We start from the raw sequence: 237,366 nt of genomic DNA, 5'->3' as shown, positions 1-237,366 counted from the left end.
TCACTTCAAGGCCATTCACCAAAGGGAGGGTCCAAGACCCAAATACTTTCTGACTCTTGCCTTCAAAGCTTCTTGTACTGCCAGCCTTGAGTGAAAAAGCTAAGGAACACTGTCTAGACCCTGAATTCAAGCCCCAATACTCTCTCTCTCTCTCTCTCTCTCTCTCTCTCTCTCTCTCTCTCTCTCTCTCTCTCTCTCACACACACACACACACACACACACACACACAGAATCTTCTGGTATCATCCTAAAGGAGACATAAGAGTCCCCATATGTAACACAAGTGTCAAGGAGAGGATAGAGTCTGGGAGGACTGTGAGGTTGAACTTTAATAGGCTGGGGCATCCCCTTCTCACTGAGCTTCTCCCAAGGTGAAGATTTTGGTTAAAGATATTAGCACAAACAAGGCATAAAATATCCTGACCTTACTTGTTAAGCTCTGACTGGCAAGACATGGCCCCACCGACTGTTGCCTGTTTTGTATGGCTTTGTTTACGTGGTTGAAAAAACTCCAAAGAATATGTGTGTGTGCACATGCCGGTCCTAGGGCTCAAACTCTGAGCTCCTTTTTGCTCTAGGCTAGTGTTCTACACACTTGAGCCACAGCACCACTTCTGGATCTTTTCCTGGGTTGGCTTTGAACTGCAATCCTTAAATCTCAGCTTCCTGAGTAGCTAGGATTACAGATGTAAGCCATCTGTGCTCACCCGGCTCCAAAGAATATTTTGTGGTGTGAAAATTATATGAAATTCAAAGTTCATTATCTACAAATAGTTCATTTGAATTCAACTATGCCCACTCATTTTTACATGTCGTCCACAACTACTTTCTTCTATAATCGCTGACTATATAGACACACAAAGCTGAAAATATTTACTATCTAGTCCTTTACAGATGAAGTTTACAACCCCTGGAGGTCACTGAGCCTGAACTCATAGAGTAAATAATACTGAATGAATGAATGAATGAATGAATGAATGAAAATTTTATTAAAATGATGAGCTAGGGAAGGAAGAATTAAGGGATCCTTCCTGGGGATCATCTAGTGTGAGGAGAAAATTACCCCTTGAGAATACTAGACTGAAACTAGTGTTGTCAAGAAACTGTTTTCCCCAACTTCCTCCCTGCTTCTTGTTTCTCTGTGCCAGGTGGCCTCCCTGGTAGAGAAAGCTGATCTGAGCAACCTATTTTATTACAAAACTAGAGAGAAATGCCAGAACTGGTGCCAAGCCAATTAAGCTCCCCAGAAAGTAGGGCAGAATGGGAGGATGGCAGTGGGCAGGAGACAGGGTTGAACCTATAACAAACTAGCAGAAGACCTCAGCTGGAGGGCTGGGCATGTTCCCACATAGTAATCACTAGGTGGTACAGCATTCTGGGTCCAGACCTTCCTAGGCCAAGGTTGTGTGCTGCCCAGAGGACCTCCGAGAAAGAACCTCTCTAAAGTCCCAGGGATTGAGAAGGTGTCTGAAATCCTAATAGTCCACAGTAGCTGAATGTACAAGGCAATGGTCTGGGCGTTTCACTTTCATGACCTTATTTCACTCCTGGATTACAGAGTAGGAAGTAGAGGCTCAATAAGGTGAAGGATGTTGCCAGAGGGCTTGTAAATGGCAAGGCCAAAATGTGAACTGGGTACTGTGACTCTCAGTCCTTTAACCAGGATTAAACCAAGGTGTTCATTGTTACTCTGGTCCTTGGACTTCACCTCAGCTATTCTGATTCAGAAAGCCTGAGTGAGCCAAGGAATTGTCACTAACTAACCTTAGTTCTGATACACTGGACAGGTGCTGGGAAACTGTTGGGGTTCCGGACACCCCCTTTCTCCCCCCACGGGGAGAATGGTAACCACAAACTCTATGAAAGAGTTTCAGCCTGGCCCTCCGCCAGCGGAAGGCCAAAGGCGTGCTCACACGGGCAAGCGCTAAGTTGAGGACGGGTTGCTGAAGCTTCCCCTCCCCCCAGGCCCCCCACATGTTACCGAGGGCGGAGGCGAAAAGGAAGGCATCAGGGACACGCTGCGGTGGTGAAAAGCGTCTCAAAGACTTTAATATGGAAGGGCACTTATATAGAAGTAATGGCGGGAAAGAAAGGGGGCTGGCCAAAGGGTCAGTCATAGGCTAGGGGTCACGTTCATCAAGTGACATCACGAAACTTCCCTTTGTGGGCGGGACAACCCCATCATGGTGGCACGCACGTGTTCACCTCCCAAGGGGTGGAGGTCAAAAGGTGGGAGGGGCTTCTATTGTCCCAAGGCTGGTGGAAGGGCAGTCTTTCCCAGGCCATAATAATCCCCAACAGGAAACTGCCTGAAGATGTGTCTTCAGGGACCTTGGGAAAGCTAACTGCTTCTATGATCTGGAAGCATCTGTCTATCCAAAGCCCTAAGCTTGTTTAGCTCTCAAGGAGTTTTGGTCCTGGGAGCCAGTGGTCATGGCATCAAGATCTAGAAGCAGTGTCTAAGTGATGGAGTCCTTGGGGGAGTTCTGTGCTTAGGAAGCTTGCACAGGACAGGCCATATATCCTGGGTCTGCCTATAGGGTGGAGTGAGCAGCTGAGTATGAAGCTACAGTTTTCTTAACTTTGCTGGATCCTATGGATATTGGTCTATGCAAAAGGAAGAGTAGCTTGCAGTGTCTACATATCAGCATAATTCATTTCGATCTGCCTCACTCCAGCATAAGTGCTCTGTTCTAAGCATTTGAAGAGCACAGAGTGTGCGCCTCAACCACTGCCCTTTGAAGGCTTAGGGTCCTGAGGAGACCACAGAGTGACACTAGGGAGGCCAAAGTGGTTAAAAACTTTCAAAGGGGACTGGGAACATGACTTAGTGGTAGAGTGTTTGCCTAGCATGCATGAAGCCCTGGGTTTGATTCCTCAGCACCACAAAAAGCCAGAAGTGGCACTGTGGCTCAAGTGGTAGAGTGCTAGCCTTGAACAAAAAGAAGGTGCATTAGGGATGTTTTTCAGGTAACCCTTAAAGGGCAAGAGGGCTTGATCAAAACTCAGAGACAGGTGAGGCAAAGTGAACAAAAACAGTGAAACTCAGAGGAGGGAACTTTCTGAGCCTGGGAGAGACCCTTGGAGTTGGCCATGGCTGCCCTCAGGTGCTGAGGTTTTTCCACACACCAGTCTGTGGCCAGTGCCAATCCTGGGTCCTGAGACCAGCAAGTCTTCAGGCATGGACACAAACATGTGTCTAACTACAAATTTATGTGCATATGTTCTTGTGCATTTGCATGTATTAAATGGGGCAGATTATGTAGGTCAGTTAGGCTTTCAGATAGTCTATGCAGGTACTTATGTACATGCCAATAAATGGGCATGCTTGCTTATTTATATGTACGTATGGATGAATGCAAGGTCACATGCATAGAGAGGTGGAAGTCTAAAGGTGAACACTTGGGGGTGTGGGACTATGTATGCATGCAAGGATATAAAATGTTGGCAATATGTTACCTGTAACCCCAGCTCAGGAGGATCTTCAGCTCCAGATGAGCCTGGGCTACACAGTGAATTTGATGCCAACCTGGGCACCATAGTGAGATGCTGACTGCCCTCACCCCCCAAAAATGACAGGAGCCTATGGCTCATTCCTGTAATACTAGCTACTCATGAGACTGAGATCAGAGAATCACAGTTCAAAGCTAGCCTGAGCAAGAAAGTCTGGGAGAGTCTTATCTCCACTAAAAAGCCAGGAGTAGGGGCTGGGAATGGCTTAATGGTAGAGTGCTTGCTTAGCATGCATGAAGCCCTGGTTTTGATTCCTCAGCACCATATAAAAAAAAAGCCAGAAGTGGTTCTATGGCTCAAGTGGTAGAGTGCTAGCCTTGAGCAAAAAGAAGCCATGGACAGTGCTCAGACCCTGAGTTCAAGCCCCAAGACTGGCAAAAAAAAAAAGGCAGAAAACGAGCTGTGGCTCAAGTGGAAGAGCCAAGCTTAAGCAAAAAAGCTAAGGAACCACATCCAGGCCCAAAGATCAAGCACAAAAAAAATCAAAAATTAAAGAAGTTAAGTAATTAAAACATACTCTGATCTGCGGGTCAGCTTCAGGCCAGGGACCCATAACCCTCATAATTGTAATAATGACTGACAATGTAGCCTTTGCTTGGAGCCAGGCTCCATTTTCTTCTATGCAACACCTCAGTGAATCTTCTCACCAATCTTATAATAAAATATAATCTTATGAGCTATTATCTCCATTTATAGATTAGGAAATTTAGACTCAGAGAGGTTTAGTGACTTGCTTGAGTTATGCCTCCCAAAGGTAGCAGAGGGCTGGGAATGTGGCCTAGTTGTAGAGTGCTTGCCTGGCATACATGAAGCCCTGGGTTCCATTCCTCAGCACCACATATATAGAAAAATGCTGGAAGTGGCGCTGTGGCTCAAGTGGCGATTTTAAAAAGCTCCTCATGAGGAAATGTCCCTAGCATTTTCACAGCTGACATGGACCTGGCCTACACACTCAGACCTTCTCATATATTGAGTGGGGAGGAACTGTCCCTGGGGCCTGGCTTTTAGGATCCATAGCTACACACATACAAAGGTCACACAGAGGTGAAATGAAGTAGCCCTTGTTTATCCAACAACTCAAAGAATTTGAGTCAGAGCCAGCTGAGGCCCCTAGACTGAGCACATGTTGTATATACTGCCTCTTAGAACAACAGTTCAGCTTGAAGAGAGGCCCCAGATGCTCCTGGACCAGATTCTAGAAAGCTACTCACATATATGCCCCTGAAGAGACTAGTGTAGAGCCTGGAGATATGACACCACTCCTGTCAGCTCTGCTGCAAGAGCAACTGGGACTCCTGTCTTGCTTCTCCCATTGAGGGTTTATAAATAGAAACCTTCATGTTACAAAGAAAACAACCAGGTCAGGAAGAACCATTTTTGTTATCTTTGAAGATGAATTGATCTAAATTCAAAAGTTTCTTGGGCAAGTCATTTAGCCTCTCCTAGCCCTTGTTTATGTTATTGTTTGTGTGGGGTTTTGTTGTGTTGTTATTGTTGCTTATGCCTGTCCTGGGGCTTGAACTCAGGGCTTGGGTGCAGCCTCTTAGTTTTTTTCCCCCCTCAAAACTAGCACTCTACCACTTGAGCTATAGCTCTACTTCCAGCTTTTTGGTGGCTAGAGATAAGAGTCTTGTGGATTTTCCTGCCCAGACTGGCTTCAAACTATGATCCCCAGATCTCAGCCTCCTGAGTAGCTAGAATTACAAGTGTGAACCACCAACTCCCAGCTCCTTGTTTTCTTAGCTGTAAAATAGAGATGATAAGAAGAACTTCCATGTAGGTTGTGATGAAAATTAAGTGGGATGGTGCATATGGAAGTTTCCACACTGTTAGACACATAGTGTGAACATACACAACAAATATAAGCTGTTAGAACTACATCATCATATTTCCATCTTCAGGGCTAAAAATCATTTCTCCGTGTGACCTTGGAAAAACATCTAATATTTTTGAACTTCCATCACCCTTTCCCAAATAGATTCTTTTAATGGATCTTTCCCTTTCTTCTTTCCTCCCTTCTTCCCTTAACTTCCTCCCTCCCTCAAAATCATTTAAATATTTGAAAGAAAATTTATTGTCAAGATGAAGTACAAAGGGGTTAGAGTTATATATGTTAGGTAGTGTGTACATTTCTTGTCAAACTTGTTACCCCCTCCCTCATTTTTCTCCCACCTTCCCTCTTCATTTAAATATTTTATTGAGATATAATTCTGTACTACAAATTTCACCTTTTTTTTTCCAATCTTGGGGCTTGAACTCAAGGCCTGAATACTGTCCCTGAGCTTCTTTTGCCATAGTGCCACTTTTGGCTTTTTCTGTTTATGTAGCACTGAGGAATTGAGCCCAGAACTTCATGCATGCTAGGCAAGCACTCTACCACTAAGCCACATTCCAAGCCCAAATTTCACTTTAAAAAAAAAAAAAAAGTGTACAATTTAGAGCCAGGCACTAGTTTCATACCTCTAGTTCTAGCTACTCAGGAGGCTGAGATCTGAGGCTCAAAGTTTGAAGCTAACCATCCTGGGCAAAGAAATCTGAGACTCTTATCTCCAATTAACCAGCAAAAAGTCAAAAGTGGAAATGTGACTCAAGTGGTAAAACTCCAGCTTTGAGCTAAAAGAGCTAAACAAGAACATGAATTCAAACCCTAGTACCAGTATAAAAATAGATAGACAGACAGATAGATTAAAGAGTACAATTTAGTGGGCTTAGAATGTCATGGGATTGTACAACCATCACCAGTATCTATTTCCAGAACAGTTGCTTCAATAAAGAATTGTATTCAGGGACTGGGAATGTGACTTTGCAGCAGAGTACTTGCCTAGCATGCATGAAGCCCTGAGTTTGATTCCTCATCACAACATAAACAGAAAAAGTCAGAAGTGGCACAGTGGCTCAAGTGGTAGAGTGCTAGTCTTGAGCAAAAAGAAGCCAGGGACAGTGCTAAGGCCCTGAGTTCAAGCCCCAGGATGGGCAAAAAAAAAAAAAAGACTTGTATTCAGCCAGGTTCCCCTTCTTCCCAGTTCCTGGCAACTACTAATCTACTTTGTATCTCTTTGGGTTGCCTATTCTGGACATTTCATGTATGGAATGGAGCTATGGCTCAAGTGGTAGAGTGCTATCCTTGAACAAAAGAAGCCAGGGACAGTGCTCAGGCCCTGAGTCCCAGGCCCAAGGACCAGAAAAGAAAAGGGGGGATTCTGCTTGGATCATGATGACTTGTGCTGTTCTGCCTCCCAGGGATCTCATATGGGAGGGACACTACTCCGAAAATGGAAGTTGTTTGCAACCTCAGGACCTCAGGTTTCAGAGGCCCTGTGTGCAATCCTCCCTCCCTCCGGCCTGCCTGGTCTCATCAAACACTACACTGATCAAGACCTGGCAGCTAGAAGCTGTGCCAGTTATCCAGGCTGCCAACAGAACAAGAACCCTGTAGGTATGCACCTTGAGTCCCAGTTTATTTATTTATTTGTTTATTTATTTATTTATTTGGCCAGTCCTGGGGCTTAGACTCAGGGCCTGAGCACTGTCCCTGGCTTCTTTTTGCTCAAGGCTACCACTCTGCCACTTGAGCCACAGCGCCGCTTCTGGCCTTTTCTATATATGTGGTGCTGAGGAATCGAACCTAGGGTTTCATGTATACGAGGCAAGCACTATTGCCACTAGGCCATATTCCTAGCCCCTGAGTCCCAGTTTAAAACCACCATCACCAAGGCAAAGGCCAGTCACACAACCCCATTCATCTCCAGACATCTTCCAGAGTGATAACAGGGGACAGTAGAGTACTTGGAATGGAGTAATAGGAAGACAAAGGATTTGCACTGTCCCTATTGCTGCATGTCTTATGTATGTCTCTTGACTTCCATGAGCCTAAGTTTTCTTAGCTATGCAATGTGAGAATAATGGCACAATCTGCCCAGGTGATTAAGAAGCTGAAATGAAATGATACATGTACTGGAGCAGAGGAAATGCTCACTAGATTGAAGACGTACATGAGATGATCCATAAATGTTCTACAGCCTTATAGAACATAGAAATAATCAGGAGTTGGGAGGAACTTCTCTGTGAAGAACAAATGCCCTGCCCTGAGGTCAGAGCTACCCACAAAAAATTTCAGAGGCAATCACTCCAGCTCAGGCTGCCAGGTCATGCTAGAAAGAAACTTCTGTGGCTTTCTAGTCTCCCTCCTGGCTTGGCTTCAGCCCTCCCCGCCCACATCATGGCAGCTAGAAGTCTTCTCACTAATCTGCCAAGTTCTGGGCCAAGGGGAAATATGTTTCCAGATAGGGTGAAAATAGAACCCTCTCCAAATATGCTCATTATGGCTCAGAAAATAAATAGAACCAGAAGGAAAAAGAGAACAGAGAAGACATCAGAAAGGCCAGGACTGGGTAGCTGGGGTGGATAAGCTGCTGATGGGTGGGGTTTGGGCTTATGTAGAAAAGGGTGTGCATGAAATGTGTGTTTGAGACTGAATGAGTATATGCATGGCTACATGACTGAACATGTGGAAAATAAATGTATGTATGTGGACATATGTATGGCAGTATGTGCCTATATGAGAGTGTGTATCCAGACTGATTATGAAAGCATGTGTGTGACAGTGCATCTGTGGGTAAGGTGAATATAAGCAAATATAAATGTGAGGATGTGTATGTAAGCATAGTGAGTGGATGCCATAGTATGAAAATTGGCATGTAGGTATGAGTGAAAATGTGTGACTATGTGGACTGTATATGTGGGTGTGAATGTGCATATTTATGTGAGAGTACAGGGGTGAGTTTTGTGTGTGAAAATGTATATGATGTATATGTGTGCATTTATCTGTGTTGCATTGTATGTGCACATGAGTGTATATAAGCAAATATATGAGTGTCTGCATGCACATGCTACAGCATATGTGTGTTGATTCAATTTTTTTCATTTCTTTATTGTCAAAGTGATGTACAGAGGGGTTACAGTTTCATACATAAGGCAGTGCATACATTTCTTGTTACCTCCTCCCTCATTTCCCTCCCACCTTCCCCCTCCTCATTTCCCTCCTCCCCTCCTTGATTGAGTTTTAGTGTATGTGAGCTTGTGTGTGTGTGTGTGTGTGTGTGTGTGTGTGTGTGTGTGTGTGTGTTTGCCAGTCTTAGGGCTTGAACTCAGGGCCTGGGTGCTGTCCCTGAGCCTCTCTCTGTTCAAGGCTAGCACTTTAGCACTTGAGCCACAGGGCCACTTCTGGCTTTTCCTGTTTATGTGGTACTGAGGAATCGAACTCAGGGATTCATGCATGCTAGGAAAGCACTCTAACACTAAGCCACATTCTCAGACCCTGTGTGAGTGTTCTTGTATATGGTGTAATACTGTGTGATTTGTGCTCCAAGTTTAGTGCTAAAGGAGGTAGCTTCAAGGGAAGTGAGAATTCTTGGGGCTTAGTCACTCATGGCTCAAGCACAGCCAATCTGAGAGAATGTTTCAACATAGACCTACCAGTGCTTCCTTCCTTCCTTCCTTCTTTCCTTTCTTCCATCCTCCTTCCCTCCCTCCTTCCCTTCTCCTTCCCCTTCCCTCCCCCTCCCCCTCCCCCCTCTCTCCTTCTTTCTAGTACTGGGCACTGTCCTATAGCCTTTTTGCTTAAGTCTATTACTTTACCACTTGAGCACAACTTTGCTTCTGACTTTTTGCTGGTTAATTGAAGATAAAAAGACTTTCCTTCTCAAGCTGGCTTCAAATTGCAATCCTTAGATCTCAGCTTCCTGAGTAGTTAGTGTAACATGAGCCACCAGTAGCCAGCCATTTTTTTCCAGATGGAAAAAATTATTGTTCGTTTAACAGATAACTTTTGAATCTAATAAAGAAATGGTAATAATTTGTATATATACTAATTCAAAACATCTTCACTAAGCATCAAGCACAATGGTTTCTGCCACAAAAGTATATATTTAAACAATAAATCTAAAGCTGTCAATCAGAGCTTATAATTAACATGAGATGACCAATACCTTACATATGTAAAGACTGCTGTAAAAGCTTTGCTTGATAAGCACTGGAGGTTCACATCTGTAATACAAGCTACTCAGGAGGTTGAAATCTGAGTATCCCAGTTTGAAGATAGCCCAGGCAGAAAAGTCTGTCAGACTCTTATTCCTAATTAACCAGCAAAAAGCCAGAAGTACAGACATGGCTCAAATGGTAGAACACCAGCTTTGAGCAAAAAAGCCAAGTGAGAGTATGAAGCCCTGAGTTCAAGTCCCAGCATTAGCGCGTGTACACACACTAACACTCACATACTCTCTCTCTCTCTCTCTCTCTCACACACACACACACACACACATTTGCTTAAGCCTGGCACAGTGCATCATTCTTGTAAACCCAGCTACTCAAGAGGCAGAGATTGGGAGGATAGTGGTTCAAAGCCAGTCTGGGCAAGAAGCTAGCGAGACCCAATCTAAACCAACAAACTGGACGTGGTGGCAATTTCCTTGTGATGCCAGGAATGCAAAAGGCATAGATGGGAAGACTGTGGGTTCAGACCATCCAGGAAAAAATGTGAAACTTTACCTGAAAAATTACCGAAACAAAAAGGGTTGGAGCTGTGGCTTAGCAGGTAGTTCACTTGCATAATAAGTACAAAGTCCTTAGTTTCAACTCTAATACAGAGAGAGAGAGAGAGAGAGAGAGAGAGAGAGAGAGAGAGAGAGAGAGAGAAAGTGCAAGAGCGAGATCTTTGTTTAACCTATATCTAACTGAGGGAATTTGTTGGCCTTAGGCTAGTAATCATAAATATAGGTGCCAAATATATATACAAGCACACAAAAAATGAACAGCAAGTCTCATATATAAAAGATAAATAATCCAGGTGCTGGTGGCTCATGCCTGTAATCCTAGCTACATGGGAAGTTGCAAATAGGAGGACCACAATTACAGGTCAGCCTGGGCAAAAGAATTCACAAGACCCCTTTCCCAACACATAGGTGGGCACAGTGGCACATACCTGTCATCCCAAGCTGCATGAGAGGATACTATTTAAAGGATCATAGATCCAGGATAGTCCTATCAGATGTCTCTGAGATTCATCTTCACAGGTGAGAAGCTGGAAGCAGCTATGCACACCTGTGATCCCAGCAATGATGGGAAGTGCAAAGTAGAGGACTGCAACTCAGACACTTCTCTAGTAGGAGCTACCCTAAAAATAACCCAGTGAAAAACCACCTGCTCCTACTTGCATGGAAACTTCCTGCTATGCATAAGTTCCACTAGAGTTACAGCTTGTTAGAATTCAGAGGCACAGCCAGGTGCTGGTGGCTCACACCTATAATCCTAACTACTCAGGAGGCTGAGATCTGAGGATCCCAGTTCAAAGCCAGCCCAGGCAGGAACATTCATGAGACTCTAATCTCCAATTAACCACCAGAAAACCATAAATGGTGCTGTGGCTCAAGTGGTAGAGTGCTAGCCTTGAGCTGAAGAACTCAGGAACAGTGCCCTGGTCCAAAGTTCAACCCCCACAGTGGGAATTCTGAGGCACAGAATGCTGGAACTATAAGTATTTTTTTTCTTTCCTTTTTTTTCTTTTTGCCAGTCCTGGGGCTTCAATTCAAGGCCTGGGCACTGTCCCTGAGCTTCTTTTGCTTAAGGCTAGTACTCTAACACATGAGCCACAGCTCTACTTCCAGCTTTTTCTGTTTATGTGGTACTGCGGAATCAAACCCAGAGCTTCAGGCATGCTAGGCAAGCACTCTACCACTAAGCCACATTCCCAGCCCCTATAAGAGTCTTAAAACCGACCTCCAAAGACTTCATGGTATCAATGGATAGTTGAGGACAGGAGCTCAATCTACCTATTGATAGGGTAGATTGAAGGGCAGAACTAGGGTTGGAATTAAGGCCTTCTGCAATGTCCTTGGTCCTCCTACCAACACTTTTGTCTCCTTGCTAACCATTTGCTCATTTAGCAGGTATTTATGAATGCCTACTAAGAGCTAGGCCCCAAATCAAGTACTAATGTACAAACCATGACCTTGCTTCAAGTAGATTTCCTTTTGGTATATGGAAGTAGATAGTAAACTTATAACCATGATCATGATGATGACTGCAGGTCCTGATAAGTGTCTCAAAGTCAAGAAGGCAGTGACTTGATTCCAATCCTAGGACAATTTCAACTAGAGGACCAGAAAGGGTCTCCACATAATGAGATCAAGGCTGAAGCAGTCCAACTAGGTGTCTTTATAGGGGCAGATGGAGCAGTCAGTGAGGTTAAGGGTCAGGAGACCCCTAGGCCATGTCCCTGATTCTATTCTGATGTGAAGTGATGGGGGAAATTTCCTTCCTATGGGCAGAAGTGCTTCTTCGGAGAAAAAAAAAAAAGGCAAGGCTTAAGGGCAAGTAGCCTGATGCTGCTAGGGTCCAGGAATTACTACTGAAAAGGTAGTGGCAGAACTCTAACCCTCTATTCAAGTCCCGAAGTTCTGGTTCAGTCTTTATGGTAATCACAGTGACCATAGGTACTAAATAATAGTAACTACTGACATTACTTAAGCACTTAGCATGTGTCAGGTACATTTGAAGTGCTTTAGAAGTATCGTTGCATTTAATTTCCTCAATGTAATGTAGCAAATGGGCACTGAGATCAACCCCTATTTTATAGATAAGAAAAATGAGGGGTGGTGTGTGTGTGTGTGTGTGTGTGTGTGTGTGTGTGTGTGTGTGTGAGCTGGTCCTGGTGCTTAGACTGAAAGCCTGGGCTTTGTCTCTAGCTTTGGTGCTCAAAGCTAGCACTCTATCACTTAAGTCATAGGTCCACTCTGGCTTTTTTTTTTTTTTTTTGCCAGTTGTGGGGTTTGAACTCTGGGCCTGGGAGCTATCCCTGAGCTTTTTTGCTTAAGAACAGTGTTCTGCCACTTGAGCCACAGCTCCTTTTCCAGCTGGCTTTTTTTTAATGATTTATTGAAGATAAAAATCTCACAGAGCTGGACTCTGGTGGTTTTGCCTGTAATCCTAGCTACTTGGGAGGATCATGATTCAAAGCCAGCCCGGGCCGGAACAGCTGAGACTCTTATCTCCAGTTAATCACAGAAAAAGCAAGAAGCGGTGCTGTGGTTCAAGTGGTAGAGCGCTAGCCTTGACCAAAAGGAGCTCAAGAACAGCAGCCAGGCCCAGAGTTCAAGCCCCAGGACTGGCAAAAAAGAGAGAGAAGAAAAAAGAGTCTCATAGACTTTCCTTCCTGGGCTGGCTTCAAATTACTATCCTCAGAACTCAGCCTTCTGAGAATTACATTAGAATTATGCTAGATTGCAGGCATGAGCCACCTGCCCCTGGCAAAAAGTACATCTTATTGAAATTATTTACATAAGGTCATTTCACCAGGAAGGGGCATAACTGCCATTTGTACCCAAGACTCCAAAGATCAGGGTTCCCAAGTATAATTCCTGAGACCCTCCTGCCCAACCTTCATGCCTCACTGACATTAGCCCTCCTGGGCACCTTAGCCCCTTGGGATCACCCTACCTGCCCATGTAGCTCCTTTTTGTTTATTTATTTATTTTTTTTGGCCAGTCCTGGGGCTTGAACTCAGGGCCTGGGCACTGTCCCTGGCTTCTTTTTGCTCAAGGCTAGCACTCTGCCACTTGAGCCACAGCACCACTTCTGGCCATTTTCTATATATGTGGTGCTGGGGAATCGAACCAAGGGCTTCATGTATACAAGGCGAGCACTCTTACCACTAGGCCATATTCCCAGCCCCATGTACCTCCTTTTAACTCAAGCCTCATGACCTCCCATGAAACCTTGATTTATGCCTCTATTTACATGGGTCAGTATCATTGTTCCAACAGACCCTACTATGTATAAGATACCTTTATGTGTAAGATAGGTTTTCACAAGAACCCTTCAAGGTCAGGCTTGTGTAGCTTGTCTTACAGCTAAGGAAGTAAAAGAACTGGCTGAAAGTCACACAACTATAGGAGATCAGGTAACCTGACCACAGAGCCTGACTGGCCCCCGTGTCTTCCCAAGGGGATACTGGCCAAGAAATCATCCTGCTTTGCCTCATTCAAATTTCAAAATCAATGAGTCTCTCCCAACCTCAGCCTACACAGGGCTCAAATTTATGCCTTAGCAATGCTACAAATGACAGAAAATGCCATCTTTGAGGTTACTATCAAATACTTGAAACTTCAAATGGTAAATGTTAAGGGTTATCCATGTCAGTGTCTCATAGCTGTGGAAGAAACTTAAAATAACACAGCTCTGATCTTAGACTAATTTGTTCCTTCAGAACCTCAGTTTCTCTGTCTGTAAAATAGGGTGTATAGTAACATCCATTTCTCATGTGTGTAGTCATCTAAAACTAAGATTAGGTATCAGTGTCTGGCATACTGTAGATGCTTAGTAAAGACTTGTGGGTCCATTCCATTGGTGAGTTGAAAGTTAGCTACAATAGCCTTGAGCAAAAGAGCTCAGGGACAACACCCAGGCCCCAAGCTCAAGCCCCAGGACTGATAAAAATAGAAAAAAAAGAAAATAAAGTTTCAAGATTGAGTAGCTGGGGCTGGGAATATGGCCTAGTGGTAGAGTGCTTGCCTCGTATACATGAAGCCCTGGGTTTGATTCCTTAGTACCATACATACAGAAAAAAACAGAAGTGGTGCTGTGACTCAAGTGGTAGAGTACAGCCTTGAGCAAAAAGAAGCCAGGGACAATGCTCAGATTCAAGCCCAGGAGTGGCAAAAAAAAAAAAAAAAAAAAAAGATTGAGTGGCTGATACTGTTTGGAATATAGATAGTGTATTTGAGATTCCATATCCTGGGTTTCCAGGGCATTCCTTAGAGGGCCTTCATCCTTGCCGTATCTGGAGTCCCTGTTATTAGTGCTCAGCAGACCCCAGGATCTCCTGTGGGCACAGTAGAATCAGAGGAGCCATAGCACAGGCCCTATCCTCTGTGGTTCACAGATAGACCAAGCAGGGGAAGCAACACAATTTATAGCCAGCTGTGCACCAGAACTACAGCTGAAGGAGGGAAGCATGCACTCAGTGGAGAAGTTCCTGCTTCAAACACTGGTTGAGAAACATGGTGGGGAAAGTCCACTGACCGCTCTTAATAGATTTCCAGGGGTAGCTATGCAAATCGTTCCTTCCTCTCTTTGTCCCTTAGGGTGGCAGCTTCCCCCAACCCTACCCTCTTTAGTTTCTATTTCTTGTACATCCTCTTCTATGACTTAACAGATTCCCTACAGTCAATTCCCTTTATTTGAAATGCCTAGAATGGCTTCTCTTCTTCTGTTGGACCCTGGGTGCAGAGGTTGGGGACCCTTTGTCACAGACAAGGAAAGGATGAGGAATGGTTTGAGATAAATAGTCCCAGGATGTGTCGTTTCCTTTCTGGTAGCATGCCAAAGGATTAGACCAAATGGTCCATAAGGACCTTACTTGCAGAGTCCACAGATTTCCATCCCTTCTGATCTCAATTCTGATTCTGTGTGGTCTTATGATCCCTCTTGTCTCTGACCTCTGTGCCAACCTGCTTAGTGGATCAGTGAATGGATTAGTGATGTGGTCTGAAAAGACCTTGAAAGAAGACCCAGTGTGTTGGCTGGCCTCTCCTCCCTATAGAAAAATGCACGAGGGTGGTACTATGGGAAGTGACCTTAGCCCATGAGGGAGGTCCTTGGGAGCTGCTCTTGGATGGACAAGCTCGCCAGCCTATCGCCAGCTTATGCTCAATCCTCGTCATCACTACTATATTACTGTGAGCCCCTCCCGATTAAATTGGATTGCTCTCTGAAAAAAAAAAAAAAAGAAAGAAAAGAAAAATGCACTGGAAAAGCTCCACTTAGCATTCTGGTGACATCACTATCCTTGCCTACCTGACATCTCCATCCTGCTGGTCCAGATTGGAGCTTATCTTCCAATCTGGGCCTACTTTACACCAGTCTCTATGAGCTCACAGCTGTGAGCACAGCCTTTCTTCTACAGCCAATTATTCCAGCTGTGCAAATAGTTCAAGGTCCTCAGGAGCTTTTTTCCTTCAGAGAAACAAGAGGTACTTCCTGGCCTGGGTGAGCCTAGGTGTCTACTTGAGCCCTACCCCACATACCTCCCACTGCAAAAGCTCCTCTTTTCTTCCTTTCTAAAAAAGAAAAAGTTGGTTTTGGAAAGCACTAATTTCTAGAAAGATGTTATAGAGAGACTCCAAGAGAGATGCTGACCATAAGAGATCACCAGTCTGTTTCCCTCTTCCAGGATCCAAGTTAGACTCTTCCAAGAGTTCTTCAGACTGACAACTTCCAACCTGAGCAGTTTAAACACACTAGATCCTACACTAAAACTCCACAGACATTCTTTGTAAGAGTCAAGATATGCTACTACAGACAGGCTGTCCTAAAATTCCAATTGGCAAATATGTCATTAAACACACAGGAATTTCAAACTGTCTGTGATATAACAGTTCAGACTCTGTGTCCTGTGATCTCAATCTACACTTCAAAACACTGTTCTATTGTTAGCCCCATTTTAACAAGGAGAAAACAAAATACCCAGAATGCTGTGTAAGGTCACACAGCCAGGGAGCACCAGGGAACTGTTGTTTCTGCTTCTGCCTCTCCCTTCTACTCCTGGATTCCTGGTTCCTTTCTTTCTTCCTTCCTTCCTTCCTTCCTTTCTTTCTTTCTTTCTTTCTTTCTTTCTTTCTTTCTTTCTTTCTTTCTTTCTTTCTTTCTTTCCTTCCTTCCTTCCTTCCTTCCTTCTTTTTCTTTCTTTCTTTTTCTTTCTCTTCTTTCTCTCTCTCTCTCTCTCTCTCTCTCTCTCTCTCTCCCTCTCTCTCTCTGTAGTCTGTGGGGGTGGAAACTTCAAGGCTGTGGGGCTTGTTGGAAGAGCTCAGAGCTACCCAATGATCTGATCTTCTGGATCAGAGTCCTCCTTCTGCTAATACCCTGGGACTCTTCCCAGGGTTGAGCTGCAGGGCATATGATTTACCCACCAGGAGCCGAGCAGTAACAAAGCAAACACTAGGAATCATCAGGAAGCCAGTGTCAATAATTTATAACCAAGACTGTAAATAATGCAGCTTTCTGAACATGGCTGGCTCAGTTCATCTGTCCCACATCCAGTACCTAAGATAGCCTGGGCACTTCTTCTGCCTTGTATTTAAATAAATGCTGTAGCTCAGTGTTGGACATCTACCATCTTCATTGCCTTTCTCCCCTCTTTTTAGGAGTTAGTTGAGCAGAAAGCCTTCTTTGATATCTGAGTAGTCTCAGGGCCTCTGGCTTTCATGGACTGTGGATGTCCCCATTGAGACTTTCCCTCCATGTGGTCATTTTTTACTGTTGTGATGATGGCCTTGTTAGTTCTCCCTGAGACTGAAAGCTCCAAGACAGCAATCATCCCCTAGGAGCCAAGTGAAGAGGCTGATGTATACTAGATGTTCAATAAAAAATAGGGAAGGAGAGGCTGGGACTGGGACTTGCCTAGCATGCATGAAGCCCTAGGTTCGATTCCTCAGTACTACATACACAGAAAGAACAGAAAGAGGCACTATGGCTCAAGTGGTAGAGTGCTAGCCTTAGCAACAGAAGCTCAGGGACAGTGCCCAGGCTCTGAGTTTAAGCCCTAGGACTGGCAAAAAAAAAAAAAAATAGGGAAGGGTTAAATAGTCTTCCTTTTTTTCTAGCACTAGGGATTAAGCCCAGGCCTTATATAAGACTCTACCACTGAGTCTTGTTTAACTTTTAAGTAAATATGGGAGACAAGTGTTATTTTATTAGTTTTTATTTCATAGAAAAGAAAACTAAAGCTAATGTGACAGGGGCAGGGCTGGGGTTGAGCTCAACCTACCTCACCTAACTCTAACACTCTCTCAAGAACCTATCTGGGGGCTGGGAATATGGCCTAGTGGCAAGAGTGCTCGCCTCGTATACATGAATCCCTGGGTTCGATTCCTCAGCACCACATATAAAGAAAAAGCTGGAAGTGGCGCTGTGGATCAAGTGGTAGAGTGCTAGCCTTGAGCAAAAAGAAGCCAGGGACAGTGCTCAGGCCCTGAGTCCAAGCCCTAGAACTGGCAAAAAAAGAACCTATCTGGGAACCAGACACCAGTGGCTCATGCCTGAAATCCTAGCTAATCAATCAGAAGGCTGAGATCTGAGGATTAAAGTTCAAAGTTAACCAAAGCAAGAAAGTCTGTGAGACTCTGATCTCCAATTAACCATCAAAAAGCTAGAAGTAGAGCTATGATTCAAGAGCACTTAGCCTTAAGAAAAAAGAAAAAAAAAAGTAAGAACAGCACCTAGGCCCCGAGTTGAAGTTCTAGTACTGACACCAAAAGAGGGAGGCAGGGAGATAGAGAGGGAGACAAAGAAAAGGAAACTTTGTCTCTTTCCCCTGCAGACCTCAAATATCATGAGTCAGGGACCCTCTGTTTTTGCTCAGGGAAGTGATCCTTATCTCATCTCACGGACTCTGGTACCTAGGGTGCTAATATACTTGCTGAGTGGCTGGAAAAGACAACTAAGTTGGGTCTCATTCTCTACCTCCTGAGAAGTGATCACCTTGAACAGTGAGCAGCTCAGGAGCAGGAGTCTGGACCAGGTGGCCTTTGAGCCCTGGAAGCCAGTGCAACTCTGCACAGACTTACATCTGGAAGAGCTCCAGACAGAGACATGGAGATGGTTGAGGAAGCTGTCCGATGGCATTGCTATTTTAGAGCTGAGAACCTAACCAGGCTATTGCAGCCTTGCAATAGGAACCTGAGACAAGACGACAGATGACCCTATTTGTCTTTCCCCCATCCTGTGCTAGGTATTGAGAATGAGGACAAAGAAATCAGGGCACAGGCGGTGTGAGGTGGGCCAGGACAAGGACAGCATTGCACCAGATGCCCTGGCCTGATCCTGGCCTCAATCCTCAGCAGCAGGTGGAGTGCAGAAGGGAGAACAAATGGATTTCTACTGATGTGAAAGTTCCAGCTGGTTGTCACCCGCCCCTGGAGCTGTACTGAGAAGGATTCTGAGCTCCTGTCCTCTAGGCTCATCAAGAAATTTGGTGATCACAGTAGCTCAACAGCTACATACATATGATTATATGAGAGGAGGTTAAGCAAAATGAACTCCAAGAGATGGAAACAGGAGGATTTTATTATTGTCATTATGTTTAATGTACTAGGTGAATTTCCTTTGGTGTACCCCCTGTGGTCACTGTATATGATTTTGGCACACTGGATATTGTAGAGATGCTTATCTGAACTAGGGAAAGGAAAGAAAAATGAGGGAGGTTTAACAAATATGACAAGAAATGTACTCACTACCCTATTATGCAACTGTACCCCCTCTGTACATCACCTTGTCAATAAAATTTAATAAAAATAAAATAACTATAGATAGCTGAAAAAAAAGAAATTTGGTGATCAGTTACCTATGTCTGCTTCAAGCACAAAAGTGAGCTACAGTGCCAACTCCTCTTCCACTTCTCAGGCCTCAACACAGAGCAGTGATTCAGTAAAGATCTGTGGAACCCTTGTTGATTCGAAATGAGGTCTGGGCAGAGCTCATCTGGAGAGACCATTAACTTCAGAGGAGAAAAATATGAACACATAGCCTTTTTAGTACTGTAGCATCTACAAGATACAGAAAGAGAACAAGAGAAGAAAGTGGGATAGAGTGACAGACAGCAACCTAGAAGTCAATTTGATACCCATGGGAAATTTTTGGCAATGTGCACTAAGACCCTTGGATCTCACAAGTCAGTGGGGACAAGGAGTTTTCCAAGGCAAATTCCAGAGCTAAGTCTTGGCAGGGGCCCAGCCAGTGCACTCTTGTATTTCGGGAAGCAGGACCCAAGCCTTCTATTCCCAGCAGTCTCAGGCACTTCTGCTGGATCCAGGACAATGCAAAGAGCACAAAGAGATCCTGCATGGAGATCCCAAGTGAGGGGGTAGGGTACTCATTCAGAGGACAGACAGGTGGAAGGTGGGCTCCAGGGAAATAGCATGGCTGGGGAAAGGGCATAGCTTGCTCTTATTTCCTCCACTTTATCATCTTCCCCAAACACCAACCCATACTACCATGCAGGCAGGTCTTCACAAGCCTTTACAATAAAGAGAAAACACAAAGGAAAAACACAGTCTCTCCCCTGCCAGCTACCGTCACTTCGTTGTCTCATCCAGGCCAGTTTCATGTATACTCCTGTCACTGGCCTAGAACTCTGTCCTGGAACTCAGAGTAAGTTGGGGGGTGTGAGATCCACTTTGGCCTCTTCTCAGCCGTGTTACCATGAAAACCTTGTGTAGACTTCCTGGGCCTTGGTTTCCCCTCTGATAAAATGGGGCTATTGGTGCCCATTGCCCATTCAATGTTCATTGTAGGTAGTGAGTCATTAATATACTGGGGCTGGAATTGCAGTTTTTACTAAGATTCTACTTTGAGACCAAGATTATGTTCTCCATATCCTCTATAGAGCCTAGATTCTGTACAAATATCATGGAACCCCTGCCAGCATTAGTAGGCATGTGGATTGGTGGAGACTCCAGACCTGGGGACTTGGGATGGTCTGACCCTGAAGGGCTAGGACTGAGCCAGAGAGAGAAGGCAGAGCTTCCTGCACCCCTATAGCCATGAACTCCCTGAGCTCTGGGCTGTGGGCAGAGCTGGCCATTCTAGGCCACCTATAATTACCTTTCAGCAGAGCTCTGAAATACTGGGTGGGGACAGCAATTTTGGGTTTTTTTTTTTTTTTTTTTGGCCAGTCCTGGGCCTTGGACTCAGGGCCTGAGCACTGTCCCTGGCTTCTTCCCGCTCAAGGCTAGCGCTCTGCCACTTGAGCCACAGCGCCGCTTCTGGCCGTTTTCTGTATATGTGGTGCTGGGGAATTGAACCTAGGGCCTCGTGTATCCGAGGCAGGCACTCTTGCCACTAGGCTATATCCCCAGCCCCCTTGGGGTTTTATTTTGATGTTCAGACAGTACCCTAGAGCAGCCTCATGCCAGCTGACTGTTGTCAGATAGAGACAAAGTTTGATTTCTTTTGGGAGGAGGTATCTCTAAGGAAGCAGATCTTTAAATGCAAGGTTCAAGGTTTAAGGTCCCACCATCTGTACAGATTGCTTTTGCCCAGGCCTGGGCAGTGAGAGTGGAGGTGGGGAGGTGGGGGGACTGGTGGTAAAGGCTGCCCTGGAGAGCAGTGTAGAGAATGCTAGAGGAGCTAAAAGAAATCTAGTGGGGTCTCCACTCTATTCTTCTTCTACTTTGTCCCCTTCCTTTCTCCCCTAAGCCACACAGGCACTGGGTCAACTTTCACTGAAGTGTCATGGAATAAGGACACCTCAAGGGCTCTTGAGTCTTACCCATGTCTGAGGTCACAAATCCTTGCCAGCTTGTACTTGGCACACTAAGGTAAGAATCTATACCCATATTTATCCTTTTACACTCACCCATCAACCATGACCAGAATGCCAATGGAGAGGAAAAGGATAGTGACTTTCCATTTAAACTCTCCTATCTTAAAGCAGCAAAAGAGATGGAGACCCCCAGGAGTCAGGCTCCAGATAGGGCAAGGATTCCATGCAGACCCAGGTGCTATGGACATGTATGGGCATTGGGATAGGTGAGCCTTCCCTGAGCTACTTAATCACTGTTGTTCTCTGTTCTCTTGCTCATACTTGCCTGTAGCATCTGACTCCTGGCAGAGCTCTGGTGTTTGCAGATTCCAGAGGAATTCCAGGGCAGTACCTGCTATCACACCTGGATGCAAGGGGCCTTGGAGATCCAGACCAACCCCAGTCCAAATTGATTTTCTTGGAGCCAGTTCTCTCCAGCCTTACCCAGAGTTCAGGGGAAACCAAAAACACAAAGTTGACATATATTGAGTACTGTCTTGGTACAGGGATGCCACCATAGGAAAGCTGATGTGCACTGAATACCTAATTGCATATCCTGCCCACACAGAATGGTGTGTGTGTGTGTGTGTGTGTGTGCATGTGTGTGTGTGTGTGTGTGTGTGTGTGTTGATGGAGAGTGGCAAGGGAGACAAGGACATGACACTGAAGGAGGTGATGCTGCAGCTACAGAGGGAAGAAAGGCATACAAGATTTAAGCTCAAATGCCAGAACAATGGCACCTGGGAATTCAGAGACCCATGAGCCAAATTCTAGAATTGACATGACTATGATGGAGCTCAATGGTATCCCACTCTGAGTGGGCAGGATATGCAGTTAGGTATTCAGTACACATCAGCTTTCCAATGGTGGAATCCCTGAGCCAAGACAGCACTCAATATATGTCAACGATACGTTCATTGGTTTCCCCTGAAACCTGGATTTGATCCCTAGAACTACAGGAGAGACAGAAAAAAAGAGGGAAGGAAGAGAGGGATAGAGGAAGGGAGTGAGGAAAAGGAATGAAGGAAGAATTGAAAAGAAAGGAAAAAGTGAGGGAAGGATGGAGGGAGAATTGACAGTGAACGTCTGCAAGGTGGTCTAAGAACTCTCCCATATACATAGTCACATCATCATCCATGAGTCACTTCCAGACTGCTTCCAGAGTCCCAGAAGCCTGTCATTAAAGGATGAGCCAGCCAAGCTCTCTGAGCATAGGTCAGAAGGGCAAAGACTGTGGAAGAGGCTCTCTGGTCTCATACATGTTGCCATTGGTGTGGGCACCTGTTATGTGCCTGGAGCAGGCTGTAGTCAGCCTCAAGCACTTCCTTTGGTTAGAAAGGACACGTGGGCAGGTAGAGATACTGGGTTCTGAGTTTGGAGCATGGACATTACCTGTAGGGCAGGGTACTTGGGTCCCTACCCTGTTGGTACCATGAGACCCAGGAAGCATGACATGCCATCATTATGCATTTGTTCAAGATGCCGAGTGCACTTACACATGCCATCTTTTGCTTGAGTTGTCTTCCTTCCAGATCTCTTTCCTTGTAGTTTCTGCTTGGAAAACCTTCTCCATAGCTTCATTTACCAGTATCCTCAGAAGAATAGGACCAGGCTCTTGCAGGGTAGCCCAGACCACTGAGAATGCCACTCACTATATGGTCCCTGGGCACCTGCCAACAATAACAGTCCCCTGTGAAGCCCACACAGCCTCTTGGGTGACATTCCTATTCCCTTGAATCAGCTATGAATGCAGCGAGTTTATTACCCTCATACCTCTGCTGGCCTCCCTCCCTTTCCCTCCTTGTTTCTTCTGCCTGTAGTGACTTCCTGGCCTTTCCACCACTAAATAATTCCTTCTGGTTCTTCCTGGACTGGCTCCAGGGGCATCCTTTTTCCATAGAGCCTGCCCGGCTTGGTCAGCCCTAGCACAAGTCCTGGCATATAGTGGGTGCTTGTTAAGTGATTGCAGGATGGAAAGAAAAATGACTTTAAGTTCCATTCTTGGCTCTATTGGAATTCACTGGCCAGTTGCTTTGCCTCTTATGATCTTAGTCTCCCCTTTCTGTATGCCCTGATGGAGCCTTAGATAACACGGTTTGCATTACGTTTCAAGAGCCTTAGATAAGACAGGCTACTTCAGCCCATATGAGCTTCCCTGTACCATTTTTGTTGTTGTTGTTTTGTTTTGTTTTGTTTTTAATTTTGTGTCAGTACTGGGGCCTGCACTCAGGGTCTGGGTGCTGTCTTTTAGCTTTTTCTGCTCAAGGCTGGCACTGCACCATGTGAGCCACAGCTCTTCTTCTGACTTTTTGGTGACTAATTGGAGATAAGAGACACACAACTTTCCTGCTCAGGCAGGCTTCAAACTGCGATCCTCAGATCTCAGCTTCCTGAGGAGCTAGGATTACAGGTGTAAACCACTACCCTGTCCCATTTCAAAAAGCATAACAGAGCTAGCAGTTATCTACGGAGTGCTCATTCTGATTCAGGTACGCGTTAGACCCTCCTCTGATCTGATCTCCAAGTCTTAAGATGAGCTACTAACAGCACATTTACAGATAAGGAATTTATAGCCGAAAAGGTAACTTGTCCAAGCTCACACAAATGAATGGCTGCCTCCCAGGGACCCAGGAGATTCCTGATCTCTTTAACACAACCAGTAAGACTAAGGCCTTTCATAATGAGTCCTGACTCTCTCAGGAATCTGAAGCTCTGGGTCCTGAACTGCTCTGTGAGAGAAGCCAGGACCATGAAGGGCAACCATTCAGGCATGTGGCAAGAGGGAGGTTCCAGCTCAGGACCCATACACAGAGAGAAAAACAGGTACTTGACTTCCTAAATCTTATTGGAATCCATCTCCTAGCAGGAACATGGGCTAAAATTCGGATGGCCATCTGGTCCCCCAACAGCTCTTACAGAGAGTCAGCCCTTGTTCCAGTTTCCTAAGAGGTTGCCCTAGCCTTGCCTCTATCTGAACCATTAGGCAGTAGATACAACCTCCATTATGGCTGAAGGATTGGTTCCTGCCTTATTCCCAAGGAGAGAAGTAAGATAACAGGCTTGACCATATGCCTGTTCACAGGCAGGTTATTCCAATCCCTGGCCAAGGACACCACCCTTGGTACCCAAGGGATAATAGCTCCTCATCCCAGGTGGAGCATTCCACTGTGGGCCTAGCCAAGGACATCACCATGGACCCCCAAGATACCACAGCCCATTTTCTATTTTCTTCTTCCTGGTTAAGCCCTATATAACCCCATCTCAAAACCCAGTTCCTTGCACAACCTCCAATTCTGCAGGAAGGTCTGTACCCCTCTGTGTTCCTCAATAAACAGTCCTTGCCTGTTGAGGATCGAGTCTAACCTATTCCTTTTCCATTCTCCTCCATTTTCCTAACAATGGTATCCATCCTTTGTTCAAGGAAGAGGCAGGGTCCCTGTGTGGCCTTTATCCAAGCCTCAGTTCCTTATCTGTGGGGTGGGTGAGAATAGCTGTTTCACCATGTGGGTAAGCAATTAGACAGCAATTAGGTGGCTCTCCTCTCACTTCCTCGGAGATCTGGGGATGAGGTGAGTGTCAGACTATGGGGTGGCAGTTGGGTAGGGATGGGTGAGGTGGCAGAATGAGATGAGCTCCTGAACTGCCCTCGAGATGGAGGATATATTTTACTGAGCACAGAGTAGGCTCCCTCAAAGAGGTATATCCAAGTTAGGACTTACCAAAGACACAGGTGTTATCTAGGCCTGGTGTGCCAAGCAGAGGCAACAGCAAAAGCCCAGAGGTAAGACACTGTGAGGACTGTCTTGGAGGCATGGAAAGGGGCTCTTTTCCCTAGGACTTGCAGGCTGGTAGGGGAGGGAGGAGGGGATGAGTCACATGGGCTGGGGTCAGCCTCAGGGCTGAGTAGTGAGGAGTCCTTGACACTTTAGGAGGCTTTGTGTGGCTGCTGTGAAGAGGAAGGGCTTCTGGGATGGAGAGGAGGCATCCAGTGGACTGCAGATGGCTAGACAAGAGACCAACCCTGGTAAACCAGACCAGCATGGTAGCAGTGGAGACAAATAAATGGATGGATGGAGAAGTCAAGCTGGGGTGGGGGGGGGGCAGGGGCTGGCTGAGGTAGGGAACCATCATGAGGACTGAAACAGAAGACTGCCCAATGCAGGCATGACACAGGGAGCTCTTTCCCCCACATACCCTCTATCTTGGAGCAAACTGGTGCCTAAGGGAATAAGAGTTCATGCTGTTTTCCTCTGAACTATGAGTCATGCATAGCCATGCAGCACCCCCACAGTGGCTTCCACCTGCCTTCTTTAAGACAAGCTGGTGGCTCACTCCTGTAATCCCAGCTACTCAAGAGGCTGAGCTCTGAGAATCACAGTTCAAAACCAGTTTGGAGAAGGAAAGTCCATAAGACTCTATCTCCAATTAACTACACACACACACACACACACACACACACACACACACACAGCATAAGTGGAGCTGTGGCTCAAGTGTTAAATCACTAGTCTTGAGCAGAGGATGTTCAGCGATAGCACCTAGTCCCTGAGTTCAAAATCTAGGACTGGCACACACACACACACACACACACACACACACACACACACACACAAACAAGTGTGAGGATAGATGTGTTTTTGGAACCTATTGGAGGATTCCAGTGGCTGATGTGGAAAGAGAGAACCAGAGCAAGAAGAAGGGATACAGCATACCTCTGTCACTGCTTTCCCTGCTGGTACCCTTCCCCATGCATATATATCAGTTGGCACCTCAGCATACATACACACATGAACCCAAAGTCAGGTTCCACAGAATAATCTCACTATGGCCTCTTAAAGCACATAGCAGGACACTGGTGGCTCATGCTTGTATCCTAGCAACTCATAAGGCTCTAAAGTTCACAGTTCAAAACCAGCCCAGGCAGGAAGTTGATGAGACTCTACCTCCAATTAACCAAAAAGCCATAAATGAGCTGTGGCTCAAGTGGAAAAGCATCATCCTTGAATGGAAAAAGTCCCTCTCAACCTTCCAGTCTCGAGAGAGATACCTCAGAGTTAGGAGCAGCCCCTACACAGGAAAGCCATTCTCCCACGCTAGCCAACAGACCAGCAGGATTACTCTGACAACATGAAGGACCCAGGGAAGACATCAGCAAGAATTTCCCAGGCATCCAGGCTATGAAACCTGAAAGTAAGTTGAAAGCCTTTCATTACTTTCACAGTGCCCTCAAATGTAATTCCAGATCTCCTCTCATTTGGAGATTCCTGTGATCCTGGACCTGGTACCTGAAGCCAAGACCTCCATTTCAAAGCCCATCCTGGGATGTCTGGTATGGCCAGATGTCAGATGTTGGCTCAGTTCCTTCCCTACACAGATCCTACCTCAGGGCTTTGATTCTGTACTCCGGGACCCAAATATCCCAGAAATTACATTTTTATCCCTACATCACTCTATACTTCCTTTGGATGATTGCTTTGTACCCACAAGCCCCAAGGGGCTGACTTGGGAACTGGCTATGTTTATGGCCCTAAGAGCTCACCATTCTTCCTGGCCAGTGGCCAGACCTGCCTTGCCATCACAGCCAAGATGGCCACAGTCTGTACCCACAGAAGCCTTTGGGCAAAGGCAGGCACCAGACATGCAAAAGCAGTGGGGTAGGCAGCAGCATGAGGTTGATACTCATCCTCCTGATGAGGCTCCTCCCCTGCCAACCTCACCCTCTGCTCACTACAAGCTATTGGCACTGGTGGAGGGGGCATGTCTTTGCCAAGGGAGTTTATGACCAGGAAGACAGACATGATCATCCCAGTTGCCTGTTTCTAGAATTGGTCACAGGGCTGGTTCCTCTGCATCTTACCTTTTAGTCTAGCCTTAGGGGAATTTACTGATGAGGAAACTGAGGCTGAGAAGTCTGGCACTTGCTGCAGGTCACATAGCCAGTCAATATAGAGGCTGCAGGCTAGCTCTTCCTGCATTGGAGTCTATGCTTCTGTGCCATGCTTAAGGACAGGCCCTGAGTAGCATGGAGTGGGTGGGCTTATAGGAGGCAGAGGCTCCCAGCAGAAAAGCCATAGCATAGGGCCTTGTTAGAGGTTAAAAGCTTGATGAAAAAGCATTCCAGGGGAAAATCACAGCCTGAGCAGAAGCCAAACCTTGGTGAGTAGTGGTGAAGGTGAAATGGGGGTTGAGCATAAGTGTCCTGGTGCCCCCAGGGCCACTCATACCTTCAGGAGACTTGGGTGGAGGGCGCTGGCTATGCCTGAGCCTTGCTCAGGCTTTGCTGGTCCAACTGGCTAAACCACTTCTTCTGGGTACTGCCTGCTGCTCTTGCTCACAGCCTTGCCAAGAGATATTGGCAAAGCCTGGGTGGAGGCTGTTAGGGGGCCTCAGTTACCCTTCCCAGTTTCAAGGCAAGGATGAAAGGGTCCTGGGCCTCAGGCTGCTCTGCAGCATGTCTGAGGGCTACAGAGTCACCTTCATAAAGCTGACCTTGACTGTGCCCTCAAGAGCAATTTCTGCTGGGTGCCAGTGGCTTACACCTGTAATTCTAGCTACTCAGGAAGCTGAGATTGAGGATTCAGGTTGGAAGCCATCCTGAACAGATAAATCTTATCTCCAAATAACTAGCCAAAAAAAAAAAAAAAAAAAGCAGGAAGCTGGGAGCTGGGAGCTCATACCTGTAATCCTAGCTATTCAGGAAACTGAGATCTGAGGATCGCAGTTCAAAGCCAGATCAGGCAGGATGGCTCCAACTAACCACCAGAAAACCAGAAGTGAAGCTGTGGCTCAAAATGGTAGAGCACTAACCTTGAGCAAAAGAGCTCAGGAACAGGCCCCGAGTTCAATCCCCAGAACTGACCAAAAAAGCTGAAAGTGGAGCTGTAGCTTACGTGTCAAGAGTGCCAACCTTGATGAAAAGGCTGAGAGCACTAGACCCTGAGTACATGCCCTAATAATGGCACCAAAAAAAGGGAACAATTTCTAACAGTTAATGAGAGTGTTGAAGGCAGGTCTGTTTGGAGAGATTAAATGATCTGTGCTTTTGTTATTTTGGGAACAGAGTCTCACATTTTGTCCTGCATCAGCCTAGATGATACTCTTCTAGCTATGCTTCACAACTAGCTGGGAGGACAGGTGCACACCACCATGCCAGCTACTAGCTGAGATGGAGGCACTAACTTCTTTCCAGAGCTGGCCTCCAATGTGACCCCTCTCCTCTGGGCCTCCCAAGTAGCTGACGTTATGGGCCTTGAGCCCCTTCCCCTTTTCTAAGTTTCTGTGACTCATTCTCCACCTCTCCTCTCATCTCATTCCGGTCCTCATAGTCCTGTTTCCCAGCTAGAAGGTGTATTTCAGTGCCCTAGATGACCCTCACCCTCAGGACCCCGGTGCCATCTGTGGAATGGGTTTGCTCCTGTCTCCTGCGCCCAGAAGGGCGAGGTTTAGGAAAGGGCAGCCATGCAGAGAAGCCGCCGTGCCTCTGCAGCGGCCAGGTGACTGTGGACCCGGGAATAGAGCCGGGTCCTTTATAGTCCGACCGCTGTCACGTGGCGGGCTGGCGGCTCCGCCCTGGCTGCGCGGGACTTCCCTGGGGCGGGTCCGCTCGGGTCCGGGGCGGGGTTGGTACCGGTGCTGGAGAGTTGTGCCCGCGGGGCTGGGGGTGGCGGCTGCGCCACGGAGGGAGCCCAGCTGTGCTCCACGCAGGAGGTCGTGTGTGGCGCCGGGACTCTAGGGGTGCCTTCCTGTCTTCCCACTCTCCCCCACGTCCAAGCGCCGCGCCCTTATCCCAGTTTCAGTGGGCGAAACTGGATTCCACGAGAAACTGGGGCACCCGTGGTGGAGCTTGACCCGGTGGCTATTGAAGCTCCCGGTCCTCCCAGCTGTTTCTGCCCTCCTCCTTCCGCTGGTGTTGTGTGATCTGGCAAAGCAGAGCTGACTTAGGAAACAGGAGACTATGGAGAGATGGGGGTCCCCCTTCGGGCTCTCTCTAGCTGTCATGGTGATCACCTTAAGCACCAACACTTCTCTTCCTCACCTCTATACTCCTTTGGTGGATAGAGACTGGGGAGCCCCCAAAGGAGACACAAACTGGCAGGAGCTCTGCTGGCGAGGTTCAGAGCTCTGGGGCAGGCCAGGGCTGCGCCTATGGCAGCTGTAGGAGAGCCCTATGCTCCATTCTCTCCAAGCATTTGCTTCTCAAGTTTCACCCACAACACAAATCTGCTAGGGAGAGAACCTAGAGATTAGCTTAGCCTTGCTAACTTTGTGTTCGGCATGTACCAACACAAGTTTTATTAACCATGTTAGGTCCTTATTATTGGTATATTCACGTCACAGATATGAGATCCTGGACACAGTAAAGTCACAAGTCCAGGGCGTAGTCCTTCAGCACCCTAGTCTGACCCTTCCCTGTCTTGTGACACTGCCCACAAGGTCATGGCCTTCTAAGCCTGTCATTACGTGCTCCTCACTTGGTGCCTGAGGCTGAAATCCCTGTTTGGGCCGGACTGGTAACCTGCATGCTCCAAGTACCCTTCCCACCACAGCCACCTTCGGTAGCACCATTCTAGGCCCTGCTGTTTCCAGCAGTTGCCCAAGTGCCTCATCCCTGCATCCCTGTGCATTCTGCCTCGGAAACATGAGCCTATTCTTCATTGGCCAAACCAGGTTTTATAGAGATGTCCCTAGCAGCAAAGCCTCAGGGACCAAGAGAAATAGAGCAAGAAATAGTGTCCAAGACAAAGACCAAATCTTGACTGAAATCAAATGGAGGATCCTGTCCTGCCTTCAGCTGGGTCAGCCTTGGGGACAGAGAGGACTAGGCCTTCTCCAGGTTGCTTGGCTGAGTCCTGGACTTACTATTTAGAGGTCTTGGGACTCATCATGTTTGTTTCCTTTGGATGTGGCAGGGGTCAACTTCCTCCCCTCCGGACAAACAAATCAGAGTCCATATAACATCCCTGGTTGCATCTGTCCAGTTGTAGTCTCAGTTGTTTCATTGCCTGTACACATAAAAGGGGAAAGCATCTCTGTGTTACTGCTGTGAGCTCAGTCCTGCTGGGGAAATTACATGTCATGAGAGGCTTTCCAATACTCTTTCAAGGCTGATAGCCTGTGACTTAGCATTATGAACATGACTAACCCAGGCCAGGCCAATGTGGACCAAGCCTTTACCAGGTGTCCACCTTTGATGAAGCTCTGTAAATCTCACCTCACTTAACCCTTAGTCCCTTTTAGGGGTGAAGTCTCAGGCTAAGAGAGGTGTGGTCAGTCATCTTCCAAGAGTCATACAGTTTGTTTCCAGGCCTTAGCAGGCTCTTATTAGGTTGGTTATGGAGACCCAAAGGCCAGCTCATCTGGACCCTGCCCTGACACACTCAGTGGAGTTCCCAGAAGCACTTCTGGGATGCAATGGTTCCAGCCAAACATGGCCTGGATTCCCTAGACTCCACATAAGCCTGTCCTCCCTGGGACCATTTGAGGGAAGCCCATGGGCATCTCTCTTCTGCCTTTTCCAGCTCATGGCCAGCCAGAACAGTCAGCCCTTTGGAGCCCAGTGAGCTTCCCTTTAGAGTTTTCCCTCTTCCTACAGTGGGAAGAATCACTGTGTATTTCTTCTCTGGTCCAGTGGATCCCCAATATACACTTACAATAGGATTTTGGAATGCACATCTCTGCCAGGATCCTCCATCCTGGAAAACCTCCACCTAGGACTTTCACAGCTTTGTGATCCTCCTGGTCTGGCCATTTCTCCCCACCTATCTTCCCCAACCTCAGCCACATGTTAGCCCTCCTATTCTCCATCTTGCCTCTCCTAGCCTCTGCTCTTCCCTGTTGCCCCTCACTCTTGCCCCACCTATATAGAAGCCTCTTTTAGTCTGTCACCTGCCCAACTGTAACTGCCTCCCCACATTCTCATTGCTACCTGAGAAAACCAAAGTTCTGATTATGTTTGTCTCTGGCCACAGGTGTCTTGTCTGTTCTCTTGACCTTCATGCTATCTAGGTGGTCCCCCACAAGGTCAGAGAACTAGGACCTTCCTCTTTTTTTTTTTTTTTATCTTCGGAAGTGCCATTTGAGTAATTATGAGGCAACAGCTTGGCTTTCTAAGTTTTGGTGGCAGAGAATAGAATCTGTGGTTCCCAATTGTTCAGGCTTTGGGTCCAGGAGATATTTGGTGAATGAATAAATGAATGAATAAATAATGGCTGACAACCAAGTTCGACCTTTAGAAAAGAAGTTTAAGAGCCTGTCTGGGGGGCGTTGGGAAATCTTGCAGGGGACAGGAGTCGGGCAGGAGAGCAGAAGACTGGAAAATGCGGTGGAGGCCGCTTCCACTGCCTGACTGTAGAACCTCAGCACTGGAGTCTTCCCAGCTCCAGCTTTGGGGTAGGGCTGGGACCCGGCGCGTCCACGCTTCAACCAACAAGAAGAGAAGGGGTGAGATCAAGCCAGGTTGCCAACTTGCCAGTGGGGAGTCCCAGGCTTGGGCGTGGGGAGCCGGGGAACCCCCGCAAGGAGCCTCCTAGCTCCGGTGTGGAGTAGTGTCCTTCCAGCCTCAGCGTCTTCCTCTGAAAAATAGGGTCTTTTCTTCCGTGGTGGACGGAGGGGTGGGAGGGCAGAAGTTCCAGAGAGGGCAGAGAGGTCAGCAGACCGTGGGATCTGCCCAGACTGGCAGGCAGACACCCGCCCGACCTCAGGCTTCCAGATGTCGGGGGCGTGGTCTCTAGGGGGCGTGGCCTCGGGGCGGGAGCTTGTGGGCGGGCCCCGCTCCGAGGCGGGGCCTGCCGGCACCTGGGTGAGGTCGCGCCGCCCCGCCCCCTTGCACTTCCGCGTACAGTGGCGCCGGAGTGAGAGTCGGCGGCCGCCGGGACTCCCCGGACGACCCCCAGCAGCTGCCCTCCGTGGTGAGACCCGGGCCGGTCCCACCGGCGCCGAGCCCGTCCCAGTGAGGCCCGCACGGCTCCACGTCCGCGTGCGCGCCGCGGGGAGCCCCTCGGGAGCCGTACCCGGGTCTGCCGGGACCACTGGCGCCCGGCCTTGCCTCGGGAGGTGAGTGAGAGCCGGGCCTGGGAGCGGGGTCGGGGCTGCCTCGAGGGCGCTGCGCCCCTTCCTTCCCCCTTTCCGCTCCGGTTCCCGTTTCTGAGAAACTGAGCTGTGGCCAGCGAAAGTCCCGCCGCGCGCCCGGACCCGCCAGTTCCTGGGGCCCCCGGTCCGTCTGTACCCCTGTTCGACGGTGGGGGCCAAGACCCTCTCCTTCGTCTGCTCCCGACTCTCCACCCTCCCGTGGGCCCTCTGCCCCTCGGATGGTCCGTCTGTCCCTCCTGGGGCTCTACGGGCCCCTCTCTCCGTGCATCTCCCCTTCACCCCATCTGGGTCCCCAGGTCCGCTCTCTGGGTCTGTCCGCCCCTCGCCCACCGCGTGCTCCATCGCCCCACCCCCACAGCTCGCCCCGCCGCCCCCTCAGTTCTGTGCTCCCGGCCGCTCCCCCAGCCCACGCCGGCCACCCCCTGCCAGCCCAGCCACCTCTCCTTTCTACTGTGGGACCAAGGCTGGGCCGCCCGCCGCTCCTGCCTCCGGTCCCGGGGTCCCAGAGCTGACCTGCGCGGCGCCTCCTCCTAGCTCTATCTCGTCTTTCAGTCTAGTCGTCTCCATCTGTCTGAGTTGGGCGTGGCTCCACCCCTACCCCACCCCCGTCCGTCCCGCCTCCATGAGCCCCTTCTCGGGGCCGAGTGCTACCTCTTCTGCCCTTTCCTTGCTAGATCCATCCTCTTAGGGGCCCCGCAAGGGGAAGGAAGGAGGTAGTGATGGGGGCACCCTTGTCCATCCGCGGTGAACACAACTGGTGTCACTTCCAGCTCCCCTCCAGTGCTGAAGGGAACCCCACTGAGGACCACTTAAACCTGGTCGGGCGGGTTTAGAAAGAGTGGAGAAGATCCACTTTTCTGGCATCTACCCTGTATGCACAGACCCTGTTTCCTTGTGCTGTGTTGCCTGTATGTAGGCATGTAGGTGGGCGTGTTGTGTGTTCTTTGTCACTGGGGGACTTCCCCGGTGAGTGTGTATCCTTTGTCACGTGAGTGACTTGCCCTTGTGTATATGTCTGGTGTGTGTCCTTTGCAACTATATCCCATGTGTCTTGGTGTGTTTTTTTGGCACTAGACTCCTCTCTGTGTGTGTGTCTTTGCCTGCCCATGTGTGTATGTCCCCTTGTATCTGGAAGGTCCTGTATTGCATACTGAGTGTATTATGATGATCACCTGGCCATGAGGACGTTAGATCCATTAATTGGGTGTTTGGTTGCCTATTAGGCTCCTGTGTGAATATATTCGTGTGCATGTATGTGTGCTTCTAGGCTTCTGTGTTAGTGTATTAGTGTACACCTAGGGGTGTGTGTGTGAGTGTGTGTGTGTGCATTCACATTTGATTCTTTCCCTCTTTCTACTAATCTTCCCTCTGAGCTGCTGCAACCAGAATGACCTGGTCCAGAATGAGGGGACTGGTCCTTTGGGTTTCCTTGTTCCTTCCTACTCTGGACTGGTCTGGAGTGTGGTGGCCAGACCAGCAGAAGGCAGCTGTGTGTGTGTGTGTGTGTGTGTGTGTGTGTGTGTGTGAAAGAGAGAGAGAAAGAGAGAGAGAGGGGAGAGAGAGAGACAGAGAGAGTAGGGAGAACGATGTAGAGGTGTCTGAGTGCAGTGGCAATATCTGGCAGTAGAATGCAGTGAGGGATCTGGTGTGTGACAGGAGTATGCTGGAGGTAACACTGGTAATGGGAATGTATGTTAGCTATGGTGGGAACATATGACTGGTAGGGGACTTATGAAACTGCAAGTGTATGCTTTGGGAGTAACTGTGATTATGGGGAACTGAGAGTGACTGGGTGTAGGTGTCATTGTCAGGAAGGTGTGTGGTAGCAGTGCCAGGAGGGAAGGTGAGAGTCCCAGTGTGTGTGTGTGTGTGTGTGTGTGTGTGTGTGTGTGTGTGTGCGGGTGGAAGAATGTGAGGTTGTAGATATGCATTCTGGATTCACAAACCCAGCCGTGGATCCTGAGGAGATGGAGAAGGATGAGGCAAGTCCTGGGGTTTGTAGTGTTGTGACCAAGATCTCAGGCTCTGGACCAAGAAAGACATAGGCTCAAATACTTGCCATGCCTTTTAAGAGCATGAGACCCAAGGCAGGCTTCTCTGTTGCTGAGTTTCCTTGTCTGTGGAATGGGGAGAGTTGTGAGGTCCTAGAGATCCTATGTTAAAGATACTTCATGAAGCCTTGGTCCACAACAGTACAGTATATTCAAATTCTTATTTGCTGACCAATCCCCAGCTGTGTGTCCCCATTCTCGTGGAAGCTTGAACTAATGAAAGCCTAGATAGTCCCCAGCCCCATTTCCTGCCCACAATGTGTCTGTTGCTCTGTCCACTCCCATGATTAGCAAGCAGCTTGTGGGAGAGGATTATGTTCAAAGAGCTCCAGGGTTCAGCCCTATTCAGCCCTAATGACAACCGGACAGTCCCTTCCTTCAGCAGCCCCCAGTCTCTGTAGCAGTGTATGTGTGTGTGTGGGCGGGGGGGGGGATTGAGAGCTGGGACTACAGAGCACCGACATCATTTAGTTGCAGCTAATTGGAGTTTAAGTTAAAATTAGACATAATTTAAAGCACTGACAAAAAGATAAAAAGTCTGAGGATACTCTGGCCCCAGGGAGTGGTGATGGGGTCTCCAGATGGAAAAGGGGCTCACACACGGAGAAGGAGATCTTTTGCCAAGACCTGGCCTGTGCTGCAGAGGAACTTTCCAGACCTTTTTGCCAGGAGACCTAGGCACCTTGCTGCTTCTGCCATTCTTCCCTTCCAGGATATCTCTAGGCCTCTGTTTTCTCAGTTCTATAATGGGCACAATAGTAAAATTCATATGGACTATAAAATACAAAGGAAGGAATGGGAAAGGCACCCCATTCACACAGGAGAAAGTCCAGAGAGGTTCCAGGTCCAAGAGTCAGGCAAGGCTAAGCCAGGCTTGTCAGCCATGCTGATGGGCTGGGGGCTGTTCCGCTGTGCCTCCTGGTTCAGCTGTTTTCTCCTGTCCCTGCAGGTCTGCTGGGAATTAGCCAGGTGAGGGCCAAGGAGCTCCTACTGGTAGTTGGTCAGTGGCAGCAGGGACAGCAGGAACCACCAGGACTAAGGAGGAGAAGGAACTGGGAGCCCCAGGTAGGACTGGGTCCTCTTAGGCAGGTAGTCTTCCTCACTGAACTCCTCCACTTCCACTATGGGACTGGCTGGGAACTGGGGTGGGTGGGGGGTGGGTTATGCAGAATTCTTGATTTGGGTGTGGCACTGGGAGCTAAGATAACCATTTACCTTGTCTCTGAGGGGCTCGCTGCCTGGGACCTGGCTGTGGTCCAGGGAAAGCTTTGGCCTTGACTTAGAAGACTGAGAACTAGGGGGGCTGGGGATATGGCCTAGTGGCAAGAGTGCCTGCCTCATATACATGAGGCCCTGGGTTCGATTCCCCAGCACCACATATACAGAAAATGGCCAGAAGCGGCGCTGTGGCTCAAGTGGCAGAGTGCTAGCCTTGAGCAAAAAGAAGCCAGGGACAGTGTTCAGGCCCTGAGTCCAAGCCCCAGGACTGGCAAAAAAAAAAAAAAAAAGACTGAGAACTAGGACCCACCAGTAGTGGGGAAAGGAATGGTGACACTTCTTTGGTTAGTTAGAAAGTGGCATGTGAGCCATTGATTGGGTGTGGATGTGCTAATTTTTGCATGGCCCCTTGCATCTGCTTCAAACTGTCCTTAATCACACAAGGAAACTGAGGTTCATCTGGACTTGACCGCCAAAAACAAAGCAAAAAGTACAAGAGAGAAAGAAAACAGCCCTGTGAGTGATGTATTAGGGTTTAGAGCCCTAGTATGTGTGAAGGGAGAGGGGAACATGTGCACTGGAACCTACTGAATGATGGGAGTGGGGAATGGTGAAGATGGTCTCCTGCCACAAGCCATTGCTGGTCAGGTACCTGGCACTGCAGACATTCTGTGTCTGTGAGCACACACAAGCAAGATGGGCTCCCTTGAAACTAACTCAAGGCACTACTTGCTCTGTTGCTCTGGAAGAAGAACAAGAACAGAGTTTTCACTGGGTCTTCTGCTTACTCATCCTACCCAAAACCTGGTGGGGAGGGAAGGAAATGTCCTTGGCTTGGGTACCCCCTTCTGTTTGAGGTAGGCAGGCCAGACCCACCCATCATTCAACCTCATTCCCTAAAGAGTTCAGTTAGCCTTGGAACCTACCTCCTTTAAACTCTCAAACATCATCCAGCTGGCTGGCAGAAATGTGCATGTGCTCACTCAGGAGTGCAGAAAGCCAGGCTGTACTGTACTATAGATACACAATGCCTGCACATGCACACAGGTATTATCATCCACCTCAGTGGGTACACTCAGACACATGCACAAACAATTACCTTGGTCACCAGACACTCACATGACTACTCACATACATCACAGTGTCCCATGCTGGGCCAGGATGGGGGGCCCTGGTTAGGATCACAGTCTGGCATTTGACACTGAGGTTCCAGATATAGCTGTGATCCCAGAGACTCAAGAGGTTGTGGACCACACTGGAAGGTGAGTTCTAGACAGGCATCCAGCAGCTACTCTGCCTACCAGGCTCAGTCTACTAGGCTAAGGAGGGGTTTGGCTTTGGAGATTCAGCCTGGGTGTGGAGGAGGGCTGTCAGCTGCTCCAGGCCGTTTGTGGCTGCTGCCACAGAGGAGGAAGTGAGTGGGCTGTTTGGTCATGGGGCCAGAATGTTCACAGGCAATAGGGGGTCTTACAGCTCAGCTCTTCTTCCCCCAATACGTGTGTGTGTGTGTGGTGTGTAGAGTGGGGTTGCAGTACTCTGGAGCCTGGAAGGCAGATGGGATATTTTTCTCTTTGGATTTACTTTCCAAAGCCTGGACCCAGGGGAGAGTCTCATTTGTCCAAGGCACTTCTGGAGGCTCACTTCCTCTGGGCTGCCCAGGAAGTGGTTTTGGAGGGGGACTGACCAGTCTCTGCCTGTGGCTTACCTCACCCCAGCCCTGCCTCCCTAGGGAAGCAGTGTCTGGCCTGTGGGTTAGGCCAACTGACCAGGCTTTCCATGCCGGAGCTGCCCAGACTTGTCAGGGGCTCCAGGAGAAAGATGGAGCTAAGGTCATGAAGTCCCCAGCACCCCCCTCCACGCGCCCCCCCCCCCCATGCTTGCTTCTCCCTGGGGCTGAGCTTGTAAGCTGAAATTCCAGAGCATCAACTCTAATAGTCATAGCCTCTGGAGGGAGGCATTAGCTGAGTTGAATCTCAGCAATTAGGTAGTGCTAAGCCACTACATGAATGAGCCAGGGCAAGTGGCTTTGACACTCAGTGCCTCAGGTTTGCCATCTGACAAATTAGATCATGATAATACCCACCTTTACAAGGTTATTGGAGAAACAGCAATGTACACAAAGTAGCTAGCACCATACTTGGCACACCATCAAGGTTTAGAAAGTAGAAACTGCAATCATGTAAAGCACTTAGTGTCTGGGTCATAGTAACGGGTCAAGAACTAGCAAGTGGTGATGGTAATGCATCATTATTGCCTAGTGGACTAGAGACTGACCTAGTGTCAAAGGACCAGGTAGGTGGCTTGTGGAGTCAGACTAAGAAGTCAGGGCTCTGGCTTCCCTGGTTGTCCCTCTGAATTCTGCCTCCAGCAACAGTGTCCAGGATGGAAAGGGTACCATTGGTTCATAGATTGCATGTTCTCTGAGGAAGGAGCTCTAGGGAGGCAGCTGTGCCCACTACCTCCTGCTTATCTCCCCCTCATTCCCTTTCAAAGGGAGGAAAATGGATGCAGGAAAGGGAAAGGCGGTCCAGAGCTGCCTGCTACCTCCTCTGTGCTCTCTTAGCTCCTCCTTGCTCTGGCCCCCTATAGGACTTTGCGCTTTGAGAATTGGTTGAGAATGAGGGGTGATTGGTGAGTTCTGCCAATCCTTGGGTCCCTGGAGTCTGCCTTTGAGCTGGGGAAATGAGCAGGCCTCTGGGACTGATGGGGACTGGCAGAGTGTGGGAGTTAGAAATCCCCAGTGCCCACATCTATGCCATATCCTTGACAGAAGCCTTCCTAGCCCAGGGAAATACAGGCCAGCCGAGTGAGGATGGGGCTGAGCTTTGACTTTCCATATTTAGTACCAAGAGGCTTGGGTCGGGGGTGTCTCTAGTGTTGAAGAGTGGTAAAGGTAGTCCTATAGCAGGCGAGGCTGAGGGCTTGAGTTCTTCAGGGGCCTGGCTATGAGTATGGGTGAGGGCATAGGGGCAGGATCTCAGCAGCTATCATACAGACCCTGGTTTCATTTTTTCTGGCTGTGACCCTTGAGCTAGGGACTGCCCTAGCCTCTGTTTTGAATAATGGAAAGGGGCCACTTTGGGGTTGGGGGACAGGAAGACATAACAGCAAGCACAGAGGCTCCTTAGTGGGAAGGAACTTGGCCATTCAGGGAACTGAAAAGGGGTCCTTGTGGCTAGGGCACAGGCATGAGGGGAGGGCAGATGCCAAGGGCAGGGAGGGCAGGGTGGCAAGTTTTGAGGCTTTTTTCCATGACTAATGGGAAGTACTGGGGGCTTAGGCAGGGGCAGTAAGGCCTGTTTTACTGTCTTAAGAGGGAGGGGGCAGCAGAATGGAGGAGGAAGAGCAGTAGACAGGCAGGTGCCTAGCTTTGGGATGGGGAGGGGGCAGAACAGGGCTGTGGGTGGAGGAGGGGAGGTCTGGAGACTCACTGAAGAAGCAGACTCAATAGTGTGCTGTGTCGGGAAGGCAGGGAGGCAGAAAACTGGCCCCAGGTGTCTGGCCTGACGACCGCCTGAGTGTGGGCGCTTCTAGCAGATGAAGACATTTGGAAGGGGAACATCAGTAGGCTGTTGTGGGCAGATTTAAGAACTTATAGAATCATTCATGTGGTGAAGTAGGAAAACAGGTAGAGTCAGAAGCCTGGAGTTCAGGAGGGTCTGGGATGAAAGAAACCTGAAAGTCAAAAGTCTTGGGACAGGAGAGAGCTTAGCAAATCTTCAGTGGGGAAGCTTGGGAGGGCCCAGGTACAGCCTGGGAGGGATAGCCCGCAAAGGTCTCTATGTGAGTGCCAGGAGAGAGACTTGTGGTGGCTGAGCTGCTGTTTTCACAACAGCCCCGGAAGCTTTGGATCATGTCTGTGGCCATGTTGGGTAAATAGGCTTGTGGAGCAGTGAAGGTTCAAGGTTGGATCAGATGTCTGCATGGTGTGGACTACTGGACTCTGGGGAAGGGAAGCTGTGTGTAGGTGGTGTTCTTGGTCGGGGTGGGGGTATCTTTGATTATCAGAAGTGGAGAAAGCTTAGGGCTTTCCATTTTTAAGACAGGGAAATCCTGAGAGGGGCAGCTGCTAGCCTGGGCTCTGCTGGTGGATTTAGGCTGACTTGGCTGGCTGGTCCAGCTGGGATCCTTCCTGCAGCCGCAGGCAGAACAGAGCACCCCACACTGAATGGCAAAAGAGTGTCTCTTCCCACTACCTAAGGAAGCCCTAAAGATGACCAGGGACAGCTAGAGATGGGTAGTGAGGAAGTGGGATATGGGCCAGGTTTAGAGGTGGCAGTAGTGATAAAGATGATGGTGATAGCTTCTGTTGGTGTCCCTGCTTCTGTGCCAGGACCTGAGTATGGTGTATGGGCGACATCAGCCCCATATTACAGATGACACAGTAAAGGCTTGGCCAAGTTTGCAGTGCCACAGGTTGGAATTAGACCCATTCAACCCACTCAGGTCCAAGCTCACTAGTTCTTTCCTGGCCACCCCCCCCCCCCTTGGCTGCTGGGAGATAGCACACCATGTGGGAATGTCCTGCCTCTACTATCTTTCTGAAGATCTTGTAAATGAGAAGGCATCATCTGGCCCTGCCCACCTCTGAGGGATGGTTGGACTGCAAAACACTTAGGGGCTTTTTTGCCTTCTTTCAAACACAAAACCGTACTACGGCGAACAGTTAGGAAACTCCTGAGTACCCTCTGTGGGGGAGAGATCGACTAAGGAGTGGCTTGGGACTATTAGAAAATGATAGAGAGGCACTTCCCACATGTAAATACCCTTCAGCCTTCTGCAAGCCAGTTGGGCACTGGAGGGAAAGACAGCTGGTAACTGTTTCCACCCTATCTCTGGTCTGCCCCTTTGGCTTTGTGGCTTTGATTGAATTGTTCGGTCTCTCTGTCCTTTTCTGCATAGTGAGCCTGGAGCTCATGGAGTCATATATGGGCTGTCCCCACCACCAGAAGTTGTAGTATTCCTCTCCTTCCAGGAGCCTAACCTGTGACTGCCACCTGTGACCCTGGCCTTAGCTGTTGTAACCTTTCCCTCAGGGCTCAGAAGATAGGCTGAGACTTTCCCAGGATATATCAGACCTGCCCACTCCTTCCTTTACACACTTTGGACTTTGCTCTGGACCTCCTTCAGAGGGTAGGCCCAGCCTGGTGTGATTTCCAGCTGCCTTTCCCATCTTTTCCCCTTTCCTAGCGATTGTGCCCAGGGGTACTGCTGTAGGAAAAAAAAAACTACATTTGGGGGACTGGGAATATGGCCTAGTGGTAGAGTGCTCGCCTTGTATACATGAAGACCTGGGTTCAGTTCCTCAGCACCACATATATCGAAAAAGCTGGAATTGGTGGCCTTGAGCAAAAAGAAGCCAGGGACAGTGCTCAGGCCCTGAATTCAAGCCCCAGGACTGGCAAAAAACAAACCCAAAACAAACAAAAACACTTAAATTTGGGCGCTAGATTCTAGTCAAACATGTGAGGTCCTTCCAGGCTCCTATAATCTTCTGTCTGCCTCAGTGTGCATGTACCTGTGTACATTATAGCTGTGGCACGTTATGTTTATGTGACTGGGTGTGGTCTTTGTGGGCCTGGATGTTTGTTGACATGAGAGAGCTTTCAAGGGCAAAGATGTTTCTGTGTGTGTGTGTGTGTGTGTGTGTGTGTGTGTGTATGTGTTCTGCCACTGAGCTGTCACAGTGTGTGTGTGTTCTGCCACTGAGCTGTCACAGTGTGTGTATGCCTGTAAGTCCAGCTTTGAGTGGCTCCCCATACTCAACAGTGTTTGGATTGGTTGTATGTCCATGTGCGTGTACCACATATATGATTATTCTTGGAAAGGTTCAGATGCCCCCCACCATGACTCTTAACAAAAGTCCCCTTGTCCTCATCAGCACTAGCTCTCAGGCTCCTACCATGAAGGGGCTTTTGTTCCTCTCTTAGGGGTATCTGGAGCCTTCCCTCAGGCTGAGCCTAGGGATCCCCAACCTGAGGGCCAGTTGGGTGACTCAGAGCCTGTGCCTTGTATAAGCTATGGCCTCAGGAAGTCCTACCCCACATGTGCAGGTAGGGGTGAGTGTGAACCAATTGATAGCGGCTCCTGAGTCCTGCCCCTGTGATCCTTGCAGACCCTCTGGCAGAGTGGGCTGTGACTTCCCTGATGATCCCTCCAGTTGAAGGCACCCAACTTCCCCAGACAATAGGTTTTCCCACCCTCATCCTAGCCTAGACCTCTCACCCTCTGCTCTCACTGCTGGAGCAAGAGCTGGTCATGCTTTGTAATCATGTTTATTAGGCTGTTCCCCATCATGCTGTACCTTCCCTCAGCCTTGCCACTGTGATATCCATTAGCTGGGCTTGAGGCACCCCACTGTGTGCATAATCATGTCACACATGTGTATTTTCTTTGGAAGAGGACCCTAGCTTTTGTTCTATTCTCAGGATAATTCATTCCAATTGTTGTAATTGCAAAAGGTATGATTGTGTCACTCAGACTCATCTCTGATTTCCATTGGGTTCCAGGTTTCAGTGGGCTAGGTTGAGCCTGACAGTAAATTTTTCTTTTTTTTAACCAGCCCTAGGGCTTGAACTCAGGGCCTGAGTGCTGACCATGAGCTTCTTTTGTTCAAGGCTAGCACTCTACCACTTGAACTACAGCCCCCCTTCTGGCATTTTCTGTTTGTGTGATTCTGAGGAATCGAACCCAGGGCTTCATGAATGCTAGGCAAGCACTCTACCACTAAGCCACATTCCCAGCTCTGACAGTAGAATTTTGTTTTTCTCTTTTACTCCCTCTTTCCTCTCTCTCTCCTTTTCTCTCCCTCTCCTTCCTTCCTTCCTTCCTTCCCTCCTTCCCTCCCTCCCGCCGCTCTCCCTCTCTGCTTTCTCCCTCTCCATTTTCCTTATTTTCCTTTTCCTTTCCTTTCCTTCTTCCTGCTCTCTCTCTCTCTCTCTCTCTCTCTCTCTCTCTCTCTCTCTCTCTCTCTCTCTCTCTCTCTCTCTCTCTGAGGCTGGCCTTAACTCATCATCTTCCTGCCTTAGCCTCCTGAGTGCTGGGATTCCTGATATATACCACTACATGAGGTAACTAATTAGATTTTTTGTTGTTTTGTGGTGCAGAGGATCAAACCTAGGGCCTCATGTGTGCCAGAAAAGTGCTTTACCACTTGATGGGGCTGGAAATATGGCCTAGTGGCAAGGGTGCTTGCCTCGTATACATGAAGCCCTTGGTTCGATACCCCAGCATCACATATATAGAAAATGGCCAGAAGTGGCGCTGTGGCTCAAGTGGCGAGTGCTAGCCTTGAGCAAAATGAAGCCAGGGACAGTGCTCAAGCCCTGAGTCCAAGGCCCACGACTGGCAAAAAAAAAAAAAAAAAAAAAAAAATGCTTTACCACTTGAAACATGGCCCAGCCCTTGGTAGTGGACTTTTTTTTTTTTTTTTTTGGCCAGTCCAGGGGCTTGGACTCAGGGCCTGAGCACTGTCCCTAGCTTCTTTTTTCTCAAGGCTAGCACTCTGCCACTTGAGCCACAGCACCACTTCTGGCCATTTTCTGTATATGTGGTGCTGGGGAATTGAACCCAGGGCCTCATGTATATGAGGCAAGCATTCTTGCCACTAGGCCATATCCCCAGCCCCCAGTAGTAGAAATTTTGAGAGTCAGCCATATAGCCAGATACCAACACAGATCAGTAGGGAAGCCAATGGCTTCCTGGAGAGGAGAAAAAATTCAGGGCTGGCCTTTCAAACTGCCTGGAAATATTTCTGAGGACTCAGAAGTATATTCTGAATGAAGGAACTAGTGCCTTGGAAAGCTGGAAAGTAAGGCACAGAGTTGCTAGAAGGGGGCTTGAGGTAAAAATAGGTAAGGGCTGAGGTGTGGGATGCCCAGGTTGAGGTCTGGGCTTTCTCCAAGGGCAATGGGAGCTGAAGAGTTCCACTCTGTGGGAAGAATGTCATCTCCACAGGTGATGATGGCTAGGACGGAGTGCCAGGGAAGGGGAAGAATGAGGAGTAATAGAGCTTTGGAGAGTTTGAGCAGACTATATGGACAGTGATTGGTCTGTGTGAGGTAGCAGAGCACTGAGGAGCCCCGGGCCAGCGCATGAGATACCAGTCCTAGGGAACAGCCAGTATGGGAAGCATGCCTATTCTGGGACCTAGGGAGGGCCTTAGAAGGTGCTTGCTACTTCTCTACATCTTTTCCTTCTGCTACACTCATTTCTTAGGTCATGCAACGTCTGTCGCCTTCACAACTATCAGGGCCCTCTCTGATCCCTCCTACTGGTCTTACCACCTCTCACTCCATTTTGTCCCCTGTCTAGACCTATATCTATTCTTCTTTCCTTCCTCTCTCAGGGCCTGAGCCTCAGTTTCCTGCCTCCAGATGTTATAAGGCATAATATGAGTTAATGTAATTAAAAGGCTAATCTGATACACTGATGGCTCAGAAAAGGCCAGCCCTTTTCAGAAGTGTGAGAGCTGAGATTCACACCTAGGCTTTTTGACTCAGTTTCGTATTCTCTGCCTCACAAGGCTGCTTTTGCTGCTAGGTAGATTAGCAAGATCCTAGTGTCCAGGAACCCCAGACAGTGAGAAAGACCTTGCTGGTCCCCATGGAGGGCTGTGTGGGGTCTAGCCCTGATGACATCAACTCCAGACCTGCAAGTGGTGATGAGTCTGGGGCTGAGCCTTCCTTTGGGACTTGTGAGTCTGGGCCTATTTATATGGGGGCTATCAACAGGGGTATCCCTTGCCTTTGTGCTGCTGCCTGTCCCTGTCCCTCACCCCTTACCTTTCCACCGCTGTTCAGGCCTGATAGGTAGGTGGACAAGCATTATCCATTGTGCAGTGGGCACTCGAGGACCTCAGAGTCACACAGTGATGGAGGCAGATGCCAGCTTATGTTGCCTGTCTCCATCCTGAGGTCTAAATAGTGTGATTAAGGTCCAGGGGTTAGGAGTACCAGGCTAGAGTCTTTGCCCCACCTTTAGTCCTAGGAAGTTAGGGCTAGGTGATCTGACCCTAGGGTTACTGCTGGGTAGCCCCATAGCAGCCCACAAAGACCACGGATCCCCTGTGCTCATGGCACTGTGGCCTGGCTGTGCAGGTTTAGGGCTGGAGCCTGGCCATTTTGTGGTTATGGTTTTCCCTCCAGTGGCTTCTGACTGCAAGCAGCAGCTACTCTGAGTGTAAGCCAGAAGACGGGCCTGAGGGGCTGCCTGTGGGGCAGGCGAGGAGGCCAGTCCTGGGCCCTGCTTCACCTGTCTCCTTTATATAGCCCTGGGCAGTCACCATGTAGTTCCTGCTAGTCAAACTTGGGTCAAGGGCAGCTAGGGGACCTTCAGGCCTGATGGCCAGGAGGAGCTGATCAGCAGGAGCATCTGGTGCTCCAGGAGAAGCTGTTGTGTGTTCCTATAGACTTGGTTACCCTGTCTGAGAAGTGGGGTAACCAGAACTGACCTCAGGCCTGGTGGTCAGGTAGAAGGAATGCAGTGGGAGATATGAGTATACTTTGTAGACTAAAAGGGGGTACATAGGTGAAAGATGGGCACTGTCATTTGAGGGGGTGATACTGATGAGAGGACCCTCCTTGGGCTTTCAGGTTGGCATTGGTTCTCATCGACATGAAAACCCTGAACCAGGGGACTATTCCTTAACTGGAAGATGGGATTACTGAGGCACAGGGAGGCCAAGTGAACTGAAGTCCTAAGGCATTGTGGATGTTGTACCCAGCTAGCTTGGCCTTTTTTTTTTTTTTTTTTCTGCCTGGACAGCCCTAGTCCCTTTTCCCTCTGGAGTACATGCCCTGCATCTCATTCCTCCTTTTCTCTGACTGCACTCAGAAAGCTGCTCATTGTCCCAGATGTGTCGCTAGGTTGTCCTGCTTAGAGGCATAAGGCCAAGCTGTGGGTGCTGAGGTCTGTCCTAGGCTGTGTGGACAGTGGCGAGTGTGCCCTCTAGGGGCCCTTGCTTATCTTTTCTCACTGCAGTGAGCATTCACCAGGTCCAAAGCTTTGGACCTGGAGGCCAAGCACAACAGTGAGAGGAGCTTTTTTAGCATAGGGGTTTGGACATTCACCAAGACTCCTACAAATACCAAAGGCCAGGCCCAGGCCATTTGTTTTATACTCCACTATTAACAGCTCTTATACCACATGCCACCCACTCTCATGGCATCACAGGCACACACACTTCTGCATTGTCACACTCATGTAGACCCATTACTCCCATACACACCCTCAAGCCAAATAACTCATACACTTGGGCATGCTCCAGCCTAGGAGAGAGTCTATGGGAGCCCATGGCTAGCCCTCCCTCCTTGCTCACCAAGAAGGTGTGAGTGGCTGGCCTGGCACCTAGCACTTACTCACCTGCTAGTCTGAGGCTAGAAGTTTTGGGGGCTGGGCTCAGGTGTAAGTTTGCATACCAAATCTTCCTTTCACTAAGTAGGAGCCAAGCCTGGATAAGAGCAGTGGTGGGCTCTGCCCTGCCTGATTCCTCCTCTCTGATGTGTTTGTGGGCCTCAGAGGACTAGCTGGGTTGGCCTAGACCCCCCTATGCTGAGATCAATGTTTCCTGTGAACTCATCTGGTCTGGAAGCTCCCAGCTGGCCTGGCTGCTGCTCTAGCTGCCTGTAGAGGAGCTGGGCAGCTATGGTATGTGTGTATAGGTATATAGGAAGAGGATGTGTGCCTGTGTCTGCCCTCCAGGCTATGGTCAGAGTACTGTGTGTGTATATGAACAGCAAAGAGCATTCATTTGGCCTCAGTTATAGGTACCCTAGTGGGGGCTTGGGCCTGGAGTCAGTGTCTGTCTGAGTTTGAGTGTGCATGTATGGGCTTATGATACATGTGAATCCTTCACTAATGACCCTTTAAGTCACCTGTAGCAATTTTCACCTTAGGTAACAGTGGAGAAGGGGTGGTATGGAAGCTGACCTGATTGTCTTCAGCATTAAAACAGTTTTAGGTTTGAAGGAAAAATGAGTTGAAAGGAAAGACTCCCTTCCAAGCAAGGAGTCACATGACCCAAGGGGCTTGAATTGAGAAGGGTCAGGCACATGGATATGGGCCGAGTCTCCCACTACCTTCATCCATGAAGCAAGTAAGTGCTAAGTTAGTGAAATCCCAATTTTTGGTTCTGGCTCAGAGTTTTAGTTTCCTTTAACAGTGAGTCTCTTGAACTGATGAAGTAGGGCTCATGTTGGCTCTGTTTTGTCTGCCTGGGTTTGTTATGAGCAAAACAAACAAACAAACAGAACTAAGAAGGGTTGCATGGGCCAAGGGAGGAGAAGACTTTCCTCTCCCTTCTCTTGGCACTGAGCATGGAAGCCTGGCACTTTTTCAGCAATTCGCTGCTAAAAGAGTCAGTGAGTGGCTTCTCAGATGAATCCTTTGTGGTCAAGACTCACATGCTCTAGGGTCCAGTTTTGGAGAGGAGTGAAGAAAGTATCCTGGCTGAGGTAGACAGCCCAGTGTCTGTTGATGTTATATCCTCCTGTTTTACCAGGGCTGCCATAGGTCCAGACTTAAAAATATGAAGCTTGCCAATTTTTAACATGAGTACCTAAGTCTCTAGTGCATGCTTTTTGTGTATGTGTCTGTTCTGGTGCTTGAACTCCAAGGCCTTTTTCTCTGTCTTGGCTTTTGTGCTCAAAGCTGGCACTCTACCACTTAAGTCACTCCTCCACCTATGGCTTCTTGTTCATTAATTGGAGATAAGAGTCTCATGGATTTTCCTGCCTGGACTGGCTTTCTGAGTAGTGCTAGGATCACAGGCATAAGCCACCAGCATCCTGCTCTAAGTCTAGTCCATTTTTACGCACCATATGGGCCAAATCCAATGATGAGAGAGGCCCCAGAGGTAGGGTACTACCTTTGTGCCTCCTATGGCTGTCCAGACTTTTGTTCTGCTACCTGACTTCACCCTCTCTGTGTACACAGCCCAACTGCAGGCCTCATCATGGCACCATTCCTACGTATCTCCTTCAATGCCTATGAGCTGGGCTCCCTGCAGATTGAGGACGAGGCAAGCCAGCCTTTCTGTGCTGTGAAGATGAAGGAGGCACTCAGCACAGGTAGGGCTGGAGGCTGGGCCCTGGAGAGAGGTGTGGGGTTCAGCAGGAGGGCCTGGGCGGGCGGCACCTTGCCTACTTCTCTAAGTTCCTTTTAGAGATCCTTTTCTTTCCTTGTCTTTGACTCCCTGCCTTGCCCACTTCTATGGATACAGGAAAACAGACCGCCTACAGAACCTCAAATGCTGGCTAAATTGAGCCCCTCCAGGTTTCTGGTTTCATTGGTTGTTTTACACCTGGACACTGAAGTCGTTGCTGTGCTCCAGGACTAGTCTAGTTCTGTCCTCATGGGGTTCATGGTCAGGCAGGGTAGCTGGACAGGTTACTAGTAGTGAGTCTTGTCAGGGAGCCCAGGGAGGTCACTGGGCCAGACTCGGGTCAGGAAAACTTCCTGGAGGAAATACAACTCCCACACTCCTGTCTGCTGTTTTCCTCTGGCCAGCCCCTACTTATTCCTTAGATAAGAGGTGAGTTGTCCCTCCCTCCTGAAAGCCTTTTTTTACTCTTATGCTGAATTAGGCCGCTGGACAAAAAGTGGGTTTAGAACCACTGACCTTTCCCTCTTTAATCTCATTATAACTTTGACTTAGAAGTTATTTGAGAGAAGAACTGGTTTGTGTCTCTGGGCTTCAGGAGGACTTGCTGTGTTCTTTGCCTTTACTACTGTGGCTAGCAAAGGGCAGCCTTTACCATGTGTTCATCAAGTGAACGAATAACAGAAGAGAGATTTAAGTGGAACTGAAGTGAAAGGGTCACAGGAGAGGGGACAGTAGGAGCAAAGGCCTAGAATGAGAACTACCAGGGTACCATTGTGGCACAGGCAGTTCAGTGTTCTGGGAGACCCTCGAGAGTATGCAGATGTATGGGGCAGGAGAAGCAGGCAGATCTACTAGGCTGAAGGCTAGGAAGGCAAGCCTGACCTTGCCTGCCTGGCCCCATTGCAGAGCGAGGGAAAACCCTGGTACAGAAGAAGCCCACCATGTATCCTGAGTGGAAGTCAACATTTGATGCCCACATCTATGAAGGCCGTGTCATCCAGATTGTGCTGATGCGGGCAGCTGAGGACCCAGTGTCGGAGGTGACTGTGGGCGTGTCAGTGCTGGCTGAACGCTGCAAGAAGAACAACGGCAGGGCTGAGTTCTGGGTGAGAGGCTTGTGAGCCAGGGTCATGCATGTGCAAGGGGGTGTATGTATGGGCTTTTCAAGAGAGCACAGCTGCAAGGGGCCTACTGCAGCTCTGTGGCCAATGCATCCTGAGCTCCAGCCCTGGCTTTGATTTACCACCTGTTCTGAGCCTCTGTTAATACTTCTGTAAAAGGAGAAAGTACTCCAAGTCTTCACGTTAGGTGAAATGAGCACCTGAGATCAGGGGCTCAGTGGAAAAGCTGACACATATTAAGTTCTAAAGGAAGCCATCTTTATTTTGTGGACTACTTTTTTCCTGTTAATTTTGAAAAGGTAGTATATGCATATAGCAAAAATAAATAAATAAATAACTGTGTATATGTATCTCCACGCTAGGTGACCAGGCCCCCTTTCAGATGTACCCATTGTTTCCCTTCTTTTTGGAATTTCGGAGGATATTCCAGGCCTAGGCAGGCACGGAGTACAATATCATGTTCATTTTATGTTAGTTTATTTTTTGTGCTGGTACTGGGCTTGAACTCAGAGACACTCCTTTGAAATTTTTTGCCCAAGTCTGGTGCTCTACCACTTGAGCCATAGATCCATTTCCGGCTTTTTGTTGGTTAATTGGAGATAAGAGTCTCATGGACTTTCCTAACTTGTCTGATTTCAAACCTTAAACCTCAGATCTCAGATCCTGAGTAGATAGGATTATTGGCACGAGCCACCTGTGCCCAGCCAACATCACATACTTTAGGAGCAAGGAGATGGAACATATTCATTGTACTCACTTGCTGAGTCTGAGTCTGGGAATGCACACACCAGTGCCCACATGTAGCTGTGGTGACCACAGGAAGCCAGCAATAGTAGAATCCCCTACCCCTACCCCATTTACATATGAGCTACAGCCAATGTGTCTCCACTAGAAAAGGCCTTGTGGTCATCAGAAACTCTAGCCACTGGAGGCAGTGAGTGGTGAAGGGGCTAAGATGGGAGAGAGGTTGACATGGAGTTGCTCTGAACTGTGGCCAGACAAGAGTACAGGATTGGCTCTGGGCTCAGTTTCCACCCCCACAAAAGAAGATGTCCATCATTAAGTGTGGGTTCAGGAGCGGTGGAGGAATAGAAGCTATGTTCCAGCCCTCTGCTAGACTAAGCCCTCAAGTAGACTACCAGAATGTACAAGCCTGGGTGTGTTAGGCCAGTGTCTGTGTGTCTGCATGTGCACATGGGGGTAGAGGCACTATTCTAAGCTCCTTACTATAAGGTAGCGGAGGGTAGAATAGAGGGAGTTTCCCTCCCTGTCTGTTCAGAGGCCGTGTGGCCTGATCGGGTGTGGGCTAGATCTTTTCACTTCCCCAAATGTAATAATACCCAGGGTACAGGTGGGGCGGGGCCTGGGCGGGGCCTTGCCCACACTGGGCAGTTAGGTATCTAGCCAAGTTTTAGGGCCCCCCTTGACCTCAGGAGTCAGCCATGGGAGCAAGTTCTGAGTCCTCTTCATGCTCACCAACTTGTCATCTTCCTTCCACCTTCCACCCCCACAGCTGGACCTGCAGCCCCAAGCCAAGGTGCTGATGTCTGTGCAGTACTTCCTGGAGGACGGGGGTAAGATGCCCACCTGGATGGGGACAGGCCTACCTGCTGGATCAGAGACCAAGCCTGCACTGAGGTCTAGGATAGTAGACCTCAGGGCCACTCTAGAATAAATTTCTGGGGGCTATCCTTTCTGAATATTGGAACTGACTTTCCCATGCCATGGTTCCCAGATTGCAAACAGTCTATGCGTAGTGAGGAAGAGGCCAAGTTGCCTACCATGAACCGCCGTGGAGCCATCAAACAGGCCAAAATCCACTATATTAAGAACCATGAGTTTATCGCTACCTTCTTTGGGCAGCCTACCTTCTGTTCTGTGTGCAAAGAGTTTGTCTGGTAAGACCATCTATGCCTGCCGAGGGTTATATGGGAGAGAAGGCCAACCTGGCACCTCTTCCTTACACTTCTGGGAATTTGCTTTTCAGGGGCCTCAACAAACAAGGCTACAAGTGCAGGCGTAAGTATCTTCAAAGCTGGGTTTATTAACATGTGTACTTCCAAGGCCAGTGCCTGTGTTCCCTGGTCAGGATGGTACATCTAGATAGAAGCTCTCTGTATGTGAGTGTGTGCATGCAACTGCGCGTGTGTGTGTGTGTGTGTGTGTGTGTGTATGTGTATGTGGGGGAGTGGGGTTATGGTAGCCCCTTCAGCAAGTGCCAGGGCTGGCTTGCTGCTGTTCACCAAAGCCAGTTTTGTGCTTCTCTTCCCAGCTCTGTATACAGGTTGTCAGGTTAGTGGCCTGAAATAGCTGTGGTAGAATATCTGCACAGAAACCAGCCTCAGAGGCGGTGTGAAACCTTTACCAGCACTCCTCTGGCTGCATGAACTTGGGGGAGGATGGGTGGCTATGCACAGGGTGAGCCTGCCCTTTCCCTTGGTGGCACATGCAGCAGGTTCCACAGGCTGGTGTTTGGAGCACAGCTGCTCTACCACTTCCTAGCTGTGGGGCCTTAGGCAAATTCCTTAGTCTATAAACTAGGGATAATAGATTCATTGTAAAGATTTAGTGGTGTAAAATATGTAAGGCTATAAATGCATGTGGTAAGCACTCAATGTTAGAAGTCTGTTACGATTACACATGCTTTGTATATGATTATACATGCTTTGTATGTATGCATATTATGTATGTATAGGTGCCTCTGTTGGGGTATTGATGTGTACTACATATGTGAGAGAGCTTAGGAGCTGTCCTAGGACATAGAAGAGGGAAATAAGGACTCTCCTGCCCTCAGTTTGAATGCTTCCCTCACTTCTGCCCACCTTCCTGCTCACTAGGACTCCAGTAGCCTTCCCTAATTGCCCCACCCCATGCTCACTTGCCCCTCTTGTGGGAACTGGGGTGGTGGGGGAGGGGGAGAGGGAAGAATCAAGTCCTGGGCAAGGCTGGTGTGGGGTGAGGGTGTGGGTGGTGAAGGAGAGAAGGCTGGCTTTGTGTGGAGGGCTGGACTGGGCCAGTGGTGCCAGCTCACAGGCTGCCCTTCCCGATGCCGCCCCCTCCTGCTCCTGGGCCTTTGCCTCTTCAAGAATGCAACGCTGCCATCCACAAGAAATGCATCGACAAGATCATCGGCCGGTGCACCGGCACTGCGGCCAACAGCCGGGACACCATTGTGAGCTAGGCCTGGGGAAGGCCTGGGGGTCTGGAGGCTTGCCTGGGTGGGAAATCCGGTGTTTCATCCCCTCCTGTGGGCTTACCCTTACCCCCTCCTTTGGGCTTACCCTCACTCCTCTTTTCCTTCATCTTTCTTTGCTTTCTTCTTGGGCTCCTTGGGCCTCCCATATTTTTTAGTCTTAGTGGAGTTCTCTTGGGCATGTTGCAATTTGTGGGATGCAGGGAGAGTTGTGGTTGAGGAAAGGGGTGGAATTGGCATGTGACCTTTGAATTGATATCCCTTCCTTCCAGTTCCAGAAAGAACGCTTCAACATTGACATGCCACACCGGTTCAAGGTTTACAACTATATGAGCCCTACTTTCTGTGACCACTGTGGCAGCCTGCTCTGGGGGTTGGTGAAGCAGGGGTTAAAGTGTGAAGGTGTGTCTTATCCAGCTCCTGGGCTGCCCACCTGAGCTCCTTAAGCCCCAGCACCCTCTTTTTGCTTTCAGCCCCCTCCCCCTTACCCTGGCCTTAAAGTCAAAGGAATCTCATCTGATTATACCTCATTCCTGATGTCATGTGGATGAGGCTGACTCTGTCATTTGTATGCTGTGTGTCCATTGGACAGGTGGCTCCCCTTCTCTGAGCTATGTCCTTCAGTGTGAAGTGAGGGCCAAGTGGACAGAAGCTTGAACTCTGGGCCTGGGCCTGGGCTCTGTCTCTGAGTTTGTGAGCTTCTTTGTGCTCAAGGCTAGTGTTCTACCACGTGAGCCACAGCACCACTTCTGCCTTTTTCTGAATAGTTCTTTGGAATAAAAGTCTTACAGACTTTCCTGCCCTGGCTGGCTTTGAACCATGATCCTCAGATCTCAGCCTCCTGAGTAAGATTACAGGCGTGAGCCCTAGCACCTGACTCTGACTACCTTTTTAATCTTTTTTTTTTTTTTGGTCTCCTTCTTTATATATTATTTGTTGTTGTTTCTGTGCCAGTACTGGGGCTTAAACTCGGGGCCTGGGTGCTGCCTCTGAGCTTTTTTGCTGAAGGCTGGCACTCTACCACTTCAGCCACAGCTCCACTTCCAGATTTTTGCTGTTTCATTGGATGTGTAAGAGTCTCACAGACTTTCCTGTCAGGCTAGTTTCAAACCTTAATCATTAGATCTCAGTCTCTCCTGAGTAGCTATAATTATGGGCATGAGCCTGGCTTTTGTTTTCTTTAAATCATAAACGATATGAAATGCTAATGGTGGCTTCAGGTTTTTCCCCCTAATGACAGGGCCCAGAAGCCCCTACCAAAGTCCTCCTTTCTTCCATCCCCCCAGCCCTGAGTTGAACCCTATTTCTCCTTTACGCCAGACTGTGGCATGAATGTACACCACAAATGTCGGGAGAAAGTGGCCAACCTCTGTGGCATCAACCAGAAGCTCCTGGCCGAAGCCTTGAATCAAGTCTCCCAGGTGAGCAGGTGCTCTGGGATCCTGGACACAGGGCAGGGGGTCAAAGGGTAGCCAGGGCACATTGTCCTTCTTACTGGTTCCTAACGGGGAGCCCCATTAGAGAGGATGTATGCACAGATCCTGATTTGGGGAGATCTGATTGGACATTCCTTTAGGGGATAGAGGGAGGTGGGTGTGTTCTCATGTGAAATCAATCATTCAAGCCTGAAGGACACTTCAAAGAGTGTGTGTGTGTGTGTGTGTGTGTGTGTGTGTGCATGTGAGAGAGAACATGTGCCCACGCACATGCTCATGCTTAGGTCTAGGAATGCTGCAGAACTTTGGGGTCAAATTTGAGAGTCATGTCAGCAACAGTGGCATACACCTATAATTTCAGCTTCTTGGGAGGCAGAGGCAGGAGGATCATGAGTTTAAAGTCAACTCAGGGAAAACAGTGAGACCCTATGTCAAGATCCATACAAACAAAATGGCTGAGTGTTTGGTAGAAGAACTGTTTGCTTGGCATACTAGAGACTCTGAGTTCAATCCCCACTACAGCAAAAATACAAAAATTAAAATAAAAAAAATCTACAATCAGAAATGAAGGACAGAAAAATTTATTGAGTAAATTGTTAGGAAGATGGAGATCAGTTTACAGGACTTGTTTGTGGTCTGTGCCTTCCAGACTACAGAGGTTTCCCTGTCCATTGAAAATGGATAGGGGGTGGCTGGGAATATAGCCTAGTGGCAAGAGTGCTTGCCTCGTATACATGAGGCCCTGGGTTCGATTCCCCAGCACCACATATACAGAAAATGGCCAGAAGTGGCGCTGTGGCTCAAGTGGCACAGTGCTAGCCTTGAGCAAAAAGAAGCCAGGGACAGTGCTCAGGCCCTGAGTCCAAGGCCCAGGACTGGCCAAAAAAAAAAAAGAAATGGATGGGGATACATGTATGTCCTAGGGGTCCTGGGCTCTGTTCCTGCTGTTCCCATTGATATTGAAGGGAGAGTTAAAGTTGAGGGGTCCTTTCTCAGGGCTGAAAGTTCATCAGTGGTCTGATCTTCTGTCTGTCCCCTGCTTTATTCCTTCCCTAGAGATCCTCCCGGAAGCTGGATTCAGAGCATGTTGGAATATATCAAGGTTTCCAGAAGAAACCAGGACTCTCTGAGGATGATACCCCAGGTGAAAGTGGGTATAATATACCCATTAAAGCTCCCAATTCCCATAAGGCCCCAGGAAAGTGAGTTTGGAAAGAGATACTATAGGTGGGTGATGAGCCTTTTCCTCTCCCAAGATCCCTTAGTCCAACCCGGCCCTGGACCCTCTGGGGAGGGATCCATGCTGACTGTGACACAGTCTCTCTGGCAGATAACAATGGGACCTATGGCAAGATCTGGGAGGGCAGCACCAAGTGCAGCATCGAGAACTTTACCTTCCACAAGGTCCTGGGCAAAGGCAGCTTTGGCAAGGTGAGAGAGGCTGTGTGTGCCCTGAGCTGAAGGGACCAGGGCTCACCTGGGGTCACCTACTTCTCACCATACCTCTGGCTTTTTTCTGGTTGAATTCTGGGCATCTGTGGATGGGGCAGGGGCCTTTGCTCAGCAACTCCCTTGCTCCTGCTCAGGTGCTCCTTGCAGAATTGAAGGGCAAAGGACAGTACTATGCTATCAAGTACCTCAAAAAAGATGTGGTGCTGATTGATGACGACGTGGAATGCACCATGGTGGAGAAGCGGGTGCTGGCGCTCGCCTGGGAGAATCCCTTTCTCACCCATCTCATTTGCACCTTCCAGACTAAGGTCTCTAGCCTCCTATGATCATAGCCAATATATTCCACAACCTTCTCTCTTCCTACCTGAGTAGAGCCATGTCTTCCCCACCCACACCTCCCAGTACAGAGCTGTCCCCTTTAGCCCAAGTCCTCTCCCCTCGGCTTCCTGTTGGGGCTTGATACCTTGGCCCCCAACAAGGGAGCCTCCTGCCTGAACCCTCTGCCTCTGCTCACCACTCTGCCCCATCCAGGACCACCTGTTCTTTGTGATGGAGTTCCTCAATGGGGGGGACCTGATGTACCACATCCAAGACAGAGGCCGCTTCGACCTCTACCGTGCCACGTACGTGAGGGTTCTGTCGGGGGGGGGGGGGGGGGAGGGTCATTGGCTCAGAGTAGTGATAAAATGCCAGTCTACTCTACATTCCTTTTTCCCCTTTCTGGAAAAGCCAAGCTAGGCTAGAGCTGGAACTAGGGAGACTTGGGGTACCCTGGACTGTCCAGCTATATGAAAAGCCATGGTGATGAGTATGCTGTCATATAGAGGACAGCACAGACTTGCTGGGTCCTGTCACCTCCTGGGACCTCAGTCAAATCATAAATAGTGGCCTTTCCTGTTCTAGGACCTTAGCATGTGGTCCCATGATTACCATTTTCTCCATTTGCCTGCCCCTTCAGATTGAATGTGTGTATGTACAATACCTATATATCTATTCAAGTCACAAACTCTTATGCTACAGAATTTGCTTATTTGTTACTTTGCCTTCAAAATTTTCTGCCTCACTCTCACTTACCTGATAACAAAATGTGCTTGGCTAAGCCCAGGTTGTCCATGGCATTATTTACAGTATTTCTTTCCCCTGGGGGTGGAGGGAAGGATTGGTGGGCAAAGAATCCTAAAGCACAGTCTTGTTTTGCTCAGGTTTTATGCAGCTGAGATCATCTGTGGGTTGCAGTTTCTACACAGCAAAGGGATCATTTACAGGTACAAGTGCTGGGGGCGAGGGCTCTCGGGAAGGCCTGGCCAGCCAGGCTTCCGCACACTTCTTGGAGTCAGTCTGTAGCTAGGCATTTGCCTACACCTCACTCTAGTGGAAGAATTCTTGTGGCCTCTCTCCTGAGGTTAGTGCAGCTCTAGAACCTGGGAACTCACTGCCCATCCTCAGTGCCATTGGCATGGAGGAAGAGTATCACTAACAGGTATAGGATCCTTCCCCTGAAGCCCTGGGTGATCAATTAAGCTTCCACCAGTAGGGACTGGTTCCATTAATGCTCATCCAGTAAATTTTGGTCCCAATCTCACATTCCAACTACACATCCATCAAAAAGAAAGAGGGCACACTCTAATGATATGGGATCATGTCAAGCTGGCAGGTAAAAAACCAACTCATGGGGCCGGGTGTGGTGTCACACAGTTATAATTGCAGCATCTAGGGTCTGAGGTGGGATCTCAGTTTCAAAGCCAGCCTGGGCCATGTGTAGTGAGACCCTGTCTCAAAAAGAAGGGAGAAGATCATTCTTGGCATTCAGGTTTTGAGAGGTGGGGGTAAAGTGCACTTTGCTATTTGCTTGCCCACATATGGTTCTCTCTGGGGAATGCCTGGCATTAGAGCTTAGTGGTGGATAAACTACCCTGTTTGCTCATTACTTATCCCCATATGTATGAATTACCTACTCAAACAATCTATGACACAGGAATTAACATAGCCTTTCCCTTGTGGAGTCAGACACAGCTGAACCAGTAGTTGCTTCTGCCTGCTGATCCAGGGCAAGTGACAATGGTCTCTGGTGAGCCTCAGTTTGGGCTTGGGGGAGTAAGATGTTGTAGATCAGTAGGTGGCTGCAAGAAGCAGGTTTGTAACATCTCTTTCTCTTCCTGCTCACCTCCCCCCCCACCCTTTTCTTCCTCATTTCCATGTGCTCTTAGGGATAGTCCTGGATTTAGGGCTGAAAATGGACTCAAGGAAGGTTGGGAAGATGAAGAATTGGCTCCTGATGGTTCTTGTCTTACACTCTCTTCTCAGAGACCTCAAGCTGGATAATGTGATGCTGGACAAAGATGGCCACATCAAGATCGCTGACTTTGGGATGTGCAAAGAGAATATATTTGGGGAGAACCAAGCCAGCACCTTCTGTGGCACTCCTGACTACATTGCCCCTGAGGTGAGCAACAACCCTTCAACCCCCCCAGCCTAACCAGACACTTTGCCTCAGTAGGGTAGGGCTAGAGACAGCACCACCAAGGAAAAGAGGCCCAGATGTGGCTCGGGCTCAGGATCATCCCATCAGCACCAATAGCTACTTACCTACCACACCCCTCAGATCTTGCAGGGCCTGAAATATACGTTCTCTGTGGACTGGTGGTCCTTCGGGGTCCTCCTCTACGAGATGCTCATCGGTCAGTCCCCCTTCCATGGAGACGATGAGGACGAACTCTTTGAGTCTATTCGTGTGGACACTCCCTATTATCCCCGCTGGATCACCAAGGAGTCCAAGGACATCATGGAGAAGGTAGGGGCTCCTGTCTGATGCTGGGCCATAGGAGGGCAGCTGCTTTACTGTGGAGCAGCAGCTTCACTGAGGCCCCAGTCCCCGCACAATAGCGGTCTTGCCCAGCCTCAGTGTCCCTGGGCACTCCTGTGACATGGAATTAGCCTTGCATGTTAAGGGCTCAGAAGACAGATGTGAGCCTCAGTCCTGGTTCTGCTTGTGACTAGCGGGTGGCTGTGGGTAGGTCACTTAGCCTTCTATTCTGAGTCTACCTTTCTGTCTGCAAAATGGGGTTAAAAGAACCTGCCTCAGAGTAGGTCCAAGTACATATAGACCTAAGAGGCTAGGCCTGTACCGAGCAGACAGTAAATCTCAGTAGTCTTTCTTTTACTCACTGGAGTCCCAGATGTCTCAGGCCAGGGCCTGTGGTCTCTGGAGCCCCTTGGAGCCACAGATCCAAGTCTCAGAGTTCTCTAGGCCCCTGGGCCTGTTGGAAATTTGTTGAAGCTCCAGTTTCCCATGACCTTGAGGATTAACCAAAGCCCTGCTGGTTTGCAGCTGTTTGAAAGGGACCCAGTCAAGAGGCTGGGGATGACAGGAAATATCAAAATGCACCCCTTCTTTAAGACCATCAATTGGACTCTGCTGGAGAAACGGAAAGTGGAGCCACCCTTCAGGCCCAAAGTGGTATGTGATTCCACCCTGGAACTGCCTTCTGTAATAGGCCCACCTCATTTGCCCTGTCTCTGTCCTGAGTCATTCACATACTCTCCTTATCTCCCTTTCAGCAAACCAGCTTCCCTAGTCTCCTGTGGCAGCTTCTGTCCTTGAATTCTTGTCCTCTCATTCCTCATTCATTTACTCAACACTAGAAACTATATCTAGCCATTTTTATGTAGGTATATGTATGCATAGCTTCATGTATGTGTGTGTGTGTGTGTGTGAGAGAGAGAGAGAGAGAGAGAGAGAAAGAGAGAAATGGGGTCTCATTGTGTTGCCTTTGGGCTCAAGTAATCATTCTCCCTCTGTCTTCTGAGTAGCTGGGACTATAGGCCTACACCACCATACCTAGTTTAGCTTCAGCTAACATACATTTTCTAGCACTGGCTGTGTCAGGGACTGTGCCTGGGGCACCAGAGTTGAGGCCTCACTGTCTGTCTCTCCCTTCCCTTCCTCCCTTGCTCCCTCCCTCCGTCCATCCTGTGCATTTTCAAGTAAATACTGTCATTGCTAGGTCCCTACTGGGATACTGTCTCACGTGTAGATAAAGAAAAAGAGGTTTAGAGAAATGAGATCCTTGGGCTAAGAATGTGGCTTAGTGGTAGAGTGCTTGCCTAGCATGCACGAAGTCCTGGGTTCAATTCCTCAGCACCACATAAACAGAAAAGGCCAGAAGTGGCGCTGTGGCTCAAGAGGTACAATGCTAGCCTTGAGCAAAAAGAAGCCAGGGACAGTGCTCAAGCCCTGAGTTCAAGCCCTCAGGACTGGCCAAAAACAAAACAAAACAAAACAGAAATGAGATCCTTGAACCTTGACCAGAGAGTGCAGGGGGAAGGCTGGAACCAGGGCTTTATCTGTAGATTCCCCTCCCCACCCCCTACTGGGGATCAAACCTGGTGATTCCCTCATGCTAAGCAAGTGCTGTGTACCACCCGCCTGCCTGGGCCCACTCCTGGGAGGTGCACTCTTGATGCTGAGAGCCCCCTTTAAACCGGTCCCATCACAGGCCTTCCACCAACACTGGCAGTGCTACCGACAGCACACCTGCCTTGTTCTTCCTAGTGTGGAGAAGGAAACCAGTCTCTCAGGAGCAAGGGCCTGAATGCAGGCTGTATGCTTCTCTGATGCTGGGCCAGCTCAGGATCCTCTGGGTTTAAGATCCCTGCTGTGGGGAGAGCTGTGCAGCCTCAGAGCTCAAATATGGGGCACAGTACAGGGCTGCTCAGTTGGAACAGTGTGGCCTGGCAGAGGAAGGTAAGCCAGAAAAAGGGAGTCAGGTCAGAGGAGGAACTGTGATCACAGACATCCAACTTCTTTTTCTTTATCTTTTTCCTTTTTTTTTTTTTTTTTTTTTTTTTGATACTGGGATTGAACTCAGGGTCTTGTGCTTTCTAGGCAAGCACTCTACTTGAGCTATCTCTAGTTCTTTAGCTTTTAGTTTGTTTTTCAGATAATATCTCCTCTTTTGCTCTGATCAGCCCTGAATGGGGATCTTATATCTAACTCCTGAGTAGCTGAGATTATAGTCATGAACCAGTTCATCTAGCCAAGTTCTTTTTTTTTTTTTTTTGCCAGTCCTGGGCCTTGAACTCAGGGCCTGAACACTGTCCCTGGATTCTTTTTTTTTTTTTTTTTTCTCAAGGCTAGCACTCTGCCACTTGAGCCACAGCGCTACTTCTGGCCATTTTCTATACATGTGGTGCTGAGGAATTAAACCCAGGGCTTTCTGTATATGAAGCAAGCAAGCACTCTTGCCACTAGGCCATATTCCCAGCCCTTTTTCTTTCTTTTTTTGAAATAGAATCTTACTATGTAGCCCAAGCTGGTCTCAAACTTGAAAGCCTCCAGCTTTGGAGTACTAGGTTTGCAGTCATATAAACCGCTTAGGAGCATGGAGCAGAGTAAGACAATAGAAGGAAGTGATCCCCATCTCCCAGTTTGTTCTCTAATCTCCTAGTTTTTAAAAGATGCCAAAAATCTAAATTTTTATGTTGCATTGCCTAATTTTTAAATGTTGGCTCAAATTTCATCAAAACTTAGTGCTATGGGCTGGGATATAACTCAGTGGCAGGGGTTTGCCCAGCATGCATGAAGTCCTGGGTTCCATTTCCAATGCCATTAAACATAATAATAATATTAGAAAACAACTACACAATCCCAAAGGATTGTAGCTGCTCAGTTTGGCCTGGAGAGACCATCATATAATGTCCTCAAGAGCTGGGAATTGGTAACTTTTCCAGTAGATAGGCTGAATGCAGGTATCTGGGGCTTTGCAGGCTAGCAGGTCTCAGCATTCACAGTGTGTCAACTCATGGGTAACGTGCACTCATAAAACTTGATTTATGGGCACCACAATTTGAATTTCACTTCATTTTCATATATCATCAAATCATACTTTAAAAATACATTTGAAAATATAAAGGCCAATCTTAGCTTGTGGGCCCCACAAAAACAGGAGGCATTTGAGCTCTAGCCCATGTTCTGTGGTTTGCCAGTCTTGCTCAAAGAGCATGAGGCACTGCTTTCCTCATCTCCTGAGGCAAATGCAGCTGCCTGTGGGGGGCTGCTCTCAAGATTTCGGAGAGGCTCCTTTCCTGGAAAGGAATGCCTTTTCAGGACAGACTGCATTTATCAGCTAAATGTGGTGGCCTGTTTTTCCAGCTCCTTGGAAGGCAGAAAGAGGACCAACCTAGGTTCCAGGCTAGGTCCTGCAAAATAGTAAGCAAGACCCTGTCTAAAGACCAAGCTTGGTGCAGTTTTATCTCCTGTAATCCCAGCTATGAGGGAGGTGGGAGGCATAAATAAGAAAATCCCCATTCAAGGCCAACTCTGGGCAAAAATTATGAATCCTCTAAAAAAAAATAAAACATAGGGCTAAGGGCATGGCTCAGGTGGTAGAGCACCTGCCTAGAAAAGATAAGGCCCTGAGTTAAAAGAAAAGAAAAGGAAGGCTGCTCTGGCTCAGTCCTACAGAACCCCAGGCAGTCAGGGGAAAAGCAGGGCCTTTGGAGGGCTACCCCTTGGGTCCTGCTTACTCACCCCTGCCTTCTGCTCACAGAAGTCTCTGGGCGATTATAGCAACTTTGACCAGGAGTTCCTGAATGAGAAGCCACGCCTCTCCTATAGCGACAAGAACCTCATTGACTCCATGGACCAGACCGCGTTTGCCGGCTTCTCCTTCATGAATCCGGCATTTGAGCAGGCCCTGGACAAGTGAGCCTCCCAGACATGGCTCCCAAGCCTCCAGGCAGAGCAAGCTGCCCACTCCCATTGCACCCAGCACTGCCCACAAGAAGCAGCAGGGTGATCGTTGTGACTTCTGCTGCTGTCCTCTAGTCCCCAGAGAGCTTGGCTCCTGCTGACTGGGCTCATGGTACTTCCTCTGTGAACTGTGTGTGAGAATTTGTGTTCCCTCTTTCCCTCAGTGGGAAACTGTAAATCCTGTGTGTCATTACTTGAATGTAGTTATCTATTGAAAATATATATGTATTATATATGGACATATATATAATAGGCTGTATATATTGCTCAGTAGAGACAAAGCATGTAGACGCTGGTGATGTGTTCTTTTTAAAAAGGTATATGTACATACATGATGAAATGGAAAAAGCATGCTGTTTGAACCACCAGGTTCTTTTACTTGTGTGTCCAAATAAAAACTGAATGGTATCAACCTGGCTATAGGACGTTTCTGTTCCAGGATGTGGCAGCTCCTCCCACTCTGGCCCTCCCTGTTCTGGAAGCTAACTGAGATGCTAGCTATGGACCCAGACTGCTGGGCCTTCACACAAATGTGCTTGTATTTAGGAATTTCCTCCCGTCTCAGAGCCCCCTGGCCTAAAGCAGAAGCTTTTCTGAGTGGCTGCAGGAGTCCTGAACGTCTCCTTATGGGGTGCTGCTGAAGTTTGTCTCTGGAGAGTGAAGGCCAGATAGGAAGTGCAGAGATGCAAGGCCAGGCCTGACAGCCTAAGCAAAGGCTTGGGGATAGGGGCGTGGCTCGGGGGTAGCACTTACCTGACACACATGAGACCTTCAGTTCCATCCACAGCACAACTCACACACAAAAATTCAACAGTCGTAGTTGGGTGTGGTGGTGCAGGAGGGTCACTGCTACAGAAATTGAGATCCTGCCTCAGAAATTAAATAAACGCTAGGCACCACTGGCAAGTGGTAGAGCCCCAGATAGAAGCAAAAAAGCTTAAGTGACAGCACCCAAACCCTGAGTTCAAGTCCCAATACTGGCACAAAAAAAAAGTTTAGAGGTTAACCCAAACTAGATAGGAAGACAATGGAGAGGAAGGAAATAATGCTCAGTTGTCAAGCATATCTGTACTCAAAATTCCAGAGTAGCCATTGGACTTAGACAGCCAGTGAGTCATCTTAAGCCTGTGTCCTCACAAAGTGGGAACAAGGCAAGGCCCCCAGAAGGGGCTGCCAGGATACTACTACCACTTGGGGGGTGGAGAAGCAAGCAAGTTCTAGAGTGATTTCTCAGGAGCCCTTGCCCCTAACTAGGAAAGGGAAGGTAGGCATCAAGGAAGACAAAGGTGAGAATGCTGGGCACCTGGGAGAGGGTAAATGAAGGGGTGACCTTGTCCAAAGAGAAATGTACTCATTACCTGGTTCATGAAACTAACCCTTCTGTACATCACCTTTTCTTTTTGTTTTTTGTTTTTTGCCAGTCCTAGGGCTTGGACTCAGGGCCTGAGCACTGTCCCTGGCTTCTTTATGCTCAAGGCTAGCACTCTTACCACTTGAGCCACAGTGCCCACTTCTGGCTTTTTCTGTGTATGTGGCACTGAGGAATCGAACCCAGGGCTTCATGCATGCTAGGCGAGCACTCTACCACTAAGCCACATTCCCAGCCCCTGCACATCACCTTTATAATAACAAAAAATTAACAAATAAAAAAGAACCTGAGGAACCTGGATCAAGAGTCAAAACAAACAAGCAGCTGTTAGTGGCCATTGGGTGAACCAGCTGGCCAGCTAGTGCTGGGGCCCCTCTCCTCTGCACTCCTGCCCCCCACATCCCTGCCCCCCACTCTGCCGGCTTTCCATTTCTTGTCTGTTGTCTCCCTCCCTACCTCTCCCTCTGACTGCTCCAGCCTTTTATCTTAGACACAGGTCTCATGCAGGGCCCTCCCTCAGCCCCTCTGATCCCTACCTCCCTCTCCTCCTCTCCATCCGAGGGCCCTTTGTCCCCGGAAGTGGGCGGTACTCCCACTGATTGGCTGATCCTGACAGCCAAGCAGCTGACTGCCAGTCCTTCATTCTTCTGGGCTGAGGTACAAATTTCCGTAGCTGGGGAGGACAGGATGGACTGGGACTGGCCAGGGGAGGGGGCTGCAGGGATAGAAGTCAAACTTCCCTCTCCTGTTTTCTCTCTATCCACACAGGAAACATTCTTGACTCTGGCTCTGCCTATGTTGGGCCAACATAGGCACCTAGGACAGAGTGACACTTATCCTCCTGGGCCCACAGGCAGCAGGGCATGGCTCCTACTGAGAAATACTAGGGTTATGGGAATCAAAGGAGGCGCATAGGGTTCTTTGTCCCAATCCTCTTCCACAACATGTGCAGGCTCCAAGAACCCCCTTAGGGCCATTGAAAGTGGCTTTAGAACAGGAAATTGAGCTGGGTTTGCATTTGGTGACTCCCACCATCCTGCAGCTCCCAGCAGAGTCCTACATTGGGAGTCCTGCTTCCTCCTGTGTAGAATGGGGAATGAGTGGCTTATCAGCCTGAGGCCATGGGGTGGTAAGAAAAATGTGGTATCTGGCATTGTAGCCTGGGGTTTAAGTTCCACTCAGTTACCCACACACTGAGGCATAGCAGGCCTCAGTCCCCTCCTGCCTAAATGAGACCACTAGTTCTGGGGTATCCATCTAGAGTCAATGCTGATGCCAGATGGTGCCAAGCAAAGCCCACGACAGGACAAGGTTGTGGGGTTCACAGAGCATGTTTGCCTCCCCATGGGAAGCAGCTGGCTGGAACACAGTCAAGCTGCTGGAAGGCTGCACAACTCCAGACTCCTTCCCAGCCACTGGGTGGGTGCCAGGCCTAGCCCAGCAGCCCCAGGAAATGCTTCTCGTGGCTGGGCCCTGAGCCACACTTTCACTGGGATCTGGAAGCCTTGAAGACAGCAGACTCCCCCCACACACACACCTTCCAAGAGGGTATGCAAGCAGCAAATGTGGACTCCCTGAAGGGCTAGATTGAGCAAAGTACCCCCACTTGGTGCAGGGCAGAGTAAAAAGTACAGCAGGGCATGGGTACAGGAACACAGCTCTGGCATCATCTAGATACCCCTGGGTTCAAATCACATATGTCTCTAGTGTCCTTAGTGAGTTAACCCTCCAGAACCCATATCCTCTACTGTAAAATGGGGGTGATCATGATGCCACAATAGCATGGGCCAAGCACACAGTAGGTGCTTGGTCAGTAGCAGCCACTGTGACCCCATCCTCCCACTGAAATGAAGTATGTTCGGGACAGTGGGCCTGTCTGCTCCACACTGGACTCCTGGAGCGCACTGGCTGGTCTGCAGGTGGGCAGCTAACATACACACAACTCTGAAACCCAGAGCCCTCCCCTGGGCAGAGCCCCCAGAAGGGGCTGTCAAGATACCACTACCACTTGGGGGGGGGGCGGAAAGCAAGCAAGCAGAAGGCCCAGCCATTGGAGATAAATACCTATGGCATGGAGGAAGATCAGCAAGAGGGGCAAGTGAAAGAACAAATGGTTGTATGTGTGTTCACCCTGTGGTTCTATGTTTAGCCAGTGGGGGATTTTAAAGTATGGGAGCACAGGGTAGGGCTGCAGAGATGAATGAGTAAATGTATAAATGGATAGACAGATGGCCAGACTGTTCAGACTCCAAGTGTCTGTAAGGAGGTGGCTTTCAATTCAGTGTTTGGTACATACTGATAAAAGACACATATCTGTCTTGCCAACTTCTGACCAGCAGTCTCAACCCTGATTGCACACTGGAACCCAACACCCAGATTCTTTGGTCTAATTACTTGATGGTCTCTGGAGGAGGCCCAGGAATCAGCATTTTGAAAGCTCTCTTGAGGCCCAAGGATGGGGAGACAGTTGGATGAAGTCAGCATTTTGTCCTGTCTTCCTGATGACGCTGGGAAATGTTTGTGTATAGGCTGCAAGCCAGTTTGGCCACAGCTCCCTCTGGTGGCAGCTGGCTTATAAACACTTTGGAGGATGCAAACCTGAAGGAGAGGCCCCTGACTGAGGGGGCACTGGCTTTGAGATGAGACCATGTGGGATCTTCATTCATTAGACCCTGGGGAGATATGTCTATGAGAAGATGATGGATAATCATTTTGCAGAGACACAGAACACTTCCCCTGTCATAAGAATTCTCTGAGCTTCCCCAAATCCAACCCCACCCTCAAGCCTCCACTCCAACGTGGCAGCCACGTTTTCTCCCATGTATTCCTTATTAATGTGCGAATAACTGGCATGAGTTGGGAGTTTTCTGTTTCCAACAGGTTCTAATAACAGAAAATAGGGGCACATTTGGCGTTGGCCAGGGTGAGAGGGGCTAGGAGGAAGACGCTGAGCCTCATTCCACCAGGCCTCTGCATTTCCCCATGCACCTGCCTCCTCCTCAGCCCCTCCAAGCAGGACATGACCTCTGGCTCCTCCTGCACCGTGTGCAGCAAGGTGGCCTCGGATAGCTGTCCTAAGGCTAGAGAACTGGTGTTGATTTCTTGGTTCCTGACCACCTAGCCAGCTTCTTTCTTAGTTCCTTAGAGGACAGGAGACCAAAATATGAGGCCTGGAAGCAAAGAAGGAGGATGAGGAAAAGGTTCCCCACGTGAGGAGTCAGGTCTGAGTCAGTTGGGGCACTTACTGGGTTCTTGTCATCTGAATTTAACATTCCACGGCCAAAGCTTCAGGTCAGTCAATGCTCAAATCGAGTTTTACTAGTAGCCTTCTTCTATCTCTCTGCCTGCAGGGAAATACACTCTCTGAAGGTCCTGATATTTACTGCTCTGCCCACAGGAAGTGCTGTACAAAGGTCAAGGCCCCTTGAGAAGGTACTTTCCTTTTTCCTTCTACCTGATGGTAGACGCTGGTGCTCTGTGGGAGGGGTAGGCTTGCTGATCTCTCTTCCTGAAGTCTTACATTCCTTGGTGGGACAGGGGTCTGCTGTGTGCCCGGAGTTTGGGCGCACTCAGAGCTGTTACTCAACAGGCATGAGCGTGCCTAGTACTCTGTGCGTGGCATCGTGCTTAATGCTTTCCCTGTATGGCAGCCTGTAATTAACCCTCACAACAGCCCAGTGTGGAGACTTTCTATTTTATCAGTGCTAAGAAAGCCCTGGGAGGTTAAGGGATTTGCCATAGGGCTGAGGTCTGGGGACCTTCCTTGGCACTGGTGAGTTGGTTCCTTGCCCATGCCTGTCTTTTATTTTGGCAGGTTAGGGCTTAAACTCAGGATCTGGACACTGTCCTTCAACTTTTGTGCTCAACTTTTTTGGTTAGAATTCTAACACTTTGAGCCACAGCTCCACTTCTAGTTTTCTGGTGGTTTATTGGAGATAAGAATCTCGAGGACTTTTCTGCCCTGACTGGCTTCCAACCGCAATCCTCACATCTCAGCCTTCTAGGTAGATAGGGTTACAGGTGTGAGCAACTGGCACCCAGCTCCCATGACTGTCTTGTCCCCCCCCCCCCGCCTTCTTTTCTCTTCTCTTTTCTCCCCTCTCCCTCTTCCACTTTCCCCTGTCTTTTCTTCCTTCCTCTTCCTTCTCTCTCTTTTTCTTCCTTCTTTCTTTTGGCAGGGTCTTGCTACAGAGCCCAAACTGTCCTCAAACTTTCAATTTTCCTGCCTCAGCCTCCCAAGTGCTGGGATTCCAGGCACACATCACGACACCCAGCCCCCATCAGGTATTCTGTGGAAATGTACCCTGTCTCTCATAATCTCTTGGGCTTGTTCACCAACTGTCAGAGAGAATGTGATGTCTCCCTCCCGGCTCTCAAAGGCCCCAGGAAGAGTAAAGGTGAGCAGGCTAGCAGTAAGGGGAGCAAAGGGTAGCTAGGAGGGGGCATAGGTATGATAACTTAGAGCTGGAATGTTCCTTGGAGATTATGAATGTCCCATGGGCAGCTCTCTGGGTTCACAGAGGGGGCTGACTAAGGCCGGATGTGAAGAGGGGACACACTAGGGTCGCACTGTGAAGTAGTTGCAGAGATATAGGGAGACAGGCTTTCAGAGGGAAAAAGCAGCAGGTATTTCTCCCCTATCGGAGGTATGAGGAGAAGTGGGCCTCCTCTCTTTTCTGCCCTCTGCAGGCTCACAGCCCTGGTCAGTAGATGCAGGTGAATGAGCACAGGTGATTGAGTGACCCGGAAGTGTTGCATTCTTCCTCTACAATCTTGCCCTTCATTAGCTTCTCTCCCCACTGATCTAACACAAGGAGGAAGCCCAGGTAAAGAACTTAGAAAACATGGGTGATGATCAATCCTGCCTATAGCATTCACAACAGCTGATGAGCTCAGGGCCCTCACAGTTGATGCCCTTCAGCTGGTATGTGGAGAGACCCACTGCTCCCCTCAAGTCTTAGGCCCTGGTTCAGGAGCAAGGCATCTGAAACAAGCCCAGGCCCATTAGAAACTCACAGCCAACAGTACTGCAAGGCCTCTCCAAGTTACTTCCCGGGATTTCAATCATGGTTCAGAAACAGTGAAGCCAATTAGACACCTTTGCGTCAGTAATATGTTAAAAATACACATTTCATGCTTGCATTGAACTAAGTTGATAGCTTAATTGTTCTTGAATGAAAACAAGGCATGTTTTAAAATATATGTATTTTTGTCAGTCATGGGGCTTGAACTCAGGGCCTGGATGCTGTCCCTGAGATTTTTTGCTTTACCACTTTGAGCCACAGCTCCATATCTGGTTTTTTGGTGGTTAGAGATGAGACTTTGGGCCTTTCTTGCCCAGGCTGGCTTCAAACCTTGATCTTCAGATCTCAGCCTCTTAAGTAACTAGGATTCCAGGTGTAAGCCACCAGTGCCTGGCCTACAAACTAATTAAAAAAAAAACAAAACTGGCTCAGGTCCACCAAGAGCTTGCTCTCAAATGCTTCTGTCTATGGGACTGTGGCTCAACAGGCTGGAGCACTATCCTTGAGCAAAAGAGCTCAGGACAGTGCCTAAGCCCTGAGTTCAAGCCCCACAACCAACAACAAGAAAAGTTGGAGATATCAAATGCTCTATTTATGATGACCCATATTGTACCTCCGCCTGGAATGTGCCAGGAGTTGGCAGGGCTGAAGCCAAGAGTGTTGACAGGACACAGACTTGGTGTAGGATCTGGGTCTATACCCTCCTGCCCCAACTAAGTGGCCTTGAGCTAGTTCTTAGGTGTTACAGTTTGGATCCTGAATCTTCTGCAATCACTCATGAACTTGGGACCTATGGAACCCCAAATGAACAAGAAGTGAAGAGTAGCTATGATCTCACTATGTAGCCCAGGCTAGCCTCAAACTCCAGGTCCTCCTGAATGCTGGAACTATTGGTATGTACCACCTCCTTGTGTTAAAGGCTTGGTCATCAGCCTATGTTCCTGTAGGGAGGCAATGGATCCTTTATGAGGTGGGTTTAGTGGAAGAAAGTGAAGTGATTGGGGATGCACCCTTGAAGAAGATATCGGAACTAGGGTCCCCCTGTCTCTTTGCTTCTCCACTGCAAAGTGGACATGTGTCCTTATACTGGTATTCTGCCACCATTGGCTTAAAGTAATAGGGCCAAAGTTGACTACAGATTAAGAAGAGTCTGAATTTAAAGCATTGAGCTCAAATAAATCTTCCTTTTAAGCTGATTGTCTCAGGACTTGCTGAGCCACAGTTTCCTCATCTGTAGCATGCACACAGAAGTACTTGCTTTAGATGGATGTTATGAGGCGCAGGAGTGGAAAACTCTTATTGCTGCCTGGAACTCATCTGTGCTGCAGAGATGGAAGATTTCCTAACTCCAAGGGCATCTTATGGCTCTTTGTGTTTGTTGGCCCAGTAACAATACTTAAATGGGATGCATGGCTGCTCCCAGGCCTAGTAGAGCACAGGAGTCCTACCGAAAGCAGGCACAATTTTCCCAGAATGTGAATGGGGTAAAGAGCCCTGGTTTGTACCTCAGGAGCAGGCTCTAGGCCCTGAAATGGGGCTGTTTCCTTCCTCTCTGCTTCCCCCTGGTCTTGGGGCTACCAGCCAGCTCTACAGAAGGAAAATAAGTGCCTGAGGTTGATGCAAATAGCAAGAGGGTTTCATGTGGCCTTAAATTATGAAAAAGAAAATTTGAATGTCAAATGCCCCAGTTCTTGGCACAAGTTAAAATAAAATGATAGGAAGGGTACTAATTACCACTGTCACAGAACTTCTCTGAAAGTGGCAGTAGCATTTGCAGAAAGAGCAAATAATGCCTATAGCATGGCCCCCTCATTGCCCTATTCCACTATAGCCCACACAGAAGTTTCTCCCTCCACCAGAGACCTTCCCCATGTATCCCAGAGGCAAACAGCGGGAGATGGGGGGGGGGGGAACCTGGAGGGCTCCAGATGTGGCCCTGTTGGTAGCATCCTGAGTCTATTGAGGCTTGAACTTAAGGCCTCATATCTGCTGCACAAGCATGCCTCCAGCCTTTTTTCTCTTTAATTATATTTTGGTAGGGTGTCTCATTTTTGCCTAGGGCAAGCCCTGGACCTTAATCCTTCTTGCTCTACCTCCCACTTAACTCATCGCCTGGCTTCCTGTTTGGGGGGCGATGTCTTGCCAGCTTTCCACCTGGACTGACTTTGCACCAAGATCCTCTTGACCCCTGTCTCTTGAAAAGCTGAGATTGTAGATGTGGAACAATGTTGCTGGCCAGGACTACTGCTGCTTGATCCAAAGGCATGCCCCAGATGAAGGCTGGCCTCATTCATTCCCTCTGTGAGCACTTAGTGAACCCTGGTTGCACATGGAGCTCTGCAGGATGGAAGGGCAGGCCCAGGGGTCTCCAAGGAAGGCAGGTGTGAAGCAGGCAAACACAGGAGGAAATTGTGTGGAGACCAGGGAGCCCACAGGGACTTTGGGTCTACAGAAGAAGGGCTGGCTCCCCACCAGGGGGCTAGCAGCCACCCCAGGGAAGGTCTCCTGGAAAAGGAAACAGTGATTCCTGACGTGCAAAGAATGAGTAGGTTCTTGAAGCCTTGAAACTACTAAAGGACAGAGTAGGAGAGATGCTAGAACTTATAGGCATAGGCAGGAACTTCCTAAACAGAGTCCCAGGGGCACAACAAATAGAGGAGAGACTCGACAAATGGTACTACTACAAAATAAAAAGTTTCTGCATAGCTAAAGACATAGCCACTAAACTAGAAAGACAGTCAACCATATGGGAAAAGATCTTCACCAGCACAGTAACAAAGGCCTAATATCTGTCATCTACAGAGAACTCAAGAAACTACCCCCTCCAAACCCAGTAAACCAATTATTAAATGGGCAAAGGAGCTAAAGAGAGACTTCACAGGAGAAGAAAAAAAAAGGGCAAAGAAACATATGAGGAAATGTCAACATCTCTGGCAGTAAAGGAAATGCAAATAAAAACCACCCTGAGATACCACCTCACTCCAGTTAGAATGACCTATACTCTGAACTCAGCCAACAACAAATGCTTGAGGGGATGGGAAAAAGGAACCCTACTCCACTGTTGGTGGAAGTGTAAATTAGTACAACCACTCTAGAGAACAGTATGGAGGTTCCTCAAAAAACTCAGCATAGACATACCCTATGACCCAGCCATACCACTCCTAGGCATCTATCCTGAACAACAGGTCCCAGGATACCATAAAGACATCTGCACATCCATGTTTATTGCTGCACAAGTCACAATAGCCAAAATATGGAAACAACCCAGATGCCCCACTACAGATGAATGGATCCAAAAAATGTGGCACCTGTACACAATGGTATACTACATAGCAATTAGAAATGATAAAATAATGGCATTCACAGGGAAATGGTCAGATTTTTTTTTTTTTTTTGGCCAGTCCTGGGGCTTGAACTCAGGGCCTGAGCACTGTCCCTGGCTTCTTTTTGCTCAAGGCTAGCACTCTGCCACTTGAGCCACAGCGCCACTTCTGGCCATTTTCTGTATATGTGGGGCTGGGGAATCGAACCCAGGGCCTCATGTATACAAGACAAGCACTCTTGCCACTAGGCCATACCCCCAGCCCGTCAGATCTTGAACAAATAATGTTGAGCGAGACAAACCTAGAACACAGAGAACAAAGGTGCATGGTCTCCCTGACATGTGGATGTTGGGGGAGGGGGAGGAAGAGTAGAGATCAAGATCATGTCTGTAAAATTACAAACTTCTTTTCAAATGGTATTTCCATGTTTTGGTCAGTGATTTTACATTATATCTCAAAAAACAAACAATTACTAAATAAACATAAAAAGGTCTAGGATAGACCTATCAGAGGTTCCCAAGAGTTCAACAGCTATGTATATATGATTATATAAGATGAGGCTAAGCAAAATGAACTCCAAGAGAAGGAAACAGGAGGATTTTATTGTTATGTTTAATGTACTAGGTGAATTTCCTTTGACCCCCTGTGGTCACTGTATATGATTTTGGTACACTGGATATTGTATAGATGCTTATCTGAACTAGGGAAGGGAAAGAAAAATGAGGGTGTTAACTGTTAGGTCCTCTCCCTGAGGGCTCCATGCAGATGCCCCCACCTCTTTAAGTCTCCACCCAGTTACCTGGGTAACCTGCAGACCTGGAGGCAGTTACCACCCCTTTCCCTGAGGTCACCTCCTAATCCACCTGGCCACACCCCTTGCCCCTGCCCTAGATAAAGCAGGGCTGGGTGGGGGTCGCTCTCTCTCTCTCTCTCTTTCTCTTTTCCTCTCTTTCTCTTCCTTTTTCTCCCTCTCTCTCTCATCTTCCTGCTTACTTGCTTACTTTATAAAATTCCCAAGTCGTACCATCGTTGTGTGCCTTGCTCACAAAGCTGCCTCTTTTCACAGACATCTAAAACTGAGGCTTGACCACCAATGTGCTTTGTCAGCAAAGATATCTAAAAGTTCTTTTCTCTAGCATTTACCACGTGGTGAATATTGGGTTTAACAGGCATCAGCTCAGGCACCTTTATGCCATGCCACGTGTTCTCTATTAGTGTGTTTGTGTCCTGCCACCCCCCTCAACATGGCATCCCACTGGCGTTTATCAAAATATGGTTTCTTCATTTGATAATCTGAAAATTGTTGTTTGCTAGCAAAATTGTTTTTCTAACCGACCACGTGGTTCTAAAATATTGGGCAAAAAAAAAAATGTCATTTACTATTGGAATTCCAAAAGACTCTACTGCTGAAATTCATTTTTGCATGCTGTAAAACCTATGTGCACAGTGTGTATGTGTGTTCCATGTGTGTATATATGTGTAAACGTCATTTGTTAGTATGTCCATCTAGCTGTATATCTGCTAAAACTCATCACATCTACTGAGTTTTTGTCATTGCAGAATTCTGGCAAGTATTTGGTCAGTTCTTGACAAGGTACAGCCCCTGCCTCATGAGACTTCTTCCAGGCTTCATTCAAGGACTGGCATCTACCACCAAGGGACCCTGCTGCTCGCCTTCTCCAGGAGGGGCCACATTTCTGCCTTTTACCCCTAATGCCGACGCCCCTTGCCAGCAGGAAGCAGCCAGAGAGAGTCTACGTCCTTTTTCATAACTATTAAAAGGCTGGAATGTTAGGTCCTCTCCCTGAGGGCTCCATGCAGATGCCCCCACCTCATTAAGTCTCCACCCAGTTACCTGGGTAACCTGCAGACCTGGAGGCAGTTACCACCCCTTTCCCTGAGGTCACCTCCTAATCCACCTGGCCACACCCCTTGTCCCCTGCCCTAGATAAAGCAGGGCTGGGTGGGGGTCGCTCTCTCTCTCTCTCTCTCTCCCTTCTCTCCGGCCATGGATCACCTTGGCCACAGGCCAGCAGTTCGGTAATAAATGTTCTCTCCTGCCTGAATACCGCGTGGCGTTCTCCTTTACCGGCTACCTACTTTAAAAACCTAACATATATGGTGCCGTGACTCGGGAAGGGCTTAAGAGTCAGGACAGGCGGAATTCCCATCTATTTTTCTCCTTTTTCTGGGAGTATCCCCAGTCCTGACGGCCCTTTTTCCGCGAACCGAACTGCTGCGAGTAGCCACGCGGCACTTTTCACTAATACCATTGCTGGCCTCCACATCCACCTCCACCTCCACACCACTTGTCTACCCTGGTGAGTGAAACTGCTGCTGCTCGGGTTCTCTGCCGCTCCGTCCGCCGCTTCTGCCGCTTCTGCCTGCCGCTTCTGCCCGGTAAGCTCATTCACTCACCAGGCGCCTCCCTCCCGTGCTTTTTGGGTTTTGCATCACAGTCACACCCGAGCCGGGACGCTGCTAGCACGCCTCTTGACAATGAGGCCTGCTCGAAATACTTGCTCAGATACAGTTTTTGCCACTGCAATGAAGACTCTGCTAGCACGCCTCTTGACAGTGCAATGAGGCCTGCTTGAAATACTCAAACAGATAGTTTTTCCCACTGCAATGGTAAATGGTCAGAAGTCACTTATATTCAGGCTCTCTCTCTCTTTCTCTTTTCCTCTCTTTCTCTTCCTTTTTCTCCCTCTCTCTCTCATCTTCCTGATTACTTGCTTACTTTATAAAATTCCCAAGTCGTACCATTGTTGTGTGCCTTGCTCACAAAGCTGCCTCTTTTCACAGACCTCTGAAACTGAGGCTTGACCACCAATGTGCTTTGTCAGCAAAGATATCTAAAAGTTCTTTTCTCCAGCATTGACCACGTGGTGGATATTGGGTTTAACAGGCACCAGCTCAGGCGCCATTATGCCATGCCACGTGTTCTCTATTGGTGTGTTTGCGTCCTCCTGCCACCCCCCTCAACATGGCATCCCACTGGGGTTTATCAAAATATGGTTTCTCCATTTTATAATCTGAAAATTGTTTGCTGGCAAAATTGTTTTTCTAACCGACCACGTGGTTTTAAAATATTGGGAAAAAAAGTCATTTACTATTGGAATTCCGAAAGAGTCTACTGCTTAAGTTCATTTCTGCATGCTGTAAAACCTATGTGCACAGTGTGTATGTCTGTGTAAATGTCATTAGTTAGTATGTCCATCTAGCTATATATCTGTGCTAAAACTCACCACATCTACTGAGTTTTGTCATTGCAGAATTCTGGCAAGTATTTGGTCAGTTCTTGACAAGGTACAGCCCCTGCCTCATGAGACTTCTTCCAGGCTTCATTCAAGGACTGGCATCTACCACCAAGGGACCCTGCTGCTCGCCTTCTCCAGGAGGGGCCACATTTCTGCCTTTTACCCCTAATGCCGACGCCCCTTGCCAGCAGGAAGCAGCCAGAGAGAGTCTACGTCCTTTTTCATAACTATTAAAAGGCTGGAATGTTAGGTCCTCTCCCTGAGGGCTCCATGCAGATGCCCCCACCTCATTAAGTCTCCACCCAGTTACCTGGGTAACCTGCAGACCTGGAGGCAGTTACCACCCCTTTCCCTGAGGTCACCTCCTAATCCACCTGGCCACACCCCTTGCCCCTGCCCTAGATAAAGCAGGGCTGGGTGGGGGTCGCTCTCTCTCTCTCTCCCTTCTCTCCAGCCATGGATCATCTTGGCCACAGGCCAGCAGTTCGGTAATAAACTTTCTTTCCTGCCTGAATACCGCGTGGCGTTCTCCTTTACCGGCTACCTACTTTAAAAACCTAACATTAACAAATATGACAAGAAATGTACTCACTACCTTATTATGTAACTGTACCCCCTCTGTACATCACCTTGTCAATAAAATAAAATAAAGAATGAGTAGCTTCCACAGTGAGAATGGCAAACATTTTCAGGTTGAGTGATGTTGGTGAGAAACAGTGGTCCAGCAATAGGGGGCATTCAAATTCCCCTTGGCCCTCTTCCCAAGCTCTCACCGAGGAGGCAATCTTGGCGGTAGCCACACAAGTGAGAAGACTCACCTCCATGTTGTTAGTAAAAACAACAAAGGACCAATCAGGAAAAAAACAGAATGTTCTCAGTTAGAGACAGATGCTGAATGGAAGCTGAAGTCCTGGGGCACAATACTGGCTTTCCCACTCCCATGGCTCCAGGAAGCTTCCCACAGGTAGGTGACCCCTCCTTCTTCTCCCTTACTGGGGGAGCGGAAGGAAGGATGGGGAAGTAGTGAAGTCTTTTCTGAAGCCTGAAACAGTTGGGCACCCAGCTGCCTAGAGCCAAGGTCATAGACACTCCTCAGTGGGGGCAGAGCCAGGGCACGAGGGTGAGGGAGGGGCCGGAAGCCTGAGGCGAACTGCAACGCCTTCAGTTTCAGTAATGGGTTTTGCATTTGTTTATTTAGTGCTAGTCCAGAGGCTTGAACTCAGGACCTGGGTCCTGTGGGTTTTTTTGTTTTGTTTTAAGCTGGGAGGTGTAGCTCAGTGGTGGAGCCTGTGAGTCAGGTTCAATCCCCAGCACAACTTAAAAATAAATGAATTCTGGGAACTTTGGTCCCAAATGCTCCCAAGAGGGAAGAATAAGATTTCCATCAGGGTCAACTTGACAGGGGTGGGGGCAAAGTTCACAAGGAGACACCCTTGAAAGACAGCCAGAAGGACTGAGGTTGGGGCTCAGGGGTAAATGTACTTTCTTAAACTGGAGGCCAATCCCAAATAGGATGGGGGCGGGGGGCGGGGCGGTGAATGTTCTGAGCAGGCCAGAGTTTCCTGGAGGGGAGAGCAGTGGTGAAAGTTTTGGATGCTTATTTTAGTCTTGTGCTTGTCTGTATGTTCAAAAGGGCTCATGATGATTAAAGTGGTTTTTAGAGAACGGGTAGGCGACTAACTCTTGACCTGATGGCTGGTCACCCAGGTGTCCCTTTTATGATTCGTTACATTCTACTTTTTGTTCTAGGTGATTTTCTTTAGAGACAAGCCATTTCACAGTTCTGAGAAGTTAAAAAAGAATGAGTAGTCTAGAGGCTGGTGAGGAGAGCAGTCCCAGCTAGGGTAAGCTGCCCGAGGCCAAGGAGGGCTGGGAGCAAGGAGGCCTGGGGAAGGTGTGGGATGAGGGTGTGTGTGTGCAAGGTCTGCTGGGAAGGATGCAGGACAAGGGTTGGGGTGCAGGATCCCAGGGAAATGCTCTCCCCCTCCCAACCCTGTGCCCACCCCTCCACGTATGTGTTGGGGCCCAACTGGGGGAAAGGATGGGTTTAATAGAGTGCCATAACTAGCCTCTGGTTCTGGAACAGTGGGAGGCGGTTGCTGTGGTCTGCAGGTAGTGGGATCCCTGCTGATTGGATCCAGTGACCTCCTCCTGACAACTAGGGTAAGGACAAACAGAAGTCACAGGCCAGGCCTCCTCTGTGCCCCCCAAACTAGCCCGGCCCCCACTGCAAGCTGTGCTTGGAGAGGCTAGAGGAGAGAGGGATGGTAGAAACGTTCATTTTTTTCTGGGAAAAGCAAGAAGAGGAACTGTTTTAATTTGTGCGTGCCAGTTCTAGGGCTTGAACTCTGCCTGGGTGCTGTCCCTGAGCTTTTATGCTCAAGGTTAGCACTCTGCCAACTTGAGTCACAGCTCCACTTCTGTCTTGATAATTAATTGGAGCTAAGAGCCTCATGGGCTTTCCTACAGGGCTGGGTTTGAATCGCAATCCTCAGATCTCAGCCTCCTCAGTAGCTGCAATTACAGGTAGCAAGATTTCATTTTTTTAATGCTCCAGCCATCCTGGGCTGTGACTGTCCTGTGCTTCCCTGTGTCATTAGATATAACAGACATGTGCCACTACTTCCATCTGTTCTGCTTAGGATAGCTGGAATAACAGGTACACAACGCTTCAGCCATTTGTTGATAGGGGGTTTTGAGAACTTTTGTTCCGGGGCTGGCCTTAAAACACAATCCATAATTATCTCCCAAGTAGCTAGAAATACAGGCTTGAGACATTGTAGGCAGCTACATTTCAGAATACTTTCATCAAAGCCATACCCTTTAGCCATCACTTCCACATCCCGTCCTCCCAGCCCTAGGAACCACTAATGTACTTTCTGTCTCTATAGAGATTTGCCTATTTAGAATACTTCAGATCAGTGGAATTATAAAACATGTGGTCTTTTATGATAGGCTAAGTGCCTTCCTTTCCATGGTTATATAGCCTTCTGTCATAAAAACCAACCACAATTTTATTTATCCAAATAAAGAATGTAGAATTCTGATTTAAACTGTTGTAAGGAAACTCAATCATGAGAAACACAGAAGCCACCACTTAAGAGGCCAAATTGTGAGTCTTTATTGGAGAGCCGGAGGACTGCTGGCAGCCTCTTGTCTCAAAGGCCAGCAGCCCTGAATGCAGCTAGCACAAAGCTTATATAGGTCAAGACCACACAAGGTGTGTGGAATTAAACCTAACAAGTGTTATACATAAGCAAAGCAAGCCAGATGAGGACACTAAACCTAATAGAAGTAAAAGCAAGCCATCTAGGGAAATAATCAGGGGAAATCAAGGGCCAAGCATCTCGGGAAAACGTAGACCCAGCTTCTTTTCTTCATTCCCCACTGGTTTTATGTACGTGCAAACCAATAATTGATTTTTGGGGGTCTTAGAAGAGGGCGAAGGATTAGGGTGATGTAGAAGGGTGATCTCCAGTGAATCTGAAATGGCTTGTGTCTTCCTTCACCAGTGATGGAGCCAGGCAGGGATCCCATCTACCTTCACCACAGTGGGAGTGGTCAGGATAATGATGTAGGGTCCCTTCCAGGCAGGAGTGAGTCCATCTTTAATGAACTTTTAAACCCAAATGCAACCTTCAAATTGGAAGGGATGGGCTGGCTCATAGCAGTGTCTTCCAGTCCAATAATACACCTCCTGCTTGGGCTATCTGAAGGTCTGCACAGAGTCTACAGAAACTTAAGGAAGCATTATGAACCTAAGGCGGGAGCCTGACTTCAGTAAAATCTCCCAGTATTTTTCTAGTTGTTTTGGCTGGACAGGCTGGGGCCCCACTGGTTTTCCAGGCAGTTTTCAGGCAATTTACTAGGGTGACAACTTTTGTTAACCAGATTTCTTTTTAATAAGGCTAGGATTTTCTGAGCAGACGTAGGAGGCTTGAGCCTCTATCCATCCCTGCAAGTGTGGTCTCCACACTTGCACACTTGTTACCACTGTTTCCCATGCCTCTTGCTTTAATCTAAGGGGAGTTGATAGGCAAAGATCCATTTTCTATGACTTCTTCCAGCTGACTCAGGGATGTCGACCCTGCCCAGACAAGGGCCTAAAGCCTTAGCCTGTTTTACCAAGGAGTTGCTAATATCTGATGTCATTAGGAGCAATATTTACCCCAAACTGGAAAGTACATACATTTAATGTTTAACCATTGCACAGATCTTTTGGGGCTCCAGTGTGGCCTGTTTGGCATTTTCCTGGCTGCCTGGGGAGCCTGACCTCTGGCGACTCTGACAATGCCCCAGTTACCTGTGCAGGCTGTAAAATGCCTCCGTTACCTGTGCAGGCTGTTAGACAGCTCTCAGGAGGAATGTGATTTCAGGTCCATGCTCTATTGGGTACAAAGCTCTTTTGAACAGATGGATTTTTGTGGCTAGTGCTAGCTCAAAACTTACTGCCAGTTAGGACTATGAACAGGTATAGGGGGTTTAAACTATCCCCGTTTAGACAACCCTAGCTTTTCACTACCCACTGTTAACAGATGACTGACAAGCCAGGGAGTAAATGCCTTCTCATTTACAAAGTAGACAGACATGGACATTAAATAGGCATGCTAACAGACTAATTTCCTGTGACCTCCCAGCTCTGAAGAATTTTGAAGGGCCAAGCACAGGTGACTCCAGGATCTGACACCATCTCTGTCTTAGGAGCAGTGTCTTCTCTGAATGTTCCAGGAGTGTCTTCTCCATGCTGGGATAATGCCTCGTTGACATTTCTGTTGGTCGGTCACTAGCCTTGAACTCAGGGCCTGAGCGCTGTCCCTGATCTCTCTTGCTCAGGGCTAGCACTCTACTACTTTGAACTACAGTAAATGCCACTTCTTTCAGTACTCTGCTAGCAAATAAGAGATGAGAGTCTCCCAGGGACTCTTTTGCCTGAGCTGGCTTCTGAACTGCAGACTTCGGATGGATGAGTCTTTACCAAAAGCCCTCTTATTCCAATTGAAGTAACAAGGAGAGCAAATAGAAATAGTCCCTAAGCATGGTCTTACTTGAAAGAGACAATGTTCTATCTGACAAACTTATAAGAATCACCTGTCTCTGTGGGCGCACCTGTAACTGCTACAGAAGACCTGTAAAGGCAAAAACTTAAACAGCAATTGAACAATCATTTTGGTAGTCTTAATTTTTCCTTTTTTTACCACTTTGAAACAAATATTTAGAACAATTTGTACTTTTTTTTTTTTTGGCCAGTCCTGGGCCTTGGACTCAGGGCCTGAGCACTATCCCTGGCGTCTTCCTGCTCAAGGCTAGCACTCTGCCACCTGAGCCACAGTGCCCCTTCTGGCGGTTTTCCATATATGTGGTGCTGGGGAATCGAACCGAGAGCTTCATATCTAAGAGGCAAGCACTCTTGCCACTAGGCCATATTCCCAGCCCCAATTTGTACTTTTAAATTTCCTTTATGCAGAAAACCATTCCTTTCCAAAGCCTTTTTACTAACCTCTCCCTTAGCACTTCACACTTTTAATAGCTTTCATTTGCATTTAAATTACCCTTTTAGAAAACTTGAAACAGGTAATGCACATTTACTTTTCTGCAGCCTGGTTTTAAAGCCACCATTTTGCTTTTTTCTGCAGTGAGTTTTCTTAGAAAACGTATGAACTGAAATGACAGTTTTTCTTATTACAAGAATTACAAGCACCCCACACTGATCCAAGAATCCAGACTTGACAAAGAATCTCAGAGCATCCTTTTGCTGTTCCTTCCTTCATTCCTCCCCTTTCTTTCCTCTCTGTGTCTCTCTACTGTCTCTCTCACTTTCTCTCTCTCTGTCATGGGGCTTGAACTCTGGGCCTGGACACTGTCCCTGAGCTCTTCAGCTCAAGGCTAGCTAGCACTCTACCACTTGAGCCACAGTGCCACTTCTGATTTTCTTAGTTAATTGGAGATAAGTAAGAGTCTCATACTTTCCTGCCTTGGCTGGCTTTGAACTGCGATCCTCAGATCTCAGTGTCCTGAGTAGCTAGGAGACTGCAAAAGACCTAACACAGGAGTGGGGTTTTATGTGGTCTGAGCAAGGAGCAGAGGTTAGGAAAAAGCCATTAGGTCTAGGGAGGTGGGGGGCTTTTCAGTTGGACACACAATGGAATGTTTACAGCCAGGCTTAAGTAGATTGCCCTGCCTGTCTCGCAGTCTGCACTTATCTTTGGCACCTTGCCTGGTATCTGTATGCACCTGGGAAAACTGGGGGGGGGGGGGGGGGCAAACCTTCATATTCCATCTTTGACCTAGAAGAAGGCCAAGAGGGGGGAAGAAAGTCCTTCATCTAGTATATGTGAAATTGGCATCAGTAGAAAAAAAGAATGAGATGATGGAAAAAATATTTGAGAAAATATGTCAGAACACATTATTTATTTATTTATTTATTTATTTTTTGCTGGTCCTGGGGCTTGAACTCAGGGCCTGGGCACTGTTCCTGAGCTTCTTTTGCCACTTGAGCCACAGTACCACTTCGATTTTTTCTGATTATGTGGTACTGAGGACTCGAATCCAGGGCTTAGTTCATGCTAGGCAAGCACTCTACCACTTGAGCCATAGTATCACTTTCAGCTTTTTCTGTTTATGTGGTACTGAGGAATCAAAGTCAGGGCTTCATGGATGAATGCTAGGCAAGAGCACTCTGGCACTAAACCACATTTCCAGCCCCAGAACACATTCTTTTTTTTTTTTTTTTTTGGCCGTCCTGGGCCTTGGACTCAGAGCCTGAGCACTGTCCCTGGCTTCCTTTTGCTCAAGGCTAGCACTCTGCCACTTGAGCCACAGCGCCACTTCTGGCCGTTTTCTGTATATGTGGTACTGGGGAATGGAACCCAGGGCCTCATGTATACAAGGCAAGCTCTCTTGCCACTAGGCCATATCCCCAGCCCCCAGAACACATTCTTAATTTATTGAAAACTATAAAATGTGTACCTCCAAGAAGCTCAAAGAGCTCCAAGCACAATAAACCCAAAACACTCAAAATGAAAACCTTAAAACATAGAGAACACATAAGATGATGCTAAGTGAAATGAACTCCATATTATGAAAACGACTGTTATATCACTGTTGTAATTACTTTCAACATGTGATGTGAAACCATAGCTTCTATTATTGATGACCCTCTTGTATCCCCTTCCTGTGGTGGTATCTGCACTATCTCTATATCTTATCTGAGTACATTGGAAACCATGTATACTGGCATTAGAACTAGGAAAGTGAAAGGGAATATCAAAATCAAGAGACACAGGGTAAAAAGACAAGCGACTACAAAAGCAATACTTGCAAAACTGTTTGGTGTAAATCAACTGAACAACTCATGAAGGGGAAAGGGAAAGGGGGAGGGGGGAGGAGGGAATGAGGGAGGAGGCAACAAACAGTACAAGAAATGTATCCAATGCCCAACGTATGAAAGTGTAACCTCTCTGTACATCAGTTTGACAATAAAAAATTTAAAAAAACACATAGAGAAAATCTTAAAAAGCAGCTAGAAAAGCCAGCTCATACCTCTAACCCAGCTATTGGGAGGATTAATCTGTCAGACTCTTTGCTTAGGCAGAGAGAGAGAGAGAGAGAGAGAGAGATTCTAAGCAAATAAGCTGGGGCTTAGTGGCATGTGCCTGAGGTTCTAGACACACTGCAGGCTGTCAGAAGGAGGATCTGTCTGAGGCCTGTCTAGGCAAAAATGAGAGTCTTACTTGAGAAATGAGGTACTGGGATAGAGACAGAGCTCAAATGGTAGAGCACCTACCTAGCAAGTACAAGGCCCTGAGTTTAGATTCCAGGACTTAGAAAAAAGTATCATAGGAAAAATTTCAGTCATACAAAACTGAAACAATTCATCTCTAGAATGTATAAATATTGTTAGAGGAAAAACCCTTCAGGTCAAAGAAAAATTATTCCAGATGGGAATACAGATCTACATAATGGAACAAAGAAGGTGTTGTACCAGTAATAAGTGGGTGAGGCATCTGGTCTTTGCTTTTAGAGGAAGGCGAATAGCTCCAGTCATCAAATTGACAGCTTACATTCAATTATAAAAGTTCACGAGGAGCCAGGCTCTAGTGGGTCACACCTGTAATCCTAGCTACTCATGAGGCTGAGACCTGAGGATTGTGGTTCAAAGCCAGCCTGGACAGGAAAGCCCATGAGACTCATCTCCAATTAACCACCAGAAAACCAGAAGCGGTGCTGTGGCTCAAGTTGAAAACTTCAGGGACAGCACCCAGGCCCTGAGTTCAAGTCCCATGACAAAAAAAGTGTCTATGAATATATACAAGACAGTAAAGCTATCTGTATGCAAAAAACAAAAGGCAGGCAATCTCAGCAGTGACTCTGTGCATGAAACCTCACTGCCCTCACAGTGTTGTCAGGTTTATCTAGTGCCACACTGCTACTGTTTATACTGTTATCCTATGGAGAAATCATTTGCAGGGTACCTGCCCTGTGCGCAGCAACATCCTTGGCTATGGAAGAAAATAAAGCTGACCCAGAAAGTGACTCAGACTTTAAGAATCTCCCAGGTTATATAACAAATCACACGAGGGAGAGAGAGAGAGGTCTTCTAACTACAACTGCAGAAAGATCATCCCCATAGAAATCCTCAGAAGAATGAGAATTGAGAAGGATTTAGTAAAGATACAGTGCATCTTTTCTTTTCTTTTTTTCTTTTTTCTCCCAGATTGTGAGGCTTGAACTCAGGACCTGGGCGCTGTCCCTGAGATTTTTTTTGCACAAAGCCAGCATTCTATCACTTTGAGCTACAGCTCCATTTCTTATTTTCTGGTGAATTAGTGGGAGATAAGATTCTCACGGACTTTCCTGCCCAGGCTGGCTTTGAACCACAGTCCTCAGATCTCAGCCTTCTGAGTAGCTAGGATTACAGGTGTGAGCCATTAGCACCCAGCGCCTTTTTTTTGTTTGTTGGCAACTTCTAATTAAAATATTAAATATCTTCTTAAAATATTTGAATTACTCCTGCCTCTGTCACTTTAACTGATTGATACTACAAATGAAAAAGTGAGGAAGAGAGGAAGTGAGAAAAGGGGAGAGGGAGAAGGAAAGGGAGAAGATGGAGAGGGGATAAAGCAGCAGAATGCAAAAAACTTGCTTCTCACTACCAAAATATCTAGATTTATCACCTCCAGAGGTGGCTGGTAAGAGGGTGAACTTGGAGCTTGCATGCAGATTTGTTTGATGTATAACAGATGTAAACAGAGACAGTATTTTGGTTGGGGAGGTTTAGGAAATCTGATTTATATTACAGTTCAGATATTCTATGAATTTATTTCCTTGGTTTAGTAAACTCTTGTTTTAGAATCTCAGCCTATCTTGTCTATACTAAAGAAAGCTGCAGCCAGATTTTATCTTGGACTTGGGATCTGATGAAATATAGAAATCTCCCATTCTGAGATGGGCATGGTAGGCATAGGCATGTAACCCCATAGGTGGAGGCAGAAGGGTTGTGGACTTAAGGATAGCCCAGGTAAAGTTAGTGAGAGTATATGTTAATAGTAGTAGTAGTAGTGGTAGTAGCAGCAGCAGCAGCAGTAGCTGGTGGCTCATGCCTACATCCTAGCTACTTAGGAGGCTGAGATCTAAAGATTGTGGTTCGAATCATCCTGGGTAGACAAATTGGAGACTCTTACTTCCAATTAACCAGCAAAAGGCTGGAAGTAGAGGTGTCAATCAAATGGTAAAGCACCAACTGGTTAACAGTGTTCAACAAGAAATGTATTCATTACCTTACTTACATAACTATAACCCCTCTGTACATCACCTTTACAGTAAAATAAAATTTAAAAAATAGGCTGGGTCAGCCAGGCAGCTCATGCCTATAATCCTAGCTATTCAGAAGGCTGAAATCTAAGAATTGCAGTTTGAAGCCAGCTCAGGCGAGAAAAGCCCATGAGACTTTCATCTCCAATTACTCACAAAATACTAAAAGTAGAGCTATGGCTCAAGTGGTAGAGTGGTATGGTTCAAGTGGTAGACTTTCCTGTCTGGGCTGGCCTTGAACCAGGATTCTCAGGTCTCAGCCTCCTACATAGCTAGGATTATTACTTCTTTCAAGTGATAGCAACCCCAGTAGAGCCATTTAGCGCTGTAGGCATTTGAGTGTTTTTGCTTGTTTTCAGTGCTGAGGGTCAATCCCAGGGCCTTGAGCATGCTTGGCAAGCATTCTTACCACACCTCTAGTCCTTGTGGAAAGGTTTTTAATTTCAAATTCAATTTCTTTCACGAACATAGGACTGTTTTGGGTTATCTGTTTCTGCTTGGTATCTTCAGTTTGTGTCTTTCAGGGTATATTCATCTCATCTAAGCTATACTGCTTTAGCAGTGTCCCACAAATTCTAATAGATTGTATTATTTTTTTTACAAACACTTCAATTGAAAAAAATTCTAATCTCTCTTTTTTATTAATTCCTTTATTTATGTACTATTTAAAAGTCTATTATTTAGTTTCCAAGTATTTTGGGACTTAGCAGAAATCTTTCTATACTATACCATACTATACTATTAGTTCAAATGAAAATTGAAAACTAAATTCCTGTTTAGTGGTGGTTAATTGAAGACAAGAGTTTCATGGACTTTCCTGCCCAAGCTGGCTTCACACCAAGATCCTCAGATCTCGGCCTCCTGAGTAGCTAGGATTATAGGCATGAGCCTCCAGCACCCAGCTTCAAAAAAAAAAAATTTTTTTTTTTTTTTGCCAGTCCTGGGCCTTGGACTCAGGGCCTGAGCACTGTCCCTGGCTTCTTCCCGCTCAAGGCTAGCACTCTGCCACTTGAGCCACAGCGCCGCTTCTGGCCGTTTTCTGTATATGTGGTGCTGGGGAATCGAACCTAGGGCCTCGTGTATCCGAGGCAGGCACTCTTGCCACTAGGCTATATCCCCAGCCCCCCCCAAAATTTTTAACTTCATAGGTATCTCATTTATCCAGACTAGTTGACTTGCTAATTTAAATAAACAAAGTTAGTTTTCAATTTTCAAATTACATTTAAAAGTCTACTCACTTGTCAATAAGCACAGAAAACAATAATGAGCATTACTACTTACTAGGGAAATGCAAATCAAAATCACAAGAAGAAATCAACCAGTAAGACAGCTCTAGTAAAACAAAATAACAACAATAAAAGAAAACAGGAAGAGCAGGGTGCCAGTGGCTCAAGCCTGTAATCCTAGCTACACAGGAGGCTGAGATGTGAGATCACAGTTGGAAGCCAGCCCAAGCAGGAAAGTCTGTGAGACTCTTGTCTCCAACCACCAAAAAGCCAGAAACAGAACTGTGCCTCAAATTGTAGAGCGCTACCCCCTGAGCAAAAAGGCTCAGGGACAGCTTGCAGGCCCTGATTTCAAGCCCCACGACACATACAAATATTGAATTAGGAATTAAATTCTAGGAGGGGAGTTGACTCAAGAGGTAGTGCACTTGCCTAGTAAGCACAAGGGGCTGAATTTATATCCAGTCCTGGGGTGGGGGTAGGGTGGATATACTAAATGAATTAAGACTCCTAATTATTTACAATGAGAAGAAGCATCAAGTTTGATGGATGAACAAAATGTGTCCATACACAACAGAATAGTACTAAACCTTGAACAAGAAGTGAACTATGACACATGCAACAACATGGATAACCCTCTCAGACCTGCACTTATTTCTGAGTGCAATAAGTCAGATACAAAAAGACAAATTCTGCTGGGCATCAATGGTTCATGCCTACAATCCTAGCTATTCAGGAAGCTGAGATCTGAGATCACAGTTTGAAGCCAGTCCAGGCAGAAAAGTCCCTGTGAGACTCTTATCTCCAATTAACCACTCAAAAACAGAAGTGGTGCTGTGGCTTAAAGTGGTAGAACGCTAGCCTTGAGCAAAATACCTCAGGGACAGCACCTAAGCCCTGAGTTCAAGCCCTATGACTGACAAAAAACTAAAAAGACAAATTCTATCTCATTCCACTTACATGCGGTTCCTACAACAGTCAAATTCCTAGAGCCAGAAAGAAAATTGCTTTGCCAGGGCTGCAGGTGGGGAGAATAAAGAGACATTGTGTACTATGTACAGAGTTCGGTTTGGGAAGATGAAATGTTCTAGACGGGGCTGGGGATATGGCCTAGTGGCAAGAGTGCCTGCCTCATATACATGAGGCCCTGGGTTCGATTCCCCAGCACCACATATACAAAAAATGGCCAGAAGCGGCGCTGTGGCTCAAGTGGCAGAGTGCTAGCCTTGAGCAAAAAGAAGCCAGGGACAGTGCTCAGGCCCTGAGTCCAAGCCCCAGGACTGGCAAAAAATATCCAACGCCTAACGTATGAAACTGTAACCTCTCTGTACATCAGTTTGATAATAAAAACTTGAAAAAAAAAGTTCTGGAGATGAGGTGAGAATTTGCTTAATACACCAAAATTATACACTTAGAAATGCATTAAATGGTAAATTGTATATTTTTGTGCACTTACCATAACATGAAATTAATGTAAAATCATTCATTTGGAACTTGAAACTATTTATTCAGTTGTTCTTCTGACACAGAATCTCACTATATATGCAGATATGGATATAGATGATATATAAATATAGATGATATAGACATACCTTGCCTAGACTAGCCTTGAACTTGTAACCCTTCTGCCTTTCCCAGCTGCTGGGATTACAGGCATGTACTATCATGTCCCAGCCTTTTTTTTTCCACCAGTACTGGGACTTGAACTTGTGGCCTAGGCACTGTACCTGAGCTCTTTTGCTTGAAGACTGATTGCTAATAGATTACCAAAAATCCCTAAGTGGAGCTGTGGCTAAATGGGAGGGTGAGATAAAGCTCGGAACAGCACTTAGGCCCCGAGTTCAAGCCCTAGTACCAGCACAAAACAAAACAAAGTCAAGGTAGATCTAGTGGTAGAGTGTTTGTTTACCTAGCATGCATGAAGCCCTGGATTCTTCAGCACCACATAAACAGAAAAAGTCAGAAGTGGTATTGTGGCTCAAGTGGTAGCATGCTAGCCTTGAGCAAAAAGAAGCCAGGGATAGTGCTCAGGTCCTGAGTTCAAGCCCCAGGACTGGCCAAAAAATCCCTCAGCCTCCTGAGTGCTGGAATTACAAATATGTGCCACCCTGACCAAAACCCAAAAGTATGTATATCTTAAATATAAAACAGGAATCTGCAGACATGTCTGACAGGCATCTTCTGGTTCCCAGTAGATGCCTGGGGTTGTTTCTCCTCCCTCTTGACAGGGAATATCGGGACCAAAGAGGGCAAGGCTTGCGTGGGATCTCAAGCTGTTTGATGTGGGAATTATGACTTGACTCTTTTGTGGTTATACCAGGACCCTGGGCTAAAGTCTCTGCTTGCTCATTGCCGTAACCCAGCAGGGTGTCTAATACCTGGAAGCCTGGCCTAGACACTACTTCAGGTATAAGGGTCTGACTCTCTGTGAGATGGGGAGTGTGAGTCCAATGAAGAAGCAGATGGCCTTGTGATAGGTGAAGGAGTTGCCTGTGTCCATACAGTCTGGGCTGTGTGTTTGGGGTTTCTTTTTTTTTTTTTTTTTTTGCCAGTCCTGGGCCTTGGACTCTGGGCCTGAGCACTGTCCCTGGCTTCTTCCCGCTCAAGGCTAGCACTCTGCCACTTGAGCCACAGCGCCACTTCTGGCCGTTTTCTGTATATGTGGTGCTGGGGAATCGAACCTAGGGCCTCGTGTATCCGAGGCAGGCACTCTTGCCACTAGGCTATATCCCCAGCCCCTGTTTGGGGTTTCTATTCTCCTGGCACACCAGGCCCCATCTCCCAGGCCCAGTCCACCTCCCCCGACACATGTCCTCTACTCAAGCCCAAATAGATGACTCCTGAGATGGCACCATACTCCCTTCCCTATTTCCCTCATAGCCGACTGTCAGTCAAAACCCTGTCTATATCTGAGGGCTTAGCTTGAATGCCCTCTCCTCTCAGAAGTCTTTGCAGGGCCTCCTTCCTCACCACCAAGCTCTCTACCTCCTTTTTGGTTCCCTTTTACTTCCTGTTAACAAACTGACTTTTGCTTTCCCCAGGCCTATGTGTTTAAATGCCAACTCAGACTGGGGCAGAGTAGGAGGCAAAAGAGAAAGTGGAGGAGAGTAGCCAGCCTAGAGCTTGAAGAGGGTGAGAGGGTTCAAGATATGGCTAGAGGGGAAGGAGGCCAAACCCTGTCCAATGGCTGGATTTCCTTCTGTGCTAACCATGGGAAAGGGGATGTTTTGAGCAGAACAGCTGTGTTCACTTCAGTTTGCTTGGGCTGCCATGTAGAGAATGAGCTAGACAGAAGGGTAGAGGTCAAGGCAGCTGGGAGGCCATTGACTGCTGCTGTGTTGGGGGAAGAGATGATAGAGGTCTGGATCAAGACAGAAGGCAGCTCATTAGGGATGACTGACTTTAAATAATGACTCTGCTTTAAAGGAAAGACCATTCTGAAACAAATATGAAGACAGGGACTCAAGTTACCTGAATGTCAAGGTCCACCATGGAAGAAATTAGTTACATGAACTTTTAGTCACAGGAAAAAGAAAGCCATAAAGCAATACACTTAGTAGAGAACTCTCTCCTCCAGGTGTTAGATGTCAGCTTGCAGCATTCTTAGCTTTAGTGTTGGTGGAGGCTGAACATTTGCTAAGCCTAATCATACATTCACAGAAAAATCCAATAGTCACAATATTTGGTCAGATACATAAGGCAACTAACTGTTCAATGGCTTAAGATCACCCCAGATAATTTTGGTTCAAAATCTACAATAATCTCTCTTAATCATCATGTCCTTGCTAACTGAGATCAAGCAGTCTGCAGGACCTTCAATATAAAGGCAGCCTCTTCAGAGAATAGATCATTTGGGAGGTAAAGTCCACAAGCCCTGGTGCTCTTAGGAAGCAGACCTGCTAAGCCTCACAGAAGTTGAAGGATGGCCCGATTCTTCTTCAATGTGCATCTTAAGAGTGCCAGTGCTAGGTGATACCAGGAGGCACTGCACAGCCCAGGAGCTACCTCTCTGTACTGCAGGTGGCACACAGGTCCTCTATCATGGGAGCCACTACCATAGGTAAAATGAGCAACATGGGCCTTGATGAAAGGGAGAAACAAAGAAACTGAAGGCTTGAGTCCTCGAAGTCAATGTAATTGTGACAAGATCTTAACTTCAAAGCTCTTTACTCCTTACCTTGGTGGACCTGGGTTGCAGTACGAGCTCTGATTCAATTCATCTTCAAATAACTTCCTCAGGGGTTAAAGCTTCTTATCCAGCTATAAACTGGGTGTTTTTCAGTCTTTTGGATATGCAGGAGTAGGGATGGAAACTTCCAGTATTTACAGTATGGGTAGAAAGTTTCTGTTAAAACTTTAGTTAGCTGTCCCTCCTGTGAAAATATGTGAAAAATATTTATTGTGTGTTCAAGTCTGGTTTCTGAAGGGAACACAAAACTATATCATGAATGAATTGGTGGACTAATAACTCATCTTTGGTGAGTTAAATTTGATGGAGGCTGAAGCACACTAATGAACTCACCTTTAGTGAGTTCCAAAATAGTTCCATCAGCTGGGGACCAAGCCTTCAGTACAGGAGCTTAGAGAGGATACTTCATAGTCAAACCTCAATCTAGGGAAAGTATTTGCTTGTGTTGGAAACAAAGTGTTGCTTTGGGGGAGGGGGGACCTGGTTGGGGTGGTTAGTGGCCTGCTTATTTTCAGCCCTTTATTTTCCTCCACTCCTAGGGCTTGAACTCAGGGCCTGGGCACTATCGCTGAGCTTCTTTTGCTCAAGGCTAGTGCTCTACCACTCGAACCACACAATGCCACTTACGGTTTTTCTGAGTAGTTTATTTGAGGTAAGAGTCTCATGGACTTTCTTGCCTGGGTTGGCTATGAATCATGATCCTCAGCCTCTTGAGTAGCTAGAATAACAGGTATGAACTATCAGTGCCCGGCTCCTTTTTTCTCTTAAATTTCAAGTTCCAACACCCAGAATGGTATTCCTGTGAGCATATGGGACAAACTGTTAATTTGGCAGACTGGCTATGAACTCAATTGCCTCCTAAAATTACCTAGGTATTTGGAAGTAGAACTTCTAAGAAATAATTAAATGTGGTGATTTCTTTAGGAGCTTACCATACAACTCCTTTGTGGGGGGGGGGGCACAGGGGGAGAAAAATGAAGAGGCTGGTTTCTCCTGCTTTTTGAGACGTCTCACTATGTAGCTCAGGTTGGCCTCAAACTCATGGTCCTCCTGCTTCATTTGAGTGCTGGGATTACAGGAACATGAAGTGTCACCCAGAAGTTCTGAGCGTGGCAAGCAGACGCTGAACAATGGGAGGTGACACTTTGGAATACCTAGGTCCTGGCCCCCAAAGAGCCACACACCAGCTTTCCCAACCTCCACCACCCTTCTTGCCAGAATCATCCACATCAAAGAAATAAAAGACCGTGAAACCATTCATTTTTCTCAAAACATATATTTACCTCTCCTCTCCGTACATCTTTGAGCACCTATGCCAGAACCAGGAATGTGCAAGACCCCTTCTCCCAATACCTTGTGCCCTCCCTAGGCCTTGGTGACAAGGCTCTTCACAGCTTGCACAATGGCATCCTTGTCAATACCAAACATCTTCAGCAGCTCAGCTGGCTTCCCACTTCTTGGTACTTGGCCAACAGCCAGCCGGGTGACAGTGACTCCAGGTTCTCCCATTACTGCAGTGGACACCGCCTCACCTATGCCCCCTGGGCGAAGGAAAGGAGGTTGAGTCAGATGAGGAGGTCAGCCTTTAGTCTGAGTTTATTCCGCGATAAAGATGGGAAAGACTGCATATGCTCCCTCTTCTAGCCAGAGCAGACATCACTAACTAATCACTGTACTGATGATTTTTCCAAGTCCAAATGTGGTCTTGGAATCATTTAGACCAATATCTGCCCTTACTCTTAGTCTATGCCCATCTCTTCCCCTGGAGCCTCTTAGAGATGTGAATGGTGGGTACTTGGTAGATGTGTGTGAAGGACTCATTAAAGACAAATTTAGTATTGCTTTTCCTGTTTGAGTCTTCTTTATCTGAGCCCCAGGAGGACAGCTGTGGCCCAGAAAACTTAGTGCTGCCTCAGAGAAGATGGGACTTGGCCTACTAATGGGCTTGGCTAGGGAATCTAGATAATTGGCAGCTGCTAGCTGGGCTCTATGGTGGGCTGCCAATCAGGAAGCCAGCAAGCATTCCAACCCCACTGCTGAGAGCAAAAGGTGGACTGTATCCCTGGAATATGAGGTCATATCTAGCCCTCGGACTCTGCCTGGCCCTTCTCCAGCCTCCAGTCCGGCGCAGCCCCACTTACCTTCATAGTAGTGATCTTCTACTGTGAGGATCCGGCCCTTGGTAGCTCGAGCACTTTCAAGAATAAGCTTTTTGTCCAGGGGCTTGATAGTGAAGGGGTCCAGCACTCGGATGTTGATCTTCTCTGTGAGGGAAGAAGGCATAGGCATGGCTGAAGGGGAGGGCTGAGTATTGTAGTGTGCCTTACAAAGAATGGGCCTTCAATGGCCCAATGGTGGGAATGTTTTTTCTAAGGACATAAGCTAAGAGTCCTGCTTGCAGTCTATCTCTATCCCGGGAAGAACTAATTGTCCTCTTGTTAGGCTATCTTCTGAAGACCAAGGAAGAACCAGAGGGAAGGTACCAGCTGTCTGAAGGCAAAGGTTTATGAAATGACAGGAAGGGGAGCTGTATCAGGTGAGGACCTTACAAAATCTCTACAGAATGAAAGATCCAAGTATGACATGCCCTGCCAAAAGTCCACCACCTGAACCCAAGTGCTAGGGCTGGGCTTCCCTGGTTCCTCCAGTTCTGCCCTGCTCTAGTCTCCTTCAAGCTCTCCAAGCCCCTCTTTGCTCCAGCTTTTGCTAGTTGATTCCTGTTCACTCTGAGGTCATCTTACTAAGGATGCCATGCCAGCTCTCCACTTTATGGTGCTCAGCCTGGCTGACAAGTGACATTGTTTGGTGATTCCATTGTAGGGGCAGCCTATTACCTGCCCCCTCCCCATAATATCATTAGTTAATATCTGCACACTCACAACAGTAATGATAATAAATACTAAGTCTTGTTAACTTTATCCTTGACGGTCTCGTGGGAAAAGTGCCAGTTTACAAATGGGAAACAGGCTTGCTGATAGTGAATAACTAGTGCTTAGCTGAGTTGTGATTCCAGTCCCACCAGCAGGATCCAGTGCCTCTGATCTGATCAGTATACTGGTGCCACTTGACTGTGCCCAATGCAGCCCCATACTTAGCATTCAACAAGATGCTTTTAATTAGTGTATCACTATGTAACTAGATGAGACTCCCCCCTCGGGCTCCTTTCTCCTTACCTTTCTTCAGCTGCTCAGCAGCAGCCAAGGCCTCATGTAGGGTCACTCCAGCTCCAATCACAGTCACTTGATCATCCTTGTTCTTCAGAACCACCTGGGGGTGACACAGTCCATTGAGGCTCAGTAGGCCAGGGTGGAACCTGACTGCTAAGAGCGGCAATAGGGTGGGTTTGGCTTGCTCTAAGAGGCCTTATTGGGGGAAGAACACACTGACCTTAGCTTGTCCGACCTGGAAATCCTCATTGTTATTGTAGATAATGGCATTTTCTGGGCGGCTAGTGCGGATGAAGCAGATGCCCTGGGATCAGAACAGATAAAGCTGAAGAACACAGGTGCAGCTTCTCAGATCTCAGGGGACATAGTCTTTCTAAAGAGGATGACCCTCCATGTGCAAATTTCTTAGTGCATCAACTCCAAAGAGAAAATGGTAAGAAGTAAGGGGTAGGTAAGATAGATGAGTTAGGGCCTCTTTCTAGAACAGCCCACACCTCCCTAAGCACACTGAGAACCTTTTTTGCTAGCCCCAGAAGCATCAGGTAGACTGCCTTTTGGGTGGGCTACCCTCTCAGAATATATTAGCAGGATCCTAGCCTCAGGCAGAGGAAGAGGTCTGCCACGGGACAGCTCTTAACTGGACCATGTGGCTCAGCTCATCTTTTTCTGTCTTGGAGAATCCAACTAAAGAAGGGGCAGTAGACATGACCGAATAGACATAAACTGCCAACATGGCAGAGAAAATTTAGTGGCAATTGTGTGTATGTATGTTTTGTGCTGATACTGGTGACTGAATCAAGGGCCTCACACGAATATTTTCCACTCACGACTGGTGCTCTACTACTTGAGCCATACCTCCAGTCTAGTTTTTGTTTTGCTGGTTAACTGGAGATGTCTTGAGGATTATTCTAATCAGACTGGCTTTGAACCAAGCTCTCTCATATTTCCGCTTCCTGTACAGCTAGGATAACAGGTGTGAGCTACTAGTACCAGCTTATTTTATGCTGTTTTTCTTTGTCTAACTTCTTTAAGCTACAGACAGCAAGAGCAATGTTGGTAAGCAACTCTCTGGGGCAGCATATGTATGACCAGCCCTGTGTTTCCTGTGTCTCTGTAGCTGGCCTCCTCTTTGGTCTGTCTAGGGAAAAAGCTTTAGGGAGAGAAAAAATAGCCCTATAACCAACCTTTGTATTGGCTGCTAATTCCACTGCCTTCTCAGTAGCAACTCCATCACTCGGGTAAAAGACAGTTGACATGGGGATTGACCGAAACATGGCCAGATCTTCCAGGGCCATCTGTGAGGGCCCATCTTCTCCTGTGGGGTAGGAAGGGATAAGATAAAACAAGACCACATCCATGGATTCCCCTATCCTGGGATCCTAACCCAATCTCCCATCTCCTCTTCCTGATTCAAAGTTAAGAAAAGTTACATGATGGGCTGGGAATATGGCTTAGTGGCAAGAGTGTTTGCTTCGTATACATGAAGCCCTGGGTTCGATTCCCCAGCACCACATATATAGAAAATGGCCAGAAGTGGTGCTGTGGCTCAAGTGGCAGAGGGCTAGCCTTGAGCAAGAAGAAGCCAGGGACAGTGCTCAGGCCCTGAGTCCAAGGCCCAGGACTGGCAAAAAAAAAAAAAAAAAAGGTACATGAGCAAGGCTCCTAGCTAAACTCACCAATGGACACACCACAGTGAGAGCCACAGAGGTTAATGTTGCTTTCAGAGATGGCCGCCATGCGAATCTGGTCGAAGGCCCGGGTAAAGAAGGCTGCAAACGTGCTGCAGAAGGGCACCGTCCTGTTGCGTGTGGCACAGCCTACAGCGATGCTCACCTGGGGGCAAGCAGGGTAGGTTAGTCCCTATGAGGCAGGCAGAGGCTGGCCAGGAAGCCCAGGACCCTGCTGTAGGCCACCTTCTTCAGAGTGGAAGGTTCTATAATACTAGTATGTTAATCTCACAAAGTGCTTCCTGTTATCCCCAGACTCTGCAGTCTGTTTCCAATCCCATACTATTAAGACTTAAAATAATCATTTCAAAAGTTCTCTTAAACTTTTTCTTTTTTTGTCGGTCACAGGACTTGAACTCTGGGCCTGGGCACTGACCCTTAGCTCTTCAGCTTAAGGATAGTGTTCTACCACTTGAGCCACAGTGCCACTTCAAAAGTGTTCTGGTGGTTAACTAGAGATGAGTCTTGGAACCATGATCCTCAGATCTCAGCCTCCTGAGTAACTAGGATTACAGGCATGAGCCACTGGCGCCCGGTGACATTTAAACTTTTTCTTTGGAGCTGTTTTCTAGCAACAAATAAGCAAACCACCTCACCAAGGTTTCTGGAGTCCTTACTAAGCCTCAAGGCCTCTCTGTGCAGAGACCCTGCACCTTTCCTCCTGGATCTGAGGGCAGTGGCCTCATGCCATCTGAGGCTCCTAACCCCCTCACTCAGAAGCACTACAAATGGTACAATCAATCTTCTCCCTCAGTTCCTAAACTTGCCAGCTCACATTAGTCCTCTTTCCCTGCACTGGGGGGCCACTCTAGCCTATCCAGCCTGCCAGTATAGCCTAGATTCTATAGTTTGACAGACAACTTTGAGTTCTGCTGGAACAAAAGCTGTGGGGGTATTAGTGGCTTCCAGAAGGTGGAAGCTCCCTGTCCTTAGAAGCCTGGAAACCTAGGTTCCTGGTCAAGAGGGCTTATGTTAAAAACAGGGCATAACATCATTCTTTCATATTTGCATCCCTCATGGTGACTGTAACTAGAGCCTGTACACACAGGTTCAGCAGCCCTTCAGCCTCTTGGTTGTACTACCTTCTTTTACTTCAGGAGATCCCTTTCTCACCATTCCTGGCCTACATATAGCTCTTGCTACACGCACCTTCCCCTCTTACACACCTATTCACCAGAGCATACCTGGGTATAACCACCCTGAACTGTAGCTACTCAGGGTCAAAAGTCTAAGTAAGGTCTTAATGGGTCTATGGTCGCATGTGGCTGGCCTACATGGTCAATATGGCTGCCCAAAGGAGCAGAAAGGCTCAGATTGCAGACCATTCCTGGTACCTACCATGTTCTGCTCAGCAATGTAGCACTCAATAAAGCGGTCTGGGTGTTCCTTTTTGAAGATCTCTGAGAAGGTAGAATTCTTGGTGTCTCCATCCAGGGCAATGATGCGATCACTGGCATGGCCCAGTTTGGCCAGGGCCTGTCCATAGGCCTTGCGAGTGGCTATCTGTAGGAAAGAGAGCAAGAAGCTCTGAGTACCACTGAGACATACATTATATGTATATGCATGTATATATAGGGATATGGTCTAGAGTCCTGCTTGCATCTTGTACTCCTGAAATTTTTAGGGAGAAGGATAAGAGTGGAGTCAGAAAAAAGAAAGGACAATAACAATGTCTTCTAGAAATCTGTGTGTGTGCACGCATGTACACCCCTGTGTATACCAGTACTGGCCTCACATTCTTGCTCAAGTTTTTTTTTACTCAGAGATGGCACTCTTTCACTTAAGCTATGCCTCCACTTCCAGCACTTTGCTGGTTAATTGGAAATGAGAATTTCTAGGATTTTCCTGCCCATGCTAGCTTCTGAGATTCAGCCTCCTGAATAGCTAGGTGTAAGCCAATGACCCCTGATCTCTTGGCCTCTTTGTCAATGACTACAGTGAAATCTACGCATTGCAATACAGGGCCTGGGAGTCAGAAAGCTGGATGCAGGATGCAGGATGCACTGATAGGTTGTCAGGGGAGGGAGGGCCCTGGATCAGGAGCCTTGGTCTCATCTGCCACTCCTTGCTCTTCTTTCTGCCAGTAGCTTTCTATATGACTATGAGCAAGTTCCTCATCATCTCTGCGCATTCCAGAGCGGTCTGTGCCCACGGGAGGACTGACAGGAACAGGAAGGAACCTCAGTTTAACCAATGGTTGCCTAACTGATACCTCTCCCAGTTTTTCTTGTTGGTTGTGAGGTTTGAACCCAGGGCCTGGGTGCTGTCCCTGAGACTCTTTGTACTCAAGGCTAGTGCTCTACCACTTGAGCCAGTGCCACTCCTGGTTTTTGAGGGGTTAACTGGAGATAAGTTTCACAGGGAATTTTTGAAGCCCAGCCTTCAGATCTCAGCCTCCTGAGTAGCTAGGATTACAAGCATGAGCCACTGGTGCCTGGCTCCTTTCCCAGCTTTCTGGAAGACACATGTTGGCTGTAGGAAACCAGAGAACCAGGTCTGTCTCACCCTCAGCCACACCAACACCATGAAATATTCAACTACATACCTTGTCCCCTACTTTGTAGCTGGGAGGTGTAGGCATGCGGATGTTGGCAATGTCCACAGAGGGGGCATCCTCCTGCGGGGGAGTGGCCAAGATCTTCTTTTTGCTCTGAACCTGGCTATAGATTTCCTGGATGATTTGTTCAGCCATGTTTTTGGGAAGAGGCTTCCCATGCCACGCCTCCTTATCTTCTATCCCTGCAGGTACAGCACAGGAAAGAGGGACAGGTAAGGCAGACATTCTCAGAGAGCAAGAAGCTGCTCCAGAAAGCCTGGTCATCCATTTGTCCAGAGAAGGCCAAGAGGCCTCCCTGCAGGACAAAAACATGTTATTTATCTTTTTTATTATAGTCATTCTATAAATCTAACAATAATACGATAAATCTGATTTGTCTTTATTGCCCATTTTCTTATTAAAATGGGCAGAAGCCTCTAGGAATCAGATGTCTGCCTCACTCTCAGGCCTAGAGCAGACCCTAGTATCCAAGCTCACACAGGCCTTTCCCAAGCACCTTGTCACTGTCGGAGAGGTACCCACCACACAGGCCAAGGGAGAACCCAGGCCTCCTGAATGTGGATAGGTGGCTGGAGCTAGAAAATGTCAGCTGGGGTGTGATGCAGGAGCTACTCAAAGTCCTTACTCACAGGCTCTCTCCAAGACCCTTCTTTCCTTCTTTCTGCCTGCACATGCCATTCAACTGTGACGAGGCTGACCTAGGCTCAAATCTTAGGTTAGCCACACAGACCAGAATCACTTCAGAGAAATTAGCATTTCTTGCAATCTTTCCTTGGAGGCCAGTATATTCAAGGATGAGATCGGGCTGGTACTTCCCCAAGCACAAAGGGCTCAGAGTGAAAAGATATGGCTCCCAACCCTCAGTCACAAGGCCCCACAAGGGGCAGGCATCCTTACACACATACCTGTGATCCCACGGCCCTTGAAGGTCTTGGCAATGATGGCTGTTGGCTGGTGCTTGGCCTGGCCAAAGGCCTTGCACAGCTCCTCCACACTGTGTCCGTCCACAATGATGGTGTGCCAGCTGGTGACAGAGGTGGCAAAAGTTGAGAAGTGGCCAGGTGCCAAAGTGCCCTGAAGAACCCCCAAGGAAAGGCCTAGCCTGTATCTGTGAATGGCAGAGTGGAGTGTACAAGAAACCATGTATGTCCATGCCTCAAAGCCTTCATGCGTGGGAACCAGAAAGGCTTAATATTAATATCCCTCCATGAGACTCTTCCCCTGCCCCCAGGTGGATCCCATGCTGGAACATCTAAGATGCTCCTGTTTCTAATTTGGGCTTTCCCTTTTTTTTTCACATTATTTTACTTCCTAATTCGCCTCTTAACAAATGTCCTTCCTAATAGGTTAATTTCCTACTGAGAACTGTTTTGGGGACTTGGTGTAGGGTCTGTTTTCTATTAGATTCTAGAACTTCCTGGCTCAATGTGTGTGTCTGAAGGACACATTTGATCCTTCCAGATACTGGAAATCTTTATAAAACAAACCAGGCACCAGTGGCTCAGGCCTGCAATCCTAGCTACTCAGGAGCCTGACAGCTGAGGCTCATGGTTCAAAGCCAACTGAGGCAGGAAAGTCCATGAGGCTCTTACCTCCAATTAACTCCCAGAAAACTGGAAGTGGAGTTGTGGCTCAAAGTAGTAGAGCTCTAGCCTTGAGTGCAAAAACTCAGAGACAGCACCCAGGCCCTAAATTCAAGCCACAACACCAATTAAAAAAATAATAAAAGCTGGGTGTTGGTGGCTCACACCTGTAATCCTAGGTACTCAGGAGGCTGAGATCTGAGGATCATGGTTCAAAGCCAGTCCGGGCCGGAAAGTCCGTGAGACTCTTATCTCTAATTAACCACCAGAACACTTGAAGTGGCACTGTGGCTCAAGTGGTAGAGTGCTATAGCCTTGAGCTGAAGAGCTCAGGGACAGCGCCCAGCCCCAGAGTTCAAGCCCCACAACTGATCCAAAAAATAACAAGTAAAATAAATTAACCATGCTGTCCAATATACAAGGGGCTGGGTCAGGGTGACCTGTTCTTTATGCAATCCTTTTGTGGAGGAGGCATGTTAGTAGTAATAAAGACAGCAGCAAACACACGCTTGCTTTTTGTAGGCACTGTGCTCAATGAATACATTTAAGTTCACAGTTCACAGGATAGCTGATGCCCCATTTTACAGAAAAGTAACTGAAACACTGAAAGAGTAACTTGCCAAGGTCACAAAGCAAATTAGTAGTAAGTCCAGGACTTAAGAAATGTCTTCACAGCCACAAATTATGGACTAAGGCACCGGGAATCACTGCTGGGTTATTCTCCAAGTGCATCTTCAGACTGATATGACTTGGGGAGGTACCTTGTGACTCAGTTTCCTCATCTGTCCAATAGAGAAAATATTCCCTCCATCCTCTCCCAAGGTCAGTCACCAGAAGGTCTATGCTACTGCAAGGTAACCTCAATGTTCATGAAGGTCTGGGTTCATCAGAGCCCCAAATGCACACATTTATTTGTGATTAGGGACAGAGACTGGGGTGAGGACTCCTGCTCAACACTTCACATCTGAATTCATAATTATTCCAAGCTCAAGGGAAAAGCCTAGGAACCCTGCCTCCCATTTCACTATAAGATAGGAGAGGGAGCCTGTTCTTCCTGCCCAGGCTGGATGGGGTTTGGCACAGGGATGGCCATTAAACCGATGTTCAACCTTGGCCATATCCACATGACTTTCAGCCTCACTGTATGAGCTCCTTCCACATCTAATGCCCTCCTTCCTCAAGAAGAAAGCAAGAGGGCTGGAAATATTGCCTAGTAGGAGAGTGCTTGCCTCATATACATGAAGCCTTGAGTTCGATTCCTCAGCACCACATACATAGAAAAAAGCCAGAAGTGGTGCTGTGGCTCAAGTGGTAGGGTGCTAGCCTTGAGCAAAAAAGAAGCCAGGGAGTGCTTAAACCCTGAGTTCAAAGCCCCAGGAATGGCCAAAAAAAAAAAAAAAAAAAAAAAAGAAAAGAAAAAGAACACATTAGAAAAATCTTTAAAAAAAAAAAAAAGAAGAAAGCAAGACTATATGAAAAGCTCTGAGAATTACTGTGCTATCCAACCATGCAAATAAACTTAAGACTGAGCCTCAGCCCACAAATCCATGGTGGCAGCTTCAACAATGAAATAAAAATGTCCAGATTTGGAATTATGTGGGAAAAGGCTACAGAAGGGAGACCTTTAGCTTGGGCTTAACCTCCTATCACAAACAACTCTCCAGGCTGTAAACTGTGCTCAAGCTGAAGGGTCTACTTACCCAAAAGCCTCACAGCGCTTCTGGTAGATGTCCACTTGGTGCTGCAGTGGGGCTGGGTCGCTCTGGCCCAGGCGGTTGATGTCAAGAATGGCAACAAGGTTGTCCAGTTTGTAAATGCTAGCGAAGGCCATGGCTTCCCACACAGAGCCCTCAGACAGCTCCCCATCTCCCAGCATGCAATAGACCCGGTAGCTGTGGACAGATGATGGGAATGTGGCCAATAAGAAAAAGAAGAATGGGGGTTGCTGGGGCAACTACCTACTCTGGGTAAAGCCGGCCCCCCTACCCCGCCCCATCCTCCATGCTAGAGGAGTCCCAGAACTTGCTGGGTGGGCCAGTGGGAAAGGGGACCTTGGGAACCTAACTTGCTCTTACTGGAAGGAACTGAGCTAGGGAAGCCATAGAACAGACCACTAGGGGAACAGTGGGCATAGCCAAGGGCATTGGAGGACACCAGTTTGGGCCCAGGGTGCCTCACAGGTAAGCTCTTCCCAAGCTCCTTAACTGGGGCTCCTCCCAGGATCTTCTCTTCTCATTGACACAGGCAAGCCTGATCTTCTCAAAGGCAGTGTGCCAAGGTAGATGGAGCATGAAACTTGGGATGCATTACTCAGAGAACAGTAGCTTCCTGGCCTCGGGGAGGGTGTGAGGGGTAAGGCTAGAGGTAGGGGAATGGGTTCAGAGACCTTGACTCTAGCCCTGGGAGACGTGAGGGGATAGGGATGATAGAGTAGCCAATCCTTCACAGGTTACCCAGGCACACAGGAGCTGGGACATGACTAGTACTGAGTCTTGTGCTGAATAACTTCCTCTGTGAGGCCAGTTCTGTTGTTATTCCCCAAACATGAGAAAACAGACTCAGAACGATCAAGGAACTTGTCTCAAGGTCACACTGTTGGGAAATAGTTGAGCCCGACTGTTCAGGGAACCTCCCTTTTATGCTGCCCAGTGCTCATTTGTGTGGCTCCTGCTGCCCTCTTGCTTGTCTCCTTGCAGCAGAACCAAGACATGGTCTGTGAGCGGCTGGGCAGGCCAGCCAGCGCTGTCAGCATGACTCAGCACTTCCGCGGGCCCAGGCTTAGGGGAACTTCCTGCATCCTCCTTTTGCCCAGGCTTATTTTCTTTGTGCTGGCCCTAGGGCTTGAACTCAGGGCCTGCGTACAGAGCTTTTCTGCTCTTCTGCTCCACAGCTTCATGTCCAGCTTTTTGGTTGTTACTTCCTGAGTCCTCCACCAAGCCAGGCCTTAAGAACCATAATTCAGTTTTTTTTCCCCCCCTAGGCTTTCCTGGAACTGGATCCTATCTCTAAGTTGTCTCCTTTCTTCTTCAGGTTACCAGGGCCTGAGACCCTGAAAGAGCTTTCTCTGGGAACTCGACCTTTGGAGCCTGACCCAATTCAGAGAAGTTGGACTGAAGCCGAGCAGAGTCCAGCATAAGGCTGGGCTCTAAGGACGTGGACAAGGCTGGCCCAGTAGGGCCAGGTAGGCACCCTGAGGTCCTAAGATCCTGGGAAAAGGACTGTGATACAGAAACCTGATACAGCTAACCTGAGGTGGTACTGCCTGAATGGTCATGGTGTAGAGCTGGGGGCTACAGATGATTGCATGGAAGCAATGCAATGTTTTGTTATATTTAAATTGGGGAGAGGAGGTTAAGAATAACTAAAAAGTCCATTTGTTTTAATATGCTTCTGTATATTCAAAGGAGACAGCAAGGAGAAACAGTGCCAGGAGCTCGATCTGCTCTATCAGGATGCCACTTCTCGGTGCCTGGCCAGGCCTGATAATACATTGGTGCCCTGACCCTCTTCTCCCTCAGGTATAGTCTGAGGCCACAGGCCACAGTCAACCTGGCTCCAAGCTACCCTGGCCTCTGGGAACCTGCCAAATCTCTTCTCCCTATGACTGGCCTTTTCTATTATGTTGGGGTCAAGAAACCATTTCTCAGAAGGAATTATTTCAAGCAACTGTAGGAAATAATTAACTCATGTCTCTGTTCTAAGGCCCTATAAAATGTTCTTAAACACACATCCCATTCTTTGTGACTTTCTCTTCACTTTGTGGTGAATCACCTCTGGTGTAGCTGAGCTTGCACCAAAACTCAGGCTATGCTGCTTAGGCGACCCTGGCTTGAGGGGCTCTGAGTCTCCTAAAGAGCTGTGTCAGGAGACTTTGCTTGGAGTCAGGATCCACACACAGCAAAGCATTCCCCACAGTATGCCATTGGTCAGGCTTTCTGTAGCCCCTGGCCCTCTTGGACCCCTTACCCACTAGTCCCATTGCAGCTAGCTGTGGACTTCTGTAGGGAGGGTGAACAGAAAGGAAGTGGGAAGCTCCCTCAGGCAGGGTTGGGCCCTCCATTCCTCCTGGCAGCTAGGCCCCGGCAGCTTTCCTCCCCTAGGAAGAGCCTTGCCAACAGGGGTCCATACATGCTGGGCTTCCCTACATGTCAAAATCAGCCCAGGACCTCAGATGTATCCTCTGCACCTTCCCACCACTCACCAGAGGATCTTTTCTGGTTTCCTCATTCACAGGAGGTTAACTCCCCATACCCATCAGGGGCTTATCAAGGTGAATCCTGACAGCACATGGGCACCAAGTGAGGTAAAGGGAGTAAGGACCCATTATGGTGGATAGTTTTTAATATATTGACTATTGCCTCTGTCCTTCAGGCCAACTTTGGTCACAGCAGATCACCTGTGGCTGAAATCTGTCCTGAGTGGGGACTCTCCTACAAACCACTTGGTGCTATGCAGCAAACCTGCCTAGCCAGACTGGAACTGTTGGAGAGTGAATAGCAGTAGAACAGGGAGGGGGAATGGAAAGGATGAATATGGTCAAAGTTCTTTATGTACACGTGTGAAAATAGACAATAAAACTTGTTGAAATTATTTTAATAAGTGGGGAGAAATAAGGGAGAATGATAGAAGACAGTGAGGTTGATGGGATATGTTGCCCAACTAAAGTATGTTAATAGAAATCTTAAAAAACAAAACAAAACAGAAAACCTTGCCAAGCCAGGCTGCTCACCTACCCTCTACAGACTTAGTCTCTCTGATGGCTGTTTTTTCCCTGGCTGATATTAGGTCACCTGAAGGCCATAGAACCCTCTAGCCCTAGCCCATTCCCAAGATAAAGGCAGGTATCCTGGGCTCCTGGTGCCTATTTAGACATGGGATGGGGAGGCAGATCCTTCTAAGATTTCTGGGGTCCAGCTAAAGGTAAGGCAGGAACTACTCAGCCAAAGCATTCTGGCTAGAAAGCATGTGGTAGCACCATGCACTCGGGCCCGCTAGTCGCTACTGAAAGGCTCTGGGCAGGTCTCTTAATTTCTCTGGGTGTACTTCCTCATCTGAAAATAGGGCTACCATGCCATCCTCAGCACATCTTTTTGAGGTCAGAATAGGACATGTGTATATGCTACTCAGCCCTAGCCAGGCAAGAGGCAGCACAGGGGTGGCTGGGGACAGAGAGTATGGTCAGGCCACCAAGAACCTCTCTCAAAAGTTCTGATGATTAGGATAAGGAGTAGGGATGTTACCTGGCTTTGTCGAAGTATTTGCCTGTATAGGCCATCCCACAAGCGGCCCCGAGGCCCTGACCCAGGGAGCCAGTGGCCACATCAGTGAAAGCTTGTTTCTGTCATAATAGAGAACCACAATTATTCATGGAGAGAAGAGCTGTGTAACTTAACCCTAGGATCCTGGCCTTACCAGACAGAGGATCCAAGGCAGCATTACCTTCCTGGACCCCCTTCCAGACCTGGTAAGCCCCTCCCTTGCAGAAGGCCCTTCCCCAGAATGTGACTTCTCATATTCATAGCAAAGTAAGTGTGAGATTGGGTTCAATTCCCAGCTCTACCCTCCAGAAAACCATGTGACCTCAAATTGGGGACCAAAACTCTCTAAGCCCTAGATTGTATCACGTATAAACATAATCTACCCTTTTAAAGTGACTGGAGAACTCCTGGCAAATTAATGCAGAATGTTTGGGCTTGGTGAGTATCTAGACCCTAGTGGTGGTTTTTGTGATAACTCGTGACTTCCAATATTAGAATGGAGACCTACTGAAACCTTGACAAGCAAGCTAGGTCCCTTCTTGGGAATTAACATTCAGCTGCTATCTCCTTATTAATTTCCCAGTGACTTTTCCAACCGTATCTCTTCCTGAGCTGGGCAGCCCAGCTGGGAAGGGAAGTTTGGAGGGGCCTTCCTCAAGTTGATGTAGAATACTCTAGGACTGAGACCTCACTCTGGGTACAGCATGGGGTGCATACAATGTAGCTGATTCACATCTTTCCTTCCTATCTCGGCCCCTTCTTCTGCCTTTCTAGTTTTTCTGTGGATGCTGTTTCCCTCCCTCATGCCTGGGAAAAGGAAGTGGAGGAAGGGGCCTGGGAGGTTCCTGGCAGGTGCACTTACAGGGACAGGGTGCCCATCCAAGTCAGAGCTGATCTTCCTCAGGTTCAGCAGTTCTGCCTCAGGCAGGAAGCCAGCTTCAGCCCAGACTGCATATAGGATAGGAGCTGCGTGGCCCTGCAGGGAAGTCAGCAAAGGTAGTCAAATGGAGAACCAATACTTAGGGCTATTCTTGCTGCTTTCTGGGACTCAGAGCCTGGTTAAGCTGGCAAGAAAGGGTATTCATTTCAGAGAAGGAAGCAAGTGAAGGCCAATTCTCCCCTTTCATCCCTCTCTAGCCTGTTGGTTTTCAGCCCCAAGTTCCCACAGCTAAGGCCAGGCAGACATTACAACAGGTGCAGGGGGCACAGCTGTGCGGCTAGATGAGGCCAAAAACTACAGCAGGCAGCCGGCCGCCCTAATCCTGGTTTCTGGCATATGAGAAACTTGGACAGACTTCTAAGTCCTACTACAGCTTAACCCAAGACCAGTGGCTGCTGAGATTGGCCTGAGGACAGTGGATCTCAAGCAGTTGTCACATGGTTAGTAGCTGTGACTTTTGCCAGAAGAAAGCCAATGTGTCTCATCCCAAATCCTGATGCAGTGCACCACCATTCCTGAAGGGAGCAAGCTGTGGCCCTTGGAGTGCTAGCATATGTATGCACTCACATGTGCGCACAAACGCATACACAGTCTCTCTCTGCTTTCTCTAATGGAAAGCCCCCAAGTAATCCCAAACCTGAATCTGAGTTCTGCCTATCAATGCTCAAATTGAGTGGGACACCTGGCAGAAAGACGCAAAGTTTTTGGAGCTGGGAATATGGCCTAGTGGCGAGAGTGCTTGCCTCATATACATGAAGCCCTGGGTTCAACTCCTCAGCACCACATATATAGAAAATGGCCAGAAGTGGCGCTGTGGCTGAAGTGGCAGAGTGTTAGCCTTGAGCAAAAAGAAGCCAGGGACAGTGCTCAGGCCCTGAGTTCACGGCCTAGGACTGGCAAAAAAAAAAAAAAAAAAAAAAAGCCAAAAGACGCAAAGTTTTTACTCCCTCTACTCCTCTTCTCTGGGTTAGAGCCTCATTAGTGAATGGGCCTGGCTCCATGGAAGGGCAACCAATCAGAACACCATAGGTTCCTCAGCTCTCAGGTTAAGCTTGCTAGCTGGGTCGGCACAGAGTCAGACAACAAAGAAGGGACCAGGACCAGCAAGTAGAGAAGGCTTGGGCTTAGACCTCCTGAGACCACTCACCATTCTTGAGTCCACATGACACCTGGCCTCAAGCAAAAGGTATCTAGCAGCAGGACTCTTACCTTGGAGAGCACAAAGCGGTCATTGTGAGGGTTCCGGGGATCCAGGGCCTTGTAGCGCATGGTGTGGAAGAAGAGGACAGCCATGATCTCTGCAGCACTGCAACATGATGTGGGGTGGCTGTGGTCCAGAAAAGAAGACACATGCTCAGGACCTGCAACCTTCAGCATCCCTGGGCCTATATATAGGGATTTAGGGATGCCAGACTAAAAGGAGACTCACACAGGCATGGCTTATCTCCTGTTACCTGGGACGTAACACAGGGTCTCAAGATAACTACTGGTAGCTTGGGAGTTGGGCCATTTAGTGAATGCCAGGGGCTGTCACACCTATCAATAGCACTACCCCAGACCTTCAGTCATGGCCCCTGGAAAACTCTAGGGCTAGACCAGAGTAAGAAGAAAGGAAGGGCAGGAGAGACCAAGTATAGCAGATTCAACTCAAAATGAGGGTGGGGAGCTATGGAGTTCCCACTGCTAGCAGGAGGCTAAGGACTCAGCTAAGGAGCCACGGTACTGATAAATGACCCACATCCCAATAGAGAAACCAGCATGCTGCTCTTTTCAAGACACTGGCCATCTGTGCATAGACTAAGGCTCAGAGAAAACTCTGGCAGTTTGGAACCTGAAAAATCATGTTTGGGGGTTTCCAAAGGCATCATTGGGCTATTTGGCAGCTTTTAAAATGGGCATATTGAGGGCTAGAGTAGCAGTTGGGACCATGCTTTTGTGCAGAATTTTAAAAGCACAAAATCTCATCTTTTACAAAGGCCACAATTTACCTTTATACTTCCTTAGATGGGGGCTGACAAAATCAAGACCCTGGAGTGGTAGGACAAAGGGGGAGTTTTAAACTCTTGTTTTGATAACCGAATGGCTCCTGAGAAAAGGAACTGACACTACCATCCTAGCGATGAGACTAGAGTCTCCAAGGGCGGGCTTGATTCATGAGACATGCTACAACTCCTGGAACAGTTCTGTTAGGAGCTCAGCCCCCACATGCAGCACGGCTCAACCCCCCACATTGTATTTGAGGCACTGAACACTAAAACATGCCCAATGCCAAACCCAAGGGCACATGCAACACATGGGGCTCACAGCAGCCCCCTCCTCCCCTCTAGGGGACCCCATCAGGTTAGAGGTGAGTCACTCCCAGCACAGACACATTAGTAGAGTAATCCAGAGAGCTGCCCATGCTGGTTTAGTACCCACATTCCTGGCACACAATTGTCTTATACTTAACCATTTCTATGAACTCCTGGCCATGGGGGAAAGACACTAAAACCTGAAAGAGGGAGGTGAGGACACATAAACAAGAAACCCTTCCCTGCCTGGCAGGGACCCTAACCCCCCACTCCCAGTGTCAACTTCAGCTGGAGGACACCCCAGTTAACACTGGTCAGGCAGACCTCTGGCCCTTCCCCCTTCCAAAGAAGCTTTGTTTGAAACCACAGCATGGAAGAAAGACTCTGGGCCCAACTGCTCTGAAGAGGAAGTACAACAGGAGCAGGGGCTCTGCCCACCCTGACTACCTCTAGTGACCCCAGGGTGACTGACATTACCACATAGCCACTAGGAGGGACTCCAGGGAGAAATGATTGGACACAAGTGTTTTCTGCATGTGACAGGTCTGCCCTGAAACAGGGAACACAGAGGAAGTGGAAAAGCAGTTGATTTGAAAGCCCATGGGTTCAACAAGTACCCAGGTCACCAACGCCCACAACCTATCAGCTAGAAGACCAAGTACAAACCGCTCAATGTCTCCAACTCTTCTATAGTCTGGCTACATGAGCCACTCCAACCATTAGCAGGCAAGAAGGAAGAATGAGCCAAGGATCGAGGGAGGATTCTATAAGCTGAAAGGCACTGACTGAGAACACAGGAGACACAGCCATTTTAACTCAACCTACTAGGAGCTTTTGTGTTAAAAGCACAGCAAAAATGTGGCAGAGCTCTTCTTGCATTCCCACCTGCCTAAGTCAGACGCCGCAGGTGGAGGCCCCACCACCCCATGCTGCCACGCGTGTCATACCTGAGAAGACTGGCTAGAGACAAGGTGAGGGGCTATAGGGTACTTACCTACCACCTGCCTTTTTGTGCTGCATGGGGGTTATAAGCAGACATGACTATTTATTAAAAAAAACTCTGCTATGCAGGGTGTTCTAGTTAGAGGTTTGTGCTTGCCCAAATCAAGTTTCTTTCCTTTTGCAGTACTGAGATTTGAACTCAGGACCTCACACTTGCCAGGCAGTCTCGAATACTTGGGTCACAACCCCAGTCCTTTTTGCTTTCGTTAAACAATCTCACTGTTACGCCCAGAATCACGATCCTATTTATGTTTTCCATGTAGTAGGAAGTAAAAGTATGCACCACTTCACCCAGGTTTTTTTTGTTGTTGTTTGTTGGTTGTAGGGCTTGAACTCAGGGCCTGGGCACTGTCTCTGAGCTCTTTTGCTCTAGACTAGCACTCTACCACTTTGAGCCACAATTCTTTTTTTTTTGGCCAGTCCTAGGCCGTGAACTCAGGGCCTGAGCACTGTTCCTGGCTTCTTTTTGCTCAAGGCTAGCACTCTGCCACTTGAGCCACAGCGCCACTCCTGGCCATTTTCTGCATATGTGGTGCTGAGGAATTGAACCCAGGGCCTCATGTATACGAGGCAAGCACTCTTGCCACTAGGCCATATTCCCAGCCCCCACAATTCTAATTTCATTTTTTTTGTCTTTTTCTTTCTTTTTTTAAATTGGGTTTAAGTTACTACATGTATTTCACAGTACACATTTTAACTTTCACAATGATGAAAATTATCATTCTACTCTACAAAGCTTACGAAGTCTATGAACTTTAACAATAAAATAATTTCCTCCATTTCAGATGATATGTACAGTACTTTTCTTTTCTTTTCTTTTTTTTTTTGGCCAGTCCTGGGCCTTGGACTCAGGGCCTGAGCACTGCCCCTGGCTTCTTTTTGCTCAAGGCTAGCCCTCTGCCACTTGAGCCACAGCACCACTTCTGGCCATTTTCTGTATATGTGGTGCTGGGGAATTGAACCCAGGGCCTCATGTATATGAGGCAAGCACTCTTGCCACTAGGCCATATTCCCAGCCCTGTACAGTACTTTTCTTTTCTTTAGTACCATGTTCTCTTTCACTCATTCCTCCCTTCCCATTCCCACCCATGAGTTGCTTGGCTCACTTTCATCAGTGTCCAATGTAGCTGATGGTCCCCTGTCATATTACTATTGTTATTATTTTCACACTTGCCACTCATTCTGTGTCCTCTTTTCTTTTAACTGTATTTTGGTATCTTGAGACCTGTTTACTTTGTTCTATCTCTTTGCATTTTAATTCTAATACCCGGAAATCAGGGAGACCACATGTCATTTGTTTCTCTGTTCTTGGCTTGTCTCACTAAACATGATTTATTCTAGTTCCATCCATTTTTCTTAAGACTTTTGTTATTTGGGGGGGGGGGCAGCCCTGGGGCTTGAAATCAGGGCCTGAGCACTGTCCCTGGCTTCCATTTTTGCTCAAGGCTAGGACTCTACCACTTGAGCCACAGCGCCACTTCTGGCCTTTTCTGTTTATGTGGTGCTGAGGAATTGAACCCAGGGCTACATGCATGCTAGGCAAGTACTCTACCACTAAGGCACATTCCCAGCCCCCCGATTCTGATTTTTTTGAATAGCTAATTGGAGATGAGAGTCTCACAGGGACTTTTCTGCTTAGGCTGGCTTTGAACTACAATCCTCAGATCTCAGTCTCTTGAGCAGGTAGTGAGCAGGTAGGATTACAGGTGTGAGCCACTAGTGCCTGGCCCAGCTTTTTTTTTTTTTTTTTAAATTGGTTAAGAGAAGGGTCTCCTGAAAGTGCTGAGGCTGGCCTTGATCCTCCTCCTAATCTCAGCCTCCTCAACAGCTAGGATTACAGGCATAAAGACAGTGCCAGGTCCCAATTAGTTTATTATCTTTTAAGTAACTGTACAAACTAGTTGCCGTTTAAGAAAGCAGTTTATGACAATCATTTTCATGAAATCCCTCTTCCCCACTGATCTTCCTGCAGCTAACACATCCTTCCTCCCAATATCCCTTGGCCAGAAAAGCCTTTCTTACCTCATTCACTCACAGTTTCTGCCTAGCTGGGCACCGGTGGCTCACAATTGTAATCCTAGCTTCTCAGAAGGCTGAGATCTGAGGATCACAATTTGAAGCCATCTCTGGCAGAAAAGTCCATGAGACCCTCATATCCATTAAGCTACTCAGAAAAAGCTAGAAGTGGCACTGTGGCTCAAGTGCTAGCTTTGATTGAGCAAAAAGAAGGTCAACACCCAGGCCCTGAGTTCAAGGCCCAGGAGTAAAGTGGGGGGGAGGGCGGGGGGGGGGGAGGATATAGGCTGAGCCTGAATGAGAATGGGGTTAATTAATGGTCAAAGCAAAGAGGTCAAGCCCCTAAATCACAGCCTCACCATAGCAACTATTAATGCCTAAAAACTAAAAGTAAAAAAAAGATAACATCTGTTACAGATAAGGAATAAGCACTCAAGCTGGGGGTGTAGCTTAAGTGATAAAGCACCTACCTAGCAAAGTTTTTGAACTGTGTTCTTGTTTTTGAACAAGACCACATAAAGTCAATAGCTAAGATCAAGCTTAAAAAGTAAAAATTGTAGTAAATCCTCCCAAAAGACAATAGTTAAAACAAAGAAGCCAAAAGTAAAAACATTTAACTAAATAGGAAATATACAACAAAAAGAATCAGGGGCTGGGGATATGGCCTAGTGGCAAGAGCGCTTGCCTCGTATACATGAGGCCCTGGGTTCAATTCCCCAGCACCACATACACAGAAAACAGTCAGAAGTGGCGCTGTGGCTCAAGTGGCAGAGTGCTAGCCTTGAGCAAAAAGAAGCCAGGGACAGTGCTCAGGCCCTGAGTGCAAGCCCCAGGACTGGCAAAAAAAAAAAAAAGAAAAGAATCAAAGCCCAGAGATAACTTATTTTTGGCAGTGCTGAGAATTGTACTTAGGGCTGGGTACGCGCTAGACAAGTGCTAGACAACACTGTGCTTCACCCCTTGGCCTAAGAACTAGTTCTATAAGAGGAAGTGAGGACTGGGGGACTGAAAATTAGGCAAACTTTTTTTTTTTTCTCAAATTTTTATTATCAAACTGACGTACAGAGAGGTTACAGTATCATACGTTGGGCATTGGATACATTTCTTGTACTGTTTGTTGCCTTGTCCCTCATGCCCTCCTCCCCCCCCTTTCCCTCCCCCCTCCCAGTTGTTCAGTTCACTTACACCAAACAGTTTTGCAAGTATTGCTTTTGTATTTATTTCTCTTTTTTTACCCTGTGTCTCTCGAATTTGGTATTCCCTTTGAATTTCCTACTTTCAAATACCAGTAAACACGGTTTCCAATATACTCAGATAAGATTACAGAGATAGTGTAGGTGCAAACATAGGAAGGTGATACAAAACATCATCAATAATAGAAACTACACATACACATAAGACGTTTAAAGTAGTTATAACTGTGATATATCACTTGTTTCCATATCATGGAGTTCATTTCATTTAGCATCATCTTATGTGTTTCTAAGGGTATAGCTATTGGGCCTTGTGATGCTCTGCTATGGCTTGCCTAAACCTGTACTAATTATTCCCAATAAGGGAGGCCATAGAGTCCATGTTTCTTTGGGTGTGGCTCACTTCACTTAGTATAACTATTTCCAAGTCCTTCCATTTCCTTACAAATGGAACAATGTCATTCTTTCTGATAGAGGCATAAAATTCCATTGTGTAAATGTACCACATTTTCCTGATCCATTCATCTACGGAGGGGCATCTGGGTTGGTTCCAGCTTCTCGCTATGACAAATTGTGCTGCGATGAACATTGTTGTGCTGGTGGCATTACTGTGATTTTGTTTGTGGGCTTTTGGATAGATACCCAACAGTGGGGCTGCTGGGTCATAGGGGAGTTCTATATTGATAGGCAAACTTTTGACAAGGTAGAATCCAGAAAATAGGGGCTGGGAATGTGGCTTAGTGGCAGAGTGCTTGCATAGCATGCATGAAACCCTGGGTTCGAGTCCTCAGTACCACATAAACAGAAAAAGCTGGAAATGGCGCTGTGGCTCAAGTGGTAACTAAATAGCAAAAAGATGGGTAGGAGGCATGATTCAAGAGTATTAGCTGGGCACTGGTGGCTCACGCCTGTAATCCTAGTTATTCAGGATGATGAGATGTTGAGACTGAGGTTCAAAGCCAGCCCAGGCAGGAAAGTCCATGATATTATCTCCAGTTAACCACCAATAAGCTGGCTCAAGTCAGAAAGCATTAGCCTTGAGCATAAAATCTCAGGAATGACGCATACACAAGTGCACACAAATAATACATGCACTCGCACATGTGTACACACACACTATCCAAGTGTTCTATAAGGAAAGGACTGCAAAGAACTAGTTTTTCAGCCCATTCCATACAGACCCATTGTTTACAATCTATATACACTATTTCTGTTCTTACCTACTTAAGGAAATATTTGGGAGAAAATCCAGGATGCTGGAGTGAACATCCCTCAAAACTTCTAGTCAGCTCCTACTCAGAATGCACTTCTTTCTGACACTAAACTTAAGATTGTTTCTTCATCTGGACACTGGTAGCACACACCTGTAATCCTAGCTACTCAAAAGACTGAGAACTGAGGATAAGGGGTTCAAAGCCAGCCCAGGGAAGTCCATGAGACTCTTACATCCAATTAATGAGCAAAATGCCAGCAGTAGAATGTGGCTTAAGTGGTAGAGCAGTAGCCTGGGGCAAAAGAAAAAAACTAAACAAAACAAACAAAAAACTGAGTTTAAGTACCAAAGTTCAAGTACTGACCCCCCCCCCAAAAGTTTCTTCAGATATCTGCCTCAAGTAACCTCCTTTAGGAAGTCCTCTTTAGCTACACTACCTGATCCAACATTTACCACCTTCTGACCTTATGTGACTTCAGAGAGACAACTGTCTGTCTATCCTAGTGAATACACGTCCTGCAAGGATAGGAACTTTAAGAACTTTCTCTGTTGTGTCCACAAGCCTTAGCAACATCTCACACACACTGACCTCTGAGCTTCAATTTTTTTCTAAGTTGGATAACAGAAGCTGACTTGACAAGGTAATGTAAGTGTAAAGAACAAAGTGTAAAGAACAAAGTTCACCATATAAAAATTGCCATTGGGGCTTGGAATGTGGCTCAGTGGTAGAGTGCTTGCCTAGCATGCATGAGCCCTGGGTTCAATTCCACAGTACCACATAAGCAGAAAAAGCTGGAAGTGGCATTGTGACCCAAGTGGTAGATGCTATCCTTGAGCAAAAAGAAGACAGTCAGTGCTCAGTGCTCAGTCAGTGCTCAGGTCCTGAGTTCAAGCCCAAGGACTGGAAAAAAAATTGCCATTTGCTTACCTGTTATTCACTCCTATTAATATCAAAGATTAAATCTAAACTTCACATATTAAGCATGGCCCACTAAGGTCCACAGAGGGCAAGTAACTTGCTCAAGGAATCAGTGTCTGCCAGTGGCACAGCTAGGACAAAAACAAAAGACTGAGAGTAAAAGAATTGATAACTGTGCAAGGAAATGTAATTTGGATTATAAAAATTCTTCCTTAAACAGTTAAAGAAAAAGACTGAGAGGGGAAAAAAGGAAAATGGATAGGCAAAGTGTAGGATATTCAAACAAAGGAATATTTAGCCATAAAAGAAGAAATCAAAGTTCTAGTTCATGTTACCACTGGATAGCCTCCAACCTACAGGAGGGAATGAGGACAGAATGTACAGGAGGAATCTTTTAGGGATAATGAAAATTGGGTATGATAAATTTACTCCAATTTTGCTGTCAACTACTATAAATGTATCTTAAGTCCCAGAATGTTACAATATGCAAATTATACCTCTATAAAGCTGTAAACACAGAGAAGAACTTCTCAGGTATCTGCACTTCCCTGACCAGTTGTGCAACCCTGAGAGATTATATCAAGTCTGTGAATACAACTGATTTCTGAGCAAGATTTTCTGTGGGAGCCGGGTCAGGCAGACACACCCACTCCACCTTGCTTCCATGAAGGCAAGAACATAGTCTGCCTAAGACCTCAGCTCTGAGCATGCAGGCACAGACCACACAGCTGATTTTGTGAGACCAGACTTGGTGACAACAGGCCTTCTGAAATAGATCAAGTCCAGGGGCAGGGCTGCAACAGGAATCAGAGTTGGAGTTCAGAAGAATTCAAGAGAATACCAGCCAGGGAGTTGAACCTTGCCCTCAGCTTTAAGAATCATGGACCAATTAGCCTTGGTGAATTCAGAGGTCACTTGGGGAAAAAAAAAAACCAGTCACCCCAGGGCAACCAGGTGTCTTCACATGGAATTGAGTAATGCTACTGCAGCAATTTCAACGGCTCTGCTCTTGCTTCAGTGTCAGGAGGAAGAGGAGCCAGAGCATGCAGCCAGAACTGGAGTCCAGGGATGCAATGCAATTCTGGCCACTTCAAGGTCATCACTACTATAACAAGATATCAAAACCAGTAGATGACAGGGTCCTAGGGCTTCCTTACTCCTAAGCAATCCAGTTACTTGGAAAACTAACTAGTTCCTTACTAGAACACATATTGTGCTGTTTGGTTCTTTAGAATCTAAAACTTTTTTCTTTATAAAGCTAGTTTATCTCAGACATTTTGTTATACTAACCACTGACACAACAAATAGCTACTTTTCTATGGATCTCTATTTATTTAGTGCTAGTCCTGGGCTTGAACTCAGGGCCTAGGGCTTTCTAGCTCAAAGTTAGTGCTTTACTACTTGAGCCACAGCTCCACTTCCAGCATGCTGGTGGTTAATTGGTGATAAGTCTCCCAGAATTTCTTGCCTGGGATGGCTTCAAACTATGATCTTTGGATCTCAGCCTCCTGAGTAGCTGCCACCATTGCCTAGCTAACCTCTCCTTTAAAGATGGAGAAAATGAGGCTTTAGGATGGGCAGGGCCTTTCTGACAAAGGGTACAGCTGCTTAGAACAAAGGTGGTTTAGATGGGCTGGGAATGTGGCTTAGTAGTAGAGTGCTTGCCAGCATGCACTAAGTCCTGAGTTGATTCCTCAGTGCCACATAAACAGAAAAAGCAGGAAGAGGGGCTGTGGCTGAAGTGGTAGAGTGCTAGCCTTGAGCAAAAGAAGACCAGTAACAGTACTCAGGCCCTGAGTTCAAGCCTCAGGAATGGGGGAAAAAAAACGCTGGTTTAGAGTACTCATCTCTTTGGGTACACCAGCCAAGTCTGGGCATTTATTAGCCCTTCGGGTACTCCCCCAAAGCTATGATTCTGAAGTCCTGGGAGACTGCTGAAAGCACAGGCCACCTTCCCCTTTCAATCAGGTCTGACTGGGGTGGTATAGAAAGATGACACAGCACCATTTGGATAACATAGTCTGGCCCTAACTGATAAGAACTAAGAAATCCTGACCACTTCTTTTTTTTTTTTTTTTTTGGCCAGTCCTGGGGCACTGTCCCTGGCTTCTTTTTGCTCAAGGCTAGCACTCTGCCACTTGAGCCACAGCACCACTTATGGCCATTTTCTGTATATGTGGTGCTGGGGAATCGAACCCAGGGCCTCATGTATATGAGGCAGGCACTCTTGCCACTAGGCCATATCCCCAGCCCACTGACCACTTCTGACAAGGTCACTGAGAGTTCTTTTTTCCAGCTTGGATGTGTTGGACTCTTGTCACAGTTCCCTCAGCATGAAGAGGGAGAAGACCACATAGATACTCTGGCCACTATAGGCACTGTCTAAACAAAAGGCCTCTGTGAAGGCTCTGTCCCTCCACATCCAGACCCAACTTCTGACACAGAATCCAGTGGGCTCACCCTAGGCCCGGAATGATCCACTGCACATTGAGACAAGACTGGGAAAGCTGTTGAAATAGGACATCACCCAACCTGAAACCAACATCCTGGATCTTCACTGACTGAGAGTACGAATCCAGCAGTGACCAGCAAAGACTGAACCAAAGTCCTGTTTCACCACCAGATTATAAGTACTCCCCAGAAGATTGGACACTCTGACAGAGTGGTCACCCCAGCTGTGACTGCAGCCCAGACTGAGCAGGGATGATGGAACTTACCCACTGTGGCAAGGGAGCAGCCAGCCTCAAAGTAAATAGAGGGGAACCAGAACACTGGCCATGTCTCAAGTCTTCCTTGAGTATTTTTTTGACATACTCTTACACATACATTTCAAAATCTCTCTTGTGACAGATTGCATAGAATGCTACTTCCTTCTAAAAAGCAAGTTTCCTGTATTTCTTTCCTGGATTTCTCATTACACATCACTTACATACAGACATACACACACACATTTTATACTCTTTCCTTTTGCAAAGAAATACTTTTGAGTCCAGTAAGTTCCTCTCTAAGGTTACAATGTAAACATGGGCGTAACTCTTGGTAGCCACATGCAGTATCTTTTCTGGGTGGAAAATCTTTTCTGGGTGGAAATTATCTAGCAAGGACCAGAAGGCCTACAGGATACCCCAGCTTTGGGAGTCCCCCAGCAGTTGAAAATATTTAGTTTCTTTTAAAGTACCTTCCAGACTAGTAGGTGTCATGGTTGTTTGTCTTTCCCTCCATTCTCCAGTCCCCGTGCCCAAGGAATTTCTGAGCAGAAGCCTGAAACCAGGCACTGGTTACTAGTTGGGGCAAGTCATCTAACATATCAGCCTCAATGTCCTCATTAAAATGTAAACATAGGAGGTGAGATCTGGAAGATCAAGGTTTTAGGCTGGCCTGGGCAAAAGGCTTACAAGATCCCATCTTAACCAATAAGCTACATGTGTGGATCACTCCTGTTAGCCTACCTAAAGGAGAGGCATAAATAGGAGGATCACCATCCAGGCTAGCCTGGAAAAAAAAGACCCTATTCAAAAAGCAAATAAAAAGCAAAAAGATATGAAGATATGGTTCAAGTAGAAGAGAGACTTCTTAGCAAGCATAAGGCCCCCCTTGAGTTCAAACCCCAGTACTGCCCCTCCCCCCCCAAAAAAAGCAGATATAACACAATCTGACAGTGTTATTCTCAGAATGCAAGTAAGGATCCTACATCACACCAGGAGCACCTACTTAGCTGCTTAGTGACCCTTTAAATGTCTGCATGTCTTACCCAGCTATGCAAAATGCTCAGATGTGTGGCACTAATGGCTATGTTACTCTAACCAGACCTCAGACTACCATGAAATGGCTGAGGGAAGCCAACCCAATATTTACCAAACAAGCAATAGAGCATGTGCAGGCCCACTGTGTACCAACCTGGAGCAGGTCTGGCTGCAGTGGAAGGAAGCTAGATCCCTGAGGAGGGGATACCCCGCAGAGGATACAAACCCAGGAGAGATAACAGGTCCAAAATATGCATGAGTGGGGTGGGAGGGAAGTGACCTGCAAGAGATCCAAACGTTCTAGAAATAGGGTGTCTTAAAAAGGCAAGAAGAGTGAGTGCATACTCACCCAGCAAGGTACTTCTTAATATTATTTCCTGTATGAAACTGGTCAGAAGCCAGTTACTTCTTCTCAGTTCTAATCTCACAGGTTGGTTGGGGAGATCCCTGGAAACCACTCCCTATCCAAATAATGATTTGTCCACCTTGCTGTCTGTCACAGGTCCTCTTAGCAGGCCTGAAGTAAAGCACTGGAATTCTTCAGACCATCTCCTGTAATGTGGAGACCCTGCTACCCCACTTAGCGTGGACTCAACGCGCTTTCATTCATTCAAGACGCCAAGCTCCCTTCATTCCTTCTTCACACCCACCTCCCGCCTCAGCTTAGGTCCTAGGCCCGCCTCCCCTCCCCCACCCCGGCATTCCCAGCAGCCCTCGGATGCGAACGCAGACCCCACTCCAGAGGTGCGGGAATGTGAAGTCGTGCTGTGCGTGGGGGAGGGCAGTGCAGGGAGGGCACAGCTCGGGATGGAGAAGGCTAGGCCGAGTCTCCGTCAAGATGGTGGGTTGGAACCGGCATTGAACTGTTGCCAGCTTTTGCCGTGTGACCTTAACTGACCTACACTCGGTGCCTCAGTTTCCCCACCTGCAAGGCAGAGCGTTCCCAGTGGAGCCCACCGGCTCGGGAGAGAATTAAGGGTGACGCGCGAGCCAAGGGCCGGGTTTTCCCGAGAGCATTAATGGTGGCTTTCCCGGTAGCGCCGCGGAGGAAGGCTACGTGAACCACGAAGTGTCACCAAGCATGGGGGACCCGCAGGCCAGGGCAGCGGAGGCGGATCGCGGCTTCGGCGGGAGGCCAAGGCCCACGCGGCAGGGCCAGGAAACAGAGCGTGAGTGCGCAGTGGAAGGCGCCTGTGGCCCGGGCCCCGAGCCACGCGGCCCCGCCACCCGACCGCGCCCCTGCCGCCTCCCTCGTGGTGGCTGCGTGCTGCGCGGCACGCAGCGGGCGCCCCTCCCCGGGCCCGGGCCCGCGCCCCGCGCCCCGCGCCCCGCGCTTACCCCGAGCCCGCCGCCGTGGTGGCCTGGATGGAGCTGATGCGAAGGCGGTTGGCCGTGTCTTTCAGGGCCTGCAGCTTCTGCTGGTCGGGTTTGTGGTAGCCTTCCATGGTGCAGCCGGACGAGGAGACGGCGCCGAGAGGAGAGCACAGAAGCTGGTCCAGCGGCAACTAGCGGCGGGCGAGGAGCGGCGCCGAACGCGGCGCGTTAAGTCTCCCCGGGAACCGCCCTTGGGGGCGGGGCGAAGACGAGGGGCGGGGCGAGGGGCGGGGCGTTGGATCACCCCAGACGACGCGCGCACGCCGGTCCCGCCCCGAAGCTCTAGACACCTGCAGCAGTCTGGACTTGGTTGGTAGGCTTCTCTGCTCTGCTCGAATGAGCCACGACGATGATAAATAATAATAATAACTGGTAATAATAAATGATAATAATATGAATAACAATTACCGCTCCAGGTCCCGGGTCTGGCAAAGAGTTCAGCGGTTGATTTGCAAAACCGTTCTGTGTGTGTGTATGTGTGTGTTTGTGTGTGTGTGTGTGTGTGTGTGTGTGTGTGTTGCTGGGGCTTGAGCTCAAGGCTTTGCGCGGTACCTCATCATTTTCCTCAGTCCCTCAGTTTTTCCACTAAGGGCTGGTGTTCTACCACTTGAGCCACACCACCAATTCCTGCAGATCGCTCTTTTCCTTCCTGCGGTAGGTGGGATTCACAGGGGAAGTAATCATTGTTTTATAGGTGAGCACATTGAGATTGGTGAGGTCAATCAAGGTCACAGAGTTGGTGGGTGTCAATCTGACCCAGCAGACCAGCTCCAGCAGATTGGCACCCACCAGCCCTGTGACACCAGCCCCTGACAACCAAATCATCCTTTGGGACCCATGCGGTACCTGCAGTGAAGGGCACCTTCAGAGAGTCAGCACCTAAGACCATCCAGATCACCAAAACATACTGAGGGGGAGTAAGTATTGCCATTGAGGTTATTACTATGTTTTTGGTCACTGAAATGTTGTTAGTGGGTCATACAGGCTGCACAGAATGAAATGTGGAGTCACAGAATATTGCTGACAGGCTAACCTCCAACTCACTATGTAGCTCAGGTAAGCCTTGAACTCTTCATGCTCCTACCTACATCTGTCATCCTAAGTGCTGGGATGGATTCCAGGTGTAGCCCACCATGCCCAATTTTCTGTAGCAACAGAATTCTGAGTTGCACTTCCGATGGAAATGGCTAGTCAGATCCTGATTTCCTTAAGTAATTATTAAGCATACAGATCTCTGGGTACATCAAACCTCCTGAATAAGTCTCTGGGATGGAGCCTAGCACTCTGAATTGCTACTAAGACTCTTGGGGGAAGTATATTTGGGTTCTGGAACTCTGCAGGGACACAGAGTTACAGAGCTGGACAGCCCTAGGTTCAATGCTTTGCTGGGTACCCCAGAGGCGGAGGGCATGTTTAAAGTCAGCGCAAGATGAGTGTGGTTGTACAGGCCCACGATCCCAACACTCAGGAAGCTGAAGCAGGAGGGTAGCGTGTGCTACAACAGTTTTAGCCTGAATTTGACAACATGAGACTGTAGTGTGTGTGTGTGTAGGTAGGTAGTACTGGGGGCTTGAATTCAAGTCTTGGGCCCTATCTCTTAGCTCTCCTCCTCCTCCTCCTCCTCCTCCTCCTCCTCCTCCTCCTCTTCCTCCTCCTCCTCCCCCTCCTCCTCCTTCTTCTCTTCCCCCGCCCCCTCCTTCTTCACCGGTCCTGGGGCTTGAACTCATGGCTTGAGCACTATCCCTGGCTTCTTTTTGCTCAAGGCTAGCATTCTACCACTTGAGCCTTAGTGCCACTTCTGGTTTTTCTATATATGTGGTGCTTAGGAATTGAACCCAGGGCTTCATGTATACGAAGCAAGCACTCTACCACTAGGCCATAAATCCAGCCCTCTCTTAGCTTTCTTTACTCAAGGCATTGTTATTTGAGCCATAGCTCAATGTCTAGCTTTTCTGGTGGCTACTTGGAGATAAGAGTTTCATAGACTTTCCTGCCTGGTCTGGCTTTGAACCACAGTTCTCAGATCACAGCCTCCTGAGTAGCTATGATTATAAGCATGAGCACAAAGTGCCCAGCTCCTTTTGTTTTTGTTGGGACTTAGTGGCAATGAACACAGTTGGCTTTGTAATCAGAAGAAAAATTTTTAAAAATCCATCTTGACAAACATCCTGTTGCAGTTGGAGGGTCCCTCTCTATGAAGGCACATTTTTCTTTATTTCCCATGATTATGTAAAACCATGTCTATGTTTCATAAGCCAGGCTGCTTCCTGGGATGTTTTTGGGTTGAGAACAGGGCCCCAGGCTGTGGGGGCTGCTGCTCTTGTTGGCTGTCCACATGCAACTCAGGGCAAAGCTACTCTGATGTGCTCCGGCAGGTCTGCCATCCTCTGTCCACTGAGTGGGCACTGATGAGGCGTGAATGGCCCTGAGCAGCTGCATTCCTGAGTGATGGTGTTGGCATTGCTTTGGCAGGGCTGGGCCCGTGTGTGTGCTCCTGAAACATGCCTGGGCCCAGTGCTATGAGTCCCAGTTCAGCACAGGGATTACAGTAGAGCCAACATTTAGATGATCCTGGGACTCTTCCTTTGGCACATACCCAGGGCCCCTGGGTATGTCAGCAAGGAACCTGCAATAAGTCCTTTTGGGGGAAGTACCCACCTTTGCCCCTGTGCCTCATGGAGGCCTGCTTGTGGGCACGTGCCAGAGCCTTGTAGTTTGATTAGTAGAATTTTAATAAATCCATCTCTCGTCTTCAATGCCTGGAGTTTCTTTCATTTTGGAGGAAATACCTTTTAATGTTGTCTTAGGAAAGTAAGAACACAGCTATTTGACACAAATTTTTCTCATATGGAATTTTCTTTTTTTTTTTTTTTTTTTCTTTTTTGCCTAAGATGTCTTGGGGCTAGAACTCTGGGCCTGTGCACTGTCCCTGAGTTGTTTCGCTCAAGGCTAGCACTCTACCACTTTGAGCCATAGTCCATTTCCAGTTTTCTGGTGTTAATTGGAGATAACAGTCTCATGGACTTTCCAGCACAGGCTGGCTTTGAATCATGATCCTCAGATCTCAGCCTCCTAAGCAGTGAGGATTACCTGGCTTGGAATAGCTTTTTAAATTTATTTATTTATTTATTTTAGTATTGGTACTGGAGCTTGAACTCGGGGATTTGCACTAAGTTAGTGTTCTACCACTTGACCACTCATTTCCACTTCTGGCATTTTACTGATCAGAAGAGTCTCTTGGATTTGTCTGCCTGTCTGGCTTTGAACTGGGATCTTCAGATTTCAGTCTGCTGAGTAGATAGGATTATAAGTATGAGCCACTGACACCTGATTTGGCTTTTTTTTTTTTTTTTTTGGTGAAACTGAGGGTTTAAAATCAACCACTTGAGCCATGCCCCTACCCATTTTTAAAAGAATACTCTTAATTTCTGATTGTAAAAGCAAAACATGCTCCTTGTAAAAACCCAGAAAAGAGAAACTTTAACGGTAAGTTAAACCATACATAGTTCTACCCAAATAGGACCACTATTAGTCCTTTATTCATGTGAAAAGTATTTACTATAAATGTCACAGAGAACATAAAGCAGGGGTGTGGGGAGGAAAAGACTAGAGACTCACTGTAGAGTGGGAATGGGGGTCAGACTTCTCAGAGGGTCGGGCAAGGCTGGAAACATAGTCATTGCTCAGCATGTGTTTGCTATTGTGGTTTACTTTTACTAAAAAAAAGTGTCAGGATCCTATGAAATACACCTTTTCTTCTACATTTTCCTGCTAGCAATTTACAATCCTTCCAAGATGTTATTTGAACTGGCTGTGTAATGTCTAATCATAGAGCTCTGTCCTCAATTATTGGTCATCCTTCAGATGACTGGATTGCTTTTCCTTTTCTCACTGGTAGATATCACCCTGCAGTTAACATTTTGGAATCCACATCATGTCCTGAGGGGTTACCTCTAAATAAAAAACTACTGGGTTAGAGGGTGGCAACAAATTTGGCAAAGAGCTCTTCAGAAAGGCTGGTTCTGCTAGCTCTGTCAACTTTGCCTCTAACTGGTAAGGTTCCATCTTGAGATTGGGAGAGAATAAAGAGAGGGGACCTAAAGCCTACTTGGCCTAGTAGATCTTTGCTCTTGTCTGAGCCTTGGGTTTTTTTTCACATCTGTAAAATGGGATTTTTCTCTTCCTTCATGCCAGGCTGTGTGTTCTAGGTTAACCTTGTTGGGGCGGGAGAGTGGAAATCTGCTGACATGTTCAGGTATAAGCAGTGGGGCACAAGGGGAGGGAAGAATCGAACTTCTTGCCAGGAAGCAAAGGGAAATACATGATATGTGCCCACTGGAAGTTTTTTCTCCAGGACAGATGTCCCCACTCTCCCACTCTCCCAGTATCTCCCCATGTTCAGCCACCCAGAAAGCTCATCAAGTAATCAAATGTTGTATGAGATTTTTTTCTTTTGCTCTTCTACTTCCCTTTCATGTTCCTCCCCCATTCTCTCTCTCTCTCTCTCTCTCTCTCTTGCTCTCTGTGGTGCTGAGGTTAAACCCAGGGAGGCTTTTTTGTTTTTAGCTTTTAATTCTACTGTCAAGGTGATGTATAGAGTAGCTAGTTACATACGTAAGGTAGTGAGTACATTTCTTGCCAAACTTGTTACCCTCAACTTCGTTTTTCTCCCACCTTCTCTCCCCACAACAGCCCAGGGACTCTTGAATGCTAGGTAGGAACTTTATCATGATCTATAGTCCCAGCCTTCAATTGTTTTTATCCTTCAGCCTCTCATTTCCTAGAGAAGATTGTGCTAAAGTTTCAGCCCTGTAATAATTCTCTAATCAATCACTGATTTCCTTATTTATAAAATGGGGTACTGTTTTATAAATGGTCATGAGGATGAAATTAATTCTATTCACAACAAATAGTGATCTGCACCTGTGTGCCAGCCAGTGTGTGCAAAGGGACTTGAGTAGCCTTGGTCCGAGAGTGTGGTTTCAAGCACAAAGGCCTGCTACTTCTAGCCTGATGGAAAAGGGGACTAACAGTATTTGTTTTTCTTGCTCCTCTCCTACCTGTCCACAATTCTACTGACCTCTGAGGTGGCCTGGAAGGTGATGAGCCATCATGAAGAACTCCAAAGTCCTGTGGGGGCATTAATTAATCTCACCATCTTGGGCTGGGAACATAAATGCTGGTCAGTATCCTTTCAGGCAGGAACCCATAGAAGTGAGTGATAAGAGGGCATTAATTAACAATCTCACCATCTTGAGTGGGGAATGCAATGCTGTTCAGCCTCCTTTCAGGCAGGAACCCACAGATGAGAGGCTGAGGGCTTGAGCTGGAGGGTGAGGGGGATGTTGAGAATTTGTGCAATTGTGCTCAGGCAATTAAATATTTAATATAGCACATCCCATGCCTACTTTAAAATCTTTGTGTCACAACTACTTTAAAATATTCACAATCTTTTTTCCTTCCTTCCTTCTTCCCTCCTTCCCTCTTTTCTTTCCTTACTTCTTTCCATGCTGTCCCTTAGCTTTTTCTACCAAATGCTAGTGCCTTTTCCACTTGAACCACAATTCTACTCTGGCTCTTTGGTGGTCAACTGCAGATATATCTCATGGACTTTCTTACCTGGACTGGCTTCAAATTGCCATCTTCCCAAGTAGCTAGGATTACAGGTGTGAGCTACCAGTATAATTATTTTAAAAATAAACCCAGTGGTTAAAATTATTACTATTATTATTTTTTTGCCAGTCCTGGGGTTTGGGACTTAGGGCTTGAGCACTGTCCCTCGCTTCTTTTTGCTCAAGGCTAGCACTCTACCTCTTAAGCCACAGCGCCACTTCTGGCTTTTTTATATATATGTGATGCTCCGGAATCGAACCCAGGGTTTCATGTATGCAAGGCAAGCACTCTACCACTAGGCCATATTCCCAGCCCTAGTGGTTAAAATTATTACTAAATTTTAGAGGGGCCAGGAATGTGGCCTAGTGGTAGAGTGCTTGCCTAGCATGCATGAAGCCCTGGGTTCGATTCCTCAGTACCACATAAACAGAAAAAGCTGGATGTGGCACTGTGGCTCAAGTGGTAGAATGGTAGCCTTGAGCAAAAAGAAGCCCAGGGACAGTGTCTAGGCCCTGAGTTCAAGCCTCAGGACTGGCAAAACAAACAAACAAAAACTGTGAGCCAGGCCTCAGTGACTCATGCCTCTAATCAATCCTAGCAATCCAGGAGGCTCAGATCTGAAGATTGTTGTTCAAAGCCAGCCCAGGCAGGAAAGTCTGTGAGACTCTTATCTCCAATTAACTATCAGAAAATGAAATGGCACTGTGGCTCTAGTCTTGACTGAAAAAGCTCAGGCCCTGAGTTGAAGCCCCATGACTACCAAACAATCTCCTCAAACCAACAAAACAGTAGGTAGAGCTATAGGATAAAGGAAAAAGAACAGAACATTTGTTTGAAAGGAGATGAGGGGAAATTAACAGAAAAAAAATGAAAAGGGAGTGAGGTAGGTTGGGTGCAGTGGCTAATGCTTATAATCCCAGCTACTTGGGGAGGCTGGAGGTAGGAGGATCAGAGGCCAGCTCTAGGCAAAAATGCCACACCCAGCTGGGCATTGGGGGCTTATGTCTATAATCCTACCTACTCAGGAGACTGAGATCTGAGAATGATGGTTCAAAGTCAGCTCGGGCACAAAAGTCCATGAGAGTCTTATCTGCAATTACTCATCAAAAAGCTGTAGCTGACGGGCTGGGAATATGGCCTAGTGGCAAGAGTGCTTGATTCATATACATGAAGCCCTGGGTTCAATTCCCCAGCACCACATATATAGAAAACGGCCAGAAGTGGTGCTGTGGCTCAAGTGGCAGAGTGCTAGCCTTGAGCAAAGAGAAGCCAGGGGCAGTGCTCAGGCCCTGAGTCCAAGGCCCAGGACTGGGGGGGGGGGGGGGGAGCTGTAGCTGTGGTTCAAGTGAAAGAACACTACCCTTGAGCACAAAAACTCAGGGATACCTAGTCCCTGAGTTCAAGCCTCAGGACCAGCACCCCCCCCCAAAAAAAAAAAAAAAAAGTTGAGGACATGGCTTAAGTAGTAGATCGAATAAAAACAAAATAAAAACAAAAACAGGATTCCAGACTTAGAAATAAAGTCAATAGTCTTATTAAAATGAATTTATTATAATTTGCTTTCAGACATAACAAATCCCTTCCTGTATATACATCTACTTATTGTCTAGCAGTTCTGTTCCTCTGGGGAACCCAGATTAGACAGGCTGGGAACAGGTGGATGAGGTTCTCCTTGTTGGTTTCATTCCTCCCTCCTACTCTGTCTCACCAGAACAGGGCTGGGTAGGGTACAGGGACTCAATTCAAAAGTACCTATTTCTACAAATAAAAACACAATTAAAATTTAGTAGGTGCTAAAACTTGGTTTTGAAATTTTATTAAAAAAATATATTTGCAAACATATAAAATTTAGGATGAAAAATGCTAATTTTCAAACATGTAATAACTTAATATTTGCAAACATACACAGATGGTATAAAACCCATACCATTAAAAATGTTAATGATGCTGTATTGTGCTCATGGAATGAAAACCTTGCTGTCATTCCAGAGCTTCTTGTCTCCACGTTGCAGGGAGCTGAGAATCCGGTACAAAGTCATGAGAGTCACATGGCCAAAGCAGTAATACAGAATAAAAGATTACTTTAAACACATAGTTTAAAAACACATTTTCTAAGGGAAACAGAAGTTTGCATTTATTCCCACTTCAAAGTGATCGACATTGCATTTTAACATTTTAAAGAAAGATATCAAACCCAAATCCAAGCAAGACATTGCACATTTCTCCTGCTGAAGTCTGCTAGGGGAAAAAAGGCTCGTTGAGGCCCTGGCCCACTCATGGAAGTGTTCTCATGTGCAGCTTAAAAAAAAGCCTATTACGCTGCTTTGCTTTGCTCAGATCTTAATATAAATACTTGAAAACACAGGATACTATGGGTTCCAGAAGGTACTCTGAATAGCACTGAAGAAACAAAAGATTAGGCAAGAAACACATGCCCCACAGCAAATGTGCATCAAGGGGCTGGGCTTGTGGCCTTCTCACCTGCGCTCGCACAGCCCACTCCTGCCTGTGCTCATTTCATTCCTCTCCAAGTTACAGTACGATGGCTGATTTTGTTTATTATGCAATGAGGCACCTTCAATTTCATGTTGCATTATTAGTAATACAATGGCAGTTATGGCCTCTTCTAACAAAATGAGAAAATACCAAACTACATTCTTAGTGAGGAGAGAAAGCTGCATGATTTAAAAATATTTACCGTGTAATGGATTCAATGGAGTTTATAATTGCCACAAGAAAATACAGGCCAGAAATAGAATGCTGGGACATGCAAGACCTGGCTAGCCATATCCTAAATTAAGTCTGCATCCTTCTGTAGAGAGGGGCATGGGATCTTGACTCAGGGTCTAAGCAAACCACCATTCTGTCCAAGGGAAGCTGAGGGTGTTTCACATGGAGACCGCATGGAATGCTTCTCCTTACAGATGATTATTTGAAAATCGAGGATTCAAAGTCAAGCAGGCCAATGTCCATGCCCATAAATTCTGGGAAATGCATCATAAAGAGGGAACAAAGCGAGGTATTGCTGATGGGTGGGTGGGTGGGGGTGGGGGAAGGACATCTACTCAAAGGCATCATTCACATTACAACAAAAAGAGCAGTGCTACCTACCCCCCCTAGTGCCACCCCAGACACACCAAACTCCAAGCTTTGGGCTGCTCTTCCCAGAGCCTACACTTGGACCACAGGGGCAAAAGGTGTGGGCGGTGCTCACAGATGGACAGAGTGGTCTAAATGCAGGACTCCTGAGGTCTTGCAAAACCTACCAAGAAGCATTTTCATCTCCATCTTGGCATCCATTTCAGAAGGCTCCAGTAAGGATACTGTAATAATGTAAATGTGCAGCCTAAACTAGTATGAGGTTCTAGATCGTGAGCCTGAATGAGGAATAAGGCAACCAAATTGTGACTTTCAGGCCAGGCTCATTAACTGCAAGGATCTAGGCTTGGCCTGGGTCTCTGGAGACTCCTGCTGGCCTGAACGTCTGGTAATCATGATCGCCATCTTCTGGCTTCTGAATTTGAAGTAAATGCTTTGAATATATAGATTTGGGAGTTGAAACAGGTTGACCCTTTTCAAGTCTCCATTTCTTGGGCACTTAAAAAGTTTATGTCTACACTAACAAACTCTTATCATAGAATCTCTTTTAACTATCATATCCATCTCTAGAACTAAAGGGCAAAAATTAACAGATTTGATTATGGACCCTTTTTTAGAATATTTGCTCTTTATCTCTCATATTACCATACATATACAAAAGCATCATTTAAATTCAAATGTCCATTGTACATCTCTTGATATGTCTGTTTACTGAAGCCTACTGATACTATAGTTGGGTGTGATCAAACCTACTGGTACATTATATTATGAGAACAGCCACGTGGCCCCTTAGACACCATCTCCCGGTGTCAGCCGCACTCCTGATCTTACTACAACTTCATCTTTCCCAGATGATGCACGAGCAATTCATTTTTGGTTGCTGAATTTACACATTATCTTTGAAAACAAACTATTCCTAATTGAATATGATAACTTACAAGCTTCCCTGAATTCTGCACAATGGACACCTAACTAGGTAGACAACAAAACAAGATACTAAATTGAGAAGCAGAAACATTGTCCAGGAAGCTTGTCCAGATTTACAGAAGCCAATCAAACAAAGTGTTCTTTATGCTAAAAACCTAAGACCAAACTAAGACAAGTATGTAATTCATAAGTAATTTTCTAAAATTTCAGCTAGAAAGAAATCTATGGATTTATGACTGAGTTACCATTAAAGCTTAAAATGATTGTTCCCAAGGAACCATCACATTTGTCAGCATTATTCACAGCTAATCCTTATGCTAGCTGGTTGAGCCAATTGGGTTTTTCCCCATCATTAAATAGTGCTCAGAAAAGTAAGCAGTGCATCTTAATAGGTTAAATACTACAAAATGACCTGTATCATAGAAACAAAGACACTCATTCAAAGAATATCTTAAAATTACTATTGCTGAAATAAATCCAATTCTACATTAAAATCTTACTAAACATCATTACATGCCATAAAAGAATAAGTATAAATCATGGCAGATCAATAGCAGCATAACAAAGCGTCTTTATATATTTCACACTTTGGGCTGGGAGAGGATTCACAGCCTAGGAATACATTGGTAAAGTTCTGAATCACACACTTTCTTTTAACTCCACATTCTACAAGAAAGTAAGGGCAGTGTGAATAACAGCTCCTTTTTCTGCATAGCTTTAAACTGTTTTCAGTACACTTGAGGAATGGAACCAGAATGGCTTTGTCAGGTTGGTCCACTGGTCCTTTTGTCAAAGCGTTAAGGAAAACAATTAACAATGACTTCTGTGTTTAGACAGAAAAGGAAAATAAGGCTGTGTTTCACACACAAACTTAACATTTTCAAAACCACTAGAGAGTTTAACTTAGAATGGAGATTTCTAGTAGGATCTGGGAATGTGCAGCCCCAGCCTCAAAGGTGTGACATGCCTCTTCCTATATCACCCAAAAGCCTCGCAAGGCCCTGGTCAAAGAGCAATGCTGCACTGGGGCCTGCTGCATGGCAGGACTGGGGATACTTAAAAACAAAACACAAATTTCAGTACTCTTAAGGCCCAAATGGGAGTGCTCATATAAAATATACTTCACTTGAACAAATAATTCCTAGTTCATCAACCTGAACTCTGATCTTTAAAAAGTGAAGCTACTTTGTTACTTGCTTAGTTTGGAACTTGACTATCAGCCCAGATTTTTAGGGGTGGGAGTAAGGGAGGGGTGCTGCTGAGGCTGAGCTTGGCTTTGAGGCTGGTGGCCACTCTCCCCAAGTCCTTGAAGGTGAAAGCAAACTGAAAAGTCAGACTCCTGATGTCACATACGTGCTCACAGCTGATGAAAACACCCAGAGAACATCACGATCTTTTTGTTTCTGTCAAAACAAAGGTCTGCTGGTGATGCTTCACAGTGAAACCTCCATTATCACTGAGAATGTCACTTGGAAAACATTCAAAGGCGTGAGAGTATCTTTCTCATAGGCTCAATTTCAGGATTCTCAAAACTCCATTTTCCACTCAGAAACAGGTTTCCATAATGAAGCCTATTTGTGGGGCTGACCCTTTTGACTCCAGGTTTACTCCATGACAGTCATAGATTATGGTTGTCGTTGTTCTTGTTCAGAACCTGCAAGTAAACTTCATGAAGTGTACTGAGGAAGCTGGAATCATTCTGGAAGAGATAGCAAAGGTAAAACACATCATGTCACATTTATTTCCTCAGAGCCCACTTCCTCAACTGGTAACAGCTTAGGAAAAGACTGTACAAATGATTGGTGTGACTTAAAACTAATTACTCAAATGGTCTTACCACCCAGAGATAATCATCAATATTTTGGAGTTTACTTAGTTATTATTCCACTAGGAAAAAATGCTTGAAAGAGAAAAACTACCACAGTTATTCCTCTGAATTTAAAAGGACTTAAAAATTAATTTTATTTTATTAAAGAATAAAGGATCCCAGACTAATTGATGTCTTACATACCTTTATTAGATGTATCAATGTATCCTGGAGCTGAGACTTGCTGAGAATAATGGAAGGCTTTTTCTGATTTTCTGGGGTTGTAACAGTGAGGGGAGACGGGGGGCCTGCTTTCCTCTCTAGGTCTGCAGACCTTGGAGCTGTGTTCTGGAAAACACTTGGGGCCAGCAGGACTGAAGCTACTGCAGTGGTTGTTGCGGTAACCAGTGGAGGGCCTGCAACCTGTAGGGGATGATCATTTTGCACTCAAGTGTAGAAGCCTTATATACCACCTCATTATTTACAAATAGCAAATAGCTTGCCAGTTTACTTTAAAAATTAACTTATATTGGGCTGGGAATGTGGCTTAGTGGCAGAGTGCTTGACTAGCACACATGAAGCCCTGGGTTCGATTCCTCAGCACCATATACACAGAAAAAGTTGCAAGTAGTGCTGTGGCTCTAGTGGTAGAGTGCTAGCCTTGAGAAAAAGCAGCTCCGGGACAGTGCCCAAGCCTTGAGTTCAAGCCCCAGGACTGGTCAAAAACACACACACACACACACACACACACGCACACACGCACACACACACACACACACTAGCTTACAGGTTAGGGATATGGTTTAGTGATTAGAACTTGCCTAGCATGCCTAAGACCCTAGGTTTGATCTCTAACATTGCAAAACAATCTAGCTATATAATTAAAAACAACAATAAAACCCCAACTACCTCCTTCCTTCATTCAGATGTGCTTTTATCTAGTTATACTTAATAACTAGATTATATTATATTAGTAATATTACTGTTTGGTTTTTTTTTTGCCAGTCCTGGGGCTTGGACTTAGGGCCTGAGTACTGTCCCTGGCTTCTTTTTGCCCAAGGCTAGCACTCTACCTCGAGTCACAGAAATACTTCTGGCTTTTTCTTTTTATGTGGTGCTAAGGAATCGAACCCAGGGCTTCATGCATGCAAGGCAAGCACTCTACCATATCTAGCCATATTCCCAGCCCAGTAATATGAAATTTAAAAATTATTCTCACATTCTCGACTTGTATTTTGGGTGCTCGAAGCTCAACCCAGGGCCAAGAGCATGCTGCTCTATGTGTGCTATACCAGAGAACTTCATCAGCAGTGCTTCCCTTACTCTTACAAAGAGCTTGCCAGTTTTAAGGCTGTGGTTTCTGGCATCTGAACCATTTAGCTTGGTTTTTGGTATAAAACCAGGCAAAGAGTTCATATTGATCATGAGAAACCAGGACAAGCTAATCAAGACCAGGCTGACTTTAATTTAAATTCTGAGCCCCAAGAAGAGGTATAAAGGCTCAAAGGTAAATGGGAATTTGACTTATGAGGAGGGGAAAAAAAGAATTGTATTTCAAAGCTGGTGAGTGATGAAGAGAATGAGGTCAGGGCTGGCTCATGACTATAATCCCAGCTACTCAGGAGGTGGAGACTGGGAAGATCAAAGTTCCTACCCAGCTAAGGCACACAATTATTAGAAAGATCCTAATAAGTTGGGTATGGTGGTACTCACTTGTAACCCTAGCTATGCAGGAGGTATAGGGAAAAGGATTATAGTTTGAGAATAACCTGAGGGAGAAAAAGTACGAATCTCTGAGAAATAACAAAGGAAAAAGGGAAGAGGGCATGGGCCTATGTGGTGGGAGTACAAGCAAGTATGAGGCCCTAAGTGCAAACTGCAGTACTGACTAAAAAAGGGGGTGGGGTAGAGGTCAGGGAGGGTAAACAAGTACATAGACCTGGAGGCTTTAAAGCAGAGTAACAGGAAATGAGAGGATTGTGGCAGGGTAGTGGCAGTGTTCCCTGGGATACCACAGCTCTTCCAGGACAATAAATATTTCCTTCTTAAGAAATCAGGCTGACATAGTCTTGGTCATCCACTTGCAAGGGCCAAGCAAAGGCCTACCTAGGGCTGCCCTGACCTCCATTCGGTTACGGAAGAGATTATATGAGGGGACGTAGGGCTTGGCCTAGGTGGGGTATCTGAGATGAGTCAGAGCTTGAAAGCTAAAACTTGCTCCTTGCATGTAAGAAAAGCAATCTTCAATGTACTCGAGAAAAAAGGGATCCTTACCGGGATGGCACTGGACAACACCTTAGGCTGGGCAAATACTTCAGGATCCTGGTTTTGCTGCATAGACTGCAAGGTGTAATAAGATGAACAGATAAAGCAAGTTTTAGTTAGTTACTGGTGGGAAATCAATATTAACAGTAAAGAATGGTTCAGATATTCAGCTACTGGATTGCTGGGGGAAGAGGCTGACAGGAACTTGTCACAATGTGATCACTGACTCATCTCCACAATGAGAACCTCCTAACAGCTGCCCTCTTGAGTTCCCCTCAGAAAAGGTATGTAGACAGATCCTTTAACATGTCCTATAAAAAAGAAAAAAGGTGATGCCAGGAATGGTGGTGCATGCTTGTAATCACAGCTACTTAACTCAGGAGGTAGAGAATGGGAGGATTTTGGTTCAAGGGCTGGCCAGGGAATGGAACATGCTTATAATCCCACCTACAAGGAGGGGACATAGACAGGAGGATCCTGGTCTGAAGCCAGCCCTGGGAAAATTAATTATGAAACTCTAGCAAAAGTTTAAAGAAAAAGCTGGAACCTGTACCTCATATAAGAATGTAATTGCTGGGGACAGCTCAGGCCTGTTTCTGCTGCAGTATGCACAAGAGAGATCTTGGCGAGCTGATGCTCCCCTGGCCTCACTAGTTTTCTAAGTTCTCAAATGCTCTCCTATCTCCAGGCCTCTGTACACTATTCTTCTGGCCTCAACAGTCTGGCTAACTTCTGAGTCTTTGAGTAGCAGCTGACATGTCAGTTTTTTTTGGCCAGTCCTGGGGCTTGGACTCAGGGCCTGAGCACTGTCCCTGGCTTCTTTTTGCTCAAGGCTAGCACTCTGCCACTTGAGCCACAGCACCACTTCTGGTCATTTTCTGTATATGTGGTGCTGGGGAATCGAACCCAGGGCCTCATGTATATGAGGCAGGCACTCTTGCCACTAGGCCATATCCCCAGCCCCGACATGTCAGTTTTACTAGGAATCTTTATTTGGCCCTATACCGAAGGAGGAACAAAATGGATCAAAGTTCAGAATGATTTGGATTTATGGTTCTGAGCCAACTGAGGATTCTTGGGATTATTAGGCAAAAACAGAAAGAACCTTAAAATGCATAACTGGATAAAAATGTAAATATGATGTCTTATCTTTCTATCAGTTGAGCTAATTTTTTTTTATCAGCTGAACTAATTTTGGGAAGCAGAAATGAGTGACAATACCACTGACCAATTATGATTAGTTCACATAAGGCTTGTCGCTACCCCTGACTCCTAGCCTTTGATTTTTTATTTTTTTTTGATGGTCCTGGGGCTTGAAATTTGGGATTGGGCACTGTCTCTGAGCCTCTTTTGGCTCAAGGTTAGTACCCTACCATTTGAGTCAGAGCCACTTCTAGCTTTGTCTGAGTGGCTTATTGGAGTTAAGAGTCTCACAGACTTTTCTGCCCAGGCTAGCTTCAAACTATGATCCTCAGATCTCAGCCTCCTGAGTAGCTAGGATTACAGGCTTAAGCCACCTCAGATGCCCTTCATATTCTTCATTATTATTAGTGTTGGTCCTGGGGCTTGAACTCAAGGCCTGGGTGCTGTCCCTGAGCTTTTGTGCTCAAGGCTAGTGCTCTACCACTAAGTCATAGCACCATTTCCGGCTTTTTGGTAGTTAACTGGAGATGAGTTGCACAGACTTTTTTGCCTTGTCTGGCTTTGAACTGTGATCCTCAGATCTCAGTATCCTTAGCAGCTAGATTAAGCCCAGATTAAGCAGCCAACTCTTTAAACTACTGTCTCACATCAATCAAATGCAAAATCTTGCCTGGTACCTGTGGCTCACATCTGTAATCTTAGTTACTCAGAAGCCTGAGATCTGAAGATCCTGGTTTGAAGCTAGCTCAGGCAGAAAAGTCCCCCTGAGACTTTATCTCCAAGTAATTTCTCATAAACCAGGAATGGCACTATGGCTTAAGTGATAGGGCATTTACTTTGAACACAAAGAGGCTCAGTGATAGTGCCCAGGCCCTGAGTTCAAGCCCACAACCGACAAAAAAAAAAAAAAAAAAAAAAAAAAAAGCCAAATCTTTGTTTCCCCCACCCATGCCTTCCTGTTCCTGCTACTACCTGGAGGGGAGCAAGCACCATGTTGCTCAAGGAGGCTGAGGCTGTTGCTCTTGCTGCTGCTGCCTTACAGGGAGGCTCTATGAAGCTGTCAGGTGTGGCCAGCTGGCCGGCTGCTGGAGAAAAGCTGGGTGCCACTGCACCTTTCCCAAGTGGCTGTGTCTGTATTTGGTCATGCTGTGGGGTCAACCTGAGTTTCTGGAGAAGATCAATGCTTGGGAGGGATGTAGCAGCCGTGTTTGTCATGCTCAGTGGAGCTCTGAAAGGGCTTTTGCTGGCTATTAGACTGGAGTGACTTAGTTCAGGGACTGGCTGGTTCAGGAGTGGAGACCTCTGTCTAGGTGTGGTCTTCACTGCCTGCATCATGGTGCTGTTTCGAGGTAAGCTGGAGGGAACCTGTGTGCTAGGGACTTCTGCTGGTAGAGTGGGACTGAGAACAGGACTCAAGGGGATGGCATAGCTTGGGGCATGCTTTTCTCCAGACTGTGTGATGGAGGCTGGAGTGATTAGCACCGGAGTGGTGACTTCAGGCTGGATAACATGGTGGGTGGCTGAATGGACACCCAGGTTTTCTGACTGAGGGACTCCTGACTGATCAAAGGGAAATGGGAGGAAGGAGCTGGATTCTTTCTGGGATGCTTCTCCTGGTAGCTTCTCCACTTCTTCTGAATCCAGACCCATAACTGCTGGCTGTTCCTTTGGTAAAGATGTTCCAAACAGCTCTTCCACTGTCAGATGTTTGTGTCCAGATGCAGCAGGCTGAAAAACAAGCAGACCACCAATGAAAGGAACCTTTGCAAACCTGTATAATCATACTTCTCCATCTATCAAAATAGTTTGCAGAAGCAAGGGCAGATGGAGATGTAACATAAGGGATGGAATATGCTGGAGATGTGCTGGGTTAGACCAGAAGATACCTGTAAGTCTCTCCATGTTGGTGGATGGAACTATGCACTAATGATTGGCCCTCTAGGAAACTGTCTTAGCATGCCTTTTTTCCATTGGTATATGTTGAAGGGGAAAACCATTTCATTACAGAAGTAATTGTGCCAATTGCTCCACATCAGCAACAGGCAAAGGGGAATGATGTTAGAGGATAGAGTGACTGGATTCTACTCAAGTGGTTTATTTTTGATAAAAGTTACCATTGCATCTCAGGGACTGACTGGGTTCTAAATACCAGGAAATACATTTAACCATTTAATAACATGTCTTCCCCCCTCTATATTGCCAAGTCAGAGTCTTCGAAAAAAACCCCAAAACATTAGGACTAGAAGAAGCATGGCTCAAGTGCTCCTGCACCTGCCTAGCAAGAACAAGGTCTTGAGCTCAAATCTGAGTACTGCCAAAACAAATGAACAAAAAACCAAACTGCTGAGTTTAAATTTAAATATAGTTTAGTGAATTGACTTACCAACACCATTGCAAAGACTCAAAGGGAAAATACTCTCACTTTCCATGAAGTGCCTCCTTGTACCTTCAGGCAATGCTGTTGGGTCACTTAACTTTCATACCTGAGTACTCACAGGGTTTTAAGTCCTATTCTGACTTGAACTCAAGGAACATAGGAGAGAGTAAGACTGTAAGGCTTCACAGAGCTTCGTTTTAGTGTGATATTTTAACATACTAAGTACTTTGAAAACACAGTCTCAAGTTACGGTTTCATTCTTAAAATGTGTGATTTGTTAAGCTGCTCAGATACATCTTTATAGTGAAAACATTAATTGATGGAGACACATGACTTTCATGACAAACACATATTGCATTTGTATATCACAGTGTTTTTGGGGGGTGGTTGTGGGACTCGAAAATAGGATTTGGGCACTGTTCCCGAGCCTGTTTGCTCAATACTAGTGCTCTACCACTTGAGCCACAGTGCCACTTCCAGCTTTTCCTGAGTAGTTTATTAGAGATAAAGTCTCACGGACCTTTCTGCCTGCTCTGGCTTTGAACTGCGATCCTCAGACCTCAGCCTCCTGAGTAGCTAGGATTACAGGTGTGAGCCACTGGCACCTGGTTCTGCTTCTTTCTTATGATGCAGCCTGGGGAGCCATTCATTTCTCTGAGTGTCAGTAGCTGTAAAGTCTGAAGGGCTGGTGGGAGGAATGCATGGAACTCAGCACACAGGAGGGATTTTGGTTAAAGTTAGCATTTCTTAGTAACCAGAGTGGGAGGTGGGTTCCTCCAAGGCAGAGGCTCTTTGCCATTCATTACCTAATCCTTGCCCTCCATCCTCCTGGGTTCATCTACCCACACAATGGTGCCACCATCCAGTAAGAAGATACATACAGGCTTCCCACTGCTGTCCCCAGGTCCTCCCCAGGAGGGAAGAGAGCACAAGGAGAGAGCTCACTAACAGCAGGCCCTGTTGGTAGAGGATGAGGAATCCCCTCCTTCAATGGACAAAAAGCAAAAACACCAAACCAAAACAAAACTCACCAGTGCCCCAAAACGAAGATCCAGGGGGGTTTGTGAGTGACAGATTTAAGGGAGTATGTTTTATATTTTCTCTTTGATGTGCGGCCAGTGCCATGTTAGGTTGGAGGGGCAAGGCAAGTCTGAGCAGAAGCAGTGTGAAATAACTGCTACAGAGGAAGAGGCTGAAGCTTCTACCAGTTGTACACATTCTAGTTTTGGACCAAATCATTTTATCTTATAAAATATTCAGGAAAAAGAATCCTATTAATATCCAGGCCCCTATTGTGTAACACTGGTAAGGCTACCTGCCAACACTTTCTAAAAGGGGAGTTTCCAGATACAGAATCTCAACTGTTTATAAACTATGGTATAAAAGAAATGCTCAAGAATTTATGTGATTCAAGTTCTACATATATTTTTGCTTCTGAAAAACTGTAGAGCTCAGAGTCTAAAATCAATGGTATTACTGTGGGAAAATTTTATAATCTTCCTAATTACTCATCTATAAAATGGGGTAACTGTGGCAATTATTTCACAAGAGCTGTTATGAAATTAAATTATCCTTATGATGTTTGGTACCCAATGAGCTTTTGATAAACTCACATTGGTCTATACTATTGTCACAAAACCTTTTTGGTGGTGGTGGTGCCAGGGTCAAACCCATGGTCTCATTTAACTAGGCAAGCACTCGACCACTGAACTACATTCTCAACCGAAACCCAAAATAGTTCTAAGAGCAAGCAACTTTTAAAGACCACCAAATACTATTTTGGCATAACAGAAATTCACTGACTCCTTCTGAAATATCACCCCTCTAGTGTAAAATAATATCATAGCCACCAGAAGAGACAGCAAAAGTTGTGCTATCATAAACCTATTTGTTATTTCTTGATGCAAGCGATCATTAGGGACATAGATTTTTGTTAAAAATTCCCTTGTGGAATAACAAAATGGTGAAACAACGGACAAAGGGTGAATTAATGCAACAGATTGATACTTGTAAGACACTGTTGGAAGTGAACTTTACAACTTGGGGAGGGGAGGAATCAGGAGGGAAAGTGGAAGAAAAATAAGGGAGAGGTTAACAATGTTCAACAAGAAATGTATGTATTACCTTAAAAAACTGTAACCTCTTCTGTACAACCTTTACAACAAAACTGAATTAAATTAAAAAAAAAAATCCCAGCAAGGCACTTGTGGCTCATGTGTGTGTAATCTTAGCTACTCAGGAGGCTGAGATCTGAGGATCAAAGTATAAAGGTAGTCCAGGCAGGAAAGTCCCTGAGACTCTGATCTCCAATTAACCACCAGAAAACTGGAAGTGGCACTGTGGCTCAAGTGGTATAACACTAGCCCTGAGCTGAAGAGCTCAGGGACATTGACCAGGCCCAGAGTTCAAGCCCCATGACTGACCAGGGGAAAAAAAAATCCCTTGTAACACTGCAAACTCATTTAAGTAAAAATAAGGACAATGGAATTCTCTTTGGGATAGAATTTTCTTTCTGGATAACAAAACAACAGTAGTCAGGTGTATAGGTTTTGTTAGTCACAGTCAACACTGTGACTTACTTACTTTTAGACTCTCGGTATCATAAATGTCTGTTGATGGAACAAAAGTAACCACCCACTCCTGCTCCATGTCCCTTTTAGTGCCAGTACTGGAGCTTGAACTAGGGCCTGGGCACTGTCCTTGAGCTTTGTTGCTCAAGGACAGTGTTTTTAAGTGGCTCAAGGCCACTTAAGCTATAGGTCTACTTCTGCCATTTAGTGATTAATTGGAGATAGAGTTTCACAGACTTTTTGGCTTGGGCTGCCACTGAACTGTGTTGAATAGGGCACTGGTGGCTTACTCTTGTAGTCCTAGCTACTCGAGAGTTTGAGATCTGAGGATCGTAGTTCAAAACTAGCCTGGACAGCAAAGTCCATGAGACTTTTTTTTTTTTTCAAATTTTTATTATCAAACTGATGTACAGAGAGGTTACAGTTTCATACGTTAGGCATTGGATACATTTCTTGTACTGTTTGTTACTCCATGAGACTTTTATTTCCAATTAATCACACACACACACACACACACACACACACACACACACACACACACACACACACACACAAGCTGGAAGTGAAACTGTGGCTCAAGTGGAAGAATACCACCCTTGAGCAAGACAGACTCAGGGACAGCACCCAGGGACTGAGTTCAAGCCATAGTATCTGAACAAAAATCAAACAAAACAATGCTGGTAGACTACTACTCAGGAGGCTGAATCTGAGGATCATGGTTAAGAACCGGCCTAGGCAGGCAGAGCTGAGACTCTGATCTCCATTTAACCAGCAAAAAGCCAGAACTGCAGGCATGGCTCAAGAGCAAAGCAAGAGCCATGAGCAAAATAGTTGAATGCAAGGCCCCCGACTTTAAAGCATGCAAAAACCTAACCAAATAAACAAAAAGGTCTGTGGCAGAGCCAGGCATGGTAACACCTCTGCATAGTCCCAACTACTTGGAAGGCCAGGGAAGGAGAATCATTTGAGCTCAAGAATGTTTAAGAGGCTAAACTGGGTGACCTTATTCTCCGGGGTGTGAGAAGGTAGTAAAAGACACAGAAAACTACATTTAAGCATAAAAGTTCAGTAGTATTCTGTATATTTACTATGTTGTATAACCATTACCATAACCATTTCTACAACTTTCCCACCATTACAAACAAATATTCTGTACCCATTAATTAATACTACCTATCTACTTACCTATCTTCCTGAGTTCCTGGTAATCTTTGTCCTACCTTTTGTTGCCATGATTTGTTGACTTACCTATTCTAGATACCTCATGAAAACAAACCAAACATTCTTTATTTTTTTGTGACTGGCTTAGTTTATACCATGTACCATGTGTTGGAATTTCATTACTTTTTATGACTAAAGCATAATGCACAATGCATCTATATCATGTATGTTTAACCATTTGCCTGTTGATGGACACGAGTTACTTCTATCTTTTGACTATCACAAGTAATGCTGCCACAAACAATGGTGTGAAAGTACATCTGAGTACCTGTTTTCAATTCTTTGGGATATATACATATATACACACACACATACACACATATTATATATACAGAAAGCGAGAGAGGGAGAGAGATCTCCAGGACAGGAACCATTGGGTCATACAGTTATTACACACATGTGCCACCATGCCTGCATAAAATTTTCTTTTTATACCAATAACAAAATAAGCCAACATAAAAAACAAAAGTATTAAAGCTGGGCACTAGTGCCTCTTGCCTGTAATCCTAGCTATGTAGAGACTGAGATCAGGAGGACTGCAGTTTGAGGCCAGCCTAGGCTAAAATGTTCAAAAGACTCCCTTTTCAACTCATGGCTGGGTGCAGTGTGTGTGCTTGTCATCCTAGTTATATTAGAAGGCTGAGACTGAGGACACTGCCCTAGCCTAGATAGAAAAGTCTATGAGACTCCATCTCAACAAAAGAAGCTGAGCATAATAGTGAGTGCCCATCATCTCAGCTACAACAAGAAGCCTAAAATAGGCAGAGCTCCCAAAAGTGAGACACTATCTCAAAGATAACCAATGCAGGAAAGGGTTGGAAATGTGAAGGCCTTGAATTCAAACCCTAGTAACTCCAAAAAAGAACTGAAAAACACATACTGTTCCTTATTAATGCAAACCATACATGTTAACCATCATTCTGTTATTACAGGCAAAATCCAATATTTAGATATACCTATTTTGGAAAACAAAATAAGTGGTCAAATAATAGGGCATGGAGAAAGCTCATAGTGAAAAACACCTGAGGCTTGAGCAAATAAAGCAAAGAACAAAGAACAAACCAGGAAAATGGTTTCAAGGAAATTTTCATTGTTGTTTGGGATAGGGTCTTTATCTGAAGTCTAGGCAGGCCTCAAATTCTCTATTTGCCTAACTCAGACTCTGGTGGGCTAGAATTATAGGCCTGTGTCACCACTTCCAGCCTCAAGGGAATTCAACAAAGTGAACTGTGCCTGGGTGGGGTGTCTCACTCTTGTAAACCTAGCTACTTGGGAGGGAGATATAGAGGGGATTACAGTATGATTCCAGCCTAAGTTCAGACTCCATCGCAACCAAGAAAAGACTCTGTGGTCCACATATGTTATCCTAGTGAGGCTAGATCATGGTCTAGGCATAAACAAGAGAAAATCTATTTAAAAAAATAGCAATATAGAGGAAACAGAAGACATTGTATGAAAGGAAATGTACTCATTACCTGATTCATGTAATTGTAATTCTTCTGCATATCACCTTTATAATAACACTAAAGTAAATTACATTTTCTTTTTAGATTTTTGAAGTTGGGCATTAGTGGCTCATACCTGTAATTCTAGCTACTCAGGAGGCTGAGATCTGAGGATCACAGTTCAGTCAGCCCAGGCAGGAAAGTCTGTGAGACTCTTATCGCCAATTAACCACCAGAAAAATTGAAGTGGTGCTGCTCAGGGACAGCACCTAGCCCCTAAGTTCAAGCCCCATAACAGACAAAAAAACCCCAAAAACCCAAAAAACAAAAAGGGCAAAGGGCTTGACTGAAGTGGTAGAGCACTTATCATTATAACAAGTAAGTGAGGGCCTGAGTTCAAATTCTGTATTGAAAAACAACTTAAAAAATGAATTAAACTGTGAAACCGAAATTGATATTATTAATATATGACAGCATAATTTGTCCCTTAGCACTAGATGGCAGTGTTACTAAACAAAGCAGTGTCTGTTTTGAAGGCAGGATTATGAATTTGGGCTGATTCTAGGTGATCTGTATTTTATAATTTTTTAAAATTTTTGTTTAGTGTGTGAATTATATGAGATCACAGGAATAACAATATCATTATTGGTTGTTATTATCCTCGTTATTTGTTATTTGCCTTAGAGTATACCTGCCTCATTATTCACTAAGCTTGATATTCACGGATCCATTACTGGTGCTACTGTAGAAAAGGCTGAGAGCTTATGGTTTGTTGTATTCATCTTTCAATGGGCAGTGCTGTATAATTCTTAAATCTTATTTTTTTTTCTGTTACTTTTTTTTCTGTTACATTGCTTCCTTTGGATTGCATAATAATTGTGAGTAAAGTAATACAAGAATCTTTAACTCTAAATTCAAAAAGGAAGAGAAAGTGACAGCCTATTGAACATTCTTAGCTAGTAAGTACAAAAGGATCCTGGTATACTATCATTCTGTCTCTGTCTGTGTCCCTGTGTGTGGGCGTGTGCGTGCGTGCGTGTGTGTGTGTGTGTGTGTGTGTGTGTGTGTGTGTGTAGAATTTCATTGTGTAGCTCACAAGCAGAGGTCCAACCATCTGATCCTTTCTAAGCCTCCCAAGTGCTGAGCAAATACTCTGGGCCTGGGTACTATCCCTGAGTTTAAATGTAGTTATCAAAAATGTATTTTGTGCGGCTAGGGATATGGCTTAGTGGCAGAGTGCTTGCTTAGCATGCATGAAGCCCTGGGTTTGATTCCTTAGCACCACATAAACAGAAAAATCCAGAAGTGGCACTGTGGTTCAAGTGGTAGAGTGCTTGCCTTGAGCAAAAAGAAGCCAGGGACAGTGCTCAGGTCCTGAATTCAAGCCCCAGGACTGGGGGAAAAAAAGTATTTTGTTTAGTGAGCTGGTAGCTCACATCTGTAATAACTACTCAGGAGGTTGAATCTGAGGATTACAGTTCAAAGCCAGCCCAGGCACAAAAGTGTGAGATTCTTAGCTCCAATTAATCACCAAAAATCCAGAAGTAGAACTTGGCTCAAGTGGTAGAGTGCTAGCCTTGAGGAAAAAAAGCTCAGGGACAGTGCCCAGGCTTGGAATTCAAGCTTTAGCATTAACATACACAAATTTAAATTTATAATAAGATTTTTGTAAGAAACTGTATTTAATGTGTATTTGACTTTCAGCATCCTACATAGAAAGAATGGAACTTGAGAATGTAGGATTCAAAATGTGATTCGTCTAAATACTTCAAAATACTACAGACAATTGTTTTTCAAACACTGTTATTTATTGGTGGTACTGGGGACTGAACTCGGGATTTCTGTTTGCAAGGCAGGTATACTCTATCACTTGAGCTAGGCCTCTAGCATAAATTTGATATTTTGTTCATCATCATTTATTTTATTTGACAGTACTGAAGTTTGAATTTAGGTCCTAAACTTGTTTGCCTGTTTAGTGCTCTATCACTTGAACCAGGCCTCCAGCTCCAGATATATTTCTGAAGGGATGTAAAATGGTACAGCTTCTCTGGAAAGAGTAGCTTATAATTTTTTTTAAAAATGAAAACATGCAATTACCAAAAGATCCAATGTTTGAACTCAGGAAATTTATGTTCATACAAAATCCTACAGATGGAGGTTTTTGGGAGGGAGGTAAGTAAAGTGATTGTGAATGCATATGTATACATTTATTGAAATACTGCAGGGGCTGGGGATATGGCCTAGTGGCAAGAGTGCTTGCCTCGCATACATGAGGCCCTGGGTTCGATTCCCCAGCACCACATATACAGAAAATGGCCAGAAGTGGCGCTGTGGCTCAAGTGGCAGAGTGCTAGCCTTGAGCAAGAAGAAGCCAGGGACAGTGCTAAGGCCCTGAGTCCAAGCCCCAGGACTGGCCAAAAAAAAAAGAAGAGGGGCTGGGGATATAGCCTAGTGGCAAGAGTGCCTGCCTCGGATACACAAGGCCCTAGGTTCGATTCCCCAGCACCACATATACAGAAAACGGCCAGAAGTGGCGCTGTGGCTCAAGTGGCAGAGTGCTAGCCTTGAGCGAGAAGAAGCCAGGGACAGTGCTCAGGCCCTGAGTCCAAGGCCCAGGACTGGCCAAAAAAAAAGAAATACTGCAGCAAATCTCATTAACATGTATTAGGCCACAGTGGAAATACCATAGGCCTCTCAAAATATAGACACACTGAAAATATTGTACAAGATTACCTCCACACTGTACATGTAAGCTCTATGTGAACATAATGAACATAAATTTCTGGCTTAAATTTAGGTCTCAACCCCAAAGTATCTCAATATATATATATGTATGTGAACATTCCCAAATCCGAAAACATGCTGAAATCTGAAACAGTTCTGGTCTCAAACAGTTTGGTCAAAGAACATTCAATCTGTTCTTCTGTTACCTAATAATATTTAGCAATAAAGGGGAACAAATTTGGGCTGGATTGTAGCTCAGTAGTAGAGCCTTGGATTCAATCTCTAGCATTGGGGAGGGAGAAAAGGAACACACTTGAAATGTAAACCACTCCAATGAATCTCTGGGCATTATGCAGAGTGAAAAAGAGAATCTCAAGCTGTATGGCTCATGCTATAATCATAGCTACTGGGAGGCTAAGACCTGAGTATTGAGGTTCAAAGTCAGCCTGTACAGTAAAGTCCATGAGACTCTTATCTCCAACTAACCACCAGAAAAAAACAATCAAACAAACAAACAAACCAGAAGTGGAGCTATGGCTCAAAGTGGCAGTGCTAGCCTTAAGCAGAAGAGCCCAGGGACAGTGCAGAGGCCCTGAGTTCAAGTCAACAAAACAACAAAACAAAACAAAAGAGAATCTTAAATGGTGACATACCATATGATTCCATTTGCATAACATTCTTGAAACATCAACATTATAGAACTGGAAAACAGACTAACGCTTGCCAGAGTCTAAAGATGGGGGAAGGGGAAGTAAGGGAGGAGGCAGAGAGGGTATTATGAGGAATAAATAGAGGAAGCGTGAACAAGATGGGGGTAGCTTGTGTCAATGTCCTGGATGTGATATATTTTCAAAATGTTATCAATGGGGAAAAAGAAAAGGGACATAGGATCTTTCTGCATCATTTATTCTAACTACACATTTATGAATATTTCAAAATAAAAAGTTTTAAGTTCAAAACAATAGGTTTGACTTGATTTCTTTTATCAGCCTATCAATTCTAAAGAAATCAGATTAACTCACCAAATATTTACAATGCTAAATGCTTAAGATACACATGTGACCAAGGCAGATAAAATAGTTGCCTCAAAGAGCATTTTGGTGGGTTTGAGATAGATAATTATTCAATGATAGTTAGCTGATTAGAAGTCTTAGTGAGAAAATAAAGCAAGCTGGAAGAAGGGGCCAGGGAGGGTTTTAAATCGGTAGAGAAGGCCTCAATGAAAACAGTACATTCAGAAACTGAAGGAGGACAGGGAGAAAAACATACCTGGAGGAAAACACTGAAGGCCAAAGGAAAAGGAAAGCTTTTGGTAGGAGAATGTCTGGCACATTTGAGGAAAGGCAGGAAACATTGGGTCAAGTGAGAAAGGCAGGGTGGTAGAAGATAAAGCCACAGGGGGAGGGGCTAGACCAGGCATGGCTTTTGAGTGATAGGACGCCACTGAGGGTTTTAAGCAGAGAAATGAAACTACATTTTACCAAGATTATGCTGGCTGATGGGTTGAAAATAGGGAAAGCAGCAGCAGCAAGGGCAAAAACTAGATCAGTAGGAGGCTACTGTAGAACCCAGAAGAAATAGTCACACAGGCCCAGGATACCACCTGGATGGACGTCATTACACTGTCACACACACAGCTTTGGTAGATAAGTGACATCAAACTTTCAGTATAATCACAACTCTCATAAACTGGCACTCTTTGTTTTGTTCCTTAGGTCGCTAGGGCTTCACAAACCTTATCTTGTGATCCAGAGGGTGTCTCTTCTAGAGTCTCAATGCTTCCCAGATTGGAGAGCTGAGTGCTTGGTTGTAATCCAGGGCTAGAGATATTTGAGTCACCCATCTGATTCTGAGAAAAAGAACAACAACCAAAACCCTTACAATCAAATAAATCTTTGCCACTTACTATTTGACTCATAAAAATAGCATTCAAAGTTATCAGAAATGCTGATAAAAAATGAACAAAAAGTCCCTCAAAACGTTTGCTCTAACTCTTCTGTAAATAGTATATAACAAAACTTCTATAAATCTGAGCATCTACTTTAGACTTTAACTAAAACTGTTATTTTTTATCACTCTTCTAAGGAAAAGTCAATGGCACTATTTTACCACATATTCCCTTGTATTTTGTTTTATAACATATAATGAAATCAATTCTTCTCTATTTGTGTATCTACCTCCACACAGCCCAGATACAAAACAGTTCCATAACAAAAAAAAGCTCCTTTGCAAGGCCCCATTATAGCCAGGTCCTCTGACCACTCGGGCAGTTGCTAGTATTTTGTTTTTTTCAAAAATGTCAGCGGGACAGGTGCTGGAGGCTCATGCCCTTAATCCTAGCTACTCAGGAAGTTGAGATCTGAAGATCCTGGTTTGAAACCAGCCTGGGCAGGAAAGCCCACAAAACTCTTATCTCCAATTTGCCACCAGGCTAACTGGGGTGATTATTTTTAGCTGGCAAAATCATAGTATTTTCTTCTGCTTGTATAATAATGGGGTTTCTACGTTATTATTATACTGGAGATTGAAGCCAGGGCCTCAGCATGTTCACCAAGTGCTCAACTACTTGAGCCATACTTTCTAGCCCCATTCCTACTTTTTCTCTGAAAATTTTATTTATGGTTATGGTGGTATTGGGGTTTGAATTCAAGATCTTGCATGTGCTAGGTAGAGACTCTATTCCTTGAACCACGCTTCCAGACTGGAGTTACTACCTTTTAAAGAACATAATACTTGCTCTTAAGGAGGGGGAAGGGGGAGGGTAGGCCACACACTAGTGGCTCATGCCTGTCATCTTGGCTACTCAGGAGGCTGAGATCTGAGGATCACGGTTCCAAGCCAGCCCAGGCAGGAAAATCCACCAGACTTTTATCTTCAAATAACCATCAGAAAACCAGAAGTAGGGGGCTGGGGATACAGCCTAGTGGCAAGAGTGCTTGCCTCGCATACATGAAGCCCTGGGTTCGAGTCCTTTGCACCACATAAACAGAAAAGGACAGAAGGCGCTGTGGCTCAAGGGGAAGAGTGCTAGCCTTGAGCAAAAAAGAAGCCAGGGGCAGTGCTCAGGCCCTGAGTTCAAGCCCTAGGACTGGCAAAAAAAAAAAAAGGAACTGAGACAGGAGGATTATGAGTTTAAGGTTAGCCTTTGGTTCATAATAAAATAAAACCCTTTCACAAAAAAGCAAACAACAAACAAATGTCTGACTTAAGTTCATCTAATTATACACACTGGATATTTAGAATTGGGATTTAATGTTATGGCTGAGGCCAGGACTATATACACCACAACCCTGGCATTTGACTGTGGCAATTCCCAGAGTCTCTAGTAAAATAAAATAAGGGACCACTAGGACCCATATGGTCCCTGGAGAGAGCCTATTTAAACCCTAGGCTATGGTTCCATGGGTGGTGGTTAATACCAGCTCTATGTGGTTAGATGACAGGCAAATGCAAAAAAGAAAACAAAATTCTTACTTAAGAAAGCCTCACATAGCCAGGTACCAGTGGCTCATGCCTGTAATTCTAGCTACTTAGGAGGCTGCGATCTGAGATCGCAGTTCAAAGCCAGCCTTAGCAGGAATGTCTGTGAGATTCTTAGCTCCAATTAACTACCAGAAAACTGGGAGTAGTTCTGTGGCTCAAAGTGGTAGAATACTAGCCTTGAACAAAAGTGCTCAGGGACAGCACCCAAGCCCTACAATTCCCCACCCCCCCAAAAAAGACAGCTTTGTTTATAGTCTTCAAAATCAGAAAGAATACATTAAAAGGAAATGTTCATTGAGATCCCCCAAGTTCCATTTTATAACCTTAATCAACATTTTATTTATTCCATTTATTTCATACGGTGGAAGAAATTTCTTTATAACACAAATACTGTGTTTTCCATATTCTTTACTTTTCAAGTATTTATGAAACTAGAAATTGACAGAGTTCCTTTAAAGTTCCGTTCAAAAATTAGGTCTTGGAGCTCAGTGGAAGAGCTCACTCATGTTTAGGAACTGCAAGGCTTGGATTGATGCCAGCACTAGAAATTAAAAAACAAAAAAGGTAAAAATAAGGCCTTCCTTCTTTCTTTTTATGGCTTGCTGCTTCTCAGCTAGAACAGTTAGCCAGACCACTCCTAGAGTGTACTACCCATAGGCACTTTGATCTAGTAATCACCTGGGATAGTGACTTATTACCCATGAGATCAGAGAGGCTTCAAAAAACAGAAAAGGCTACCTATGTAGATAACCCAGATATTATATAGATATGAGAGGGGGTTGGGGGAACATAAGTTACTCTTTAAACTCCAAATTTATACTTAGTTTCCTAAGAATTATTACAGAGATGAAAGCTTTTAACAATTAATTTCTACAGATACATACACATTTCCCAAGTTTTCTCTAAGACATCAAACAGCTTATGATAGCCTGAAACTTCTCATGGGCTCTAATACACATTTCATCACCCAGGAGTTGGAACTGTCTTTTTGGTATTGCAATATGGGTTTATGGGAGTTTATGAATATATGTATCCTGGGGCTTGAACTCAGGGATCTGGGTGCTGTCCCTAAGCTGTTTTTGCTCAAGGCTAGTACTCCACCACTTGAACCACAGCACCATTTCTGGCTTTTTCTGCGTATGTGGTACTGAGGAACTGAACCCAGGGCTCCATGCATGCTAGGTAAGTACTCTCCCACTGAGCCACCTTCCCAGCCCTAAATATATGTTTTGGGGGGAGGCAGGGAACAGTCTCAGAGGCTGGCCTCTAACTGGTGATCCTTCTGCCTCACCATCCAGAGTGCTGGAATTACATGTGTGTGCCACCACATCTAGCCTGACTCTTCAGTTTTAGTTAGAGGAAACTACCTTTCAGTACACTTTTTTCCAACTCTGTTCCCTGAATTCCAGATTCTTGAGAAATCAAGGGGCAGTTAGTGAAAAACAGTTCTGTAGTGAAATTGATCTGGGAACTGATGTCATTGGATCATCTATTATGGGATCTTAGTCTTGAGTAGTGTAAAAGCCTAAGAGAATTCAAGGAGGAAGAAAAATGCTTATTATTTCCTGTATCCTTTTTGACCAGTTTGAAACTTTTTCAAATATATAACCTAGAAGGTAGTGTTATAGTGGAACAGTTTGAGAAACACAGTCCTAGATGATGTATTTTCCTTTTCTCTTTTCTGTGTGCTGGGGATTGAATCCGTGGCTGTGCACATGCTAGGTAAGTACTGTATTATGGAGCTTCAGGCCCAAGTTAAAGAGTGCTTTGTCATACTTTGTCCCTTGAAGTGTTGATAAGGTGAAAATGAAATAGAAATAAAGGGAGTAATCATATTTAGTGAAGAAGAAAGTGGTAATAGTGAAAGGTTCGCCCTCATTCCAATTAAGTGTGGGTCTGTTGGGTTCTGATGTCAGGAAAAGCCAGGGCAGAGAAAGAAAACAGTGAATTCCAGAAAAGCCTCTCATCTGGGTAAAAATTCCAAACGATGACTGCTTAATGAAGGATGTATATGTATCACTAACTAGAGATCATGAATGTATGTTTAATGTTCTTGGGTTGTAAATGATCAGAATGCTTCTCAAAGCCTACATAAATTCCTAAGACCATCCAACATCTTACAGAGACTGCAGGGGTGGATAAGAGGCCTGAAGCTTTTCTAGAAATATCTATCGTGGGTCAACTTCTACTTTCCAAGACTATGTTTTTCTACAGAAATCTGCTTATTATAGAAATAGAAAAAGAATGTCCTAAATTTTCCTCCCCAAATACTTTCAGTTAATTAGATTTTCCTAGGTCTTCTGGATTTGAAACAGACTTTCTTTTTGAATTATTACTGCTGGCCCCGGAGGTGACTTCCCAAATCTACAAGGTGCCCGCCCAGAGGTATTCTCCCCTTCTGGTGTTCTCTGGTCAGTATTAAGACAGCCTCACCCTCTCATACTCATCCTTCGCTCTGCTCAGCATCTCAAGGATGTCGATGGGCCTCTGGTTGCTGCAGCCATTGGCCTGGCTGGGACTCGGTTTATCTCGAGCAGCCTGCTGTGATCTTCGAGTCTCCTCTTCTACCACACTAAGAGAAGGAGAACCAGATTTTAGATTTTTTTTATGTGTGTGCCAGTCCTGGAACTTGAACTCTGGGCCCAGATGTTGTACCTGAGCTTTTGTGCTCAAAGCTAACACTCTACCACTCAAACCACAGTTCCACTTTTGACTTTTTTGGTGGTTAGCTGGGAGATAAGAGTCTCACAAACTTTCTTGTCCAGGCTGGCTTTGAACCAGGATCCTCAGATAAGCCTCCTGAACAGCCAGGATTATAGGCATGGGCTGCCCATGTGTGATTTAGAAATGCTTTTCTACACAAACTGACTCAAATATCTTTGGTGTCCATTCACAACCCTACCAACCAACCTATTTTGCTTTTTTTTGGGGGGGGGGGCAGTCCTGGGGCTTAGACTCAGGGCCTGAGCACTGTCCTTGGCTTCTTTTTTGCTCAAGGCTAGCACTCTGATACTTGAGCCACAGCGCCACTTCTGGATTTTTCTATATATGTGGTGCTGAGGAATCGAACCCAGGGCTTCATGTATATGAGGCAAGCACTTTAACACTAGGCCATATTCCCAGCCCCCTATTTTGCTTTTATAAGAACAAAAATGCAGAATTCTTCCCTAGAGGTACTGTTAGTTGGTACACTAAAAATCTCATTAAAGACAAGAATCATGACACATATCTGTAATCCTAGTATGCAGGAAGCTGAGGCAGGATTGAGAATTCCAGATCAGCCTAAGCTACATAGTGAGAACCTTGTCTTAAGCAAACAAGCAGATATACACATACCTATAAAAACAAAACAAAAATCCACTGAAGTAGCTCCTTTTCTCATATGACACAAAATCAGTTGGATTAAGCAGTAAGATTGTTTACTAAGGTTATATGTTACTAAGACACAGAAGACTAACTATATAGCTGAATAATACACTATGGATTTAGTCACACTGAGCCAGCCTTGAAAAAGTCTTTGTGAATCTTCGAGAGTTAATGGAATTGCAAACAGAAAGCTTGCCACTAACTTGACTGAACTCGATAGTTACGGGAATGTTCTTTTTTTTTTTCTTTTTTGGTTGGTCATGGGACTTGACCTCTGGGCTAAGGTGCTGTCCCTGAGCTATTCAGCTCAAAACTAGCACTCTACCACTTGACCTACAGCAGCACTTCTGGTTTTCTGGGGGTTAATTGGAGATAAGAGACTCACGGGCTTTCTTGTCTGGGCTGGCTTTCAATCGTGATCCTCAAATCTCAGCCTCCTGAGTAGCTAGGATTACAGATGTGAGCCACTGGCGCCCAGCAGGAATATTCTTTATTTTCATTTCTAATACTTAGTTCTTCATTTGAAAACCCGCGAAGCAAGAAGTCCCAGTTAAGAATACTATCAATATCAACTCTGTGCCTCTGACCATATAAAATAGTATTTATCAAAAAAATGCTATCAATAGGAGTAGGGTCTTTAAGTCTATCTGCCGACTTTCATTTTTTTTTTTTTTTTTTTTGGCCAGTCCTGGGCCTTGGACTCAGGGCCTAAGCACTGTCCCTGGCTTCTTCCTGCTCAAGGCTAGCACTCTGCCACTTGAGCCACAGCGCCGCTTCTAGCCGTTTTCTGTATATGTGGTGCTGGGGAATCGATCCTAGGGCCTCAGGTATACCGAGGCAGGCACTCTTGCCACTAGGCTATATCCCCAGCCCCTCCGACTTTCATTTTAAAGAAGGGCTACATAGAAAAAGGCTCAAAATAATTAAGTAATTACAGTAAAACAGGAACTAAAAGATGAACACAGGATATTTTGTTTCCTGTTTAAGCTTGAAATAAATAACAGATTTTAAAAAGGCTTTTTTTCCTTCTTTAATTCAGATTTCAGTGCTAACTACCATGGGTTTTTATGGTTATGTGCTACAAGTTGGTAACTGTGTTAAGTGAGAACCTGTTAAGACAATGATAATAGGCAACAAAGCAATTCATCAGCAAAAGGTTTATTTTGAATAAGAGGAACAGATTAGAAAAGCTCCTTGGTGTCAGTTTATGGATTTCAAACAGTCTGCAAATGAATTCTCAATTATTTGGGAGAGTGTCTCATTACATAGACCAGGTTGGCCTGGAACTATTTCTCAATCGTTCTACTTCAGCTTCCTAAGGACTGGGATTACAGGTGTAATCCAACTGCCATTCTGAGTTTTAACATACTAAGATGTATTGTGATTTCCTAAGAATAGTGGACTTGCAGATTCTCCCCCTCTCATCCCTTCCAGCCTCCCTCCCTGCAGCAGTGGGGATTGGATGTAGGGCTTTATGTTTGTTACACAAGCACTCTACCACTTGAGCTATGCCCCCAGCCCTGCAAATTTGATTTGACTACTCTGCTACTTTAAGGGCATGTGTAGTCTTTCTAGAGTTTCAACTCTTAACAAATACCTCAACAACACATTCAGTATAAAAGACTTCCTGAAAGACTGAAAAAGACTGGTATGTTATATGAGAATTGGGTAAAAAATTGTTTATTTAATATTTAGTGCTGTCTTCAGAAGGACTCTCATACTACCTGTTTTCTACCTATTTCCTTCCATGACCTCTGGCTTGCCCAGGCTGGTGTGCAACTCCTTCCTGACTGAATCTGTGATTTGGGCTCAAAAGAACATTCTTAATAATCCTGTGGAACAGATACTGCAGAAAGCTCACACTAGTAAAGGAAAAGGAGTCATGAACAAGGCCTGTTCTAAGGCCTCTTTCAATTACTAGTTAGTAAGTAATGAAGACTTTCTCTGTCCCTTCCGCTTAAGCACCAAAACATGTCCCGTCTCTATGACTGTGAGATCAGGAATAAAGTTCGCTTCCACAAGTTCTCCAAGTTTTATACAGTATCTGGGCAAACAAACATCCAAACAAATTTTTATCATTAACAACAGTTTCTGCCAGACCAGAGTCTTCCTTTGAGGAATCTCCTTTGTCTCTGACCAGAGAGAATATTCAAATTTAGATACAAAAGGCCTAGAAGTTCACTCAAGTTCCTGTACAGCTTCATAGTTTTTAAAAATGTCTTTTGAGGGCTGGGAGTGGCAAGAGTGCTTGCCTCGTATAAATGAGGCCCTGGGTTCAATTCCCCAGCACCACATATACAGAACATGGCCAGAAGTGGCGCTGTGGCTCAAGTGGCAGAGTGCTAGCCTTGAGCGGGAAGAAGCCAGGGATGGTGCTCAGGCCCTGAGTCCAAGCCCCAGGACTGGCAAAAAAAAAAAAAAAAAAAAGTCTTTTGAAATGTCATTTTTATTCGAAGATTTTTATTGTACTGTGGGCTACTAACAGTAATCTGTGGCTACTAACAGTAATAAAAAGAACTACATTTAACAGAATGGGCACTGACAGATACATTTGCTTTATTTTTGTTCCAGTGATACTAGGAATCAAACCTAGGGTCTGGAGTATGCTGAGTGAGTACTCTATCAGTGTTCTTTCTACATTTTTAACAATGCATAATATATCAAAAAGTTTTATTAGTATTCTGAATCATGTAGAGCACAGAAGTATATACATGCAGATTTAGAACTTAGAATGGTGGTAGTCTAGGGACCCACAGAGCCATTTATCCCAAAATTAGTGCTAACAGTAGAAGGCATTCTCTTCAGCTATAAATAGCCAGGCACTTAAAGACTCACTATCAACAAGGCTTACTCTAATTATCTTTATTTTTCCTGCCTATTTTAAAAGCACAGTCTCATTGTAACTCATGCAGGCTTCAAACTCACAACCTTCCTGCTTCTGCCTCCTGAGTACTATGAGCCCAGTACCCTGCCTCTAATTACGTTTTTTTCTTGGAGGGGGTTTGAACTCAGAGCCTAGGTGCTTTTTTTTTGTTCTCTGCCACTTGAGCCACAGCTCCACTTCCAGCTTTTTGTTGGTTAACTGGAGATAAGAGTCTCTTGGATTTGTCTGCCCAGGCTGTGTTTAAAACTCGATCCCAGTCTCACAAGTAGCTGGGAGTAAGTCAATGGCACAGGGCCTAATTACTTTTAATAGTTTCCCCGTTTCAAATCAAATAAACTGAAAATTTAATAAAAGGTTCCTTCGTTTGTATACTTTAGGTGAAGCTCCCCAGAGTGTTCTTCACTTCTCTCCTTGCTTCCTGTCTCTACTGACTCATCCTATTCTGTGGTACAACACAATAGTGCCAGAGTTTAGTCTTGAGCTTCATTTACCTTTTGAATTCTTACATTCAGGGTATCAGTAATGAATGCCCTTAAAGAGGAAAAAAAAATTAAAATGATTCCTCTCCATAGCTGTTAGGGCTCAAAGAGCCATTTTTTTTTTACTCAGAAGCCCCAAATTGTCATTTAGCAGGCCCCAAATCTGAATATTTCAATATTTTCCAAAGTTCAAATATTTAAGAGAAATATTCTAGATTTCTATATAACTACAAATGTCTTCTAAATAACCAAATAACTTCTAAATAACTAAAGGAATGTGCTTTCACTGTCACTTTCAAAAAACAAAACAAAACAAAATTGACCATAGGCTGAGGATGTAGCACAATGGAAAGGTGAAACCTTTGTTCTTATAAATTAAATAAATGCCTCTGTTTAAAATGTTTTATTTAGGGGCTGGGGATATAGCCTAGTGGCAAGAGTGCCTGCCTCGGATACACGAGGCCCTAGGTTCGATTCCCCAGCACCACATATACAGAAAACGGCCAGAAGCGGCGCTGTGGCTCAAGTGGCGGAGTGCTAGCCTTGAGCGGGAAGAAGCCAGGGACAGTGCTCAGGCCCTGAGTCCAAGGCCAAGGACTGGCCAAAAAAAAAAAAAAAAAAAGTTTTATTTAGATATACCTTTTTTGGGGGGGCCAGTCCTGGGCCTTGGACTCAGGGCCTGAGCACTGTCCCTGGCTTCTTTTTGCTCAAGGCTAGCACTCTACCTCTTGAGCCACAGTGCCGCTTCTGGCCATTTTCTATATATGTGGTGCTGGGGAATGGAACCCAGGGCTTCATGTATATGAGGCAAGCACTCTTGACACTAGGCCATATTCCTAGCCCCCATATACCTTTTTTTTTTTTTTTTTTTACTTTTAGTTCCAGTCCTGGGGCTTGGGAATCAGGGCCTAAGCACTGTCCCTGGCATCCTTTTGCTCAAGGCTAGCACTCTACCTCTTGTGCCACAGCCTCACTTCCTGCCTTTTCTGTTTACGTGCCACCTTCCCAGCCCAGATATAGTGTTTTAAAAGCAAAGTGTGGGCTGCTAAAGATCTTACCCCTTTCCTCCCCTTCCCCGCCCTCCTGTGGCAGTACTGAGATTTGAACCTATGGCCTTGTTGCTAGGCAGTTGCTCTACCACTTGAGCTAAGTCCCAAGCCTTCTTTTGCTTTAGTTACTTTTCAAGTAGGGAGTGCATTTTTGCTCAAGGTCATCATCCCATCTATGGCCTCACAAATAACTAGGCTTCCCATATAGCTGGGGTCACAGGCACACACCATACTGTCTGGTTTCCTGATTGAGGTGGCATCTTGCTAACACTTTGCCTAAACTGGCTTGAAACTGCAATCTTCCTGATTTCTTTCTTTCTTTTTTTCTTTTGCACTCTTGCCACTAGACCATATTCCCAGCCCCTGATTTCTGCAGCTCAAATAACTGGGAATGCATTTGGGAGACACTGCACAGGGCCTTACAAATATCTTTTCTGGTAAGAGTGATTATGAGTTGACAGGAAGCAATGTTCTCCAGGGTGCACCTAATAAACATGGGCCTGTCCTGAAGCTCAGGACTAGAACAGATGACAGAAAAGGAGGGATGCAAACATCCAATATGAACATGTTTGGTATTTGCTTTTTTTTTTTTTTTTTTTGCCCATCTTGGGACCTGAGCTTTTTTACTCAAATGTTTTATCACTTAGGCCGTGAGCTTCACTTCTGGCATTTTTGTCGTTAATTGGAGGTAAGAGTTTCATGGATTTTCCTGCCCAGGCTGACTTCAAACCACAATTCTCAGTTATCAGCATCCTGAGTAGCTAGATTATAGGAGTGAACCACTAGTGTCCAAATGCTACTCTTTTAAAAAACGTAAATATTCCGGCTGGGAATGTGGTTTAGTGGTAGAGTGCTGCCTTGCATGCATCAAGCCCTGGGTTTGATTCCTCAGCACCACATAAACAGAAAAAGCTGCAAGTGGCACCATAGCTCAAGAGGCAGAGTGCTAGCAAGGGACAGTGCTTAGGCCCCAAGTTCAAGACCCAGGACTGGCAAAAAAAAAAGAAAAAAAAATCCACAACAAAAAGCCTAAAACACAACAAACCTGTAAATATTCCTGGATATGAAGTTTTAAGGACAACTGTTCTGTAACTTAAGTTCAATTAATTAAAAAATAGTTAATTAAACAATTTAAAGATTTTCTCCAGATATGTATATACAAATCTTGCAGGAAAAAAAGGTAATTTTGACAGAAGGAAAGATGTTTACATGATTCTGATAAAACTGAAGAGAAAGAAGAAATGCACCAGAAACATGCTTCTCAATACAGCATTTTGTCAGAGCTCTGTAGGCCCTTAGGCCCTTCGAGCACCAATGTCTTAGGTTCTCAGAATCCAGAAATGCAGATAGGAATGCCAGTTGTGGTTTTCTATGGGCTAGTAAACATCAAGTAAATGAAAATTATTTTAATTGAGTACTAGTGGCTCATGCCTATAATCCTAGCTATTTAGGAGACTAAGATGGAGGTTTGAAGCCAGCCTGGGCAGGGAAGTCCAAGGGACTCTTATCTCTAATTAACAACCAGAAAGCCAGAAGTGGTGCCGTGGCTCAAAGTGGTACAGTGCTAGCCTTGAGCAAAAGAGCTCAGTGACAGTGCCAGGTCCTGAGTTCAAGCCCCATGACTGACAAAAAAAGAAAGAAGGAAGCCATGGTTCAAGTGGTAGAATGCCAGACATGAGTAACAAGATTTTGACTTCAAGCCCTGATAACACAGATTTATTTTTCCCGAATTTCAAAACTGTGTTATATCTTCTAGAAGACAATCTGTAGACTGCTAAACTTTTTTTTTTATCAGAAGGAATTATATATGAGGAAGTTCTCTATCAGGCTCATGAATACAGCATAATGTAACAGTTGTTACAATAGAAATTTGGATAGCTTATAATTGGTTGTCAAGCTGTGCACTGGATGCAGCTGATAGTCTCTGGAGCTAAGTTGTTGGCAAGTATAATGTGTAGGATTGGATGTACTGAAATCACTATAAATACTAGAGAGGAAATTTACTGTCCTAAAAATGCTTTTGACATTAAAAGCAGGATATGTAGTATGCTCTGATTTTCATTAAAAAAATCACATATATCAGCCTAATATACATATAAAGAAAAAGACTGGAAAGAGACATTTGGGAACACTTGGAAGTACTGGGATTGCTGTTAATTCTAGATTTTTTTGGGCAATAAAAAGGCAATCAGGAAAGATATGTGAATTAATAAACTTCAGAAACAGAGAAGTGGGGAGGGGAGTAATTTTCCTTTCTCACATATATTATATATTAAATATATTATTAATTATATAACATACATATTAATTACATTAATATATTAATTAAATCTATAAAATAATGTACTTACTCAGCCATGAGTTTTGCAATTCGATGACAGTCATTCTTGTCATAAAACCAGATACTGTATATTGACACTTGAAAAACAAAGGAAAAGGAAAAATGATGAGGGGAAGTGAGGTTTCAACATGTATATACATAAATAATAAATTACCATCAAAGACTACCACTGAATTTACCATCACATCCCAAATAGTTAATAATCTTGCTAAAGGAAAAAACCAAAGCAACAAAATCCCGGACTGTTAAAATTATGACAGGTAAAACAGTTAGATGGAAAATTGCGAAAAGCTGGGTTTGGAGGCTCATGCCCCAAATCCCAGCTACTTGAGAGGCTGATGCAGATGGATGACACGTTTAAGTCCAGTCTGATCAACTGGGCAAAACTCTCAAAATTATTAAAATGAGCTTATTGGTCTAGCTTCAATTCCAGTAAAACATATACACACAGACACACAAAGTCCAAAAGGCAGTGGTTTTTAGATATTATTACCAAATATCACTGAAACCAAGATGCCACTAAATATAAGATGCATCATTATTTATTCCAAGAAAGAAGGAAGAGTCTGTCAATTAAACTGAGAATCAATATCCATTTAAAAATTTATTCCAAAATGTTAGAAAATGTCTTAATTATTGAATACCAAATTCACTGGCTAACTAGAGGCAAGAATTGAATCTTAAAATATACAATTAAAACAATGTTACAGTAAAAGTTTTAATTAAAAAAATAAGTCCATGTCCAAACTCAGATAAACTATACTGAGCTTACTTGGTCATTTCTTTTGCCATCTTTCCCAGTATACTCACATACAAAAGACTTTTTATTAGAGTTGACAACACAAATCTACTGCAAGCACGTTTTGGATAAGGTAGGTAGAAATAATGAAGAAAAGTCCTCAAGACTTCATCTTCAACTTATCAGAAAAAAGTTGGACTGGAGGTATGGTTCAAGTGGTAGAACACAAGCTGTGATTGAAAAATCCCAATGAGAGAGCTCAAGACCCGGCACAAGGGAAAAAACAACACAAAAACTGCCCTCCCCCCAAAAAAGTTAAAAACAAAAGAAAAACCAAAGCAACAAAATCCCGGACTGTTAAAATTAAGACAGGCAAAACAGTTAGATGGAAAATCGCGAAAAGCTGGGTTTGGAGGCTCATGCCCCAAATCCTAGCTTCTTCCTTCACAATTTGACTAAAATAAATCCTCAATAATCACTTAAAAAAAAAAGACTACTTTTTTTTTTTTTGGCCAGTCCTGGGGCTTGGACTCAGGGCCTGAGCACTGTCAAGACTACTGTTTTGTGGGGTTTTTTTTTTTTGTTGTTGTTGTTGTTGTTTAGTACTGGGGATCAAACCCAGGACGTTGCATTTGCTAGGCAAGTGCTTTGCCACTGAGCTACATCCCAGCCCCCAACACTACTGTTAATAAAGGTTACTTTAATGGCAAATTGTCCATTTCATCCTGAATTAAGGCCATTTCCTACAGAAGATTTCAAGGCAGATCACAACTTTAAAAATTCTTAAAACTTTTTTACTGTTATTATAAAGGTGATGTGTACAAGTGTTACAGTTTCATAAAAATTCTCCTCTTAATAGAAATGAAAGTTGGGGTTTTTAATTGTTCTTGTAGAATGAATTAACACGAATACAAAATGTAAACAAATGGCTTTATTTTAATGAATGCAGACCATGAACAAGATTTTTTTCCCACCCTATCTTGTTTATAAGAAGGCATCTGTGGCAGGGAAAATCCCAATCACACTAAAAGCTCTCTAACCTCTGGGCCCCAGGTATGGCCCTACCTGAAGGCAGCTCAGATTTGAGCATTCAACCTGCTGCAACTAGGCTATTCTGTTTGCATTCAACCTGCTGCAACTAGGCTATTCTGTTTGCAGAATTTCAAAACACTAGAAGTGCTTACAATGAATAACCAATAATTGTAGATCCACAAATTAAGTCAGCTTTGACATCTCAGTGAGAGGAATACAAAAGTAGCCTGTTAGAGAGGAGATAATTATTAAGCATTATCTTAGTTATGCTCTTAGCAGCTAAAGCTCACTCCAAGCTAAATCAGATTGGCTTTGAAAAGTCTCCATATATGGCAATAACATGTAATCATCTTTCTTTAAATATGCCCTTCCTAACTTTGGCAACGAACACCTAAACACCAAAGCCCAAATACAAAAGGTTCTAGTTTTCCTCTATTACACAATATATATCTAGACATATCCATATGACTTATAGTGATGAAAAATGTTTATGATATACAATATATTGAGCCCAGAGAGGAACACACAACTTTTTTCTGGGCTAAACAAAGGCAATTAAATGTTTTCATAGCAGATTCTAAGTTAAACACTTAAAAAATAATTCCATATGGAAAATAAAAATAATTAGAGCTGTCAACTTACGAAAAACATTCACTTACTCCCTTTCAAAGAAATAAAATTTAGAAATTAGATAAATGTTTCTACATTTGTACATTGTCAAATAAACTGCCAAAAAAGAGACAAACACTTTCAAAGGCATGTTTGCAGAAGAAATAAAGATAAGGAAGCTACCATGATAGCTTAATGGGTAAAGGATAAGAGTCACACTCAATTCTGCCACAAGCGGACCTGTACAGGTTCAGAGACGCATCCAAGAATCAGCTGTCTGCCAACATATCAAATGCTCAGTGCATGCAACTGGCAAGAAAGCCCAGGGAGCTGCCACTGAGCCTGTCACTGCCACTAGTGAGGAAAGACAGATAAGTTCACTAGATAGCTAAAACTGCAGAGAACTGTGTCTCTAAGCTTAAGTATTCATCTCTTGAGAGAACTTACCCTTGAAGGCCCAACATATCCTGCCAACAATTCACTTGCTGAGACAATTTACAATAATTTCCCGATTAGCTACACCAAAGAGATTTAAGACTTTGGGCAAAGTAGTATTATTTTGCCATAGCAAATAATGATAGCATTCTGCTTTTTAAAGTGGTTTTCTCAAGATGAAAACAAACTATAGTTAATGGATACCTCTGGTACTAATTCATTCTTCTATATAGGAAAGTCACCCCTCTAATTCTAACTAATCAGGAGGCTGACATTTGAGGATCATGGTTCAAAGCCAGACTCCAAAGTCAGACTGGCAAGAAAGTCCATGAAATTTACCTCCAATTAACCAGGAAAATGCCAGAAGGAGAAATGTGGTTCAAGTGGTGGAATGCTAGCCTTAAACAAAAAAGCTAAAGGACACTTTCCAGGCTCCAAGTGCAAGCCCTGGACTGGTAGACACAAAAAGAAATTCTGAAATTTTTTTAGAGATGCTGTAAAATGTGACAAAAACAGCTGGAAATGTTTGTTTGCCATATAAAGATCTGCTCTGCTTTTTTTTTTGGTGCCAGTAATACTGGGGCTTGAACTCAGGATATAAAGCTCTTGCTTGGCTTTTCCTACTCAAGTCTTGTCCTTTATCACTTGAGTCATGTTTCCAGTTCCTGCTTTTTTTCCTGGTTAACTGGATATAAAAGACCTTGGATCAATCCCCAACACTGAAAAAATAAGTTGCAAAACTTCTAAAGATACTGATGAAGATCTCTATCAGGAGACAACAAGAAAATGGGGTTTCTTTTATTTTTACTTTTTTTTGCATCAGTCCTGGGGCTTGAGCTTTGTCCCTGAGCTTTTTTGCTCAAGGATGGCATTCTACTACTTAAGCCACAGTTCCTCTTCTGTTGGTTAATTGAGCTAAAGTCTCACTGACTTTCCTGCCAAACTGGCTTGGAACTGATCCTCAGATGTCAGCCTCCTGAGCAGCTAGGATTAAAGGAGTGAGCTCCTAGTGCTTGGCTCTGGGAATTCTGAGTTTACCAGTAATGGGGTTTGAAATCAGGGTCTAATACTTGTTAGGCAGGTGGTCTACCACCTTAAGTGATGTCCTTAGCCTGAAAAAGAGACTTTGATTACAGCGAACTACACTATTATATTCCTTTTTTTTTTTTGGCCAGTCCTGGGGCTTGGACTCAGGGCCTGAGCACTGTCCCTGGCTTCTTCCCGCTCAAGGCTAGCACTCTGCCACTTGAGCCACAGCGCCGCTTCTGGCCGTTTTCTGTATATGTGGTGCTGGGGAATCGAACCTAGGGCCTCATGTATATGAGGCAGGTACTCTTGCCACTAGGCTATATCCCCAGCCCCCTATTATATTACTTTTATAATCAGAAGAATCTTTCCTTTGGGGATAGAGAGAGGGAAAGGAAAGGGTAAGAAAACAAAGAATGACTGGCCTGCAATTTACACAGGATATTTGAGTTGGTGTAAACACTTAGGTAAGAGGATGTTATGTCTCTACAAGTGAAACTGGTGAGTGTGGTTCATGTCACCTTAGCAATTTATCCCTATTGGCCTAAAGAACAGTCATCTCAGAATACCACTGTGCTAGAGAAAAAGCCAAATTTCTAAAATTCATGTTGTAGTGTCCATTTACTGAACAACTGGTAAAATTTATAAGCCAGGTCTAAAAAATGCTATTCTGAATGTTCTCAGTTTGTAACTTTTAAAATGTGCTCTCCCCAGCAGCCCCACTTTTGGGCATCTACCCAAAAGACCACAAACAAGAAAACACACTAAAGCCACCAGCACAACAATGTTCAGTGCAGCACAATTTGTCATAGCTAGAATATGGAGCCAACCCAGATGCCCTCAGTAGACAAATGGATCAGGAAAATGTGGTACATATATACAATAGAATTTTATGCCTCTATTAGAAATAATGACATTGCCCCATTCATAAGGAAATGGAAGGACTTGGAAAAAATTACACTACGTGAAGTGAGCCAGACCCAAAGAAACATGGACTCTATGGTCTCCCTCATAGGGAATAATTAGCACAGGTTTAGGCTAGTCACAGAAGAGGATCACAAGAGCCCAACAGCTATACCCTTATGAACAGAGAAGATGATGCTAAGTGAATGAACTCCATGTTATGGAAATGACTGTTATATCACTGTTGTAATTACTTTCAACATGTGATGTGAAACCGTAGCTTCTATTATTGATGACCCTCTTGTATCCCCTTCCTGTGGTTACCTGCACTATCTCTGTATCTTATCTGAGTAAATTAGAAACCGTGTATACTGGTATTAGAACTAGGAAAGTGAAAGGGAATACCAAAATTGAGAGACACAGGGTAAAAAGACAAACGACTACAAAAGCAATACTTGCAAAACTGTTTGGTGTAAATCAACTGAACAACTCATGGGGGGGAAGGGGGAGTGGGGAGGGGGGAATGAGGGAGGAGGTAACAAACAGTACAAGAAATGTATCCAATGCCTAACGTATGAAACTATAACCTCTCTGTAATCAGTTTGACAATAAAAATTAAAAAAAAAATTACCTGCTCTCGGAAAAAAAAAAGTGCTCTCTCTAAATTAAGTGAGAATACAGTTACCAGAAATATTGCTTCCGCTTAAAAAAAAAAAGTCTCAGTGTAGGATTCTGCCACATGAAATGACCATTGATCCTTTTTCCCCATTATCTTTGGAGAGCAGGAAAATGAATCCAATAGTATTATGGCTGTTCACTTCTATTTATCCAATTTTTCATTCTTTAGTCATGGGCATCTCCAAATAAAACAATGAACCACACTAGAGTTTTGCCTACCAAAGATGACAGGATTTTTTTTTTTTCTTTTTGCCAGACCTGGGGCTGGAACTCAGGGCCTGAGCACTGTCCCTGGCTTCTTTTTGCTCAAGGCTAGCACTGTACCACTTGAGCAACAGCTCGCTTCTGGCCTTTTCTATACATGTGGTGCTGAGGAATGGAACCCAGGGCTTCATGTATACGAGGCAAGCACTCTACCACTAGGCCACATTCCTGCCCCAAAGATGACAGGATTTAAAGTCACTTCTGCCACATACTACTCTTTAGTCCTTAAGGTCTAGTTTCTTTTCAAGTAGTTGCTGAAAATGATTATTGTTGTGATAAAGTGATAAAATGCTGGTAAAGCAGACAAATATTCCCCTAGTTTCTGCTGTCTTTTATCTCCCAATTTACTTACTATGCCACCCAAATCAGAGGTATAAGCACAATTGCCCACAGTGGATAAGAGATAACAGGTGTGGTGGGATTAGTGATTGGCAAGTACTAACTAGAACTCTGGTATTTACAGGAACACCAACGCCCAGGAGCTATAGAAATCCAGGTGAATAAAATGTTCTAAATGCTTGTTCTGGACTTTCCATTTGCTAGTGGAAAAAGAAGAAACTGCAACTAGTGACTTTACAAGTAACTCAGGTCTCCCTGGATCTTCCCAGTTATATGAACCTTCAGTCTTGAGGTTTATTCTTCCCAATCCAGAGTAGTTTTTGTCTCCATGGAGTAGGAGTTACTCTACAGACTCTGAGGTTACTCCTCCCCCCCCCCCCCCCCAGTCCTGGGGCTAGAACTCAGGGCCTGGGCACTGCCCCTGAGCCTCTTTGTGCTCAAGGCTAGAGACCTAACCACTAGAGCCACAGCTCCACTTCCACTTTTTCTGAGTAGTTTATTGGAGATAAGGGTCTCCTGGCCTTTTCTGCCTGGCTGGCTTCAAACTGTGATCCTCAGATTTCAGCCTCCTGAATAGTTAGGATTATGGGTGTGAGCTACTAGTGCCTGCCTTTTTTTTTTTTTTTTTTGTCAGCTGTGTGAATTAACTCTGGGCCTGGGCTCTATCCCTGAGCTCTTCAGCTCAAAGCTAGCCTCTACCAATTGATCCACTGTGCCACTTCCAGTTTTCTGGTGGTTTAATTTGAGATAAGAGTCTCATAAACTTTCCTGGGTTGGCTTTGAACTGGGATCCTCAGATCTCAGCATCCTGAGTAGCTACGATTACAGGTGTGAGCCAACCTGTGCTGGGCTGAAATCACTTTTTAATAGTCAAATTCACATCACATCACATTGAACTTTACTATTTCTTTGTGAATTTTCAAAATAAAACATTAAGCCTATTAGTTAATATAATTACCTAGGAGACAAATGTTCTATATGTAGCTAATTTTTAAAGCCTTTACTGCATCAAAATACAAAGATAAAAATTATTTTCATCTGATAATACGTCTTAAGGGTAGAAGGCCAGTAACTAGTAAATCATAATGAAAAGATTCCACTTTGGAAATTCTGCAATGCTCATGGACTGAAACTACCAAGAAGGGGCTTGGTAGTGGCTCTACCAGAATACCAAGCAGCAGATACCATGGGACAGAAAGCAGTGAATGTTTTTCAAATGTCTGACCTCATAGCATTACAGTCAGTCTTCTAGTCTAAGTTCCTATATGTTCTCATGATGCTTTTACCTCTTCAATCTATAAAAGGGGCAACAGTGAGGCTCTTTACTTATCTGGGCCCAGGAGGTCAGACTAATGCAGTTACCTTCCTGATTACAGAATCATACCAACAATAGCAGTGTTGCAGCTGATGGTGGAAGACTGTTTTTCTTCACACTGTGAAAGAAGTGCTATGCTGAACCCAACTATCACAGAGAATGAACCGTGGAACTTTTCTTATTGTTTATAAATTCTTCTTTCAGTTTGGAGGTAGAGCTCACATTTTTTGACTTGATAAATTATACATGCATCTTACAAGGACACTTCTTGCACTGTGCTTTAAGTCTGAAGATCTGTTCCAAATGCCAACAGTTACCTACCATCTCTACTATTCTGAGTCTTGCCCTTGAGCTGACAAAGGACTAGCAGAGACAAAAAAGCATATACTACAGCATTTCTTCAGCTAAAACTTTCCATTTGGCAGCTGCATTTTCAACACTATGGAAATGAAACTACCTACTTTTTCTAGTGATCTAACTTTAATTAAAAATGCTCTCTTTCAAGACACTGATGCAAAATATAAAGGAAGAGTTGTAAGTGAAGTGGAAACAAAAGAGTACTTCTCCCAGGCTTTTGCAGGTAAGCTCTTTAAAATTATATAGCAAGAATAATTTATTTCCAATTGTATTTGTTAGGTAATTCATTTTGTGTTGTTGTTAAGCTGGCTAAAGAGTAATATACTACATTAATAGTTATTTTGTCATTAACAATTTCTTCAGGAAATTTCCATTTGAGTTTTACCTAATTATTACTTTCAAAGTGCACAAATCTGTAATTATGAAAAAATGTGAAAGTAAAATAAAATTCAGGCTATATCTGGGTTCTTTTGAAAAACTGAAAAGGATTTTGTTTTTGTTGTTTAATTTTCCAAACTACTTTGGTATTTTAGAAAAGATTTAGAAATGGTGAAAGTGGCATATAGTGGTAACTTGCCCCAGGGTGTTAGGTGCAGAACCCCTAAAAATATTTATTTGTTAAAAAAACAATTACTTTCCAGTACAAAGATGCCAAGTCTAACACATCCGTGAAATAAAATAATCATTTATCTTCTGGTTAAAACTTTCCTAAGGACATAATGAAGTTAGACTGAGAAAATTCTAATTAATGTATGACCTTTATTACTGAAAATAACTAAGAAAAACATGTAAATATCTTTACAACTCTCTGGCAGATAAAATTTTCAGTATTTTAGACTAATTATTTCAATATATAGACTTCAAATCAGTATTTTTCCCACTGATCCACAGGTGAATGAATAAACATGAATGAATACCTCAGTGCTTAACGCAGCATCATATATCATGACAATCTTGACCCTTACCAGGAAGACAGTTCTGACATTGAGGGATCCAATATGCCTTAGAAATGGCTGCTTACAGTTTTCTAAGAAAACAATAGAACTTAAAAGAAAAAAAAATCTCTAAAAGTATACCAAACTTTTAATATATGTAGTTTCGCATCTAGAAAATGATCTATCACTAAATTAAGGTTTGTTTCTGAATTACCTACTTTTATTAATTTAAAAACAAAGTAAAAAGCAGTACTGAAACAGTTTCTTATAAAATATGTAATGTCAGACCTGAGCTGGGTGCCAGATGCTCACACCTGTAATTCTAGCTACTAAGAAAGCTAAGATGTGAGCATCATGATTTGAAGTCAGCGGGGGCAGCAAGGTCTGTGAGACCTGTATCTCCAATTAGCTACCAAAAAGCCATGAGTGGAGTTGTGGCTAAAGTGGTAGAGTGCTGGCCTTGAACAAAAGAGCTCAGGGACAGCGCCTAGGCCCTGAGTTCAAGCCCCAATATTGGCACCAAAAGTCAGAACTGATTTTACAGAACTAATATCATAAGTCTGCACCTTGATATTTTGAATTAACCAGGTTACATTGTAGACTTTTGTCTAATTGTAAAACTAAAACAAAAACCCAAGAAAACAGTTCTGTTAGATTTAATTTTCTTCTTGATTCACATATCAAGTTTTAGACTTCTAAAAAAATTGCTCAAGGAGGAAATGGGAATATGGGAGGGGTGAACTTGTTCAAAGTACACTGTGTATGTATGGAAATATCACAATGAAACCCCTTCATATGTATTAACAAATGTATGTTAATTCAAAAGCAAAAAATTTAAAGTTGCTCAAAATTCTTGGGGCATTTCATAGTGATGTATTACACACACACACACACACACACACACACAGTATACAAAGTATATATTTACAGATTTCAGGTTACCACTTTCACTCCTTAGAGGTACATAGAAGTAGTACTCAAAGACTCCCCTGATGGAGGTCTTGAAGAAAAGCATTTTCTATGAGAAGTATTAGTGAAGTGTTGCTTGTGGCAGGTGCTCCCTATCTTGCTGGTCTAAGGAGGTAAATTTTTTTTTTTCAGTTTAAGGAATTTTATTAAAGCAAGAACTTCATAATCCAAATTACGTTTCCTCACACAGTTATCAATTCTGTTACTTAGAACTGACATCCTGAGCTATTCCAAAGTAAAGAATTACAAAGGAGGTAAATTTATTGTAAAAATAAGATCAGAAATGTATAGGTTCTGAATCTGCTGTTTCAGGGCTGTATATGGAGAACTATCCTAATACCATTTGCTGTGTTTTCTTTAGACATGCTAGGAGAGATTTTTAAACAATTCAGATGTTTTAATGCCTAAGGATACAGGCAAAAGTTCTTCATAGTATTTTCTTGTTTTTAAAACTCCCTTAAAAAAATCTTCATATACAAACGCACACAATTCTCCTAATATTGCCAATTTTGAGCGTGCTCTCTCTCTCTCTCTCTTTCTCCCTCCTCCCAATCCTGCCCTTCCACTGTCCCTGAGCTTTGGTGCTCAAAGCTAGCACTCTACCACTTGAGCCACAGCTCCACTTCTGACATTTTTTTTTTTCAGGTAGTTAACTGGAGATAAGAGTCTCATGGACTATTCTGCCCAGGATGGCCTAAACCTTGAACCTCAGCCTCCTGAATAGCTAGGATTACAGGTGTAAGCTACCAGTGCCCAGCCTTTTTCTCTTTTTATTGTTCATGGGTAAATCATGTTAAAAACTTGTTTAGTTTATCTGTTCTATTATTTCTTTGCAATTTCTACTTTCTGTAATTAATTTCTTTTTCCTCTTTCACTTCCCTTATCCTCCTCCCCCCTCCCTCTCGTCATGGGGCTTGAATTCAGGGTCTGAGTGCTGTCCTGGGCTCTTTTTGCTCAAGATCACTTTCAGCCACAGCTTCACTTCTGGTTTTCTGGTGGTTAATTGTGGAGTCTCATAGACTTTCCTGCCTGTGATGGCTTTGAATCCTGATCCTCAGATCTCAGCCACGTGGGTAGCTCAGACTACAGGCATGAGCCACCAGCACCTGGCATTTTAATTTTTACACAGATTTCTCTTTATTCCTTATTTTTTTCAGGATGGATGTCCTACATGCCCTATCTCCGCTTCTAAGAGAATTACTGCTGGCACCAGTGGCTCATGCCTATAACCTTAGCTACTTCAGGAGACTGAGATCTGCCTGAGCAGGAAAATCTGGGAGACACTTATTTTCAATCAACTAATCTCTCTCTTGAACACACACACACACAGAAGTTGAGGTGTGGTTTAGGATGTAGTAAGAGTGGGAGACACTTATTTTCAATCAATTAATCTCTCTCTTGAACACACACACACACACACAGAAGTGGAGGTGTCGTTTAGGATGTAGTAAGAATGCTAGCCTTGAAGAAAGAAAGAAAAAAAAAAAACCCCAGCAAGCTTAGGGACAGTGTCCTGACTTCAAATCCTAGGACAATCACACACACACACACACACACACACACACACACACACACACACGAATTAAGGTGACTTAGTAAAATTTCCCATTGTAACCATGGATTTTTTTTTTTTTTTTTGCCAGTTCTGGGGCTTGAACTCAGGGCCTGAGCACTGTCCCTGGCTTCTTTTTGTTCAAGGCTAGCACTCAACCACTTGAGCCATAGCACCACTTCTGGCCTTTTCTGTTTATGTGGTACTGAGAACTTCATGTATGCTAGGCAAGCACTTTACTGCCAAGCCACATTCCCAGGCCCTAACCATGGATTTTTAACATTCAATATGCATTCAGGCAAGCTAGATACTAGCTTTAATATTCCCCTTGGCTATAGTCTCCACTTAATATTTTACGTAGTTTAAAACTGTCTCTCAACTACATCATTTATTCCTCCTCTTCTTTTTTTTTTTTTTTTTTTTTTTGCCATTCCTGGGCTTGAACTCAGGGCCTGAGCACTGTCCCTGGCTTTTTTTTTTTTTTTTTTTGCCAGTCCTGGGCCTTGGACTCAGGGCCTGAGCACTGTCTTGGCTTCTTTTTGCTCAAGGCTAGCACTCTGCCACTTGAGCCATAGTGCCGCTTCTGGCTGTTTTCTATTTATGTCGTGCTGGGGAATTGAACCCAGGGCTTCATGTATGTGAGGCAAGCACTCTTGACACTAGGCCATATTCCCAGCCCCCTGGCTTCTTTTTGCTCAAGGCTAGCACTCTACCACTTGAGCCACAGCACCACTTCTGGCTTTTTCTATATATGTGGTGCTGAGGAATCAGAGCTTCATGTATACGAGGCAAGCACTCTACCACTAGAGCATATTCCCAGCCCCTTATTACTTTTATCTATGTGTGATTTTTTTTTTTTTTTGGCCAGTCTTGGGGCTTGAACTCAAGGCCTGAGCACTGTCGCTGGCTTCTTTTGCTCAAAGCTAGCACTCTACCACTTGAGCCACAGTGCCACTTCTGGCCTTTTCTGTTTATGTGGTGCTGAGGAATTGAACCCAGGGCTTCATGCATGCAAGGCAAACACTCTACCACTAAGCCATATTCCCAACTCTTACATGTGATTTTTATCACACTCCCTTGGCCTGCTAGTTCAGCTGGTCCTTCAGACTAGCTCTTTGCTAATTTGGTGACTTCCCAGATTGACTTCAAAGCTCAATCCTCTAGATCTTAAGACTCTTGAGTAACTGCTAGGATTATAGGTGTGAGCCCTGGCACCTGGCTTTTATGTTCTCCTGGATTACTGACTTGTTTTTCCTGAGGGAAAAACTGGTGCTCATTCCATGTAGTTACTGGTTGCTTCAGTCTCTATAATATGACAGGGTGGTTTTTATTTCTAAAATGCCTGTTTTGTTTTTACTGTCTAAATGTGAGACATCTTTTATGGATTCTGGAAAATTCTCAGTCATAATCTCAAATATTTCCTGTATTATTCTTATCTATAACACTAGATGTTATTGATTGATTGCCAATTATGGCGAACTCAGTGCCTGGGCTCTGTTCCTAAGCCTCTCTGTGCTCAGAGCTAGTGCTGATTTTTTTTTTTTTTCCCCCTGGACCTTGGACTCGGGGCCTGAGCACTGTCCCTGGCTTCTTTTTGCTCAAGGCTAGCACTCTACCTCTTGAGCCACAGCGCCACTTCTGGCCATTTTTTATATATGTGGTGCTGGGGAATGGAACCCCGGGGCTTCATGTATACAAGGCAAGCACTCTTCACACCAGGCCATATTCCCAGCCCATAGCACTGAGGAATTGAACCCAGGGCTTCACGCATGCTAGGCAAGCACTCTACCATTAAGTCACATTCCCAAACCTAGATGTTATAATTTTATCCTCTCTGTCCTATTTTCCTTTTTTTTCTTTTTCTCTCTCTTTGGGGGATGCATCTATATTCCCTCAGATGGTTCTTCTAGCTCACCAATTTTCTTTAGCTGTCATTAATTAACTGTTGAATCCAGGTAGAGTTTATTTCAGTAATTAAAAATTTAATTTCTGTAAGTTCTACTTGGTTACTTTCAAATCTGCTGTTATTTTAACAGCATCTGATTCTTATATTTTTTCTTTATTTTATAATCTACATTGATGGTTGTATCCACCAAAGTCTCTATCTGCTAAAGGCCGTTTAGCTACATATTACATAATTTGTGGGCCATACAAAACAATCAATGCAGGTAGGTGGGGAGTAGGCAGCCAATGAGAAGCATGTGTCTGTCCTGACGTGTCAGATGATTTTGAAGGCCTTATATGGCTTGTGGGCCTGATGTTCTTCACCCTTACTAGCTGATTATTCTATCAACTAAAGTTTTTCAGAAGGGTTATGTAATCCTGCTATTTGTTATACCTGACCTCTAACTCTCACTGAGAATTACTTCCTTGGAGAGTGACTGACTCAGGACCATAACAACACTGTGGAAGCTTATCTGTAGATCCCTGGGCAACCTGACTGAAGGATCTCTTGTCAAAGAACTTTGTATTTGTATCTGCCAGGTATCCTGGAGTACTTATCTGATAATGATTAATTTTATGTTAGCTTCTTGACTTGAGTAAAAGTTATACTAAGTAAGTGGCAATCACTTGAAACCCCAAATTTATGTGAGGGAAGGTCCATGGTTATAATTTTAAGGGCGGACACACTTCTTTTAACTTACAACTCAGACTGAGATAGACAAACTTGATTATTACCACTCCTGGACAGTGAACAGGTCTTTCCAATTAGATCTGGCGTATACTAATGAGTGTGTTTCAGCACTAACTTTCCACTTTATGAAGTATGATACCCTCATGCTATTATGTACTTTTTTCCCCTGAGGGTACTGAGGTCTGAACTCAGGGTCTCATACTCTACCATTTGAGTCATGCCTTTAGCCCACATTTTTGCTCTAGGCCTCAAAATGTGATCTTCCTGTCTACATGTTTCATGTAGCTGAGAGTTCAAGAGTATGCCACTATACTACACTTTATTTTTCCTTTTTTTTGGCCAGTCCTGGGCCTTGGACTCGGGTTCTGAGCACTGTCCTTGGCTTCTTTTTGCTCAAGGCTAGCACTCTGCTACTTGAGCCACAGCACCACTTCCGGCCATTTTCTACATATGTGGTGCTGGGGAATCGAACCCAGGGGCTTCATGTATACAAGGCAAGCACTCTTGCCACTAGGCCAGATTCCCAGCCCAGTATACTACGCTTGTAGTTTGAGATAGGGTCTTACTAATTTTTAGCCTGAACTGGTTTCAAACCACATTCTTCCTAATCTCTATTCCCTGAGTAGCATCAAACACTACTAACAGCATGGCTAATTAAGCGAAACTCGCATCTCCTAACACTTCACCGTAGCTGATGGTCAGTTCACATGCCTCCTGTTATAGCTTTCAATTTTACTTTGTTGTGGCCTGTGACCCATGGAAATGTCCCTTAATTCATTTTTGGCTATACATTTTTTTTTTTTTTGGCCAGTCCTGGGGCTTGGACTCAGGGCCTGAGCACCATCCCTGGCTTCTTTCTGCTCAAGGCTAGCACTCTGCCACCTGAGCCACAGCGCCCCTTCTGGCCGAGAGCTTCATGTGTAGGAGGCAAGCGCTCTTGCCACTAGGCCATATTCCCAGCCCCGGCTATACATTTTTTTTGGCCAGTCCTGGGGCTTGGACTCAGGGCCTGAGCACTGTCCCTGGCTTCTTTTTTGCTCAAGGCTAGCACTCTGCCACTTGAGCCACAGCGCCACCTCTGGCTTTTTCTATATATGTAGTGCTGAGGAATCGAACTCAGGGCTTCATGAACACGAGGCAAGCACTCTTGCCACTAGGCCATATTCCCAGCCCCTCATTTTTGGCTATACTCTTTAATATTCTATGTAGCAAATCTAAATATCTATGGGGACAATATTTTCTGTCTAGATATCTCTGCATAAGAACTGAATATTGGGCTGGGAATATGGCTTAGTGGTAGAGTGGCTGCCTTGCATGCAAGAAGCCCTGGGTTCGATTCCTTAGCACCACATAAACAGAAAAAGCCAGAAGTGGTGCCGTGGCTCAAGTGGTAGATTGTTAGCCTTGAGCAAAAAGAAGCCAGGGACAGTGCTCAGGACCTGAGTCTAAGCCCCAGCACTGGCAAAAAAAAAAAAAAAAAAAAAAAGAAAAAAGAACTATTTTCTTAGATGTGTGAACATCACTGAACTCCTAAAGTCTCAAAGGAATGGTTTTATAATCCAAGCAGCTATTAAAAGAGTCTATCTGCAAGCAAACACAGAAGACAGACTGTTCATAATGTGTGTTATACAGAAAATCAAACAAACTTCCCTCCCCAGAAAAACCCCAAACTAACTCCTTTGTATCAACATCAATAGGATCCATCAGTTAGAACAGTTATCACTGAGGATGTAAAAAAAATTTAGGTTCACTCAATGTTACAGTGCTTGCATGGCATGCAAGAGGCCTTGGGTTAGATTTCTAGCATCCTCCCCAAAACAAAAAGATTAAAGCCAGGGCCTCATACCTGCTGGGCAAGTGCTGGGTCACTTGAGCCATACCTTCAGTCCTCTTTGTTTGTATGAATGTTTTTAAAAACAAGGTCTCAGTAGCTTTTCCCAGGCTGGACTGCAAACTATCTCAGCCTGGTGCCAGTGGCTCACACCTATAAGCCTAGCTACTCAGGAGGCTGAGATCTGAGGATCATAGATGGAAGTCAGCCTGGGCAGGAAAGTCCGTGGGACTCTTTATCTCCAATAAAGTACCCCAAAAAGCTGGAAGTGGACTCAAGTGGTAGAGCACTAGCCTTGAGCGAAAGAAGCTCAGGGGAAATGCCCATGTCTTGAGTTCAAGCCTCAGGACTGGCAAAAACAAAACCAGAATCCCCATAAAACCAAAACCTCTGTCCTCCTCCATCCAGCTTTCAAGTAGCTAGGATTACAGGTGTGCACCACTACAAACAGTTTAAGAATTCACATTTTTAATGTACATATTTTTTCAAAGTCCAGGCTGTCTAATAATGGCTCCTAAAATACTTGAAAATAATACTTCTAAAGAGAAACAAAGAGAGCTAGGGGTATAGCTTAGTAGGGAGAGTTTGCCTAGCATATATGAGCTGTCAGGTTTGAATACCAAGTGATATTAGTGGTAGAGTTCTTGCCTAGTGTATATGAAGTGTTGGGAAAGAGAGAGACAGAATAGCAGAATTCTCAAATGCATCCATGCTACTATTCAGAAGGGACAGAAGAAGCATACTACAGGTATGGTTTAAAAGAGAATCTTGATAATACTCAAGTCCCTACAACTGCTTCACTACTAAGACCACTTAGCTTGATTTTAGGATGGAGACAGTCTAATATAGTTCATATTTGTAAGTGGTTAACAAATTATTTATGATGGCCTTTTAGGACTTAAGATTTAAGTGATTTTATCCAATATCACAGACAGTAAAATGGTAAAACCTAGAACTATATGCAAACTTAATTCAATGTCAAAAAAGTGTTACCAGGGCAAAGCCACCCTTAAGGATATATGCTAAAGCTTCTCTACCTAAAAATCATTTATATATTTCAAAAAGGAATGATTAAATAAGAGAGAAGAACATTTTACCTTAAGTTTTCTAAGTAGTTGCTTGATTCAGGCACGGCAGAACCAAACATACATTAGTGTACAGATTCATGTTTTAGACTTTTATCCAATGTTAGCCAATAGTGCATATAGCTATATGAATTCTAAGGGAGTAAATAACCTAGAACCAATGCAGAGTTCTAATGGACAGCATTTCTCTAGAATGTGGACTCAAGAGTTAAGTAATTCTATTGCTTCAGCCGTAGAAAGGACATTGGCTTTGAAGACCAAAGTACTAGATTTGAATTCTGCATCTTTCACTTATTTGATCTCTTTTATTTATTCCATATTTCATTTATGACTCTTGAGCAAGTTTCTAAACATCTGAATCTATTATGAAGTTGGGAGCCAGAAATAAGGCAATGGGAAGGAATATCACCACTGCTCAATAACAACAGAATGTATAGCAAACTGTTCTGCACTGAAGCTCCATGAAAAGCCTTTTGAGGCTGCTAAAAGGCACTGCGCATAACAGAAATACACTGTTTCTGAAAGGTTCAGAAATACCAAATCTAAGGCCTTGATTAATAAAAATATTTTCCAAGATTTCACATTTCTCTTGGGCATGGCATATGTGGGTGTGGGTGGGCATAAGAAAAACTAAAAAAAGTGAATAAAACAATTATAGAACTGGAAAAAGTTACAGTTCAATGTTCTATCATACTAACTTAAAACTTGATTTGACTGAAAGTTGGATATGAGAGTACAATTTTAATTAAATGGGTCAGGTATCTTGGTGGTATTTCCCACAGGAGAGCAACAAAAGAATAGCTGTAGAATCAGGTATAATTACATAGATGCACAATCAGATACTAACTTTTTACTTACAGAACAAATCCCTGAACAACTCAACAACTTATTCACCTGATAACTATTTTCTACTTTTAAAACTCACATACTTGGGCTGGGAATGTGGCTCACGTGGTAGAGGGCTAGCCTTGAGCAAAAAGAAGTCAGGGAACAGTGCTCAGGTCCTGAGTCCCAAGCCCCAGGACTGGCAAAACAAAAATCAAAAAACAAAAAACAAAAACCCCACACATCACACACTTGAGAGGCTTTAGTAGTTCCAACTGAATGCTGTCTTGGCACTTCTTCCTGACATAGCTTTTCCCAATTGAATATCTTGGTAAAATGAGTCTTCTGTTCAAGCAAAGAAACTGTTGAAAATCATTCTAAAATAAAATTCATTAGTTTACTTTTCTCCTCAAGTACATGTGCTTGTTAATGTGATAAATACTACTGATGACTTGAAAGTGCCATCACAGTAAATTAATCCACAGTATTAAAATTGGGTTATAATTATAGGATACTGACAATCTTATATTAATCTCAGACTACAGTATAGATAGTGATGTTTTCACACAATAAACTTGGTATTTAGGTTGACTGCCTTAACTTGTTCTGGACATGGCTTTAAAATATATTTCCAGGGCTGGGGATATAGCCTAGTGGCAAGAGTGCCTGCCTCGGATACACGAGGCCCTAGGTTCGATTCCCCAGCACCACATATACAGAAAACGGCCAGAAGCGGCGCTGTGGCTCAAGTGGCAGAGTGCTAGCCTTGAGCGGGAAGAAGCCAGGGACAGTGCTCAGGCCCTGAGTCCAAGGCCCAGGACTGGCCAAAAAAAAAAAAAAAAAAAAAAAAATATATATATATATATATATTTCCAAATAACTGAAGTTCTGTTAAGATAGTTCCTAGATGATTATGGTTCAGTTATATGTTACACTTTCAACTTCATAGATCCCTTTATTAATGAGAGAAATACAATGCAATTTAGCCTTATGCTAAATGGTGATCAGATTCATGAGTCTCAATCATTTTCCCTACTATTAGGAATAATACATCTTGAGTTTACAGATAGTTAAAAGCAGAATTAGCCTATTCTTTTTTCTTTTCTTCTTTTTTTTGCCAGTTCTGGTGCTTGAACTCAGGGCCTGGGCTCTGTCTCTGAGATTCTGTGCTCAAGGCTAGCACTCTACTACTTGAGTCACAGTTCCACTTCTGGCTTTTTTGTGTATGCATATGGATTAAGTGGAGACAAGAGTCTCACAGACTTTCCTGCCGAGGTTGGATTGAACTCTGATACTCAGATCTCAGTTTCTTGAGTAGCTAGGATCACAACGAACCTATTCACTTAAAAAAAAAAAAAAAGATCTGCTTTCGTAGAATTTTCCCATTAATAGAATGTAGAATGTTTATCCCAAAGAAAATAGCCACAAGAAGTAATCACATTCATCATTAATGCTATTTTAAAATAAACCTATCTTAACTCACAGGTATTAAAAGGCAATCCTAGTGCTTTTTAAAATCTGACAGGCACTTATCTGAAAAATAATGTACTGAACTATCAAGAGATAGATCTTGTCTCACTTAGATATTTAAAAACAAATGATGAGAAATGTGGGGCTGTCAGCTTTCTAACAGACTTTGCTACCAGTTTTCATACAAGGTTGTTAGATGATGTGTATCTATCTACTGACTTTGTATGTTTTATACTGAAAACGCCCCCCAGTCCCAATCTTGATTCCTCCCAGTTGAGTGAAATTCAAACACAGTTAACGTTTACTTTTTAAGTTAGCAGCAACATTTGTCCAACAATATTCTTAGGTAAGCATAACCACTCTGTTACCCTAACCAATTCTTATAACCCTACAGTCAATTACAGTCAATGGCAAGCAAAACAACTGCCTTCTGTCCTCAATTATCCATACCTTCAATACCCACACTAAAATAATAGGACCTACTGTACTTTTTTTTTTTTGGTGGTGCTAGGGATGAAATCCAGGGCCTCCTACACATCAGGCAAATGCTTTACCTTTCAGCTATGTTCCCAGATGCCAAGTATACTTCTTAGCACACATGATTCAACATAAAACTTTACAATAGTATGAAAGTGATATGCACTTAACATTTTTGATTTTTTCGTGACATACAGTAAGATATTATGCTGGGCATCAGCTGCTAAGCCACAGCTCCCAGGCAGCCATACAAGCACAATGGGAAATAAGAGTTAGGAAGCTATAAAGTATGGTAGTTTAGGTGTTTATCAGGAAGTAATCATCTGAGAAATATTCATACTCTACTTTGTTGAAAGGGCTATGCTCAACTTTGCTGACTGCATCAATCATTAAGAGACTATGAAGAACTTGAAAAGACCCTGATGAGGAAGCAGAAAAAGGGTTACAATCCTAACTCCCCAACTTAGTGCCTATCATGCATCCCTGATTTTGGTTAACTAAACTATTTCCCTATCTCACATATGTTATTGTATCTTTAAACTAAAGCATGCGATAGCTTTTGGTACAAAAACTGATGTTTAATTAAGTAAAAAGATGGAAAAATAGCACTATTTTGGACAAGGACAGTACTTTCTCTGTGGAAAGAAATATCAGTATCTGTTCCTATCTTATTTCTCCCAAACTAGGTCCTGACACTCAGGGAACAGGGCCAGTCAAGAGGTACTACAACACAAAGGAGTATAGCTTATTTTCATAAAAGAAACAAATATAAGGATAATAAACAGAATAGTATTGTTAACTAAACTAATAGTCATTATTATTTTATAAAAAGTGTGTTCAGTGGGCTGGGAATGTGGTCTAGTGGCAAGAGTGCTTGCCTTGTATACATGAAGCCCTGGGTTCGATTCCCTAGCACCACATATATAGAAAACGGCCAGAAGTGGCGCTGTGGCTCAAGTAGTAGAGTGCTTACCTTGAGCAGAGAAGCCAGGGACAGTGCTCAGGACCTGAGTTCAAGGCCCAGGACTGGCAAAAAATAAAAAATAAATAAAAAGAAAGTGTGTTCAATTATAGAGCCAGTTTAAAAAAAGTTGCCAGGCAGGTGCTGACTGCTCATACCTATAATCCTACCTACCAGGGAGCCTGAGATCTGAGGATAGTGGTTCAAAGCCAGCCCAGGCAGAAAAGTCCATGACAACCTTATCTCCACTTAACACCAAACAAAAAGCTGGAAGTAGAGGTGTGATTCAAGTGCCAGACTTGAGCGAAAAACGAAAATGAGAGTACGAGGCCCTGAGTTCAAGCCCTAGTACTGGCCAAACAATAAACTAACATTGATCTTACAAGACTCATTTATAATACAACGGGGTACAGGTCATATTCTGTACTGTAATTTAAACTCCAAAATATTTGGAAACTAAAGTCACTTGACACTAAATATAAACAGATATACTCACAGCTTGCATTTCTGTATAGAAGAAATGGTTCATGGAGCTGAAATTCCAAATCTTTATTCACTGGTTCAACTAGGTTGTGCATATTCAGTCGATTTACAATGGTAAAACCATGATGAGGCGAAGCTGACCTTAGATTTAATAGAAGAAAATCTGTGGTTACCTTTCCATATGTAGAAATGTTGTCTACTTCTTGATATTCACTAAAAAGTATACTGCATAAAATTATTTTCAGCCAGGGTCTCACACCTATAACCCTAGCTACTCAAGAGGCTGAGATCTGAGGGTCATGGTTTGAAGTCAACTTGGGCAAGAAAGTCATGAGACTCCAATTAATGATCAAAAAGTCAGAAATGGAGAGCTTTGGCTGAAGTAGAAGAGTGCTAGCAGTGAGCACAAAAGTTCAGAAACAGAACTTAGGCCCCGAGTTCAAGCTCTAGGACCAGCATACACACAAAAAAAATTTAAGTCAGATCATACCCCTTCTCTGCTCGTAAGTCTATAAGTGCCTCAGTATAAAGGCCAACAGGGCCCTACTTGACACCATACCCTACCACTTCATCTCCTATGTTTCCTTCCTTGATTCCCCTGCTTCAGTCAAACTGGGCTCCTTGACAATCTCTCTGCAGATATGTTTCTACCTCAAAACCTCTGCCTACACTACTGTTCCCAAATATGCACAGCTGATTCTCCAACAAGCATTTGCTCGAATGTCACCTTCTCAATGGGGCCCTTTAGAATTAATTATCTCAGCCTTAATACCTCTAAACCTTTTCTATTAACTGGTATCATTTATTTATTTAGACTATCTTCATGTAGTTGAAAAAATATTTGCTTTTTATATTTATTGTTTTTCTCCCACTACTAGAATATCAGCTCCAGGCACATGGGCATTTTTACCTTTTTTTTTTTTTTTGCCAGTCCTGGGGCTTGAACTCAGGGCCTGAGCACTGTCCCTGGCTTCTTTTTGCTCAAGGCTAACACTCTACCACTAGAGCCAAAGCACCACTTCTGGCCTTTTCTGTTTATCTGGTGCTGAAGAACTGAACCCAGGGCTTCAGGCTTGCAAGGCAAGCACTCTACTGCTAAACCTTATTCCCAGCCCCTATCTTTTCTTTTTTAAAACAGAAATATCCCAACATAGACAAAGAGTAAGCTTGCTGGGATAAATATTCATTTACTTTCAATGTGGTACAGAGCTGTCTACAATGAAATTCAATCCCCTTCCCCCTCCCCCTTTTTTTGTTTTGAAAGCCCAAATCCAAGATTCTTACAATTCTTAGGGATTCCTGCAAAATGGTAATCTGACATGTTGGTATAGTTTATCCAAGACATGCAAAATATTCTCATTATTTCTCTCCTTTTATTAGAACCAATGCCATATATCAAGCCACTCACTATAGTAAATCACACATTTTCTACTATCAGATCTGTTCTATATCTTAAAAACAAGGCCAGCAAAGTATTTTCCAAATATCACAAATACCATGGTACAAGTTAGAGTTAAGGTTTCTTAGAGACTTACATTGCTAATAAGAGTAATGAAGGGCTGACTGAGAATGTGTATTTTAAAGGAGGAAAATGTGTTAAAAGGAAACAGTGTCAAAGAAAGAAAAGTTCCATATATAAATTTCTAAGCACTAGTACTCAAAAGATCAGTGTCTAAAAGTGCTTAGACAAGATCTCAAAACTTCATGCCAAAATTTAGAAGAACATGACAATATCTTTTAAATTAGCACCAATGGAGAAAGGCTTGTCTGAAAAGATAACTCAATTAAAAAACAAAAAGATCAGGATTTGGGAATGTGGCTTAGTGGTACAATGCTTGCCTAGTATGATTCCTCAGTACCACATAAACAGAAAAAGCCAGAAGTGGTGCTATGGCTCAAGTGGTAGAGCACTAGCCTTGAACAGAGAGAGGCTCCAGTACAGAGCCCAGGCCCTGAGTTCAAGCACCAGGACTGACAAAAACAAACAAACAAACAAGCAAACAAAAAACTGGATTCAATAATGACTCCTGCTACCGCTGCCTAAGCTCTAGAAAATAAGGGCTAGGCATATGGCCTAGTGGTAAAGTGCTTGCCTTAAATACTTGAAGCCCTGGGTTCGATTCCTCAGCACCACATATATAGAAAAAGTCATAAGTGATGCTGTGGCTCAAGTGATAGAATGCTAGCCTTGAGCAAACAGAAGCCAGGGATAGTGCTCAGGCTCTGAGTTCAAGTCCCAGGACTTGCAAAGAAAAAAGAAAATAAGGGACCCTTCAATTGCAAGAGGATCTTAGAAGAGTCCAGGAAAATAAGTACCACATGACCCTCATATCCTGTCAGTTGCCTTTAGGCAACTCTCAGTGGTCTAGTAACACAGGAGCTATAAACCAATTACATTCTTAAGATAAATTCTCAGCGAAGCCGTAAATAAAAAATGTGCAACTATGAATAATTTAGTCTCTCCAAGTACTCTCAAACTACGTATTACCAATGGAGGAGGCAGGTTGGAAAGGGGTAGAACCAGTCATAGAAGATAACCTCTCCTTTTGTAATCACTGAACAGGAGCACAGGCCAGTCCACTACTTTACAGCAATAGTATACGTACTATATTTTACACATAAACTCTTTCTCTCTTTAATATAGGGGTAGGCAGATATGTTTCAGACTCATTCATTACTGGAAAATATTTTCTATGCTGAAACTATTTCGATAGGCTCCTAAATGTATTGTACTTCTGTTTATTTTGAATCACAGGAAGGATCAAAAAAGGTACCTAGCTATTTCAGTATCTTACATGGAAGGATGGATAAAAACCAGAGAGTACAAACAGGAAGGCTTCGAAGACAAATATACAATGGAAATGAACTACTTGGTAGGACACTATTCTTCACCACTGAAAAAATGAAGCACATTAAAAAAAAACTTACCTTCGATATACAAATAGGGTCCCTTCTATATCAGTTTTCTCCTGTAACAGAAAAAGAAGTCTATTAGTTATCCAATCCCAAGTAGTTGCAATGGAGAAATAGCTCATGTTTAAAACCAATATTTTCTGTAACTGTAAAATTAATATTAGGAGATACCGAAGTTTAAACTCAGGACCTTATGCTTGCTAAGCATGTACTTTAGCATCTAGCCATGTTTCCAGCTTGTTGAGATGAGAAGGATTGTAGTCTTTCTGATCTCCATTTCTGAGTAGCCAAGATTATACAGAGGGATTACAGTTACATATGTAAGGTAGTGAGTACGTTTTTTGTGAAACTTGTTACCTCTTCCTTCATTTTTTCTCCCATCTTCCCTCCTCCCCAATTTCCTTCCCCATCAGCCACTTTTGAACAGGTAAGGCAAATCATCCTCTCTACAAATTGTTATCAGTTTCATATGTATCCATTACAAACTACTGATGCATACATAAGCCTATGCAACTTTTAATCCAATATGTCTGCATCTGTAGTATTTTCTTTTTAACTTGTAAGGAGAAAACTGTGGAACAGCTTTAATTTTTTTTCTTTCTGTTTTTTGCCAGTCCTGGAGCTTGAACTCAGGGCCAGATCACTGTCCTTGGCTTCTTTTTGCTCAAGGCTAGCACTCTACCACTTGAGCCATAGCACCACTTCCGGCTTTTTCTGTTCAGGTGGTGCTAAGGAATTGAACCCAGGGCTTCATGCATGCTAGGCAAGCACTCTACCACCAGGACAAATTCCCAGCTCAGCTTTAATTTTTTAAAAGCTAAAATGTCTTAAGTAGATTTCTTGAAGTCAATGTCTTGTGTATGGAAATTTAATAACTTAAAAATTTATCAAAGTTAACTGGAGGATTTTGGAATATTTTCACAAATAATTTTTGTGCTTAAGAACTACTATCAAACACAACTTATTTTTAGAACTTTGTGGGAAAATATGGATATTGGGGCTGGGGATATGGCCTAGTGGCAAGAGTGCTTGCCTCCTATACATGAGGCCCTGGGTTCGATTCCCCAGCACCACATATACAGAAAATGGCCAGAAGTGGCGCTGTGGCTCAAGTGGTAGAGCGCCAGGGACAGTGCTCAGGCCCTGAGTCCAAGCCCCAGGACTGGCCAAAAAAAAAAAAGTTAAGATGAAAAGGCTGGGAGTGTCGCTCAAGTGGTACTGAATTCAGATGGCAGGTCCTGAATTCAAACCCCAGCACACTAAATAATTAAATAAAGGGAAAATGTGACTAAGAAAAAGCTGGGAGGCCCTGGGTTAGATCTCTAGGACCTCAAGAAAAAACAAAGAGGCAAGACAGCATGACTCATTACTCTCATTTGCTGCTCCTGTGAGTTCAATTTTAAGCAGCTACAATTTAAAAAGCAAAACCAATCTTACCAGTGTTTAGTTTTCAGCCTAGAATGGAACACACACACACACGCAGAGAACAACACCAAAAGGGCTGGTGAAATGGTAGAGAATCATCTGTCTAAGCAGGCACAATGGCCTGAGTTTAAACCACAGTACCACTAAAATATATGTTTATGTGTGCATGTGTGTGTGTGTGTGTGTGTGTGTTGGTCCTTAGGCTGGAATACAGGTCCTAGGCACTGTCCTCGAGCTTTTGTGCTCAAGGCTAGCACTCTACCCCTTGAACCACAGCTCCACTTTTTGGTGGCTAATTGGAGATAAGACTCCTGGACTTTCTTGACCCAGCTATCTTTGAACAGTGACTCTCAGATCTGTCTTCTAAGTAGCTAGGATTACAGGTATGAGCCACCATCACCTGGTTATTGTTTTTTAAAGAAAAATTTTAATTTTTAAATTGTTATTTTAAAGGTAATGTATAGAGGGTTACAGTTTCCTAAGTCAGGTAATAAGTACATTTCTTTTTGGACAATATCATCTCTTCCCAAGTTTTCTCCCAGGTTTTCCCTCCTGTCCCCACCCACAAGTTGTATAGCTCATTTTCAACATAGTGTCTCATAAATACCACGGCTGTATTTGTTCTTCTTTTGTCCCTCCATTTCTGTGACCCGCCTCTTACCCTTTCAGTGACATAAATGAACAAACAAGACAAAAAGAAAACAAAAACAACAAAGAAAAAAGCTTGTTCCCATTTCCTGGAGTTCATTTCAATAAGTATTATTTCATATGATCAGAAGTACACAGGCATGGTGCCTTTGTGTTCCTCTCCTAAGAGTATCCTCCTTTGTTCTCACCTGTGTGTGATTGCCTAGATATTGTTTTCTGAGAAAATGTCCCACTTTTATTTTCTGGGAAGGTTTGGACTGTCATCCTCCTATGTGTGCCTCCCTGTGTTGTTGGGATGATAGGCATGGGCACCCAGTTCATGAAGTTCTGTGAACATGTTTTTACATTTAAGACAGAATTCTACAATCTAAGATTTTAAAACGTTGAAAGTCTTTGTGAAAAGCTAGAAACAGGTATTAAGTTGTGTCCTAATGCCTTCACCATTTATTTGCTTACAATCTATATTTCAACCAATTTTTATGTAGGCCAACAAAAATGATGGCAAAGTTTAAAACAGCTACATTTATGAAACAATCGTTGTAACTTTCCACAAAGAGGAAAGAAAATGAAGAGAATTTTTCATTCGAATTCACTGTTCACAAATGCCAAAAGATTTTTACAAAATTATTGTAATCTTTGCCTAGTTTAAAGATTCCATTGAAATGTGAACGGCAATCATTGATCAATTCTATACAACCATTATTTAGGGATTGTAAGTGAGGTTTATAGCTAAATGAGTTAATTAGAAAGTCAAGAGATGGGAATATTATGCAAACAACTAAAGCGCCTCAAGGAAGAGCTAGTGAACAAACTGAATATAAACTTTTGGATCCTCCCTCCGGTGCACAGAAACCTAAAAGTACCTAAGTCTGATGAAAGTATTCAGAGGTGACATCACTGTTTCCCTCAACATATCCTGGAGAATGCAATTAACCTAAATAGCTTTCCCTAAATGCCTTGAAATCTTTCCCCGAACTCTGGGAATATGGTGTAGTTCGATTAAAGGCGGACTCACTCTCCCCCTCTCTTCCAAGAATGAAACTAATTGGACTTCAAGCTTCCAATACAAATGACCTCTGGAAAGGGGGTCTATCATTTACGAATGATGGGGGGGGGGGACGAGAAATGGTGTTTATTTTGTAAATTGTGTATACGTAACTTATCTAATAATCCTGAAACCTCATATCCAAATTTCTGAGTACCTTTTGGGACCCACCAGTCACATCTCCCACGCATCTGTAAAGCAGGCAGGTCGCCCCCGTCCCCGGACTCGACCCCAAAGGACTGGTTCTGCTCCAATCCTGCCCTCCATCTGCTTCTCCCCGAGACCGCTCCCTCCCCCCCCAGAGCCCGCCGTCACCCCTCAGGGTCTGGCCGGACTCGAGGCGGGCTCGGGCCTTGCCTTCACCGCCCAGGCTTCCTCCTCCCCGGCCCCCCCCCCACCCCCGCCTGCGCGGTCCCTTTAAGAGGCGGCGGTGGCCGGGCAGGCGTCCCCAATGACTAGGCCGCACTCACCCACTGGTTAGCTTTGGGGGAGAAGGTGTACAGAGCGACCTGGCCTGTGAGGTCGGCAATGCTGGTGATGTAGGGGTCGTGCTGCTTCAGGGCCGCCAGACTCATCTCCTGCCCAACCCTACTCGGCGACTCCATCTTGAATCTCGGAGCCGAGCCCCTTCGGCGGGGGCGGAGCCGTGAGCCGGAAGATTCCATCCAGGCACAGTTCCCCCAGCCCCGTCCGCCCTCCCAACTTCCGCTCTGCCTGCGGGCCTGGCGGTGGTGCACAAGTTATCCGCTCCGTCACCCGCGCATGCCCTTTTCTACCGGGTTCCGGTTCCGCAGGACCAATCAGTTGGAGACCCTGGAGCTGGGTGGGCGGAGGCATGTGGGAGCCGCCCCGCTGCGGCCGGCCAGGCGCTGCTTCTCCGCGAGCTAAAACGTCAGTTCCCGCGGTTGAGCGCTGCCCACCCCTTTTTCCGAACTTCGCTGGCGAGGCTGGGCGTCGGTGCTCAGCTGGCTTCGGGGCGCTCGCGGGAAAGGGCTAGCGCCCCACAGTGGAAGCTCGGGGCCCCTTGGGCCTTCTAGAAAGCACAGAAAAGCGTGGAAAAGGGAGACCCAACGCACAGCCGCTGTTAACCGTTTTGCGGTTTCTGAAAGGAAACTAGGTGGTGGTGGCTGTTTTTGGTGCTGGTCCTCGGGCTTGAACTACCACTTGAGCCGTAGCTTCACTTCCGGTTTTCTGGTGGTTAATTGGACTTTGCTGCTCGGGCTGGCTTTGAACTGCATGCAGAACTCAGCTCTCAGCCTTCTCAGTATCTATGATTACAGGCATGAGCCACCCCCACCTGACTTGAAAGAAAACTTTTAAAATCACTTCAGTAACTTAATGGCAGCGCAGAGCAGCACAGATAAACACGTTTTAAAGAGGATAAAAGAGATGATTGCTCCACTGGAACCAGGCTAGTGCCAGAGAGAAGTTAAGATTCCGAGGGAGGGAAAGGAAACCCTGGCTTTAAAAAATACAAGCAGATGACACACAAAATAGGCCTTAATCAGATACGCAAAAGGTCAGGTGGGTTGACATCAACCTTTGACTAGGTGGACAATTCCTTTCTAGTCCTGCAGAAATCATGACATCCTGTCACTACCTCTTCAGTATTGTTTAAAAATGCCTTTAGGCTTCCCACTACCTATTCAGATAGCCCCATCTGGTCTTTCCCCTACCCACTTTCCAGTTGCATTGAGCAGCCTGAGGAGGGATATTGAGCAGCCTGAGGAGGGATATACCGGCAATTAGATGCTTGAAAGTCTGTACACAGGGAGGGGTAACTTTGCCTGCTTCAGTACTAGAGTCTTTTCTATCCACTTTGGCCTCCATTTTTTTCTGTCTGTCCAGCCTAGGGAAGAGTCCTTGAGGACTTGGATTTGTCTTGCATCATTTAAACTATTAAATAGATGACACATTCTTTGAACAATTTAAAGCAATACGAAGAGCTAGAAACTGGTTGAAGAGTAAAATGAGGCATGGAGACTATAGAAAGCTTTATCCTCCCAGACTTGTTAAAAAGCATTCTTTTTCCTTTGATTGGAAGGAAATACAGCCTAATAGAATGGAAAGCTTTTGAAAGAAAAAGAAAAACCATTTTCATCAGAATAACATGAAATATTTGTGTTATCTACACTTTTACATCTCAGGATCATTGGTCAATGGGAAGAAAAGTCTTACATTCTTTACAGATTCAGGCATGAAGCACATACAAAAGCAGACAAAGAAAGATACATCATTTCCTCTCCCTCCTGTAATTATTTATTGAAACTACCATTGTGAATTGGCCCCTTAGGAGCTTTTAACTCTAGCACATCTTGGCTCTAGGAGAGACTGAAAGAAATAGGTGTTAGGAAAATGGAGGAGAATGCAAGGAAACAGGCTGGACTTGATCTTCCACAGGCGAGGACTGTTTATTGAGATATAGTAGGGAGGAGCACAGCCTTCCTGCAGGCTTGAAAACTGTGTAGAGGTGGGACAGGAGTTGGGTTTTTATGAGGTATGACCAAGGAGGCAGAGGTTAATGAAAAAGCCATTAGATCTAAGGAGGTGGGAAGCTTTTCAATTGGGCCCACATGGAATGTTTATAGCCAAGCTTAGGTACATTGCCGTGCCTGTGCATATCTTTGGTGACTTGCTTGTATCTGTATGCCCCTGGGAAAACAGGGTGGGGGGTCAGTCTTTCTATAGGGTAATATAAATATCCAGGGATGATGCTATAGACTTTCAGCTGAAACACGGAAGATGGAGCTACTAATTTAGTTGGCTGGGAAAACCTAGGAGGCTTCAAGGAGGAGGTGATGCATGAATTGGCGCTTTAGAAATGAGCATGTGTTTTTCAAGGAAGCATTGTTTCATTGTCCAGTGGTGAAGTAGGGAAGATGTGATTGTAAGGTCCACCCCCTGGAGGGCTCCATGCAGATGCCCCCCCACCTGTTTAAGTCTGTACCCAGTACCTGAGTTACCTAAGTAACTAGCATACCTGGAGGCAGTTACCTCTTCCTTCTCTGAGGTCACATCCAATCCACCTGGCCATATCTCCCACCTCTTTCCTATATAATCAGGCTCAACACAGTCCCTGCTCTCTTTCCTTTTCTCTCTTACTCTCTTCTTTCTTTTTCCTTTCTTCCTTCCCCTCTGTCTCCCCACACCTCCATCTTGTGTGGGCTGGTAGTTTGCTTTCCCCCCAGTAAACTCCATTCTGCCCGAACCATGTGGTGGGTTTCCTTTCTGGCAAACCTTACAGCGATGATCTCCATTTCACAGATGGTTTAATTCACACCTGGTGGGAAGAAGCCAGTGGCTCAAAATTCCATGTTGGTCTAGGATTCTGATGATAGAATCCAGGGAACACTGCCTTCTATGGTGGAGTCTTATTCTCCAAACAAGTGTTGCCTTTCTTCCTCTCACTGTCTGTGAAATATCCCTCGAGTCCATGGAGGCATGGTTTAAGAAGACAAAGGAGTTTTATTAGCTGGCTGGGGCTGTTCTGTCCCGGACTCTGCGATCTCACAACAAAGAGCAGCCCCGACCCCTAGTAGGGCAGGGTTTATAAAGACAAAAACCACACACAAGTGGTGAGGCAGTTTTGCAAGCAAGCTGATTCACAGAAGTGAAATTTGCTGTTAGCCTTATAAGCAATTTCATAAGGTCACCTCCTGGCACCATTAGGGGTGAGGGGCACTTCTGCAGCTGCCCCTGCACATAGCCTGGGGAGTCAAGAGTTGTGGTTAGACCTGGGTGGACAGCATTGTACTAATGCAGCTGGAGACGAGAGATCCAGTTGTAGACAGAACCTGTTAGGGTAAATTAGACTTGGCCAGAAAACCATGCAGACATCCAGGTACAAAGAACAAGAACAGGTTTATTGCCAGCAAAGGGACCAGCAAGACCCCTTCTCACAAGAGAAGTGCTGGCTATTGTCTGAGATGACTGTATAAAACCTATGAGGATCTGGAGGCAGAGACCTTGATGTGGATGTGTGGACCAGGGGCTTCATCATGGTGGGCTAGGATTTATGGCCGCTGCCCAAGTAGGAGATAAGGGGTCTTGCACAGGCCTGAAGGTCACCCTAAGGAGATCATGTTGCCTTACATGATTATAATTGCCCCAAAGGAATGCCATCTCAAGGTGAAGGGGGGTGGAGGCTGATTCCTTACTGCACTCACTAAATGGGCCTGGTGTTGCCTAGGAAAGGAGCATGTGAAGCTATGAGAGAGGAGGCTACTGAGCCTACAGGACCAGTCTGAACACCTTAATTTCGGGAAAGGGCCAAGGGCCTTAAGATTGAGGTTGCTGAGATGAAATGGCTTTCTTTAAGCTATATCTAAAACTGACAGTATCTAGAGTAGGGTTCTCATAGCTGAGAGCAGGAGCCTCCTCCCCTTCTGCCTCCCTTCGGTCCATTTAAAAAATCTATAGCCTCACTAAAGTACACATAGAAATTTTAAGTAGACAATACATTTACCTTTTAATAAATTCAAAAGACACACCTGGCACTGCATTTAGTTCTTTTTTTCTTACATATATCTCCTAAAATTATTTATCTCAGTCTACTGTTTTTGGCAGTAGTGGGGTTTAAACTCAGTGTCTTGTGCTTGCAAGGTCAGTGTTCTAACATTAAGCCAAGCCACCAGCCCTCAATCTACAGTTTTTTATGGAGCAGGGATAAACTAATAAAGAAGACCAAGCTCTTTTAGGAGGTTTTCATATTCAGAAGAGAAAAATAACTTCAAAATGCATTTTTTTTTTGCCCAGTGGGGTGGCTCATGCTTGTAATCCCAGCAGTTGGGAGGCTGACACAGGACTATTGAAAGTTCAAGGACTGCCTACTCTGCATAGTAAAACCGTCTCAAAAACAAATTCATTTTGGAAGACCCAAACATGCTAATATCGGCCTACCTTATATAGCTCTTAAGTCATATGAAAGTTGTGAATATTTTGGAATTGAAAATCATCTTTATTTATTTTGAGCCCTAATATTTTCTTATATTTGTGAATCAAACCTTAAGACTTATTTTTTGTGTCTGTAGACAATAAACTGGGAGAAGAGAAGGCAGCTTGGTCTATTAGTGAGTGAATGCCATTTTGAAACCCAACTCCTTGAAGACTACACAAAAATCTAGTGGGAAGGGAAGGAGGCTTAGTCTACATAAAAAATTTTCAGCCAGGCAGAGTCTCACTGTGTAGCCCAAGCTGTCTTGAACTATCAGCCTCCAAGTGCCGAGATAACAAGTGTGTGCTACTTTACCTGGCTTCCAATATTTAAGGAAAATAATTTAAAAAGAAAACTTAAAAACTCATCACTGTCACCTCTTCTCTCTTCTACCTTAAACATCTTTGTCAAAATAAAAGTTGCCATTTAAGCCAGTGTGGTGGCTCAAGTCTGTAGTCTTACCTTCTTGGGAGGTAGAGATTGGGGGTCTCAAGATTTGAGGCTAACCAGGCATAAAAAAGAAATTTGAGAGACACCATCTTAATCAGTGACTGGGAGCTGTGGTTCTTGCCTGTTATTCCAGCTACAGGGAGAGCACAACAGCACAGCAGTGCATGCCTGTCATCCCAAATGACACAAGATAGCCTAAGAAGGACAAGGGGTTGTGGCAATGTGGCTTAGTGGTAGAGTGCTTGCCTAACATGCATGAAGCCCTTGAGTTTGATCCCACAGAAAAGAAAGTGGCAATGTGGCTTAAGTAGTAGAGTACTAGCCTTGAGGGAAAGAAGCTCAGAAACAGTGCCCAAGCCTAAATTCAAGCTTCAAGAAGGAAGATCAAAACCCGGCCAGCCTGAACAAAGAGTGAGACTGTAACCTGAAAACAAAACCTGGAAACATGGCTCAAGTGGTAGATCACCAGCCTAGCAAATTCAAGACATGAAACAAAATAGTATATTGATTATTTTGAAGTTACTTTCCTTACAGGGTTTAAATAGACACCTTCCTTGGTATGCTGGCTTAGAAAAACTGATAGGTTGCCGCCAATCTTTCATTTTTGGAAAACTGGCCCATTTCAGAGTTTTAGTTTGTTTAAATCACTTAGCACAAGTGATTCCATTCTGGTTTGGTCTTGTCTTCTGGGACTTGTGTAAGTGCCTAGTCTGAAACAGTTACCTCCTATACTTTACTTGACAGTACCAGATAAATTTTACATCAGTAAGACTATTTCATTTTTCTTAAACACTTCCCCCTCTAATATCCTCATATTTATGTGTGCATATGTGCGTTCATGTGTGCGTGTGTGCTGGTCTTGGGGCTTGAATTCAGTGATTGGGTGCTATCCCTGAACTTTTTTTGCTCAAGGCTAGTGCTCTACCATTTGAGCCACAGCTCCACTTCTGGCTTCTTTGGTGGTTAAATGGAGATAAGAGTCTCATGGACTTTCCTTCCCTGGGCTGATTTTGAACTGTGATCCTCAGATCTTAGCCTCCCGAGTAACTAGGATTATCATGTGAGCCACCAGTTGCCCTGCTCCTCTCAGATATCCGTAGGAATCATCTCCTCACTGGTTTCATAACATTTGCCTTCAAGTTGTAATTATTTATATTTGGTTTATCTTGTCAGTTCAGTGAAAGTAGGAGTCATATCTGCCTTGTTTACCATCACATTCCCAGTGCCTGGCACAGAGGTAACACCTAATATAAGTCCTTGAAAATGTTAGCATATTGTCTGTGATTTCAACTTGCCCCACTAATAAAGCATTCGTTATACAAGGAATGCCTGATTTGCTATATAAAATATTTTGACTCCAAGGCTCTATGCTTCTTGAAGCTAACATAGTTTATCCCAAAATAATATGTCAGCATCTTTTTCCATCTTATAACTTTCTACACATTTTAAACTTAATTCTTCTCTTCCCTCTCCTCTTATTTTTAATCTTCCTCTTCCTTTCCCCTCTTGGTCTACTCAGATTTTAAAGATTTATTCTAGAAACATTTTCTTATTACTGTTTACCTTCTTAGGCAGAGAAAATAAAGATAGCTCATGTTCTTAAGATCATATCAATGGTTCATTTGCCTACTTTGGATTAGCATCTTCTGGCTTTGGTTACCAAGTAGATCATATGTCTGGTTACCTATTCTGCCTGGCACACTCTTACATTACAATAGCCACATGTGAGGGAAACTTGTAATCTCTGTGCTTATGTCTTACTATTATCTATTTTAATCTATTTGACATGATTAGTAGCTGAAAGGTTGTAGACTTACTATAAAGTTCAGTATCTGGTTCTTACTAGGTATTTAGGATAATAATTATTATTATAAAGGTAATTTAAGAGGATTATAGTTACATAAGTCAGGTAATGAGTACATTTCTTTTTGGACAGTGTCACTTTGTTCTCTCCCAGTTTTTTCCTCCCATTCCTACCAACAATTTGTATAGTTCATTTTCAACATATTATCTAGTGAGTACCACTGCTCCATTTGTTCACACTTTGAGGAAAGTAATTCTTGTAATTCATTGCTGTACAAGGATCTCAGACTTTTTTTTTGTCAGTCATTGGTCGTGGGGCTTGAACTCTGGGCCTGGGCTCTGTCCCTGAGCTCTTCAGCTCAAGGCTAGTGCTCTACCACTTGAGCCATAGGGCCACTTCCTATTTTCTGGCAGTTAATTGGAGACAAGAACCTCATGGACTTTCCTGCCCGGCTGGCTTTGAACCACTATCCTCAGAGTGGCACCTGGCTATCTTTGTATTTTTTTTAAAGGTATTTTATTACATGGGTACTGGTGGCTCATGTCTGTAATCCTAGCTACTCAGGAGGCTGAGATCTGAGGATTGAGGTTTCAAGCCAGCCTGGTAGGAAAGAGACTTTCTTTTTCTTTTTGGCCAGTCCTAGGGCTTGAACGCAGGGCATGGGCACTATCCCTGAGCTGCTTTTGTTCAAGGCTAGCACTCTACCACTTGAGCCACAGCACCACTTCCAGCTTTTTCTGTTTATGTGGTACTGAGAAATTGAACCTAGGGCTTCATGCATGCTAGGCAGGAGCTCTTCCACTAAGCCACACTCCCAGCCTGGAAAGAGACTCATTTCCAATTAATTACCAAAAAGCTGGAAGTGGAGGTGTGGCTCAAGTGGTAGGATGTTAGCCTTGAGCGGAAAAAGGTAAGGGACAATAATGTCCAGGCCCTGAGTTAAAGATCCAGTACTGGCACAAAAGAAAATATATTTAAATTTTTATTTTATTTTTTGGTCATTTAGTTGCAGGCTGATCTTGGTCTTCTGGGTTTATGTTAATCATTTTATCTCTTCCTTCTAAGTAGCTGGAACTGTAAGCAAGTGCTACTATATCTGGCTCATAAAAGTATTCTTAAGGCACTGATTGTTTTCTATAATTATGTTTCTAATATGTAAACTACTTTTGCCTATCTATTCTGGAGCAGAAATACATGCTTCCACCAGGAAGAATAATAGCTGTTTCATTTGAAGTAAAATAACTAGAAAAAAAGTATAGAATGTTATTTATTTTGATCTTTATATTGCTAGACAAAATTACATTTTATATAGTATTCTTGATATTATTATTGGGCAGTTTTATTCCTTTATTATTACTTAATCCAATGTTTTGAATAGCAACAGCATAATAGTGGTCTAAAAAAGTAGCAATATAGTCAGCTGATAAGATTATTCATGAGTTTAGCTTACTTCAAAGATACACATGTTAAGATGCTCTCACTATTGGTATTGGATATACTGAATTGTTATTCAAATAAAGGAAGGAGCCAAGAAGTGGGAGATTGCTTGACTTCCCTGTAGCAGAGATTGTTTTCAGTTGGTTAAGACTCCTTTTATCTTTTCCCATTGTATTGAACACATGACTAGGTTCCCCAACTCATTTGGGTTAGGTATGGTTTTATGACCCAATACTTGTTAGTTAAATGTTAGATGATATACTGGGTACTATCTCCAAGGTCCAGGTTTTAAGGAGTACGTTGCTCTCCACACTTAAAAAAATTTTTTTTAAATTTTTTGTTGTTGTTTTGTTTTGTTTTTGCCAGTCCTGGGCCTTGGGCTCCCCTGGAGCACTGTCCCTGGCTTCTCTTTGCTCAAGGCTAGCACTCTGCCACTTGAGCCACAGCACCACTTCTGGCAGTTTTCTATATATGTGGTGCTGGGGAATAGAACCCAGGGCTTCATGTATATGAGGCAAACACTCTTGCCACTAGGCCATATTCCCAACCACTGCTCTCCACACTTTCTTATCAACTTTCTTTTGGCTGAATGCAGGCAATAGTGAGGCTGTAAGGAATGGCAGAACATGGGAAGAGAAGAACTTGAAATCTGTATCACCACATTTGAGGAGAGTTGCCTGCTTGGGGCAAAGCCATGTCCTCCTATTATTCCGTGAATGAAAGACAACCCTGTTGGGTTGATAGATTATGTGTCATTATCACCTCAGGGTAGCCCATCTCAACAAATTACACTGTTCCACATTGTATAAAAGTTAGCAATAGCACTTTGGTCTCCTGAAGTAGAATAAAAATTAAACAAACATATGACTTACCAGAACACATTGCTAGTGCTTTGACAATAAGTCAAGATTTAAAAAGAACTCCAGTCATAGCTCTGCATTTACAATCAGTTACAGGCATGAATTTGCAGAGTCATGAAGTGGCTAAGGGCCAAAAATGTTTTTGTCTATACCATTAGGCGATTGATTTTACAATTGCATCATGAAGTAATCTGCTAAGCCAAAATGGTAGATTGTCATTTAAAATTCACTTCGCCATGACAAACACATTGATAGTCTCATCTTTTCTTGAATTCTGCCTTTCTTTTCTCTTCACAAATGTTGAAATAAAATCAAAGTATTCCTTAACTGGACACAATAGGAAGAGTTTGGCTGATTAAAAGCATCAGTCTGCCCTGTCAGTTTTGAAAATTGCAAGGTTCTTTGTTGACTCTGCAGAAGTTATAATGACAGAGCCTATACAAGTCTTTGTTTGAAAAATCTTTTCTATATATTCCCAATTTCAGTTTTAAGATTCTTCTGGTTTTCCAATACTATTAATTTACCAGTATTTATTAATTTATTTTTTTGGACAAAATGAACACCAGAATCTCTCTCTTTCTTTCTCTCTCTCTGTTTTTCTCTCTGTCTCTCCATTTCTCTCTCTCTCCCTTTCTCTGTGTGTGTGTGTGTGTGTGTGAGTGTGTGTGTTTGTGTGTGTGTCAGTCCTGGGTCTTGAATTCAGGGTCTAGGCCCTGTTCTTGAGCTTTTATGCTCAAGCCTAGGGCTTTACCACTAAAGCCACAGCTCCACTTCTGGCTATATATATATGTATATATATACATGTATATACGTGTATATACGTATATATATATATATATACATATATATATTTTGTAGTCAATTAGCAATAACAGTGTCATAACTTCTTTCTTGCCCCAGCTGGCTTCAAACTGCCATCTTCAGATCTCAACTTCCTGAGTGGCCAGGATTATAGGCATTAGCCATGTGTACCTGGCCAGCTTTCTTACTTATGTATTTAATTATTTAGTGAGCTTTAGCTGCTTTGTATTTGATATTTGATTGCTTAGTAACTAAGGAAGGAATACCAACAATCTTTTTTTTTTTTTTTTGCCAGTCCTGGGCCTTGGACTCAGGGCCTGAGCACCTTCCCTGGCTTCTTCCCGCTCAAGGCTAGCACTCTGCCACCTGAGCCACAGCGCCCCTTCTGGCTGTTTTCCATATATGTGGTGCTGGGGAATCGAACTGAGGGCTTCATGTGTAGGAGGCAAGCACTCTTGCCACTAGGCCATATTCCCAGCCCCCAACAATCTTTTGAATGTCTGTGGATTAAATTTGCACAAGAACTGCCATAAAGATGAATTATTTGTTTTCATTATACTTTCACTTTGATGTAAAACTACAGTGTTACTATTAAAAGGGTTTGGTTGTTTTTAAATTTTTTTTTTTTATGATGGCATAATTTAATTTAGTTCTTCAACCTGGTTCTAGCTGGGGAAAAATAGACACAGAATTTTCTAGGAAGTCTTTCTTGTATAAACCACTCATCATATGATTGTGTAATAATAAATGTAGTCTAAATATGTTATTTTGTTGTGCTTGAGTTTATTTATCAGGGACTCAAGAATTTAAAAATTCTATATTTTCCACTCAATTGCCCATATAGAAATTAGTGTTAAACAGGATACATTAAAAATCACTCTGAATTACTGAAATGCTATAATTTAGTGAAGATTAACTGTCACAATATGAAGAAACATTCACTCATCTGTGCATTACTCACAGACTTAAATTTAAGGAATATTACATGTTCTGGGGCTTGAAGGAGATCTCAATGTTTATTATCTAAAAGAGAAAGGCATAAATTATGCTTTGTCATTCAAAATAATAATAAGCATTACCCTAAAAGATAATTGAATAACCAATTCCTTTTACACAATAAAATTATTGCCACTGCTGTGATAGAAGAGGTTGAACTAGGTCAAGTGGCCCTTTTCACATTGCTCAAGAACAGAAGGAAGGATTAAAAATTTATGAATTACCTCCTAGAAACAATGATCTCGTATAGAAATGTAATAAAATACCCACTCTCCTGTGTCTTCCCAAGCTGCTCCTTGCCATTTCACTTTGTGATTGTATTAGTATGACAACGTTGTAAAGCTCTAGCAACTGACCGTTGACAAAGATGAAGACTTACAAGCAAAAAGAATTTTTTAAATTGAAAACCCAGAAGCAGATGATGTAGAAAGGTAATGTGGAAATGTGAACCAGATAGAATCTCATTTTGTATGTTCTATACATTCATAATTTAATTTTATTTAGATTACTAATAAGTACAAATCATAGAATGATTATGGGATGGGGGACATACCTCAATGGGTAAAGTGCTGGTCTACCATCCTTCAGGTTTTGGGTTGGCAGCCTTTTGATTGTCAGCCCTGAAACCACCCCCCTCCACATTTAAAATATCATACAATATAAATATCTTTCTGTGTCAAATTGTGAAAATAATATGTAGAACAGTTTTTTTTCCCAACAGCAAATATTGCCCAATCTGGTTTTTTAGAGAACGGTATCTAGTTCGAAGAAGTTTCTTGTTAATGTTTCTTTAGCTCTTTGGATACTTTTACCTGTTTGTTGTTGTTGTTGTTTTCTTAAAGTATTTCAAAGCATGCATATTTCTGTAAAATTTAATGATGGAAAGGAATCTGAGACTAGCAAAACAAATAATTTAGTTTTGTTGGATGTTGGGGGAAACTGATATTTCTTATTTGTAAATGTTTAAAAGTTGCTTATCTCCTAATATTGGCTATTTTAATAAATTCTTTCATATAGAAACGTCTTTATTTTTCTGTTTAGTGGTCGCTTTCCTGGCTTCTTTTTCTACTGAAAAATCTTCCGTAATAAAACACGTGAGAAAGTTTCCAACTTTCCATTTATCTGTTTTGAGTTAAATTACCTTCTTGTTTAATAAAGGTTTTTTATTACCTTTACTAAACTTTATCATTAGACAGTTTTTGCTATTTATAGATTTTTGCATTTAAAATAATCTACTGAGAACTGAAGCCTGTATGTATGCAAAAAATGTCCATACACTGTTTAGAGTAATAAGATATATAGGAATATAAACTTCAAAGTGTTTTTTTTTTTTTTGCCAGTCCTGGGCCTTGGGCTCTGGGCCTGAACACTGTCCCTGGCTTCTTTTTGCTCAAGGCTAGCACTCTGCCACTTGAGTCACAGCGCCACTTCTGGCCATTTTCTGTATATGTGGTGCTGGGGAATTGAACCCAGGGCTTCTTGTATAGGAGGCAAGCACTCTTGCCACTAGGCCATATTCCCAGCCCCAAACTTCAAAGTTTTTAATCAGTGAATCCCAAAGCATTGAGAGGCATCATCTATAGAAAGCAATCAAGAGATCTGTTGGAAGGTATGTCACACCAAGGATACAGAACCTTTTAGGTTCAAATTGTTGGAAATAGATCAGCTGAATCAAATTGACAGGTTATCTTAATGTTGTATTTTTCTGCCTTCTCAGAGTGAGCAAGGAGTCTTTTCTTCCCTCCAAAGAAGTTGACTTCATTTTAAAGTTTCAGTAGCATCTTTTTCTGATACGAATAGAACAAATATTTTAAAAGTTATCATCTACCATAAAAATATGTTCTTGGATTTGCCTGCCTTCCTTCTTTCCTTCCTTCCTTTCTCTTTCTTTCCTTCCTTCTTTCTTTCTTTTTCCTCTTTCCTTCCTTCCTTCCTTCCTTCCTTCCTTCCTTCCTTCCTTCTTTCCTTCCTTCCTTCCTTCCTTCCTTCCTTCCTCTTTGTTTCCTTCCCTTCCCTCCCTCCCTCCCTCCCTTCCTCCCTCCCTCCCTTCCTCCCTCCCTCTCTCCCTCCCTTTGCCCCCTCTCTTTCTGTTATGGGTCTTGAACGAAAAGGCTGGGAACTGTTCCTAAACTTTTAATGCTCAAGGCTAGTGCTCTACCACTTTGAGCCACAGCGCCAGTTCCAGTTTTCTGGTGGTTAATTGGAGATAAGAATCTCATGAATGTTCGTTCCTTCCTGGGCTATGAACCATAATCCTCAGACCTTAGTCTCCTGAGTAACTAGGATTACAGTACAGGTGTGAGCCTCCAGCACCTGGCTGGATTTGTCCTTTCAAAGTAGAGACTGATGGAAGTGGCTCTGTGGCTCAAGTGGTAGAGTGCTAGCCTTGTGCACAAAGAGGCCCTGAGTTCAAGCCCCACAAAAGAAGAGAAAAATTTAAATTTGGGTGCTGGTGGCTCACGCCTGTACTATAATCTTAGCTACTCAGGAGACTGAGATCTGAGGATCATGGTACAAAGTCAGCCTGGCCAGAAAAGTCCATGAGATTCTTATCTCCAATAAGCTACTCAGAAAAAGCTGGAAGTGGTGATGCGGCTCAAGTGGTAGCTCTAGCCTTGAGCACAAAGAGGCTCAGGGACAGTGCCCAGTCCTGAGTTCAAGCCCCAAGACTGCCCCCACCCCCCCCCCCAAAAAAAAAACAACAACAAAATCAGAGTGGAGACTGACATTGCAAAAATAGGTTTTAGAAGTAAAGTTGATGAATTTGTTTTTCTTTTTAAGTCTGATGAACAATCAACCCATTACGTTAATATTATGAAACTAATGTTTCCCTCGGGATTTTTTTTTTTTTTAATACGGATACTAATTCTATTCATCAGAGTTCTCCCTCATTACCTTATTACCCTCAAATTCCCATGTCAATACCATGGAACTGAGGATTAAGTTCAACATTTGAATTTTGCGGACACAAACTTTCAGACTATAGCAAGCTCAATGCATCCTACTTATTTTGTAGGACTGAGTGAGCAAAACAAGTGCTGTGTGAACCATCTCTTGGTAATGGCCATGGGGAGACTTCATCATTTCCTGCTTTAGGGTCACCTGTCCTCTAAAAGGAGTAGAAAATAGCATTGGAAAGCTGAGGGACAAATACAGACCTGGCTTTCTTTTCATCTTCTATACAGTTTTTTTTTTTTTTTTGCCAGTCCTGGGCCTTGGACTTAGGCCTGAACACTGTCCCTGGCTTCTTTTTGCTCAAGGCCACTCTGCCACTTGAGCCGCAGCACCACTTCTGGCCATTTTCTGCATATGTGGTGCTGGGGAATCGAACCGAGGGCTTCATATATACAAGGCAAGCGCTCTTGCCACTAGGCCATATCCCCAGCCCCTCTATATAGTTTTTAAATCCAGTGCTATTTACATGTTTGATGCACTAAATTACTTTACTAACTTTAAATTTAAACCCCAAATATCTTAGTATGTTTTCTGTTGCTGTAACAGAATGCCCCAAATTGAGTCCTCTATGAAGAGGCTATCTTTTTCTTTTTGGTGTTGGGACTGGGGCTTGAACTTAGGGCCACTTGAGTCACAACTCCATTTCTGACTTTTTGCTTGTTAAATGGAGATAAGTCTCATGTGCTTTTTCTGCCTAGGCTGGCTGGAGTTACAAGTATGAACCACTGGTGCCTAGCTAAAAAGGCACATTTTTGTTCATAGTTTTGGAGGCTGCAAGTCCAAATTGGGCCACCTCATTGGGTAAAGGCCTCATGCTGCTTCATGGTGGAAAAATGGAAGAGGACGGGGAAAGAAAAAACAAAAGTTCCTAGGATTGCTAACCAGTTCTCATAAGAAAGGCATTAATCTTTTATGAGAGTCCCATCCCCAAAGACTCAAACACCTTCCAATAGGCCTCATCTCACAGCACTACCACATTGAACAATTAAGACACTTCAACACTTGAACTTTGAACTTTCGGGAAACAGTCAAACCATGGCAATATGCAACCGACTTTTGAAGATTAGGTAGCCTTTCTTCCAGCAAATAATTAGGCAGTCCAATTTCCCCCCTGTATCTATCTTGTGTTTATAAGAAATTATTGTTATTTTCTACAAAGCATTTAGAGAAGTATGAATCATAGTAAAGAGGCCAAAGTTTACATCATTAATAAGTTAAGCAGTTTGTTTTTGTATGACTAAAACATTCTTGCCTAAGAATATCTATAAACTACATCAGAACTCTGTCAAGGAGATCTCTCTGTTAAAAGAATAGTAACTGGTTACACAGAATATCTATGTGTCTTTGTTTTCTTTAGAGGAAAATGGGTGCTCTGACATATACAGTCTCAGAACATGTCTCCATGGAAAACCAGCCTGCCAACATAGTGCCCATCCCATAAGACTCACTACCCATGCAGTCATCTGGGATTGCAGCCCTTTGGCAGCCAGAAAATCACTTAGTAGAACCTGTTGGCAAATTCTAGTTCACTCACCGTGGTGTAGAGAGCTCGTCCCATGCAGTATGCATTTTACCTGAGCCACTGTACTAGCAACCATGGTGATGAATGTTTCCCCAAAATATGAAAGCTGGCTCTATGCCAGCAAGGTAATGAAACTTGCTTGTGGAACAAGAAAGAAGAAAGGTTAAAAACTTTTGATGTCCATAAGATTTTATGAGTTAGTATAAGAACTCTGGGAACTATTTCTTAAAGATACTCACGATTGACCTAAAGTTATTCCTCTGACCATATTGAGCCATACTCTCATTCTTTTGTTGTTGTTGGTCATGGGACTAGAACTCAGGGCTTGGGCACTGTCCCTGAGCTCTCTTTGCTCAAGGCTAGTGCTCTACCACTTTGAACCACAGCTCCACTTCTGGTTTTCTGGTGGGTAATTGGAGATAAGTGACTCACAGATGGACTTTCCTGCCCAGGCTGGCTTTGAACTGCAGTGCTCATATCTCAGTCTCCTGAATAGCTAGGATTACAAGTTTGAACTACCAGCACCTGGTTTCTCACTCTTTTTTTCCTTTAGTTATTTTTCAAAGAATGTCTCTTTTCTTCTGTAAGCCTCCTACTTCCACTTCTCAAGTAGCTGGAATTACAGGCATGAACCACCACACCTGGCCTGATTTAATTCCCTATCTCTTAATTTTGTGGCTGGAGCTTGCACCTTGTTTTGGAGCTGGCCTCAGACTTCTTGTCTTTTGCTTCTTCACTGCAGAGCAACTCTGTACGTTCATTCCTACTGAAATGGGAGATCTGCTCTGATTTCTCCTTTGCAGGTGGGATGCAATGAAGTCATGATGCTTCCACTGAAATAATCAGCTCTAGATATTTTAGGGGCTAATGAGTCCATTGACAACTGTCCAGGAGTTTTATTTTTTCCTTTTTTGCTATTCTACTCATTCAAAATTTTAATCCAGACACAGTTCCACAGGCTCACTCATGTAATCCTAACTTCTTGGGAAGCTGGGATCACAGTTGAATGCCAGATCTGGCAAAAAGTTTACCAGATCCCATCTCAACCAATAAAAAGCTGGCACAGTGGCATGGGCTTGTCATCCTAGTTACAAGCTTGCAAATAGAGGGCTCATGGTCCATGTTAGCCTGGAGAAAAAGTAAGACCCTATATGAAAAATGGCAAAAGCAAAAAGGACATGGCTTAAGTGGTAGAGCAGTGCCTAGAAAGCACATGGCCTTTGTATTGCCAAAAAAATATCTATCAGGTAATTAGGACTGGAAAAAGGAGAAACTAACAATATAAAGCTATATATGGTAAGTTTAAACAAATGGTACTGATAGCTAGAGCTGAGTGTTCAGATGAAGAGCAGTCAGAGAAGCCATCATAGAGGAGGCATGGTAAATGGGTAGGGTTAGGATAGGCTGAAAGGAATATATCCCATCTTCTTCATGTTTTTGTTTCAGGGAAATTCATTTTAGGATTACATAAGATGATTAATTTTAGGATTACATGTTTGAGAAATATTTTTCTATGTATTCTTAAAAAAGTTTCCCTTTTCTCTTTTTTTTTTGGTGACATACTAAAGCAGCATCTCACTGATGACCTTAAGGAACCCATAATCTAAGCACTCTAAACCAGAAGGTCAAATGGTCTTGGCTTCAGGACCTAATAGCTGGCAACTTGTAACCTGAAGTCCTGTAACTTCTCTGGATCTGTTTTCCCATCTGAAAAAAAATAGGGTTAATAATACCTACCTCTCATACTTGTAGACATTGAGAACTTTTCCACATTAAGAAAATGTGGGCAAATTTGTAACAGTGTCTTACACATAGTCAGGACTCTCTTCCTACTTCATAGGCTATAAGTGACACACATTATGAATATGAAACAACTAACACAGCTCCTAGCAGCATGTGGAGATACAGTAACTGTGAAATGCTTGACACTTGAATTTGGGCTAGTCTTCTTAGAAACCCAAGTGTGACCTACCGGTGGCTGCTCAAAGACCCTCATCCCTGTCTGGGAAATGGACAGTGGACCTTTAGTTCACATTTGTTGGCACATTGCCACCCACAATCCTCAGGAGCCCTTGCACACATGCTGGCTGTAAAGAGAATGAAAGGACTGAAAAGTGCTGAGTCCAGGAATATATGTTAAAGAGTGAGAACATTTGTTAGCCAAGGACAGGCTCATATTGCTAGGTAATCAGAAGTTCCCTGTGAGCTGGTCCACTACAGAGTGACAGCGATTTTTCTTACAAATATTTTCCAGGCTAGCCTTCTAAAAGTCTGAGGTGGTGCAGTCAGATGGAGCAGATAGGCTGGTGAAGCATGCTGTCCACCAACAGAGAGAGATGACTTTCCATGTGATGTCTAATTCACTAACACCACTTACTGAGAAAGCAGCCACTTCAGGCAGAATCCCAATCTGACTTTGGGATTTGTGTTAAGCCTAGACATCAAAGAAATGTGGGGATTATATTATTGCAGTACTCCTTGCAAGCCAGATATCATTCCTTTAAAGCTAAGGTACAAACCTGTAAGTTCTGAATCTTTATGCTTTAGTTTGCTTTTTTTTGTTGTTGAGTTAATGAAAATAGTATGAATAATAGACATCAAAATATTTCTAGTCAGAGAAACAGATCCACATGTCTCATTTACCTCTAGGAACTGACTTATTTTAACATTTCAAGTTAATACTTGGTGGGGAACATTTATGGCTCTGAGGATTTGATTCAACTAGGTAGCAGTCTCCAGAGAGCAGCATCACCATCTTTTAAGTTCAGAGGGCTGGCTTCTATTCTCTGGGTCTTGCTCTAATACTTAACAGCTCAGTAGCGGGGGGGGGGGGGGTCATGCTGGAGAGAGTGTTTACTGTTTGATAATAAATAGGGTTTGTGTTGGGGACAGGGAAAAGGAAGTCTGAGAGGTGAGCAGGTGACATTCTTGTAATACTCTCCTTGTCATTAAATGGTGAAAAGAAGGTTCACCTTTGGTGTGTGTGTGTGTGTGTGTGTGTGTGTGTGTGTGTGTGTGTATGTGTGTGTGTGCATGCACATGTGTGTGGGCACGTGCAGGCATGTGCATGCACTCGTCCTGGAAGTGTGCATTGTCCCTGAGCCTTTTAAAAAACTTAGTCTAAAGGCTAATGCTCTATCACTTTGAGCCACAGCTCTACTTCTGGTTCTTTGGTGGTTAACTGGAGACAAGAGTCTCACAGACTTTCCTGCATGGGCTAGATTTGAACTGTGATCCTCAGATTTCAGTCTTCTGAATAACTAGGATTACAGGTGTGAGCCACTGGTATCCAGTAGGATCACCTTTTTGAAATATTTGATAATAGCCTTTTATGTTTAGTGCCTAAGCTTTTGTTCACAGTGGTCTTTGGATTGGGAAGTGAGATAGTCACCTGCAAAAAGGGAAATTAAGGCAGTTTTAGCTAGTGAAAAAATTACAGTGCTATTACTTAATAATGGTGCTGCATGCATATTCTAGTATGGCCTTTGTTCTTTCAAAGGTGATGTGTTAGGGCACTTCAGAAAAGGATACCTAATTAAAGTAGGGGAATTGAAAGGTGGTAGAAGAGAAGATTTTCCTTATAGGGTTTTTTATTTTTGTTGTTGTTGCTAAGGTTCAGGCTCATTATACTGTCTTCCCTCCCTCCCTCAGATTGAACTCAAGGCTTTAAAACATGCTATATTTCCGCAGGTGATGATTAATTGATGATTAATTGATAAATTCTACAGCAACCTGATTCCTAATAAATATAAGTTTGGCTTTTTGTTGGGCCTGGTTTTTGGTATAGGTAAAGATTGAGCATTGTAGGCTGGGAATATGGCCTAGTGGCAAGAGTGCTTGCCTACTATACATGAAGCCCTGGGTTCCATTCCCCAGCACCATATATATAGAAAACAGCCAGAAGTGGCACTGTGGCTCAAGTGGCAGAGTGCTAAAAAGAAGCCAGGGACAGTGCTTAGGCCCTGAGTCCAAGGCCCAGGACTGGCAAAAAATAAAAATAAACAAAAAATTGAACATTGTTACCACTGTATGATCCCGATAAATTTTTGTAAGGCTCTGAATTCAAACCCAAGTTCCACAAGAAAGAAACAAAAAGAAAAAAATTGGCGAAGAACCAGTGGGCTCTATGGAGGAAGACCTTGCTCTATAACAGTGCTGTGGGAGGAAAATGTCACATGAGTACCACTAGGCGGCGAAGTGATACAGTGAGTGAGAAGAAACCACAATCCACTGTTGCCTTAGCTACCACTTCCAGTGAGACCTTGGACAGGTCACTTAGAGTCATTCTGGGTCAGTTTTCTTATCTGCAAAATAGAGATATGATCAGACACAAAAACATTTTTCTTATTTTATTTTTTGAATTTGAATTTCCCCTTTGTTCATCTGACTTCAGGAGAATATCTATTTATTATCAACCTCTGTCTCTTTCTGGCTATCCTGGAATTTGAATTAAGGGACTTGTGCTTTCAAGGTGAGTGCTCTGCCACTTGAGCCAGCCACTAGTCCTTTTTTCTTTAGTTGTTTTTTTCAGCTAGAGTCTCCCACTTTTGACTTTAGCTAGCATTGGACCATGATCCTCCTACCTTCCTCTCCCACATAGTTGGGACTACAGGTGTGGGCTACAGGCCACACCTGGAGCTCCCTCTTTTTTTTTTTTTTTTTTTTTGGCCATTCCTGGGCCTTGGACTCAGGGCCTGAGCACTGTCCCTGGCTTCTTCCCGCTCAAGGCTAGCACTCTGCCACTTGAGCCACAGCGCCGCTTCTGGCCGTTTTTCTGTATATGTGGTGCTGGGGAATCGAATCTAGGGCCTCGTGTATCCGAGGCAGGCACTCTTGCCACTAGGCTATATCCCCAGCCCTGGAGCTCCCTCTTTCTTATGCTCCTACCTCAATTCTGCTTCTCAGCCTTCCATTCTTCTTCTTTTTTTTTTTTTGCCAGTCCTGGGCCTTGGACTCAGGGCCTGAGCACTGTCCCTGGCTTCTTTTTGCTCAAGGCTAGCACTCTGCCACTTGAGCCGCAGCGCCACTTCTGGCCATTTTCTATATATGTGGTGCTGGGGAATCGAACCAAGGGCTTCATGTATACGAGGCAAGCGCTCTTGCCACTAGGCCACATCCCCAGCCCACCTTCCATTCTTCTTATCTTCCTGTCATCTCAATGTTGGCAATCCCCTCAGGTCAAGAAATCTCTCCTCTCCTTCACACTCATTCCCTAAAGGTCCTCATCCAGTCTCATTTAAATTCCATACATATGCCAGTAACTCCTAAATTTGTATCCCTATCAAAGACTTCCTTTTTGAATCTCAGATTCATCTCCTCTTGGATGTATAATACATAGTTCAAAATCAGCATATCCCAAATTGAATTCCTGAGTCACCATACCCTTCTGCCCTCTGGTTTGCTCCTCCCACAGTCTTGATCAGCCTCCAAACCTTGTAGACACTCTTTACTACTTTACTTTCCTCACTCTCCACATCACATCTATCAGCACATCCTTTTGGCCCTTCTTTCAACAATCTATCCAGAATCCAGCTCCTTCTCGTGCCTTCCTAGCTGCCATACTTATCGAAGCCTCGAAGCCCCCATCCTTCTTGTTGGGATAATTGCAATAAACTGATTGGTGTCCCTGTTGCCACCTCCCCAGGATATTCTTAGTAGCTTGAGAAATTGCTTCAGAACATGTCAGATCATGTCTCTATTCAGAATTGTTCAGTGGGTCTATCTGCATGTTGCTTGACATGAAAGCCCAAGCGGGTCCATTGTTCTTCAAGCCCTGCTTGCTATGCCCCCTTACCCTCACCATAGTCAGTCACCTCCTGCTACTCTCTATCTTGATTTCTCTGAGTCAGCCACAATGGCTGCCTTGCTGTTCCTCACATACCACACACACAATACTTTCCCCTCATGGATGTGCACTTACTGTTCTTTCTGCCTAGAATATTCCTCCTTCAGATGTCTCACTTTCCTATCTTTCAGTTCTGTCTTTACAAGTCACCTAATCTGGGCAATCCACTCCAACCACCCCATTTACAATAGCAATGCATACCCAACTCCCTACCTATATTCTCTATATATCATTTTCATTGCTCTCTGTTTTCAAAGCACTTTACTGCCATGTTGGTGGCTCACACTTTTTATCCTATCTACTCAGGAGGCTGAGATCTGAGGATCAACATTGGACGTCAACCTGGGCAGTCCCTGAGACTCTTACCTCTAATTAACCACTAGAAAACTTAAAGTAGAGCTGTGGCCCAAAGAGGTAGAGCTCTAGCCTTGAGCACAAAAGCTCAGGGATAGTGCCCAGGCCCTGAGTTCAAGCCCTATGACTGATGCACAACAATAGCTAAGTAGACACACAAGTGTGTGCACACATATGTATATACTTAGATGCATGTACACCTGTACACACTTGTTTATCTATTGCCAGTCTTCCTCATGAGCATGCAAGCCTCATGAGTACAGGAGCTTTATATTGTTTCCTGTTATGCTCCCAGTGCCTAGAATAGTTTCATATAATAACTTGTCACTGTATATTCACTGAATGAATGAGTTGTTTAAATACCCCTGCCACCCTGCCTCCCACCCTCAGACAGGTGATAGGAACAGAAAAATTTAAGCATTGTTTTGGTTACCTTCTGCTTGATGTGAGCTGGCCAGCTGTACATCTTGTGAAATAAGAGGGGTCTTCTATTTCCTTTCAAAGCTTAGTTTGTTTCTGGGACAACACAGTTCCTCCAGGTTGTGGGCTCACTGTGATTCCCAAGGGACTTTTACCCTGGACAATTTTCCCTTTGATCTCTCACAGCATCTGGGGAGTCAGCCTCTATGACCGTCTTGAACCTTGCACAGAGCCCTCCTTGCACTGAACATATGGATGCTTGACTTTTGGGTAGAGATGACAAACAAGATTATCTTTTGGGTTAAGGATTACCTCCAAAAGCCAAATGTGATAGAAATGCTGTCTCAAAGGTTAGAGTAACATAAATCGCTTGTAGACTGGCTAAACAATGAGCTTGCCACAGAGTTGAGAATATTTCAAACTAGTTACAATCTGAATTTCAGCATTTCCTTTACTCCACCCCTTTCACATTTTATCCTTCCTCTCCATCTCCTTTCTCTCTTCCTTCCCTCCCTCACTGTCTCCCTCCCTTCCTCCCCTTTTCTCCTTCCCTTCCTTTATCCTTACCTCGAATAGGAGATGAAACACTAGAGAAAGAAGGCAAATCTCCAGGTTACACAGTTAATGGTGGAGTCAGAGCTTTCCTAATTTTTATTTTTACTGGAGTATACTGTGCTGCTTTCCCAGAAAATAGTCAAGAAAATGATCAGTAAAATATTCCTGGGAAAGTTAACTCCTTAGCTCTCAAAAAGCTCAGTGCTGGGCCTGGGAATGTGGCCTAGTGGTAGAGTGCTTGTCTAGAATACATGAAGCCCTGGGTTTGGTACTTCAGCACCACATAAACAGGAAAAGCCAGAAGTAGCGCTGTGGCTCTAGAGGTAGAGTGCTAGCCAGGGACAGTGCTCAGGCCCCAGGACTGGCAAATACATAAATAAACAAACAAACAAATAAATAAATAAAAAGGTCAATGCTAGTGGACAAGTAACCAATTTAAACTAAGAATGGGAAATGGATATATGTCTTTAAAGTTTTTCTAACTATGTAGATTCTTCCCACAGTATTTATTTTGAGCACAAATCACTGTTTGCTCTATTTCCTCTATGTCCTCTATGGGCAAACAGAATGGAGGATACCCCCCCCCCCAATATATTGTATTATTATTATTTTGTCTTTTCTTTTTTGGCTACACAAGTGGTTTTCCACTGGGCTACATCACAGTCTAGAAAATGTATTTTACAACTTATTAAAAACAACTGGATCTAGTGGCTCACTCCTGTAATCCTAACTTCTAAGGAGGCTGAGATGTGAGGATCATAGTTTGAAGCCAGCCTGGGTAGGAAAGTCCCCCAGACTCTTATTTCTATTTAACCACCAAAAAAATTCAAGTGGTAGAACACTAGCCTTGAGCAAAAAAATCTCAGAGACAGCGCCTAGATCTAGAGTTCAACCCCTAGGACTGGCGCACACACACACACACACACACACACACACACACACACACACAAAATAAAAGCTTATTAAGAGAAATTTTAATGTATGTTAAAATAATAGCAGCTACCATTTGTTGAGCATACTGTCTTTGATAGGAGGTATTATTATTTTTCGTATGTTGTTATATCTCATCCTTATAATCTTTGAGGCAGGACTCATTTCCCTATTACAGAAGTAGAAACAGGCTTCAAAACATTAGGTAACTAAGATTATTTTTCCCATGCTGAAATACATATTTTCAAATATTGTATCAGCGCATAACTTCTCCTTCCACTCACATAGTCTTATTTATGGATTAGTGAGATCACACAGAAGTTTTCACATGAATGGTTTTTAATAGTGTAAGACTATCTCTATATCAAAAAGATATAAATGTATTGGTAATTATCTATAAACATATAGAGTACATATATAGTTTAGAATACTTATTCTAGTCAAGATGTATAGAGTTTCCAGAGGATCTTTTTAGACATGGTAACTAGAAGCAGACTCTAGGATTTTGGTTCCCAGTGACTATATTTTAAACCATGATAAGACTAATTGTATTTTTTTGTGTATTTTGCTTATACTCTTTTCTTTATACTTTTGTATTTTATGCTTTTGTTACTTAAAAATACTCATTGTGGTGCTAGGAATATGGCCTAGTGGTAGAGTGCTTGCCTTGTATACATGAGTACCACATATATAGAAAAAGCCAGAAGTGGTGCTTGTGACTCAAGTGGTAGAGTGCTAGCCTTGAGCACAAAGAAGCCAGGGACGGTGCCCAGGCCCTAAGTTCAAGCCCCAGGACTGGCAAAAAGAAAATACTCATTGTGGCAGTTTCAGCATGATAGTTACCTTACACAAATTAAAACCTAATTTAATATTAATGACATTGTATTTAAAACCATAATACTCTTAGCAGGGAATTTAGAAGTAACTCTTCACAGCATTGGAGTAGGTAACCAGAGAAAAAAGAAACAACAAAAGAAAAAGAAGTCAAGCTACCAAAACTCAAAATTTATGTCCTAAAGACATGACCAAGAAAGTGAGACAACCCCTACTGCATGGGAGAAAATATGTAGGAAAACTGATAGAACTGCAGGCCATCATGTAGAGGGAGATTAGCCAAGCCTAGAAAGTAAATATCGTGTTTCCTCTCATGTGGAATCTAGACCAAAATGCTGGTGATGATGGTGATGCTACATGAGCACAAAAGGGGAACTGTCTGGTGGAGAAACCATCAGGAACAGAGAGGAGGAAAGAAGAGGCGCTGGCGTATGAGCATGATTAAAACACACACACACACACACACACACACACACACACACACGACAGAATAATGAAACTAGATTCTATTGGAATAGTGAGGGGAATGTTAAGAGTCCTAATGGTAGAGGTGAATTTAATCAAAGTACATCACACACATCTATGTAAACATTACAACAAAACCTCGTTGCATAATTTATGCAAATAAGAAGAAAATATTTTTTAATCTTGTATATGATACTAGGATCGAATATCCAGAATATATGAAGAAGTCTTCCATCTTGACAATTCAATTTTTTAAAAAATGGTAGAGCTAGATGTGATGCTTATAATCCCAGCACTGGAGAAGCAGAGGTAGGAACATTTCAAGTTTGAAGCCAGTCTGTTACAAAAAACAAGCAAAACAACTACAAAAAGAACTGAGAAGTAGTAATACAAATAGCCCATAGAACATTATAGAAGATGCTCAATATCATTTGTCATTGTGGAAGTAAATCAAAACCAAGTGACTTCACACCTACCAGGATGGCTGAAATTAAAGGATAAAGAAGCATAAGTGTATACTGGCAATGTATGGAGACGTTGAGACCCTCAGTGCTGTTGGTAGGATATAAATGCTGCAGCCTCTTTGGAAAATAATCTGGTAGTTCCTTTAAATATTGTAGGTAACATATGACTTCAAAATTCGATTCTCATATATATTCAGAAGACTTAAAAATGTATCTTCACAGAACTTGGACACATATACTCATAGCAGCTCTATTCACCGTAGCCTAAAGGAGGCCAAGGGTCCAACAATTGAATGGATGAATAAAATGTGCTAGACCAATGCAATAGAATTATTCAGCTACAATGGAAGTGAAATACTGAAATATGCTATCGGTGTATGAGCCCTGAAGACATTCTAAGAGGCCACATATTAGTGATTCAATTCATGTGTAATATGTAGAATTTGTATTTTCTATAGAGACTGATTCAAAGGGAATGGGTAGAAGGAAGAATTGAGAATGACCACCAATAGCTTATAAGGCTTTTTTTTGGGTGAGAAAGAAACACTCAACAACTAGATAATAGTGGTGTTGTTTTTTTTTTAATTTTTTTCTATTATTTATTTATTTATTTATTTATTTTTTGTTTTCCATTTCTTTTTTTTAAAGTTTTTATTATAAAACTGATGTACAGAGAGGTTACAGTTTCATACGTTAGGCATTGGATACGTTTCTTGTACTGTTTGTTACCTTGTCCCTCATACCCCCCTCCCCCCAATAGTGGTGTTTTTATTTTTATTATTGTATTTTATTTTTGCACAACTCTGAACATACTACTGAAATGCACTTTTTTTGTGTGAGGGGGGTCCTGGGGGTCAAATCCAGGGCCCCTAGTACAATAGGCAAATGTTCTACACTGAGCCACTCCCTCAGCCCAAATTATATACAGTTTTAACCATTTAAAAATAGTTAAAATGGCAAGCTTGGGTGCATTTTATCTTAATTAAAATGGCATTGCATAAACTTTAGGTAACAGATATATTTGAATTTGTTTAAATGGAAGCAAGCTTCGATTCTGTCTGTCAGCCTTTGAGTTTAAAGTGGCTCCAGGTCAGGTCAGGGCATTTATTTATTGGGTTGAATGTGATTGTAGTGCTTCAGCTCCATCTCACATTCAGGAGATAAGGAGAAAAGCTTCACATCACTAAAACTTTGTCAGCCTAATAGTGAAACATTTGGTGAATTTGGTTTAAAAACCATGTTGAGGGATGGGGGTGCCAATACTAAGAAAAAAGGAAGGAGGAAGTAAAGGAGGGAAAAGAAGAGGGAGAAAGATCAATGGGAGAAGGCGAAAGGAAAGGGCAAAGAAACAGCAGTTTTGGCAGGGCCAGAGATATTCTAATATTCTATATTTGGGTATAGATGTTGGTTAGATAGTTGTGTTTAATTTGTGGTAATTCAAACATAGACATACTAATACAATGTGAACTGTTCTGAGTATTTTCTGTTATTCAATATGAAGTTCACAATTCAATTGAACCGTCCATTACTTGTGCATTGATATCAGCAAACTAGTGTGATTAAGAATTCACTGGCCTGACCAGATGTCTTGGAGATCACACCCAACTGTGTTTGTTCTGAAATATTCTGTTTCTAGGGTGGGACTGTAGGGGTGCCCTCAAAGCTGTGCATCAGGACACCATTGTTATTCTCATCTACTAACAGTTATTTTCGAAAGCAAGCTCATGGCTGAACTGTGCCTTCTTTGGATTGGGGCTGTGAGAATGTGAGCCCCATGGCAGAGATGATGCTCTGAGGCAGGGACAACCCTACCAGGCAGGTGTGTCCCACCCGCTGTGCAATCAGCTGTGTCAGCTTCCCAGAAGCTGCTCTAGCGCTTGCTTTTTCCAGTTGGACCCAGAAATGCCACGGTGGATAACTTCAACAAGTCAATGCCACACGGTCATTGTAGTGGGCTCAGGCCCACAATCATGTTTGATGGCAGATGTATTTTGACATTCAGATGTTTTTGAATTTTAAAAAGGAGATAAGGTGAATGTAGTGCTTGTTATGTAACACTGCCAGCATGGCCTGGGAAAGCTCTCTGTAAATCAACAGTGGTGAATGGTTACACTGAGTGTGATAAGAATATAAATGGTCTCACATTAGTTCAGGCCAAGCAGGGTGTACTGCCAAAGAGATTGAATCAAACTTCAAGAAGTTTTTCAGTTTTCAGAGTTGGAGAGTACCAGAATTGCTCACAAGAGATGATGAATCTATCTTAGATAATCTGCCATTGAGTAAACCAGTTTTGTGGTTTTTTTTGATAGATCTTTTTATGGGCATAGAAGCTGATTAGGAAGGGTAGGGGGAAAGGTAGGAGGAATTTGGTAATCAACCTAAGCTAAGATTGTGCCCCTACGCTCTAGGTAGAGATGTGCAAAAGGCAAGATGGTAACCTTGAAGGCAGAATTCTGCCTGTGAAACACAATCCTTTTTCTCTTCAGCAACACTCACTAGGCTCTCAATGCTTGTTATCATTTTGTTGATTCCTGTAGTACATTAGGGCTTTTTTGGTAGCATTCAACCATAGAGAGGTTTATAAAGTAAAATTTCTGGTGACTAATATTTATCTAAATTAAGTTAATTAGAGGGATGACAAAGCTCAATTAGACATGTGCCTTGAGAAGACTAGAGTTGAATTTTCTAAACAAGGAAACTGTTCCTGGAAAACCAATTTGCCATCACTTGTGCTGACCATTTATGGTTCATAAATTAATTCACTGTGAGAATGAATTCTAAGTGCCTATATTCAGAACCATCTGTTGGGGTTAAAGTAATAACTCTCTCATCATATTGGGAAGCCTCATATACAAATGTTAGTACAAAAATTTAACAAGGGGGACTGGGAATGTGGCCTAGTGGTAGAGTGCTTGCCTACCATGCATGAAGCTCTGGGTTCGATTCCTCAGTACAACATAACCAGAAAAAGCTGCAAACAGCACTGTGGCTCAAGTGGTAGAGTGCTATCCTTGAGCAAAAAGAAACCAGGGATAGTGCTAAGGCCCTGAGTTCAAGTCTCAGTTCTGGCAAAAAAAATTAACAAGGAATGGTAAAGAAAGTGATGCTTTCAGGTTGTTTGTGTGTTGGTGGATGCAAAATGGTACCCAAAGGATAAGGAGTGATTTGGTTGAAAAGTGATTCCAACTACAGTTGATTACATTTTACTATGTCTTTCCTTCCCTCTCCCTCCTCCTCCTCTTCCTTTCCCTTTTCTTTTTCCACTCAGAAAGTTTCCAGTCACCTTCACTGTCTTCTTGAGAGCTTGTTTGGAGCTTCTAGCAGGGGAGCGCTTACTCGAATACCCTTGACCGAAGACCGGTCCTCCTCTATCGGGGATGGTTGTCCTCCTTTATCGGGGATGGTTGTCCTCTTCTACCGAGCGGAGCGCGCAGCTTCGGGAGGGACGCACATAGAGTGGCGAGGGAGGAAGGGGACACCTGCCTAGCCAGCCAGATCAGCCGAATCAACCCTGGCGATCAATGGGGTGACAGATGTCGCAGCCAGATCGCCCTCACATCCCACTGTCTTCTTTACATCATTAAGTTTCATTTTGATTCATTTAATAAGTGTTTCCTGAGTTTTGTGGAGCTGGAGATTTGACAAAGATATAAAGTGGATGTTAGTGACTCTAAACTGCTAAGACCTGGTTTTAATATCTAAAGCTTATATTCTGGTGAGGTAGACAAGTGAATTCAATGATTGTATTGACAGTAAGACAAGTTAAATCCTGTGACAGCAGTACTCATAGAGTGTTCTGGGGGCATTGAAGAATGGTATCTAATCCTCCTGTGTTAGTGTGGGGCTCAGAGAAAAGTTACAGGAAATAATGCTTTTGAATATCCTGTTTAACATTTAAAAAAATTAAAGAAGACAGAGTTTGTAAAATAGTTCAACGAATTTTGACAGATGCATAAATCCATGTCGACACCAACCACTTGATAAAAATAATTTTCATCGCTACCAAAATTCCTTTGTGGGGCTGGGAAGGCGGCCTGGCGGTGGAGCGCTTGCCTCACATACAGGAAGCCCTGGGTTCCATTACCCAGCACCACATATACAGAAAAAGCCAGAGGTGGCGCTGTGGCTCAAGTGGTAGAGTGCTAGCCTTGAGCAAAAAGAAGCCAGGGACAGTGCTCAGGCCCTGAGTTCAAGCCCCAGGACTGGCAAAAAAAAAAAAAAAATTCCTTTGTGCTTCTTTCCAGGCAGTACTCTTACCCCAGCCACCATTTCAGTGGGCAACCTGATGAACTGCCTTTGGACTAAGTATTTTACATTAGGAAGAATAGGAGGGAGATAATTCCATGAAGTGAACACTGTGAAAAGCATGGAAGAGTGAGAAATTGACATATATAAGGAACCTCCAATTCTCTGATCTCACATTGCTGGGGCTAAGGGCTTGTTGGTAGAAAATTTTAAATGTTAAATGGATATTTGACCTAGATGAGGCTAGGAGCCAGGTTACCAGGAGAGGGGAAGTAGACAAATCAACTTTAATCCTATGAGAAAAGGGGAGGTGTGTCAGATTACTTTTCTGTTACTATACCAAATTCTTATGTCTCGCTACTTTATAAAGAAAAGGGATTTATTTAGCTCACAACTGGAGATTTGGGGCATATTGGTAACATTTTCTTGTCTCTGGGAGACTCATCGTATAAAGCATTGCAGTGGATAGAATGTGTGTAAGAGGGAAAGATTAAAGCTACAAAGAACAAAACAAGAATGAGGCTTTGGGCTGGGAATATGGCCTACTAGCAAGAGCACTTGCCCCGTATACATGAAGCCCTGGGTTCTATTCCCCAGCACCACATATATACAAAATGGCCATAAGTGGTGCTGTGGCTCAAGTGGCAGAGTGCTAGCCTTGAGCAAAAAGAAGCCAGGGACAGTGCTAAGGCCCTGAGTCCAAGGCCCAGGACTGACAAAGAAAAAAAAAAAAAAAAGAATGAGGCTTACTCTTTTATAACCCCCTTGTGTCAACCAGAGGCTCTCATGAGAACTACCTTAGTACCTTCAAGTGGGTGTCACTGATGACCTAATTATGCCCAACTAGGCCATTTCCTAAAGGTTCTATGACCTTTAGACGACAAATCACATCCAAACTCTAGTGGAAACATAGGGCTTCAGGAAGGGCAGTGGTTTCAATGGTACATTAAGACTTTATTTTGTTGCAATTATTATGATTATTATTATATATATTTTTTGTCTGTTGTGGGGCTTGAACTCAGGGCCTGGGTACTGTCCCTCAGCTCTTTTGCTCAAGGCTAGCTAGCACTCGACCATGTTGAGCCACAATGCCACTTTTGGTTTTCTGCTGGCTAATTGGAGATAAGAATCTCATGGACTTTCCTAACCTAGCTGGCTCTGAATCTTGATCCTCAGGTTTCAGCCTGCTGAATAGCTAGGATTACAGGTGTGAGCCACTGGTGCCTAGCTAATTATTATTTTTGTGGTTTAGGATAATTCATGTCCCACTCGAATCACACTCCAGTCCTTTTACTTTGTTTTTTAGATAACTTCTTGCTCTAACTTTGTCAAGGCTGGCTAAAAACTATAATCCTCTTACCTCTACCTCATGTGTAGCTGAGATTATAGGTATGCACCACCATGTGGCTTGTTTTTGAGATAATAGTGTCTCATTAACTTATGCCAGGGCTGGCTTGAAACCATCCTCCTCCTATCTTTAATTGCTGAGTAGGTTGGATTACAGGCATGAGATACTGAATTGTATTTTGAAGAGATACTCTGATGGTAGAGTATATTGTAGGGGAATTTGAAAGAGGCAAAGAGTAAAGCTGAGTGCTGATCACTCATGCTTATAATCCCAGCTCCTTAAGAGGCCCAGATCTGAGGATTTTGTTCTCAAGCCAGGCAGAAAAGTGTGTGGACTCATCTCCAGTTAGCTATCAAAAGCCAGAATTGGAGCTGTAGGTCAAATAGTAGCATGCTAGCATTGAACAAAAAAGCTCAGGGGACAGAGTACAGACCCTGAATTTAGGCTACAGGTCTGGTGTGTGCATACTTGCACACACATACACACACACACACACACACACTAAAGTAAAGGCAAAGAGATTTGGTTAGGAGGCAAATACAGTCATGTAGATATGGAGGCCTGAGGTCTGGTAGTGTGTAGTGGAAATGTAGAAAAGAATGCATGGGTAAGGAGTTATATAATTGGACTCTCTTGTACTTGGTATTTAGATGAGGCTTGTAGAAAAAGATTCAGATGTGAACAGAGTGTACAAAATGACATTTATGTGGTATTCTCTTTGGTCACTACAGATTTTTATGCTCCCTATATTTCAAGATTTCCTCATTTAATGTTACCAGTAGATGTCAAGTCCCTGACTCCCAGCTCAGGTAGAGTTTTTTCCTGTTGTATTTTCAGGGATCCTTCAATGTCTCAGGAGTAGGCCAGTTCTTATACTTGAACAAGTCAATCTTGGGCTCTTTTCATCATTTCACCAATTCTACCCCTTCTCCCAGGGTTTGGCAACTACTAATCTACTTTCTATATTTAGCTATTCTGGAATGTCTATATAAGCTAAATAATATATAGATTTTTGGTGGTTGATTTCTTTTGTCTGCACTGATCTTTTCAGGTTCATCTATATTGTAGTATTTCTTGTGTGTGTGCCAGCCCTAAGGCTTTCACCCAGGGCATGGGAATTGTCTCTGAGCTTTTGTGCTCAAATCTAGTGTTCTTCCTGTTGAACCACAGCTTCACTTCTGGCTTTTTTTGTGATTACTTGGAGATGAGGGTCTCATTGACTTGCCTGCCTGGGTTGGTTATGAATTGTGATCCTTAGATCTCAGTCTCCTGAGTGACTAAGATTACAGGCATGAGCCACTGACTCCCAGGTTGTATTAACTTTTTTTGTTGTTGTTGTTTTGTTTTGGTACTGGGGATCAAACCCAGGATGTTGGACTTGCTAGGCAAGTACTTTGCCATTGAGCTACATCCCAGCCCTTGTATTAACTCTTTATTACTGAGTAATAATACAGTGCATGGATATTATAAATTTTGTTTATCATTTCATCAGTTGAGGACCTTAGAGATGTTTCCAACTGGACTGTAATGAAATGTTCCACCAAAGCCATAAGTCAGTCACTAATCAGTCGGATTGTTGCTAGTAAAAGGATGATAGATTACCAGTAATGGGCGGAGCTCTCTAGCAATGTTCTGCCATTCAAGCCCATTTGAGGCTCAGCACTTGTGAGCTCCCTCCTATTAGGAGTTCTACTTCTCAGATGAGAAAACTGATGCACAGAGAGCCTAGAGACCACAGTGTGGTAGGACAGGCACTTGAACTCAGTCCCTGACCCCCAAAGGGATACATAGATAGCACTAAACATAGCGCTTGGAACACAAGAGCAAGAGAAATGTACATTCCATATGGCAAGGATGGAGACAAGGATGACATGGAGATGAGATGATTTGATGGTTGAGATGGTTGAGATGATTTTTGATGGCTCCCAAAAATTTCTTTTTCCTCCTTATTTTACTCTATGTCTGTACTTTGATTTTTTTCTGTTTTCCTTACATATCTTTTTCTTTTTTCTCCCCAGTGGGAGAATCAGTGATTCCGTTATGTAGGGCTTAGCACAGGTCCAAGGACGGAGCCACAGACTTGGTTACTCTTTGAGAATGAACTTGATTACAAACTAGACAATAAATATGAAATTATTGTTGTAAAAAGTCTATATGGAATTTTCTGGACTTGCAAAGGTTCTATTTAGGTGGAAATATTGAAAGTAACACTTACTGCCACAAGTATCCAAGTTTTACAACGTTTGTATATAAAAATGTTCAAGCTTTGTGTTATATAATCAAAGAAATGCTTGGACCTTTCCTATATTTTATGCAAGACAATTATCTTCATGAGCATTTATCTTAATATTTGTTTATGTTCCTAGTTATCCTAATATATAAATTATTTAATTTATTAATACTTAATACCTTATTGTTATCTGAAAAAAATTGAAAATGTAAAGACAAGTTGCCCTTTAAAATTCATATGGTTAAAACATTTTGAGGCAAAGTAGGAAATTGTTGAATTCATTCCTTGGTAAAGTATAGTAATCTGTCCTTTAGTGTGAAGAGACACAAGTATCTAATTAAGTAATATTGTTTGACATCAAACACTTGATCAAATATTTCAGTGAAGACAGTTTTTGCTCAGTGTTGGTGCTCGATGGCATCTGAATTTGAAATGCCCTTTCATATTAATTTGCTATGCCACTGATCTCTCTCTTGACTAACACAAAAGAGTCAGAGATGTCAGAGATTTTTAGAAGGAGGACCTCAAAAGAAGCTGAACTGACACTAACAGATGAAATGAGATGACTCACTAGGCCTTTTCAAATAAATGTTGTGTGGTACAGTTTCTTCTGGCTAAATTAATAGTTTATAAAAGGAAAAGTTACCTGAAAGAAACTTCCAATCTCAAGCAAAGATGGCCTACTTTGGGAATTCTCAGTCTAATGTTGACTGGTTGGCTTTTATCAACTTAATTTTCCTTACTTTTCTCCCAAGGAAACATTAGAAAGTTTGTTTTTAAAATTGTACCACTTCTCACAATTCTGTGGACTTGAATGATGAATCACTCTTTGGGCCTCAGTATTTTCAGACAAAAATTAAGGCAGTAGAGACAATGACAACAACTTAGAAGATGAAATAATTGAAAAATATTAACAAAATGAAAAAAGAAGTCAGGTGCTGGTTGGTGGCTGTAATCCTATCTACTTACGAGGCTGTAATCTGTAGGACCAAGTATCAAGGCCAAGGTAGAAAGTTCACTTGACTCTATCTCCAAATTAATAAGCAAAAAGCAGCACTGGAGGCATGGCTTAAGTAGTAGAGCACCAGCCAACAATCATGAGGCTCTTGAATTCAAACTCTGGTACTGAATAAAGAAAAAAATGAAAAAAATAAAGAAAGAACATGGTTAGTTTTTTGGGGAGTGTATGAGTGGCTGTGACAAGTACCTAAGACAAAGGGAAAGGTTTATTTTGGCTCTAGGTTTCAGAGGTTTTCAGTCTGTGGTGCACCTGTGGTAAGGTAGCACATCATGGTGGTGGGAGCATGTGATAGAGGATGTGACTCATCTCATGGTGGCAGAGAGGCAGAGAGAAGGGGTCCAGGATGTGTAGCATACCTAATATATTTCCTTCAACCAGAACTCACCTCCTTCTTTCTACCATTTCTCAATAATGCTAGCAAATTATGTCACCATCAGTGGGATCAGCCCATTGATTAGGTCAGTGTCCTCATAGTCCAATTACCTCTCTAAGACTGAATCTACCAGCATGGAACCAAATCTTCACCACATGACCCTTTGGGGTCCATTTCACATTCAAACTATAACAAACACCATTCATTGTAATTGGAAAAACCTACAAATGGATGACAGAATTCAAGAAAGAACTAGAAATGAGGAGGAAAACTCATCTTAGTAATAAAGATAAAACTGGAAGAACACTAGAGCAAATAGATACAGTAGAAGTAAAGAAAGAAATATAATTTTAAAACTAAAAGAAGAAATAAAAAAGCATTTGAGAGAAGTGATATGTAAATTTTTTTTAAAGGATCTGAAATAGTAGGAGGCTCTGGAAAGGAAGAGGGCCACAGAAAAGAAACACAAATATGAAAACTAAATGTCAATGTCAAGAACACTTTTCTGAATCCTCCCTTGGAATTTTCCTTTTCTGTGCCAGTCCTGGGATTTGAACTCAGTGGCTCAGCTTTTTTTTTTTTTAACTCACAGCTGGCATTCTACTACAATTTCATACAAATATCAGACTCTCTCATATTTGTCTGTCCTGAATGGGTGTGAACCTTGATCCTGAGTGAGTCCTTGGTGCCCAGATCATTCCTTGGAATATTTTGATCTACAGATTGAAAGCTTACCATGTAGTTTCTGTAGAAAGTATAGCTCAAATGGTAGAATGCCTGCCTAGCAAGTGCTAGGCCCCGAGTTCCAACCCCAGTGAAACATACACACACACACACACACACACACACACACACACACACTTCATAGGGACAGCATACAATATACCTAAGCACACTGACCCAGAATTAACACCACCATAAAATAGAAAAATCCTTGGACTAGGATAGAGCAGGAAGATATAAGAAACAGAAAGAGATGCCTGCCATTTCTCTGAAATATTTAACTTTGCAACATTAGAATTTAGTCATTTGGAATTGTGTTTGGTTTTTATTTCATGTGTTTTTACTCCTACATAGTCAAGTTGTTCACTGATATTGTACAGAAGATCCTTTATTCTATCAAGATGGAATTTTGGGGGGCTAGGGCTGTGTCTCAAGTGGCAGAGCACCTGTCTAGAAAATATGAGGTCCTAAGTTTAAGCTCTACTGCTGCCAATAAAGGGGGACTTTGTTGTTGTTAATAAGTTAAAATTACTTTTTCTGTCTTTTGGAGCTCTTTAATGTCTCTTTTCTTTCAGTCAAGAGGACATGCTTTGTAAAGTTGAGATACCCATCAAAGCTGTCAATGTGGGCTGAAAACTAATATATTATGTTGAATTTTAGTTTTATTTTACATTTCACATGTGCCCTGCATATATGTTAAAAAGACTGGTACTGAGAATGTGGCTTAGTGGTAGAGTGCTTGCCTAGCATGCATGAAGCCCTGGGTTCGATTCCTCAGTACTGCACAAACAGAACAGGTCAGAAGTGGCATTGTTTCTCAAGTGGTAGAGCACTAGCCTTGAACACAGAGAGGCTCAGAGACAGAGACCAGGCTGTGAGTTCAAGCCCCAGGGCCAGAAAAAAACATTCAAAGACTTGGTAGAATGATTATATTAAAAATTTAAATGTCTAAAAGACGAAAATCTGAATTAGTAGTAATTCTAGCAAACTAGAATGCAACAAGCATTAAAGAAGGGGCTCTCAGCTGGTTGCTGGTGGCTCATGGCTGTATTAATAACTACTGAGACCTGGAAGATCATGATTTGAAGCCAACCCAGAGATGAAAGTCCCTAAGAGAGCAGGGAGCTGGTAGCTAACTATGTAACCCTAGCTACTTAGGAGGCTGAGATCTAAGGATCATGGTTTCACACTAGCCAGGAAAGTTCATGAGACTCTTATCTCCAATTAACCACCAAAACCTTGGTAGAGGGTCTGTGGCTCAAGAGATAGAGGACCAGCCTTGAGCAAAAGAAACTCATTACCCAGACCCTGAGTTCAAGGCCCAGGTCTGGAACATACACAGACACACACAGACCCCAAGACTCCAGTGAAAATCTGGGCTGAGATATGACTTTATTCATTTATTTTAGGGCAGAAAGTTTTTAATTTGAGAGATTTGGGATTCTTGGGCATATCACTTGCTAGTTCCCTGAATATGAGGACTGAATTGCATGATTAATTCATAAGGTCATTGTGAAGAAGAAATTCACAATAGGAGTGTCAAGCTTGCTACATAGCTAGGAATGGCCATTATTAGCAACTTTTTTTTTTTTTTTTTTTGCTTTTGGTGATGAACTCAGGGTCTGAGTACTATCCTTGAGCCCTTGTGCTCAAGGTTAGTGCTCTACTACTTGAGCCACAGCCCCATTTCTGGAGTTATGTTGGTTAATTGGAGGTAAAAGTCTCATGGACTTTCCTATCTGGGCTGACATTGAACCAGGACCCTCAGAGTATCTAGGATTACAGACCTGAGCTACTGGCACCAAATTCTCTTGAGCTTTTTAGATCAAGGCTGGTGCTCTATCACTTGAGCCATAGCTCCATATCTGGATTTTTTTTTTTGGTAGTGAATTGGAGATAAAAGTCCTATAGACTTTCCTGTTTGGGCTGGCTTGGAACTGAAATCCTTAAATCTCAGCCTTCTGAGTAGCTAGGATTACTGGTGTGAGCCACAGGTACCTGGCTAATGTTGACAAGTCTTTAACTGTACAGTTTTTGGTCTTCCTTCTAACAAGAGGAAGGATCTGCATATTTCCCACTTTTACCCCTTTGACTCAAAGAGTAGGGTGGATATGATGCTCTCTGTCTGACTTCCAAATGTGCATCTGTAAAAGTCTGTGCAGCTTCTGCCTCATTGACAAAACATCAGGGCCCTGGACCATTAAAAAAATCTAATTACTCTGAGGCCATTATGTAGTAAGGAGTGGTTCAAGTTTTAAAGCACCAGCTATGAGCAAAACAAGCCAAGTTAGTATAAGGCCCCTGAGTTAAAGCCCTGGTATTGGCAAAAACGAGGGGGGGGGGCTCACTAATGCTGGAGGCATTACAATATCTGACTTCAAAAACATTCTATAGAGCCATAGTAACAAAAACAGCATGGTACTGGCATCAAAACAGGCACATAAACTAGTGGAATTGAATACAGGAGTCAGAAACCAACCCATGCATGTTCAGCCAACTAATTGTCAAAAGAGTCCAAAATACATACTGGATAAAGGGCAGCATGTTCAGCAAATTGTTCTGAGGAATCGCTATAGCCCCATGTAAAAGTGAAATTAGATCTCTATACCCTGTACAAAAAAATCAAGTAAAAATGGATCAAGGTCCTAACATAATACTTGAAACTCTGAAAGTACTATAAAAGATTACAAAGGAAAAACTTGGAGATATTGGAATAGGCAGAAATTTCCTGGATAGGATTCCAAAAGGAATCAGGAAACAAAATCAAGTATTGACAAATGGGATAGAATTAAATTAAAATGTTTCTGCCCAGCAAAGGAAACAATCAACAGAGTAAAAAGACAATTTACAGTACAAGAGAAAAATCTTTGCCAACTATTCTGATAGGGTTAATATCCAGAATATTTCAAGAAATTTAAGAAATCTTAACAAAGCATAAAGTAATTTAACAAGACAAAGGGCAAGTGATCTGAATAGACATCTCATAAAAGAAGAAATAACAATGGTCAATAAATATATGATGTCATGTTTTAAAATTTTTTAATTTTTTTTCCTTTTTTTATTCATTGAACATAAATTTTTTACAAGGTGTTGTGCAAAAAGGGTGCAGTTACATAGTAGGGCAGCGTGTACATTTCTTGTGATATCTTACGACCTGTTTTTCTATCCCTTGTCTAGGTCAGGTAGACATATATGCAATATACAATGTATCAAGAACATATACAGTATTCACAGACTTGGTCTCTACTGTCTCTCCGTCTCCCTTTGTTAACAGTCATATATCAGGGAGATCATGCCCCTTTGTTTTCTGTGTTCTAGGCTTGTCTCACTCAACATTATTTGTTCGAGTTCTGACCATTTCCCTGCGAATGACAATATTTCACCATTCCTAATCGCTATGCAGTATTCCATTGTGTATAAGTACCATATTTTTTGGATCCATTCGTCTGTGGAGGGGCATCTTGGTTGTTTCCATATTTTGCCTATTGTGAATTGTGCCGTGATAAATATGGAAGTACAAATGTCTTTTTGATATCTTGGGTTTTGCTGTTTAGGATAGATGCCTAGGAGTGGTATGGCTGGGTCATAGGGTAGGTCTATATTGAGCTTTTTGAGAAACCTCCATACTGTTCTCCAAAGTGGTTGTACTAATTTGCACTCCCACCAACAATGGAGAAGGGTTCCTCTTTCCCCACAGCCCCTCCAGCATTTGTTGTTTCCTGAGTTCAGAGTATAGGTCATTCTAACTGGAGTGAGGTAGTATCTCAGGGTTGTTTTTATTTGCATTTCCTTTACCATTTCTTTGCCATTTTTATATCTTCTCTTGTGAAGTCTCTCTTTAGCTCTTTTGCCCATTTCCTAATAGGTTTATTAGGCTTGGAGGGGCTTAGTTTTTTGAGTTCTCTGTAGATGACAGATATCAGGCCTTTGTCTGTTGCTGTGCTGGTAAATATCCTTTCCCATATCGTTGGCTGTCTTTCTATTTTGGTGGCTATGACCTTAGCTGTGCAGAAACTTTTTAATTTGTAGTCCCATTTGTCGAGTCTTTCCCCTATTTGTTGTGCCCCTGGGACTATATTCAGGAAGTTCCTTCCTTTGCCTATAAGTTCTAGCGTCTTTCCTATTCTGTCTTTCAGTAGCTTCAAGGATTCAGGTCTGATATTGAGGTCCTTGATCCATTTTGAGTTGATCTTGGTGCATGGTGATAGGCTTGGGTCTACTTTGAGTTTTCTGCATATGGTTGCCCAGTTCTCCCAGCACCAGTAGTTGAAGAGGCTATGTTTATTCCATTGTATGTCTTTAGCTCCTTTGTCGAATATCAGTTGGCTGTAAGAGTGCGGTTTTGTTTCTGGGTCTTCAATTCTAATGCATTGGTCTTCCGGTCTGTTTTTATACCAATACCATGCTGTTTTTGTTATGATGGCCTTGTAGTAGAGCTTGAAGTCTGGTATTGTGATACCTCCTGCACTATTTTTTTTTGCCTAGAATTGCTTTGGCTATTCTAGGTTTTTTGCTGTTCCATATGAATTTATGGATTGGTTTCTGTATTTCGGTGAAGAATGTGGCTGGGATTTTGATAGGTATTGCATTGAATTTGTATAACAATTTGGGCAATACGACCATTTTCACTATATTGATTCTGCCTACCCATGAGCATGGGAGGTCTTTCCATCTCCTTGTGTCTTCTTTGATTTCCCTTATTAGATTTTTGTAGTTTTCATTGAATAGGTCCGTCACGTCCTTGGTTAAGTTGATCCCTAGGTACTTTATTCTTTTTTTGGCTACTGTAAATGGAATTTTTCCATAATTTCCTTTTCTGTTTGTCTATTGCTGGTGTACAGAAAAGCTGCTGACTTTTGTGGATTGATTTTGTATCCTGCTACTTTGCCAAATTGGTTTATTAGGTGTAGGAGTTTGGGGACTGAGTTTTTTGGGTCCTTGAGATATAAGATCATGTCGTCTGCGAATAGGGATAACTTGATTTCTTCCTTGCCAATGTGGATCCCTTTGATATCCTCCTCTTGCCTTATTGCTATGGCTAGGGATTCCAGCACTATGTTGAACAGAAGTGGGGAGAGTGGGCATCCTTGTCTTGTTCCTGAGTTTAGGGGGAATGATTTAAGTTTCTCTCAATTTAATATGATATTAGCAGTTGGTCTGTTGTATATGGCTTTTATTGTTTTGAGGAATGTTCCATCTATTCCTGTTCTCTCCAAAGCTTTTAATAGGTATGGATGTTGTATTTTGTCAAAGGCTTTTTGGGCATCGACTGAGATAACAATGTAATTCTTAATTTTAGATCTGTTTATGTGGTGAATTACGTTGATTGATTTACGGATGTTGAACCATCCTTGTGACTGAGGGATGAAGCCTACTTGGTCATGATGTATGATTTTCTTGATCAGTTTCTGGATCCTGTTAGCTAATATTTTATTGAGGAGCTTTGCGTCTGTGTTCATTAGTGATATTGGTCTGTAGTTCTCTTTTTTTGTTGGATCTTTGCCTGGTTTGGGAATGAGTATGATATTAGCTTCGTAGAATGAGTTTGGGATTTCTCCCTCTGTTTCTATTTCGCGGAAGAGTTTGAGGAGTATTGGTATTAGCTCCTCACTAAAGGTTTTGTCGAATTCGTTGGTGAATCCATCTGGGCCTGGGCTTTTCTTAGTAGGGAGGTTCTTGATTACCTCCTGTATCTCACTGTAAGTTATTGGTTTATTTAGTTGATTTATTTCTTCTTGGTTCAGTTTGGGCAGTTTGTACTTCTCTAAGAATTGATCCATTTCTGTAAAATTATTGTTTTTTGCTGAGTAGAGATTTTGGAAATAGCTCCTTATGATTGTTTGAATATCGTGTGTACTTGTTGTAATTTTTCCGGTCGAGTCCCTGATTTTACGTATATGAGACTCTTCTCTTCTTTTTTTGTAAGTCTTGCAAGGAGTCTGTCAATTTTGTTTATTTTCTCAAAGAGCCAGCTTTTAGTCTTATTTATTTGTTGAATGATCTTTCTATTTTCAATCAGATTTATCTCTTCTTTAATCTTTGTGATCTCTCCCCTCCTAGTTTTAGATTCTGTCATTTCTTGCTTCTCCAGTTGTTTTAGTTTCGTCGTGAGGGTATTCACCTACTCTGCTTCCATTCTTTTAATGTGGGTGCTGAGTGCAATGATCTTGCCCCTCAGTACTGCCTTAGCTGTGTCCCATAAGTTTCTTTGTGATGTGTTTTCTTTGTCATTGTGGCTTATGAATTCGTTGATTTCATCTTTAATTTGGTCTGTGGCCCAAGTGTTGGATAGCAGTGTGGGGTTTAGCCTCCAAGAGTGTGTATAGCCTCTGTGGTATCCTTTGTTGTTGAGGGTTACCTTTAATTCACTGTGATCAGATATAACACATGGGATGACGTCAGTACTTTTGTATTTGCTGAGGTTCTTTGTGTGGGCTATGACATGGTCTATTTTGGAATATGATCCATGGGCTGCTGAAAAGAAGGTATAGTGGGTCTCTGTAGGGTGGAAGGTTCTATATAGGTCTGATAGGTCCATTTGGGAAATGGTGTTATTTAGGTCTTCAGCTCCCTTACTAATCCTCTGGGTGTTGGATCTGTCTCTTGGAGAGAGAGGAGTATTAAAGTCACCCACTATGATTGTGTTTGCGTCTATCTTGCTCTGTAATTCTGTGAGAATTTGCTTGACATATGTAGGGCCTCTTTTGTTTGGTGAGTATACATTTATCACCGTGATTTCTTGATTCTGGATTTTTCCTTGTATTAATATGTAGTGTCCTTCTTTGTCTTTTTGAGTTGATTTTAATGAGAAGTCCAGCTTGTCTGAGATCAGAATGGCTACACCTGTCGTTTTGGTGGGTGCATTTGCTTGGTAGATCTTGCTCCAGCCTTTCATTTGGAGCCTGTTTTTGTCCCTTGCTGTAAGGTGAGTCTCTTGTAGACAGCAGATGTCAACTTTTTGTTTGCGAATCCATTCTGCCAGTCTGCTCCTCTTTATTGGGGAGTTTAAACCATTTATATTTAAAGAGATCAAGGATAAGGGTGTTTTTTCTCCTTCCATTTTCTTTTTCTTTTTTTTTTTTTTTTGGCCAGCCCTGGGGCTTGGACTCAGGGCCTGAGCACTGTCCCTGGCTTCTTTTTTGCTCAAGGCTAGCACTCTGCCACTTGAGCCACAGCGCCACTTCTGGCCATTTTCTGTATATGTGGTGCTGGGGAATCGAACCCAGAGCCTCATGTATATGAGGCAGGCACTCTTGCCACTAGGCCATATCCCCAGCCCCTTCCATTTTCTTGTTGGGTTGTTTTTTCCTCTTTTTTTTTCTTGTCTTTAGTGAGCTGGTCTTTCTGCTGGACTTTGGCTATTGAAGTTTCTTTCTGATTCTGTCTGTGTGTCTTTTACGATCTCTGTTTGGTGGGGTTCCCCTCTTAATATTCGCTGTAGGGCTGGTTTTTTATTCACATACTCCTTTAGCTCCTCTTTGGTGTGGAAAGATCTGGTTTTCTCCTCGAATGTGAACTCCAATTTCACTGGATATTTGATCCGAGGTTGTAAATTGTTATTCTGAAGTACTTGGATGGTGTTCTTCCACTCACTTCGAGCTTGGTAAGTTTGTGTGGATAAGTCGGATGTTATTCGAATCCTCTTCCCATTGAAGAAAGTTTCCTTCTTCGCTTTGGCTGAATTCAGAATTTGCTCTTTAATCTTGAGGTCTGTAGTCTTGAATATTATGTGCCTTGGGGTGGTTTTCCTGGGGTCTGGCCTGCCAGGTGTCCTATAGGCTTCGGTTACCTGGATGGGGTCCCCTGTGAGATTGGGGAAGTTTTCTGCAATAACTTTATTGAGAACATGATTAAGCTCTCTGTTCTGGTATTCGGCTCCTTCTTCTATTCCAATTATGCGCAGATTATATCTCTTGTCTTTGTCCATTAGTTCCTAGATTAGTCTTCCCTGAAGCTTCACCTTTTCTTGGAGTGTGGTCATTTTCTGGTTGTTGTCAGCTGCTTCATCGTCCAGGCGAGAGATCCTGGATTCTATATGGTCCACTCTTTGTGTTATGGTTTCAATTGCGGAGTTTATGGATGTCAGAGAGCTATTCATGGTTGTCATATCAGCTCTGATCGTGGAAATTTCTTCCTTTAAAGAGTTGTATTTTAAATCTATTTTTTCGTGCATTTCAATTCTCAGGATGTGGAGCTTTTCTTTAAAGAAGGCTTGCATTGTATCCATTTTTGCTTCCATTTCTTTAAAGGAGGCTTGCATTGTATCCATTTTTGCTTCCATTTCTTTCTTGGCTTCCTGGGTGTCCTTTCAGATTTCCGCTCTAAACTCCTGGAATTGTTTTCTGATTTCATTTCTGATGCTTTCGATCATTCCTGTTAACATGGCCTCATTTGCTTTTTTAGTCTCCATCTCCTCTTCAGTCATGCTGCTTTTTGGAGCTGCCGAGTTGGCTTGCCCTTTGATGAACTGAGTTATGTTTCTTTGTGATTTGTGCATCTGGAGATCTGTGTAGGTCTTCCCTCCCTTCTGTGTAGGCGTGTCTATGGCAGCAGGTGTTGTCGTTGTGGCCCCGCCCACCAGTGCAGGGTACGCCTACCATAGGGGCGCTGTCGCCCGGGGGCCCCGCCCTCCTGTGCACTGTGCATCCACTACAACAGGCACTTTAGCGGGATATGCCTCCCAGAGCAAGCCCCGGGTTGTTGGGTTGTGCTTGCGCCCTCCCGCAAGTCCGTTGTGGGGGGCGGTATGTGTGGGACCCAGTGGGATCGACTGTCCGGGTGTGGCTTGGCACCCTCAGACCTCGCCTCCGCTGCGAGGGGGGGACGTGATCAGGCTCAGGTGACCCTGCTGGGCTGGTATTGCCCACCAGCGCCTGTGATTTTAGTTGTAAGAGTCTGCGAGGTCCAGACGCCTCGGGTCCCCGGCCCCTGTTGGGAAGGGGGCGGGGCCGGTTCTGCCAGTTCAGGAACCTGTGGGGCCTTGGGGCTGCTCCGCCCTTCCCCTGCTAAACTGACTTCCCAGCGCCTGATGGGAGCTCCCTGCCTGATTTGGAGGTTCTTTGTTCCCTCGGGGGTGGGGAGGGGGAGGGAGGGAGATCTAGCTTCTTTGTCGGGCTTGGGTCTGTGATAGCTGGTCTCCCGTTGGGGGAGGGGATAATGGGGGACTCACTTTTGCTGCTTTGTGTGTGTGTCCCGCGCAGCCTTTGGCCCTTCAGGGGTTGGCGAAGTGTCGTGGTGGCTTCCCCAGTTGCCTCTTTCTGCTGCGCTGGGTTCCCTTGTCCGAACCCGGTGTGGACCCGACCTTCTCGTCGCTGCCGGTGTGTGTCTTGGTCCGCACCCTGCCTTGTGTCCGTGGGGTCTCCTGCTATATGAATTCTGTGCTCCTGGCAGCCTGTCTGCTGATCGCCGGGTTCCCCTTTCCCAGCCTGGCCCTGTTTGGGCCAGGGTCGGCTGGTGTGGGGAGGGTGCCCCGGAGATTCTCCAGCTACGTGTAGGTTTTCGGTTCTTCTTTTTTGCTCCTTTTTGTTTTCCTGCATTTCTCCATTGCTTCTGGCTGCTGGTTTTGCTGGGTTCTTGATGGGGTGTTGGGTGTTGGAGTTCCCAGCTCGCTATTCAGTTGGAGCGAGTCGGGGTGCCTCCCTATTCTGTCGGTGCCATTTTTCTCTCCTCATGTTTTAAAATTTTAACCACCAGGGAAATGTACATATAAAAAGCAATGGGATTCTTTCTCATCCCACTTAGTATGTCTTTATCAAGAAAGCAGGGGTATAGAGGAGTGGTGTGGAAGGGAGAAGAAGAAGGGAGAGTAGACACGACAAATGCACAATATATGCATGTATAGAAATTTCACAGTAAATTCCATTAGCTTGTACAGCTAATGTGCTAAGAAAGGGCTCTCAAAGCCAACATTACTCAAGGCTAGCACTCTGCCACTTGAGCCACAGCACCACTTCTGGCCGTTTTCTGTATATGTGGTGCTGGGGAATCGAACCCAGGGCCTCATGTATACGAGGCAAGCACTCTTGCCACTAGGCCATATCCCCAGCCCCCAGAAGTGATTATATTGAGAATTTTTTCATTTACATTTTTTTATTTAGTTGTACAAATAGGTTGCACTCCCATAAACCACGTTATGAGTATAATGCCCCTTGATCAATGTCACCCCTTCTGTCTTCCTTCTCAAAAGAAGACTACTGTCAAGTTACGAGGTTCAATTAGTTGGGTTTTTTGTTGTTGTTGTTGATCGTGAGGCTTGAACTCTGGGCCTGGGCCTTGTCCCTCAGCTCTTCAGCTCAAGGTTAGTGCTCTACCACCTGAGCCACAGTGCCACTTCCTGTTTTCTGGTAGTTTGTTGGAGATAAGAGTATCACAGACTTTGCTGCCCGGGCTGGCTTTGAATGGTGATCCTCAGATCTCAGCCTCCTCAGTAGTTAGGATTACAGATGTTGAACCCTTGGTGCCCAGCCATAGTTCATTTTAAAAGAATTGTGCAACACTTCATGAATTTGCAGGCCATTCTCATGCAGCAGGCCATGCTAATCTCTGTATCATCCCAATATTAGTACATGTGCTGTTGAAGTGAGCACGTGAAAACAAAAAATTTTTTTGCCAGTCCTGGGGCTTGAACTCAGGGCCTGGGTACTGTCCCTGAGCCCTTTTGCTCAAGGGTAGTGCTCTACAACTTTGAGCCACAGCACCACTCCTGGTTTTCTGATGGTTAATTGTAGATAAGAGTAAGATTTCAGCCACCTGAGTAACTAGGATTACAGGGATGAGCCATTAGCACCCAGCTCTGAAAAATGTTTTTAAATAGTAGTGTTTAGTAATGAAGCTACTATTATTCTGGAAAAGTTTACTTACATCATGCTAGAATTTTACTACTAAGTGACTGTTACTCAGTTGATTCTCTTGTTTCATTTCTAAAGTAAAGGCCAAAGCCTTGGCATTCCAAGGCACTAAGAATTGGAAATCTGAAAACATTAGGTTGATTTTACAGAATGACTAGTACACAATGTATCTATTTTTACTATTTTTACATATACTCTAACCACACTTTTTTTGTGTCCTGGTCTTGTGGTACTGTCCAGAACCTGAGCTTTTGTGCTCAAGGCTAGCATTCTACCACTAGAGCCACAGCTCCACTTCTAGCATTTTTTTTCCCAGTCGTGGGGTTTGAACTCAGAGCCTGGTTGCTGTCCCTGAGCTCTTTTTGCTTAAGGCTAGTGCTCTACCACTTTGAGCCACAGTTCCATTTCTGGTTTTCTGGTGGTTAATTAGAGATAAGTGTCTCATGGAGTTTCCTTCCCAGTCTGGCTTTGAACCAGGATCCTCAAATCTTAGCCTCTTGAGCAGCTAGGATTACAGGTGTGAGCCACCGGCACCTGGCTCACTTCTGGCTTTATTTTTTTATTTTGGTGCTTAATTGGAGATAAGAATCTCATGACTTCCCCGTCCCCCCCCCCGACCCCAAAGCTAGCTTCAAACCAAGATCATCAGATCTCAGCCTCCTGAGTAGCTAGTGGTGCCTGGCAAACATTCTGTTTTTTATTTTCAGACCAGTACTGGGGATTTAACCCAGTACCTTGTGCTTGCTAGGCAAGCACCATACCACAGCACTATACTCCAGTCCCACACTTTAAAAAATGTTTACATAATTAAAGGATGGTAACTTAAATTGATAATACTAATTTTTCAAAATTAATTTGGGCTACTTGTTCTGAAACAGAAGAAGAGAATTTCTCTTGTTTCTTCACTCTAAATATAATAAAATACCTCTAGAGATGTTGAACAGATAATAATAAAAGGACTTTGAAAGCTGGAAAATTAGAACAGAGACTGGTAGGAGACTTCAGGACATGAGTAATGACAACATGATATTTTCTGAGGTTTCTTTGTCTGCCCTGGATACTGAAGGAGCCTACATGTAGGATCACCAATAAACAGACAAAAGACCTTAACCAAAGCTGCTATCTAACCAAAGGACCAGGAGAGCGAAACACAATGTACTGGGAGAACTGCAGCCTTTGTATAATACCCAGCCCAGTGGGCAGTCCATTACATTGGTAACAGTGGCAGCAGTAAAATTCCAAGGACACCCAAGTCTCTGCTCCATAGCCAAGGCACTAAAAGCAATCTTATCTGGCCACAGTGACATAAATAGGAAAATTATGCATCTCTTTGCCCTCTGCCTACTGGTATAAGAAGTCCTAGGCCAATGCCACAGGCGTCCCCTGGGCTCAGAAGATCACTCAGAAATGGTGAGACAAAGGGTGAAATATTTCAGCAGTGATACTCACTAGACACTAGAAGGGAATGTACAACTTCAGGGGGAGGAGGATGGGGAGGTAAAAAACTGGGAGGAGGTGACACTGTTAAGAAGAAAGTGTACTCATTACCTGACTTATGTAACTATAACCTCTCTGTACATCACCTTTACAATAAAAAAAAGAGGGCTAGGAATGTGGCTTAGTGGTAGAGTGCTTGTCTAGCATGCATGAAGCCCTGGGTTCGATTCTTCAGTTCCACATAAACAGAAAAAGCTGGAAATGGCTCCAGTGGTAGAGGTGCTAGCCTTGAGCAAAAGAAACTCAGGGACAGTGCCCAGGCCCTGAGTTCAAGCCCCAGGACTGGGAAAAAAGAAAGAAAGAAAAAAACAGCAAGTAGCTGAAGGAAGTGCCTTCTGCCCTACAGATGGCACCAGCAGGAATTGAGCAGGAACTGCCTGCAGCAGCACAGCAGTGGAAGGGCTCTGAACACTAAGTTGTCATTGAAAATAAGCCTTGAAAAGTAAAGAGATTCAAGTCTCCTAATATAATAACAAAAATACCCAATTACAAAAACTTATCCACCACACCAGCAACAGGAAAATCATAATTTGAAAGTAAAAAGATAATCAACTGATGCCAAAACTACGCTGAATCAGTGCTGGAATTACCTGGCAAGGATTTTAGTGATCCTCATAAAAATGCTTCATCAATCAATTAGAAATTCTCTTGAAACAAGTGAAAAAATAGAAAATGTCAGCAAAGAAATAAAATTAAAGTTATAAATAAAGAGCCAAATGGAAATTAGAAAATCCAATAATTGAAGTAAAAGTCTTGCTGAATAGACTGAATAGTAAAGTGGAGATAACAGAGGAAAGATGGAGATGGGTCAATGAATTTTATTCCATCTGAACAACAGGAAGGAAGTAGACAACCCTCTTCCCCAAATATAGCCTAAGAGATCTAGTATATATTTCCAGAATCCTATAAGGCGGGAAGGAAGAGAATAATGTTGAAAGAGAAGCTGCAAGAAATAATGACTGAAAACTTCCTTAGTTTAGTGAAAGAGAAAGCCTATATTCTTAAAAAATTATTACCTTTAAGTAGTTGCATAAAGGAGTTGACATTCAACAAAGCAGTTTATGAGTATAATGCATCTTGGTCAACATCACCCATTTGAACATTCTCACCCTGTCCCCAACCAACACCCCCCATGTCTCTCATGAAAAGCGTATATTCTCAAGAAGTGAGTGAACCCTAAATAGTATAGGCACAAAGAAATATACACCAAGATAGGTAACTTCTGAAAAATAAAAAAATAAAATAAAAAAATTAAAAGACCCCCAAGGAAATAAAAAATTACCAATAAAATCATCATTTCTTTAACATTTTTCTTATTATAATTTAGTGGTACAGAGGGCTTTCATTGTTTTTTTTTGGTACATAGGAAAGCTACTAATTTTTGTATGTTAATTTCATGTCTTGCTATATTAACAATTGTTTGTTTGATTTAGGAATATTTTGGTGGAGCCTTTGGGGTCTTTAAGTATAGGATTTTTTTTATCATCTTCAAGCAGAGATAATTTGACTTCTTCCTTATCTATTTGAATCTCTTTTATTCCTTACTACTCTGGTTAGGAATTCTAGTGCTATATTGAATAAGAATGTGTGGTAGGGGAAATGAACACTTGTCTAGTTCCTGATTTTAGAGAAAATGATTTTAGTTTCCCCTCATTTAGTATAGTATTGTCTATCTTTTTGTCACATATAGCATTTATATGTTGAAATATGTACCTTCTATTCCTAGAAAAAATTTGCCATCAAAGAAAGGATGTTCAGTCTTGTCAATGGTTTTATTCTACATCTGTTGAGATGATTATATGATTTTTATTTTTTATTTAATTAATGTTCTGTATTAGCTTTCTTTGTTTTCATTTTTTCTTATTTATTGTCAAAGTGATGTACAGAGAGGTTACAGTTTCATACATTAGGCCTTGGGTACATTTCTTGTACTGTTTTGTTACCTCCTCCCTCATTCTCCCCTCCCCCTGTATTAGCTTTATGTTGAACCATCCATGTATCTTTGGAATGAAATTAACTTGATCACAGTATATCATCTTTTTGTTGTTGTTGTTGGTTGTGGGGCTTAAACTCATGGCCTGGACACTGTCCCTGAGCTTTTTTGTTCAAGGCTAGTGTTCTACCACTTTGAGCCAAAGCACCACTTATGTGATTAACTGGAGGTAAGAGTCTCATGGACTTACATTGCCTGGGATGACTTTTAACTACATCCTCAGATCTTAGCTTCCTGAGTAGCTAGAATTACAAGTGTTATCCACCAGTGCTGGGTTTATCATCTTTTTAATGTGTTGTTGACTTTGGTTATCAAGTATTTTATTGAGAAATTTTACAGCTATGTTCATCAGGGAAATTGGTCTATAATTTTTTTTGTATGACTGTGACCAATAAAAATTTTTGTATTCATCTGTCCCTCCCTCCCTCCCCCCTCCCTCCCTCCCTCTCTCCCTCCTCCCTCCCTCCCTCCCTCCCTCCCTCCCTCCCTCCCTCCCTCCCTCCCTCCCTCCCTCCCTCTCTTGTTCTTTCTTTTGGTGGTATTGGGGATTAAATTTAGGGGCTTGTACATGCTACACACAATTATACTACTTAGGCATGCCTCTACCCCATTTTTGTGTTGGCTATTTCTGAAGACAGGTCTTGGCTTATGCCCAGGCTAGTAGGGGTGTGATCCTCCTTGTGCTTCCCCATCTCACTAGAGATAACAAGTATGCACCACTGCATCTAGTCATTGAGCTTCTTCTGAAAGAACAGGCATATGTTGAAATGGGGTCTCAGAACTTTAAAGCCTGGCCTGGCCTCAAACAGTGAGATCCCCAAATTTCTGCTTCCCAAGTAGCTAGGATTACAGGCTTCAGCTATTAGTGCATGGCCTATCAGCTCCTGAGTTTGAATACTAAGCTAGCCACAGGGTTGATGCTTTGCATCTACCATAAGCTCTAGTGATTGGATTTGCTCCTCACCAGGAGGGGGATGCTTCTCTTATTACACGGCCCTGCACTGCCAGTGCAGTTACCCATAACTTGAACATCTCTGTGGGACGATGTAGGCCTCCCTTCCTTTCCTTTATAACCTTGTATGGTCATCTTCCACTTACACTCTGTTGCAGGATGTCCAAAGACTACTCCTGAGCCATGTGTGCTTCTTATTTTCAGGCCACCAGAGTGTATCCATTAAAAAATATTCAGCACTCTCTCAAGTTGCTGTCTTGCTAATGCCCTCCGAGATCAGAGGAGAGATAGAATGTCTCTATTTGCCGAGGCTACTCTTTCATATTAAAACAGTCACTGCCTCACAAATCCTCACACTGGATTTAAGGCTTGTGAAAGGTGTGGGATTTTCTTGTAGCTAGAGTTGACAGTATGTTACGAGGCTATCTTATGGTAGCATCTTCCTCTTCCTCTTCATTTCCTGGGAAGGTAGCTCTTTGCTATTTACCTTGGGTTTTCTTTGCCTTTCTGCCATCCTGCTACCTCTTTCATGAATCCTGATACTCATCTTCGTTTTCTCTTTTCAGAATCTAGAGCTAATATTTAAATGGAAAACCATTAGTACTTGTTGCTAGTAAATTTACACTGAAAGAATGGATAAAGAAGTGTGGGAATGTATTTGCCTAGCATGCATGACATCTTGAGTTCAGTCCTCAGCACCATCATACAGTTTTCTTCTAAACATCCCTTGAAAGAAGATGGACATTATCCTCTTTCAGAGAATAGAACCTGAGATACAGATATGAATTGGCCTTCTCATAAAGTGAGTCACTGACAGAATTATGGCTCCTAGGTGTCAGAAAAAGTCATTTTAGCCTCATTTCAAGGTTCTGACAATATACATTTAAATATTCCCTTCCTTTAACTTGCCAGTCAGTCCTGATCTCTCCTCTCTCTCTCTCTCTCTCTCTCTCTCTCTCTCTCTCTCTCTCTCTCTCTGAGAATGCACTTCCCAGACTCTTCATATGTTGAGATGACCCATGTAAATTTATATGCATCTCTGCCAAAGAGGATATTACCTTGTTCCAGAATTTTAGACTCTTCAGTTGTACTGTACTTCTTCCATTGGGGCTATTCATAAAATCCTCAGGATGCTTTTCTCACCTGCTGTGTAGGAGGAGAGCAGTCTTGCTTTGCAATTTGGACTTGCCACAGAGCTTTTTTCCTGCCCTAGATCATATGAAATATGATATAGTTAGAGCCTGAAGATGCCTAAAAGCATTATTTCCTTCTTTTTCAGTGTAAGGTACAAGATGCAATTGTTTGTCCTAACTTTGGAGGGGATGTCTGTCATGTCCCAAGTCACTGATTTTATTGATGTGGCAGACTCTAAATGTTATAAGGCTTTTTCTCCTGCCCTCTCGAGTGTATACTTGTTTTAGGTCCTTAGTGTGCAAGTTGTTTATTGTCTATCTATCTGATTGGCATAGCTGTCATCTATAAAGAAAATCAGTATCATGGTCTGTGGGATTTTTCAGTCTAGTCTGACTGAATGTCTGGTAGGAGAGTTTATATAGCTCTATGACAAGATTGTAAATGGACATTACATACATATACAAGCCTATAACAGTACAGTGATATTTTTCTAAATGAATGTGAATTGCTTATTATCTTTTTTCCTCTAAGAGATAGGAAGGAATGCAATTACAAGATCATACTATGTGACAGAGATCATCTTAATCTGTTCTACCAAAGATAGCATGCAAGGAATAGTAGCTGTAATTGGGATTAATACTTTGTTGAATTTATAGTAGTTTATTTATTTTTATTTTTTTCAAATTTTTATTATCAAACTGATGTACAGAAAAGTTACAGTTTCATACGTTAGGCACTGGATACATTTCTTGTACAGTTTGTTACCTTGTCCCTCATACCCCCCTCCCTCCTCCCCCTTTCCCTTCCCCCCCCCCCATGGAGGTGTTCAGTTCACTTACACCAAACAGTTTTGCAAGTATTGCTTTTGTAGTTGTTTGTCTTTTTTTACCCTGTGTCTCTCAAATTTGGTATTCCCTTTCAATTTCCTACTTCCAATACCAGTATATACGGTTTCCAATATACTCAGATAAGATTACAGAGATAGTGTAGGTACAACCACAGGAAGGTGATACAAGAACATCATCAATATTATAGTAGTTTACATTCATTCTCCAGAATTGCCATTTTTTGGGGTATGAACCAGATTGGTGAATTAAATTAAGACATGACAGAGACCACTACCTCTGTGTCAGGATACTTTATCATTTGCCATTTCCCCATATTTATTTGC

The 237,366-nt window shown here is 44.2% G+C and overlaps 3 protein-coding genes, 1 long non-coding RNA gene and 1 other non-coding gene across 6 annotated transcripts; 1 reads left to right on the top strand and 4 right to left on the bottom strand.

Moving 5' to 3' along the window:
- The first annotated feature begins 31,696 nt into the window (after positions 1 to 31,696).
- Prkcd (protein kinase C delta) lies at positions 31,697 to 61,694 on the top strand. 2 transcript variants are annotated; one of them, XM_048355832.1, is made up of 18 exons: positions 31,697 to 31,918; positions 47,158 to 47,291; positions 48,233 to 48,432; positions 49,961 to 50,021; positions 50,183 to 50,345; positions 50,435 to 50,466; positions 51,534 to 51,619; positions 51,913 to 52,042; positions 52,961 to 53,061; positions 54,133 to 54,220; positions 54,407 to 54,507; positions 54,663 to 54,836; positions 55,060 to 55,151; positions 55,731 to 55,793; positions 56,833 to 56,971; positions 57,131 to 57,319; positions 57,857 to 57,985; positions 61,077 to 61,694. In XM_048355832.1, the coding sequence occupies exons 2-18, from the start codon at positions 47,177 to 47,179 to the stop codon at positions 61,233 to 61,235; spliced, it is 2,022 nt and encodes a 673-aa protein (XP_048211789.1). In that variant the 5' UTR covers positions 31,697 to 31,918; positions 47,158 to 47,176; the 3' UTR covers positions 61,236 to 61,694. The 2 variants fall into 2 exon arrangements, with proteins under 2 accessions (XP_048211789.1, XP_048211788.1); XM_048355831.1 differs by having other exon boundaries at positions 54,133 to 54,226.
- Positions 61,695 to 90,740: 29,046 nt separating this feature from the next.
- On the bottom strand, positions 90,741 to 118,622 carry Tkt (transketolase). Its single transcript, XM_048355830.1, has 14 exons — positions 118,428 to 118,622; positions 105,922 to 106,039; positions 104,635 to 104,748; positions 103,755 to 103,852; positions 100,215 to 100,406; positions 97,837 to 97,955; positions 96,920 to 97,113; positions 95,713 to 95,877; positions 94,324 to 94,480; positions 93,832 to 93,962; positions 92,868 to 92,951; positions 92,654 to 92,747; positions 91,622 to 91,744; positions 90,741 to 91,021 (listed from the first exon to the last, which is right to left on the bottom strand). Exons 1-14 carry the CDS (start codon positions 118,532 to 118,534, stop codon positions 90,846 to 90,848), a joined length of 1,872 nt encoding a protein of 623 aa, XP_048211787.1. The 5' UTR covers positions 118,535 to 118,622; the 3' UTR covers positions 90,741 to 90,845.
- A 10,884-nt stretch (positions 118,623 to 129,506) lies between these two features.
- Positions 129,507 to 184,910, bottom strand: Dcp1a (decapping mRNA 1A). The gene is made up of 10 exons (XM_048355822.1): positions 184,678 to 184,910; positions 181,105 to 181,145; positions 178,190 to 178,317; positions 157,267 to 157,333; positions 149,571 to 149,709; positions 145,390 to 145,503; positions 134,290 to 135,045; positions 132,184 to 132,249; positions 130,114 to 130,332; positions 129,507 to 129,801 (listed from the first exon to the last, which is right to left on the bottom strand). Exons 1-10 carry the CDS (start codon positions 184,870 to 184,872, stop codon positions 129,721 to 129,723), a joined length of 1,806 nt encoding a protein of 601 aa, XP_048211779.1. The 5' UTR covers positions 184,873 to 184,910; the 3' UTR covers positions 129,507 to 129,720.
- A 28,353-nt stretch (positions 184,911 to 213,263) lies between these two features.
- Positions 213,264 to 229,803, bottom strand: LOC125358585. Its single transcript, XR_007212335.1, has 3 exons — positions 229,793 to 229,803; positions 215,356 to 215,364; positions 213,264 to 213,395 (listed from the first exon to the last, which is right to left on the bottom strand). It is a non-coding gene; the product is annotated as an uncharacterized LOC125358585 (long non-coding RNA).
- A 450-nt stretch (positions 229,804 to 230,253) lies between these two features.
- LOC125358934 lies at positions 230,254 to 230,358 on the bottom strand. The gene has a single exon (XR_007212452.1). It is a non-coding gene; the product is annotated as a U6 spliceosomal RNA (small nuclear RNA).
- Between the last annotated feature and the right edge of the window lie 7,008 nt (positions 230,359 to 237,366).

The sequence above is a fragment of the Perognathus longimembris genome, chromosome 10, assembly GCF_023159225.1.
Source record: "Perognathus longimembris pacificus isolate PPM17 chromosome 10, ASM2315922v1, whole genome shotgun sequence".
In the NCBI taxonomy this organism is placed as follows: Eukaryota; Metazoa; Chordata; class Mammalia; order Rodentia; family Heteromyidae; genus Perognathus; species Perognathus longimembris.
The sequence above is the reverse complement of the archived record's forward strand: the minus strand, read 5'-3'. Positions and strand labels throughout refer to the sequence as shown.

What these genes read in the sequence shown, in the direction of transcription:
- Prkcd (XM_048355831.1), top strand. Translation starts at nt 47,177, where the DNA reads ATGGCACCATTCCTACGTATCTCCTTCAATGCCTATGAGCTGGGCTCC. An exon ending in GCAGGGGTTAAAGTGTGAAG is followed by an intron (nt 52,043 to 52,960) that starts GTGTGTCTTATC and finishes CCTTTACGCCAG; the next exon opens with ACTGTGGCATGAATGTACAC. An exon ending in TTTGCACCTTCCAGACTAAG is followed by an intron (nt 54,837 to 55,059) that starts GTCTCTAGCCTC and finishes TGCCCCATCCAG; the next exon opens with GACCACCTGTTCTTTGTGAT.
- Tkt (XM_048355830.1), bottom strand. Translation starts at nt 118,534, where the DNA reads ATGGAAGGCTACCACAAACCCGACCAGCAGAAGCTGCAGGCCCTGAAA. An exon ending in ACCACGGCGGCGGGCTCGGG is followed by an intron (nt 106,040 to 118,427) that starts GTAAGCGCGGGG and finishes TCTGGACCACAG; the next exon opens with CCACCCCACATCATGTTGCA. An exon ending in TGGATGGGCACCCTGTCCCT is followed by an intron (nt 103,853 to 104,634) that starts GTAAGTGCACCT and finishes CTATTATGACAG; the next exon opens with AAACAAGCTTTCACTGATGT.
- Dcp1a (XM_048355822.1), bottom strand. Translation starts at nt 184,872, where the DNA reads ATGGAATCTTCCGGCTCACGGCTCCGCCCCCGCCGAAGGGGCTCGGCT. An exon ending in CCTCTGGATCACAAGATAAG is followed by an intron (nt 135,046 to 145,389) that starts GTTTGTGAAGCC and finishes CTTGTTTTTCAG; the next exon opens with CCTGCTGCATCTGGACACAA. An exon ending in TGGTGCTTGCTCCCCTCCAG is followed by an intron (nt 132,250 to 134,289) that starts GTAGTAGCAGGA and finishes TACACCTTGCAG; the next exon opens with TCTATGCAGCAAAACCAGGA.